The sequence below is a fragment of the Anolis carolinensis genome, chromosome 3, assembly GCF_035594765.1.
Source record: "Anolis carolinensis isolate JA03-04 chromosome 3, rAnoCar3.1.pri, whole genome shotgun sequence".
In the NCBI taxonomy this organism is placed as follows: Eukaryota; Metazoa; Chordata; class Lepidosauria; order Squamata; family Dactyloidae; genus Anolis; species Anolis carolinensis.
The window spans coordinates 237,291,811-237,565,408 of NC_085843.1; the positions used below are offsets into that span (position 1 = coordinate 237,291,811).

Sequence of the window (273,598 nt, forward strand, 5' to 3'; positions counted from 1 at the left end):
CCAAGAATGGTAAAACATTTGGGCATCTCCTGAGCAATGTACTTGCAGATAGCCAATTCTCTCACACAAGAAGCGACTTGCAGTTTCTCAAGTCGCTCCTGACACAAAATAAACTAGATTGTGTTCATTCCTTATCACATGCTGTGATTATCCCATTGTTTCACTGCATTATCAATATTATTAGATTCTATGATTACATTGATGGAAACAACTGTTAATGGCTCCAATATTGCTGCTGTTCAACTATTGTTTTGGGTGCAGGCTTCCCCACTCCAGCAAGACTCTTGATAATTCATCACATTTGCATAGAGCAGTGGTTCTCAACCTGTGGGTCCCCAGATAATTTGGCCTTCAACTCCCAGAGATCCTAACAGCTGGTAAACTGGCTGGGATTTCTGGGAATTGTATGCCAAAACACCTGGGGACCCACAGGTTGAGAACCACTGGGATAGAGGCTGAGCTTTTTTGTCTGCTATCAAGTCAACTTCCAACTTGTGGTGACCCTATGCAACAAAAAACCTTAAAGAGACCTAGTTATCAAGCGCTCTGGCTTAGGTCTTGCAATTTCAGGGCCATGACTTCTTGATTGAATCAAAGTTGCAATACAGTCATAACTACTTCTAGTAACCATTGATAGTTCTATACCTCTCTGCACAATTCCTGTTATTTTATTTAGCTTTATTCTGATTGCTTGTCTAATTAAGTCTCCAATACAATGGACAGGAAAATAACATACATTAACGTGTAAACAGAGTAACTTGTATTAATGAGAATATGGCTGTTCTGTTCTTATCATTATTTAATTCTAGGTGAAGAAAGATGCCAGGGACTTCTATGTATCCTATTATCTCTACTACCAATGCCTGTTTGGCGGGTTGAAAAGGCAATATAACATTTAAGGAAATTGAATATTTAGCCTAAATGGAACTAAAACTATCCAATTAATTATTTACATATTGTAGAGCAGAGTCAGATGGAAGTAATAGCTGTTTGTGCAGATTCTACGTCATATAATTTTTGTTTGACTACGTTTGATTCAATTTATTGATGTTAGGTTTAATTCATTGATGCTAGGTTTAGTTTGATGTGAGGTTTTAACATTATTTTTATATGTGAAGTTTTTCATATATGGATTTTTCTGGGATTTTATGTCAGTATTTGTTTTTATAGCAGCATTGAATGTTTGCCGTTGTATGCTGGTATCCGCCCTGAGACCTCTGGGGAGATAAGGTGGAATACAAATGAAGTTTTATTTATTATTATTTATTTATTACTGAACACAGAGAATATCTCTTTGCTTAAAGGTCAACTTCCTTGGACAACATTTGGCACCAGACTCATTTTGAAGACGAGGATATTCAATATTACTCCTTCTGAATGAATATAACAATTTACAGGAAGCTCAGAAACAGATTTTTTAATATATACAAGAACAATATATTTACAACAAATAGCTGCAAAATATGTACATACAAGAGGCGTCCATGGCAATCACGGTATAAATTAAAATAATAAATAGCATGTTCTACTTTTAAGGCACAAAACCTTCTTCCCAAGACTGTACAGATTGAAATGCTTCCCTATGTTTTTGACAGATCACCATAATGGTTACAGCAACCCTGAAAAAACAGTCCGCAGTGAACAACTGACATCAAATGACTTATAAAAACAGTTTTCTTCCTTTTCTTTACATCACAAACATCTGTTAAGATACATAGAGTTTTGTGTAAACAGTCTTTAATTTACCATTCAAACTATATTCACCTTTAAATAATACTAAAAATAATTTTAAAATGATCTAGGTGGTTAGAGCTTCTCAGCAGATACTGGCACCGAGTGCCTCCTTACAGTTCCTATCAGAGACGCACATTCTAGTGGAATTTGTACTTTTCAAGTGTCCAGAGACTGAAATTGTGAATATATCCACTAGAAATAAACATTAAATAACTGGCTGAAGTCCTATGCGTAAGTACGTGAGGACAAACCATCCAATTCCGTGGAACGTATTTCTGGAATAAACATATATAGGATCGTACTGCTTATTCATGTATGCATCTAGCAGCTGCAGTGAATTAAAGATGGATATTCTGCAACCTGAAAAGCTACTTTGGTTAGAAAACCATGTGTTATATCTAACCAGCATCTTCTACTTGGAGATGCTAGTTCACTGACTCCTATTTCACTGACTCCTGTCAGTGAGATAGGAGGGGGAAATTCCCCCAATAGCTACCAACATTATTTGAAGAGTGGCACAAGTGTGTGACCAAAGATTGGCTAGCATAATGTTGGCTCTGATCCCATACCCCCTTCTTCTTAAAGATGGTCAGGACTGGCACTTCTTTTAACACTATTCAACATACCAAACTGAAATTTAATGGACCCAATACAAAACACTAACAGGTAATATTCCAGTGACAGGCCAAGAAAAATAACCACAAAACATAAAAAATGGCATTTTCTTCAAAATGGAATGCATCTCATTTCCAACTCAAATTAAATAAATAGTATAAAATGGGCCAACGAATATCCAGCTGGAATACCTTATGATTCAAGTGTCCTGTTTTATAAAATTAAAATAATCTAGTTGAAATTCAATGTTGAAATGTCTAGCTTGCCATGGTATTCCTCACAAGCTTTTCATTTTGCTTTTTTCATTTTATTTAGTCAGCAAAATATATATATATATAGTAAACAGTTCCTAGGCAGACAGCAGAGGTACATGCTTGTGCTACTCTGGTGGTTTTTTTTTTTTATAAGGTCCCGTTTTTGCACACAGAAACCATCTTACTTCTGGTAGGAATAAATGCATTCAGAATGGGCCTCAGCCCTATAATTGCTCCACCTCCCCCATTAAACATAAATGCAAATGTAAAAGCACTCGACACACAAATCCCATTTCCTAAATTGAAAGAAAAGGTGGCAAACCTCTTGATTCTCAAATCCAACGCATCGACTCTTACAAAGCATTATATTGGAATATGTCGGGATTGGCGTCAGTGCAAAAACATTTGAGAGAACTGTTAACAAGCAAACTCCCTGTAAATAGTTTTATCAAAAGCTGATATCACTTGAATGCAGAACAGAACAGACATCCTATTATGCTGAGTCAAGGAAATATAACAAAGCTGCTTTTCTTACAGCACGATGAAAAAAGCTAAAAAAGAAAGCATCTTTAATTCTACATGAAAATTCTAGAAGCAGAAAAACAAGCACTACAGTTCTTCCACAGTGAAATAGAAAGAAAAATGTGGGGTTTTTTGCTGTGTCTTTTTTTAACGTGGTGATTCAGCTCCCTGAGGTGTTCACTAGGAATTGGAAGAGGCTGCAGTACGATTTTCACCAATTACAGAGTGGCAGAAATTATCTTTACATTGTTTTTGATGGTGGGTGGCATACTGCAAAATGTGGCACAGGCTTTGAAAATGAAAGCATTCAGGACAGTGAGTTTTCTGGTAAATACCTGTGCCTTGCAAGTTACATTCCTCCAAACATGCACAAATACTCTATTACCAGTAAGGCAAAATTATCTTGGCAAACAGTGATAATGGGACAGATCCAGAAAAACATGGAGCTTAGGTTTAAGATCTCTTCTGTGAATTCTATTAGAAGTTTGATTCTAGTTTTCCATAAATAAGACCATGTCATCATCTCCTGCAAAATAAGTGACAGGAAGAAACAAGAGCAGATAACATTCGGAAGTGATGCCTCAGAAGAACTTCTGAATAATTCAGTGAAATTGCATTGGTAAAGATTTGCCTGGGATTTCTCCTAAAACAGAGGAATATTGTGTATGCCTGAAGCAATGTTCTAGGTTTGTAAGGCTCAGGAAACAGTCTTGAAAAGGAAAAATGTCACATCCTGCCCAATAACTAAGCACAGAAGGCTCCTTTGTTGTCTCCAAAAGTGCCCAAACAGTTATGTGTGTGTTTTAGACTGTTCACTGAGGAGCAGAGTCAACAACACATTCTGCCCCCTGAGATTCACTTCTCGTTTTTCAGTATTTCTAGGCACTTGATGTTTTGAGTCAGAACAATGTGAAATCCCATTCCATTGACAACTACAAGGATTACAAGATAATGAAACTGTTTTAGTGTTAAGAATAACTTGTGTTCCTAGAAAGTAAAACAGAATCAGTACATACAGATCAATGTTAAATTTGTTTCTCTGATTTTAGAGAAAGGGGACTCATTGAAAGAGGATCCTTCTAATTTGAACTGACTTGGAATTTATCCCAAAGCATCGATAATAATGGACTGGTATTAGGTATGCTTAAATTACTTCTTTTGTAATTTTCTTTGCTGTCCCAAGTAGTTAGGTTATAAACTCATTGTTTGCTTGTCAGTAGTTAATTTTTAACAAAGGGGGAACAGGAGCTTTCATAGTTCTTAACACCTATCAAGATCCTCAGTCATAAGGAAAGTGAGAATATTATCTTCTATGACTAACTCTACACACACAAAAATTGTTGTTCACAGGATCATTTCCTAGGGTTGGCAGAAAGGTGTTTAGCATCTAGCAAGTGTCTTCGGGCCTGAGTTAAAGGCAGTTGGTTAGGACAAAGTTAACACTGGCATTGATCACAAGGTGCTGCTTGACTGGATAGCATTGTATCCCACATCAGAAAGGTAGCACCATGAAAAGCTGGATTTGAGCTCTTAACACAGACGGCAGTGTTTGGCTGATCCACAGAGACAATTCTGATTGCGTCTGTTGTGTATGTGTCAAAACGCAGCTATCAGGAGGAATGGTAAACGCAAGCTCTGAAAACAGATGCTAAGCCTCGTTGGCAGGAATATTCTTGCTCAGTTCCTTGATCCCATGCAATATTCTCTTCATGTGGCCCACTTTGGTCACTCCTAGGTCCTGAAAAAAGAGAGGTAAGGAAATAAAACTCTCAGGCCACAGACACACCTGGACAATGTTAACCTGCTGAATTCCTCCCAAAATGGAACTTGAGAAAATCAACATAATTGATAGATTTGGCATGCGAAGGGATCTCGTAACACTTTGGAGACAAACTGAAAAATTGTACTATAAGCTTTTGTAGACTTAGTATATTTCCTCAGATATATGAAGGAAGTAGGCCAATACTACAAAAGCATCTGTTACAAGTTTATGTATTCAATTAGTCCCAAAGGTACTACAAGATCTCTTTGCATACTGATGTTCCAGACAAACATGGCTATGTCTTTAAACTGGACCCTCGCTGATAGATTTAGTGTCTCAAAAATTAAGAATAGGGCCACAAAGCCTGACAACAAACAAAGCATTGTGGAATAAGCTTGAAGCAGCAATATGGTATCAATGCAAATGAGAGAGAAATCTTTGACAGTCAGGTTCTGTTAGAAGCCAAGAAGATTTGCAAGGATCTTTGGAGGCAACCGGCACTTCCAGAAGACATGAGAAAAAAATGATAAATTGTGTGACACAAAAGGAACACATAAATAAATAAATTCTCCAGGTAGATACAAGTGAACTAAGGATCACACAGTAGGAACATTTGCAAAAACACTTTTCAATCTTAAGTTTATAACAATATACATCTACATGAGAGAGATCTGCTTAGATATTTTATGCTTCAACAGCAGAAACAGCATCTCATAAATGTTAGAGAATGCTTAGCGTAATATGTTTTCAATCTAGTTTTGATGCTCAAAATGTATGCCTGTGGCTTTTTTAAAAAATGTGTGACTGCCATTTGTTCGTCACATTAACAGAAAGGATTTGCAAAGCTTGAAAAGGAGTCAATTATTTATGGAGCCACACAGGCCATTGAGAACATGAAGCAATACTCATATAAAAATGCTCGGCTATTGCCTGGATCCACTGGTCGCAGGGGTTTACTGATCTCTACTTGCAGCAAGCATTCAACTGGCTGACAACTTGCACCGGCTGTTGTCTCATGCATTTTCTTGGTAATCTGCATTATTTGAAATATGGTTATCATTCAACTTCTTTAACAATCCTTTATGAAAAAATACAAAAAAAAACATTGGGGCACTTACATAATTCAAATAACAACATTAAGATCTTACATTATGGAGGACAGTAGTGAACTCTGTGCCTGATCCACAACTTCAGGAGACTAGACTTTTAAAATTTTGCTAGGTTTGCGTTCAGAACCAACCACCTTTTCTCTGACCTAACTCTGCCAAACCACAGGAGTTAAATATATCTGTCACTCTGTCTAAAGCAGGCATGGGCAAACTTCAGCCCTCCAGGTGTTTTGGACTTCAACTCCCACAATTTCATAAAGCCAGTAGGCTCTTAGGAATTGTGGGAGTTGAAGTTCAAAATACCTGGAGATCTGATGTTTGCCTATGCCTGTTCTAAAGCCACCTAGAACGGAGAGCGTGCAGACCAGCTCCAAGCACAGTCAGCAGAAATAGTCATGCAAATGCATACAAGTTGCATTTGATTAAGTTGCTCATGGAAATACCTTGAGGTCTCTCCGTTCGAGATGCAGGAGCTCAGAGCCCCGGACGTCATGCCGGATGAAGATATCTTTATATTCACAAAGACTGAGGTGCTCAAGCCAGGCAGCAACCTCCTCCGTTCCCCAGAGGTGAACTGTCGGAGATGGAAAAGCAGGAGTGTGTTGAGTACCCACCGCCCAGAGAGGAAAAGGCAGCAAAGAAAAGGGGAACACCACCAAATGCCAACATTGCACAAAAGAAGAAAGATAAACAGTAATATCACCCACAGAATAAAGAAAGAGAAAAGGTTCAACAATTCTATAATAAGGGAAAAGAGAGCAAAGTAAGAAGGGAAGGCATGGTCTTAAATGGAGGCTAGATGTAGCTTGGTTTTATCTGAAAAATAATGAATTTTTATTTGCCATAAGATAAATCTGGTCAATTGGTGGAAAATGTTGCTTTAAAACATATGTTTGGGGGCTTGTTCAAACACATGTGTTGGCACCTTTATGTATGGTGAGAGAAGAACTTGATCTTTCCCTTCTCTTTTACAACACATAAAACCCAATGCCTAAAAGAGAAAATTTTACCCACATGTAAAGCAGAGATGAATGCACTTTAGCCCCACAGAAATAAATCTGTATTAAACTAGAATCCTAGTGTTTCCCTGGTTCAAGTTAGCAACTCTGAAAGGAGAACATTAAATTTATCATGCAAAATAGCTTTGGATAATATGCTCAGCCCAGATGTTTTTGTTATCCGAACTGGAGCTCACACACAAATCATCACTGTTTTTACTTAAGCTTTTTGTCTAATTTAAGACGAGGAAATTCTAAAAGTTAGAAACTTCTGCTAATCCATTGCAAATCACCCTGGGGATTTAACATTAGACCTGGTCTGGAGTCTGTCCAGTCCCACAGCTAAGATGTTGGGGACATGGATAACAGATTTGCAGAAGCCAGAACCTTATTTCAACTACCATTAAGGCTGCAAAAAAGCACTTTCTCAATATGCAAAAGGGATCATGAAGCACTTTTGAAACGAAGAGCAAGATGTTGGTAGCATCAACTTTAATAGACATAAGTCCGCTTCATCAGATGCACTTTCTCAACAGATTCTCAGTGGTAATAACAAAACAGCAACACAAATCTCTACCTAAGCACTTAGATGACTCCAAAGACCTCTCTGGCTTCAATGGTTTTGTAAAAACAAACTCTGCGACTAGAATATTTAACCTGTCCAACGAGTTTTATTTTGTGGGGATCACCCCCATTTCCTTGCTTTTTCCACTGAAGCATCAGTTGCTGATTATTGAATTTAATGGTTGGCCACTCTCAGAGGTGTTGCTCATTTCTGGTCTCACCACAGTGAGTGCTGTCTCCCTAACTTAAACCCACAAAGACAATTGTCTATTTGACATCTGATCCTGGACAGATCTTGAATCAGGAAGAATCCAAATTAAAAAAAAAGTGTTAACCTTTAGAGTGGGCAAAGCTCTCGGATATTCTTAGTCTTACTATGCCTGAAGGATCCAAGCAGATGGGACTATTGTAAAGTCACTGCAATTGCCATCATTCATTTCCATCTACTCTAGTCATCCTGGGACACACTGCTGCATGGGGAAACTTTCTTGGCTTACTAAGCCAAGACATAAGTGTGCTTTTTTATTAAACATGTAGCAATTTCCTCTTCTCCATTTGCCCTGTTTCTGTATGAAATTTTGTAGTTTCAATGAACTCAATTTCCTGTCTTTTTTGAACTGAGAAACAAGTTATCAGATTTAAAAGTCAGGATCATAAACCAATTTCAGAAACATTTTAAAATCCTGGATTGTTCCAAATGGGCAATCATAGTTTCCAGGTTTAATCAAAAATAGTAAACTATGGCCAACTGGAGATTTTCACGTTTCTTTTGGATGAACTGCATAACAAGGAAAGAAGAGGCTATATTCATGGGTAAACTATATATTCATCACTGGATAGAGCCTGTGGAGGGAATCAAAGATTGCATGCACTCTTCACATCCGTATATTAAGACTATGGATAATGTGATCAAGTTTGTTCTGCCTTTTTCTTGATCAGCACCTTTATTTGCACCCATCCAACTAGTTCATTGTCATTTTTTTGTATTTCTTTCAAGGTAAAAAAAATTCAGAACAGCCATTCAGCCTCCACATAAGAAGCAAGGATAACATAATCCTACAATACAGATCAGAAAGGGAAAACAGGTAGAAAGAGAGAAATGGGGGATGATATATTCCACAAAATCAGTAAGAAAGTGGATGATACCACGGGCCCCACAGGACAAAGAATATTTGTGTAACAAAGCATATAAGACAATTAATCAATTAACTCAAGTAGAAAGAAAGTGTCCTGATACCATTTGAAATTATGATTTCAAGGGGTCATTTTCAATATCATACTAACCAATAAAAATTATAGTTCAGGGTGTATTAGTGATGATGCAGAATTCCCAAATAATTAGACATGGAACTTGATTAAAGCCTTGGACTAAATCAATGGAAGAAATAATTAATCAAATCATGGGATTATTAGCAGTGGGAAATCTGGAGTTTTGCAGACTTGGGCTCAGCAGTCCTTTTGCTCTGTAAAATTTTATAACTCCTTAAACGAAGTCCTGTGGCCTATATCCTAAAACACCAGTGGAAGTCAGCTAGCTGGAGATTGGTTTCAGCTTCTGCATTTCAGACGTAGTGAGTGGTGTTGCACATATCCAACAGAGAACACCACAAATACATTCAGGTGCGAGGGAAATATTGCTATGGAAATGTAAGAAACTTGTTAACACAAACCAAGGGGTAAACACAGGCAAGAGTGAGGGGGGAAGGTGGGATATTCAGAAAGGAAAAGGTGAGGCATTTTTGTGTATAGATGTGCATATGCACATACTGATATGTTTATGAAGAAGGGCAAAGAGGAAATACACAGAGAGGCGGTACCTGGCAATCCCAGGCTGCTCCGTGTCTCCTTATTCTTGTTGTTTTTATCCTTTTTAAACTTTGTCACCAGGCGAAATTTACCACTCCGGCTGCGTTTAGAATATTCCAGCATTTGGTTCTATAAGGAAAAGAAATTATGGAGATCACAATACAAGTATTTGCACATATACCATACAATATAAAGATTATTTTTCACACAAAGTGTTTCTGCATAAGGACTACCGAAGACTAATAAAAATATGCCACCTCATTAATTGTATATTTAATCTTGCTGCATTAATGGCGTTCATATTAGTTTAGGAACCGTTGAATGTTTGAGCCCAGTGGCAGAATGAGATCCAAAGCCTCAGCAGCCCAGCTTTCTTATTCTAACAAGTTACCTCTTCGTCACTGGGCTCCATGAGTTGCCACAGCCAAGGAATGTCTGCTAGTTTCCTCATATGTAAGTCCATTTCATTCAAGGCTGCCAGGAGCTGCTCCTTCTGTGGAGGGTCCAATTGCTGCATCAGAAATAAAAAACATTCAGAAACACTGAAGACCCTCAAAGTTGAATGCAGACTTGTTTCACGTCTTCTGGGCATATTTGACCTGCTGATTCCAAAAATAGCATGTTTTTCCCATCAGCTCTAGTTTATGAGATACAGAACATATGCTATATATATGTATACCAGTCTTAATTTGCTCGCCCATAGAAAATAATGACAACCATATCTAAGAACTAGAGCTGATGCAGTCTATTCAATGCAATTTTCTGAATAAGCGCCCCAAGTAACCCCAGGAACAGGCCTAAAGGCACCAAGAAAACTATTTTTGTTGGGCTGTGTAATCAGCTAATGTCTCTGATCTTTAAATAAACTTCTTCAGGTAGTCTCTTGAAAATTAATATTAAAAATTCCTTCCTCAAAAATTCATTTCTCTGAAACATCTTGTTTTTTTTCTAAATATCTCTAAATCGTTATCAAATTTTCAGAAGTAATTTAGGTATGTGGTTTGTTTTCAAGTAACAACATATAAAGACCATAAAAGCAGTAAAGATAGTCAAAAAAAGGAAACAACTTGGAAAAATACATGGTCTATTTACAACACAAACTAACATGCCACAAAACTGTACTGCAATGGTGCCTTTATTGACCCATCTACTTCTAAAACTGCTGCCAAATTATAAACACATCCTGTGTTTACAAAGGATTGGGCGACTGCATGCCAGAAAAATTGTCCCCAGGCACTGTCAGTTGTTTCCTTCCTGGATTCAGCCACTGGCAATGTTTGTGTTTGTCTTTCAATTGTGCAGAATTCCTGGAAGTATATCACAAGAACAATGTGTGATAGCTAAAGACAAACAACAAACATTCTCTCAACGAACCAGGCATAAAACGGTCTTCTCATTTTTGTGCCAGACAGAATGGACAACAGCAGAAGGGTTACTGAAACACCCAGCAAGAATGATGAGCAGGCATTAACTCAACCATGTGCCTCAATCATGTGACTAATTGATGAGTACATTTAAGACGGGATGTTGGCTTAGTTAGTGTCTGAATACCTTTACCATAAGATAGCACTTGCTTATTTGCTTCCTAAGATATTTTCTCTGTCTTGCCCCTACTAGTATAACCTACCCTGTTTCCCTGAAAATAAGACATCCCCAAAAAATAAGACCTAGTAGAAGTTTTGCTGAATTGCTAAATATAAGGCCTCCCCCGAAAGTAAGACCTAGCAATGTTTTTGTTTGGAAGCATGCCCGGCGCCTGCCAAACAAAACACCATAGCTTGCAGGATTGGTAAATGTACATAATAATAATAATAATAATAATAATAATAATAATAATAATAATAATAATAATAATACCCCGCCTTCATCTCCTCAGAGGGACTCGGGGCAGCTTACATACCAGTTGTATATGGAAATAATGGTAGTAACAAGAAATTCTTGACAGGAGTCACAGTTTGTCTGGTTTAGTTATATTGGTTTGTGATGACAACTACTGCACAGTATAGAATCAATGTTCATTTTTTTTTGTTCAACAATGAATATGAATTCTTCTTCATGGAAAAATAAGACATCCCCTGAAAATAAGACCTAGCACATCTTTGGGAGTAAAAAATAATATAAGACACTGTCTTATTTTCGGGGAAACATGGTAGTAGTTTTATCTGTTTTGGATTATTTTTATTTTTTTGCTTTATGGACAAATTGGTAATGTTCAAAACTGGACAGTGATCCATTATAAGCTGCCAAATATTGTTAGCCCCTTTGGGCCTTGCTCCAGTAAAAAGGTAGGGCATAAAGAAAAATAAATACATTCTATGAAGGACAATCTGACACACCAATCATTTGGGAGGAAACTAAGAAGGACAAGCTACCAAATATCCTACTAGATATTCTACTAATATTCCAAATCACTGCTATTTCTTCTGACAAAAGAATGGATTATTTGAGAATATACTGGCATTTATCATTTTAATAAGCATTAGCTTGTGCTACCTGTCCTATACCATGGAAGATAAATCAATGCATACTGTAATAGTAAGTTTACTAAGGATGATAAATTGCAGAAATACAAACTTAAAACACTGAATGATGAAATTACAATAATAAAAATAATGGCAAATATAAATATCTAGCTATTAAACTGCATGAAAAGGAGAATAAATGTCTGCAAAATGCCTTACCAGGGCCATCTTCCCAGCCAAGAGAAGTTCAGTCTCATTGTGCAGAGCCTTCACATTATTTACCATCTCTACAACAAGGTTGCAATTCAGGCCCTGTGGAAAAGTCATACACATAAAGAACAGGAAATTGCAATTAATCTAACCCAACACAGGACAACCTGAGAAGCCAATCATTTGGGGGGAAACTAAGAGGGAGAAGCTAATATAATACCTCTGTAGATTTGGATTTAGCATATACTTTGTCCATTGATTTGGAGCTAGCATTGACTGCATGAGCAAGTTCTTGTTCCATGTCTTGAAATGATTGGGCAATTTCCCGTATGCTGTAGAGGGGGGTGAGAAAACACAACAGGAGACACCTTCTGGTTGCCATCCCACCACCTTCTCCGTGTGAACCCAGAAAAGGCAGAAAACAGTCTCACCTGTGAATCAAAGCTCCTGCTGCTCGGCAAAACTGATTGATGTGAATGGATTCTTCTTCAGATATAATCTCTGGATGCAATGAGAAAGAAGGAGGCCGAGCTAGCTCACACTTCTGTTTGTCTTCCCAGGATTTTAGGGTATTCTCAAATGCCTGAAAAATCCAACAATGGAAAAATGTTTCATTGTCCCTAACCATGACATGACTCATAGTTAAGAATGGGGATGGGACAATAGGAAGTGAGAGAAATTTACCCCCAGGAAGGGAAATTCAATCTTGAAAGCGTTATCATGGAAAAAGGTGTTTCAACTGAAGCTTTATCACCAATCCTTTTTTCCACAACAAATTAAGTTTTTCAAAATCCAGTTATCACAGGGACATAACGTTAAGTCTTCTGAACAGGGGCACAGACAGCAAAACAAACACCACAGGGTGTTAACTCATCCCTGTGCTATCTAAAACTAAAAATATAATACATACATATACATATATGGCTAGAATTACACTTAAAATGTATCTGTTCTGACTTACATACAAATTCAACTTAAAAACAAATCTACTGAACCTATATTGTTAGTAACTTGGAGACTGCCTGTATATATTATGTACTTGCTGAATTTCTATGCTTTCAACACACTAATTCTGTAAACATGGTTAGAGAGCTCTCTGGTATATAAAGCTATAAAGTGATGTCTGAAATTTGAGTGATTAATAAATATACTGTGGTATAAGCTTTGAATACTAAAGCTTACCTCAATAAATACAAGAGGTGTTGTCTTGATTACATATATCTACACACATGGGGGCAGGGTGGCTGGGTTTGTAAACACGGAAAGGAAATGAAATCCAGAATATGCCGACAGTGACAATCACATTTTTAACAGCAGCCATTCACAAAACAGTTGCTGATAATTCAAATATCCTTGTATTACAAGCCAATTAAAATGCATAGTTTGATATAATCATTCATCCTTTTAATGTAGGTGGGCAATAAACAACATGCAAATTTTGAAATTTTGTTGGAAAACGTAATGTATGAAAACCACAAGGTTAGGATGTAGAGGAACATGGAGAGCAGGATTATATAGAGAAACCAGTGAATGTTCTCTTAATTCATTATTTTCAAAGAATTTAGTCATGGTGGCAGAAATAGTTATTGAAAACATCTGTGTTAAGGGGAATGTGCCAAGCCACAATGGGATGCAGGAGGCCAACATAGCCCACAATTCCATGAAATTGCCCCCACATATTTTTTTTTATGTGCATAAACACGCAACATGCACAAAATTACTCCTCTTACCCTATCTCTGGTTAGTGTTTGTGCCCTGTTTTTATGAACAATCCAAATATATCCTGGAGGTTGGATCCAAGCTTCTCCATCAACTTGCACAGGAACTCCCTCATCTCCCAGGATTGCAATCTTCACTGTCCGACACTACAGGAAATTCACATGTTAAATGCATCCTAAATAATTAAACAGGGTATGTTTCACACACACTATCACTGACATTTCCCTGTGCTGCACCACAGCCAATGGCTTTCTCAACGTACTTCCTCTAGTACAAGTCAGAAACGGGACTACTGCTACAAAGTAATGTCTGGACTTCCATTCTCTACCCAGAGAGAAGCAATATTTAGAAACCAGCAGTGATTAATGCTGAGTACTTTCTGTTAATTGTGCACAGATAAGCTTTATGAAACAATCAATACCTCTTCAGTCCTTTACTAGAAAACCAAATCATGTCTGAAATGTTATGTGGACAGTAACCTGCCAGAGAACGTTTTAAAATGTGAAATACCTGGGCAATCCGGTGATGCTGTAGATTGATCACACGCGAGACAGCCATCTGCATACTGCCAAATACAGCCACAACTTCCAGAATCTTGTCATCAAAGGAAGGGGCTGTAAATGTCTAAGGAAACAAAAAACTAATTTACTTTTGACTTCAGTTAAAATAGATGTCTTTATCAATAATGAAACTGTACCTTCCCTTCTTGAAATGTAGAAGCATGGGTAGCTAAGCAATATGTTAATGGGAAGATCCTTCCCACAGCTACTTCAGGTACAATTTTACCATGCACAAGGGAGATACCGCAGTAGAAGCATACTATTCACGGTATACATCCAATGTGCCACTTATTGCTACTGCAGGTCAAACAGTCGTAACAGATTGTTTTTTGGGGGACACAAAGCAGAAGAAAAACTGTTGGAGACTTAATTCCAGTGAAGCTCCTTACACTGAGGATTAACCTGTTAGGAAGCATATTACTTTTTCCAACAACTGAAACTTCAAGTTTCCGCATCAGAGAGCATGATTAGAGGAAGAGAGAAGAACAATGGAATGCAAAAGCAACTGGACAGCAAACGTATCTCTCAAACACACTCTTCCAAAACCTAAATACGCTTCCAGTCATACCAACATGTCTGCTGAAGTTGCTTCCATGATTCAGTATTATGTACACTGCTTCTCACCTTCCTACTGGTAACTAGGAAGCCATACAGTTTTAACAGAGAAATAGCATTAACTGCCTACAGAACTGCATCTACAACTGACAATGCCAAGCCATCTGTTCCTCCAACAATTTAATTCAGACTCCGCATATTGATGACAGTAGAAATCAAATGCTGCTAAACACAAATGTCTTCTGGATGAGACACAGAATGACCACAACCCAGCACAGGCAAGAGTCTCCTTATTGTTCTTAGAACACTGCCAAGATGAAGGAGGAAGGCCCCAAGAGCAAAATATATGTTTTTCCTAATATGACTACTGCAGGAATGACAATGACAGACATATTGATAACAGGGGACCCAGACTGCTCAATCAGCATTCTAACATGATCCTCTGAGCACATCCTCTCTTCTCCACAACCACTTTCTGATTCATCTGTTCTAACTCTGATATTTACCCACAGTGGGCACCCTCATCAACACCCTTTAGAAAAATGCAACTCCCATCATTAACAGTTTAGATGAGAGTGGTAATCCAAACAGATGGACAATGTTGAGCCACACTTTTATACCCTAGTAATATATAATATTCAGATAAAGATAAAAAGATGTCAGAGGCAGGGAAGATATATCTAGCAGATAGAGAGCAGGCACTCTCTATCTGCCGGATAAATATATGCTTCATTTTTAATACTGACATCTTGATTTAATTTCTCTTAGCAAATGTAAATGTAGTAATAAAATCAACTGCAGCAATAGGTGCTTATTGGATTCTTTTTATTCTTAAAGTATCTTTGTGGCTTTAGAAAAAGCGAATCCAAGCACAAGATCCAACAGAATATTCTATATACTGTACTTGTTAACATTATGAGAAGTGAGATTTCAATTGAACAGCATCACTTTTTTTCCTTTTCTATTCTTTCCTTTTGAAAAACGATGGGAGGTGTTAATCTGCAGACATTCTCAACTGGTAAATCTGAGAATTACTTACATCGTCTTCTTTAGTGCCTCCCCAAAAGTTGGTGCCTCCAGCATAGCTAGGGATGTTGAGAACTGCAATTCCTTGAAGACTGGGCAAAGGAATTGGACGCCCATCACACTGCAAAATATACAGATGACTTTATATTGCATAAACATGTTCAAATGAAATAGCTGTCAGTGTTTATCTGGATATCTGATTTTACCACCTAACATTATCCACTTCTTGACTGCAGATATGATAGAAGAAATACTACATCTACAGCTGTTCTGAGTTTTCACCACTAGGGAGGGGAATACAGAAGGAAAAGAAAGTATGGCATAGGTAAAGGTAAGTTAAGTCCAGTCATGTCTGACTCTGGGGGTTGGTGCTCATCTCCATTTCTAAGCCGAAGAGCCGCTGTTGTCCGTAGACACCTCCAAGGTCATGTGGCGGGCATGACTGCATGGAGCACTGTTACCTTCCCACCGGAGCGGTACCTATTGATCTACTCACATTTGCATGTTTTCGAACTGCTAGGTTGGCAGAAGCTGGAGCTAACAGCGGGCGCTCACTCCGTTCCAGGGATTTGAACCTGGGATCTTTCAGTCTGCAATTTCAGCAGCTCAGTGCTTTAACACACTTCGCCACCGGGACTATTCCACAACAAATGACCGAACAAGTTAGAGGATGTCCTAGGATACATTACCTCTAGCAAAACTTTCTGTTCTAGGTTTTTGTAGGTTCTGTGTAGCAGCTCCTTTGTCCCAAGAACTCCATACCACATCATGTTTTTTGTACGACTTCTGATAAGGAAAAGTGAAGCTCAAGTTATCCCATGAATCAGATTATGGAACTCAGATCAATTTTTTTCTGATTTAATCCAGCTATTAAATTACATCAAACTATCTTCTAAAGCAAGAACTAGTAAAGACATTTAATTATCACTATGCTGATTGTTCTTTATTGTACATTAGAATTGACCAAAATGATGATGCTTTTCATAAGATGTGCTACCTTTAGTAGATTGAAGCAGTTTAGTATATTTATGTGTGGCACAAGAAGTCATGGATTTTTAAACACTCTAAAACAGTTTTTTCAAATGATCAATGTACCTGCACTTTTCTGGGTGCTCATCACGCTTGTTGTTGAAGTCCAAAGAGATTTTTGCATCCAGTCCAATTCCAAAATAGTTGTTCATCACACATTTTTCTACATAACAATCACTGTAAAAAAGTAAAAAAAAACCCATAGTGGGGGTTTAATGTGGTGGGATATTTGACTACCCCCACACCATGCCTTCTAAAGCTACCAGTAAAGCTACCTGATGCACCTTTCCTATACATTCACACAGGATGCACACTACATGCACTAGAAATTAAAAATGTTGTAATATGGTGTGGGATTATGCCTATTTATACAGTAGAGTCTCACTTATCCAACATAAACGGGCCGGCAGAATGTTGGATAAGCGAATATGTTGGATAATAAGGAGGCATTAAGGAAAAGCCTATTAAACATCAAATTAGGTTATGATTTTACAAATTAAGCACCAAAACATCATGTTAGACAACAAATTTGGCAGAAAAAGTAGTTCAATACGCAGTAATGCTATGTAGTAATTACTGTATTTACGAATTTAGCACCAAAATATCAGGACATATTGAAAACATTGACTCCAAAAATGCGTTGGATAATCCAGAATGTTGGATAAGCGAGTGTTCGATAAGTGAGACTCTACTGTATATATAAAAATGTAATGTGAGGTTTTACTATAGAGTAAACAACAAAACCACTGAACCAAATCACACCCAATTTGGCCACAAAAGACATAGTCATCCAATCTGTCATTCAAACAAAAAAAACTTAGAAAAATAAAGCTCAAATTAGAGGACGAGAAAGAGCCATTTTCCCTCTTTAGAAAACAGAAAGGTAGGCCCCACCCCCTTTAGGCCCCACCCACTTCATATCCTAGCAATTCCCTCATACAAAATGGCACTCAGGGCACAGGCAGAGTGCACTTAGGCCTCATCCACACTGCCTATAAAATACAGATTATCTGATTTGAACGGGATTATATGGCAGTGTAGACTCAAGTCCCCCCACGCAGCTATATAACCCAGAATGCCAAGGCACATAATCCACAGTATCTGCTTTGAACTGGATTATCTTGAGTCCACACTGACATATAACCCAGTTCAGTGTGGATTTTATACAGCTGTGAAAAAGGGGCATCATATAATCCAGCTCTAAACAGGTAATGTAAGATTATAAATATAATATACAATAATTACTGTGGTATAATAATACAGAACAATATAATCTCTAAAATCAGGGCAGTAAATAAAGAACAACACTCTGAAAACAGGGAAATTCCAGACAGGAAAAAAACAGGGCCAGCTAACACCTCACAACAAAGGATTCCCCCAGCAGGAAGTGTTTAGGCTTTGAAGCTGCAAGGCCATTAAATGCTAATCAAGGTGACTAACTGCAGCATTCATACTTGCTGCACCAAGACTATTAATTGCTATTCAACCTGGGCAACCAAGGATTCCACAAGGTAGAAAGCGGCCAGGCTTGCAAGCAGCAAGACTATTCAGTGCAATTCAACCAGACCAACAAGGATTAACCTTGGCAGAAGGCAGCCAGGCTTGGGAGCAGCAAGTAGCCAGGCTTCAAGCTGGCCAAACAATGATTCCCCTACAAAGAAAGTAGCCAGGCTTCAAAGCGGCTCTTTGATTGAGGGTGCTACTCCAGCTCGCCAAACGATTCCCCGAGCTATAACACAGCCAGGCATTGAAGCTGCAAGACTATTCAGTGCAATTCAACCAGACCAACAAAGGATTAACCTTGGCAGAAGGCGGTCAGGCTTGGAAGCAGCAATACTACTCTGTACTATTGAAGCTGACCAACCAAAGATTCCCCTAGGTAGCAAGCAGCCAGGTTTTGTAGTGAGGCTATTCATTGCAATTCTAGGACATTGCAAGGACAATTACTAATTGAGAGATCCTTCTCTTTATAACTGGGGTACTCACAGATTTTCTGGCTCAGAGTTAAATGGGTCAGCATTGATCAACAAACGGCTGATAACAGAGCCTCCGGGTAGAGAGCCGGATGCCCCAGCACGGATATCTGCCAACAAAATACAAAGGTTACAGGAAATAGTATGGGGTTCATAAAGTGTGGCAGGACAGAGTATATTACCAAATGGCAAAACAGGATCTATTTTACCTCCAAAACCAACAGGATGTCACTTCTGGAGTATGTAACATGTTCACTGATGCTGAACAATGAGGGAAAAAACAGAACTTCAGAAAAGCTAAGGCTATGTAAAATTCTAACCTTAGTACTTCAATCCTACACAGGTGCAGATTCAAGCGTGCAAAAGGTTTCCCAATTCCTTCTGTTCACAATCCTATAAAAGGTCATGGATAATACTGTGTATTTGGGGAAAATGGAATTCTCTGCAATGTTTAGGACCAAAGTAGATATAATGTTACACATGCCTTTACACTGAACATACATTTTGTGCAGAGATCTGATAATGACCAGGGTTAGCTTTGGGGGAGAAGTTTAATAATTTTTCCCTGCTGTGATACCAATGAATTCATTTTTTTTCCAAATGGAAGTAAGATTCAAAGGAATTGGGTTTTTTCCCTCCATTTACAACAGATTTCAGTAACATCCTTCCTACAGTGGATCATAGCTATCTCTTAAATTTAAAAAGAGCATGCAAGTTTAAAGCAAATTCTCATTTAATTCTCTATTTATTTTCATTAGAAAGATGGAAGAAAAAAGTCCATGGTGTTTCTGCCAATGCTGAGATCCATACAGTCTCTCAATTTTAATAGTATGAAGCCTAGGACAATCCCAAAACTGATTTGGATATGTGTACAAAGAAAAGATGTAAAGGTTGCTTACCTGTAACCATGTTTCTCCGAGTGGTCATCTGTGAAATTCACACATATGGTATTTCCCTGCGCCTGCGCAGTCAGTTCGGAATCTTCTAGAGCTCTAAGATACATTTTGGCGGAAGCCCCGCCCACTCCCCATGAAGGTATATAGCCAGTGGGAGGGGCTACCGCCTTAGTTCCCCATGTCCGCCGCATGACGGCAGCAAGAGAAACTAAGGCATGACAAGATAGCGGGGAGGACGGGCGGGGATGTGTGAATTTCACAGATGACCACTCAGAGAAACATGGTTACAGGTAAGCAACCTTTACTTCTCCGTCGTGGTCTCTGTGAAATCACACATATGGTAGACTAGCAAGCTACTGATCTAGGATGGCGGGAGTCATGCCACCCAAGAGAAGAGGATTGCTCTGCTGAGAGACCTATCTCTCCTGGAGAGTGCATTCACTCTGTAATATGTAGCAAGGTGAGAAGGGTAGGCCAGGCAGTCGCCCGGCGGCCCCTTCTAAGGATAAGCCCCTCAGGAAAGCCTGAGAATCAGCCACAGCCCTTGTGGAGTGGACCTACATCTGCAGAACATGCTAGCTGACAGGCCAAATGGATGGTGGACACAATCCAAGAGGATAATCGCTAGGGAGACCATGGAAGGCCACTGGCATCCTTCCGAAACTTGACAAGGAATCTTAGAGACCTTATGTGCCTAGATGTCCTGTGTGTGTAACAGACTAGGGTTCTCCAAATATCTGAGAGGTGAAAGGATTGTTGCCGAGATGAAGATGAATTGTTGAAAAAGGGCCAGTAACACCATTTCCTGTGGTATGTGCAATCTTGAGGCGATATTTGGCAAGAATGAGATATTGGTACAGGGACATGATACCAGTACGAAGTATGACCTTATCTACCTGGAAACGCAGGTATGGTTCAGTTCGCAGGTTTGTTGCGTGGGGGTGGTAGTGACAAGGAAGGCTGTTATCCAAGACAGGCAAGGCACATCTGCCAAAGAAAGAGCTTGGAATGGTGACTTGGGCAAATGTGAGAAGGCGGCTCACATGCCAGGCTGGGTTGGGTGGTGTCACAGGAGGCCGTAGATCCTTATCATCCTAGGGAAAGAATCGTATCAATGGGTCTGAAAGGCTAACAAAAAGGATGTCCTGCCTTCCTTTTATACCATGAAATGGCTACCAAATAGCCTTTAAACAAGGAGAGGGAATCCCTGTATCTAAAAGGATGGAGGATTGGGCCCCTTTGGGAGGCGAGATATTCTGAACAAGTTCAATGGTAAAAGAACTCTTCTCATGACACTTTGTGGGACAAATTATGCCTGCCAGGGCTACCACAGGGCGATCAGATGTAGTCTGAATACAGCGGTAAATGTCGTCTGGTGAAGCGAGGGGTCAGCTTCAGTGGTACCCTATGACCGAGAGAGGAAGAGACCCTCATAAGGGCGAAGACACCTGTTGTGACTGGCGTGAGGGGTTCTGTTCCGATGGTAGGTTGGAGCAGATTTTCTCCTAGGGAGAGCAGCAAAGTGAATCCGTCTGGGGATGCATCAATACCAGATATGGAGGATAAGTGACAGAAGGGGGGGAGGTTTCCTTCCCTGCTCGTTGACATAACATCTCATTGTGTAATGCCTGCAATAATTTGGAACAGATGTCTCTCCAAGAAGGGTTTGGAGGTGCTAGAGGCCTCCTCGATCATTAATAGTTCAAGGAAGTTGATGAGATGGAAGGCTTCCGTTGTGGACCATAAAACTGGAATCATAAGGTTCACTGAACAAGCTCCCCAGCATGAAGAAAGAGAGGGGAGGTTCACGGTCAGTGCCCTTGAGGGGATCGTTGTGCAGAATAGATTCTGGCACACATGCTCAACCACTTTGTTCACCCAAGGAATTGACTGGCGAACGGGAGGTGGTATGGAGAGAATAGTACGCGGGTTGTCGCAAGGAGGGCCAAGTGCTCCCAGAATTATGCCTGTAGAGGTCAATGCTTCAATGTAGCAAGAGGGGATACTGTGGTCGTGGAGGCCCTGTGACCCAGAAGTGGTTGGACAATTCTAGCCATACCCATAGCTTCCGCAGCATCTGAACAGCTGATGATCTCAGGGCAAGGAGTCCATCTAAGGTGCTCTAATGAAACAAGTGTGATGGGGAGAGACAGAAATAAGATTTTCCTCTGGCAACTAATAGGCTCAATTCCCAGAGAAGAGACACAGTGGGGGAAATGTTAGGATGAAGTAAGATTTAGACTCTGATACAAATCAATCACATTTATACTTGCTGCAAATCCAATTGTTGATGCAAGGATGGACAGTTATGCCACTTAGGCTCAAGGTGCAAATGGGCCATAACAGCTGCCATGTAGTTTATAGAAACTAGTGGGACAGTTGTCCAGCCAAAAGGAAACACATCAGAACAGGAGGTATGATATCCTACTATGGAAACAGAAACCTATGGCATAGGGTACTGCCAGACCCTCTCCCTTAACTGTGGGGTGAGTGATGAAGGGAGTTGCCATTCAGAATCTGCAGGGCTGGATGTGCCAATTTCACTTCCCTGAAATCTATGGTGGTGAAGCCCTCCATCCCTCTTGGGGACCAGGAACAACAGGGGAAGAAACTCCAATAAGTCTTGGCAGGGAACACTTGTATTGCCCCTATATCCAGCCGAAGCCAAACCTCCTCCCATAGTAGAGGAGCAGGGGTGTAAATGTGTTCAACCATATCCTTGTGAAATATGTTCAATAGCACACCTGTTGTCAATGATGTTCAAGATTCGAGCATCTGTAGTGATGCTGTGCCAGGCAGCAACGAAGTCTGCAAAACGCTCTCAGAATGGGGGTTAACTGAAACGCCATTGAATGCTCCAAGTGGAGAAACGCAAGAACCCAAGGTTCCGCCTCCCTGAAGAGAGCGCCTTTGCCTGTGTGACAGAGTGAGACCTACAGGTTGCTACATTGGTTGGGTCGAAGACCATCCATGTTTAGACTGTTGGTTGTAGCTTTGGCAGGCCTGAGAGGAAATGATTGAATAACTTCATCTTTTTTGGTCCTCACAGGAGCTGCGTCTCACAGAGTGGTTTCAAGCTTCGCAGCTTCTTGTGGCATCCTGGGTACTTGCATCCTGGGGCTATGGACTTTGTTTAAGCCTTGCATAAATAAAACAAGCATAAGCTGATAAAATGGAGGCAGTACAAGCGGCTAAAGAATTTTAGAGCAAAATGGGCAACAGTGACCGCATTGTCTGTAGCTTAAACAATTCTTCCTCTGAGGCAAGGCATTGTGGGCAATGCTATAAAGCTGTTAATGCTGAAATGCTGTATGGTCCCACATTGGCCAACAGCTAGACTAGCGTGCCAGCTAGGCTAATGTGCCATCCCATTTATAGAAATAAATCAGAGTGAGACAGCAAAACCATAAATAGAAGAAGCTAATGACTGAGGGCTGAAGATATGACATATCTGACTTGAGAAATAACAATGATAAAAGATGGGGAGTAATAAAAATGATAATCATTTCAATACATCTGTACAGTTTCCAAGGTATTGGAAACAGAGGGGCTGCTGACTTAGCAGCTGGGTATAATTTCATGTGACAGCACTGCCCACGTAACATCACAGGAAGGGTGAGTGCTGTTAACAGCATCAAGCATAACATACTCAGCAGCAATAGCATTTGAATAATTTCAATAATAAGGGAACAAGAGAAAAGTATAAATAGTCACATGTATACATTTGAAAGTAGTCTTCTCATCTTAAAATTAGGACTGGGGAAGTCTGGTCGTGCTTAAAAGGCCATATTGCCTGCAAGCCTTCTCAAGAGGCTCCTTCTTTGGAGGCTTTTAAGCAGAGGCTGGATGGCCATCTGTCGGGGGTGCTTTGAATGCGATTTCCTGCTTCTTGACTGAATGGGGTTGGACTGGATGGCTCATGAGGTCTCTTCCAACTCTACTGTTCTATGACTTTATGGTTCTAGAGTAGAAGGGAAAGAACACTGGGCTAAGTCCAGCTGCTAGCCCTAACTAGAGGGAGCCCATTCTATCAATGGAAGCCTGATGCGAAGTGTATTACCACAATAAGAACTAATAAACTTTATCTATACCCCACTACCCTCTCCTGAAGAGACTTGGGTGGGGCTCAGAGAGGCATTCTGACAAATGTTGTTGGCCATCCATGTGTATGGCTCTGAATCTATGTAGGGTTAGCCTTCCACAAGAATGAGCTCTGCCAGTATCCACAATATATAGATATGTGGTGCTGCTTACCCATGACCCTGAATCCTTGTCGGATTCGACAACCAGTGGGAAAAGATGGGTTGGAGCAATACGTGGAGGGAGCATGAGCGCCCTCTAGAGGCCTTTTAGATGCACGGTTTCGAAGGGCACTCCCCTGAAAGACTTCACTGGCGGAGGAAGGGTTATCCAGATCGATCCTGGGGTGGATGGCAGGGCCCCAGAATTGGAGGCACGGTGGGAGAGAGCTCAGGAGTCGGTACCAAGAGCCCCATGGCAACCAGGGAGGCTGAGATTGGCATACTCCCCTCTCCAGGAGGCTCATGCCTTCACACACAGAGAAAGGCAGAGGAGCCGAAGGAGGACAGGACCGAGCTTGCATTTCTCTCTCCTGCGCGAAAGCTCATGCCGTCCATCAGAGGGAGGCAGAGGAGCTGAGCAAAGACGGGACCGAGCCTGCCTTCGTCCCTCACGCGCAATGGCTCGTGCCACCACCAGAGGGAGGCAGAGGAGCTCAGCAGAGACAGGACCGAGCCTGCGTTACTCTTTCATGCAGGAAGGCTCATGCCCTCCCCCAAAGGGAGGCAGAGGAGCCGAGGGAGGCCTGCGTTCCTCCCTCATGCACGCAAAAGCTCATGCTGTACCCCGCAGGGAAGCAGAGGAGCCATGGAGAGGTCTGTGTCGCAGATTAAAACTCCAGCCAGGGAGCATGCTTCCTCCAGCTCCAGGAGAAAAACCTTCAGCATTACTGGTATCCCTGAGGGGTGATGCTGAGGCACCTAAGAGAGTTTTCTGCCTTTTCCTTTTCCCGCCATTTGCCGCCTCAGCCTCTTCTTGGAAAGAGGAAGCTGGGAAGATATAGGATGGCTGGGAGGGGGCTGGCTGGCTGTGTGGAGAATGCCTGTGAGGAGACAGGCTCCCAGACAGAGGTAAGGAGGCTTCTGAGGTGAATCATTAGGTGCAAGGAGAGGCGGCTCTGGCGCCAATTGAATCCTGGGCTGATGAGGGGAAAAAAGGGCTTTCTCATGAGGCAAGCTGAAGGCCGTGGCTCGCTATTTGCCAGATTGGGGGGGGGGGAGGGTAAGGGGAGGCATACGCTGCGGCCCTCCCTCAGAGTGGGCACCAAGCAAGCCCATCTCTTTGAGGTAGCTTCCCCCCACAGGCCCAGCACTTAAAAGAGGTTGTAAAGGACAAATTAGCATGAAAAAGAAAAGAAAAAGTCAAGGGAATAAGCTAGTCTGAAGAGCAAGAGATTCCTAGCTGCTGCTAAAGCGGCGGACAAAAAGAACTAAGGCGGTAGCCCCTCCCACTGGCTATATACCTTCATGGGGAGTGGGCGGGGCTTCCGCCAAAATGTATCTTAGAGCTCTAGAAGATTCCGAACTGACTGCGCAGGCGCAGGGAAATACCATATGTGTGATTTCACAGAGACCACGACGGAGAAGTAAGCAGTAGTTCTTTGGTGAAATTTAAAAGCAAATCGGTAGAAAATTAGGCTTCAGTATTACATGAAAAGGAATATTTGATATCAAAATGGTACAAAATGGTATCAAAATTCTTATTTTTCCCTCCACATGATTTAATAATTGTCAGGAAGACTAACTGAGTGGAGAAAAAGTTAAACCAAATTAGTTTTGAACAAGAGCTGAGTTACATAAATAATGAGGACAGTTATTTAAAGCACAGACGCTATGTCAATAATCTCTGTATGAACACAATGAACACAAATGCAAGTGGAACCTATGAGAAACCAAAATAATCAGGAACAAACTGATTTCATTCTTGATTCTAACACTACTAAATTCCTGGAACATAGCTTTTGTTTTATTTACCCTTTCCTTGAGAACAGATGTAACATGAGTGTTAATTTGCATCCATTTTAATATTAATAAGTGGGCAGAAAGAAGGAATAATGCCTGAAGTATCGTTATATCTTCCCCAAAAGTTACTCCTGAAGGAACCTGTCAGTGATCATAATTTATTTTCAGATACCCAGCATTTATGACTTTTCTCTTTCAAGGCCAGTGGAGTGCTGCCTGTGAATGGATTCCCTATGTGGAAGGCCTATATTAATCAAGGAAATCATGCTATCCCTGGTTCGTTCAAATGGGTAAAATGGTGTTGCACTCACTGGGATAGATGATCTTTGCATTTAACATTGGTAGATTGTCCCGGTTTCCTGTCTGAGGAGGAAGAGAGGCAGAGCTTCCTACCGGCAAACTTCCTTTGTTTATTAATCTTTCACAAGGAGGCTTGATCACTACAAAATATAACACGAATCACAGATATTACATGTTACCAAAATATGTTACAAATATTGTGCTGTGGGGAACATTCTGCTAATTACAACTAATTCCAGGGCAATTTTTAAATTCACTTGTACAGAATATTTATGAGCTTCCATACTGCAGTTTTGGCCTGGAATACAGAAGTTCCCCACCAATGGCAACAATAAAGAACCAGTAGCTCAAAATGCACATAATATTTAAACCCCTTAACAAATATTTGGTAGCAGCTACTGTTTCCCTGGATCTTAAGTTCCTGTTGCTACAGCAACAGTTCTCCTGTTTTGTTTTAACAAGAAATATTCTAGAAAGCACACCTACTACTCACAACCCACACTAAGCATGTGGAAACAGGAGAGGTGTCTATCAAAAACTAAATACAGTAGAGTCTCACTTATCCAAGCTAAACGGGCTGGCAGAAGCTTGGATAAGCGAATATCTTGGATAATAAGGAGGGATTAAGGAAAAGCCTATTAAACATCAAATTAGGTTATGGTTTTACAAATTAAGCACCACAACATCATGTTATACGACAAATTTGACAGAAAAAGTAGTTCAATATGCAGTAATGTTATGCTGTAATTACTGTATTTACGAATTTAGCACCAAAATATCATGAAATATTAAAAACTTTGACTATAAAAATGGCTTGATTATCCAGAAGCTTGGATAAGTGAGGCTTGGATAAGTGAGACTCTACTGTAAAGCCTTTTGTTCTGATACAAATGACCATAGCATTTGAAAGTGATTAATTACAATTGCTTTTTGTTTCTAATTTCTGCAGTTAAAAGGTTTTCATTCCACTACCAAAACTATTGGCACACAGTGGAAGAAGGCTAGTTGCTTTTGTAGAATATTTCATATCTCAGGTTCTATGACCTAAAATTTTAATGGCTCAACTGGTGATGAAAAGAACGTAACTTCTCAACTTTCATGCCACAGACATCCCCACTGAAGTAGGCTCAAACAAGATAATGACAACATCTCCTAAAATGACCAAAAACATCTAGGTTACAGATGATTTTACCTTTCCGATGGCTTCTTCCTTTTGGAAATCCATAACTGCCAGCATACGAAGACTGTAAAGTAATTTTATTCTCATTCCTTAGATCTTTTCCCTCTTCAGTGTTGGAGAGGCACAAGAGAAAGCTCTCCTGTTCTTGGGTTTGAGCATTCTGTTCATCCACAGCTAAACAATAAAAAAATGATCATGAGACTTATATTTGCACTGAGAGAAAAGAATAACTGACAAGCAACTACAGAATTATATTTTTGTTGTGGAAGTCAATCAAATGGTCTTCCCAGATTCTGTAAATGGAAAAACACAACCATTGCTCACTTCACATTGTTAAAGTCTGATTTAAAAAACAACTCAAATCAGTTAGCATGTACATATCACATTCTAATAATTAACACTCTGTTTACAATTTACTAATGGGTTGAAATTACAGGCAAGGCGATTCCATCTGAATGTAAGGAAGAACTTCCTGACCACAAGAGCTCTTCAATGTAAGAAAGAACTTCCTGATCATAAGAGCAGTTTAAGTCCAACCATGTGCCATGCAGACAGACAGCCATTCAGCCTCTGTTTAAAAGCCTCCAAGGAAGGAGTTTCCACCACACTCCAAGGCAGAGAGTTCCATTATTGAACATCTCTTACGGTCAGGAAATTCTTCATATCTGCATATTTGTTTGAAAATTTATTTAATGAATGTCAAAACTGTTTTAATTACATTAGTTCATGTGGAAAAATACCCCCCCCCCCAAAAAAAAAACCCTTATAAAAACTGCACTGTTTGCTTTTCTAAAGTATATTTCTCATGAGAGCTAACATTTACAAAACGTTTGTCTGTATCTGAAAGAAGTATTACCTGTAATAGGTAACCAAACAAAGGATGCTACGAACTGGAACCTAACAAAGACTACTAAACAAACAAGAGGATCATCAATGACAATAAAAAGTCATGTGAACTAGATATATTATTTAACAAATATCTAAACTTCGATACATCTAAAAAAAGAAAAGACTTAGATTTATTTGGAACTTAAATATTTATAAGAGAACTGCTCCGAATGATATACGGTACATACCAAAGAATTCTTAGAAGAACTCAAAACATACGAACCATCACATATACTCCACTTTTGGGGAAATTAGTTTCAGCGGAGATATATCAATCCCCAGCATTATAGGTCTATACATGAACCCTACCCATTAAAATTGGTTATAGCAAACTGCTGTATATATTATGATTTCCAGACAGGGAGCTATTTTAGTCTGCTGCAAAATTATTTTCAAAGGGGCTGTCATATTATCTGATTTTATTTTTACAGGACTCCCTATTTCAATGTCATTGCTGCCTCTCATCAGATATTATCTGAGATAATATAGCAGCAACAACTCAATCAATGTAAAATGTCAGAGTATTTTTTAAAAATGTAACACTTCAATCCCCTATTTTCTTCATATTTACTTCCTTTTCAGACAGAGTCTGATGTCTATTCAGGATTTCCCAGGATTTACCTTTTTCTGCATGCTCTATAATCTGCCGAATGGCTTTTTTCAAACTGTTAGCTCTCAACATTAATTGTTCACGTGGTCGAAATATCTGAGGGCGGGTAGGACAAGAAGACCCTACAGAGCGATCACTCGAAGAGTCACATGCATTGGCAGAACCATCACCATCCTCTATTTCTTCTGCAATAGTAGGAGGCGGGTTTGGCAAAGATGATGAAGCTTGAGATTCTTCATTCAGTGTCTTCAAAAGGGAGTCCAGCTTCTCTTTCAAAACAGAGCACTAAAAGTATAAAGCACAGAGGTTGACAATAACAACAAGACATGTATGTGTGCAGGCATGCATGAAAGAAAGACAGAGAGATCTGTATCTCCCCTTTTCTAAATACCTTTGTTGCCATGACTTCTGATTCTTCAGAACTTTCTGGTGCTCTCTCATAGGCCTTCCCTACTCGAGCCACAAAATCCTTCACAGTCTCACAAAGCACCCTAAATAAAGCAAGATAAGTGAGAGTCTTTTGTTTGCCTAACACACACACACACACACACACACACACTGTATCCAGGCTATGTACTTGATTTCCTTTCTCAGATACTTACTTGGCTGAAGATATGACCACTGAATGTTGATCAGATGTCAAGATTTTGGATAAATGAGCAGCCACAGAGTCTTCATAGAAGAGAATCTGCTGCACCTTGTAACATTCAGATGTAGAGTTGTATTACCTTTTCTACAGTTGCAGAGCACTGATCAGTACATATTTGTTTGTTTCAGATAACGACGCATGCATTATTACAACTGACTCCGCAGTGAGCATTCAAAGTGCATCATAGTGAAGTGACTTGGTATTTGTACAGTGGTACTGTACAGTGGCATCAGACAATTGAACTGATCACAAAAAAACAGTCTAACAACATACGGAGCCCTACAAATCTTTTAATCGATAACTGCCGCCTGGGGATGAGTCCAATAGCATCCGAGGGCCCAATATTCCCTATCCTAATATAAAAAGCATGGGTCATCTCTGCTCTTAAAAATAAATTTGAGTATAGTAGCCATGCATTCCCTTAGAGCAGGGCATCTTAAACTTTTCCATTCAGGACCCCTTTAGGTCTGAGAAATGTTTACCTATTCCCAAGTATATAATATATGAAACAGGTATAAAAATCAAACACTGAGTGATAAGAAACCAGGATTTGCAAGGCTTGCTGAACAGGCTGGCTTTCCTTTTTATGAAGTACAACTAGAGTATCTTCTGCAGAATCTGCTGTAAACACTGCACAACAGGTTCACACAAATGTCCGAAACAGCTACTAGGTAACACTCAGAAAACCCTGTTGCCAACTTTTAAAGGACCCCTATAATGAGCTAAGGGGATCCCATTTGCAGTCAGGACCCATCGTTTAAGAAGCAGTGGTCTAGAGCAGGGGTGGGAAAATTGCAGCCAACTTGAGACCACCCCAGATCCCTGCAGCCTCCCACTCCCTCAAGGGGCCTCCCACTCCCTCAAGTTCTCAAGAATGTTTTTTTTAAAATCATGCTGATTGTCAGGTGATATTTTTTGTCCCAAAACTGTGCCAAGACACAGCTGTTTGCTTCCTCCAATCCTCTAAAGCCACCCACGCAAATCCAAGTTACCCAAAAAGCATCTGGAAATGTCATTGCATCACTCTGGGCACAGAGTGGAAAAATGGTCCTCATCCTCTACGCCAGTTGTTCTCAGCCTGGGGTCCCCAGATATTTTTGGCCTTCGACTTCCAGAAATCCTAACAGCTGGTAAACTGGCTGGGATTTATGTTGAGTTGTAGGCCAAAAACATCTGGGGACCCCAGGTTGAGAACCACTGCTCTACACAATTGTCCACCTCTGCTCTAAAGGTCTTGTTCTTATGCAGTTTAGAGATCTTGCCCATATATCACTTTCCTGTTTTATTTTGGTGACACTGAACATTTGTAATTCGGAACTGTTCCCCAACCTTGTCCTACATATTTAAACCGTTTACCTCAGAATCTTCACTGAAATCTTCGGTGCCTGTAGAAGCTGATGCTTGACGAGGGAGTTTGGTTTCATACACCATAATGCTCCACCTATAAAACAAGAGATATTAATATAACATATGGCTTCAACAAGAGTGCTATACACAGAGTTCATGGGAAGCCTGATTTGTCCTATCAGTGAAGGATATTCAAGTTAAAAGTATTCTCATCTGTGGCATCCTGACTGTGGAAGGCACTCCCCTTGGCAGCTTCTCAGCTCCAATGCTCACTTTATTAAGGCGATAAGAAAAAAAAGCTATTCAATAAAGTCATTGAAGCCTACATGATTTACTCCATAATGTTTAAATTGTTCTAAATCCTTTCAATCTTCTTAGTTTTTTTAACTTGTCAACTAGTTTAATGTGTGTTCAACTTATTTAAATTATTTGAACTGCTTTATTTTATTCTACTTATGTTGACTGTCAGGCTCACTTCAAAGGACCAGTCTGAACGCAGATCAAAGATAGCTGCTCTCAAATCCAATCTTTATTGAAGAATACATGACTTTGGAAAAGTCGAGAATGACCTAATGTTTACATACATTCAATTTTATCACTTCTGATGCAACGTAATACCACACGCAAATATCATCATCAAATCCCACCCTCTGGATCACATTACTACCATTCCCACACTATATCAATTATAATTGTTTATACTTTCAACCCTGAGTTCCCAGGCTCATTTTATCTTCTCCCGCCAGGTGCTTGCAGGGTTATTTATGTTATGTTATGAAGCCAGATTCAGGGCTTGGAAATTCAGCCCTGGGATTTGGCTCCATGACATGGCGCCCTCGTTTTCTTCGTCCTCCTCTTCGGTTCTTCTTTCATCATAATCCTGAAACAAATCAAACAATAACTCTATGTGTCCATTTTGTCCAAAGTCCCCATGTATTTTTTCAGCAAGCTGCGATGGAATACTGGGTGTATTTTCCCTAAACTTTTTGGCAATGCCAACTGGAAAGTTACTTCATTGATAACACCCTGTATTCTGAATGGTCCAATATATTTGGGGCCCAATTTTCTCGAAGGTAGCCCCAATTTGATGTTTTGGGTACTTAACCACACTAGATCTCCTTTATCCAGTTTATCGCCTTCCACCCTCTTTCTGTCTGCGAACGCTTTATACTTTTTGTGTGCTTCCTTTAAGGATGCAGTCACTTGACTCCAGCATTCTAGCATTTGCGTTTTCCATTTCCCTGCCTCTGTTTCCTCATTCTCTGTCCATCTTGGCAACTGGGGCAAAGGCTGTATTTCATACCCGTAAACCACTTCAAAGGGGGTTTTATTTGTTGCTGAATGTATAGTCGAATTAAAAGCTAGTTCTGCAAAAGCCAACCACCTAGACCAGTCATTTTGTCTCATGTTAGAGTACATTCGAAGGAACTGCCCAAGTGTCTGCTGAGTACGTTCTACCGCCCCGTTTGTCATGGGGTGAAAAGCAGAACTTAGACTCCTTTCTGCTCCTAGCATTTCCAAGAATTTTTCCCAAAATTTTGCTGTGAATTGTACTCCTCTGTCACTGACCACTCTACTGGGACATCCATGCAGTTTGTAAATGTGGTTTATGTACAATTCAGCTAGTTTCTCGGCTGATGGTAGTTTCGTCAGTGCTATAAAGTGGGCCTGTTTAGAAAACAGGTCTAATACTGTCCAAATATAACGATGTCCTTTGCTAACCGGTAGTTCCCCCACAAAGTCCATAGCTACACATTCCCAAGGTCTGGTAGGTTCTGCTACTGTTTGTAGTAATCCCATTGGCTTCCCTCCTCTCGATTTATTTCTGGCACAATCATCACATTGAACAACATGATTCTTTATGTCCTTCCTCATCCCTGGCCACCAGCAATGTTTTGCTATTGCCTTTGTTGTTTTTGTAATTCCTGTATGACCAGCGCTCTGGTTATTGTGAAAACGATGCAAAATCTTAATCCTTAATGTTGCTGGGATATACAGTTTCTTGTTCACAAACCAAAATCCCCCCTTCTGCTCCCCCTTTTCTGCGTTGGATGCGATCCACTGATCTCCATCATAAGACTGTTTCAGTTCGTTTCCCCAATTATCTTCCCCGTCGAGTTCAACAATAGCAGTGTTCTCCTTTTGGGTTTGCGCTCTTGTCCTGACAGCTAAGCCCCATTGTTTATCAGAGAATATTGTTCCCTCTTTTGCTGTGGTTATGCCTCCGTGTTGAGGCATGCGTGAAAGAGCATCTGCCAAGACATTCTGCTTCCCTTGAAAAAACTTTAATTGGAAATCGAACCTGCTGAAGTATTGCGCCCATCTAATTTGTTTGGGGGACAATTTTCGAGGAGACTTTAAATACTGGAGGTTCTTATGGTCAGACCAAATTTCAAATGGGATTCCGCTTCCTTCGAGGAAGTGTCGCCAGCATTCTAAGGCTTTTAATATGGCTAATGCCTCTTTTTCCCATATTGGCCAACATTTTTCAGTTTCGCTGAACTTCCGGGACAAATATCCGCAGGGTTTTAAGTTCCCATTTTGATCTTTTTGCAATAGTACTGCCCCGTACGCGCAGTCTGAGGCATCGCAATGGATTATGAAAGGGCTCCTGATATCGGGGCGTTTTAGGATGGGTCCTTCTGTGAAGCATTCTTTTAGGGTTTCAAATGCCTTTTGGCATTCTGGCGTCCAACCCAGTTTGGCGCCAGGAGCTTTTACTTTTGCTGTCTCCCCTTTCCCTTTTGTTTTTAAAAGTTCAGTAAGGGGTGCGGTTATTTGCGCGAAGCCTTTTATGAAGGATCTATAAAAATTTGCAAACCCCAGAAATGATTGCAATTGCCTCCTTGTTTGAGGCACTCCCCATTCTTTCACATCTGATACTTTAGCTGGATCCATAGCTAACCCTTCTGGAGATATCCGATACCCCAGAAAGTCAATTTGAGTTTTATTGAATTCACATTTGGACAGTTTTGCGTACAGCTTTGCTTCTCTTAGTCTCTGCAAAACTTCCCGGACCAATTTTACGTGCTTTTCCTTATCTTCGCTCACAATCAAGATATCATCAAGAAATATGAATACCCCTCTGTACAACAATGGGTGTAGTATTTCATTTATAAGCTGCATAAAGCAACCGCCTCCATTTTTTAATCCGAAAGGTAAAATTTTATATTCAAAATGGCCGAATGCGCAGGAAAATGCAGTTTTCCAAGTATCCTCCGGTTTAATTCTTAATTTATGATATGCTTCAATTAAATCCAGTTTGGTAAATATGCTCCCTTTCTTCAATACGGTAATTAAATCCTTTACTAAGGGCATAGGGTATTTATTGTCCTTAGTAATTGCATTTAAATTTCGATAATCAATGCACAATCTTAGGGAGTTGTCTTTCTTTCTCCTAAATAACACTGGGGCCCCGAGAGGAGAATTGGATGGCTTAATGAAGCCTCGCGCCAGGTTTTTATCAATATATTTCCTCAATTCCTCCTTCTCCTGCACAGACATGGGATACACTTTTGGTTTTGGTAAGTTTGCTCCTGGGGTTATTTCAATTTCTACTTCTATATTCCTTTTGGGAGGTAATTTACTGGCCTCTTTCTGATTGAAAACATCCACAAAGTCTCTGTATTCAGGTGGCAATAGTTGTGGGTCTATCTCATCTGCTTCATCTCCCTCGTCCTCCTCTTCTGCAATTTTGCTTATCTCCCATTGCGTCTGCTGTTCTTTAAATGCTAGGCTCTTTCCTCTCCAATCTACTTCAGGATTTGCCTGTTCGAGCCATGGTATCCCTAATATTACGTGGTATGTGGCAATAGGGGCTATCACAAAGGATATTCTTCCTTCCCATTTGCCTATTTTACATGGGACCCCCCGTATTTCCTTTGTAGATACTTCCCCAGCAGCGACTGATCCATCTAGCTGCGAAAATGCAATTGGGGAGTCAAGCGCCATCTGCTGACATTTCAGCGCTCCTGCTAATTCCGGAGTTATAATGTTTCTAGAACAACCACAATCCACAAATGCCTTGCAGGTGGCCCGATTCTCTAGCCCCGAGAGGCAGATTGGCACTACTATCATGCGTTTGTCCCGACTCACCAGTTTTTCTGAAGATTCTGGGGCTTGCACCTCCTCTTCCGCACGCCTCCCGGTTGCTGGCTTGGGCTTTGGGGGTTTTGGCGGCTCCCCCTTCCGGGCCCAGCATTCTGCTGCTCGATGGCCCGTCTTCCCACATACAAAGCATCCCGGTTTAGGTTTGTTGTCGTCTCCTCTGGAGGGAATCCCCGGCCTCCCTCCGGGTCTTTCCTGCTTCCTCGTTTCTCCTCGACCTCTCGCCACCGGTCTTTGCTGGCCGCCGCTGCTCCTGAAGCGCTTTACTTGGGCCAGGGTGGATTCAATGCGCCCCGCTAGTTGAATCCATCCCTGGAGCGTTTCGGGGTCATCTCTGTGCGCTGCCCAGCTGAAAATCTCGGGGCGTAGTCCCTCTTTAAATAATTCCACTTTGGTCACTTCAGACCACTCTGGTACCCTTTCCGCGAGGTGGAGGAATTCCTCTGCGTACTCGGGCACCGTTTTGTCCCTCTGCTTTATTCCTTTCAGCTGGTCTCGAGCCCTCAATTGCTCTAGCCGGTCTCTGAACCGGTTTTCCAGTGTGGCGAGGAAGCGGGGCACTGACCTCAGGCATGGGTCGCGTCTGGCATGTAGTTGCACATACCAGCTGGCTGCTCCTCGCTTTAGTGTGTTGCCGATGGCTCGAACCCTGCTTGCTTCGGAGGGGAATGTGTGTGCATTGTCTTCCATGTATCCTCTGATGCTAATTAGAAAAAAGTTCAGTTCATCTGATTCCCCTCCGTATTCTAGTTTGAGATCTTCCCTTCTTGGCATCCATTCTGCGGCCCGTTGATGCTGTCTGGGAGGCATGGGGAAGGGTTGCATCGGGTTTCCTCGGGCGGCCCCTTGGAACACGCCGCGCCCCACTCCGGTGGTCATTCTGCGCGGCTCCTGAAATTCTGCCGCCGCTGTCGGCCCTTCCACCCATCCGCATACTGGCCTCGCTGTAGCCCCCGCATCTCGCCTTTCCTCGTCGTACGGCACATCCTCCTCCTCTTCCTGGATCTCCTGCTCCTCTCCGCCTTCGTCTGCAAATCCACTGGACCCGATCCCTGGCCCCAGTGGTCTTTCCACCCCGACGCCCATTCGGGGGGTTGGGAGCTCTGTTGGAGATGGCGGCCTCAGAGTTCCCAGAGCTCGCTGGCGCTCCACTTCGCGTGCCATTCTGTCTCGGAACTCCAGCTCCTGCCAGTATTCCTCATCTCCCTCGTCCCTTGCCGCCACGGGACTCTGCGTTGATGCTCGCTGGCCCCTCTGGCTCCAATCTCCTTCTTTACTTGGCTCTCTCTCGGCGCCATACCGGATGGGCTCCTTTTGGAGATTCTCTTCCAATAGTGGCACCAACCTCCCCACGGTTTCCGACAGCCTGGATAAATTAGTTTCCAGGATGGATAACCGCAGGGCCACGGTCTCCGGCATACTTCCTCCAGATCCCCAACTGGTTTCTGCAGCCGCAGAGACGCCTCTTCCTCCCCTGGGAATCCTCTGGGTCACGCCGTTCGGCCTGGGGTACCCCGTAGAGGAAGCTATGGCTTGCAGCGTCTCTTCTCTCTTCGGCCGGGCCCCTTGCGAAGGCCTCCCTGCTCCATTTGGGCTTTGATCTCCTTCTTCACTCATTATCACTTCACTGCGAATTCCGCAGGAGGGTGAGAACGGGTTTCTCGACTTAAATGTCAGGCTCACTTCAAAGGACCAGTCTGAACGCAGATCAAAGATAGCTGCTCTCAAATCCAATCTTTATTGAAGAATACATGACTTTGGAAAAGTCGAGAATGACCTAATGTTTACATACATTCAATTTTATCACTTCTGATGCAACGTAATACCACACGCAAATATCATCATCAAATCCCACCCTCTGGATCACATTACTGCCATTCCCACACTATATCAATTATAATTGTTTATACTTTCAACCCTGAGTTCCCAGGCTCATTTTATCTTCTCCCGCCAGGTGCTTGCAGGGTTATTTATGTTATGTTATGAAGCCAGATTCAGGGCTTGGAAATTCAGCCCTGGGATTTGGCTCCATGACAGTTGACTTTATCCATATAGCACCCAAAAACGTAAGGCAGGGTCTAAATGTTTTACCCACAGCAACAACAATAAATCTTCCCTGGCGGCTGCCTTTTGTGAAGATGTAGGCACACCTTCAAATTCTGTTGTGATGGAGTCTTCAAGTAAAGATACTACTAGTTGTATTAGAAGAGGCAGGAAGACGACTCGTGAGCAAGACTCTGATGAGGAGCAACAAAGGAAGCGAATCCAGGAAATACTTATGGAGCCCACTGGTGATGATACCTTTGAGAGTTTTGAAGGGGATTGTGGGGCTGGGAGTCAGGAGGATGGGATGTCAGACTCTGGGAGTGAGGACATGGAATGGACTAAGGATCAGGAGATCCGGGAGATTCTTGAGGAACCCACAAGCAGTGGTACATTTGAGGGATGGCACAGAGAAGATATAGATGGATCCTGGGGAGTTATGGGTTTGGATAGAAGGTGGTCTGGCTGGAGAGATCGTAGAAGGGCTGCAGCTGGAGGTGGGGCATTGGGCGACTCCAGCTCTGATGAGGATTTGCAGCAACCAGCTGTGGATGTGGCATTGGCTGGCTCAAGTTCGGAGGGGTACTTGTAGATAAAAATAAGTTTGTTGCTAATGTAACTTTGCAATCGGCAAGGTGTTTTGTTGGGCGCTTTTCGGGATCTCTGTTTCAGAAGACGTGTTTGGAAGACTGCTTTGGGACCTGCTGGCTTGCCTCCATCACTTTAGCTCTTTGTGTTTACCTTGGACTGGAATTTGGTGACGCTGACTTCTCCCTGATGATTTGGACTGGAATTCGGTGACTCTGGCTTTTCCCTGACGACTTGGACTGGAACTCGATGCCTGTGACTCTCCTTAACGACGCGGACCGGATTTGGCGGCTGTGACTTCTTTACAACGCGGTTTAGCTTTAACTACGTTTTGGGGCATTGTGTGGCTGTTGGTCACTGTGGGTAACTGCTGGTAACTTTCCTGTGTATGTTTAGCTCCAACCAGCAGGTGGAGGGAGTTTCCAGCTTTTTCAACTAAGTTTGTTTTAATCTGGATTATCTCCCAGGATAATCCAGATTATATCCTGAATTTGAATTTTTTGAGTTCTTTTTGGGCATTATCATCTCACACTGAAGAGAAAGTGTTTTTGAGCCTCTTTTGATGGTTTCTTAGGCTCCTTTGTGTTGTTTTTGCAATAAATTGAGTTGTTTATATTAGCTGGCTTCGGACACTTAACAGATTCAGACTGATATGATGAAGTAGCCCTTACCTGTCAAGCATTTTAGTACTGGCCCTTTCCAGCTTTTCCAATATCTGTGGGAGTTGGGTGTCATCATCGCAAGCAGATCCCCAGCCTAGAACACGGGCAAGATCATTGCCTGTGCCCAAAGGCAATACTCCCAGCTGACACTATACAAAGGGAAAGGAAAATAAAAAATCAGGAATAGCTAAAAAGAATTCCTTCTCCACATTCACACAGATTTTTGCTGTCAATGTAAGAAAGTTAAGTAAAATCAAGGTGATAAAGTAATTTGCTAAAAGAAAGAACCATCACTCGAGTTTCTTCCTTTATCAACATTTTCTTTTTGTCTTTTAACAATCAAAAATTCAAAACAGAATATATACTCTGTGTACCCCTTCCCGTGTTCCTATTTGAGAATTCATATGTCATTCTCTCACACATTTACAAATCCTCAACACTCAAGAGAATTAGAAGTGTTCTCAAAGTATCATAGTTTTGCTTTAACTACAGAGAACCACTGTGCAAATTGCTAGTGGCCTGGTGTTTAGCGGCTGGTCAAAGTTCAATTTTTCAGTTTATCACTAAGTGGCGCTATTGCTATTTCAAAGAACACATTCATTTCAATAAGGCTCCTTCCACACAGCTGTATAAAATTCACATTGACCCAGATTATATGGCAGTCGGGACTCAGATAATCCATTCCAAAGCAGATATTGTGGATTATCTGCCTTGATATTCTGGGTTATATGGCTGTATGGAAGGACCCTAAAATGGCCATTCCAGGATTTACATAAAATTTATTGGAACTAACAGAAATCCAAGAATAATTTCAAATCTGCCAATGTGGAAGTCATTTAACTTTGTTTATACATACTTGTTTACTCCAAATTGTTTTCCCCCAACTACAACTTACAATATAATGGTGACAAACTGAGAGGTTTGCTAAAGAGAACACTGACAAACGAAAGTCAGCTATGTAGAACAGCACTGTTGAACTTCAAGTGATCAGATTAGCCTTGGGTAAATCAAGACACAGAAGACTAGGCATTTCATAAAAATGTTTGGCAGGGAGAAAGTGTTATGTTTACATAAATAGTGTGGTGGGGAACACTGAACACTAACACAATAACACCATTATAGTTCAAACCATTTTAATTGTCATGGGATGTGTAGTTTGGTAAGATGCTTAGAATTTTTTGCCAGATTGCTCTGTCACTCCCCTTAACTACAATCCCCAAGGTACCATAAGTAGAAGATTGAGGATTATATCAATTCAGTTATTGGGTTGTTGTATGTCTTTCAGGCTGTTATTCAGTTATTATGTAGACAGTTATTATGTAGACAGAATCTCAGTTCCCATGCACACATTCAGGATTAGTGGTTACTGCAGTTCATTGTAAATGAGAAATAATAACCTGAAAAACCCCACCTTGCCGTTTAAACTTTAATATACTTTCAGACACATATTTGTATTTTATTTTTCTATGCAAAATTATATTTCATATGAATCCATTTTGCTTTTTATTATCCTTTACAAATAAATTCCATACACAGAAAAATATGGAACTTGAAGATACCTGTTTATGGAGACTGAGGCTGTCAATTTCAGAGAGTACCCATCCAACACTTCCATCCCCACCACAAACCAGAATTCGGAAGGTGTCGAATTTCTGGAATAAACGTAAACTGAAGAGGAGAAAATGTAGATTTATTATCAAATATGAAATTAAAAAATGGAGGTTGTTTTTTCCATTTGAATCTACTACTTTTTTTTTATAAGAATGAAGACTGAAATTACTTTTCAGATTAATCTGAATGGACATGTTCGAAATCACAGCAAATCAATATTCCATGGAATCATGGCTTGTTAAAGATGAGCAGTATCTTGGTGCCGTCTATCTTTATTAAACAGTTCTTTAGCTTGGTTCGCTCCCCAAAAGCCAAGTAATAAACTGCACATACAGTCTGGAAAACTCACAGCAACCCTGTGATTCCGGCCATGAAAGCCTTCAACAACACATTGCACAGCAAAAGCCAGATTAATGATCTTGCTCAGTAGGAAATAGCCAGAGTCCTATTAGGACTGCTCATCTCTAATAACAACGCACCTGTCTATGATTTGTTCAGTGTCAGAACGGATGATCACACTGGCTTTTCAACAACAAGTTGCAATTTTCTTGAATTGTTAAGTTCAGTGACACAATTGACAAGTAATGCCACACAGACTCAAGATTTTTTGGTATTGAAGCGTTAATTTTTGTTTTGTTTTTAAATATATATATTCTCTTTTCAGAACTACACATATTATTTAATATACGAACAAAAGATTTTAAGAAGTTTTCTGAAAGATGCTAAAATGTTACTGCAGTAGATTTGAATGGGTTGAACTAATGCATATACATCATATAACTATGCAACGGTCAAGCATTTGGTTTGCAAACAGAAGAACCCAACTTCAATTTCCAGTTTATCTATCAGCTAGCAGGTGATGTGAAAGAATCCTTAGAAAGCATAGCCAGACAGAGTACTAAGATAAACTGACAACTGTTATGACAAAGTATATAGCTCCTTCCTAAATCTTATGTAAGGAATAGGCAATGTGAAGCTGCATTTCCCTTTCTAGGAATCTACAGTCCCCTGATGCTGTATTAAGTACTGTCTGTTATTTCTACTAACGGAAATGTTAGAGCACGTACAAAATGCACATTTGCTTCCCAGACAATCATGCTCCTGAATACCTCTTGGGATCACAATTCTCCCAAGAAACATCAACTCTTTATGTGCCAGGCTTCTCAACAGAATGGTTGTGCTTTTAGATGAAGTGGCACCTGTGGCAGTAGAACCAAGTTGGGGTGTGAAAATGACCCAGGGGAGGGGGGGGAGCTCATTTGGCCTGTGCACTGACCACCTCCAATTTCAATCATGTTCCAAAAACACAAATGCTAACAAAAGATTCTCCCAGACAGGAAGCAGCTGAAACGCCATTCAATGCTAATCAAAGCCAATTTCAACATTCACAATTGCTTCAAGCAGACAAGAGTATATTCTCCCACCCTGCACATTCCACAAATATATAAACTCTACTTGTCTAGTTTCCAACAAACCTCACAACCTCTGATGATGCCTGCCCTAGATGTAGGTGAAATGTCAGGAGAGAATGCTTCTGGAACATGGCCATACAGCCCAGAAAACTCAGAGCAACCCAGTGATTCCAGCCATGAAAGCCTTCGACAACACAAATGTGTTATTTTAAAACACTCACAGATTGAGCATTGCTTTGAAGCAAGTCAAAAACAACAGTTCTAAAGACACTATAACCTATTGCCCTCTAAATTTACCTATAAAATAAAATATACTCCTGGATACCTTGCTTAGAACAGTAAGACAATATTTTTAACTCAAAGAATGTTTCTGGAAATATTTTTTTCCTGTCAGGAGCAACTTGAGAAACTGCAAGTTGCTTCTGGTGTGAGAGAATTGGCTATCTGCAAGGACATTGCCCAGGGTATGCCCTGATGTTTGATGTTTTACCCTTCTATGGGAGGCTACTCTCATGTTTCCACATGGGGAGCTGGAGCTGACAGATGGGAGCTCACCCGCTCTCCCTGGATTCGAACCACCGTCCTGTCAATCAGCAGTCCTGCTGGTACAAGGGTTTAACCCAATGCGCCACAGGGGGCTCATCTGGATATATGAAAGTAAATGAATATGGATTCATGGAATACATCAACCTCCAGATTAAAGAATATTCATCACAGTTCAGAAGTGTACACCCAGAAGTGTATACCTTATTTCTCACAATTTGAATCGAGTGGGCCTACTAGAGACATTATATTACCCAGGTACACCAGATAAAAGTTTTATTTTAAGACTACAAAAATGTGGTGATTTTATCTGTCACTAATGTGGAAGAACTGGGTGGCTTTAGAAACAGAATGTACTTGTTTCTTTATGATTGGCAGGCATCATCCAGGAAAAGAACATATCTTACCCGAGGTGAGGCCCTCCATTCATGAGATCAAAGACCTGTGCGGGATTCAGCAGTTGTTTGAATCTTCGTAGGAATTTTACACCCTGGTTGTCTCCACTTTTTGAGTTGACAAATACTAGCAAAGGGCTTGTGCAAGAAGGGGGACATGTGGCTTTCCAGAAACCTAAGTAGAAAAAGCAAAAGCAGAGAGGCATGAAGTTATCCTATTAGAGGATGACATTCTTCAGTGTACTAGTAATATTTAGGCAACATACTATGCTGAACAACAGAGTAGTTTTATATATTATAAATATGAAGTATTTTGGTTAAATAAGATAGAAAATACAAGTGGAATGAGCCATAAATCATTGCAACATGCAAGATTTTATTCAAGATTCCAACTATCTATGCTCCTTTAAAAATATTTAACTGCATTATTTCTGAAAATTTGCTATCCAGCTTCCTCCTCACTCCTAACAGTCAACCAGTATTTAACAACTATTGAGCATGCTAATTCCTCAATAGAAAAAAATTGGGTTCGCTATTTAATGTTCTACAGCCTTAAAAGAATATTCTGTAAACTTCAGTACTGCTTCAAGAAGCCTCTTGTGTAGAAATTAATGCTATTTGGCTATGGAAAGATCCACGCTCAGAGAATGAGCTCATCTTTAGTATACAAGGTATATTGAGCACTACAATATTATCCAGAATACTTATAATAATTTAAATTGTATCATTGTGTATAACTCTTTGATTTCTGCAAATTTACAGCCCAGTATTCTTGCAAGATTAACAAAACATAAAGTGCAATGGGAGGGGAAGGGAAGCTGTTATCAAATTCATGCCACTAGTCTTATTAAAATGGGAGCCTTCCTAGATTACAAAACAGGAAAAGTGTGAAGACACCACTAAAACCCTTTAATTGATACTTACCATCTGAATCAATGCTGTTGAGAGCTGTAGGAGGGATGACAGATACCTTACAAAGGCCTAGGGGGCATTTGGTTGGTAACAAATCTCTACATGAGGTATGTACCTGGAACAATGACATTACAACAGTTAAGTTTTCTAAGCATCCTTTTATTAGTACAGAATTATTTTGCTACCATTCAGCCATTTTAAAGATTGAGATTTTTAAAAACTTGAAAGGATCTAGGAACACAAGGTTCACAAAGTTCGTTTAAATAATTTATGTTTTGGAGTACAGTATATGTAGAAAATTAAGATCTAGAAACTTTAGGCTTATATTTGGGACTGGTTTGGAAGTACAAATTTTGGTTTATAACTAGATATATTTAATTAAGCTGAGTGTGAGTCGTGGGCTGTGCTGTACATTCCCATTTTGCCTCTTCCTTGCTTCTGCTTCAACTCTTATTTAAAAATCATAATTTTGTGTTATATCTGAAATAGGAAATTGCCTTTCATCCTGCATCTCCAAACTGCAATAAAAACACTGCCTTTCAATTGAAGATTAAACCAGAATTTGCTATTTCAGACATAATGTAAAACTGTGGCTTACATCAAATACGAGTGAAGTCCGAAAGCTGGGTCACAAGGAAAGTTTACGGCCACTCATTCCCACCTTATTAAAATTGTTACATGCAAAACATCCTTAGCCTTACAATGTTGGTTAGAAGACAGATCTGAATCCTCTGTTGACACATCAATCCTTACTCTTTATGTAAGTCAATTAAAGATATAATCAGTTCATGTGTCTTGCTAGACTGAATTATTAAATCAAGCAAGAACTGGCAAAAATAATTTGTTAAATTGTTAACAAGTATGACTATTAAGAATTAAACAAGAGTGGATGACATTAAATAATAAAACCATTACATAAAATGGTATTGGCAGAAACCAGAGTTTATTATTTCCCAAAGGCCCAAGGCACTTTACTTTGCTGCTATTAAATTCACACACAAATTGATTTATCTAGTGAATAGCTTTCCAGATTTCAGAAAATAAAGTTATACATTATTTGCACACTGAACAAGGCTTATGCAATCTCATAAAACTAATGAGAGGAACATTATTTGGTAAAAGCAAGTGAAAAAAAGTCTTCCCCTACCCACACACAACAAAAGAACTTTTCAACTTACCATAGCTTTGCACCAGAGACAGCGCCAGTCTTGCAAGCGCAAGACACTGCCACAGGTCTTATCGCACACTGTGCATTTGGCACTCACTGGTAGGTTTCCTTCAAGCCACTGGTGTGGCATTGAAATCTACAAAGCAAGCAAATTAGAAATGTATTTCTTTATAGCATCACTTTGAGAACCATTCAAATGTGAACAGGTATTAACAAAAGGATCTTTGCTAATTAACATTTTGCCTCTTTCACTGCTATGCTGCTGCAATGCATGCCAGAGGGGAGAGCTATTACATGTCTTACTCGTAGGCTTCTGAGAATCTTAGCAGAACTAGATAAGCAACATGCTGGTTACAACTTTGCTAAGCTTTTCCACATAAGGAATGGTATCATGCATACCCCATCTTCATCTTCAATGATATCCTTTCCAATAGAAGCTAGTGTTGTCCATTTACAGTTATTAGTTGCCCGGACAGCACATCTCTTGTGGGCTTTAAATTTGCACACTGAAAAGGCAAAAAGGGAAATAGATGAATCTGATGATTCAACATTTTAAAAAATGATAAATTTTAAAAAGATAAATTACTTTTTATTTTATTTACATACATTGACAACTTAAAGTAAAACAGAAAACAAAACAATAAACATTTTACAAACACATAACCCCACCACCATGGCCTGAACAAATATCATTTCCATTACCATAAGATTTATAAGTCAACTATTAAACAAATGTCATATCCAAAATTCCTGACCAACAAAGTTGTATTGTTTTCCTTTTTCAGTTTCTAGAACATATTTAATAAAAACTGACCAGTATAAATCAAAATCAGATCTATTAGTCCCCCCCCCCGAACACCCTCATTTCCATTGATAATTCATCATTTAAGGCTACATTCCATACCTCCCCAAAAATGACACATTATAAATATATTCTTAAGCTACTGTTTACTTTGAATAAATACATACATTACTAAAAATATTCTGGAATGACATAGTAGTCATAACACAAAATAATAATATTGGCTACCTGCAGAAAAAAACAACCTACTAATTCTTATATGGCAAGTCCTTCTTCTAGAACACTTCAAAGTAGCATTTGGGACTTCAATTTGTCTACTTCAGTGATATTACCTATCACTTTAAGGGCTTGCTGTTTGTTTGTTTTTTTGATTTTGTAAAAATGTATCTACCACTCTCCACAATTTCTGTAAGCTCCAGGGCAGCTTCTTAAGAACTCCCACAAAGTGCCACACCAAGTCAGCTCTCTTTCCATCTCATCTCAGGGGACACAAAAACTTGGCAGAGATTGTCTGAAGATGACCTTAGTACAGAGGCAGACTGATGTATGATTATGTTTACTTTTCAGAAATGAATGCGGAATCATTGAACTTCTTCAGGCAGTCCCTGAATACTAATTCCAGTCAATAGCTCAGTATATATTATTTAGCCCTAGATATTCCCAGCATGTAGTCTCTAAACATATCCATCTCATGTATCATACATATAGCCCCCAATTTGTGTAAGCTTAAAGGAATCCTGATGCAAAATAAATATCGGATTATACCCTAACAAGTTTAATTCTCTATCCCTGTTAAACTTATTTTGATATAACTCTTCCCAATTTGCATTTGTAGACAAGCTAGTGTTTTGAAACAGCCTATTTCACTTGCCAGATATAAAGGTTTGACATTGGACAATAGAAACTGGACAAAACAGTTAAAATCAAACACTGATTTTTGAATGAATACATTTATTGAATTACTAACAAACAAGCTATCACGAAGGAATGTTACCTTCGCAGGAAAGTCCATGGGATGTGACCCCAGACAATGCCTCCCGACAGACGTTGCAGTATGTTGGTCGAGCGTGAGAACAAGCGTACCAGTTATGCATCCCTGAGAAATGGTCCATACTGTACTGAGTTGACTGAAAATGAATTGACAGAAAATCTAAGATGATCTTCCTAAGATACATCAAAATACAGTAAATGCAAGACACAATTTTTAAGTAGATGCTTTGCAGCAATACTAACTAGGGAAGAATAGAGGAACAGGAATACCATGCTATAGAAGTGTTCGGCAGGGGGTGAACAATGAATTGAAATCTATAGCTTGCAACAAAATAGTAGAGTACAAAGATAATACGTAAAATATAGTACAGGTTGAGTATCCCTTATCGGAAATGCTTGCTATCAGAAGTGTTTTGAACTTGGTTGGGTTTTTTGGGGAATATTTGTTATTTAATGAGGTAATTTGTAGATTTGTAGATAAGACACAAGTCTAAGTACAAATTCATTTAAGTTACATATTTACCCTTATACATATTTACCTTATACCATGTAAAGACCTACCTCTTCTGGCAGGCCTACCCAGACAGTCCTTAAACATGAATTTTAAGTGTCCTTTGTTTGATATCTGTTGTGTGTGTTTTAGTATGTATTTTGTAGATACATGTTTGGTTTGTAACTTTTATGGAGGTACATTTCAGTGTGCGTATTTGTAGGGTTTTTGCTGTGCTTATATATTTTAATTATTTTGTAACCCGGCATACAACTACATCTTTTTCTCAAGGCAGTTACAAAAGTAAAAGAACAAGTAAAACAAAGAAATTAGCTCAAAATAGGCTTACAGTTAAAAAGTCAGCAATACATATAACCATAACATGTAACTTTGTAAAATTAAATTTTATTTTATTCCTTTAGCAGAGAGTTTGGTTTTATTTAATTCTTTTGTACTGCTCTTATGTATGTTTGATAGTACTAAATGCATCTTCTAAAGCAGTCCTGTTGTAGTGGGAGAAGACAAATTTATGACAGAAGAACTGCCACTTCTTAAGCCTTGCTGACCTTTTTCTCTTAGTCCTTTCCAAAATTTTACTGGCATTATTTTTTCCTTTTATTTCTACTCATACTGGCCTCAGTTCAAATGGAATGAAAATAATAATACCCAACTCCAGTGTTCTGGAGTGTTCTCTTCATCTATGTTCAATGGCAGTGAGTAGAAAATGCTCTTTCACTGAATAATACCTAGATCTTGGAAACACAGATTTTTGAATTGTTAACCTCAATTTTCTGCCACCCTGGGCACAGTTAATGTTGACTGGGTATCCTGAAAGCTAAAGCCCAAACAAGAAAAATTTCCACTCTTTGATCATACTATGGAAACCTATAGGAATTCTTCACAATATATATGTTGCATACTAGCATGAAGAATCAATCTATACCTATCCCTAGCCAGTTACCTCAAAATGCTCACGGTTTTGTACAGTTTTCAATGCTGCAATCCAGTCTTCCATTTCTTTTCTATTATCAGCACACAAAATGAGCTTCCGACATGGAGTAATAACCTGTAAAGGAAGAGAATAATGTACATTTCTGTGAGATTACAGGATAGAGTTAGGAAGGATAGAGTGTGGCCACCAAGATGATGTTGGGCAACATCTCTCGTCGGTCCCACCCAGCATGGTCAATGTTTTGGGATGACAGAAATTGCAATCAAACCAAAGATTCCCCATCTCTGTTCAAAACAGAAAGGAAAATGACAAAGGATGTTTGCTAGATTAGAGTATGAGTTTCTACTAAAATCAAGCTTCTTTACAAGATACTTAAAAAACTAAAGTAACTTATTCTGCCATAAATACCATTAAGAAAGAAATTGAGGACTTCCTAGATGACAACTCCCTTTTTAAAACAAACATTGATTTCTATTCTAGTCCTAAAAAAGTATTTCTATTGCATATCTTCACACATACACACAACTATCACCACTACACAATTGGATTGCCTTGCTGTAGACATTTATCTCTTCTTCTTTTTCAAATAAAGGAATACTATACATACATTTCTACTCTGTAAAACTAAATCTGCTATAGTGTTTAAGCAAACGTGTGCACACAGGCTAGCTATGTGGTTTGTGGAGATTACAAAAAACTGAATGTCCTCCAAATACCACCATGACCATTTGTTCTCACATATGAAAAGAAGTAATGGTAATGGTTTGAATAGGCAAATAAACACTTCAAGAAATCCATAAATTGTATCTTGTGCACTTTACCTATGTCTTTAATTTTGTTTATTTGGCTGCATAAGTGTTATAAGCCATGTACTGCGTCAATCAGCCCGTATAATCTACATTGAAGTTACCCTGCAAATGTACTGGAGGACTTCAAAAACCATAACCACAAACCCTCAATGTATCACTATTTTAGGTGATAAATGCTAAAACAAACAAAAATAAATAAAACAGTCAACCAGTGATCTTTTTACCTCATATACTGTACCCTTTTTGAACAGCAACATTTTATTCATAACAGAATAACCTTTATGCTGTCTGATTTCTGACATTTTATAAATTATTTTTTAAAAAAATATTTAGAATATTTAAGTGTTAAAATAAGTGTTCCTTTAAAAACTGGCTGGAATTTACCAAGAGACAGAACTCAGCATTTATTGAGAAAGTATTATGTGTTTAGTAGAACCACTAAACTGGTTAGTATCTGTGCCCCTCCCACAAAGTTATCCATTTCAAACAATGTATACTAGCATTTCATGGGTTTCTTTACAGAAACATGGTCTCCCTAGGCCTTTGTAAGATTGGGAACTCCAGATTATTATACATGTCTTAGGCAAAGTCACTTTCTTTTTTAGATACCATCACAATACGATTCTCTGTCTTTAAGATGTATCTTTGAGATTTATCATTTCAATATAAATATTTAATAATAATGTAATGTATTATCGTTACTGGTTTTTTTTTATTTGCATAGCACTATTGATATAAAACAAGCAAAATCAGTCAATCCCACCAGAGATACGCTATTTAAAATATTTGGACCATATATATTTGTGCATAAGTCAACCGCATACATATGTTAAGGACAGGTTTGTTGGCAAAAATGATGGATTTTGATATGGTCTGTGGATATGACCTCTGGCTGCTGCCATCGTTTTCCTGTTCAGGCATTCAAAAAGACCTGGTATAAAGCTAGATGTTTATAACATTGGTTGTTTTACCAGTGTCTTTCCTGTTTTTCTCCTGGGATGGACTGCCTTAACTTGGTGGTTTATTCACAAATAAGAAACTTCCCACCTTGTCTCGACTGCTGCTGCTGCAGATGGTGCCATCAACCTCTCCTTAGCCAGTGAGGCTCCATACTTGCACTCTTGTTCTAACTCAGTGGTTCTCAACCTGTGGATCCCCAGGTGTTTTGGCCTACAATTCCCAGAAATCCCAGCCAGTTTACCAGGTGTTAGGATTTCTGAGAGTTGAAGGCCAAAACATCTGGGGACCCACAGGCTGAGAACCACTGTTCTAACTCTTCTCTGGCTCTAGCAGCAGTGGTGCACTCCTCTCCTCTGACTCCTAGGTGGTAGGATGACATGTAGAGTTGCTCCAGAGCCACCCCACTGCTGCTATGGAACCTGGATGTCACCATTACAGCCAGCCCTTTAACCCATCATGACCATCTTGCCACCCAGAAACTGGAAGAACGAAGCATGCCACTGCTGCTGCTACCAGAGTCAGAGAAAAATCCAGAAGAGGAGTAGGAACACTGGACCTTACCAAACAAGGAAGGATAGCAGCAGTGTCAGCAGTAGGTGAGATGGCAGGCAGCCTGGGAAAGAGTGACCTTCTATTTTCATACTTGTAAGTAAACCACCTCTTTTCTTTTCCAAGCAGTCCAGAGAGAAAGAGAAGAACTGATTAAGCATAGTCTCCCTCTAGTTTCTCTGCCATGGTAAGGAAGCACCAAAGAGATGCTGCCTCAGAGAGGCATTCTGAAAGGCCAGAAGCGGTGCCATGAGAGGAACTCACATTGACCTATAAATTACATTGACTCAGATTTTTTGGTGTTGATTTTTTTTTGTCAGTAAATTCAGATTTATACATATTTAAATGTACACTCGCAGAGAGAAATAATAAATTATAAAAGTGTGTAATACAATTGTAAAACAAATTATTCAGATAAAATACAAAAAAATACAACGTACTGCAATATTTATTTATTTTATTTATTTCCAGTATTTCTACCTCGCCCTTCTCCCCGAGGGGACTCAGGGTGGCTTACACAACTGGTAGGATCACTACCAGTACATCATAATACAATACAATAAGAATAAAACAGTTAAAATAGTTAAATAACATAGTAAAATACAATATATAAAAGATTTAACACAGTGCAACACCGAATATATATGCCAATCATCCATCAGACCTTGTGCAAAAGCCTTAATCCAATCCATGTCAATGCTGAGTTCATTCATTAAACGCTTGCGCACATAGCCAGGTCTTCAACTTCTTTCTAAATCCCAGAAGGGATGGAGCCTGTCACTGGGGAGGGAGTTCCACAGCCGAGGAGCCACCACCGAGAAGGCCCTGTCTCTCATCCCCACCAGCCACGCTTGTGAGGCAGGTGGGATTGAGAGCAGGGCCTCCCCGGATGATCTTAAGGTTCTCGTGGGCTCATAGGAGGAGAGGCGTTTGGACAGGTAAGTTGGACCAGAACCGTTTAGGGCTTTGTAGGTCAAAACCAGCACTTTAAATTGGGCCCGGTAGCATATCGGAAATATAAAGTGAACTGACCAATACATATAATCAAACCATACTATAACACTAATTTTTCCTCTCTTCTTTGGTTAATGTCGCATAGTACTAAAATGCTGCTTTAGTTTTGGTAAAATGCTTCTCATATTATAATAAACTCTTACCCACTGCTGTCTCTAGGACTTTCCCAACATTTTCCAGCCGTCTTGAAAACACTGAAATATTAACTAATCCATTTGGCCAAACATGCAATAAAGTGTTCTTTCAATGGAGTAGATGTCACAGTGACCACAAGAGACAGAAAAAACAACTAAAGGATATACAGGCTGGGTTTTAGATTAGCTTGAAATACACAGACACATACCAGGAGAAAGATGGTCTAATGATTGTGCTAAATATAGCTATTCTAATGCAGCATACTTTTAAAGAAGCCAACACTAGAGTGTGACAGCGACTGATAACTACAGTTGTTTCCTCTTTATTCACATCCTGCCTGTCCTTTGTACTTTCTCAACCGTGAACTTGCCAAAAGACTGTCATTTATTTAAAAACACTGACTTACAGGGATGTAGATATTTGATATAATAAAAAGGTATCCTGGACATAAACTGCATAAACACTAATACAGCTTAGGACTGTGTTATAAGGATCAAAATTTCATATCTCTATTTTTCACTGTCTATAAGATAAACCCTGTAATTATCAAATGAAGATCTTCTTTCTCAAAATTTACAACATGCTCCCTTAATGTGAATGTCCTCACACACTCCCTGTCCTCTTTCAAACCTGCCCACCAGAAAGGAGAAATCTAGTCCTGTGTTAAGAATGACCAGCCAATTGGAAACCTTATCTTTATTACTTCCTAACCCTCTCTGTCACTACAACTGCAAAGCAAACCCAAAATCTCAGCATTTCTGTCAATTTCATCTGCATTTGTCAATTTTATCTTCTTTGTTTTTAATCTTAAAATGTTACCTGTCTTCGTAAATGTTCTTGTCCCTTTCTCTCCCTCCTCCCCCAGACTCGTCACTCATTCTGTTTCCCTCAATCCATTGGGCTACTTGAGGAGTGGCAGGTCAGCTTTCCTAGAAATCATTTTTTAAAATTTTTTAAAAAGCTTTTATTGAGTGTGTTAATGGCATACAAGATATAAAAAAGAAAACATATAAAGATAATCAAATTAATGTAATACAGATATGCCATTCCCCCAAATCCTACCCTTCCCCCACTCGTGAATCACCACCCATGATTTCTGACACCACCCATTGTGAAACTACTATCTCAAAAAAAATCTACCCTGCATAATCTGCATTAATAAATTCCCCTTGAGAAAAGTCTATTTTTGTCTTCCTTTCTAGATATCCAAATGCAAGCCTCCATTTCCCAGCAAAGTCTTCATTGCTTCCTTCTTGAATGCCATTGGAAAGCATGTCCATTTGGATATACTCTTTTTCTCCAGTCCTTTAGCACTCTTTTTCCCCTTTCCAAGATTTTGCAATTATTATTCTTGCTGCAACGAAACTGTACTGACAGATTTCTACATCTTTTTTTTTACTGATTCCCCCCCCCCCCCTAAATATCCCTAGGAGGCACACTTCTTGAGAAAAGCTAGAATTGCTTATAAAAAGCTTTCCTAGAAACCTGAACTGTTCAGTTATAGAGGTCATTCAACATTATTTCAAGGACTTCACGTTGCCAATATCTGATCTTGAGCTACAATGGCATCAGTCTTGTTCCAGAATTCATAGCTTGAAAAACCACAAAAAGAATGGGGAAGAGACAAAGGTAGATGGGAATATGGGGAGATGGAAGTAGTTCATTCATCTGCTGATTTGCTTCCATCCAACTAGGGCAGGAAAATGAACAATAAGATTTCAGATACAGATCTGCATTGGTAATTAATTTTACTTGAAAGAATGTATATTTAAAATATGAGAAAATGGACTTCAAATGAGACTGCACATTATAACTCATATAGATCAATATACAGAGTCATCGCCTTTTGGTTATTTTAAAAACAGATTAGATAAAATGGAATAATGGGCAGAATTCAGATCAGCCTGAGAAACTACTCAACCAGTTCACAGGAAGTTTTAAACTGCGCCATCTGAGGAAGTAATGAGAGTGATATGTAATATATCTTTTAAGTCTCCAAGGTCATACACCATACTTTTATCAAAGAGACTGTTAGAGAGCTAAGAAACAGTCCCAAATATATATGTGTATCTATAAAACAGAATTTTAAAAGACATTTCTGGAGTACTGAATCAAGTTTCTAGACATTACTTTTGGTAATATGTTTAGATCAGTTATGTCTACATATAAAGTTTATATTCCATTTGTCTGTGTCTCTTTATCTCATCTGAGATTGCAGGAGAAACACTGAAACAAGGAAGCTTTCTCTAGGGAAAAAGTAATCTTCTAACCCAGGGTCAAATTCCTTTATCCATCTGGAAGTTTATTTCTGACAAGTCTGAGTTGCAACAAATCTAACATGGATTAATATGTGCAAAGGTGCAAGGAAATTAAACCTTTGCACTTTACCGCTCCATGAAACAAACAGTTGATTAAGTGATCTTGAAGTTATTGATCAAGAGCCAACAAAGAAAAGCACTGTTTGACTCAGGCCAAAAAGCTGATGCCTTAAACAACTTATTTCCTCAAGGCACTTTATGTGAATAAAAAGTCAGTTTTAAAAAGCTTTTGTTTGACTCTTTGCTCCAAGAGAGGATAAACTAAGACAATAGGTGAGAATGTAAAACATATATCTTGACAGTCGAACCAGTTGAAATAAACTACGTATCTTAAACACAAACTGATATATCAGAGTTAAATAACTGCTGGGGCATTATGTGACCATCACCCAAATGCAAAACAAAATCAATGTAACTAAAATATCCTTTTCATTTGTAATGTAAAGTGTATAGAGAACTGATCCAGACTCATGATTGGGGCGGGGGGGGGGGGGGGGGAGAGTTAAGCCAAAAGTAAATTAAAATTCCCCCCAGATCAGAGAATAAAAGGGGAAAAGAACATCAACTGGCACTACTGCAATTTTCACCTATTAAAATAAACTTGGACCAGTGCTGAATTGGGGCATCTCATGTTCACTTTCAAGAAAGAGAAAAAGATCTTTTAGTTATGCATTGCACATTTAGCACAGTACGCAGTTTAGCGCTCAAGCTTATAATGCTCTGTCCTTTCTTCTCCTGCTCTTGCTTTGTCACAAGATGAGAAGCACACATTTCTCTTTGTACATAAACACCATTTCTTTGTATAACTAAACAGAAAACATAGCTTTTTTTTCAGAACCCAGAATGTTAGTTGCTCTCTAAAGAGAAATCTTCAATAAAGCTCAATTCTGATGGTTACAATGCAAATGCTTTGGATCTCTGTTTGGATCTCTCTTGCAAATTTGTCAAATGTAAGGGGATCAGACATCATGATACAAGCAAGGCTTCTTTCCCCCTAGAGATGGAAGTGAGCCATTTTTCAGGGATAGAATGATACACGGGATCTCCTCAAACCAGCAGCTACTACACCATCAAATGTCTTTTGAAAATAATGTTTTTGCTAGTACAGAAATGAGCAATTTCCTAGAGGCGGGAAGCCACATTTGACCATCCCCAGCCCAATGTGAGGAGAAGTCATAGTGCAGGTGTCATAAAAACAGGCAAAGTATATATGTGGTTCACACAGCTATGATGCTGAACTATAGCTCAGCATTGTCCTGGACAAGACAGTATGTAGCAAAATGCTCTCCATATGTCTTGAATTCCTCCAAAATTCTAGTTCATATATCATGTTTGCTGTGACTTATGAGTTGCAGCTGAAAAGATCTGGAGAGCCCCTGTTGCATAAGACATTTGGGTATTTTCTCTTGTTAGGTGGAATGTTTTAACTGTTTTACATTGTTCTTATTGTAGTAAACCACCTGAAGCACTTGATTCTGGAAGGTGGTATAGCTTTAAATAACAAATGAATGAAGACATCCATTACTTGTTATAGGAAACTGTACACCAAGATTCTTATTCAAAATCTTACTTTCAAATAAAAAGTTAAATGTATAGCTTTAAAATTTAGGGGGGCACAGGTCTGCTGTTATTGTTCTACTATTTTACTGTCAAAATTCTATTTATTACTTATATTTCTTGAAGAGAAAAACAATTTAAACCACATAATTTACAAATATGAAATAGATGAAACTAAATATGTTAAATCCAGATTACAAATCAGCCGTCTGAAATAGAGGCAGATATCAAATATTACACTCCCAACTAGTAAAACAACTTTCCTCTCAAAGGGAACCAAATTCTACTACAAATAATATTAACCACTTCCTCATTTCCTTTTTCTTACTCAGTGATAAGTGACCATGTTTTACCTCTTTTTGAACCCTATTTCCCTCTGAAATACATTATTCTCATTTGGAATTGAGGTGGATGTAAAGTAATCTGTAAGGAAATCCCATTTCAGTAGTAATTAAAGTATAACAGCAATCTTTTGGAAACTGGCACACAAAATCTAAGTATTTCAAAATACAGCACATATACTGTATTTGTTCTCTGTTTATTTTGTGTAACGTATAATAGATATAACACAAGTCTTCTTCTTCATTCACTCAGTCGTTTCTGACTCTTCGTGACCTCATGGACCAGTCCAGGCCAGAGTTCCCTGTCGGCTGTCACTGCCCCCAGTTCCTTCAAGGTCAAGCCATAACACAAGTACCTATAGTAAATTTCAACTAAGCTTTTTCCAGCATAAAAATAATGTTATAAGCACATACCATACAGCAAACAAATGATTCAACTAGACTGTAATATTTACACAAGCAGTCAGACCAGAAACTCTGTTTACCAAAGGTATGCCTTTGATTTATACTTTAGCACAAACAGTGGCCTATTGTGGCTTACCTATACAAATAATAAAGTAGTATTTAGAAACTACCTACAGTTTTCCAGGAGCTAAGGCAAAATGCCCTATAATACATTAATACATGATTTCAGTACAGTAGATCTAGCCTGATATCTATTAAGAAAGAGGAAAATCTGTAAAAAAAATCTTGTTACTAATACCAACATCTGAATCAGGGACAGCCAAATTTATGTGATTCCTGGTGGCCCTTATTAATTTGAATTAATTTGTGTTAGAGATTTTCAAACTATAAGGAATGTACAACTTCCTTTTAAAAATTATTATTTTATGTCACAGCAAACTAGATAGATATGCTGGATTTTGTATCACAAAATCACAAGCAGGGTGCCCCTTCTGGCAGCCCCTTCCTTCCCGCCGCCACCTCCACCACCGCCTTTCCCTGCCGGGAGATTCTCGCTCAGCCTCCCTCTGGAGGCGATACGGGTCCTGCATCGGTGGAGCCTCGAGGAGGAGAACGAGGAGATGCAGCGGCGGTGGCAGGAAGAACGGGCCGGAGTGGCACCACCTGCTCCCGGTCTCCCTGCTCAATGACCGAAAGGCCACCCGCCTCGGCGAAAAGTCGGTGACTCATGTCCCCTCTTCCCATTGGCCCCAACCCACACGGGAGAGGCAGGGGACTTTCCATTCCCTTAACACCTTGCAAACACAACACAACCTTTCGCTGCTTCTCTCCTCCCCAAAGCCCCAGCCCCCTTCTGTAATGCCTCATGGGCCTTGTAGTCCTGCTCCCAGTGCCACCGTGGCTGATGAAGATGAAAACATGGGGTTTTCGCCGGCTCAGCAAGAGCCGGAATCTTTCCAGATGCCTGATGTTGATGTTTTTGCCCAAGAACCCATTAAGACAGACCTTGAGCAGTTCTCACCCCCTTTTGTTAGGAGACAATCCTATACTGCGGGCAGGGGAGAGAAGGAGCAGGTTCGGAGGAGTTTGAGACTTGCAGCTAAACAAGACACTGATTAGCCATGTTCCCCTGGGAAAATCTAGGGAGTCTCACATCTGGAGAGAGCTGTGTTTCGTTTCCTGTTCCCTAGGGAAAGGGAGCGCTGGACACCTGCTTTGCAGGAAAACGAGACCTAGTTAAATGTGCCTGGCACGGTAGGTTCCGTGTGGAGTCAACAGAGCAGCTTCAGGAGTGATTTCGTGTTTCCAGCCTAGTGTGGACTTCGCAAGTCCGCAACCACAGTCTTCTTGCTTTACCTAACCAAGTATTCAAGAATTGCCTTGCCTTGTTCCTAGCCACGGACCTTGTTCATAGAATCAAGCTTTGTTTCCAGCCTTGTTGTGGATTTACCTCGGACCTTGAAAGACTCTGGACATTTCCCCACACTATTGCTTGGCAATAGTGTGTGTTTCGGTTTGTTGGATTCTACTTTGAACTCTAATATCATTTATTGGACAAAACATTTCTGGACTATATTTGACCTCATTTGATAGGTCTGCTTCTGGACTATATTTTCTACTTGTTTTTATTATTCTTATATATTTCCTTAATAAAGATATTAGATAGTTATTGGCCTCTGTGTTCGGTTCTTAGTGCTCCGTTGCCTTGGACGTGACACCTTCCTTGCTGCAAGGAAGGAGGACGGTGCTTTGGCGAGGGGAGAAACACCGCTTCTCTCCTCCCCAAAGCCCCGGCCCCCTTCCTTGCTGCAAGGAAGGAGGCCGGGGGTTTGACGAAGAGAAAAGCGGTGCGTGATTGGTTTTGGGGGGGGGGGGGGGAGCCAAAAATATTGCTTGCTTACACTTGAAAATTACCTAGGGCCGGCTCTGACTTGAAGGCACACAACAACCACAACAACAATCCTAATTAATTTACTCTCTCATCAGCCAAACGCAGGCCCAAACTTCCATTTGAAATATTGGTAAGTTTATGTTTATAATAAGTAGTTTATAAGTAATTAATAAGTACAGTAGAGTCTCACTTATCCAAGACTCACTTATCCAAGCTTCTGGATTATCCAAGCCATTTTTGGAGTCAATGTTTTCAATATATCGTGATATTTGGGTGCTAAATTCATAAATACAGTAATTACAACATAACATTACTGCATATTGAACTGCTTTTTCTGTCAAATTTGTTGTATAACATGATGTTTTGGTGCTTAATTTGTAAAATCATAACCTAATTTGATATTTAATAAGCTTTTCCTTAATCCCTCCTTATTATCCAAGATATTCGCTTATCCAAGCTTCTGCCGTCCTGTTTAGCTTGGATAAGAGAGACTCTACTGTATATAATAACTACTTATAATAAGTAGTTTGTTCCTTATTATAAACAACTAGTTTATAGTAAGGAACGTTCTGCAACCCTAATCACAATATCCATACCAATTTAAGAATACTGATAAACATGAAAATGTTCAGATTGCAAGCAAGTAGTCTTTTGTGCAGTCTGAACATTTATATTAAATACAGAAAAAGAAAACCAGAAAACGTATACAAATAAAATATTTTAAAAAGAAAAAAAGCAGTAATCCAAATATTATCTATTAAAATATACTAAAATAGTAAAACATCAAAGCTTAATACAAAGTCTATTGAACTTAATCTAGTATCCAAATCACCTTTCCTCAATCTGATTTTCCCCAGATGTGTTGAACCACAACTGCCATTATAACCATGCTGGCTGGTATTATTTAATTTCTATTCTCCATTTCTGGGCATATAAGATAAAAATTTGTCTTTTACACAGGGTACACAGTTTGCTGCTTTTTCTTACCAAAATATGGTTCTCTCCATATTTAAATAGTTACAAGATAGAATGGAAATTCTTAACTTGCAGCCACTATTGCTTAACAATAGAAGGCATGCTGCCACTTACTGTTATCAAAGACTCTACTCTGGTTTCTTAGCATTTTTGAAGGGTAGATTAATGGGAAACAAAAGGGAGTACTTACAGAAGTTTTGTTCAATTCTTCCTATACAGAACATGGGAAAACAGCCAGGCCTGTAAGTCTGACTGGCTCTGAAAGCAGCAGCGGTAACACTGCAGAAAATAGAAACATATGCCCCCACCCCTACTGGGAGTGGAAAGCCAATCCCATTTTGGCAAACATACTAGTAAGGGAATGTGTGTCATTCTTTGGGTTAAAATGATTGGGCTGTGTACAGGATGTGTACTGGAGAACGTATTATTTGTGCTAGTCTTTTAAGGATGTGTGTATGTCTTGAACTAGAAAGAGAGAACTAGGATAAGAAATGTAATATTAGAATTAGAAAGGAATAATTTGTGTACAGTTGGAGTGGCTGGATTTCCACAATTTATCTTCTTCTGTGTTTTTAAAATGATCTTCCCTACAAGATGTGTTTTGGAAATTATCTTGCTGTTAGCATATTGATAAATTTAAGTTTGGGGTTGATCAGTTTAATGGCAAAAGGAGATGAAGAGGCAAAAATGTGAAGTGTCTTATGGGCAGCAGGTTGCCTTCAGGTTACCTAAAAAACAGAGTGTGACTTTTCTGTGTATGCTTTTTGAGAAATAAATGTGTCCTCACATCTGATACTTGAGCACCACAAGGATCAGCTGCTAACATTTTATCTTTCTTGACAAGGAGATGATGAAACTATCAATTGCATCAACTAACAGACCCAGCCCTGTACAATTTCACCTGAAGAACATCCTATGCCAAAACATCATTCCCACTCAAACTTTTATACCTGGTTTTCTTTTGAAAATATTCTGAATCTCTTTCATTTAGCTGTTCTTGAGCATACTTTAATTTACATAGTGCAGATATTGTTATGATGTGTTAAATAGGCCAAGTCTTCTTTTGTTTCTACCTAGCCCCCTAAAATATGTGTTCATGCTTCCAAGTTATCTGTTAATGACCCATGAATTTCATATGGTTTTTAAAGGTAAGGAACACAAAGAGGTGATTTTGCTAGTTCTTTCCTTTGAACTATGGCCTAGAGCAGTGGTTCTCAACCTGGGGTCCCCAGATGTTTTTGGCCTTCAACTCCCAGAAATCCTAACAGCTGGAAAACTGGCTGGGATTTTTGGGAGTTGTAGGCCAAAAACATCTGAGGACCCCAGATTGAAAACCACTGGCCTAGAGCATCTGCTATTTGTTGGCAGTCTCCAATCCAAGTACTCACCTGAGCTGACCCTGCTTAGCTTCCAAATCAAATGGGATTTGGTATCTTTAGGGCATTTAGGGCCTATCCCTAAGATACAGTGTGTGTTTTCATCTTCATTATGATAAGATGGATTCCTGGTGAGAGTGGGAAGGCCCACGGAACTCCATGTATCATGGGCAAATACCTTTCTAAAAGAGTTGACTTTTTGCAAAAAGGTTGTAGCAAATATATCTGCATTCTTTCAGATATAACCAGGTCACACATTTCCAGGGGTTTTCCATTTTAGATCAAATTAAGCAACATCTGGGTATGTCCACCAGCCCCAAGCAGCATTCCTACAGACATTTATCTGGAAAGTAAGATCCAGTGTTAACTTGTGAATTACACATGGGTAATCATGGGTAGGATTATACTGTGAGTGCCTAAACAGTCTGAGCACTCAGGCACTAGCCTCTTTTTAAATATGATTTCTTCCATGCCATAGTACAGCTTAAGTATCAGGTAACAAAGCAAATACTTCCTCCCAAGAGATATATACCTATTTCTAACAACAGTTTAATGCGCCAGACATTTTGTTTAGTCTATTAAAAGTACTGAGAGGCTTACAAGAAGAAAGTCAGAAAAAAATTAAAACTTCAACCTGAGAAAGAAGCAATCATAGGCAAATAATTTTAACTCACTCTCTTTTCCTCAGATTAATCAATCCTCTCACCCAAACACCCACTATTTTCTACAACACTCTTATACTTCACAAACTACAGGAACAAATTTTCTACAGGATCCCATTTGTGTAAGAGAAGACACAGACATCCACAATGTTGTTTTGTGACCTCAAACCTTAAATCCCTACCCTTCATCTCTTCCTGCACTGGAAAATATGACAACATATCTAATTCTATCTAAGACAGCAACATTCTTTCCCATGTACTTTCTGCCCTGCAAAACATTTACTTATGCAACAGTACAAAAAAGTAAAATGTGTCACTATTATTAGTTTCACTACAAACAAGAAAGAAATAGCCTGATGAATACCTGAATAGTTTTAACAACAACAACAACAACAACAACAACAACAACAAAAAGAGCAGATGCAGTCTTTGGCACCGTCTTGTAGAGTACTTTCAGTCCACTTCTTTCATTTCGACTCACTCAGTATTTCACTAATCCACAAGTCTGGTCTCGTATACGTAGTCTCTTCTTCAGAACAAGCAACTTGCTAGGAATTTGCTTCAGATATTAATAGGATTATTCCTTCACTCAGCCAATTTCTGGGAATTCTGTTAGACTCACCACAAGCTGATTAGCTGTCTGCTTGAGGAGGAGCAAGGACAGATTTACTCCAACTGGCAGCGAATTCAGGAGACAGGCACTAACTGTGAAAACACACTGTTTCCCGTCTGCAGTACAGCTAAGAGGCACTTCCAACGCAAGAGAGAGCTGTGGAGATTCCAGGGAATTTGAACGTCACCTTTTCAGCAAGCCAGATTTTGAGCTTATGGTAATTCTAAAATAAGCAGTGTGATTACTGACAACCTAATTGCATAGCAGTGGTATGCTAGCACCAAATTAGTCATACTGATATTCACAGAAGCACCAATAAAGGAGGATCAAGCAAATGATTTTGGCCATTCACTATACTGTCACTAGAGCATTGTGCTGCATGGTCTGTAATGCCAGAGGAGCAAATATGGTGTTCACATTGGAACTGTAAAAGAGGAAATTCATAATTAAGAATAAACCATAGTTCAGATAATTTTTCTTTTGTATTCCAAAGAGTGCCTAGAAATAGACCATAATCCAGAAAATTGGTGCTAGATCTACTTCACCATCCATCTGCATCATCCACTGTTTATAACAGGATTTTTTTCTACAGGAAAGAAACATAGCTGCTTAGACATCTCCGACTGGCAAAGAGATCCTGTCCAATCTCCCTTGCTATTCATTTTTCACAATGCCTACATGATAACTCCCTTCTCCCCTGAAATCCACTTGAGATATCACCAGACATCTTGACCAGATTACCTACTAGGGTGTTGAATCACATTGAGTGTGTGTACCTGAGTCTGAAAACCAGGGATAGACTGAGGATTCTGTTAGTGTACTGTCCACCCTGTTGCCTAACAGACTCCCTTGTTCAAGCTCATGGAACTGGTCTTGGAGGTATTGTTGGAATTACCCAGGCTTTTGCTTCTGGGTGACTTCAACATGCCACTGGAGGTCAATTTATCAGGTGCAGCTTGGGAGTTCATAGTATCCATGACAAACATGGGCCTATTCCATGGCCGATATCACTGATGACCCACTTGAATCAGTGGTCAGTAAACGGAATCAAAATCTAACCAGAGCAATTGACACTACTGCTCCCAAACATTCTCTTTAACCCGTTACGAATAAGGTTCCCTGGTATACAGAGACCCTCAGCGGGATGAAACAGGAATGATAACAAGACACAGATGGCAACAAATTTGACTTTGATGTGACAAGACACAGTATAGAGGGCACCTCTGCTCCTATAAGGTGGTAATATATGCAATTATGAAAACTTTATTCTCTGCATGCATTGCAACTTCAGACTTACATCCAGCTGAGCTGTTCAGAGTGGTGACAGGCTTAACTCAGGTGCCCTCCCATCCGAACCCATTGTTAGAATCTCCCTTCAGTAGATCACTGTGATGCCTTTAATAGCCATTTCACAGATAAAATCTCTATGACCTTCAAAGTTCTACATAGTTTTGGTCCAGGTTACCTACAGAATTGCCTTGTCCCCTACAATCTGCCCCAAATTCCTAGTTCCCCTGGGGGGTGGCGACTCCAGCCTGGCAGAACCCAACTGGCAACTGTCACCCAGAGGACCTTTCATTGGCCGCCCCACAACTGTGAGATGACCTGCTGAAAGAGCTCTGGCATTTAGCTGTCAGAATTTAGAACACATTTGAAGACCCATCTTTTCCAGCAGGCCTCCCAAGCCAGTTTTAATCATGAACTTTAAACTCGTGTCTTGTCTACTATATTTTAATCATTGTTCTGTGTATTGTAATATGCATATGTATTTTGTAGAAATATGTTTTAATATGTTATTTTATATAATGATTATGTGTTTTAGCTATGTTGTAATCCACCCAGATCCACAAGGAGAGGCGGTTAAGAAATAAAATAATAATAATAATAATAATAATAATAATAATAATTATTATTATTATTATTATTATTATTATTTCACTCCTCATTGCTAACTGGAATGAAGACTGAAGTATAATATCTACAATAATTCTGCTCACATTCATCTCATTTTAGCTTATCTCATAATAAAATCATCATTACTACAGCCATTCATTTAGTACTAGACTAGCAGATGAAGGCAACTGAAAATCCAAAGCAGGTGAGCGAGTAGGCTTGTGGATGGAGAGTGAAATGCTCCACACTACCTTTGAACCCAGCACAGACCTTATCTCATTTTCATCCAGAATTGTCAGGACCCTGGCTGCAGAGCACCAATAACCTTACACAGAGGCCAGTCTCTATCTAATATCTTTATTAAAGAAATATATAAAATCAATAAAAACAAGTGAAGAATATAGTTCAGAAGCAGACCTTTCAGATGAGGTCAAATATAGTCCAGAAATGTATTGTCCAATATAAGATATTAGAGTTCAAAGTTTTAATCCACTTGACCGAAACACACACTTTGCCAAGCAATAGTGTGGGGAAATAACAGAGTCTTTAAAGTCCAATGAAGCTTGACAACAAGGCTGGAAATAAACTTGATTCTTGGCTAGATCCGTGACTGGAGGCAAGACGAACATGAAGCATGAACAGAGTCCGTGGTAAAACCGTGAGACAAGGCAAGGCTTTGTGATGACTCATGGGCCATGTAGTCCCGTTCCTAGTACTATTGTGGCAGATGAAGAGGAAAACTTGGGTTTCCCACCGTTTCAGCCAGAATTGGAGCCCTTGCACCTGCAAGATGTTTGCCCACAAGAAGTCAGCCAAACAAGCCTTGAGCAGAAATCTCCCCCATTTTCTCACCGGGATTATTATAATCGAGATAGAGGCGCTAGGGAGGCGAATCGCAGAAGCGCCAGGATTGCTGCCAGACAATTAGCTGATTAAGCCTGTTTCCCTTGGGAAATCTTAAGGAGTCATGCATCTGGACACAGTATGGGTTTCGTTTCTTGTTCCCCAGGGAAAGTGTTCCTTGGCGAGAAAACAAGATCCTATATAGGTGTTTACCCGCAAGGAAATCCTTGCGGAGTCAATTCGTCAGCTTCGGGAGTGAGATCGTGTGTGGACTACGCTACTCCAGTTCCCTGTTCCCCGGACCTTGCCACGGACCTTGTTCTAGTTCCAAGCCTGCCTTGTCCCCGGATCTTGCCACGGACCTCGTTCTTGCTTCTTGCCTCTTGTTGCCACGTATCAAGCCTTGTTTGCCAAGAATCTAGTTTGCTTCCAGCCTTGTTGTCAAGCTCCATTGGACTAAAGGACCCTGTCTTTTCCCCACACTTTGCTTGGCAAAGTGTGTGTTTCGGTTATTGGATTATAACTTTGGACTCTAATATCACATACTGGACATTGTTTTCCTGGACTATATTTGACCTTTCCTGAAAGGCCTACTTCTGAACTATATTCTTCACTTGTTTTTATTGACTTTATATATTCCTTTAATAAAGATATTAGATAGATTCTGGCCTCTGCGCATGGTTATTGGTGCTCTGCAGCCTGGGTCTTGACAGGCTTGAAGCTAGATCCGGAAAGCAAGGAACTGGGATTACGAAGTCCACACACGATCTCTCTCCTCAAGCTGATCAATTGACTCCGCAAAGAATCCCTCGCGCCAAACACCTATATTGGGTCTCGTTTTCCCGCCAACAGAACTCTTTCCCTAGAGAACGAGAAGCGAAACCCAACTCTGTCCAGATGCATGACTCCTTAGAATTTCCCAAGGGAAGCAGACCTAATCAGCCATTTGTTTGGCAGCGATTCTCAGGCTTCTCCGATTAGCCTCCCTGACTCCCCTATCTTTAGAATAATTTTCCCTCCTGGAAAACGGGGGGGAGTTCTGCCCAAGGCCTGTTTGGCTGAATTCTTGAGGGCAAACATCAACATCCTGCAGGTGAAGAGACTCCGGCTCTTGCTGAACCGGCGAAAACCCCATGTTTTCCTCTTCGTCTGCCACAATAGTACTAGGAACAGGACTACAAGGCCCATGAGTCATCACAAGAATATTTGTTTTTCTCCCCATGTTCTCTGCCAGCATGCTATTTTTTCTGCAGATCAGTAACTTTATTGGGCTTATTTTCAAAACTGAATCATATCATCAAAGCACATGGTGTTTGAACAATCATCTCTATTAATAGTTTTAGTGTTGGTCAGTTTTAGGACTTACATATATCCATTTCAATTTCTTCTCTTACTTGATGTTTTATATTTTAATGCTTTGGTATTTTAACAGATGTGTATGCAGGCACTTTCAAGGATGTGTTTACACTTTCAAGGATGTGTACACACTAAGACAGAAGTGGGCAAATATGAAAAATGAAGGAGCAGCCAGAAGATACATTTGACCTCTTCACATGTCCCTTGCCCCCAATCCATTTTGCCAGCAGTCGCTGGCAAAACGGCAGACACATAGGGCGCCTCGTGACACCCTGCGCACTCTCCCTCCTTTGCTCGTCAGAGGGGGACAACAGGCGCCCTGCCCCTGTCCCCATCACATGGGGGAAAGGTCCCAAAGGGAGCTAATCAAAACCTTTTTACCTCTACATCATTGGTGAGGAAGCATCTTGCAATACTTCCTCCCCACTTGGGGGGTAAACGGGACGGGGCCTGCCAAGTGTCATGTGATGGCGTTTGGCCTCAAAGTGCTTCAAAGGGGCAATTTGCCCCAGTATGATGAGGTAGATTGTATAATGTCAAGTACATTGAAAGGAACCTGTATACCCAATCCTGGAAGGCATGTCACTTCTGGCTATTATTTTTGCTAATTTTTATGTATGTATTTTTGTTTGGGGATTTTGTGGAGATCTTGATTAGGGAAAGCAGCCTGTCACATTTTCAGGTGGTTTGGGCAGCTCTGAAGTGGATTTTAGATTTTTAAAATCCCTAAAATCGGTCCATGGCATGGTGGTGTCTTGAGGGGGGTATACTTAAGGCTCTCAAAAACTATATGTGGCCCGTGAGTTAGACATGGCTCATCCTCTTCTAGGACTTAGTTTTAGTAAGAAATGATTTTATGCTGGTAGTGTCACAGGGACAATGGGTTTGGGAAGGTGAGTAGGGAAGTGGTTCCTGTGGAGTAAAGGAAAGAAGATGGGGTCATTTGAGGAAGCAGTCGTTCTTTTGATGACTAAGAGTGATGTAGTTGGAAAAGCAAAGGTCATGCACAGGATATGAAAGCACAAATAAGGAAGAGTAAAGTGCAGAGAATTATTGTTGCAAATCTTGGAAAAAGAATGGAATAGCAGATGAAATTAAGGAAGGGATATTATGGGGCCAGAGCAGGAAGAGAGGTGAATTCTAAATGAAATGTCATGCCTGCCTACATTTAAATACCAGATCCTGAGAAATATTGGCGTCTCTTGGAAGCATTCTGGAGCCAATGCAACCAAATCTTCCCTACTCTAGAACAATTTAAATCAATCCCATCTTAGTAAACAGCTCTCATAAAAAACTGGAAAATGACACTTTTCCTCATATCTGGCCAGGTGCATTACATGCTTGTGGCCATTTCTTTGTGGCCAGTTTTTCACTACAAAATGACAGTTCATTATTTATTAATATTTGCAACAAAGAATGCACGTATTTGTGAGACTACACAAAACGTAATGTTCTATATCAGCCTTCTCTAACCTTGTAGTAAATTAAACTCCCAACTATCCCAGCCATCTTAGGTTACAATTAAAAATATCTAAAAGGTATCAGGTTGCTAAAGTCTGCTCTATCCACCATTTCAAAAACTAAAACTTGATCCTCCCAATATCTGCACTAATACAAATATTTGTAAGATTCCCCCCCCCCATACAATTTATATACTGCAATATGGTAGAAGGACAGACAAATGTTGCTACATCACAATAATAAAGCAAATTTGGGGGGGGGGGGGGGGAAGCAAAAAAACAAAAACAAAAACAAAGTGAAAAATGTAACAACTGTAATGGAAAATTCTAAATTGAAAACATATAACTAATGTGACATCTCCAAAATAGAACAATATCTTAGCTATGAACTAAAAAAACAAGTGCTTCAAATCTGAAAATAATAGAACTGCGAAAAGTGCAGAAAGGAAATCGGCATTCTCAAAAAGAAAACTGCAAGTTATACAGGAACCGAGGTGGGGACTCCAGTGATCTTGCTGGTGAAAGAGTTTAAAAAATAGTCCAGCTAGACACTTTTCATAACTTTCATTTGCAAAATGTCCTTTAGCTGATCAAAGACAAAACTGCTTCTTTAAACTAAAATTATTTCATATTTTTCATGAAGATCTTTGTATTAACCTCCAAAGCCTAGACAACACAATTACAATAAATGCACTGTGCTGCATTTTAGCCTACTGGACCCAGAATATGTATCTTCCTTTAGTGTTATTAATGTGTTTTAGGAATGATGCTCATTTTTCTTTACGAAGCACTGAATGCTGGAATTGACTTATGAGAAGAACTACCCAAAATACAAATATAAACAAACCAAATCCACCACACAAACAGGTTTCCAACTCAAACATGGTATCCCTGACCATTCTCACAATGTATTTTGCCAAGTCTCTATACCACAAGAAATCTACATTTCTCAAATCACATTTTAAACAGATAGTACATTTTGTCCCCCATTTGCAGTTCTATGTAGGGGCATGGTTTATAGAGGCTAAGTGACCAGGTTGATCATATTCACTATTTTTCTGTCCAGCTCTATATCCTATCAACTTTTTCTACCAATATCACTTCCAAGTCAGTGATTTCCATTCTAGTGGTGGTTGTAAAAAAAGAAAAAGAAAAAGAAAGTTTCCTCTCAGATGTTGTTTTGCACAGTGGACATAAATACAAGTTGGGATATCTTATACAAAGTCTGCATACAGTTGAGAAAAATCTAAAAATATCATGAGATAAGGTATGAAAGATCTTACCGTGAAGCTGTTGTTGACATTTTTAGTGCTGGATTCTGCTACACTGGCATCTGTCAGATCCACCTCATCAAAAATGATTGACTAGAAATTGAGAAATAAATTAGAAATCAACAAAAGTAATTAATGCCAAAATGCATCTCAGCAACATAACATGTGAAGTTTCACATATCTCTATGTATTTCTGTATTTCTAACAAATGAGAAAAGAGGAAGATTCCCTACGATTTTGCAATACTATAAAGTGCTTTCTCACACTACATTCCCCATGCAAAGCTCTATCCATCCATCAGACTAGATATCAAGGCGTACATCTGTTCCAGTGTGAAAGACATAAATAACCCCACTTAGGATTTGGACATATCCAAGCTGTGAATGGAAATAATGACACTGGCCAAGATACATTTTGGTGCTTCAGATGTTAGACCTGTTTCTGGGTAGACTGAACCTGCTGATTCCAAAAATGGCACTAGTTTTCACCTATCAGCTTTAGTTTTTGAGATACAGAACATATGACATCTATCAGTTGCCATCTGCTCGCCCACAGAAAGAAAATCATGATAACCATATCAAAGAAACTGGAGCTGATGCAGTCCATCCAATGCAATTCTCTGACTCAGTGCCCAAAATAACCCCTTAAGACCAAGATGCCAATAATTTTTATAGGGCTGAATCATCAGGACGCAACACAACAGAATTTCACTTGCTTCGCAAATGTCCTGCCATTCTAACTGTTCATTAGGCATGTGTATGGGAGAGGTGATTCTGGTAAGATGAGGTATGTTCAGCACATTGGTGGGCTTATGCAATTGAGCAGGAGTTTCTGATGAGATACTGGCAGCACCATTGCTATGGATGCCACAAGATGTGGTTGGACACACACAGAGATTATCATTCCCACCAGACTAAGTAGGGATTGTCAGAATAACTTTTAATAGATATTACTACTTAGGATCAATCTGCCCAATTTATGGTCTGAAACAAAAACCAGAAACTGTGTTCCCCAGGGGCACCCTCTAATGATGCAGAAAAGACATCAGCTGCAAACCTAAGCAACACTATAATTAATGTCCTATACAAAGTGTTGTTACATGTCTGATGTAACGAAGCATAAGGATAACAGAAGCATGACAAAGTTATCTTTTGAAAGCAATGTAACAAGAAGCAAAGTAATTTCTTTGGGGTAACAAGTAAAAATATACTGTTATTTTCAGAGATTTTTTATGGCACTTAAAGAACATTTTGGCAGGATTTTTTTCAAGTTTTATGCCATTCTCTTATATCTTCTAAAGCGTTTTTCACTCAAGAAACTAAGAAAAAGTATGGAAAAGTTATGAACAGTATTACAAGTAATGTGCTGTTACATTTTCTCAGCACTGTACTGAACAACAGGAATCGGTTATTTTTAAAATTCTGTAATCAAATGAGTTTTGAAAAGTAGCCTTCTATGCTCTGAATGAAAGTGATGCAAATTTGCAGAGCAACATCCATGAAAGTTAACTATATTTCTCCTGTTCCTATCAAATCACAGGTATGTGAGGTAAGTTATGATGTGACAAAACAATTCAAACAGAAGGTGTGCCCCATTTATCAAAGAGAAATCTAATTCTTCCACAGGAGGAAGGTAAGAACAGGGAGTTGTCCAAATGCAAATAACTGCTTCACTGTATAGTTTTTAAGGGACTATGTAAAACTCTAGAAAATTAACTACCATTTCAAATAATCTAAGTCAAACTTATCAATGTCAATTGCGGATTCCAATTCCCATCCACAAAATATACCTGTCTTTTATAATCTGCTGTTTGGACTAACTTTGTTCCATAAAATAAACCTATGGAGCTCTCAGTCTTCATTTATCTTTAGCAACATGACTCACCTTAACAAATGTACAATTCCTAATATACAAAGACATTTAATCTCAATTCTTATGATACAATCATATCTTGTGTTTTTAAAACATTGCCCAAAATCCTAAACTAATGAGCACAGCAATAAACTGTGAGAATGTGGTTATCCATGTTCTAAAATATACATGCAGGTATCATAGATGGAACTTTTTGCAGTTAAATGGGGAGATAATGGGTCCTTTTATATTCAGATTTCTGATGAAATTACTCAACAACACACCTTGGCAGTTTTTGCATAGTAAAGAGTCCGTCCTCGCAGTTTGAAGTATCGCCTCTTCCAGCGCTGGAACGAGCTGGTCTGTTTCATCAGCATGCCCTCTTTTATAATTGTCTAGAAAACATGAAAACAGGGCCATTACGAGCAGTCCTCTTATCCACCCTTGCCCTCTGCTCAGCAGAAAGCAGAAGAAAAGTGGGCTTTTATACTTTCAAAAGTGGAAAAAATAGTATTTGTTATTTCACTGCCCTCTGGTGGAAACACCCAAAACATTTACAAAACTGAGTTGGTAATCTTATGTGCATCAAAATGCAATAAACAATGGTCCAAAGCACTGTGCGGAGATTCCTTTCCTGTGTTAGAGAGAGATGTTATCCTGGTGTGTGAAGGATACATTCTTCAGATTGGTTAAACTGAACTTCTAAAACTCTGATAATGGCATAGAAAGCAAAAGGACCTCAGAATTTGAGGTCACAGTCCTGTCCTGTCCAATCAGGGCTTTAAAATCACGTCTTGGAATAAAGTTAGTATACAGCAGGCTACCACATGTAAAGTTATCAGCGATTGACTACCACAGGAAATGATCTGCATACTTAAGAGAGTGAAGAGGGCAGCAATAAAAAAGCAGGAATAATCTTTCAAGCCTTTCTATTTGGTATTTTTAAAAGATATTCTTGGCTCTGACTCATAGTTCACTGGCTGGCTGCCATTTCCCAAGACTGAAGTGCCAAGTCTGTCTCCACACAAGACTTCTGGACCTTTTAAAAAAAGAAAGAAAAAGAAAACTGCTCCACAGCTAGCCACACACCACTCATTCACATAATATGCACATCCAGGCTACAATGTTATATTTAGCCCACACTCATTTGGCTGTTCTTTAGCAGAAACATTTGTTACTTCGGCTGAAGAAAGAGATTAAATACCAAAATACGTTAAGATACTTCCAAGGTGGAATCTTAAAAGCAAATGAAAGCCTACAAACTGAAAACAAAAGACTCCAGCATTAATTTGTTAACAATGAATAGCTCCTGCCATCAACAAATGACATAATATGAGATTTAAATGCTTCATTTAACCTTCTCCTTTCCAAACTGCACTGTAATAATTCAAGCAGGCCTCTCAAGGAATACATCATTGGGAGACTTTACTGCACCATATTTTGGCCATTTTCGTATCCAGATACTAAGAAAAAACAAAGTGATATTCTTAATATAACCTGGGATGGATCTACACTGCAGAATTAAAACAGATGGCACCACTTTAATTCCCATAGCTCAATGCTGTGAGATCATAGAATTTGTCATTTCATGAGGTTGTTAGTTTTCTCTGCCATTTAGCGTTGGTACCGCATGAAATTATAAATCCTCGAATGCCAGAGTACTGAACCATGGCAGTAAATCTGGTCCAAACTGTATTAATTTCACAGTGAAAATGAATCCCTGGAGTAATGACAACTGACAACTAAACTGATATAAACTTTCTTGCATCACCCTACTAAGTCAGGCTGCGGCACAACTGGTTAAGTAGCCAGCTGCAATAAATCACTCTGACCAAGAGGTTGTGAGTTCAAGGCCAGCCCGTGCCGGGGTGAGCACCCAACAATTAAAATAAAAAATTAGCCCCTGCTCGTTGTTGACCTAAGCAACCGAAAGATAGTTGCATCTATCAAGTAGGAATTTAGATATTTATTATTTATTTATTTACAGCATTTATATTCCACCCTTCTCACCCCGAAGGGGACTCAGGGAGGATCACATTGCATACATAAAGGCAAACATTTAATGCCATGACATAGACATGACATAGAACAGAGACAGAGATAAGACGCAGGCACCGGGCTGGCCTCGAACTCATGACCTCTTGGTCAGAGTGATTTGTTGATTTGTTGCAGCTGGCTTGCTTTCCAGCCTGCGCCACAGCCCGGTTCCTAGATACCGCTCTGCGGGGAGGCAAATTTAACTAATTTATGACAACATAAAACTCGTCCAACTCCCGTTTGGAATGAGGAAGTATCCATCAAGATGCCACAGTGGATGATGAAGCAGCTACTCCCCTTGTGGCCGGAATCGAGCATACCCTCAAGAAGCTGGAACCTGGAGAATGTTAAATCGCCTCTGCGTCTGTCTCTATGTTTATATGGCATTGAATGTTTGCCATTATATGTGCACATTGTGATCCGCCCTGAGTATTATAAATAAATAATAAACTTTATTTTTATATCCTGCCCCATCTCCCCGAAGGGACTCGGGGCGGCTCACAACAGGGACAAGCCCGAAACAACAACACAACATATTTGACAAAAACCTAAAACATTCCAACGATCCACAAAATAAAATAATGGACAACACAATAAAATCCAAGCAGATAAAATCAGAATAATTAAAAGCAAACCAGTGGGGACAGGTTTCATAAAATGCTGTATCATGGAAATAAGTAACAGTGATAAAGTGCCATATGCTTTTAAAACAGAAAGAAGTATTCTAATGACAGCTCTATTGGGCCTGTTCATTTAAACGCGCTCTGGAACAACCATGTTTTCAATTCCCAGTGGAAAATGGGCAGGGAAGGAGCTAACCTGATCTCCTTAGGGAGAGAATTCCAGAGCCGGGCGGGGCCACTGCCGAGAAGGCCCTCTCCCTCGTCCCCACCAGCCGCATTTGAGATAAAGGCGGGAGCGAGAGGAGCGCCTCCCCGGATGATCTTAGGGTTCGTGTTGGTTCTTTGGGGTGAGAAGGGCAGAATACGAATAAATAAATAAATAAATAAATAAAGTCAAATGATTTCCCCCTTTAAATAAAACCAGTAATACTATAGCTGATTGCTATGTGGGCAACAATCCTCTGTGAACGTCTGTGAAATGAAATACATTATGACCCCCATATCCATGGGGTATACACACACACACCCTGTGACTACCTGAAACTGTGAATAATAGCAAAACATATATTTTGACTATCCTTAAGCTGGAAGCATAACATACAATTGTACTGGAGGATCTAGAGGCTAGCAAACGCTTCTAGGAGGTGGAGATATTTTTTTGGAGTATGAATAAGTGTAATCATGGTTATCTAATCCATGGATATGGGAGCTGTACTGTACAACATAAAAGCGAGAGACATGGACAACTTTGAAGTTCTTTGGTTTCCATTTATATTGTTGATTAACTCACCATGGATCTCTAGCAGCATAATTCAATTCATGGAGAAATAAGATGCTAAACTTGGGTCAACAAATGGGATAGCACATTTTTTTAATATACTGGATGAACTGTGGAACTGAGCCAGTAAATGTTGCCTAAAACAGGCTTATTTCTAATGTCAACATTAGGACAGGACAGTAACACATCCAAGCGTTCCTTGGGCAACGTCTCTGTAGATGGCCAATTCTCTCACACTAGAAGCAACTTGCAGTATGTTCTCGTCGCTTCTGATATGATTAAAAAAACCCAACTCCTGTTACCTCAGCAACCATGGCAAGAAAATGCTGTATACAGAAACACTATTAAAACAGTGTATAATATCCTCATCTCTGATTGAAGTCAGGGCAACCTGAACTAAAACGTGAAAACAGAGAAATGTTGCCAAGTTTATTCTATTACTTTCAGTGGGAATAAATACGATTTGGTGACCTCCACCCCAGTATTCTGAAGTTAATAATGAGCTGTGAAAGGATGGAAGCCACAACATTATTAGCAAACAGCAAAATTAGCAGGCAATATAAAATCTCTGAAGGATTAATCCAATTGTTAGATTCTTCAAAATCTTTAATAACCATTACCATAAAGTTTAAAAGCACTACTCTAGTACAAAAATAACTCTATACAAACCCTACTGTCCCTGTACACGAACTGACACTTTAGTAATTTAGGCAAGCTAATATTCTTGTTGAACAAAGAAATCAGCTAATTACAGCTTTTCTTTCTCCAGTGAAAATTCCAGAGATAGACCCAACTAAAATTGTAACTACTCCCTAAAGCTTTCTCTCTTGGATGCATGCACACACACACACACACAAATGCCATCCATTAGATCTTTCTTGAAGTAGGATCACACAATCCATAGCACAGAATGCTTCTCACCAAGTACATTTAGAATTTTTTAACTACTCAAATAATAATTGCATGAGAAAAAGTATGCTGAAATAAACAAAGAGATGCTTTGATGACATGTGCCTGAATTAATTAAAACAATTGACAAAACAAAAGCTGGGGGAAAGAAAGCATTATTTTCATAATCAAGTAGATAAATTACATAAATGTTTAATAAACACAATGCTAGAGCAGGTAGAGATAAAATATAATCCTATTTCATTCTCTATTCCAAAAATTGCTAGAACTGCCACCTCTACCTCCCCAAAAATAGAAGATACCAAGAGAATATTTACTTCTGTGTTCCCCTGAATGTGTCTTCAAGAGAAGACGTCTAATGGAGCATACAAAGACTTCTTTGTAGCCTCATATTTGGCCTGAATAAGAAAGGAAATGCAATTTAGGTCCTTGACCAAAACAACTACAAAAATTCCAATTGCCTGAAGATTTTAAAACAGGATAAATATAACCAAGGCTCGAATAGGAAACACTAAAAGAAACTTAAAGTATACGTGGAAATGTATGATTCAAAATTTCATGTATTAATTCTTAAAAGACTGATAACATATCCCAAATCATATGATTAAATTTCTTTTCTGGAAGTTGTTTACTAATGCACCTTGTTCAATGAACCATTTTAAATTCGGCCTGCAGTATGTCAGTTCAACTGGACATTTCGAAACCTGAAGACTAAGTAGAAACTTTGTGACTTTAATAATCTATATGTAAATCCTGTTTTATTCTATTACATATATATTTGTGGCCCAACTATTTCCCGTCCAGTCAAGTGCTCATATACATATATAGAGCAAACTCACCTGTTCAAACGATGAGCACTCCTCCATCTCTTTTAAATAATAGCCTCTCAAAAAAAGCAAAAACACCTCAAAAACGTGTCACTATAGCCCTCACTTTAATTAAAAAGCATTTTGCCCACATTAATTACCTACAGGAACTTTATAGCTAACATGACTTAACTATCAAAGGCCAGGAAAAAAACCCTTACATAGTGATTCTGCTGCCTCTTGCACAACACTGATGCTGGCAGGAGAAAGAATAAGCCTGTAGTTTACAGCTGCCCATTTCTGCAAGAGAGCTGCTGTTCTATTTATAGGCAGACAGCTTAGTAAAGACTTTGGTGGGCTTGGGCGGAAAGGGCTAGAGATAAGATCAAGATGACTTTATAGCTTTTTTTCCAGACATAGCTGCTTTTCTTCAGCTTCATGTTTATTTCCCAGCCAGCGTGTTGCTCAGTTCTGTCAATGGCAGGGAATGCCTCTAAGGGATGAGTTCCAAGGAAATGTAAACAGTGAAAGCAAATTCTCTTCCTTTTACAACTCTTAAAAGAACTGCCTTTTAAAGCGATCCACCTCAGTTCGATCAAAGGAATAAGAATCTTAATCTGCCTCTTCACCCCAAAATGAGCAACTTAATATTATAGAAATTTCTTAATTCTTGCATCTGATCATATTATATTTTAATCATCTATATCATTACTGAAAATACATTCAAATATTATTACATGAAATTTAAAACACTGATCAAAAATCGTTTGAAATTAAACGTTATGAGGTTCCCAAAGGATCTAATAATTCCTTTAAGTATGAACGGCTGCCAAACATTGTACAAACTGCTTTCTTTCATCTTTCAATAATTAGGAGGCAGAGAGTGGCCTTACTTAATATTCTGCTCCAGGTAATGTGACAAAGTTGATTGATAATTCTTCTTTCTTGACTAACTAGTAGAGATCCATGCAGTCCTGCCTAGTGCCATCATTTTCTCCCAGTGGAGGAATTAAGAGATAAACACAATACTGTACACTCTCAGTTAACTAGAATGCAAGCAACCAGAATTATCAAGCAACTGGTAAAAAAAACCAAGGAAATAAAAATTTAAAAGCCATGCTTATAATAGAGTAAAACAGTAAAACTGTGTTATTTATTTATTTATTTATTTATTTACTTACAGCATTTATATTCCGCCCTTCTCACCCCGAAGGGGACTCAGGGCGGATCACATTACATATATAGGCAAACATTCAATGCCTTTTAACATAGAACAAAGACAAAACAAACATAGGCTCCAAGTGGGCCTCGAACTCATGACCTCCTGGTCAGAGTGATTCATTGCAGCTGGTTGCAGCTGGCTTGCTCTCCCGCCTGCGCCACAGCCCAGGCCTTACACTAAGTTACACTAAGTTATGTCTTTATTCCTCTTAAATTGCTTTAATTACTGTATTTCAATGTTAATATCAAGTCAGTACAGAGTTTATGGTATAGTGTGGGGTATAGTATCAGTTAGGCCTATTTTAATAGTAACTATCAAGCAACCAGAAACAGCACTTATCTAGCATCTACCAATCCCTTTGGGTGCCAGTTAACTGAGAGTCTGTACTGTCAAGGAAACAAGTTGGTACTAATCATTGGAAGGTGCCCCTTCCCCAACAGTCCTGTCTATAGCATTAGTGACGACATAAAAACAATTAACAATATTCAGAAGTATAGCTTATGAGATTTGTTCTTCCAGTAAATTTGGTTAGGGACTGTAACAAGATACAGAGCCCTAGAAAGAGTGGTGAACATTCTGTGATTTGGTTGATTTCTGACATTCATTTTCTAACCATTGTAGACTAATCTGACAAGTAACAAATAAAACAAGTTAACTAAGTGATCATCTTTGAAGAGTTCATCACATTGAAATGTATGTAGTAGATGTGACACAAACCAGATCATGAATATATGTGTTAATAAGTGAACAGAGAGCTTGAGGCATTATAATGTTCAAAACAATAAGGCAAACTGGCCCAAATTATATAGTAAGCATTATGTTCAAAACAATGTGGTAAATTGGCCCGAATTATCCAGTATGGAGTAAATTCTCAATTTAAGTTGCCTCATGCCAACTCAGCGAACATTGCAACTATCTCCCTAGCTCTCAGTTCTGTAGAAAGAAGCTTATAGATGGCTTATATCTGATACCGATTAATTCTCAAGCTATCACCAACTAAGCTTTCAATAAACAGGGAATGATTATTGCTAAGTATCACATAATCTTTGGAGGAGATTCACAGTTATGGTGACAACTTTTAGAGGGATAAGTGTTTCAGAAGGAAATTTCCAGAAGGAATTCTTAGTTTCTGGTGTAAAATTTGTTAGGCTTTTCCTTAAAGCCTAACAAATTTATCATTGCACAAACTGATTTTGTAGAGTAGATTCCAGTTTATTAGATGGATGAAGCATCTCACTGAAATTGACTACTGCCCACAGTTGTGACAAGAAGGTTCTTTCAAAAAGTAGTGTTGTAAATATCAATACAGTAATATTCAGACCTTGATTCGCACTAGTAAATGCAACTTCTTCTTGTTGTTGTTGTTATTATTATTATTACTACTACTACTACTACTACTACTAGATTGTAGGATGTTCTGTTTTAGTTCAGCAAAAACCTGATCCTTCACAAAGATCAGCAAAATCTAACCTTTTCATTAAGTATTCTTCTAGACTGATACAAAGAAGCACAAGGTCTTGAACTTGACCTCCCTGGGTTTTTGTTGGTACAGTAATTGTCCCTCCATCCCTATGTGTTCTATTCTTTTCATGAGCTATTTGTAGCAATTTCTCGGACCTGCACAAAAGTATTTCCAAAGGTTATTTAACCAACACACGGTTTCCTGTGAGGTCCTATGATGTAAAGCGCAAATATCATCTTTTCTATATATTTTACTTTGTATTTCAGTGTGAAAGAAACATTTCACTGATGCATTTTTTAAAAAAATAATGAAAGCAAGAGAAGTCAATTCCCATGTCTGGAAATGAAAAAGAAATCAATCAACAGGTGGAAATAAAATGTTGCAGGTGGTACTGAGAATTGCCAGAAAATTAGTCCGCAACAACAGAAATTAGGGGAGGAGGGTGCATTTTAAAAAATCCAGAGAACTACAGAAAGAAATATTGCCATTATATTTACTTCGGTACTGTTCTATTATCTGGGTGGAGGCCAAAAGGGGGCGCTAGACAGAGAAGGATAGTCCACTTTATGGGAGGGGGGAGTTGAAGGAGGAAAACCATTTCCCCTGTTTTCACCGGTTATTCCCCCTTTTTTTCTACAACAGCGACACCGGTGGAGGAAAACAGGAAAACAGGGGAAAAGGTTTAACTCCTTCAAAAAAAAACCTCCCCCCTAAAATGGACTATCCTTCTCTGTCTAACACCCCCTTTTGACCTCCGCCTGAATAACTGAACAAAGGAGAAACTATGGCTGTAGCCCTCAATCAGAGCAGACCAATTGCATCCATAGTATTTGTGGAAGCACTGGTTTGTCATTCAACAACTGTCTGAATTGGTTTGTCCTAGCTGGGATTAGCAATTGAAGGTTTTAGGCCATGAGCAGACTCTTTTGGTTCTACTATATCATTAGAATGACACTTAGAAACACATAAGCTCTTTTGTTGATCCATTTTAATGCACCATTTCGCCTAATCTAGGAAGATTAAACAATGTATTATAAGAAATTGAACATTTGTTGAAAAACAATATTTTATATAATCTTTATTGGTATATAAACAACATAAGAATGCACTATAATTCACCACATAAGCACACTACAAAAAACTATGTGCTACAAATAACTGCCGTAATGTTTGCTCCAACACATCCTTCGCACAAGACATTAAAATGACTTGCCCACCCTCCAAACCAAAGAAATATAGTTAAATATGTTAAAATGTATATATATTACCTAACTACACTTATATCTGTTGACTCAAAGTCCAGCAAAAAAGGTTTTAAATCCCACAAACATGATGTTCCAATCTTTCTTCTTAATAAAGAAAAAAAATCTCCATCTTTTAAGAAACTGTTTTAACAACTTCCCTCTAATCAAAATAAATAATTATTTGTCAATTTCTGCCATTTCAAAAACTTTTTAAATGTATTCTTTTGAGGGTAAATTTTTCAATTCTGGTCACACAACAGTCTTGCTACCAGTATATTATAATACATTGCCGTAAAATTAAAGGCCTTTAACTAAGTGCCATAGGAATGGGTTGAGTTTTAAGCTCTAAGGCTATTTATTGAGGGGCTGATGCGGGGAAGGTGAAAGCTAGTTTTTATCGTGTATGTGTTTTTAGTATGTTTTAACTTGTGCATTTTATGTTATACTGTTGATATTGTGTGTTTATATGCTGTAAACCACCTTATGCCCAGCTGTGGAGAAAGGCAAGGTAGAAATGTCCTAAATAAATAAATAAAATTAACACTTAAATTGTTCACTAGATAACCCCAATAAAAACAACTTCAGTTTCAATTGTATTCTCATTTTTAAAAAATATCTTGCATCAATCTCTGTATCAGCTTCCAGTATATATTAGCTTTATTGGATGCCTAAATGTGCTGAAGTCAAATACTGTTTGTACATCGTTTTATTAGAGTAAGGCAATAACACAATATATCTTCAAATTGATTCGTTGACATCCTTCTCAATTGTTCCAACTCAATATTGTATCTATAGTTTTGAACAATTTAACTATACATTCTTTAACTTATTCATCTAAGTCTACTTTCAACAACATCTTGCAGATTTTGCCAATCAAGTGTTCATCATCTGTTCACAAGTTAACCATGAACCCATTATAAATAAAAATGAAAAAGCACACTATTAATCTCTAGATCCTACACATCTCCATATCCATTGTCAGCCATTCACTAAGGACTGCAATGCTGATGAACCACTTGTCGTATCAATATACACTTGCTCTATCTCTTTGTTGTTGTTGTTGTTGTTCCCAAATCACAGAGAATAAAATATTCACTTATTCCAATCTGCAAACATCTATAACAAAGAGGGCAGCCAGGACTGCAAACAGCAGGAACAACAAAGTCCCCAGAACAGGATTCCTGTGAAACACACAATGTGTTTCATGGTAGGCCTAAGAATCCTAAAGCCTACTATGTAGATCAGTGGTTCTCAACCTGTGAGTTCCCAAATGTTTTGGCCCTCAACTCCCAGAAATCTTAACAGCTGGTAAACTGGCTGGGATTTCTGGGAGTTGTAGGCCAAAACACCTGGGAACCCACTGATGTAGAAGGTACTGTATTACCCTGGGTGCAGATGAAGCTACATGGCTCAGAACTATGACGGTGTGGATGGGAAGATCTTGCACAAATCTGGAGTAGAATTAAAAGAGCAGCATGTGTTGTAAACTGAAGGTAGAATGGCAGAAAAGTGATCCATTAGCTAGACAAAATGGGAGTTTTTATTCTGACTGGTGAAAGGAATGTTACACTGGATTGAAAGAAGAGGAATGGGAAAGCACAATTAGATCGATAAGACAAAACAATTTCTAACAAGGATTGGGTTTCTTACTATACTGGAAGCCATAGAATGCTGTAATCCAAAAGTCACATGATTTGGTAAAAAAAAAATTAAATGATGGGCTTGTCTAAAGTTCAAAACATTTACAACAAATACCAGGTGCTGTAGGCTTGATTTCAGAATAAACTGGAAACCCACCCCTAAGAAAACCCTATGAATATTATGCTATCACCACAAATCGACAGGTGACATAAATCGCAAACACACAAATCATTTACTGCCAAACTACTATCAGGGCTACAGGTTTACTTTTATAAAGCATCTATAAAACTTAGTGCTGATTAGTTCAGGGAATCAAACACAAACAGTAAGATTTACACTAAAATGTGATTTCTGGTCATCTTGAGAGCAAAACTATGGTATGGGACCTATATTCTTTACTTTTATGTGCTTCTTTCTCATCAATGAGAGCAGCATACATGCATCTCCGCAAAGTCAGTAATTTTCAATGCTCACAAAGAACTCTAACCTAGATCTTCCAAGTTTCAGTCCAACCACTAACCACTACACGGTGCTGTCTGTCTGGGTTCTTTACTATGGTACCATTAAACATAGTTTCACAATGTGTCTGAACTCAATTATTCTTTCCATTTTTGAATTATGAATGCAGAGTGCATTTGGGCAAAAGAAAAACAACTTAATATATGCTATTCACGTATATGTAAAGGATCAAATAAGTCTGCCTAGGTTACTTTGTGTTTCACATTTCTATTTTCTGCTAAGTGTCTACTAGTTTTTAGGCTATAGGTTACTATTGTTTCTCACCACATCCTGTCACAATACAATCCTCAGGTAAACTCTGTTCTTGAAATAGAGCAAAGTGATGAAATAAAAAGGACCTGTTTTTTTTTGGGGGGGGGGGTGTTGTAAAATATCAACTTAAATTCCAGCAAAGGAAGTGAACAATAAAAAAGCATATACCATATATATTTCTGTATATGTCGACCTCATGTATGTCAAGGGCTGGTTTTGAGGCCAAAATAAGGGATTTTGATATGACACATGGGTAAGTTGAAAGTCATGTCACAAAAAACACCACTACTCCCTCAGAGGACCACGTGCCCCTGGTGACTGCCACCATTTTCTCTAAGCATTCAAAAAGGCTAGAAGCAATACCATGGCAGAGAGAAAGAATGGGAGAGGTGTTTTTTTCAGTGTCTTCTGGAACTGATTAAGCTTTCATCTTTTGTTACTCTACTCAGAGATGGTTCCTTTTTTAAAAAAAAAAAAGGTAGAGTACTTTCATTGACCTGTAGATAAGTCAACCCAGGTGTTTTTGGTCAATTTGTAACTAAAATTTCTAGATTTATCCATGTCTATGCACAGCATTGCAGGTTACAAAAATAACTCAATATAATCAAGTAATTTCCTATTGTGAAATAATTCTGCATTCATGTTTACTCATTTGTTTTCAATAAATTAGATATTGTACAATCTTAATCTTACTTTTACCCTTTAAAATCATGCAAGATACATCACTTCATTACCCATAAATGAAGGGTGTATGGGTAAAATTGGCTTTGTTGAATCAGACAATGTCCAGTTCAGGCCTACTCTGCCTTCCTCATCAAAGTCAAGGCTCCATGCTAGCAAGGCTAATCAAAGTCTGTGTGCAAAATCTTAGAGAGCCAATGTCAGACATAGAACACTGCACTGAGTTGACTAGACCACTGGGCTCAATTATTTCAGATTTTATATTATAGACGGCAATGCCTTTTAGTAAACTCTTCAGACACCTTTTTTTCTGTTTCATCTGTTATCTTGAAAACTGTGTTTAAACGCATGTCTCTGAATAGTAAGTCCTTGTTTTTATCGGGCTTCCAAAGGGGTTCATGATCCCCCCAAGACTTTAAGAACTACTGCTCTAGTGTCCACTTAACTCCCATGTCCTGTCACAAATCAGACTTGTTAGTGGTTTGACAATTCCTGAGGCAACTATTGCAATTGCTTCTCAATTTGTTTTTCTCTGACCCATACGAGACTGTAATTTGCATTCATCATTGATTGTGAAAACATACAATGCTTAAGTCAATCAGCTTCAGCAAAGCCACTGCAGACTCATCAAAAGACTAATCCAGCAGTCATTTCAACAGATTGTGAAAGATTATTAATGTGTCGTACCAACAGATGAAACGGACTTACGAAATAGGATTGCTTCTTTCTCTCTTTCACTCAATCTCTCTCTCTCAATCACACACAACTACAGATGGACAATTTTCTTCAACAAAGCCAATTTTGAACTTCAGTCACTGGTGAAGGCTATCATCATTTGGATTTCTGCTAAGATAGGGGTGGAAAACCTCTGGCTCTGTAGATGGCACAAAGAATAAAATTTTCAGCATCCCCTAGTTATGTACTATTATAAAGGGGCGAGGGTTATGAGAATGGTAACCCAAGGACATCTGGAGGACCACTATTCCCTATTACAAGTCAAAAAGCGCAAGCAATCTTCACATGCTAAAATATAACTTCTTTGGCATACATTTTAAACATAATAAAAACCTACTTACAATTGGAGTCTTTTGACTACTTTGGTGAATTTACATAGAAATAAACAAAATAGAATATTCCAATTTGACAGATTTCAAGCCTTTGTGATAGGGCTTGAAACTTCATTCTTTGTATTATCTTGCTAATGGTAGAAAAAGAAAAACAGTTTTAAGATCTGAACATGGTAAAAAATAGCTCACTGGACAGTTCAAGAGTCAAAATTCAAGGCAACACAACTAACAGTATTACAACACCAGAAATTGTCCTAAGACTGATAACAATTCAAAATAATCCTAAACTGAGTGGTGGCTTAGAAAAGAAACTACTTTTGTGGTACACTGTCATGCATATTATTTTCTCATTGTTGGGGGCTCAATGAAGCTTGGTACATTTCAAGCAGCCAACATGATGTCCCAATCCACGACCAAGGCAGCATCCAAATAAAATAAATTAAAACTAAATACCTAAGTTCAAATCATGGTTTACAGTGGAATCCCGTATGGTACTATTCAAACCTAGTTTTCAAATGGTTCTTTTAAACTTACCTACCTGTACCATGTATCAGATTGCAAAATGAGCAGCTCAAGATTAGCAACTGAGTTACTTTCACATTAGCCCTTCCTATGGAATTGCAATTCTTTGCGCACTTTTAATGGCATGTCACACAAAATGTTGTCAGATCATATCCCTTTGCTTTTCTATTGTGCTCTGTATTTTTACTTTTTCAGATCTACTTATTTTTGCTCTATTATAAAATGTGATAGCAGCAATAGCTTATATTATGAAGAAACAATCTATTATCTACCATTTATGCAGAACCTTGATTTTAAATATAAAGATTCCTTTTTGTATATTCAACAAAATTTCTTATTTTCCTGGTCAATGGCACTGAAGATCAGAACTAAACTGTCTCTAGTTTTATCAGATTTGTGTGGGAGGTGGGTATGAATTCATGAATGGCCTCTTTTCATTTTTTTCTCAATTTCTTTCCATCATATCAAAAGAATTTAAAAGTTTAAACACAGAGTGTTGAGAGTTTTGGAATGCATGTAATATGGCTTGATCTTTTTATATGACATTTCTGAAGTCTTCAGACAAAAAGGTTTTTAGATTGTTGATTTCTGTTAATTATTGAGATTGATAAAATAGGTTCTTAGTGGAAAGATAAGTAGGATATTTGTTAATTTTCATAATTATACACTGGAAACATTGGAAAAGACCTCTGCCAATTAATTTACTTTTAAGCAGAAATTATACAAAGTTACTGGTCATATGGAACCATCCTTTTGGATAAAATAGCATATTGCATGATGTGAGGAATCTCTAAATTTGGACAAGCTATGCCTCAAAAGCTCTATAGGGTTCTGCGTATGGCAGTAACCCCAGTAAGCCTTAAGAAACCCTCCAAACTTCATGCACAGCTATAAAATATATCTGTTATTTATTCATTTGCTCTTCTTTTCCATCTCTGATTACAAAAGGAAGAATGACTAAACATTAGAAGGAATACATATCTGCAAATGATTTAAGAAATGAAGATAGCAAGCCACAAAATAAATCAATTGATAATTCTGAAACATTGTGAGTTGCCTTGAGAATCTGATGCTGCTTAGCTAAAGATTAAAGATTAAAGCAATGGAAGCTTAATGGCTATACACAATTTCTGTTTATAATCCTTGTACTTAAAATGTTTATATTCGCATAGAACAAGCAGAGTGTTTAGGCTTTTTACAGTCACATTGACGTAGGAAATGATGCAAAGCACTGAAAATGATTAAGTGGGAATTCACACCAGAATTCAACCTTATTTGAACTACAACAAAATATAAGATACCCATCAATACAGTATCTAAAATTACAGTACTGAGAACAACCAAGCGTTAGGAAATACATGTTCCTTTTTTCTGTCTCAGCAATGTTTAAACCCTCAAATTACAAGAGACCATTTCATTCTTCCTTGCCTCTTAAGAGTCACTGCAAAGGCGTACTTTAAAGTCTACTATATAAATGCTAAAAAAAAATTTAAGAAACTAGAATTTCAATGAGGTTCAAGGACTTCCTCTACTTGTAAATCTGACAGTCATCCTCTTCAGAACACAAACAATGTTGAGAAGCAATCAATCACTAAACATTTTACAATTTATAATTCTAAATCAACACCTAAAAAGAAAATGTTTCTGAGCACTACTACTACAGTTTCAATGTGGACTTGGCTATCTATAGTTCGGTTTCCACAGATTCAACTAACCATGGATTGAAAATATTGGGGGTTGGGGAGGAGACTCCAAAAACCTTTTACCATTTAATATTTTGCTACTCCATTGCATATAACAGGACTTGAGCAGTAATGGATTTTTGTATCCATTGGGGAGGGGGAAGTGTCCTAGGACCAATTCCAGCAAAATCCAAGGCCCATTATATATGCTTTATGAAGTTTTCCTTTGCCAAGTTAATCAATCAATCAATTTATACTATTTTACGTAGGTTTGGCCACTGCATTATAGATTAAAACTGGCTTTTCAATTTTAAGGTGAAGGTTTTCCCTTCATACTTCATATGACAAAGGCCTCATCTACACTGCAGTTTCATAATGTGGTTTAACTGTACTGAACTGCATTATGTGGCAGTGTAGACTCATATGATACAGTTAAACTGCCATTATGAAATTGTATGATATAGCAGTGTAAATTGGGCCATAGAAAGAAAACCCATGTTGCTTGGAAATTTAATTCTGACTGCCCAGTATTCCAAATCTTCTTCAAATATGTAACAAGATGCATAAAGAATAGTCCTTGAAATTTAGTAATTAATTAAAGATTAAGGTTTACAAGAAGTTGTTTTCAGGAAATCAAAGTATATACAATACTATTGGTCTAACAATATTCCCAAGATACTGTGCAGAAGTCTGAAACGCCAAGTTCACAACGTTGCAGCATAAATGCATTCCCTGCTTGCCAGGGGTAGTTCTGAAAAAATTACTTCCTTTTCCCCATCCTATGGTTTGGTATTGTCAATGATGTTGCAACATACAGAAATTGAAAAATGCAGTGTTTCCTGGCAGAGAGATGCAGCAATGAGGATATTTCCCAAGCTGTATAATGTGTCATTCGAAATAATCACAGAACAACAATTTTATTCAAGAGTTCAAGAAACATAACAGGATTTCAGGCACTGAATACAATTTTTCTCTCTCTTGCCCCTGTTCATTGCAAAACATTATTATTCACTGTACAAATGTAAACCCAGTAGAATCCAAGACAACAAAGGTTGGTTAAATCTTAAAAACAGAGCTTAGTAATGTAAGTCAAGTTCACTGCCAACCAACTTGTGAGCAGCTATGTTGCTGAGGAAAAATCACTAGTGCAAGCATGAAATGCTGAAGAAAGTTCAGATCCCCTTTAAGCAGTTAAAGTCCCTCTTGGCAGCAATAGTTTTCTTCCTTGCTTGAACTCAGAAAAAGGTAGCATAAATGCCATTCACTCACACGCTAAAGTAAATAAATAGCAAATGAAACCCCTGATCATGCCAATTGTCTTCTTTCTTCAGGATTGCGTGGGGATCAGATCTAGACCACTACATAAAAGGAGGGTAGGGCTTTCTGCTCCTTTCCACTGCATCCCTCAGAGAGAAAGCAGGGATGAGCAAGATCTGTTCTTCCTGAATAGACAAAAGATATAAGCTCTCCAATCATTCCCTCTGAGGCTCACCTGGTCATTCTCATCCTCCTGGGCCGGTACATTGTTGTTTTGTCTCTTCAAGTCATTTCCAATTATGAAATCTCTATGGTGAATCTATCACAGAACTTTCCTAGCAATATGTGTTCAGAGAGGGTTTCCTTTGCCTTCTTCTAATGTTGAGAGACTATGACACAACCAGGGCCACCCAGTGGGTTCCTATGGCTGACCAAGGATTTGAACCCCGGTTTCTAGGATTATAATCTAACACTCAACCCACTATAACACACTGGCTCTCAAGCCGGTATTTAGGGAGAAAGGTTTGCCTGCTGCTTGCCATGGTGCCTGTTTTGTCTTCATCCAAAATTTCCAGTATTACTGCAATGTCCCCTTCAGGTGAGAAGAACAGGACAGAAATAGAGTAAAAATAAATAAATAAATAAATAAAATGTATTGGAAGCAAATGGACAAGCAATCAGCAATGCAACTAAATCAGCTGGAGCAGTGAAAAACAAGCAAGTCATTCCTGCCAAGCAAAATTTCAACTGACATGCTGCCCAAAGAACTAGAGCACTTGGAAAATGCTGTCACGTCATTATAGTAACTATCCAACATCCTCTTACCTTTCCACCTATATATTCAGAAGAAGGCAAGAAAAAAGAGACAATAATTAACTTTGCTTGCTTGTCTGCTTCCTATCTGGGCAGTGCAGCTGTCAAAGGTGTATTTTCTCAGTCATGTGCCAGCTTCTTTCCAAACCAGCCAGACAGCATAAAGTACTGGAAGTAAAAGAGACAACCTTTGCTGACTCTCTTTATTGTTTACCAGTCTCTCTAGGCAGTTAAGAGGGCTAGCACTTGCATTAGGCAAAATGAAGCAGCTCTCTCTCTCTCAGTTAGAGAAGGATATACCCTATTTTTATCATATTTTGGGAGAAACATTAGTGATTTGATTTTGTATGCCAAACTTGGCAAGCATTGAGCACAATGCTCAAAAAGTAGGCTAAAATGGGTACTATTTGTTGCTTTACCCAAGGCAGTAAAATGCCTGGGCCAAGATTGGCAGCTGAGATATCATTATCATGCCACACACTCTTGACAGCAGTTGAATAGGAGGACCAAACAGCCTATTCATGTGCTTGGGTGTATGTATCTGGTCATTCTTTGAACAATATGATAATGAGGACAGGGCCCTGTCTACAAGCCTAGCCACTAGCCAGAAAAAGGGGGACTATAAAAAGCTTCCTCCATTAGTTTAGTTATGAGGAACAGAGTAGTGACACTGCATCCCTTACATCATTATGCTGCTCAGAGAGTACAGTCAGCCTTCTATCTCAATGGATTCAATCATCCATATCTTGAATATATATATATATATATATATATATATATAAAATCCAGAAAGCAAAGCTTAATTTTGCCATTTTATATAAGGGACACCACTGTACTATGCAACTGTGTAACATTCGAGCATCCACAGATGTTAGTATCAGTGAAGTTCCTCGAATCAAACCCAACATTTACCAGGAGCCCACTGTATGGATTCCCTACAAGTCAGCTTCTGGAACTGGAGACTCCCTGGAGTAACAGTTATTTCTATTCCTTTGACAGTGGACCCAGCAATAAGAAATGGATCTATGAGCCAAATTTCTGCACTGTCCATACACCAAGCATGAGGAGGCTGCAGCGGCTGCCCAGAATTACCTCTGTTTCATTTTCCCTTCTGGGGGTGCATCTACATTGTAAAATTAAAGCAATTTGGTACCACCTTAATTGCCATGGCACAATGCTATGTAATACTGGGAATTGTGATATGGTGAGGCACCAGAACTTTTTGGCAGAGATGGCAAAAAACTTTGTAAAACTAACTCCCATGATGCCAAAGGATTGAGCCATGGCAGTTAAAAGTGGCGTGAAACTACATTCATTCAACAGTATAGATGCACACTGTGATGCATGTGATTTTCAAATGTGTGTTTATCTGTTTGCAGTGATCTGGTGTTTAAGGTGTTTGCTCACCAGCAGCTGAAAGGTGAGAACTCTGAAGTGGATGATAAAGCAGAATCTTCAAAAGTAACCCAAATGAGAAATAGTTGTCATTGAGTGCATCTACACTGTTGAATCAATAAAGTTTGACAACAGATGAAGTGCCATAACTAAAAGGTATGAGATCCCGAGAGCTGTGGTTTTACAAGGTTCCTGTCAAAGAGTGCTGGTGCCTCATTAAACTACAATCCCACTATTTCATAGCACTGAGCCATGGCAACTCAAGTGGTGCCAAACTACATTCATTCTACAGTGTCAATGCACCCCAAGTCACCTCCATCATCACCAGGCCTGCTCAGAAATTGCAGCCTCCTTGATTGAGCCATCCATTTGGAATGTGGCCTTTCCCTTTTCCTGCTCCCTCCTTCCTTACCAAGCGTTATCCTTTCTAGTGAGTGATGGCCAAAGTATGTCAGCCTCTGTTTCATCATCTTGGCTTTTAGAGAGAGCTTTGATTCATTCTGGGACACATTTATTGGCCTTTGTAGCAACCCTATGTATCCAATAAACTCTCCTCCAACACCACATTGAAAATGAATTCATTTTCTTCCCATCAACTTTTTTCACTATCCATTTTTCACTATCATACATAGACATTGGAAAAAGACAGCATGGATAATCCTAACTTCAGTATCCAATTATCTATATGCAGTGTTCCCTCACTACTTTGCAGTTCACTTTTCGCACCCTCAGTGTTTCGCGGTTTTTAAATAAACACTAAAACAATAGTATAAATCATAAAATATTATAAATCCCTCTTTCTACTTCCTTCCTAAGGAGAAGCCTAAGGAAGGAAGGAAGGAAGGAAGGAAGGAAGGAAGGAAGGAAGGAAGGAAGGAAGGAAGGAAGGAAGGAGCCGAAGGGAGAGAAAAGGAGGCTGAAGCAGCTTTGTTTTCGCCTCATAAGGCATGTGCATGCTTGAGAGGCAAGGAGGGGGCAGTGATGCTACTTGCCAGTGAGATTGTAAACAACACAAATATAGTGTCCCTACTTCGTGGGTTTTCACTTTTCGTGGGTGGTCCTGGAACGTAACCCCTGCGATAAGTGAGGGAACACGGTACTTACACTTCAGGATCGTGTCATACTTAGACATTGGAAATATGACAGCATGGATAATCCTAAGGGTAGTATCCAATGATATAGCTTCTCACTTCGGGATCTTGTCATACATAGACATTGGAAATACAAAGACATAGACAATCCTACCATCCAATGATGTTATCTTGGGGATTTTGTCATACATAGACATTGGAAATCCAATGGCATAGATAATCCTACCATGCAATGATATATCTTTACACTTCGGGATCTTGTCATACACAGACATTGGTAATGCGACAGCATGGATAATCCTAACTATAATATCCAATGATATATATATTTACACTTCAGGTTCCTGTCATACATAGACACTGGAAATACAATGGCATGGATAATCCTACCATCCATTAATATATCTTTACACTTCGGGGTCTTGTCATACAGAGACATTGAAATACAATGGCATGGATAATCCTACCATCTAATGATATGTCTTTACACTTTGGGATCTTGTCATACATAGACACTGGATATGAGGTCTGTGGTGTACTACAATGTAACCTGAACCCAACCACATGCACAGTGGAGGACCTTCTTATAGCAACACCAGACGCACTTCAGGTGGCCTCTGGTGTTGCTGGTCAAAGGAATTTAGTATAATGTGAAGTTTTTAACTTTGTATTTCTAAATACATTACAACTGTACCCTCGGTTCGCTTCTGACACGATAAATAAAATTGGAAATATGATGGCATGGATAATGCTAACTGTAGTATCCAATGATATATCTTTATCACCTCACAACCTATGAGGATGCCTGCTATAGATGCAGGTGAACACTGGGAAAGAATGCTTCTGAAACATGGCCATACAGCCCGGAAAACTCACAGCAACCCATATATCTTTAATCTTCGGGATCTTGTCATACATAGACATTGGAAATGCGATGGCATAGATAATGCTAACTTCAGTATCTAATGATATATATTTACACTTCACGATCTTTCATACAAAGACATGATGGCATGGATAATCCTAACTGTAGTATCCAATGATATATCTTTACACTTTGGAATCCTGTTTAGTTCCTTCACAGCCGCCCTTTCTGAGTCTTGGGGTCAATTTTTTACACTGCAGAATGAATGCAGTTTGACACCACTTGAACTGCCATGGCTCAGTGCTATGGAGTTGTGGTTTCACAATGCCTTTAGCTCTGGCATGGGCAAACTTGGGCCCTCCAGGTGATTTGGACTTCAATCCCAATAATTCCTAACAGCTGCTGTCAGGAATTGTAGGGGGTTGAAGTTCAACAGGGAGAAAAAAGGAAATGCAAAGATACAGAATGGGGGGCGTCTGGCTTGACAGCAGTACTGTGAAAAGGATCTTGGAGTTAACCAGGAGCCAACAATGTAATGCAGCGGCTAAAAAGGCCAATGGGATTTTGGCCTGCCTAAATAGTATAGTGTCTAGATCCAGGGAAGTCATGCTACCCCTCTATTCCACCTTGGTCAGACCACACCTGGAATAATGTGTCCAATTCTGGGCAGCGCAATTGAAGGGAGATGTTGACAAGCTGGAAAGTGTCCAGAAGGAGATTAAAAAGATCAAGGGTCTGGAGAACAAGATCTACGAGGAGTGGCTGAAAGAGCTGGCCATGTTTAGCCTGCAGAAGAGAAGGCTGAGAGGAGACATGATAGCCATGTACAAATATGGATTGGATTTTAATCACATGTTTTATATTTTTATATTGTTTTAATTGGATTTTCATTGCTGTTTTAATTATGTGTAGGCATCGAATTGTTGCCAATTTTGTACCCTGCCCTGAGTCCCTTCGGGTGAGAAGGGTGGGATATAAATGTTGGAAATAAATAAATAAATAAATATGTGAGGGGAAGTCATAGGGAGGAGGGAGCAAGCATGTTTTCTGTTGCCCTGGACACTAGGACGCAGAACAAGGGCTTCAAACTACAGGAAAGGAGATTCCACCTGAACATTAGGAAGAACTTCCTCAATGTGAGAGCTGTTCAGCAGTGAAACTCTCTGCTCTGGAGTGTGGTGGAGGCTCCTTCTTTGGAGGCTTTTAGGCAGGAGCTGGGTGGCCATCTGTCGGGGGTGCTTTGAATGCGATTTCCTGCTTCTCGGCAGGGGGTTGGACTGGGTGGCTCTTCTATGATTCTAAGTCCAAAACACCTGGAGGGTCCAAGTTTGCCCATGCCTGGTGTAGATAGATGCAATGTAGGCCCTTGCTTGAGGAAAAATGGGGAGCCCACCTGGCAAGGGCGCATTGCCGTGAGCCTCACAAAACCTTGGGGAAAAACAGCAATAGGCAGTGAGTGAGGGACAGATTAGCCAGCCATTTCAAAAAGGAGTGGGACGCGTGTCTGGGAGCCAGTGGTCGAGGGGCAGTGCGAGGAAGGGGCCTGGAGAGTGGCTAGTCCCTCCTGAGGAGCCCCTTCGCCCACTGGGCCCTTCCAGGGAGGGAGCCGCGGGGATGAGGGGAGGGAAGGGGCCACCCTGACTCCTCCAGGCCCGGCCTCCGCAGCCTCCCATCCCCCCCCCTCACCTTCTGCCGGATCTGGCCCGAAGTGGAGACCTTGCGGATGAGCTTCTGCGGGGAGCCGGGCTCCTGCTCGGGCTCGCTGTCCGAAGACTCCTCGGGCGCCGCGGTGGGGGCCACAGGAGCAGCCCCGGCCTGAGGCTGCGAGGCGCCCACCGCCACTGCCGCCGCCGCCGCCGCCATGCTGCGCCGCGAGGAGCAGGGCACGCAGCGCCCCCTAGCGGCGCTCGGGCGCCGCCGTAAGGAGATCGCTCTCTCTCTCTTTCTGAGGAGGGCTTGGGTTTGGAGAAGGACGAGGAGGAGCGGAGAGGATTGACACAGCGCCACCTAATGGCCTGGCTCTGCATTGCTCCCCGACGCTGCCCCAAAACTGAAGGATGGAGGTTGACTGGCACATCTTGAACTGCCAGAACAACCAATAATCTACAGACCCACTAAGAAAATCCAACAAATGCCACGTTCAGCAAAGGACAAGAGGGATCCTCTCACCTCTGCAGGAGTCTACCCTATACCATGCAGCTGTGGAAAAGGCTACATAGGTAAAGGTAAAGGCTTTCCCCTGACATTAAGTCCAGTCTTGTCCGACTCTGGGGGTTGGTGCTCATCTCCATTTTTAAGCCAAAAAGCCGGCGGTGTCCGTAGACACCTCCAAGGTCATGTGGCCAGCATGACTGCATGGAGCACCGTTACATTCCCGCTGGAGTGAGTGGATCTACTCACATTTGCATGTTTTCGAACTGCTACGTTGGCAGAAGCTGGAGCTAACAGCAGGAGCTCACTCCGCTCCCTGGATTCAAACCTGCAACCTTTTGGTCTGCAAGTTCAACAGCTCAGCGCTTTAACACAATGCGCTACTGAGGGCTCCAGGGCTACATAGGGACCACCAAACGCAGCATGGTCCAAACGCCAATCAAGGAACTTTTTTTTTCCGTGTCAGGAGCAACCTGAGTCGCTTCTGGTGTGAGAGAATTGGCCATCTGCAAGGACATTGCCCAGGGGATGCCCAGATGTTTGATGTTTTTACCATACTTGTGGGAGGCTTCTCTCATGTCCCCGCATGGAGCTGGAGCTGATAGAGGGAGCTCTATCAGCTCATCCACTGATAGAGGGAGCTTATCAAGGAACATGAAAGGCACTGTAGACTAATCCAAGCATAGCAGAGCACTTGATGAACCAACCTGGACACAACATATTATCTGAGAACACAGAAATGCTGGACCACTCTCACAACCAGCCATTGAAATCCACAAGCATGTGGACAATTTCAACAGAAAGGAGGAAACTATGAAAAGAAACAAAATCTGGTTACCAGAATTTTAAAAAAACTCTAAAATCAGGACAGTAAATAAAGAATAACATTCAGAAGACGGGGGAATTCCAGACAGGAAACAATCAGGGCCAGCTAACACCACCCAGCAAAAGATTCCCCCAGGCAGGAATCAGCCAGGCTTTGAAGCTGCAAGACTTTTCAATGCTAATCAAGATGATTAATTGCAACATTCACACTTGCCTCCAACAGACAAGAGTTCTTTCTCCCACCCTAGACTTTCCACAGATATATAAGCCCCACTGACCTACCGGTAGTTTCCAACAGACCTCACAAACTCTGAGGATGTCTGCCATAGATGTGGGTGAAACATCAGGAGAGGATGTTTCTGGATCATGGCCAAAATCCCATTGGTTTTTTTCAGCTGCTGCATCACACTGTTGGCTCACACTGCTGCATCACACTGTTCAACTCGTTGTCCACGAAGACTCCAAGATCTTTTTCACAAGTTGAACTGAACATCACCTATCCTGTATCTTTGCATTTCATTTATTCTGCCTAAGTGTAATACCTTACATTTGTCCTTGTTGAAATTCATTTGTCAGTTATAAATTATAATAATATAATAATAATAACAACACTACGTAACACAATTTTTGTTCCTGGGTTATGGATGTCATTTCCTAATCGGTTTTGCAAGAACAGTACTAACCAATGGATAGATATCATAAATATATGATAGAAGCAGCCCAAGCAATAGTAGCCTTGAGCAGGAAAGAGCAGGAAAAATGGGAATTAAACATGGTAGGAATATTTAGCAGGCTGTAGGCTCCAGGATTATATTCTTGAAAGGAGGATGAAATAAACAACAGGTTGTAAAAAGAATTGGGACTTGAAATTGGGAACTCTGATAGCTAGAGTAAAAGCAAAAAGAAAATACAAAGAACTAAATCACACTCTCTTCACAATCAATCAATTCAAATAATACTCCAATTGAAGATACAACTGTCCCCAGTGAGGACATTGACATTGAAGGGCAAGGTTCCACCTCCTCTCCTTCCGGATGAATTAATAAAAGTTGTTGTGAGTTTTCCGGGTTGTATGGCCATGTTCCAGAAGCATTATCCCCTGATGTTTCGCCCACATCTATAGCAGGTATCTTCAGAGTATTAAAAAAAAAACTCTAAAATCAGAACAGTAAATAAAGAACAACACTCTGAAAACAGAGGAATTCCAGACATGAATCAATCAGGGCCAGCTAACACCTCCGAACAAAGGATTCCCCCAGGCAGGAAGAAGCCAGGCCTTGAAGCAGGCAAGGATATTAATGCTAATCAATGTGATTAATTACAACATTCACACTTGCCTCAAACAGACAAGACTTCTTTCTCCCACCCTGGACCTTCCACAGATATATAAGCCTCCCTTGTTTAGTTTCCAATATTCCTCACAACCTCTGAGGATGCCTGCCATAGATGTGGGCAAAACGTCAGGAGAGAATGCTTCTGGAACATGGCCATACAGTCTGGAAAACTGAAACTGTGGAATAACAGTAGCTTAATTAGGTCTGTCCCTACAAACCAGGATATTGTGTGTGAGACCCTTCTCTTATACCTATCCTTTCTACAGGTATGTTTTGCTGGGAAACGAAATCAAGGCCTCCTCAGTTGCTGCTCCTTAAGCTCTGGAGTTCCCTTGTAGGGATACCAAAATGACCCCCTTCTTGCTGTTCTTCCACCAGGAAGCGAAGGCTTTGGGGGGCTTAATGTTGTCTTCTTTTGAATTGCAAAATTTTTAAAGCACTTCCTGCTTTTAATTGTATATTTTGAATTATTTTTATAATGTTATTGTTAACCTTTTTGTGTTAGAACTGTATGGTGTTGGTTTTAATTTCAGTCTTTATTCTGGAGGGGGAAATGAGATATAAATGAGGACAATGACAACACTATGGATTATATTCCCAGAGAATAGTTCACTCTATACATTTTACACAACTTTTAAGTTCTTGAACTTTATAAAGGCAGCCTCACACCTAAATGAAACATAACATAAAAGATATATCACTGTAATCACGTCCAACATCTCCGGAAAGACTTGCAACTAGCACACCAGTTGAAGCAGGACACAGATATTCTTGTTCACAATAGCCACCTGATCCTTTGAGTGTAATGTCAAACTCATGAGTATCTGAAACTGTGCCTGGATCCTTAATGAGTGCAGTCTCAACCTGAACGGGTTCACAAATATCAAGATGACTCTGTTTTGTCTATGAAACAATATACTGTAGCTACTATCTTGTATGGACTAAGCTTCTGTTTGTTTGCTCGCTGCATTAAAAACAACAGTTCAGGGCTTCCGTAGCCTCCTCAATCCATTGAAAAAGAGTGGTATGACTGGGTGTTATTAGCATCACAGCAAATCCCAGAAACATCCTAGCAACATTGTGAAGTTGCTGAAGGTCATGGGTGACAATATAGAGTCAAGACAGTCACGGAAGGTTTTATACAAGCCCCATATACATGCTTTGTACATCTTCAAAAGGGGCACAGCTTGACTTGGTAGTGCAGGTGCCTGGGATACTAACGAGAGCAAACATGTTGATTTACATCACAATTTTATTGAACACACAAAAAACCATGCAAGAAGCAGCCAGAGAATTGTTTCAAGTACTTCCCTTTTCAAATCCAGGCAAGCAGAAGGGGAATTTTTAACTACACAGGAAGGATGTCCTGACCCTTGATTTCACATACATGAGAACGTTGTGCAAGACAGTTGTTTATTTGCTAGAAAAATTAATTGGAACGATTCTTAATGCAGCTAGATGCTTCTGAAAAGCTTTATTTTATATTTTAAAATAACACCAGCCCAGTTTATTAATTTTCTTTTTTCAAACAATAAATAAAAACAAGCACTATTATTTAGCATTTTAAAAACCTCTTGAGTTAAAATACAATTATTTTCTACTGTCTTTGCTGTACATTTTGTGACTTTCCTGACTGGTTTGTTCTTCTTTTTTCTTTTAATCATCATTTGAAGGGTCCGCTTTATCATCTTCTTCAGAGTTCTCATCGTTCAGCTGCTGGCGAGCAAAATCTTCAAACACCAGGTCACTACAAACACATACAAAACACCTTTTAAAATCACATGCATCATGGGTCCATGTAGAATTAATGCATAAGAACTGCCATGGCTCAATGTTGGCACTTCACCAAACTACAATGCCTTAATATCTCCAGCCCATCCTCTGTTTGGATATCAGCCAGTAAGCCAATGCTTTAAATCAAGAAATAGCTTCCTAAGATCTACAGAGATACTTGCAGGAATACCTGAGCAAGTGAGAGTCCAAAAGTGGCAGGTTAAAACCTGGAAGTGGCTAATACCAGATGAGAAACTCCCCCGGGGCACACAGAAGACTGGGCAACTTGGAAAGCGCTGAACAGACTGCACTCTGGCATCATGAGATGCAGAGCTAAACTTAAGAAATGGGGCCACAAAGTGGAGTCCACGACACGGGAGTGTGGATTAGAGGAAACCACAGACCACTTACTACAATGCAGCATGAGCCCTGCCACATGCACAATGGAGGACTTTCTTACAGTGACTTTTTTTTTCGTGTCAGGAGCAACCAGAGTTGCTTCTGGAGTGAGAGAATTGGCCATCTGCAAGGACGTTGCCCAGGGGACGCCCAGATGTTTTGATGTTTTACCATCCTTGTGGGAGGCTTTTCTCATGTCCCTGCATGGAGCTGGAGCTGATAGAGGGAGCTCATCCGCGCTCTTCCCAGGTGGAATTCGAACCTGGCAGCCTTCAGGTCAGCAACCCAACCTTCAAGTCACAAGGCTTTTATCCCCTAGGCCACCGGAGGCTCCTCTTACAGTGACACCCAAGGCACTATTCGCTTCTGACATGATAAATAAATGCCAAACTACAACTCCATTTCAGTTAAAGTGGCGCCAAACTACATTTATTCCATAATATTATTGCACTCATTGTAGTTGGGAGTTATCTCCTCCAAATATATAATTTCACACATCGCTAAAACTTGCATTATAGTAGCTGATGTACTGTTTTTTGCAACCAATGTATGTGATATAGAAAAGAACATAAAAGTCAAATATCAAGGAAAATAACTCTTCTATAACATCCCTAACCATAAGAGCTCCTACACAGTTAAAGGCTTTGTTATCATTTGTAAAGCATAGTCTGGTTTCCTTCTGAAATTGAATGCCCTCAATTATCCACCATTATCCAACATATGTTTGCAATATGATCCCTACTGCCTTTTCTTTTCCTGAACCCAGCCTGGGCATCTGGCAGTTCTCACTTCATATATGGGAAAGGTCTTTGTTGTGGAACGTTGAGCATCACTTTGCTTGCATGAGACACTAACTCAATGGGAGTTTGCTGTGCCTCTTATTAGTATTGTGCAGAAATGAGAACTGTCACGTGTCCAGGCTTAAGTATGTATGCAAGTGTGACCATAGGAAGCATGGCTTTTGGAATGCCTGGGCTGTGGCGTAGGCTGGTGAGCAGCCAGCTGCAGCCAGCTGCAACAAATCACTCTGACCAAGAGGTCATGAGTTCGAGGCCAGCTCGGAGCCTGCATTGTCTCTGTCTTTGGTCTATGTTAAGGCATTGAATGTTTGCCTTATATGTGCAATGTGATCCGCCCTGAGTCCCCTTCGGGGTGAGAAGGGCGGAATATAAATACTGTAAATAAATAAATAAATGCTAATTCTAGTAGTTTTAATTCAGTTAAATGACGGGAACTTTATGGAGGATCTACTCTGCATAATCAAAGAATATTCAAATACATTATTCCTACCTCTAAACCAGTCCCAGGTCAGTGGCTGAATTTAAATTAAAAACTGTTGTGGGAGAAGTTATATCCCACCCGCCCTTTGTATACTTATGAAACTAAATAAACTCAATGTTTGACCTTATGTATTTAATGTATCATCTAGTCTGAGCCTTTATTTCTTGTATCCATCTTCATTCTTTGCAACTAAGAATAGTTTTAGTGAACTAGAGATGATATATAAATTAACATTTTTTCTGAAAACATGTATGATTGTTAATTTCCTCATAGTACTGATGAACAGAATAAGATTTGCTATAAGTGCCTTTACTGCAACCATATAAAATATTCAAGATTTGAGATTTATTGGGCACACATATAAACAAGCAAGTTCATGAACATGATAGCAAAGCAAAATAGTGCTTGGCTTCAACAAGATTGTTTTCATTATGTTTTCATGAGCCTGCCCTGGGAATTTAGGACTGAACTGAGTTAAATTCTTTTCATTAATTTCCTTTTTGAAACTTAAGGGACCCTGAAGCAAAATATGATCATGGAAAATGTAAACTGGAGCATACCCCTAATGGGACAATAGTCCCATCCCATTTATATTTACCAGCATGTAAATCACACTAGTTTCTGTATTTGCTTCTTGGATGATTAACTTCATAGATAAGTACAACCCAGTGGAAGTTCACTGTTTCCAGCATGATGTATTATTGATATCGCATGTTTATTTGGGAATATATCCTACTTAACTCTTCTGCTTTTGGATGCCTTTTAAGTCAAGATCTGTAACTGAGGAACAGCATCAATCTCACCACCTGCATTCTGCAGCATAGAAAAGCTTATTTATAAACAAAGTCATTGTTATTTCACAAAAAATCCATAGCAGAATATAGACAGAAGGATAATGAAACAATTCTTACCTTTCCTTTCCTGCAATAATAGGCATATAATAAAAAGAAAAGACAGAAATTTAGATGAATATATTTCAGAACAAATAATTATGACCCTGAAGATAGGAGTGTCATCTGTGAAATAAGAGGAGGAGCTATTTGCTGAAGTAGGTGAACAAAATTACAGTACACCTTTTAATTGTGAGCCTGGTCAGAACAGAAGCCTCTATTTGGACCACCAAAGCTAAGTGGGAGATAAAATAAGGAAGTGAGAAGCCATGCATTAAAACTTCTCATCTTTTTAAATCCGGAGTTTGTACATAACAGATCAAAAGCTAATATGATTTGATTACTCAGATTATGTACATACCGTGATGATGGAGGCTGCTTGCAGCTTCCCTTTAATCTAGAAGCATTTTTGAATAAAGTAGTTAGAGGAAACAGAATTGTGGTTTAGAGAAGTAATAGTACTATCTTCCCTTCAAGCAATTTAGCACAATTACACTTTGATTTCTTTATTCTTTGTTAATAGATATCTTGAAATTAACCATAAGTAAGGTCCTCTTCTTTGCCTTTAAAAGTAACCTAATACCTATTAAGCAAGTATACTTCCCCCCTTTTCCTTGAACCATGCCAGAAAAGAGAAACCTGATCAATATCTCATGCTACTGTTCTGGCTGCAAGAACAAGGCAAATCAGAAAGGTGATACTTTATACAAACTTTATACATGTTATTAATCACATGTAGGCATATTTGTCACATGACCACTTTAGTGAATGCACATCTGAAACTACCAGCTCTGGGTTGCTGTGAGTTTTCCGGGATGTATGGCCATTTTCCAGAAGCATTCTTTCCTGATGTTTTGCCTGCATCTATGGCAGGCATCCTCAGAGGTTGTGAGGTCTGTTGGAAAACTATGCAAGTGGGGTTTATATATCTGTGGAATGTCCAGAATGGAAGAAAGAACTCTTGTCTATTTGAGGCAGGTGTGAATGTTTCAATTGGCCACCGTGATTTGCATTGAATAGCCGTTCAGCTTCAAGATCTGGCTGCTTACTGCCCGAGGGAATCCTTTGTTGGGAGGTGTTAGCTGGCCCTGATTGATTTATGTCTGGAATTCCTCTGTTTTCTATCCTGATTTTAGAATTTTTTTTAATACTAGTAGTCAGATTTTGTTCATTTTTATGGTTTCTTCCTTTCTGTTGAAATTGTCCACATGCTTGTGGATTTCAATGGCTTCTCTGTGTAGTCTGAAATGGAGTTTCCCTTGTCTTTACTTTTTATCTTTATCTATGTTGCTTGTTCTTGGTCTTGCAGCTCTTCTGATGTCTGTGGTGGAGTATCAATTGGCCTGTAGAGCCCAGTTTAGGTGGCTCAGTTCCCCTTGGAGGAGGTGAAGTTTGCAGATTCCTTTTGCACGATTTGCCAGGGCTCTAGAATCTGCGAACCCCATCTGCTCCAAGGTGAAATGAACTACCTAAACTGGGCTCTACAGGCCAATGGATACTCTTACCAGAGATATCAGAAGGGCTGCAAGGCGAAGGACAAGCCACGAGAGTAAAGACAAAGATCCAAACAGAGGAAAGGTGTTCTTACCATACATCAAGGGAACCACTGACCACATAGGGAAGCTAATGAAGAAACACAACCTACAAACTGTCGACAGACCCACTAAGAAAATCCGACAAATGCTACGTTCAGCAAAGGACAAGAGAGATCCTCTCACCTCCGCAAGAGCCTACTGAATATCATGCAGCTGTGGACAAGTCTACACATGGACCACCAAACGCAGCATTACCCAAACACAAATCAAGGAACATGAAAAGCACTGCAGACTGATTCAACCAGAGAAGTCAGCCATAGCAGAGCACTTGAGGAGCCAACCTGGACACAGCAGATTATTTGAGAACACAGAAATGCTGGACCACTCTCACAACCACCCTGTCAGACTACACAGAGAAGCCACTGAAATCCACAAGCATGTGGACAATTTCAACAGAAAGGAGGAAACCACGAAAAAGAACAAAGATTGGCTAAAAAGGTAAAATTTTAAAATTTGAAGACTTTGATGTTTCAACGAGTTTTCGAACAGTGGGTCCATTTTTATCACCATCAGTCTTAACTATTTACTGCCCTAACCCTCAGCACTTTACCCTATTCCTGAATCTCATTGCCTTGCGGTTTTGCACATGCCTGCCTTCTCTGTAATTTCTTAATAGCCCCAACGTTTAGTTCTAATGCTCCCTGATGTATTTTATGAATGTTATTTTACTGTTATTGTTTTAATTACATATGCTGTCGTCATATTGTTTTATCTGTTGTTTGGGCTTGGTCCCCATGTGAACTGCTCCACGTCCCCTCGGGGAAATGGAAGCAGGTTATAAATAAAGTTTTTATTATTATTATTATTCCAAAACTCTAAAATCAGGACAGTAAATAACAAACAACACTCAGAAAATAGGAATTCCAGACATGAGTCAATCAGGGCCAGCTAACACCTACCAACAAATGATTCCCCTATTTATTTATTTATTTATTTTATTTACAGTATTTATATTCCGCCCTTCTCACCCTGAAGAGGACTCAGGGTGGATCACATTGCACATATAAGGCAAACATTCAATGCCATAACATAGAACAGAGACAGACGCAGGCACGGGCGGGCCTCGAACTCGTGACCTCTTGGTCAGAGTGATTTGTTGCAGCTGGCTGCTAACCAGCCTGCACCACAGCCCGACCTAAGCAGTAAGCAGTCAGACTTTCAAGCTGAAAGGCTATTCAATGCTAATCAACGTGGCCAATTGCAACAGTCACACTTACCTCAAACAGACAAGACTTCTTTCTCCCAAGCTGATCTAAATGAGTATCTGTTATCCATAATGGACTGGAAGAAGGCAAACTGAAATTTAATTCAGACAAGACAGAGGTCTTCTTGTCAGTCTAAAGGTAGATCAGGAAGTAAGGATTCAGCCTATGTTAGAAGGGGTTACTCTTCCCCTGAAGGCACAGGTTTGGAAACACTATTGAGTTCAGCTTTGAACTTAGAGGTCCAGATTTCTTTGTTGGCCAGGTCTGCTATTTAAAGCTTGTGCATCAATTATGTCTATTCCTTGAAACCTCAGTTCTGATCATGGTGGTAAATGCCTTAGTTTACATCCTATTTGGATTACTGTAGCATGCTCTACATGGGGCTGCTTTTGAAGCATAGGAACTTCCACTAGCACCAAGAGCTACATCTAGAGCAGGGGTCCCCAAACTAAGGCCCGGGGGCCGGATGCGGCCCTCCAAGGACATTTACCCGGCCCCCGCCCTCAGTTTTATAATATAATATATTGTATATACATATAATATTGATAATAATATTATAATGTAATACAACACTAATAACAATACCATATAATAATATTAATTATATATTCTATATTACATATAACATTACTAATAATATTACAGTATAGTGGTATAGTTCAATAAAGTAATCTATAATGCTAATATTGTGCTATGCTAATAATATAATATATTGTATGTACATCTAATTTGTAAGCCGCTCTGAGTCCCCTTTGGGGTGAGAAGGGTGTGATAGAAATGTAGTAAATAAATGCAGTAAATAAATAAATAATAAATAAATAAATTTTAGACTTAGGCTCGCCCAAAGTCTGAAATGACTTGAAGGCACACAACAACAACAACAACAACAACAACAACAACAACCCTAATTAACTTGACTAAATTAACATTGGCCAGAAGCAGGAGCACACTTCCCATTGAAATCCTGATAAATGTATGTTGGTTAAAATTATTTTTATTTTTAAATATTGTATTGTTCTTTCATTGTTGTTGTTTTTGCACTACAAATAACACATATGCATCGGAATTTGTTTGTATTTTTTTTTTCAAATGATAATCCGGCCCCTCAACAGTCTGAAGGATTGTGGGCCGGCCCTCGGCTTAAAAAGTTTGAGGACCCCTGATCTAGAGTGTTAACAAGGGCAGGTTATAGGGACCCTACTGCTCCCCTGTGAAAACAGTTTCATTGGATGCCAGTTTATATCTAGACACAACTCAAAGTGCTTATTATCTATAAAAACCCTATAAATTCAAATTCTGGCTATCTTTGAGATTGCGTCTTCTTAATATAAGCCTGTCCAGGCCCTGGAACTCACTTCCCAAGGAATGATCTCCTTGCATTCTTTATATTACCAATCAAAGTCGTTTTTCCAGCAGGCTGTTAAAATGGGCGGAAGGCACTATACTGCTTTAGATGTAATTAGCTTGAATGTTTTTAAAAATCTTTTAAATATTACTTATCCTTTAAAATGTAGTTTTAAATTGGTTTGATAGTTTAATCCTATTTTAATGTTCACCTTTTTGTATTGTAAATTGTTTTTGAATCCTAATATGGGGAGAAGACAGCGAAGAAGCAAAAGTAGTAGTAGTAGTTTTCTTTTAAATCGAGGATTGCGCAAACATTCTCTGCAAGCATTTATTAGTATTAGGCAAACTTGGTAAGTATTGTCAAAGGCTTTCACGGCTGGAATCACTGGAGTGTTGTGTGGTTTCCGGACTGTATAGCCATGTTCTAGCAGCATTTTCAAGATGCCAGTCACAAATACAAGCGAAACATCAGAAGAAAATGCTACTAGAACATGGCCATACAGACCTGAAACCGCACAACACTTCAGTAAGTATTCTTGCTGTAGTCCCAATACTCTTTTCTGAAACTTACAAATGTTTAAAGTCCATTAGAAGGGAAGTTAATGATATAATTCACCACAATGCCTTAACAGATGTACAGGCATTCCAACTGTTCAGATCTTTCATGCAACCTGACAGTAAGTAAACAAGTGACCCGTGTCCTCAGGCTATGCATAAAACTTGGAAGGAAGAGATAACAATCTTTGTTTCTCTCTGCCCTGAGGTGAAAGTCGGAGGTAATGCAGCAACATTTATGAAAAAGAAGACGTAGCCAGAGGGAGTTCAGTGGAATTGCAGTCAACATCAGATTTACAAACAAATACATAGAGGTTAGAGATCATTCAACTCCACCAATAGATCAATATCTAATATTTTTTAAAGCGAATGTTGTTTGCTGTACTGTAATGCTTTTATAACAGCAGTGGAGAAGTGAAGCCCAATGGCTACAAGCCATAAAGCTATTTTTGTGACTCTCAGGTCTTTGAGTGATTTGCAACAATTTTGCCATATTTTGGAAGAGAGGGAGCTGAATTGTTTTGGGGCCAGAAAGGCTTTTTATTTATAACAAAAAGTCACCTAGAAATTGCTCTTTCTGCCCCTAAATGGTATTTAGGGATATTTGTGAGTAAATCCTGTTACCTGATATTAATCTATCCACATAATAAAAGTGAAAATCTTATGTGTGTGTGTGGCAGAGGTGTCCTTTTACACAGACAGTCTCCTGTGCTCATAAACTGCATTAACCCACAGTGCTGAGGAGCCACCAAAGCCCTCCCTCCAAGGACATTGCAGGTTACAGCGAGCACATGCCAGTGTTCCTTTCTCTCTCCATTGGTGTGGAATTTGAATGACCCCACCTACTGCCTCTCCCTTAACCCTTTCCTATTCTTTTGTATGGCACACAGCAACTGAACATACTAGAGAGAGCGGTTTGGGGAGAATTCACCATGATTTATAGGAGTTGTAGGGACTGGGATGTATAGTTCACCTGTAATCTAAGAGCACTATGAACCCCACCAGTGATGTACCTGGAAGTAACTTGGCACACAGACCCAACACAATCAACTGCATACAGGCAAGTTTTGGGGGTGATTGTCCTTGGATATGGGAATTGTAGTTAACCCTTATCCAGAGAGCACTGAACCCAGACAACATCAGATCTCCACCAGACTTGGCACACAGACCTGGTACACAGACCCAACATGGCCAACCGTGAATACCGGTGGGATTTAGGGGTGATTGCCCTGGGAATCTGGGAGTTGTAGTTCACCCTTATCCAGAGAGTACTGAACCCAGCCGACGACAGATCTGGACCAAACTTGGCACACAGACCCAACATGGCCAGCTGTCCATACAGGCCTGGTTTGGGGAGGATTGACCCACAATTCTGGGAATTGTAGTTCAGCCACATCATTATGTATTTTCTAATGGAAGCATTCATTAAAAATGAAATCAAATATTGGCTTTTTCCTAATAAATAATGTTTCTAATTAACTAAATGATATTGCCTAACAACCCAAAACAAACAGTGCCTTTTTCAAATAACCTGGGCACTGCCGGGTACCCAAGCTAGTACATATCTCTGTCTGTCTGTCTGTCTGTCTCTGTCTGGAGAGAGATAGATAGAGAGACTCAATGTCTCTCCTAAATGAGACTCAAAGCTGCTGGAGACTCAACAGGTATCAACAGGAAAACAAGATTAAATTCTTAGAGTAAGTACAAACACAATTCTACTCACCTGTAGGATTGATCTCCTCTCGCTTTGGGTGCATTAGACGGAAGGGCAATTCCATACTCACCTCACTTTGGAGAGAAGTAAATAAGATCAGAATATGTTTGTTATTGATTTATTGATATTTTCAAAGCAAAAGCCCTTTCAAAGCAGATCTAAGCTAATGTCATTGAAAAATTTGACCTACTCTGATGAACAGCTGTGCATCTATCAGTATGTGTAATTAATCTTAATTGTTACTCCGCTATTACCAGAACTGCAGTCCATTCTGTTATTCATAAATTATTTATTTTCTATGGTAGGCATTTTGAAATGTTAGTTTTTTTCAGTTCTACTGCATCCAAACTTATTCTTATGTAATGTCTGATCATATTGCCTAGGATGGCCCAAAACCCTAAAGGCAACAGATCCCATCAGATCTTGGAAGCCAAGCAGAATCCACTCTGGTTAGTACTAGGATGGGAAGCTGCTAATGAATATCAGATACTGTAGGCTATATATCAGACGAAGGAACTGGCAAAATCACATCTGACTGTTCCTTGCCTAAGAAAACTTTTTGAAATTTATGGGGCCAGCATAAATCAACAGATGATTTGAATACAGATATACAGACAAACACACTGCCCTAAGACTACTGTTCCTATTAGTGCTTTTCCTACTCCACAAAAGGGAACAAATGAAAGCAGAGATAAAAAGTCTAGGTTTGGAAGATCTATACATTACATAATCAAGGTTGCATTGGGGTCTGCCTCACATTTTGAGAGCACATTACAGTTTTCAGTACTGGATCTTAACACGTTCAGTAGCAAAAGCTTCTGTCAGTTTTCTAGGTATTCAGTAAGGACAAAATTGGGTAGATCAATTTCAGAATAGCCTGAAAACATGAAGGGGTCTTGCAGGAGAGAAGAAAATTTAAGTTTAAAAAAGCTTACCTGGAGACGAAATCTAGCAGCCTAAGATGTAAACAGAATGCAAAAATCAAAATTAGCAGTCTTCCATAGTATATTCTGAAGCTGGTCAGCTACACTAAATCATATTATCTTTACAACTACATGCAGCCCAGAAAGATGGATTGTTGATCCTTGCTCTTAAGTTCTCTTTTTCCAGCAAGTGCACTGCTTTGATTCTGCTTCACAAGAACGAATTACTTCAAGAAAGAATAGGTATGCAAATATTCAGTTCCTAATTAGATGTTTTTACTTATTAAATGTGGAAGAATTCTTTAGAACTAGCTATGCAATCTGAAAAATACCAAAAACAGTGTTTCCTCACTACTTTAATCTTGGACATGCTTAAAATTGTATATAATGTGATTTTATTTTGCAATGGTATCTGTTTTATATGAATTGTTGTTTTGTAGATTGTTTTATATGAATTGTTGTTTTAACATTGTTATTAGGCATTGAATTTTTGCCTATTTATTGTAAGCCGCTTTGAGTCCAATCGGGGAGAAAAGTGGGGTAAAAGTGATGTAAATAATAAATACTCTGCGGTTCACTTTTCGCAGATTCGCTTTTTTGCGGTTTTTCAATAAACTCTAAAAAACTATTATAAATCATAAAAATTTACAATTTACAGCCTAAGGAAGAGAGGAATTAGAAGCCAAAGGGAGAGAAAAGAAGCCCAAGCAGCAACGGGAGGAGAAGGAGGCGATTTATCAAAACACGATTGGTTGATAAAGACTTAAAATAGTGTATAATTACTAAAATAATGTATAAATATTAAAATAAATATAGTGCCCCTTCTTTGTGGATTTTCACTTATTGCGGGTGGTCCTGGAACCTAACCCCAGCAATAAGTGAGGGAACACTGTAATCACATATTTTTGCATTTTAGTCTAACAAGACAAGGCAAGAAAGAACTGCCTATATGCTATATAAAAAGAATACAAATAAACAGACAAACATTGCTCTTACCCCGAGACTGTCAGCTTCAGTTTTATCTTGTAAGCAACCAGTATCCCCATAACAGTCTTATCTATTCCTTCTTTAATTCTGTTGTTACAGAGAAATAAAAATGTATATGATTATCATAGAATCATAGAATCATAAATAGTAGAGTTGGAAGAGACCACCTGGGCCATCAAGTCCAACCCCCTGCTAAGAAGCAGGAAATCGCATTCAAAGCACCCCCGACAGATGGCCATCCAGCCTCTGCTTAAAAGCCTCCAAAGAAGGAGCCTCTACCACGGCCCCGGGGAGAGAGTTCCACTGTCGAACAGCTCTCACAGTGAGGAAGTTCTTCCTGATGTTCAGGTGGAATCTCCTTTCCTGTAGTTTGAAGCCATTGTTCCGTGTCCTAGTCTGCAGGGCAGCAGAAAATAAGCTTGCTCCCTCCTCCCTATGACTTCCCTTCACGTATTTGTACATAGCTATCATGTCTCCTCTCAGCCTTCTCTTCTGCAGGCTAAACATGCCCAGCTCTTTAAGCCGCTCCTCATAGGGCTTGTTCTCCAGACCCTTAATCATTTTAGTCGCCCTCCTCTGGACGCTTTCCAGCTTGTCAACATCTCCCTTCAACTGTGGTGCCCAAAATTGGACACAGTATTCCAGGTGTGGTCTGACCAAGGCAGAATAGAGGGGGAGCATAACTTCCCTGGATCTAGACGCTATTCCCCTATTGATGCAGGCCAAAATCCCATTGGCTTTTTTAGCAGCCGCATCACATTGTTGGCTCATGTTTAACTTGTTGTCCACGAGGACTCCAAGGTCTTTTTCGCACACACTGCTGTCAAGCCAGGCGTCCCCCATTCTGTATCTTTGATTTCCATTTTTTCTGCCGAAGTGAAGTATCTTGCATTTGTCCCTGTTGAACTTCATTTTGTTAGTTTTGGCCCATCTCTCTAGTCTGTCAAGATCGTTTTGAATTCTGCTCCTGTCTTCTGGAGTGTTAGCTATCCCTCCCAGTTTTGTGTCGTCTGCAAACTTGATGATCGTGCCTTCTAACCCTTCGTCTAAGTCGTTAATAAAGATGTTGAACAGAACCGGGCCCAGGACGGAGCCCTGCGGCACTCCACTTGTCACTTCTTTCCATGATGAAGACGACGCATTGGTGAGCACCCTTTGGGTTCGTTCGCTTAGCCAATTACAGATCTACCTAACCGTAGTTTTGTCTAGCCCACATTTTACTAGTTTCCTTGCCAGAAGGTCGTGGGGGACTTTGTCGAAGGCCTTACTGAAATCCAGGTAGGCTACATCCACAGCATTCCCTGTATCGACCCAACTCGTAACTCTATCGAAAAAAGAGATCAGATTAGTCTGGCATGACTTGTTTTTGGTAAATCCGTGTTGACTATTAGCAATGACCACATTTGTTTCTAAGTGTTCGCAGACCACTTCCTTAATGATCTTTTCCAGAATTTTGCCTGGTATTGATGTGAGGCTGACCGGACGGTAATTGTTTGGGTCGTTCTTTTTTCCCTTCTTGAAGATAGGGACCACATTCGCCCTCCTCCAATCTGCTGGGACTTCTCCCGTTCTCCAAGAACTCTCGAAGATAATTGCCAGTGGTTCTGAAATAACTTCCGCTAGTTCCTTCAGTACTCTTGGATGTAGCTGATCTGGCCCTGGGGACTTGAATTCGTTTAGAGTGGCCAGGTGTTCCTGGACAACTTGCTATGATAGACACCTGCAGTGTTTAATTTCAAAGGGCAATTTGGAGTTTCCCATCACAGCTCCACTGATTAACAATTCATAAACCCATCTCTATTTTCCAGTTCATATTTTACTTGAGAGAAGGCCCTAAGAAAAACTTCATCCTAGTTCAAGTTTAACAGTGTGCTAGACACCTCTGCACTTGCAGCTTATCACTTAACACAAGAAAAGTAATTATTAACTCGTCATCTTCCTACTTTAATTAGTTACTTCTCAACTATTTTGGACTTACATGGTACTGGAAGCCAAGTTGGCGTCTTCATCCTTTATCTTCCCATCCAGGGCTATGCCTTTTTTGGTTCTATTGCTTGCCAGCCGGGGCAGAACTGTGATCGTCTTTGTCAGAATGCAGTTTGGCTCTATTTTTTCCCTGCCGTACATAGCATACAGAAATGGGGTAGGTAACAGGATAAAATTTTAATGCCCTGAGCATGACAAAAAGAATAATAAAGCTGGAAGAGACCAAAAGGGCCATCCCTTTCAACTGCATTCTGCTATGCAGGAACACACAATCAAAGCACCCATTACAGATGACCAGCCTCTGTTTCAAAACCTCCAGAAAAAGAGATTCCAGCACACTCTGAGACAATCTGTTTCACTGTCAAACAGCACTTCCATCAAGAAGTTGTTCCTAATATTCAGGTGAAATCTCTTTTCCTGACATTTTAATCCATTGCTCTGGGGCGTAGTCTCTGGAGCAGCAGAAAACAGCTTGCTCCATCTTCACTATGCTCCATCTTTTCAAATATTTAACTATGCCTAACACATCAGCTATTAACCTTTTTTTCTCTAGGCTAAACATACCCACCTCCCTTAACTCCTCACAGGGCATGGTTTCCGTTTTGGTAATTCTCTGAACATGTTATGCCTTGTCAATATCTTTTTTGAATTGTGGTGCTCAGAACTGGACACAGTATTACAGATAAGGTCTGACCAAAGACGAATAGAGCAGGACTATGACTTCCCTTGATCTAGATAATTTTCATCACTATTCCTATTGATGCACTCTAGAATTGCATTGGCTTTTTAAACTGCCACATCACATTATTGACTCATTCCGCTTGTGATCTACCAAGATTCCTAGATCCCTTTCACATGTAATGTTGTCAAGTCAGGCCTCACCCCCTCTTATCCCTGCACATTTCATTTTTTTTTTCTGCCCAAGTGAAGTACCCTGTTGAAATTCATTTTGTTAGTTTTGGTCCAGCTATCTAATCTGTTAAAAGTCATTTTAAATTCTGATTCTGTCCTCTGTTGTATTAGCTATTCCTCCAAATTTAGTGTCTTCTATAAATTTGAAAAGCATGTCTTCTATTCCATAATCTAAAGATATTGAATTGCACTGAGCCCAGGACAGAACCCACCACTAGTCACTTCTCTCCTGGATGAAGAGGAACTATTGGTGAGCACCCTTTGGGTTTGGTCAGTTAACCAATTACAAATCCACATAGGGACCTCATCCTAAAGGCCAGGTGAAGCATCCAGGAGAAAAAGAAATCTGTCCCCCCACATGCTGCTCTCTCGGCAACACTTTCCCCATCACATGGGGAAAGTGTCACCCTCCCGATGAGGCACCGTGCTGGCTCCATTTGAGCCAGCACAACACAGGAGACGTCCCATGTTGGGAGGAAGTGTCCAGCAACGCTTTCACCTCAGTTGGGAGCAGAGGTCCTGCTGGAAGTCACAAAATATTGTATGATGTCCGAGGTGGGGCTCCGTCCATTAGACAGAGTGAAAGCATCCTAGGACACTAAATTCATCCTGTCTGATGAGATCACATCTGTAGCATTGGCTAGTCCAGTGGTTCTCAACCTGGGGACCCCAGATATTTTTGGCCTACAACTCCCAAGAATCCCAGCCAGTTTACCGGCTGTTAGGATTTCTGGGAGTTGAAGGACAAAAACATCTAGGGACCCCAGGTTGACAACCACTGCACTAAGCACTTAAACCAGTGGTTTCCCCAAATGTTTTAGCCTTCAAGTCCCAGAAACCCTAACAGCTGGTAAACTGGCTGGGATTTCTGGGTGTTGTAGGCCAAAACACCTGGGGACCCATAGGTTGAGGACCCCTGGTCTAGTCTATATTTTACTAACTTGTTTGCAAGATTATCATGCAGGACTTTGTCAAAGGTCTTATTAAAATCAAGCTATGCTACATCCACAGCTTTCCCTTCATCTACTGAGCTTGTCATTCTATTAAAAATATAGGTAAGATCAGTCTGACGTTACTTGTTTTTTGATAAACTCACATTGATTTTTAGTGATCATGACATTTCCTACTAATGTCAGGCTGGCTGGACACTAATTGTTTGGATCCTCTTTTGGAAAATTGGGATGACATTTGCCTTCCTCCATTCTGCTGGGACTTCTGCTCTCCAGGAATTCTTCAAGATTATTATCAGTAGCTTTTAGATTACATTTGCCAGTTCTTTAAATACCCTTGGATATAGAGCCTATGTACACAGGAACCTAAACCTGGCTAGTGTGAAGCATTACAGCTCCAGACTGGCCCTGGGTTTTGCCAAGGTGTTTTCATCTTTCTGCTACCAAACCATGGCAACAGCAGGACCAGAGTTCTCACTGTTCGTTTCTGGAACCCAAAACAGGAGAAGAGCACCATCTTATTCTCTTCTTCGTCCAGTCTTGCTAGTTGCCTAAGAATTAAATGGAATTGAACAAGAAAAAAACCCCAAAATAGTACAGATTAGGATAAAGCATAGTATACTCACTCTACTTCTTCAAGAGCCACTGTTTTGGTGTAGAAGTCACTGCAATACAATACCACATTGGCAACTTGCTCCACTAGAGAGGATACAAGATAGATGATCATCAGGTAAATAGAAAACAGAATAAATTTATAGAGCAACCCCCAGTTCACAGGAAAAACCGTAGAAAAATAATGAAGACCACTGGTATCTCAATTGCTTTACTAGCATTTTTCCAGGCAAACCAAAGTATGTTGTGAAATTATTATAGGCAGAATCGTGGACTCACTACAATTTAGCAGAATGATGATAGTATTTTTCTCATATTTGTGGCAGTTTCTATGAAGTTGGGGAGTTGAATCTTTCACACTAACAGAATTGTTCTATCCAGTATTGTCCACTTTTTTAACCTATGCTACTTCATTACTACTACCCATAGAAAAAATCAGCATCTTACCCGAAATACTAATCTTCTTAACCACTTTTTCTGTATTGTTGATCACAGTCAAGGTGACAGGGATTGCCTCACCATGGTAATACACCTGCAACAATTGGGTCACTTTAGCAGGAAGGTATACAACAATTTTATCCATATGCATTTTTGTGATCAGCTATCCAGGAAAGAGCAAAAACTTGTTCATATCTTTTGAAAGGCACTGAAGGAAAACAATCGTGGCCATCCTGCCCATCAAATGTTTGCTAGGAATCGTCTCAGATATATTGAAACCTGATGTGTTGGAATCAGAGACTGGAGAACACAAAGTTGTGGGTCTACTCCTAACAGTGGTCCGTTGGGTTATTAGTATCAGTTTTCTTGTGGAAGGAGATTTTGCTTTTGCTTTTACAAGGTTCTTATTCTTGTCTTCCTTGGCAAACATAACGAGGAGATAGGAAAGATATCAGAAAAAAATGCAACTAGGTTTAGGGAGAAGATTCTTTGCAGAAGAAAAGGGGGGATGTTAAAATAAAAGAGGGAAGAATGATCAGCAAGTGGAAATGTGTAGAGGTTCATAAGAGTTTTCTAGGGTAGAAGGAAGCAAATGAAGGTGAAGCCAGAGGGCAGCTACTTTTATTGATATGACATAACATGCCTTGGGTGGGGCAAAAAAACAACCCACTCATGGATGTTACATCAATGATCTCCTAGAGAGTTTATGCGGAAGTTAAAGAAGTAAAACATATTTTTATTCCGAGGGGTGAGTCTCAAATGCAGCAACTTTGTACCTCTTTGCTGAGGGATGCTTTCAAATGCAGTGGTCTCTTTGACAAGAAAAACTGCCAGCTGGTCTCTGCTTGGGGTTGGGATCCCGGCACTTCTGGGGCATACTGGATTTTACGGATCATCAAACGCACTGAATTCCTAAGGAGTGGAATAAAAAATGCTTGTTGAATACAAGAAACCAAACACACACAAAATGAATCGTGGGCAGTAGTAATTTCAGAGATTTCTCCATAATTTCATATCAATTTACACAGTTGACTACTTTTCTTTAAATATTTTGTGTCACTGAAGCACTTGTGCAAATGTGCAAAAATGACAACAAAATGAAATATAACAAGTTATTTTATCTATTTGTTTTAAAGATACAAACTCCTTTTCTATTTATATACAGTTCTGCTTGCAGCAGCTTAAATAGGATGATACAGAGAAGGAAAAGATGCAGACAATTGTTATCGAAAAGGGGACTCCAAAAGACAAGGAATTGCTTTGTGAATTCCCCTTCGGCGCCTTCTCCCAAATTCCAAAAGCCGGTGGAGCCTCCTCTCCTAAGTCTGGTCCCAAGTTGCCTAAGCACCACACATGTGCCGATGTGCCTGTTGCCGATTCAAATCCGCAAGATGGGTGAGCTCCCGTTTGTCAGCTCTAGCTGACATGAGAGAAGCCTCCCAGCAGGAAGGTAATTCATCCAGCATCCCCAGGGACAATCCTGTCAAGCACCCATTATCTCCCAACCTTTCCTTAATTCCATTCCCAGAACCTTTCAAAGAGGCAGACACACCAAGCAACAGTCAGCTCCAAATATGACAGTTTAGTCCATACTATGCACCAATCACAAACCATAAATGAATGGACTTTTGAACCAATGAAAGCGTGGATCTTGGAACTGCACTATTTTCCCCCTTATCAACTCTGGCCAGAGCTGAATAAACAGATTTCTGTTCTTGCCTTTAACCACTGTGTGTTTTATTGGACTGATTGGGAGCTAAAGCACATTGAGAGGATCCGGGATTTCGGACATCACAATGACACCGGTTTGTGATTCAGTGTCCATCAAACACAATGTTACCTTTTGAGAACTGTCTCTTCTGGATCATCTGCAGCAAATGCTTTGATCTCAAAATCTACTCCACAGCACTGCAGGGGAGAAAAAAATACAAGAGTGAGAAATACAGGCAGTCCCCAAGTTAGGAATAAGATAGGTTCTGTAGGTTTGTTCTTAAATTGGATTTGTTTGTAGATCAGAACAGGTACATTTTAAAAGTGTAACTCCAGCCAAAAATATATTTTAAAAACTTTTTGATAGCATAGGGAAAGGTTAACACCCCCGCTCCTTCCCGGGTGTTTGTCTGTCCCCCTGTTCAGAAGATTTCATCTCACTCTATCCCTGTGAGAACTGGATTTTGAAAAATTTGGCTTGTGGAAACAAGGATTGGTGATACAGATTCAGTGGAGACACCTTTTCCCATGATAATTCTTTCAGGAGTGAATTTTCCTTCCTGGGGGTAGATTTCTCTCATTTCCTGTTGTCTCACCCCCATTTGAGTAATTTGTAAGTTGGATGCTTGTAACTCTGGGACGTTCTGCATACAGAATAAGTTCCTGTTAGGGGTGTATGCAGCATCTACAAGTAAAATAACACAGTACTCAGGCAGTTAATCTTTCACCCTCTAAACTTGTCTTATAAGCACCAACTTTTCAGAGGCTTATGATACACTTTATTTTTTAATTCCACCACCTTTTCTCCTAAACTAACTTCAGGTACCTAATTTAGTTCTTCAGCAACCAAAGTCCACTAGAAAGCTTCCTGACTTATTTCAAGAATGAGACAACATTTATCCTCTGCATTGGCTGGATTGACTAGCATCCCACTTTAACTGCCTTGACAGTTAAATCTTGGTGTTTGTAGTTTGGTAGTAGGGCTCTCGGCCTGAGAACTGCAAATGCCTCCCAATGCTAAACCTCAGGGTTCCATAGAACGTTGCTGTGGCAATTAAAGAGAAATCAATTTTGTAGTGTGAAACAGTCTGGCATCCATATATTCTTCCCGAAAAAGCAGATGGTAATCTTTGGATATTATTTTCTCAGTTAAGATATTACATTGCATTTCTCAATTCTCACCTTCCCATGATCACGCAGACCTGGCTGCAAGCAGACTGAACAAGGCAAATAGTCTGGAAACTGTTGGAACAAGTGAAATATAATATTGAAAATTGATCATTCAAATAACAGCAAAATCATCAGCAAGAACTACAAAAACATCAGCGAAGTTTGAAAATAATAATGCAAAACAGATAGCAATGCGTTACTTATACTGACTTCTTTCTAGAATGTTTCAGGACTTTTCTAGTTTTGTTTAAAGATCAGATTATTATTTATCTGTGGCTGAGAAAGGGTGATTCTGGACCCTTCCATACAGCCATATAACCCAGACTATTAAGGCAGTTAATCTACAATATCTGCTTTGAATTGGGTTATCTGAGTCCACATGACCATATATTCCTGTTAAATGTGAATTTGATACAGCTGTGAGGAAGGGGCTTTGCTCAAAGTCACCCAGTGGGTTTCAATGGCATAGTTTCCAGAGACATAGCCCAATGCTTAAACCACTACACCACATCGGCTCGACTATCAATGGCACATAAGCAGCTACCAATGATAGCACAGAAGTAAAAATTTAAAATTCAGTTAAAAAATAAAAATATAAACAAATTAAGCTATCAGTTAAAAGAGCAATAAAAGGACAGGGAAGCAGACAGCCAGTTTAAAAGTCCATCAGCAATAAACCAGTTTAAATTACTAAATAATCTGAATGAAAACATTTTTACCTACTGGTAAAAATGCTACTACTTCTATTATTGTATTGAAAACAGTTTAAGGTGTTGTAACTTGAGTTTTAAAAATACAGTAGAGTCTCACTTATCCAACACTCGCTTATCCAACGTTCTGGATTATCCAACACATTTTTGTAGTCAATGTTTTCAATATATCATGATATTTTGGTGCTAAATTCGTAAATACAGTAATTACTACATAGCATTACTGCGTATTGAACTACTTTTTCTGTCAAATTTGTTGTATAACATGATGTTCTGGTGCTTAACTTGTAAAATTATAACCTAACCTCTCCTTATTATCCAACATATTCGCTTATCCAACGTTCTGCCAGCCCATTTATGTTGGATAAGTGAGACTCTACTGTACACGAAATGACTGAACACAAAGCAATCAAGCTTATTAATATCTCTGTAACAAATATCAAGCCAAGAACAGAACTAAAAGAAGGAGCAATGTAGAGGACTCACCGTTAACATGAAGGGATAGGCATTCTTCCCCAATTTATTTATTAGGCATTCCTGCAAGCTGGAGAGTGGCATGTGTTTTTCTAGGGATGGGTATACCTGAACCCTAGAAATGTATAGGTCCCTTCGAAAGGTCAGGCCTATAATATCAATATCTTCATCTCCATATCGGAAGGCACAAGTGAGTGTTACAAACACTGGGAAGAACATAAATAGTATTATTAATGGTATTGAAGCATAACCAACGATATAAATGTATCATCCACTCATGCAGTGTCTACTTACAAACATTCAATGTTAAAGGAACAAAAACTAAGGATTGCTCTCAGCCGTTCCACCAGACATCCGTAACCAAACAAGACAGCATTCTGTTGCCAATAAACCCTTTCAGTTCCCTTTTGGCTATTCTGAGGCACCTTCCACGCAGCTGTATAAAATCCACATTGAACTGGATTATATGGCAGTGTGGACTCAAATAATCTAGTTCAAAGCAGATATTGTGGATTATCTGCCTTGATATTCTGGGTTATATGGCTGTGTGAAAAGGCCCCGAGATTCCCTGCTTGAGATTTTCTCTCTCTCTAAAGGTGTGGTTTTACCACTATTGTTAGTGCAAACCTTATAATTTCTCTGAGCCTGCTGAAACTTCCCTGTTGTGCATTTTCTATTTTGGTCACAGGTACATTGGCACTAGCAAATTGAATAGCAAAAATAAAGAGATGACAAATAAAAGAGCCAATGTATAGTAAATTCCAAGCCTATTTGTTTTCATATTCAGCCAAGCTTTAGCAAGGATTCTGTAAACCTCTGTCTCTGTTATTTGCATCCCATTTTGGGAGAAAGATGGGATATAAATCAAATAAATACTATAAACTGAGCATTTAAAGCATTTGTCATTAATCTGCTGCTATAGCATTTGGGGCAAGATCTGATTCTATAGCACAGTACTCTCATTCCTTTGAGAGCATGATTGCGGAGTTGCAGACATTTTTTGCTAAACAGTACAGATGTAAAGACATTTTAAGTTTATGTGTGTGTGTGCATATGCCTTCAAATCACTTGTTGACTTATGGTGACTCCATGAAGAGCTTTTTTAGGCAAGGAATACTTGGAGATGGTTTGCCAGTTGCTTCCGCTGAAATATAGCCTACATCACTTGGTACATTACTCCCAACCAAACAGAGCTGAGCCTGCGTACTTTCCAAGATCAGATAGAGTATTTAGGCAGCAATAAAAATGTTTTCTATCGTAATACAATCTAATTCACAATCAAAGTAATATATGTTCTGGAATAGAGAAAGCTGAAAGAATAAAGAAATAAAAGGTATGATAGAATAGATATGAATGCATAAAGCTAACACTGCACTAATGGCAGCAATAAATTTATAGCAGGGTATTAATTCAGCAGGTCTGGGTTTTAGGATCCCTTGTGGATACCAAAATTTATGGATGCTCAAGTCCCACCATTTACAATGGGGTAGTAAAATGGCATCTCTTAAAGTGGCAAAAGAGAGAGCATGAAAATCTTTGAATGGCAGAAGGTATAACAGCACAGCTGTTGGCATCTACAAAAACCAGGCTCTTTTGGGATTATTTTTCCTGAATGTTTTAAAATCTCAGTTGAATCAATTAATGCAGAACTCATGGGTACCAAGGGCCAACTGTACTTATCACACCCAGAACAGCCATTTAGCCATCTAACCTTTTTTGTTCTTGACAATATCAGGATCCACCATCACCACACCATCTAAAGAAGAAAGCAAAAATGAACTACTTGGGGACACTGAATATCCAAAGCATTGCAAACAAGGTAAGGATAGTTGGACTCACCCACAGGTTCCACATCTTCTACATGGTCAATGAAATCTCGCTTCCCTAGGTAGAGTGTTACCTGTAAAGTGGAAGAAATTGTGGATATTTCATATAACTCAAGTATAAGAGACAACTGGACCTTTTGCCTCTTGGTCACAAACATCAAAAGGCAGAAAGTGCAGTTTATTTATTTCCAGCATTTATATTCTCCGCTTCTCACCCTGAAGGGGACTCAGGGCGGATCACAGAACATATATACGGCAAACATTCAATCCCGTTATACACAGACAGGACAGACAATAGGCATACTGGGGGTTATGCTCAATTCTGGCCATTGGGGGGGGGGGGGGGGAGGCTGTTGCTCTATCCTCCATGTCAAAGAGCCTTGTTTACAAACTTCCTCCTTTTTTGGTTGCCGGCATTTTTCTGGTATTTCCTTATGGTGACATTAAAATATTTCCCCGCTTAAGCGGTACCTATTTATCTACTCATAGCTGTTTTCAATCTGCTAGGTGGACAGTGAGCTGGGTTGAAGGTTGGGTGCTCACCCCTGACCAGGGCTTCAAACTGCCAACCTTTCGATTGGTAAGATTTATTGCAGCTTGTGGTTAACCTGCTGTGCTAAAGCCCGGCTCTGTGCTAAAGCCCGGCCCAGTTTTAAGACTAGCCTGTTTACTTTGGGTTTTTTTTTGTTTTTTTATATATATTTTTAATTGAAAATATTTATCAAACAGTGTGAATCACATCAACCGTCACCTACAAAGGTAGTGATAAGTGTCAGAGGTAAGGTGAGAGAACAGATAAAAGAAAAAGGGGGAGAAATCAAACAGTCGTTGACATAACCACAAGACATGACAAATCTAAAAAAAGGGAAAAAAAGAGAAGAAAAAACCCCCACAAACAACAAACCCTAAACCTGATTACATACATACACCATAAGTAAATAAAATTGACTTCCATCTAATGTGTATTGCTTTATGTAATACTCTCGTAGTACCAGTAGTACCCTTATATCTCCTTTCTTATTTATGTACTTTAATATTTCTTCTTCCTTAAATGCTTACTCCGGGACCGTTGTTTGGCCTCTTGCCCTTAACTGATGATTCATTATATTATCATTTTACATTTTTCATTTTTAAAATAATTTTTGATTAATTCCCATCTGTTTGTTTTTTGGCTTGCCTTGAGTGTTTGATAATAAATATGTTAATTTATCCATATTCATAATTTCCAATATTCTGTTGAACCATGTTTGTATATCTGGTCTGATTTAAACCCTCCACTCTTTAGCATATATTATTCTTGCGGTTGTTACTAGATAATTAAATAGAACTTCTTTGTTTTTGTTCTTTTCTATATCGTACATACCTAGAAGGAAGAGCTTGCATTCCAAATTAATCTTCATTAATAGCATATTTTGTATTCTTTGGCGTATTTCTTTCCAAAATTCCCTAGCCTTTTCACAAGTCCACCAACAGTGGAAGTAGGTGCCTTCCTTTTCCCCAGACTTCCAACATTTGTTTGAAGTGGTTTTATAATATTTTGATAACTTTGGGGGGGGGGGGTGAAATACCATCTATAAAAAGTTTTTAACCAATTTTCTTTGAGATCTGCCAAATAAGTTAATTTTAATCTGTAGTTCCAGGCTTCCTCCTATTTGTCAATTCTTATTGGTTTCCCTATATTTCTCGCCCATTTGATCATACAGTCTTTGATAAATTCCTTTCGTTTCTGATTGCATTATTTTATCCCAGAATGTGCCTGGTTGCTTTGTTTAAAACCTTGCTATCAAATGAGTTGGACCAAGCTAGCTAGGTTGCAATCTATGTGAAAACAAAAATCAATTATTTGAATTTCTTGATGCATCAAGACATAGAAATGCAACAACAGAATTAGACAGATGCAAATGAAGCCTGCCGGGGGGGGGGGGGGCTCTTGTATTGTTAATAGTTTAGTAAGAGGAATTATTTAGAGAGGTAATTTGTCATGCTGAGAAAACTCCATTTTCTAATATCTCTTCTTTAAGAATATCTACATGTCCCCAAAGGGTTTTCCTTTTGCACATCTTCTCTGCCCTTAATTCCGAGTTTTGCAAGAATCTTGATCAACTGCATTCATAGACCGCTTGGAGACTTGTCTGCCTATTTGGGGTCATTTTTACCATGCAAAAGTTGGGAAGAGGTAAAATTGGGAAGCGGTCAAATAACACCACTTCTAGTTCAGACCTCTAGAGTTTCAAAGAACAGTGTGCCCTACAACTGGTAGAAGATGCCCACTTCTGCCCTAAAGATAGCATATTACATTTCAAATACCCAATAATACAGAATAGGATTTATTTTTATATCTGGTAAAACTGTAAGGCCACATTTACTGGATGGGCTGGATTAAACATAGTATATTTAATTCTCCAGATATTTTAGTCTACAGTACTCACTATTCCTTACCAGTAGCTAGCTAAGTAGGCTAAGGATTGTATATAAAAACAAGTGGTACTTCTACTACTTTTTAAGTGGTTTGAGCTCCTTCTGTGGAGGCTTTTAAGCAGAGGCTGGATGGAAATATGTCAGGGGTGGTTTGAATGCGATTTTCTGCTTCCTGGCAGGGGATTGGACTGGATGGCCCATTAAGTCTCTTCCAACTCTATGATTCTATGATTTAATGAGCATTGGTCACTTGAGCATTGGGGATCACTCAATTTTGGAAAACCACTCCGAACAAATCTTGCATGGTAGGCTCATATTTGGACTACCATAAGATCCACAACAACGTTTCTAAATGGTACAAAAATGTAATCAGTGGGACACACATAGTCTGGTTTTCAGAGAGGCAGCAGTTCCAGTTTTTTCCCCACTTGTTGTGGGCATATACTTACAGCTTTGTCATGTGACACTTTCTTGTAGATAACGTGACTCCGAGCAGGCTCCACATTCTTCATGGAAATGTCAGAAACAGACACCATCATTGGAGTTTGGTGGAAGCTCACCTCTATAGGTATGTGGCTTTGTCAGAATGAAACTTGCCTACATCAAGAGAAGCTGATTAGATCAACATCAGAAAGGTAAAAGAGATGTGAAAATAATGATAAGGAAAATCATAGCAACTTTCTGAAAAATATTGGTCAGTAGCCTATTGTCTCTCACCAAGTGACAACTTCCGATTAGCCTTGTGCATTTTGGCTGAACTTTGACCCGTTTCTGCCGGTTGAATTTAGGGAGACCCCTGGATCTATTTTCATGCACCTCCTGAAAACAGACAGGTTGCCGAATAGCTGTTTTGGTCCGCAGCTGAAAAATGTGGCTAGATCCGGCCCATTGGTGGCAATAAGGTGTGTGGCTTCCAGGGCTCTCCTTCCCGTCATTGTTAGGGCTATCGGGATAAAAATGACCATACTTGGAGGACCACACTTGGAGGACACTTGGTTAGCCCACCAAGTTTCATAATGTTTGGGTCATCCCCTGATTTTTAGGAATTTCTTTTATTTTTAGAAATAAGATCTCCTTTTAAAAATTCCCAAAAAGTATCCCACTGGCCCCGCCCTGTAACTTCTCCAGGAGCAGCAGCAGGGCACCATTCCTTCCTGCCAAATGTCAAAGATACACTTCCACATCACAAAGTGCACTGCTGCACTATTACACTTTGTTCTTTACTAATTTAAAAAAAAAACAACAGCAAACAACTTCTTCCAAACCTTTTGAATTTCTTGTTCTCACAAAAAATGATGGGTTCTGGCAAAGTTTCTCCACAGATTGAAGCCCAAAACAAAGTTTTGTAGCTCTTCTTACTACTGGTAATAGCCAAGGGATTACTACTAATATTATTATTATTACTTGAGATTCAGAAGGCAGAAAGCACAGAAAGAAATATAAACAGAGAGAGTTTCTTTGCAAAGGAATAAAATGATAGGTAGGGAGGTAGTTTTCTGAGAATGAGGCTTTTCTGTATGTTTGCTGGGATTAATCATAATAATAATCTTTTAAAAGTATTTTCTGAAGGAGTGGAGGAGAAAAAGAATCTAAAGGTTGACTCAAGGCTCTCAGGGCCACCCAAATATTTTAAAAGAAAAGCACAAAGAGTAGAGAGATGCTTTCTTTCTCCCAAGTTCCCAAACGTATGTGTACCCCACCCACCTGTCCCACACTTTCCCAACCCCCAGTCCCACTAAATAAAAAGAATAATGAAAAAAAGGAAAATAAAGGAAAATCGAAAAGACTCAATGCTAGAGAGAGGCCAAGCCAAGCCAAAAAACCAAGCTGAGTGTGAGCGGCAAGGCAATCACTGAAACACCTCTCTAGAGCCAGGACACAACTGAGAGCAATGAATGCGCTTGCCCCATAAAATAGACACAGCTTGCATAAGAGGCGTCATGGTGTGCTTATATTCTGATTGGCCCAACAGGCAGGGCTCACAGGGAAACGCCATGCAAGGATGTGGCAGCTTCTTCACATGCCGTGTGATGCTGAATAGGAGAGGAGGAGCCATAATTGGCTGCTGCGTGGACTTTTTTGGCTGGAAAAAAACATGGTGGCTGAGCACTCACTGTTATGGCCAGCCGAACAAGCCTGACTGGCTGAAGGAAACCAACGAAACCGAATCCGTGCACAAGCCTACTGCCCATTTGAAATTCCAGTGAGACTTGACCATACCCTGCAATTATCTCAATATTCCAGGGAAAGTCTCGATCCTCTCTTCTCCCATTGTGTTAAGGCTACTTTTTAAAAGTGAAAAAGTGTATTCCATTAACTCTGAAAAAGGATTAGGGGAAGGCCCAGAATCTTGCCGTTCCCTCCATGACAAGGGATGATTTTTTATTATTAGTTTAAAATTAAAACTAACTATGAGATAATGGATTTTGTATAAATACTAGCATTAACAATAAAATATTAAACTAATTCTAATAATTAACCATAAAACATTATATATATGAATGTAATCTCTGTAATGGAAGTATGGTGGTTACCAATTTGAGAATTGGCTCTTGAAATACATGGTTGTATAGAAAATGGATTTTCAAGAAGTCTTGCTTCTCACACAAGGAGGTAACTGGCAACACCATATAGATGTCCCTCTACATTTATAATTTTGATATTTCTCGATTTGATTAATTACAGATTTTATTAAAAATGTTCTTTAGATCCTCCAATATGATTCTACATCATCTTCTTCCAGACATGCTTGTAAGACCTAGGGCAGTGGTTCTCAACTTGGGGTCCCCAGATGTTTTTGTCTGGGATTTCTGGGAGTTGTAGGCCAAAAACATCTGGGGAGCCCAGATTGAGAACCACTGACCTAGAGATTTCTAGAGAACACTCTTTTAGGAATCTCTCCATGTACTCCAGTGGAAGTTGACTATAGAATTGTGCTGGTAGTCCTAGGCATTCCTAACGAGGTGTTATCCCAGGTAACAAAATAGCAATTTCTTTAGTTGTGTTTTTTCACCTAAGAATCTTTTTTTCCTTCACCCTAGTGAAGTGGACAACTGACTATAAATAATGATGTCTTCCTGATATCAGTGACATAAAGTATGATACCATAAGTGAGGTACTTTTCCTATGATTGATGTGTGTCAAAGAATTATGGCTCTTGTGGTCTAGTACCCCATACAACATACCTATTTAGATGCCTCCTGGTTAGTTTGCCAAATATTACACTCAGTTTCAGAAATATCCATGCAAATGCAGCTTTGACTATATCATATTCAATAAATCAGCAGAGGCATAAGAGGGTTGCCACAGTTTCAGATAAACCCATCACAACTCCCCTGAGGTGAGTCTTTTTACTCCTCTGTGAATTTGAAATCACTACTTTAATAAAGTATATAAAATTAACAGAAGATGAAGGCAAATGCAGCTACTTTTTCACACTCTTCCCCATTTCTCCAGACAGTAAAATCTCCAGAAGAACATATTCAGCCTTTGACTCTCTTTTCAGAAAGAGATCACAGTTGTTGATTTATGGTGTGTTACAATTATCAAGTTAAGTTTCAAATATCCAACAAAGGCAAGCGGCATAAGTAGTCCTGGTAGGGAAAAGATCAGCTATCCTGCAACAGAGCCCCAGAGACAGTTTATAACCTTCAATGTCTCAGCTCACATAAAAAAAATCTCTCAAAATAAAAATATATTCTGTGCTATGACCCACACACACACTTCTGAAGGATAAATAGCATCAAATATATTCCTCTCCACATACAATAGTTTCTTAGTATTTCGTGGGAGGTGGATAACAGACCAAATTTCCCCATGCATACACAAGAATGGCTGAATCTGTTCATTTTTTAATCACAGATAAACAGATTCACATTCAAGTTAATTCAAACTGATTGAATTGACCTGAGTCTCAATTCTGCTTTCTATACACAACTAGGGTAGTCTCTTTGAATCTATTTTAATGGTGAGTCAACATGCAAGTAGATATCTTAGTTTAAATAGCTCTACTACTGGGACTAGCAATAGGATTCACACTACCAGATTTAGCCCTATAGTAGGCAATGAGATCAAGATTTCTTTCTCTGTTGAACATCCTTCATCTAACCATACCTATGGGTTTGGGTAATGTGTTTTGGAGGGCTTCTGTTTAAGTAGTTTAAGCAACATATAATGTCTATTGCAGAAAAAATTGTATGATATTATTCATCCTGAAATTTATTTACATGCCAAAACATAATAAAAATCTGATGAAACAAAGCTGACAATTATACTAGTTCAACTAAATTTCAATGAAATTTAATTGATATTTTTTCAGATTAGCATACCAGTTTTATTATTTGCTACAATTTTTTAAAAAACAGTAACATGTATTGCTCATAACTACATTATACTTACTTTTTTATTTATTAAAAGACTGGTTAGATAAAATGTAATTACTAAAATCCTTTTGCAATTGCCAGGGTTGTTTATCTCTTCTGAAATAAAATAACAATTCATAGCAAAAAAGTAATAATTCTGATCCTTTGTTCCAATCTGGGACATGCCCTTCTAGATGGAGGCATCAGTAAATCTGCAAAACATTTTTTTCCATTTATGAAGATGTATATTTCTTTCTCACAAAGTGGAAACAATATTATCAAGCTCATCACAAGATATTTTACAGTGCAATTCAATGTGTATTATTTACTCTGAAGCATGTTCCACTGAGTGCAGTGGACTTTACTTGAAATTAGTGTTTGTTTTTTTTAAAACTGCAGAATCCAAGAATTCAGGATGGGAAATTTAAAAAGCAACAACGCAGCTTACTTAGAAATGCTGTCTCTAAGTGGCCAAATCTGCAGTAAGAATAAATACCTGACAGTGCTCCCAATGGCCCAACAGTAGAGGTGCAGAGAAAGCTCCAGGAACAATAAAATAAAATCCAATTTAACCCAATATAGAAGACTGTGTAATCCAGGCAAAGGATCTGCTTGGTTTTCCTTTCTGGAAAGAGAAGCAACAGGCCCTTTAGAGACCAAGATGGAAATTTGTAGTGGATCTAAGGATAAGATCTTGGTACTTATAGTGACCAAGTTTCCAGTAATGAATCCAGAGCCAGAATATTATCGCTGGATTATCGGATTTGAAACTGGTTAGATCAGCAGTGATGGGTATTATCTAAGGGACCCTAGTTCTACAATGTCAAGCTTCCCGATTTCAGAAAGCACAGACAACGTATAGAAGATTTGGCAAGGAGGTTATCAAAAGCAGCTTTATTTTAAACCGCTTTCTCCATCTCAGCAGGGATGAAAATCACTCCAGTTCAACTAACAAGCTAAAGCTAAATCACTGTTTGTATGTCATGATTTTGTAATAGTTATAGCATCTTTTCCTAAAGTGAGCTCATTTTACAGAACAGCTCATGCATTACTGACAACAACAAAAAACTGCAGTTACAAGACTTTATCAATGACCTAAAATATTTATTCATGAAATGTCTATGGTGATCCATAGAGTAACAACTTCAAAGTTCTATGGAGACAATCCTATGAACAGTCTCATGGAATGAGGTTGCTGATAATGCAAAGCTTTAAGTTCAAAGTAAACATACATAGCTAACTTATGCCACATTATATTGGATTTGAGAAGCTGAAGAGCAACCGTGTGCCTTGAATAAGCTTTCGAGGAAGTTTTAAATAGAGGATTTAGCCAACTTAAAAATAAAAATAAAATAAAAGCCCAGATCCAGTCGTTAATCCTGGTCAGATCCAGTAAATAAGTCAACACTCATATAAATCCCATTGTTTCAACAGGTCTGTTCAACAGGTCCATAAGGACAGTTCACTACCTTGAGGTATTAAGTGGAAAATAAAAAACAGAAAGCAATTGCTAAAATATAGGTAAAATCTAATACCTTAGTATACATCTTAATCTTCTATTGCTATTGGAATCCATCTGAAGAGACCACAATCTTTATTACTGTAGGAAGGAAGTCCAAGTATTATATAAGGCTGACTTTCTAACGGAAAGTACGTGTTGCTATCCATGTTGAAAATATACATTCCATTTGATGCGAGACAACTCCCTATTAGTACCAACAATAATTTCAAAAGAATGTGATACCTTCTTCCCCATCTTATACCTGGGTTTGTTAATAACACCGTCATAATAAAGCTGAAAAATCACAGTCATCCAAACGCAAAACTGTTAAGTTTAATCATGCTACTTGTATAGATTGTTTAATTGCTTTTTAAAGTAACTTTTATGTTGTATTTTTAAAAATTGTTCTAGTCTTAATATTTTGTAAGCTGTTGTCACGACCCAGGCTGCAGAGCACCAATAACCATACACAGAGGCCAGAATCTATCTAATATCTTTATTAAGGAAATATGTAAAGTTAATAAAAGCAAGTGTATGAAATAGTTCAGAAGTAGACCTTTCAGGAAAGGTCAAAATTAGTCCAAAGAAACAATGTCCAATATAAAATATTAAGGTCCAAAGTTGTAATCCAATAACCGAAACACTCACTTTGCCAGGCAAAGTGAGGGGAGATGACAAGGTCCTTTAGTCCTTGAACTTGAGCAAGGCTAGGAAATAACTTGAAACAAGGCTTAATACAAGGCAACAAGGAACGAGGAGCGAGAACAAGATCCGTGGAATTACTTGGCAAAATCCGGAAAACAAGGCAAGGTCCGTGGAGGTAAACAAGGCTGGAAACGGGAACGAAGGCTTGGAAACGGAGCGAAGGCTTGGAATCAGGAACAAGGCTTGAAACAGGAACGAGGCTTGGAAACGGAGCGCGCTGTCCACACACAACTTACTCCAGTAGCTGACGAATTGACTCCGCAAAACCCCTTTGTGGGTAAAACACCTAAATAGGGTCTAGTTTTCCCACCAAAGAGCAGTTCTCTGGGGAACCAGAAACGAAAGCTAATCTCTGAGTCCAGATGCATGACTCCTTAAGGTTTCCCATGGAAAGCAGGCTTAATCAGCTGAATTCTTAGCAGCTATCCTAGCACTCCTACGAGAGGCCGCTTGAACTCCTCTCTGTTGTTTACAAAACTCGTGGCGAGAAAACACAGGAGATTTAGACTCAGGGCTTGTTTGACAGATTTCTGGAAGACAAATCTCTTGCAGGTGCAAGGTTCCCAAATCTGGCTGGGAAGGTTCCAATTCTGACTGAGACGGTGAAAAACCCAAGTTCTCCTCTTCATCTGGGACTACAGTGCCATGAACGGGACTACATGGCCCATGACTCATCACAGCTGTCTTGAGTTGCAATACTGGGGACAGGTCTGGATACAGATGATTAAAAACATTTTTAAAAAAACACAATAACAATCATGCTCATTACCTTCTTCCTGTTTTGACTGTTTCCACAATGAGAACCACAACTCCATAATCTTCCATCAGATGTTTCATTGAAAGAACACTTGTTTTCTTGTTATAATTATACTATACAATAATTACACTATACTAATTCTGCCTGTGTTATGCAATGCCTATAAATGTTCTCCTCCTTTGGAAACTAGATGTAATCTTTAGGAAATATTTCATCCCGTTAATATTGCACCAGAGCCTTTGAGCCTTTGTTCCATCCATACAGTTCAGCAGTGCATGGGGTAGATACCTTTTGCCAAGATATGTGTCAACACTTTTTTTGTTTTCAATACATCAGATAGGCATCAAGTTGGCAAACAAATCAGGATTCAGTAGACAAATTAAAGGAACATAGCGAGCATCTCAGAGAATGAATGCCAATCTGTGGGGGATTTCTGTGCAGTCTTGTATCAATTTTAAGTGTTCATTTTTAAAAAAGTAACATCAAAGAGATTGAGGAGCTCCTTTTACATGAAAACAATTACTATGCCTCATTCAGTCTCTTACAAAGCCTGTGGCACTGAAGCTCTTTTTCATAAAGGTGAATCTCAGCTTTCTTTTCTTCCCCTTTCTCCTCCTCTGTCTAGTTACGCCTATTTTTAGAAGCATCGACACTGGGAGGATGGCAGAGGGCTGGCGAGTTTGTAACTGCACGTTTGCAGTTTTAAAAAAAATACAATAAAAACTTGAACGGGGAAAGTGGGATTGTACTGTTATCAGTTTACTGTAGCGCCTGTCTGCTTACCTACAAGTGGATAAATAGCAGTTGCCTCTAGAGTCCTTTCTGAACATGTGTGAACAGCAAAACAAAGAGAAAAGGACAGAACAAGTAAACTTGCACTGCCAGCTAACACCAGGAGGTTAAAAGAAAGAATACATCTCTTATGTCAGGTCACCAAAACTCACAATAAGACACCGATGGAATTAAAAATAAAGAAAAGTCTTCAAAAGGCTCAAAATATTTTTGTTTACTTATGGAAAACTTATACACAGCACCTGTTATTTCATAGACACATCTTTTTAGTTTTTAAGAAAAGTTTTAGGAGCCCCCAGTGGCATGGCGGGTTAAACTGCTGAGCTGCTGAACTTGCTGACTGAAAGGTCGGCAGTTCGAATCTGGGGAGCGGGATGAGCTTCCTCTGTTAACCCTAGCTTCTGCCAACATAGCGGTTCAAAAACATGCGAATGTGAGTAGATCAATAAGTACCGCTCCGGCGGGAAGGTAACAGCACTCCATGCAGTCAAGCCGGCCTCATAGTCTTGGAGGTGTCTATGGACAACCCTGCTCTTCGGCTTAGAAATGGAGATGAGCACCAACCCCCAGAGTCAGTCATGACTGGACTTAATGTCAGGGGAAAACCTTTACCTTTACCTTAAGAAAAGTTTGCTGAACCAGGTTAAACTACTCTTTTGTTTTGTGATGTGGGAACCTAGCTCTATTCTTTCAATGTTATTTTGCCTCTAGTACTAGTTTTCTGTTAAATGGATATGTGTGTGTATGTGTAAGAGAAATTGTCTTTCTCTGTAGCTGATATTTGGTTGCTACTTTGTTTTAATTGTTCAGTTTAAGTTAATGGAGCATTAGAAAAATATAAATTGAGGGAACTAAATGTCAGAATATTTTAAGCTATGTTGAGCCTATAGGAGAAAGAAAATGTGTGTGTACAATATGTACACTGAAAATAACTTAAGCCTCTATAAGCCGTAACCTGTAGCGCCCCCCCCCCCCCCCCCCCCCCCGGAAGTATATATGAGTAAGTTGACCTTCTGCTGTCCTCACAAGCAGATTCTCTGGGACAATGCTGAGCAAGGCTTTTATGATCAGAAGGAAACAACTGGAAGCACTAATTCCGTTGCACTCATGGCTTTATAGCTCACAAGAAAAAAGAAAAAACAAGCTAGTAACTATATTTAGTTTTTTTTATTTTTGGTTTATCTTCCAAATGGAACCCATTTGGAATGCACTCCTCTCTATCTGTCCATACCCAATGTCAATAAAAGAAAGGAAAACGTCTAATTTTGAAGCAGGACACGTTTATTTATAGTCAGTCAAGTAATAGTGGGCGGATTAATACAATAAATAAGATTTGTTCCATGTTCTTCCTCAGCAGAAGTTGTTAAAATGAAGAGGCTCCTTGCTAAGAACCCAGGTACAAATAATCCCTGCTCACCTCTCCCCTTCAATATGAACTTCCCTACAAAACAAGTTTAGGAAGGAACCAAAATTAAAGTGCAAATTAAAAGGCAATTAAATGCTCGTGGCTTGTCACACAGCCCACTGGATCTTGGAAAAAGTGTTCCGCTGAATGATCTGTGCCACAAATTAATCATCCCCAAATCATGTTGTGCATTTAAATGCCCAGGGACACAAGCCGGCAAGTCTGCTCCACAGCAAAGGCAGAGTGCCAACCAGGAAGGATATTGCACATTTAATCAGTGGCAAGTGATCTGGATTTGCCAGCATGAGGACACATACATTCAGGTCTTGGTTTTCCCCTTGCTCCTCTGTGCTTGAGAAGCTGCAGTACAGAAGGACGGCTGGGCAGCAGAAGTAACCGTGTATTTGGTTTTGGTGCTCAAGTCTTGCTACTCATACATTCATCACAGCAATGTCTCACTCTATCCCACAATTAAAGCCCCAAACAAACTGGGTCAAATTAAAATGCTTGTGTATCACTTTCTGTCCAAACTTGGTAAGAAAAACTTTGGAAAAAGCAACGCACCAAAAGGTCCCCTTACTAGACCTTAACCTGATAGAAGAAACTGTGACTTAATAAGCACTAGTAGCTCCATCAACATAACTGCCAAATTCATGAGCTTGTTCCTTTACTATGTTTCAGGATCTTTCAACCTCACATCATAGCTAGACCACAGAAGATAGTACATGCATAAAACTGAGGAAATACAGGAATTCAAAAGCTTGAAGTGCCTTAGGAAATGGTTTGGCACTGCCTTCTGGTGAGGGAACTCATCCAAACACATAGATGGCACTTGTAAAAAACAATTGGTTCTCCACCAAATGCAGTCAATCCTTAGCACGACTGAATGCTAGCAATGTACTTTAGATGGGACGGGCTTTCCTTCTTCGGCTGGCGCATCAGGCGTCCTTCCTGGGATCGAGTTTACGCACTCAGCAGAAGACCATAGCTGGAAACAGATGTGGAATTTCTCTCCTGCCCAGACACAGGCCACTGCGCTCTTGTGTGGATTTTTGGTATGGCAGTTTTTGCACTTTCAGGTCAAAATTCAGACCATAGCACAGCTTTGTTTCCTTTGTCCACACTAACCACATGGGTTCCAGATGGTGACCATGCCACAGCATTGATTGAGTTACTGAAACACAGCATGAAAGCAATTTATGGCAATCCACAAAAACACTCAAGTTGAATAAAAGACAGAAACACTATTTAGTCTTAAGCTATTTTATAAGACTGTGTCATTATTTACCTGTCCCACACAAATTTACTCAAACATTACCATGTACATTAGTAAAGACACTACCTTACACATCTATGGAGTAACTGTGGAAGCCTATAAATTTGCCTTACAAATTAATGTTTTTCATTGCACAAGAGCAACAACATTTTTACAACATTCCCTTGATTCACCTGTGATGCTTGGACAGGATCCTTTCCACCTTTCCTGTGAGCACATTCCAAATATAGAGTGATCCTTCTGCCGAACCAGCTGCTACATAATTCCCATCAGGACTAAAAAAAAAATCAGAAATTTGGTACAGAGAAAAAAAAGAAAAAGAAAAAATGCATTTTACTTTGGGAGTTATGGTACTCTTTTTATTAATGTTGGTAAAGCTTGGTATACTCATAGTATATTCTTTACATAAAATCATAAAGTTAATAAAAATAAATACAGAAAATTGAGAACAGATAAAGGAATCAAAATTAATGGGTTTTTTTGCTCCAAGTCATGATACTACTTGCAGCAAAGTAGAGACCTGTTTAGATAAAAGCTAGAAGGTATCAGATTCAAATCCAAAAGGGGACAGTAGCATTTTGCACACTATAAAGCTGATAAAGGCTGAGAAGAAAACATTTTTCAAGACTAGGCATTTAACAGCTATAACAGAAATATTTGACAATCAATTTGTGTTGTCTTGAAAAATCCTTCCTACAACATGAGAACAGTACAACATCGGCTTACCTGCGTAGACTAAGAAAACAGAGAAGATTCCCTAGAATGGCAGGGATCCCTTTGAGGGTGGTGAAGAGTTACTACTGATTTAATGTTGCTTTCCTCTGAAATTCATGAAAATTCTTGACGGAATGTTGGTTATCAAGAAATTTGTATTACTTTTAATAAAAGTTGCCAAAGGCCTAACAAGGTGGAAAGTATCATATCTCTTCTCAAATTTGTTGTGGATTTAACCTGTGTAGTTTCTTACCTGAATACAACTCTGGTCCAATCAGACCCACATTTAAACCCTTGGGCACTGCATGAAAGACAAAACAACAAAACAAAAGCAACATGGTTCAAAATACTAGAGCGAGCTTGATTTTAATTCAAGCAATTTCAATCCTAGATTTAAATCTTGATTTCAATCACTGAGAAAACTCCAATTTAAATGAAGTTTGGCATGAATACATGAATGTGTTTTGGAGCTGTATAAGAAATATGTGAATCACTAAGATTTATTAACTTACAAATCAGCACAGAATTCTACAGTGGGCTTAGTTTCTACTGGGTTTGCTTCCAGGACACCTCTCCTAGGGATACCAAAATCCATGGATGCTCAACCCTCATTATATGCAGTGGTGTAGTAAAATGTGTCCCTTATATAAAATGACAAAATCAAGGTTTATATTTTGTGAATTTTTTATCTGGATCAGGTAGAAAGTTAAAACATAGTTTTCCAGGACCAGATTAGCCTATTCCTTTTGCCAGGCATGCACAATGTAAAATCTGCAGTCTGTGATGCCTATTGAACTTAAGCAAATAGCAAGTACATAAATCCATATTCCAGTTATGGAATTGTACTCACCTGAATGTCTGTTTGACTGCATTGACTCTGAGATCAATTATCTTTAACAGATCATCTCGAGAACATGTGAGGAGCTCTGTTCTCTCTGGGTTGAGATCTAGAGCTGTAATCCTACCAAGTAATTCAATTTCTCGTACCACACACTCAGTTCTAAAAGCAGAATGACAGGAAATTATGAATGCTGGCAGCATCACTAGTTTTAAAACGTATAGGTCTTGATTAGCTTTCTGGACAACTGAGAATGGCAATTCATTGTCTCTCCTCAGATCTCTCTATATTTTTTCTATCTTTGCTCACTCCAAATTTCATAAAGACTATTAAATTCTGAATACCTGGTGAATTGAATAATTACATATGCCCACACTTGGGGCTAGTGTGGCATAGTGGTCCAAATGTCTGATAAGGACTCAGAGACAACAGAATTAAAATTCCTCCTAAGCCATGGAAATGCAGCGGTGACTCTGGGCAAGTTGCTTTCTTGATGTCTTAGGGCAATGGCAACCCTTTTATGAATATGAAAGAGTGGCCCAAAAGTTGGACTTGACTTGAAAGGCACATTAGTCCCTAATGAGGCATTTCACCTGAAATCTGTTATTGCTGCTCACAGAACTACACTCTTGTAGCTAGAGCTTCAAACAAGCACAATGCCCCCATTATAAACCCGAACTACAGAGCACAAAACTTCACCATTCACTTCCTTAATAAGCACTGATCATGTATTTTACTGTATGGACCCTGTCAGTCTGACAAGCTATAGGCATTAATTTGGGACAAGAAGCAGTTGGGTTCAATATAGATTTTCTTTTAAGATGTATGTAATGAACCTTTATTCCCATTTCTTTTTCCTACACCAATCAGTTCTCACTTCTGAACTGATAATAAGACTTTATTTATTTAGTTTTATATTTTACCCTGCATTGCCCCTGATATAGACTCAGTGTGGTTAATAATAAATAGAAAACATGCAAATTAAAACAACACAAATGCATTAAATATACATATACAATTAAAAGAACCCTAATTAATCAATTTCAGTCATTAAAACAATTAAACATCAACATATTATAATACATTTAAACTCCCCACCCCCAATTCCAGTCACACCATCCTCCTAAATCTGCCTCTCATCAGTTACAGCTTTCGGGTATAGAGTGATGTCTTCCAGGATACTGGGAAGCTATGGGATTTGGGAAGTTGTGGTCCAAAACATAATTGTTTTTGTTCATTTCCTAATACAATATAAACATAAGAACACTTCAATTTCTTCTGTTGATTTTTATAAAATCTCTTGAGGTCAGTTTTTCAAAAGAATAGCTTACCTAATATCCCAAAACCGAATTTTCTTGTCAAAGTGTCCACTCATGACACACTGTTCTGTGCAGACCAGATCATTGCAGCTGGAGCCTGCAAACACTGTCTTTATACCTTCAAAAACAAGTTATTAGTAAATTCAGTGGGTTCACATTCTTCTTCCAACAAAAAGTGCAATGCAGATGTGTAATAAAGGTTCTTGTAAAGGCCAAATAATGAACAAGTGGTAGAACAGCACTAGTACACACGGCACTAAGCTTATGGTAAAAGCAAACCAAACAGTCTAAACTGGAAAATGTTTTAGAAACACTGGTTTTTCAGTGAATAACTTGTGAGTTTCATTCTTGTGCTAATCGCAAATTTTTGTCATGGAATTTGTGGTGGCCTTGTGTCAGAGGCACCCATTTCTTAGCTTTTGCTAGCTTGAGTTACTATTTTGCCTATTGATTCCATCGATGGTTCTAGTACCTAACAAGACTGATATTAGAAGAATGAAATCAGCAAGCCCCTGTCTGAATCACTAAGACAACACAATCAGTAGTCAACAAATATTTTTAGTTAAAATACAAACTTTGATCCTGGCCTTGCTATGGCTTTTAACATCAAGAGACACCAAGAAGCCAGAACTAATTCAGAACAGAGTTTTGGAATCTTCCTTGCTATCAGAAAGGGCTCCTTAAGTCATAAAATCTATGTCATCTTCCAAGTGTTACTGAAGGTGAGATTTTTCAGAATCTGCAATTCCAATTAGCAGTGGGATGTAGCTTGAGAAGCATTAACCATTACTAAACTCCCATATTATCAACCTTATTCAAAATACCTAGAGAACACACCATGAATCTTAACAGAAGGGGGATCAACAGGAATTTCAGATGCAGTCAATCAACAGATGTTTGACTTGTGCCCATTCAAGTGATGCAGGAGGCCAACAAAGGGGACTATGAATTCAGAATGGATTTCTTACAGACTTTGCTGCGCAGGTCCCACAGTTTGAGGGTTCTGTCGTGACTCCCAGATACAATGCGTGCATTGTCCAATAAGAATTTTGCTGATAAGACTTTCCCACTGTGACCTGTGAGCGTGTGCTAGAAAAAGATTTGACATGATGTAAGTAAACAGCTCTTGGAAATGTTCCTCACTCTCTAGTCTTGTCAATCAAGAATTACGTAGGAACACAACTCTGAAAGTATTTTATAAACCGCTCCAAAAGTGCTAACCAAACTTTATTTGCAATTATGGTCTCTAAAATACTAGTTATGAAAAAGAAGATGATAATCAACATGCTGCAAGTAGTTGAATCTACACCTCTTGGCTGCAAGTAAATATAATTATACAGAACCGGCCTTTTAACTATGAAAGCTGAGTGAAATCTTAATATCCAGAAGCAGTATACCCTCAATTATTGGATGCTGCAGAATAAATAAGCAGCGGTTTTTCTTACCATTAGGACTTGCTTGTGAGGTTTTGAAAAATACCTGGCTTATATTAACTGAATGACTACCCAGACTTTTGTAAATATTTAAGGTCACAAAGTGGCTTCCATAATATGGAGCCAGACATTTCACCCCGCTAGTCTACTGTTAACTTAATTTAGAAAAAACTCTTCATGGATATATGCATAGCAGCTCTCCTATGCTTGAGACTTTTACACTAATGGCAGGAGTTGGAGCTGGACAAACTACATACGAAGTACATTCATTACCACTGAGCTGGGGAAGAAAAAAGCGAGCTAGAGAATATAAGAGTTCAATATGAAAAGTGTCTCCATGCATATCAAGACCAACTTAAAAAATTAAAGTAAGTGATGCATTTCTTTAGCCTATTGGCAAAACCAGTAGCAGCCTGTTTACTCCCAAGCCAGAACCTCTTTGTGAAATGTTTTAACGTGAAAGTTTGTTTAAACAAAGCTCTGCGACTTCATAATTCCTAGAATCTATACCAATTGTTAACTTATTTGTACAAGGTATCAAGAACTGTGGTTAAAATATTTTTTCAAGTGTCTAACATGAGTTGAAATGCTGCATGCTTATTCAGCTCTAGTAAGATGCAGACACACATGCTATGCTTCTGGGAAGAAGACACTCACCCGTAACCGATGATCATCTACAGTCCAGATCCTACTGGCAAAATCATTTGAAGCTGCTAATAAGTAAGAGCCCTATTGGAAAAAAAATTAAAGACCATTTAATTGTTTTTCCCCTTCTGGATTTTGTATATCTGAAAACCATCAAAATCACCTGCATGGTCCTCTACATTTAAGTATTATTGCTTTCCATTATGGTCAATTCTCCCATTTCATTTCATGATACCGCCACAACCTGCCACTATTTTTGATCTTTTACTATCATATTCTAATCTGCTTTTGCTTTCTCTTCAAAGTTAATTAATGCATAGAATGTGGACATCTATATAACTAAGTTTCTGAACTGACTATTCTACTTTCTGCATGAGATTCAATGGTTTGATTCCTTATGTGTAAATCTTTTTTCTCATCTAGACTGTTTCATTCTTGTTCCTCCATTTTCTCTACACTTTTTGTATTCTGCCACATTTTCTAAGTCTTGCCATCCCACCTCCTTTTATCCTTTAGTATTAACTTTATTTCGATTTTGTCTTTCTCCACCTGGGGATACAATGTGGCTTACAATAACATGACACAATTCAATGAGTTTTAAAACATGGAAAATAAAAAAATTAAAACAATTAAAAACAGTTAAATATTTGTGTCACAGATATAATTAAAAATACAATTAAGGTACAATAAAAACTTGTACAATTAAAATTATATTTAAAAATAAATATCCTCTACAACTCTCATCCACAACCTCCCCAGCAGCATGCTCATCATCCTCCCCTAAAAGCCTCATGAAAAAGAAATGTCATAACTTGCCTGCAAAAGGCAAGCAGGGTCATCCTGGTCTCTCCTGGGAGGGAGTTCCAAAAACTTGGAGCTGCAACCGAAAAGGCCCTCTCCTGTGTTCCCACCAAACACGCTTGAATGGGTGGTGGGACAGAGAGAAAACCCTCCCCAAGTGATCGTAGATGTCTGTCAGGCTCATAGAAAGAGATATGGTCTTTCAATTAACCTGGACCCAAGCTATGTGGGGCTTTATAGGTCAAAACCAGCATTGACTTGTGGCTGGAAATGGGTTAGCAGCCAGTGGATTTGTTGAAACAGGAATTGTCTGCTCCCTGTATCCAGCACATTAATAATCTGGCTGCTGCTCTTTGGACCAACTGAAGTTTCTGAGCACTTTCAAAGGCAGCCCCATGTAGAGTGCATTACAGTAGTCCAACTGGGATGTAACTAAGGCATGTACCACTTTGACCTGGTTAAACTTCTCCTGGAGCGGGTACAATTTGTGAGCTAGCTTTAACTGTGCAAAAGCACTCCTGGTCATTACTGATAGCTGCCTTCGGGTTCAGAGCCAAATCCAGAAGGACCCCCAAACTGTGAACCTGCGTTTTCAGGGGAAGCGTGAACCCCTTCAAACACAGACTGAATCTCTATTCCTTGATCTGTCTTTTAGCTGACCAGGAGCACCTCTGTCTTGTCTTGATTAGGTTTTGATTTGTCTGCTCTGATCCAGTCCATTACTAATGACAGTTTGGCACAGGAACAGCTTCCTTAGAATTAGGTGGGAAGGAGTGGTAGAGTTGGGTGTCATCTGCGTAAAGATGGCACCACACTTCAAAACTCTGGACAACCTCTCCCAGTGGTTTAATGTAGTGTTACATAGCATAGGGGACAGGTCTGAACCATGAAGGATCCCACAAACCTGTAACCAAAGAGCTAATTGGTATGAAAGGCGGGGGGGGGGGGGGGGGGGGGAGGGGAGTAAAACATGTTTTGCTCTAAGAGAGGTCTCAGTTAAAAAATTGAGATCATATACCCAGATATGTTTCCAATACCACACACTCCTTTACGTATTTATGTTGGATGGTAACTTCAGCAGTGTCTACCTATTACTCTAAGGTAACACAAGCTGAATATTTCACTACTTATCAGCAAATTGTCTTCCAATCACAGCTTTTCTAGAGCAGGATGAAAGAGAAACTGCTGGGAGTTGTGATGGTAAAGGAAGCAAAACCACTGGGCACATCAGACCTTTTACTGTTCATCACTGACCTCAGCAAAACATTGTTAGCTCTAGAGAGCAAAAAAACGTAAGATTTATGTCAAGTGCCTGACGCCTCCTAATAGCATTTCATATCTTAGTTAAAACTTCATGTGCATCTCTGCAATACAAATGGAAAACCCAAACCTTCTGGACATATATAAAGCAGAGCTTTATCACAAGTGTTCATTATTCTGTATCTAGGACTGAACAAGTATGTCTCTTTCTCAGAAACATTATGATTCCTCTAGGATGCTGTGATGGAAAAGAGTTGCAAAAAAAGGTAACACTTATACTCACAGCACTATCGTATTCTATGCTTGTAATCCCTGCATTACTGCCAGATAGAGAGGCTTTCAGTTCACAGTTATCTGCAATTGCAAAAGAAAATAAAAGCCATGGGAGGTAGGAAAAAGTTTGAACCCCTGACAATTTCATTAAGCCAAACTATGATGAACATAGCAGCAGATGATTTTCCAAAGTCACCAATGTTCAATTTTCTTGATAATATGACGCTGATATATAAGCAAGACATACCATTTTCCAGCCTTGTGCAGAGAGAGTTCATTCCTAGCTTTCTTGTTCAAGATTCCCTTAAACTGGCAATATTCCAGACTAAACCTCAATCCTTGTATGCAAAACATATGCTGTTCATGTGCAGTAAAAATCATTACTTCTGCAGCAGACAATGGTTCTGGATTTTATCATAACAGTAAGACAAGGCTTTGGCTTCAAGCATCAAACCCAACCTGTTTGGCAATAGTACTCAAATCTAATTTCTAGGACTGTAGCTCCATAAGTACACAATCATTTTTAACTGAAATGAACAATGGAAAGCTTGTTTTATTTTGTCAAGGTGTAAAGCATGCCATGGTTTTATTTCGAGTTTGTTTCTCTTTAAGATGCTTACCTCCACAGACTTCCCAGAGCTTGACTCTCCGGTCTAAGCCTCCTGTTGCCAATAACCGAGAACCTGGACTGAACTGCACTGCATTTACTTCCCCATCATGTGCATCCTAGCAGGAAAAAAAACAACATCAAAAAAGAAAAGAAAAGAAAACAAGGAATTCAGAGTAGAAATACATTGGCAATATGAGGAGTTTCTTTAAAACTGGTGCTTTATTGTTGTTTGGTATTTCAATTAGCTATCTGGCTGCTACATTTTGCACTAGCTTCGGATTCAATATAGTTTTCAAGGGCAGCCCAATGTAGAATACAGTAAAGTAGTTTAATCCAGAAGCTACTAGTACACCACCTATTGCGGATAATATTACTGGTATGTTTATTTATACCTTTCTTTTCTCTCCACAAAGTAGGCTAAGTTATCCCTTTCCAGCAAGGAACACAGATTGTAAACCATTTGAAACTGGCCCCAAATACTATGTATGTACTTGTGCCTCCAGTGATCTATGTACCTGCAGTGGGTTTATAGGTGGAGTACAACCCCATGCAGAGCAGCCTCCATTTTATTGGGAGTCAGCTCCAGTTTACTAGGCCTTATCCAGGCAAAGCAGGCATTAAGACATTAGTCTAGCATCTGAACAGTGCCATCTGACTCTTATGATAAGGACAGCCGAGTGTCATCAGTGTACTTAAACTGAGAGCTTGTAGACATAGATGGCCTTATCTTTCAGGATCTACCCAAAACACAGGTAATTGATAAGGATAGCAATTACTATTATTTCAAATATCACAGAACCAGAGTTGGAAGAGACCACACAGGCCATCCCGTCCAACTCCCTGCCATGCAGGAAAAGCACAATCAAAGCATCCCCAACAGATAAAAGCCTAATTATTGCCAAGACTGATTTTGAGACAGAAAACAATCCATATTCACAGAAAAACATTTAAGAGGTCTCAGCTTGAAAACTAAAGATCATGCACATTAAAAGACACATCCCAGAACTGATAGCTCCTTGACTGGGTTTATTGGATAGAAGTCAATGCCAAGCACCTTATACTACAGGTAACAAGCAGCAACTTTATCCGCATAATGTCAGCAGCCTCAAAATACATCGCAGCATTACTGCAGCATGGATGTGGGGGAGAGAAGAAGAAGCTGCTGGGAGCAAAGAAAGTTATGGGTGTGCAGTTCACCAGTGCAATCAGGCTTTCCTTTCATCATCACCGACCTCAGCAAGAAATCTATTACCTAATGAGGTGCTGTGCATGTGTAAATAGGATTCCACAATTTTCCACAGTACAAAATCATAATTAGAAAGACACAGCCCTCATCTTGAAATGGTAATTACAATGTGCTTCTGTGGAAGGTCAGGGACAACTGCCTGCATTCCTCACAAATCCCTCAAATAAGAGGAAAATTGTGCTCTTCAGAGGGCAGAGACACACTTGCCATTGCAAACACAAGTGTGGATGCCCAAGTGTGAAGGAAACCTTGCATGCATTCAAATGGTCAATTAGTTACAAGAAAGTACAAGGAAAAATAAGTAAAGCAGTAGATTTGCCTAGGAAATTCATAATTAGTTCCTCAGTATGCAAGTTTGCTTGCAATGTCTGACAGATAATACTTACAAAGACACACACTGCAGTGTTTGGGACTCGCACATCTTTGTTTGCGCCTGGATGTACATCCACTATATCTTGAGGGGCAGGACAGGATGCCAAAGAACGCCTCCTGAGAAAGGGCAGATCCATTGCATAGGTAAGAATAAATGGGAATCAACCAGGTCTCCAAATTTCAGACTGGGGAATAAACCCCAGTAAACAACAGGACGGAAGATGCAAAGAGATTTAAACCCCATTGAAGTATTACAGAAGCAGGGTGAATACACCCAAACAGATTATTCCATGTAACAAGGACTCACTGGCTATTATAATCTCTGCAACAGCTTTCTCATATGGACCTGATGGATTGCTTGGCAACTCCTCAGACCAATGCTGGCACAGAGATATGCTTACCCACTTTGCAGGAGCTCTGTGAAGTCCTAAATTAAAACTAGTTGATTCAAGGATCACTGTTTTGACAAGCCTCTGCAGTTATTTTTAACAGAGCCTATTTTTCCTCAAGTCCAAAGAAGTAAATTTCCCCTGCATTACACAAATACATATTATGAATAGCACTGAGTCAAAAGCTTACATTGCATTATACTACTAAATATGGATCTTTCCTTAAGTTAGAAAGAAACGACTCTACAGTGATCGGCCAGAGAACAGTCATGAAGACTGCATTGACCTCTGCAATTCTATTATTAACTCCTTGCTATAAGCTAGCCCTCTTCGAAGTGGCCAAGGGCATCATATGAAAGGAAAGGTCTTTTTGCCACTACAGATAAATTATTAAGCAAGTGAGATACTTCAGCATTCCTTACTCATACTCTGGATTAAATGTGAATAATTTTAAGTGAATTTTCACCTGGCAGTATCAGAAGAGTGATGTCCCAAAAGGGGAGACTCAGACAGACTAGAGGGAAAGATCAGAGGTCAGCACACAGTAGATGTAAGGAACAGGAAGTTGAAAATAAAAGGAGAGACAGAAGCTGGAAAAAAGGCTGAAATAAGGACAAGTGTTTGCATTCCTTGAAATGATGGTGTATACTGAATTGATACATTACAAAAGAGGCAAAGGTATTCTAACCTACCCAAAGATATTAGTGATAGAGTCCAGAAGGCCTCCAGCTGGCTGGGAGAGTCGCTTACTAAAGAGGAGGGGAGGACAGGTTTAAACCTTATTGTTCAAACAGAGATCAAAACAACATAGTCCACAACATGCAACAAGAAGAATATTCCTCTATTCAAGACCCAAGTTTCATGAAGAAAAGTTGATCAAAACAGGACAGTTTCAAAAGATACCATGTTGGAACTGAAGAAATAAAAATGCTTTATCTAATTATGAGTTGATCATAATTCTTGTTGGCTTAAGAGCAAAAAGAGAGGCTCCTTCAGATTTAAAACAGTTGAGAATAAAATCAAGTTTCAAGCAAATGATTTACTCCACAAAGAGGTTGTCCCCTATAGCCCAATAAGAAAGTAAGAAAGGGTATTAACAAACTTTATGAAGAAAAGCAGAAGATTTGGCTTTTAAAACAATTTAAAGGGAAAGAGCCACAGAAAACCATCTTTATGCAGAAGACTACAAGTCCAGTTCCTATCATATTTTAGTAGAGCTGAGCAAAATGTCTGTACAAGTCTCCATAGAGTCGCTGCCCATCAGAGAGGCAGCACCAAGCCAGAGGAGCTGACTGTCTGATCCAATACAGCTTCGTAATTTTCATTTCTCTTCACAGTGATATCTGCAAATTTCCAACCTCCTATCACAATATCTGGCAAATACTTGAGGCAATCTTGCTTCACTTCCTCTTTACCCACAGCTGCTGCCACCACAATCCTAGCTCCCTGAAATAGTAAGGGGAAACTGGGACTTGCGCAGTTGGTAATAATCATATAACAAAAGAATTATCTGTAGGAGCTATAGATCAAACAGCATTGCAACTTTTGGCTACAGCTACATTCTTTTTGCAATTCCAAAAGACTGCGCTGTTAATGTGGAAAGAAACCATGAAGAATTAGAAGGTTAATGTTTCCTCTTTGTTTACTTTGATGAACTACAAAGTTATAATTCTCTATTATTATTGAACTTGTATCTTGCACACATTCAACTGAAAAAAAGAGGGCATGCAACAGCTACCAACTCCCATTCAATTTCAATAGGCCCATGTATCACTGGTTAATTTATCCCCATAGGCACCCAGTATCACTAAATGTATATCTATATGATTCCTTTTAAATTCAAAACACTGAGAATTCTCAAACCACCATGCTATTAAGGATGGCGATAATATCCTTCCCATCTGCTCTTTAAAATCTTTCATGAACTTGTTTGGCATCTATTCCCATTTGTTTTTTTTCTTGCAGCTACTGACCTGGATGTCCGTGTAACTGCACGCACTGGAGAAGTCTCCTCAGCTGGATCAGAGGTTTCATCTGCAAGCACTTCAATATCATCATCCCTTGAAAAGAAAATATCAAGCTTAAGTCATTTGGGAGTTGAAAGAATTTCTGGCATTTTTTTTCTTAGTGGCTCCCCTTCCCCATCTAAAAGCATTCATAAAGTTGATTTCCTACATAGCCAAGAAGAAATAAATTCTGCATGCTTTCAACAACAAAATTTATTATTTTCCTTATGATCACAGCAATAAGGGATACTAGGAATGTTAGCTTAACAATAAGAGTGGTATGAAGCATTAGTTGGACTTGTCCCAGTGTGAACTGCCCTTCAGGCAAATATTCTGAAATAACTGTTTCTTTTTTTTAAAGTCCGTTTTCACTCTTTGAATGCAAATTAGCCATCTACGTACATTCAAATTTGCATTTACTGCATATGATTTCTGTGATTACTTCAAAATAGCGAGAGAAAGCAAACTTGGCTTCTGTAAAAAAGTAACCATAAGAGTTTAGGAAGTGGCCTTTAAATTGCTCAGCCAGAGAGGTTCTGAGACTCATTAAACTACAAACTCCAGAATTCTGCAGGAGGCAGCAACTGGATTCAAAGTGGACAGATGCTCTAGAGCAGGGGTCCCCAAACTAAGGCCCGGGGGCCGGATGCGGCCCTCCAAGGTCATTTACCTGGCCCCCGCCCTCATTTATAATATAATATTTTTATATCAGTTTTAATAATATAATATATTGTATATACATATGATATTGATAATAATATCATTTTATACAATATAATATTAATAATTCCATATAATAATATTAATTATATGTTATATATTACATATACAGTAGAGTCTCACTTATCCAACACTCACTTATCCAACGTTCTGGATTATCCAACGCATTTTTGTAGTCTATGTTTTCAATATATTGTGATATTTTGTTGCTAAATTTGTAAATACAGTAATCACCACATAGCATTAATGTGTAATGAACTACTTTTTCTGTCAAATTTGTTGTATAACATGATGTTTTGGTGCTTAATTTGTAAAATCATAACCTATTTTGATGTGTAATAGGTTTTTTCTTAATCTCTTCTTATTATCCAACATATTCGTTTATCCAACGTTCTGCCGGCCCATTTATGTTGGATGAGACTCTACTGTACATATGATATTGATAATATTATCATTTTATACAATATAATTTTAATAATACCATATAATAATATTTATTATATGTTATATATTACATATAATATTACAGTATAGTGGTATAGTTCAATATAGTAATATATAATGCTAATATTGTGCTATGCTAATAATATAATATATTGTATGTACATACAGCTGCTCTGAGTTCCCTTCAGGGTGAGAAGGGTGGGATATAAATGTAGTAAATAAATGTAGTAAATGAATAAATAAATAATTTTGGACTTAGGCTCGCCCAAAGTCTGAAATGGCTTGAAGACACACAACAACAGCAGCAACAACAATCCTAATTAACCTGACTATCTCATTGGCCAGAAGCAGGCCCACACTTCCTATGGAAATCCTGATAGGTTTATGTTGGTTAAAATTATTTTCATTTTAAAATATTGTATTGGTCTTTCATTGTTATTGTTTTGCACTACAAATGAGATATGTGCAGTGTGCATAGGAATTTGTTCGGTTTTTTTTTCCAAATGATAATTTGGCCCCTCAACAGTCTGAAGGATGGTGGACCGGCCCTCTGCTTTAAATGTTTGGGGACCCCTGCTCTAGAGTGATGAAGTGCTTAATGGTGGAGCAATTTTATGCATATTCTACAAGCCCCTCAATTGGCTATAAGACTGAAGCCCTACATTATAAATGTAAATTACTTTTCCTTGTTTTGTTATTGGTTAAATGAATGGTTTTTATCTACTTAACTGAGTACTGCAAGTGCAGAATGTCAGAGTAAAGCATTAACGAAGGAGGATATACACCATTCACTGAAAAAAGCACACCTTATTGGAAGCTAATATTTTCCATCTGGATCGAGTATAATCTCAAGGAAGGAATTAATCACTTAAATACTCACTGTTCAACTGGTAGTGGTTCTTTTGCAGCTTCTGCAAGCTCTTTCTGAAGCTTGGCTTGTCGTCTTCTACAACAGAGAAAAAACACGCAAGGAAACCAGGTGTAAACTCTGTTGGTACTTGTAAATATTATTTTTAGTAAGTAAATCAATTGTTTAAGAGTGTTAGAACCTGACAGCTGGAGAAAAGATCCCACAGATTGTATGACTTACACATGCTCTTATTTGTAAGTATTGCAAGCACAATTGTTTCAGTAAATGTCTTTGCCACTCTGGATCAGCACATTTTGTCTATGAAATATTAGAGTTGTATCTTCATCAAAGTGAACACATTTTTATTTCCTGAATTAGAGAAGCTGCTGTTTTAGACTGTTTTATAATCATGAGGAGGTTCTATCTTGTTAGGTTACAATTCCTAGCTTCAGACCTGCTTTGAGGCAAATACTATTTACTGTGGATGTCACTATGCTGACATGAATGAGAAGATCCGTCACCTCTACAATGGCTGCATCTACACTTAACAGAGATTGATGCCAATTTAACTGCCCTCGTTCAAAGCTATACAATCCTTGGAGTTGTAGTTTTGGTGAGAGAACACAATTTGGCAGAGGAGGTTAAAGACCTTGTAAAACCCATCACTGAGCCATAACATTTATAGTGGTGTCAAAGTACATTAATTCTGTAGTGTAGATGTGGCCAATGGCACCTGATCTCCAAATATACACAGGAATTCTGTGCAAGCAACAGAGATTAAACTGCTACATTTATAACAAAACAAAACAAAACGAGTGATGAGAACAAAGCTTTGAAGAATATCACAAGTATAACATGAGTAGATCCATATAAGTGTTTATGTGGATAGAAACTGATGAATTGTGAATGCACTCAGCAACTATTTGCATGATTATGACATCACTTTTATCACAGGAATTGCTGCTATTTTCTCTATCCACCAGTCTGAACATGATCATTATTTCACATTATAAATATACATGTAGTCAGAAAAAAATGAGGAGACTTATATTAACTTTATTATTTGAGCAAGATTTAGTAAATAGCTCTGCTCTCAGATAAAAAAAACGCTTTCCCCCACCACGTCATTAGCCAAATTACTGGGAAAAATCGGAATCATCACACAAGGACATAAAGGTTTGACATTTTAGTCAAATGAAGACGTTTATGCAGGGGAAGGAAGGAGATGAAGAGGGAAGTAAGGGGAAGGGAGAAGCATGTATCCACACTCAAGTGGATTATTAGAAACAAGCTATCAATTATCATACCTAGAATCTTTCTCATTTTCTGCATTGAGCCGATTAGCTTCCTGGGCCTTCTCTGCCATCCATCGGGTCACCAGCTCTTGGTTATCTTCAGTTGTTTTTCTTAGTTTTTCTTCAAGAGCAGTGAAAGTAATCTGTAGAGCATCATATTCATCTTTAAGAGTTTGATTGGCTCGTTCAAGATCTTGTAGCTTATTACGCAGATCTTGGCACTCCGTCTCCAATTCAGATATCTTTTGCAAATATTCTGCAATCCTTCAAGAAAAGGAATCAATATGATGAGAACCTAACCAGAAACGAACAGTCTGACATCTAACACCAAGGTCAGATTGGGGCAATAAATGGAATCTACTCACTTTGTATTATTTATTTGCATTTCTTTGTCCTTCTGTTGTATTTGGTTGTTTAGGTCAATAACAGACTGAGCCAGCTAGGAAGAGTGAAAAAATACGTCAATTAAGAAAATATCACTGTATTCATAACCTATAGTTCTGCATTTTATTAGCCCCTGAGTTCACTGTTTTTGTCTGCCTTCCTACCTGGTCCATGAAACTTGTGCTATACCAATTCTGTCTGTTTTCAAGATGCTACAAGACTCTATTCTTTTTCCTCAGGGATAAAGTTTATTAGTTTATGTTTAAGAAAAAACATTATCACTGTAACAGTATTATTATCATACATAGGCTAAAAATCACCTGAAATGAAGGACACTACTTAGAAACATAGAAACTAACAATGACAATGCAATGTATCTAACAACCTCTCTTGTTCATGCTTGATAAGTAAATGCATTCAAACTTCTAAATTAACTGGAAACAGAGACAAATACAAAGACTTATATATTTTTCTTGTTTCACTGTAGAGGGGGGAAAAACCATTTAAAATGGAATACGTTGATAGAAAGAATGTTCCTAACCTCGCCACGTTTTTTGTGCAGCTCTGTCAACTCTTCTTGATGTTTAATTCTTAGCTGGGCTATTTCTTGCAAATGAGCATCATTCCTTGCCCCATCATGTCCTGGACTGGAATTTTCCAGAAAATGAAAAGAGAAATACTGAGTTTTTCTCTAATTCATATAGCATTTCAAACCACTTTGAAAAACTAGTACAATCTTCTCACTTACTGTTTCCATTGAAATTGAAATAATATGGAATTACGCTCCCTACTTGTAATGTATTTCATCGATCCCTGTTTAAACGGATGTGCAACTATGACCTTCCAGGTGGTTTTGGGCACATCTAGTAAGTAAGTAAGTAATTTTATTTTTCTATCCCGCCACCATCTCCCGGCTGGGACTTGGAGCGGCTAACACAGGACAAAGGCCCGAAAACAATATCCAAAGTACAACAATTAAAACATTACAAAGAGTAAAAACACAATAAAATGACATTATGCAGAACAATACATCAATCCATAAAACCTCATTTAAAACAAAGTGAGTAACAATATAATAAAATAAGATGGATCACCAATTTGGTGGAGGGGGATAGCATGGAGGGGCCATTTAAACTAAAGTGCAATAGTATGGTTATAAAGTGCTTCGGGGCAAGAGCACAAAGTGCAAACATATCTGCCTTAACAAACATAGCCAATGGTGAGGGATTATGGGAGCTGCAGATGAAAAACCTCTGGAAGGCCAAAAACAACCATCTTCATTTAAAACAGCAGCTTTTATTTTCATGACATCCTTGACCACATAAAATAAGGCACACCAAGAAACCATTTTGTGTAGAAACCAACATGCTCTATATAATCATGATTTTATACATAGTTTTACATGTGGTTCAACAGATCTCTAGGTTCACTGCTTACATTTTCTATGGGGGTAATGGAAAAGCAGAATTTGTATCCCTTTCATACAATACATGTATTTTTTCCTACTCCAAGTATTACGGATTAAAAATCACTTATTTGAAGGAATCCTAGTAGAAGTGAGTAGAAATTGCCTCCAGGAAAATATATGCATCATTGGGCATTAAATATTATAGCTATCATTTTAATTTGCAAGCTGTCTTGAATTCTGATCATGAGAAAAAGGTAGCATACAAATAATGACAATGAAAAGAGTAATAATAATACTGTAATAATAATAATAATACAGTAATGCAGAAGCAATGTAAATGACTGTTACACATGAGATTCTAATAAATGGGAAAGGAATAGAATTATCAACATAGTGATCAACAGTAATATTGATTCAAATAAGTACCTGATCTCATGCCGACTTGGCAAATCATATTTTTCTACTTGCAGCTTGTCAGCCAATACTGTATGGAAATCTGACTTCTCTAGAAGCTTGTTATCTGGTGATACAAAATGTGAATTGATAAACAAAGTTTAAAAATTAGAATCAATACCACTGCCCAATAATAAAGTCACTATGTTTTAATTAATATAATATTTGTGACATGAAACAAGTATATAACAAAACAAAGACAGAGCAACATTCATTAAATATAAAAAAAATCTAACTTGGGGTTAAAATATCAACTCAAAAGTACAAGGTTACCCATGAAGGAAGATATGAGCTTACCTAATGCAGGAATAAAAGAATTTCTATTCTTCCCTTTTTGTGGGATCACAGAGTGGCATACAATATAAACAGTTTAAAACACTTCCAGATTAAAACCACTATTATGCAGGATAAAAAGTATTAAACAAAAAAATACTTAAAACCACATCTATTTAAACCATGTGCATGCACATTTCAAAATAAATTAGTCATTGAAGGCTTTAATGCCAAGCCAAGTTTTAGCTTGGCATCAGTAAGAAACCACCATTGGTCCCAGCCAGACATTTAAGAGGAGGGTATTTAACTATTACGGCACCAGAGTCAAGCAGCCTTTTATTTTATGGTGGCTTAGTAGGGACCCGATGATATTTAATCACAGGGGTTATTTTAATCATTTGACATTTTTCTCCTTCTGCTGATTGATAGAAAATACTTAATATCAAAAGAACCAAACCACTGGATGGAAACTAAAGTGAGGACCAACCCAGAATCCCCTTGAAAATTCAAACCACCCCAGATGGCACAGGTCTAGAGCAAATACACAGAGGAACAGACCAAGGAAACAGCTGTAAAATACAGATTGCCTGAACTAGGACATCTCAAACTCTATGTCCAAATCTACCCTATGACTGAATCTAAATTATGAATGTTATAATGTACATTCTATTAGTATTCGTGTTTAAGCATCTATGTTTTCAATTATGTATTTAATGGTCTTTTTATCTGTGCGTTTTAAGTATTGTATCCTGTATCGAATCACGAGATGGGAGGAACAACATTATTATACACAAAGCATACAGCAGAAATGTCCAAAGTCTACCAATTCAATCCCCATAAGCCTCAGATGCCTTGGCAAATGCTTAGGGATTCTGGGAATTGAAGAATGTGGGGAAGTTTTCTTCTCTGGAGGTTTTTGAACAGACGCTGGATGGTCATCTGTCGGGAGTGCTTTGAGTATGCATTCCTGGAATGGTAGAATGGTTCGGGCCCAGACTATTTGAGAACCTGCATTCTGACTTACAATCCCATTTGGTCACTGCAATCATCTGAGGGTGCTCTTTTCTCAATCACACTTCTGTCCCAAGCACGGCTGGTGGACACGAGAGAGAGGGCCCTCTCTGTGGTCTCTTCGGCTCTCTGGAACACCCACCCTATTGAAGTGAGAACAGCCCCGTCCCTCCTTTAAAAATATCTTAAAATTCATCTTTGCTCCATAAGCCTATGGGAGTAGGCGAATATTGAAAAAAAAAAAAACCACCCCCTCCTGACTGCTTTCTTACCAAGGGACAACACATTGCAGGGCCATTTCATACCTATATGTTATATCTCTAGAGTCAATCTGAACAGTATTTGGTTATTACACTTTAGGAGGCCCAAATGTCACGTCTCCCATAGAGCTTATTTTATATGCGCTTTTAATTATGACCTGTATGTTATTGTTTTATCATGTTATGTTTTTATGCATATTTGCTTCTGTTTTTATGATTGTATACGACATCAAATATTTTCCTTTTGTACATGTAAAACATCCCGAGTCCCTTCGGGGAGAGAGGGCGGGTTAGAAATACAATTTTATTATTATTATATTATTAGAATTGGTTCAGAATGAATAACTCTTGTGTGTCTCTTCCAACTCTAGCCGTTGTTCCGCATTCTAGTCTCTAGAGCAGCAGAAAACAAGATGAGGGAGCAAGCTTGTTTTCTGCTACTCTGAAGACTAGGACGGAGAACAACGGCTTTAAACTACAGTAAAGGAGACTCCACCTGAACATTAGGAAGAACTTCCTCACTGTGAAAACTGTTCAGTAGTGGAACTCTCTGCTGTGGAGTGTGGTGGAGGCTCCTTCTTAGGAGGCTTCTAAGCAGAGGCTGGATGGCCATCTGTCAGGGGTGCTTTGAATGCGATTTTCTTGCTTCTTGACGGGGGTTGGACTGGATGGTCCATGAGGTCTCTTCCAACTCTATGATTCTATGGGTGTATCTACCCTGTAGAAGTAATGCAGGTTGATACCACTTTGACCACCATGGCACAATGCCATGGAGAACTGGGATTTGCAGTTTGGCACAAAAGGTTAAAGCAACCTATGATGTGGCCAGTTCAGCCTGAAGACTTGCTTGGCGATGTTAAAAGACATTCTGAATGGAGATTGCATAATTAGGATTATTATAAGACTGGCATGAGCAAACATCAGCCCTCCGGGTGTTTTGGACTTCAACTCCCATCATTCCTAACAGCCTCAGGCCCCTTCCTTTTCCCCCTCAGCCGCTTAAGCGGCTGAGGGGGAAAAGGAAGGGGCCTGAGGCTGTTAGGAATGATGGGAGTTGGAAGTCCAAAACACCTGGAGGGCTGATGTTTGCCCATGCCTGTCTTATAATAACAGATGCACTATAATTCACTGCCAAATTAGGCCTTACATTGCAAAATGATCTCTTCGAAGGCCTGCCTCTGGAGCCGGTCACGTCGCCTCAGCTCATCCAGGATGTGCCGCTTCCAGGCGGGAAGGCTGGCTGCCCGGAGCCCAGAAGACATCTCAGGCCCGGTTGGATCCCTGGCAGAGATCTCGAGGGGCCTCCTCAGAGCAGGACGCCGAGCCCTAAGGAAGGCGATGGCAGGGAAAAGAGAAGGCGAGTCAAATCATGGCAGGGAAACCTCCGGGGAAAGAAAGGAAGGAAGGAGAGAAGGCCCGCCAAAGAGGCTCACCGTCGGCGATGAAGACGGAAGCTCCCCTCAGAGGAAGGACCCCATCCGCTCCCGCGGAAACTTCCCTCAGGCACATCTCCGTCGAGGGCTTATGACGTCACGAGCGGGCTTCCTACCACCGAGTCGCAGCTTCCTGACATCAGGAGGCTGGCTATCCGGATGCCTTTCTTGATCATATCGGCGTGACTGAACTCCTGGAAGACCCAACATTCATTTCTTCTTCTACACTGTCGAATTGACGCTCCTTTAAAAGCCATATCGGTTGAAATGGTGTCAATTTTGCATTAAATGGATGGCTTTGCCGTCCCTTCCGTTTCTCCTCAGCTTCGCCTTTCCTGCCTTTAATGGCAGAAGCGGTCTCAGGCTGGCAAATACGCAGGTCTGCTATATAAAACAGGAGCCCCGGTGGCGAAGTGCGTTAAAGCGCTGAGTTGCTGAACTTGCAGACCGAAAGGTCCCAGGTTCAAACCCCGTGAGCGGCCGCTCTTAGCTCCAGCTCCTGCCAACCTAGCAGTTCGAAAACATGCCAATGTGAGTAGATCAATAGGTACCGCTCCGGCGGGAAGGTAACGGCCACATGACCTTGGAGGTGTCTACGGACAACGCCGGCTCTTCGGCTTAGAAATGGAGATGAGCACCAACCTCCAGAGTCAGACATGACTGGACTTAACGTCAGGGGAAACCTTTACCTTTGCTATATAAAACAGGCGTTGGTAAACTTCGGCCCTCCAGGCGTTTTGGACTTCAACTCCCACAATTCCTAGCGTTGCTGGTTTGCCCATGCTTGTGCTGGCCTATTCAGTTGGGCTCGCATAATGTTATGTTCTGTCTAAATAATTATAACTATGTTCTGCCTAAATAATTATAACCATTGTCTGTTGTTTAATGATCAAAGGTCTGGAGACCATGAATCCCTATGAGGAGCGTCTTAAAGAGCTGAGTATGTTTAGCCTGCAGAAGAAAAGGATGAGAGGAGACATAACCATATAAATACATTTATTTATTTATCGTGTCAGAAGCAAACCGAGGGTACAAGTTGTAATGTATTTGAAAAAACAAACAAAGTTTAAAAAACCCTTGACATTATATTAAATGTCTTTTGACCAGTACCTGGCTACTTGGAGTGCCACAAGAAGGCCCTCCGTTGTGCATGTGCTCAGACTGCATTGTTGTAGGTGGTCTGTGGTTTGCTCTTCTCCACACTCACATGTCATGGACTCCACTTTGTGGCACCAATTCTTAACGTTGGCGCTGCATCTCATGGTGCCAGAGCGCAGTCTGTTCAGCACCTTCCAAGTCACTCAGTCTTTTGTGTGCCCGGGAGGGAGTCTCTCATTCAGTATGAGCTATGATGTGCGGTTCCGGGTTTTAACCTGCCACTTTTGGAGTCTCGCTTGCTGGGGTGTTCGCTTGCTGAGGTGTTCTGTAGATCTGACTGTCATAAGGAAGAGGGAGCAGGCTTGCTTTCTGCTGCCCTGGAAACTAGTACTCGGAGCAATGGGTTCAAATTACAGGAAAGAAGATTCACCTGAACTTCTTGACTGTAAGAGCTGTTCAGCAGTGGAACTCTCTGCCTCTGAGTGTGGTGGAACCTCCTTCCGTGGAGGCTTTTAAACAGATGCTTAATGGCCATCTGTTAGGAGTCCTTCCATTGAGCTTTTCCTGTATGGCAGGTGGTTGGACTAGATGGCCCATGTGATCTCTTTCAACTCTATGATTCTATGAATCCTGGGATTTGTAGTTTGGTGAGGTACCAGCACTCTTCTGGCATAGAAAACTAAAGACTTTGTGAAACTGCCAACAAGGCTTTGTTTTTTCTTTGGAAGGTAGCATTGCTTGAATTACTTCCACTGGAAAAAAGAATAAGAACTGCGAAAGACAGTTTCTTTCAATATATCAAGAAACTAGTATATCCTCCCTGTAAAGTAGTATAAAGTGTTGGGTATTTTTAGAAAAAATACCTAGACGTACAATTTAACCTTCATTTCCACATACTCACTCCCTGCCAATCTCTTTATCTGTATACTGCCTTATGGAAAGATTTTTTAGGATGCCCTTTCAAAACTCTATTAGTGTCGTTCTTCAGCCTCCTAGAAACCAAATCTCTGGAAGGGTGGGTGTATCTTGACTAATGCAAGTGCTGTAACTTTGAAAATAGGCATACTGATACAAAATGTCAGTGCCCTGCTTCTTTTCTATCCTTCCATTGCCACTGGTTCGGATGATGAATATTGCTGGATATGTTTTAGTTGCAGCAATTCTAGAATGAACACAAGGTTAACATTATGAGGCCATTAAAATGTTCTATGTTGTGCACAAACATGTAAGCAAGCCTTTGTAGGTAATTTATTAATAAACCTTTATTCAGAAACTAGGGCACATCAGGCTACTGTGGAATAAATGAACAGTAGTAAGAGAAGAATTTTTCCCCAATATGTAATAATTAGGGGATGAAGTTATGCCACTGATTCTTAATTATAAAATATTTGGTCATAATTATGTCTAAGACAGTCAATAAACTCCAGTTTAAACATCGTCCTTGTGGCTAGCCACTGTGGAGGGAGAAAAGGCTGCATTACGTAGGTCTTTGGTCTTAGGCTTGTCCTCAACTTTCTGAAACAAAGATCTTTTCTGCTGATTTCCAAAACATGTTTATTATACAGTTCTGGGACAATTTCAAAAGCAAATAATTCAATCTCTTTCTTAGAATTCTGATTTATCAACTTAAGGCTTTAGAAATGGAAATCTGTGCGGTTTTATGTTGTCTTAATCTAGTTATCAACAATAGAGCAAATCATTAAAATATCTGAGCAACATATGGCTACCTAGATATTACTGGTCATCAGCTCCCAGTAGGCGTGAGCTGGGATATTCACTGATGAGGGGAGTTGGCAATCCTAACGGCATCTGGAAGGTCTCCCATGCATAACACTATGTAACAAATTTTGAAAAGAAATGTTCTGTTCCTGATTTGAAATTGATATTTTCAGTTTAATTGTGTGGCACATACTTCAGAGATTTGGTTGAGACTCTATGAGATATTCATTGAAAATGTATAGCAAAATGTGCTGCAGGAAGTTCTGTTGTCGACCGTGTTTCAGAGGATCGGGCCCCTTAAGGAGAGAGCCGATCCGGTCCTTGAGAGAACGGACCCTGGCGGAGCCAATAGGAGAAAATGAGCCGCAATATCACCTGGAGCCGAAATGAAGAAGGTCCGCCAAAGTTGAAGGAAAATCCGCCAAGGAGTCTTTATTGAGCGATTCGGCCGAAAAGGACACTAGTAGCGATCATTCAATCTACTAGCGTAACATATGTTTCAAATAAAGCCATATTTATACAATGTTTCGGTCTGACAGCCCTTTGAATTTCCCACCCCGCTCCCCCGCCCATCTGATCGCGGATAGGCTGGGAGGCTGAACGAGGCGGGCTTTCGTTTCCCGCCTCGCTCTGCTGGCCCAATGGGGAGCCGCTTTTTTGTCCCCACTCGGGCCAATCAGGGAGGAGGAGGCGGGAGCTATTGAAACAATGAAGTGACCGGACAGGAAATATCAGATTAATCCTGGCCCGGCCGATTTCTAAAGGAATTAATGGCACCCATCAAGGATGTCCGGGGTCCTGTCACGTTCACAGGTTTTAGATATGCCTTGGGGTGACGGGGAAGTAAAGAAGGGTGGTGATGAGCCGTCATTGACGGGCCCCACAGGGTGCCTTCCTGAGGCGTCCTGGCCTGGGATATGACAATGTTTACCTTGGGGTCGAATCACCTTTAGGAATTTGGTGACTCAAGCCCTATATTGTCCATGCGATCGGAATGAGATTGGATTAAACTGTGGCAGATTATCCTTTTGTTTTTGGGAAGGGAGGTCTGGGTCATAAGGGCTAGGGTTCATGTTGGGGTCATAATATTTCCCATTTGATTTCATGATTTAACAATTATATGGGATAGGATGAAAATTAAAATAAAGTTGGAACATAAACCCAGCTGGGAAAAACACATATTTTCCGGGGATCCCAAAGAGTATAAATACATATAGGCAGATAGGTAGATTTCAAGGAGGAAAGGGAGAATCCATAGAGGGGGGGTTACATTGCACAAAGGGGAATCATGGATGATATAAACAATTGAAAACATTTGATAAGAATGAGGTTTACAACATCTGGGGAACCCAATATGGAAAGTCATAGGAGTGGAGTTCAAGCAGCATGATTTCACAATTCATGAAGTTAGCCCAACGATTAGAAATTCATACAACAGTGGGTCATGAGGGTGTCCAGGTACATAGAATATGCAAATTCATGGATACATGAGGAAAAAGAGTTCATCTGTGATGGGAGGAATTCGTAGAGATGGCATGGGGAAGAGGCACATGTGGGTTGCAGTCTTTGGAAGTATAGGATTTCATAAGTCCAGGGGTAGGTCTGGGGAAGAGTGTTCTTCTCCTTCATAAAATCATGAAAGTATGAATGAAACGTGGAGGGCACCCGTCCGGGCACCCCCTGGCAGCTGCAGAGAGGGTGAGGGTACTTGGAGATCCATGTCTCCCCCGCGAGAGAGCGATCCCCCCATCCCCAGTTCACAGAGAGGGGCTAGGGATCTCTTAAAACCATTCCGCGAGTCAAGGGGAGAGAAAAGTCCGGGATAAGGCTGGAAGAGAGCAGTCGGTCCCGTTTGACAATCAGCTGTTGAGGTGCCGAAAACTGGACCGATTTCGGTTCCGCTGGTGGTCTTCGAGTCAGGAGCCTTAGAAAGGGTTAGGACTAAAAGAGGAGCGTTCTAGGGGTAATTTTGATAGAGATATGAGCCAATTTGTATCGTCCGCCATATTAATCTATGGCGGAGAAACCTCAGCCGGAGTTAAAGGGACGGGAGAGAGAGAGAGAAATTGCATGCAAAGGAAGGAGTCAGAGAAAGATACAAAATAACCAGATAGAGAGTGTTATTGTTAAAATAAATGCTACTTTTATTGGGGGATTTGTTACATAGTTCAGGGAAGGGGAAAGTGAAAGAGAAAAAGATCTTTTAATAATAGTCTGCTGCGGTCCCGTTCCGTTCCTTTGGTGAGCGATCTGCGGAACTCTCCGCTGCGCTCTCAAATCAATTTGAAAGCCGGGGTGACGGTCATCAGTTCCACAAAAGTAAGTTTTTTTGTAGTTTAATAAACCTTTTCCATTAGGAAATTACATTTATAACCCTGGGACAAAAATAATGTTACATACTATAATTAAGATAATAAAAGATGTGGAAATCTATTTGCAAGCTTGCTATGTAAAATCAAAGTTCCAGTTCTATATGTTTTACGTACATGATTGGTCTGCATAGGCCCCATTTTATGCAGTTCAAAGTTTCAAAGTGTGGCGGTTACACAACAAGCTCCCACAAAAGCATGTGAAAGGAAGCCCTTAATGCACATCAGTGCTCTGAAGTTTGTGTAATCATCATCTGTGACTCAGACTGGTTCCAGGATTTCATATGTAATTATATGCACAGTAAAACCACTTTCGTCAATACTGGTTTGAAACCACATTAAATGGTCAGTGTAGATAGGACCTTGGGCTTTCCATCCTTCCTCTACCTGGGTCTTTTAACAACATGATATTGAGCAGTTTATTCATATTTCACAATTTCCCCAAAACTGGGACTCAAAGCAGTTTCCATATTGAAAAGATTCCAATGAAAAACGTATCAAAGACCACATTAAAACTGAATTAAGTTAAGAGCCATATTAAAGCATACACTCTATAAACAGTATAATTGAAACAATACAAAACTTTTCACTTCTAAAAGCCTGTCTGAATAAAAAATAAATTTTGGTATGTTGATGTTTTTACTTTTATTGGGATTTTCAAGGGCTGCTGATGAAGAGATACAATTTGCGTATTTATTCTTTTGCATTCCCTTGTTAGTATGTGAATTCCTGTGAATTTATGCATTTCTCCTCTTTTCTCCCAAGGGCAGTTCTTGATGTTAGTGGCCACCAGTTCTGGTGAAAGCCTCTGGTTTCTTAGCTTTAGATTTGATTTCAATTAATGCTAAAAAGCCAGGAACCCATGCTGTGGGTATCTTTGGACACTAGAGGGTCATGTATTTCACCAATTCTAAGGTACACTCCAACCCTACATTTAGGGGCTCCAGAAATGGGGTGCACCTTAAAACCGATAGTGCCATAGATTCTCAGGTGTTTGGGGGCCCTAAAACAGGGAGGAGAAGGAGGAGAAGGAAGGTCCATAGCCCCAATGGCTCAACCAGCCTCCACCATTTTTGTCCTCAACCTCACCCAGATGGATATGTACTGGTCTGATTGAGCTAAGCTCTGCTCCTGCTTCTTTTTCATCCTCCCACTTTTGTCTTATGTCCTCTTATGTCGGTGCAAACTGAGTTAAAAGTGCAGCAGGAGAGGAAATGAGAGGAGAGGGCAGGATCTTGCCCTTCTCAATAAAGGTAAAGGTTTCCCCTGACAGTAAATCCAGTTGTGTCTGACTCTGGGGGTTGGTGCTCATCTCCATTTCTAAGCCGAAGAGCTGGCGTTGTCCGTAGACACCTCCAGGGTCATGTGGCCAGCATAACTGCATGGGGCACTGTTACCTTCCCGCCAGAGCAGTACTTATTGATCTACTCACATTGGCATGCTTTCGAACTGCTAGGTTGGCAGAAGCTGGAGCTAACAGCGGGCGCTCACTCCACTCCCGGGATTTGAACCTGGGACCTTTCGGTCTGCAAGTTCAGCAGCTCAGCGCTTTAACACACTTCACCACAGGGGCTCCGCCCTTCTCAATAGGTCACACAAAAACTAACTGCTGCATCTCCTACTAGCAACCTGTATTCATGAATAACTTTTGCCACCTTGAGTGCCCTCTTATGTATATCCCTTTTTATCTGTTCACTAGCTGTGCCCAGCCACGCGTTGCTGTGGCAAAGTATGGTGGTATAATTACTACATAGTATTACTGCGCATTGAACTACCTTTTCTGTCAAATTTGTTGTATCACATGATGTTTTAGTGCTTAATTTGTAAAATCATCACCTAATTTGATGCTTAATAGGCTTTTCCTGAATCCCGTCTTATTATCCAACATATTCACTTATCCAACGTTCTGCCGGCCTGTTTATGTTGGATAAGTGAGACTCTACTGTATATTGATAATCTAATATTATCTGCTTAGAACTGGATTATATGAGGCCCCTTCTTCACAGCTGTATAAAATGCACACTGAAGTGAATTATCTGGCAGTGTGGAGTCAAGATAATCCAGTTCAAATCAGATAATATAAGATTATAAAGGGATTATATAGCTGTGTGGAAGGGCCTTGGGTCTACACTGCCATATAATCCAGTGCAAATTAGATAATCTGTGGAAGAGGCCGAGGCCTAATTTTGCCTGTCCCCTGGGCTGAGTTGGTTGCTAGGAGACCAAGTGGGCAGAGATTAGTCCTCTAACTGGCAGCAAGTGGATAAAAACAATTATTGCTCTCCCTCTAATTAGGACTTTATTTTTCTTTTCTTTTTGTTGTATCAATCTAGAGGCGTGGATGATGGGTTGTGTTGTCAAATTTTGAGGTTGGGGGGCCTGTAGTTTTGTTGTTTTGTTGGTTGCCCTGATGCCATCACTCTTTTATATATATATAGATTAAAACAGTTTCAGCTATGAAGAGGCATAGAGTATCTATTCCATAAATAATTAAGCATACACTATGCCAAGTAATGCACCAACAAAGCCAGAATTATTAAATTCAAGTAGGGTTTTGCTGACCCTTTCCATCAGTTGCTATTGTGTACCTTCAAGTCATTTCCAAATTATGGCAACGCTTAGGGCCCGTCCAGACAGTACCTTTATCCCAGGAGTTTCCACAGTCAGGAGGGTGGCCAGATGCCATTACCTGTAAACCCGGATGTAATCACTACAAAAGGCAAAAAACAAGAGATTTCCAGGTGTGGGAATATCATCAATATCCAGATCTTCGCATATCTGTATGTCCTTGCAATCAGAAATCATGGGTTTTTTTTTCTGGATTTGTTCCCGGATTTTAGATATTTGTTCCTGATTGGTCAGTTCCTAAAAAGAAGGTGACACTTGAGTAGAAGACAAAAACTTTGTCCTGGGAAGAGGAACTTCGTCTTTTACCTGCTTAATGAAGTTTGTGGCAGAAAAATGAAGTTCCTGGGGTGCAACAAGTACTTTCACACTAAGTGGCACACAATGAAACAGGAACAGAGACTTTAAAACCAGGAACAGAATGTCATTACTACAGTTAATCAGACCTTGTTGTATGGCCATCTGGGCAGACAGGTTTCGTGGTGTACTTGTGCCAGGGAACAACAGGATAATGTTGCCAGGTTATACATGTCGGTTCTTCATTGGGTGTATGCTGACAACATCGGTACAGTTTAGTAAATGGCAAAAACTTACTACTGGTTGTTGGGACATGAATGTGCTGGTGAGGAATGTAAATACTGAGAGCCAAGTTCATGCAGGTGGCTAATAGAAACAGCCTTGTGTAACTTGTATAACACAACCAAATCTGTCTGGACAGATGGCCAGGCAGCCAGGCTCTAAAAAGCATCAATAATGACAAAGTTCTGTTCCTAGCTTGAAACTGTGTGTTCCTATTTCATTGTGCAGTGCTGACTTGGGCAGTAGTGGTCCTACCCAATGAGGTTTATTTGTGTGGCAGATACTTCATGAAACGTCTGGAGGGCACAGTTGTTTTGGCCAGGACAAAGAAAGGAACTTTTGTAGAGATCCACATACCTGTATATCCGCATCCCGGGGCTTTCTTAGCAAAATTTGTTCAGAGTGGTTTTCCCTTTGCCCTCCTCTGAGGCTAAGAGAATGAGAATTGGCCAAGGTCACCTAGTGGGTTTCCACAGATGAGCTTGGATTTGAACCCTGGTCTCAAGAGTCATACTCAAACCGTTACACCAGGGGTCCTCAAACTTTTTAAGTGGAGGGCCGATTCACAGCCCCGATGACTGTTAGGGGGCCGGACTATGATGAAATAGTCCAAAAATAAGATTGTTGTAGTTGTGTGTCTTCAAGTTATTTCAGACTTAGGTCAACCCTAAGTCTAAAGTTTAGGACAGAGGCCAGGTCAATGACCTTGGAGGGCCGCATCCGGCTCATGGTCCTTAGTTTAGGGACCCCTGATCTAGACGATCTCATAAGACCATAGGTAAACAAAGAGACCTCCAAAGACCATCTAGATGGTCTCATAAGACCATAGATAAGGAAAGGCCTCCCCAAAGGCCATCTAGACAATCTCATAAAACCATAGGTAAGGAAAGGGACACTCAAAGGCCATCTAGATGGTCTCATGGACCATAGGTAAGGAATGCGACCTCCAAAAGCCATCTAGATGGTCTCATAAGGCCGTAGCTAAGCAAAGAGACCTTCAAAGACCATCTAGACGATCTCATAAGACCATAGGTAAGCAAAGAGACCTCCAAAGACCAGGTAGACTTAGGTCAACCCTAAGTCTAAAGTTTAGGACAGGGGCCAGGTAAATGACCTTGGAGGGCCGCATCCGGCCCCCGGGCCTTAGTTTGGGGACCCCTGCGTTACACCAATGCTCAAACCATTACACCAAGCTGGTTCTCTTGATTCCCAAAGTAAGTCTGATAATTGAGGTCAGATTGGAACTTGATTTAGAATGGTGCCACGGTCATTCTGGAATAGGAGCATGAACAAGTAGATCTCTACACGACCCATTCCAGTCTGTATCCACGTTAACCTTGGATTTTTAACTCCGCAAAACCATTCTAGCTTAACTGTGTATGTAAAATATATTTGTTCTCAAAAGATGCATTTCAAATTTATTTCAGTACACTTTTTGAGCCAAATAATTATATATGTTCTGAAAATTCAGAATATGGAAATGTTGATAGAGAAAACAAATTTGAATTTACATATTAACATCATGCAGTGTGCAACTATCAGAATTCTCAGAGATTAAATTAATCAAACAACTCAATAGCATCGGAAAATCTAACTTGTAGTATTTGACAATTGTTATTTTACCTTTAAGAAAAGCTACAGCTTCCAGTCTGATTGCCATTTCAAGGCAGACTAGGGAAAACTTTTGTCTTCCGCCAGGAGGCGCCACTTGCTCGTTGTCCATTACTAAGGATCTCTTATGATCTTAATCATCTGCTTGGCCTTGAAAATACTATGTCTTCTCCTTACTTTATTTCAAGTAAAGACACTTGGGAAGTGGAGTTTGTTAACCTGAATCAATAATTGCATGCTAACTGCTTCTAGTCTTATTTATCCACATCACAAAATATGCTCACTGACTTTTTTACCATTTGTTTCTCCTCTGGTATTCAGAAAGTGCTTAAATTTGTTTTGTCCATGAAATGCCTTGCCTCAAGTTTTTCTTTAATTCATTCTGAAAAGCAGGGAGAAAAAAGGAAGATGAAATAATAGCATTTTTTCATTTATAAATGAAATACGTTGTTTGGGGGGAAATTGGTATAAACACATTGGTTGACACTGTAATTTTTTATTTAAAATAATATTCAAAAAATAGTTATAAAAACAAAATTTTTAACAGCAGATGATTATATGAATGGCAAGTCTTTGGAAAATGGCACAGTAAAGCATATGGTTTACATGGCTTCATGTCATCCTAGAAATGGGCCTCATTCTCTGGGTAAGCAGGTTAATCTTATACTATTCTCAGGAGAGTTAAAGAGATGCTCATGAAGAAGTCAGATGCCATCAAACCAAATGATTATATGGACTGTTGGAGTGAAGAAGAATGAAAACATTTGTGCCAAAGGGAAATGTTCAAATGGGTACAGAGGCAAGGATATTTGCCTGGAATAAAAGTTTCCTCTTGCCTTTCAAAATCACTGTATATGATGCTTTTATGATTTTTACAAGAGCAATATCCTTCATTAGGTATTCTGGGCAATTGCTTAGAAACTCACCCGGAGCTTCTCAATGAGAAAAGAAGAAATAGTAGGAAATGGTCCCCTGAGAATGAGATTGGGAGAATGCTGTTGCCCTCATGTGAGTTGTGAGTTGAAACAAAAGACAAATGTTTCAAAGGCAATAATCAAGAGTCTGTTTTGTCAAACCTAACTAAGTAATGGAGCCCCGTTTTCATAGCTATATTTGACAATGTGACATTTCAAACATCTCCTTTTCAGCCAAGCAGTTCCATTACTGGAGGGTGGCAATTACGTCGGCAATGCTCTCCCAGTCTCAAGGGTTGGGAGAATGGGCAGTTGGAGTCACATCTTGGAGTCCCACCACAACTGTTTCTCTCAATGCAGCCTGTGGCCAGGGGAGAAGTGCAGATACCATTTCCCAGCATCCTTAAATACACTATGTGTGGAGAGCAAAAAGCTAGGAATTTGAGGTCATGTTTGGTCAAGAACAACTATAAAACATGAGTTATGAGATTAGAAGTCTATGATTCTATAACCAATAAGAACACCTAGAACGAGCAATTATATTTTCCATGTCAGGAACGATTTGAGAAATTGCAAGTCGCTTCTGGTGTGAGAAAATTGGCTGTTTGCAAGGATGTTGCCCAGGAGACGCCTGGATGTTCTGATGTTTTTACCATCCTTGTGGGAGGCTTCTCTCATGCCCCCACATGGGGAGCTGGAGCTGATAGAGGGAGCTCATCTGCACTTTCCTTGGGTTGGATTCGAACCCACAACCTTCAAGTCATCAGTCCTGCCGGCACAAGGGTTTAATCCACTGTGCCAGTGGGAGTTCCATAACAAGCAATTAAAACCATGTGTAATGTATTCAACATATGCATAAAAAGAATAACCCATTATGATAGCATCAAAACATGAAAATGCATACAAGTACCAATAGAATAAATAATAATTCCACATACAACATGAAAAATATCTTTTAACATGCTTGTGAGCTTCCCATTGCCATTTTACTTGTTGGCTTTTAGTTTGATCTGCTAGAGATCTTCTTATATTCTGTTCCATATAATCAAGGGCTCATCTTTCCAGTACCTACTTGAGTGTCTTTAGATTGGGGAGGGGTTTTTGGAAAATTGTCCCAAATACAGAATAGTGGGTTCAGGTGGGTGCATATGTACATCAACAATCATTTCAGCAAAGGCACTCGGCCACAGCCAGAGGTAGAGTAGAAGAAAGGGCATTTGTTCTAGTATTGGTAAGATGTACTTACTTACTAAGTACTGATGAAAAGGAATAATATATTTGTTCTGAAGGCAGCAGCCCTGTCATTGGGCAAATAGGTGAGGTGATTGTTCCAGACAGATTCTACCTTTCATGAAGAGACTGCAATTTGTAACATTAATTTTGTGGTTTTATGCAATTTACTGCCTCACTTGCCAGAGTAATTTCTTTGGTTGTTATGCCCCTTGAGCTGGGTAGGTGATAATAATATTTTCTTCTATACTTCAGGCAACCCTCTTCTACCTCTTCTACTCAAGGAAAAAGGAACCAATTTTTTTCCTGATTTTGAGGGTGTAAATATAAATAACTGCCATCTTAGTAACAGGAATAAATTCCCATCCAGATCAAAGGAAGGAGAAATGATAGAATTAATAGATGTTGCGCCTCTGTACATTTTTGGGAGAGTCTCTATTCCCCAACTCCCACCTTACAATTTCTTTATCAGTGATATACAGAAATATCCCATAGGTATGGCCCTATCGGATTCTATGGGCTTTATCCCAAGTAAATTATGTGACTGCAGACAAAATAACTTCTCGTACTGGAATATCTGACTAGAGCTCTCAGGAATGGTAATGGAAACAGTGTCTATATTTCGTTTTCCAAAAAGAAGAACAGCAAGTGCATGCAGCAGCTTCTGTAGGAATTAATGAGGCTTCTAATTTTTAATAGGTGGTGAAAGAACACCATTTTGAGAAGCATGACTCAGAGTGTATAAATAGCTCCTCTGAGAGCACAACAAAAGCTTTGTCCCTGTCTTGCACAGCAGAACTAGGGTGTATGACAATTTAATGGGTGTTTGGTGCAATAAATAGCAGGTGCATGCATACCATAAACCTGTGTGCTACTTTGAAGGAGTTTCGGCCAATTTGATGTATTGGCTACCTTTAAAGGAGTGGAGATTGTATTATGGCCCTTCTGATTTTGCTCAACTACAGCTCCTATCAGTTCCTATCAGTTCTGGAGAACCTAACCAATTGACAGGGAGAATTGGGGTTGCAGTCTAAATAGCATCAGAAAAGTCACATAGGTGGCCTAGGAGCCAGGGGTGACTAAATTCAGTGAGAGCCAGTCTTGCACAGCTGTTGTGTACCACATTGTTCTGTTTTGGACTGAAATTTTCAAATCAAGTTCATTTCCAGTTAGAATGATAGATTTTCGGAGAATGGGGTATATTTTGTTTTGCCTGAAAACATTATGGAAAGGCCATATGTGGCCCACTGCTAAACTATTTTTCAGCCATGGCCTGAAGTTTAACCGGGAATAACGGCAGCTGCTCCCATCAGCTGCAAAAAAGGCTCAAAGTGAAGAAAGTTAGCCATGGGGAATTGAGACAGCATCTACACTTTTACTTGCAAATCCCATTGCATCTGTATTTTTCCACACTAGTTTGCAAATCCTTCTCTCCACTGTAGCTGATTGTAGCACAGGTTAACACAACCTTATTATTTTTACAAAAATTAGATGTGACCCAGGAAATTATAGACTTGTCTGCCCCCCACCTCCAAGCTCTCAACTCTCAGGAATACTGTTGAGGGCAAACATCTAAATACAGAAATGGTACCCAGTTTGCAAGGTACAAGTGGAATGGCTGCAGTATTTTGTATTAGAAAGCCTGTAAACAAAAACTAAATTGTTAGGTTTGGGGAGTCTTCTTGTAGGAGTATAACCATCAGTATTTACTCTAAAGTGATGGTGCTTTTACATTTTTGTTAGATTGAAATCCATGACTAGTTCAAATATTTTAAGTCTCAGCAGAGTGCTCCATATGGTTGCTTGCGTACAGCCTAATTCTGTCAAAAATATGCCTGGAAAAAAACCCCCAGCCTTGAATTATTCATTTCTGTTAGTTGCAGATACAGTAGAGTCTCGCTTATCTAACCTTCGGTCATCCAACGTTCTGTATTATCCAATGCAGTCTGCCTCTTGCCCGGATCCACAGCTATTTCTCTAGGCAGAAATTCTATCTTTATTTATAGTCATTTTTTTAGTAGTCAGTGTTTTGTAGTCAATGTTTTCAATACATTGCAATGTTTTGGTGCTAAATTCATAAATACAGTAATTACTACATAACATTACCGTGTATTGAACTGCTTTTTCTGATGGTTTGTTTTGGTGCTTAATTTGTAAAATCATAATGTGATTTGATGTTTAATAGGCTTTCCCTTAATCCCTCCCTATTATCCAACATTTTTGCTTATCCGGCGTTCTGCCGGCCCATTTATGTTGGATAAGCGGGGCTATTGTAGTAATAAAACATTTTAACAATAGTTCCCCAGAATCTAGAGCTCCTCTGGCTCTCTCAGTCAGCGTGGTCGGTGATACCCTGGTTGTGAGTTTTGAAAGTTGTATTCCAAATTTTTTTTCAATCTCAGAATGCTGTACAGACTTTTATTCTCAATAGAAATTAAAATCGTTGAGTAATTAGCTCTGTGGTTTATCTGCTTTTCATGATATTCAGAAAATATCTATATACAGGCAGTCCTCAGGTAACAAGCAAGACAGGTTCTATAGGTTTGGTTTTAAGTTGACTTTATATGTATGTTGGAACAGGTAGATTTTAAAGTGTAACTCCACTGAGAAATTACATTATTTCACAAGCAGAGAGACATGCAAACATGTATCTGCTATTTCTGCATGCATGATTGCTATGAAATAAAAGCTTCATGCAATAAAGCCTAAGGATTTTTTCCTCTGCTTACACAGAAGTTAAAAGAACAGGCAGTCCCCGAGTTACAAACATCCGACTTACAAAAGACTCATAGTGAAGAACAGGGGTGAAACAACAGAAAGTGAGAGATATCCACCCCTAGGAAGGGAAATTCACTCCTGGAAGAGTTATCATGGAGAAAAGGTGTCTTCACTGAAGCTTTAACACCAATCCTTGTTTCCACTACAAGCCAAATCTTTCAAAATCCAATTATCACGGGGACAGAAAGTGAGGTGAAATCTTCTAAATGGGCACAGACAGCACTTCTCAGTCCAAACCATAGTCCTGGGATCAAATGTTTGCATGCCTTTGTAACTCTGTCTTACGACCATCTATATATATAAAAGGGTAATGAAATTTCGGCCTAGGACAAAACAACAAAACTACACATCCCAGAAACACTAAACTTGGCAGCACAACCCCCCATCCATGCCTCTACATTCATACAACAAAAAGAAAAGAAAAAATAAAGTCTTAATTAGAGGGAGAGGAATAATTGTTTTTATCCAATTGCTGCCAGTTAGAAGGCTAAGCTCTGCCCACTTGGTCTCCTAGCAACCCACTCAGCCCAGGGGACATGCCTCTACATTCAAACAACAAAAAGCTCCAGCTACTCCAGAAAACGGCCAGGCTTTGAGATTGCAAGGCTATTCACTGCTATTCCACCTGGCCAACAAAGGATTTCCATAAGCCACAGCAACGCGTGGCCGGGCAAAGCTAGTAGCTCTGTAAATTTTAAAATCATTATTATTCCTAATGCAATACTGCAGTTACATAAGTGTTTGAGTAGAAAAACCACAAGGATTACTCTAATTTTTTTAAAGCCTCTGGGATATGATAAGAGAAGGAGGAGAATGAGAAAGGAGAAGAACTTGCTTTCAGTTGCCACTTCAGTACCAGCACAAAAGCAGAATGGCTCTGACACACCAGGTCAATGTCAAGGTTTTCCCCTGACATTAAGTCTAGTCGTTCCAACTCCGGGGGTTGGTGCTCATCTCCATTTCTAAGCCATAGATGCCTCCAAGGTCATGTGGCTGGCATGACTGCATGGAGCATCATTACATTCCCTCCTGAGCAGTACCTATTGATCTACTCACATTTTCATGTTTTCAAACTGCTACGTTGACAAGCTGGGGCTAACAGTGGGAGCTCACCTCACTCTCCGGCACCAGATAGGTGACAGGAAAATGCCTTAAGGCTGCTTTTTGTCCTTTGTGATAAACTCCTAAATAATCTTCTTTCTGATAGGCCTTCCAAGTATCCCAAGAGTCTATAAACAGTAGTACTCATATGCCATTTTTCTTTATAACTGTGATCAGAACTGTTATGTTCCCCCTCAGCCTTCTGTTTTTCCAGCTAAATATACCTGGTTTCTTCAACCATTCTTCACATGATATAATTTCCATACCACTGATCTTTATCTTATGAACTTGTTCCAGTTTGTCTATAGCATTCTAGTGATTGCAATGTGGCCTGTTAGCAATGATAAATGGAACCTGAATACATTTTAACACATGGATTTATATTTTTATCCACTTTGTGAGGGAGTATGCCTATCCCAAAAAGAAGAGGAGGTGAATGTTATATTAGATGCAGAAAAGGGACATCCAGGGGTGGAAATGACCAACTGATTTTTCTGTCATGGGTTTCCATGAAAGAGTGGTGCAATCACTTGTCTGGAGACAGTTCTGACTTGCAATTCGTCTCACTGGACAAGGGGAAGTTGAGGAGATAGGGTACAATTGATATATACGAATTTCTTCATTGTGCTGTAATCAGTCACTTTTTTCCTCATGGGAGAAGGCAGTACTTTAATTGCTATCGCTGATCCCCTTGCCCCTTTTGTGCAAAACAAATATGATAATTAAACTAATTAAACAGAAACTGACTAAACATGAGTTAAGTATTCATTGTGAGCTACTCTGAGCCTCATTAGAGAGGAAATGGGATACAAATACAACAAAACAACAACAACAACAACAATCTATTGGGAATTCAATAGTAATATGGAGCAGCATTGAATGGGAAGGGAAACTATTATTTGCAGAGAAGGCAACATTTTCCCCATCAACATTGGGCAACCTGGCACTATTGTTTTATATGGGACTTTTTCGTCTCCCCTCTTTTTTGCCCACAAATTGGATGGGGAAGATAATCAGAAACAAAACTGCACCGTAGCAGATTTACAGACTCTCCCAAAAACCAAGCAAGTAAATTAAGAATATCCATTCCTAACTAAGCATCTTGTGCAAAAAAACCAAAACATATGAATTGCACACTGATAAACTCACACCTATAAATATAAGTTTTTTCGATGTGTTGTCGATGGCTTTCATGGCCAGAATCACTGGGTTGCTGTGAGTTTTCTGGGCTGTATGGCCATGTTCCAGAAGCATTCTCTACTGATTTTTCGCCCACATCAATGGCAGGCATCCTCAAAGGTTGTGAGGTCTGTTGGAAAATAGACAGGTGAGGTTTATATATCTGTAGGAGAAAGAACTCTCATCTACCTGAGGCAAGTGTGAATGTTTCAACTGGCCAGCTTGATTAGCATTGAAGAGCCTTGCAGCTTCAAAGCCTGGCTGCTTCCTGCCTAGGGGAATCCTTAGTTAACTGGCCCTGATAGTTTCTTGTCTGGAATTCCCCTGTCTTCTGAGTGTTGTTGACTAGTTTCCAACAGACCTCACAACCTCTGAGGATGCCTGTCACAGATGTGGGTAAAACATCAGGAGAGAATGTTTCTGGAACATGGCCATACAGCCCAGAAAACTCACAGCAACCCAATAGTTTTTTTCAGTTAATATCTAATTATCTTTCATGGATAATCTACAGCTATGTTTGCTTACAGAATTATCACTGTGAAACTATTGTTACTACATGAAAAACCCACTTCTACCTTGATTCAAACTTTCTGTGCTACCAGCCCACTTCCATGCTTTACAACTGTTCTGTCAAATCTGAGATCTGACTCAGGGGAGCACCAGCATGCAAAGACGGAAAAACTGAGTGGGAGGGGATCTCTCTTTGGAACACAAATTGTGGTCAGGTAGAAAATGTGGTCTCCTCTTGAGTGGGCGGAACAGCAAGGAGTTTCCACAACTTCTGAACCTGAACAACACAATTCGCCTACCTTGGCATCTGTTCTCCTAGAAATGGAGTCGGATGTGCTATTTCTACATTTTTGATCTCTGCAGGCCAGCTAGACGGGATGTTTTCAGCTGCTAGATCTCTCCTTCCAATGATGCCTTTTAATTTTTTCAGTCCACATAACAGGATTTCTAGAAAAAGTGCAGTCGTATACTAAGAAGTGTTGGTCCGAGTGCATATTCAGCAGATGTGGTAGGAGATCTGGATTTAAGGAGCATCAACACATGGCTTTAAGAAATAAAAGAAAGCTTTATTGTAGGAGCTCCATTTTAGATAGGAAATTTAGTTGGCGAGCTCATCTAAGACTGTCTATATGTTGGAAGTTAGGGATTATGAGATGAAGAAGAGGTGGGGGAAAGCCCTAAGATGACCAGTCTATGTCACAGGGGGAACAGAATAATTTGCACAAAGAAGAGAGAACTTTTCCGGTCACCCACTTTTCGAACCCTGTTGCTACTGCCTTCCACTGTGCTAAGCAATGCTGCTTTTCCAACAGGAAGAAATTACCTGATCTGCCCCACAATTCTGCCTGTATTACTAGCTTTGCATCAGACACACACTGCATTAAATCAGACATGGGGTAGCAGCTCTTTAGGTGGGATTTTTGTTACAATGTGTTTACTCATTTCAGAGCCTGGAAATATTACTTTTGGGGAGAATGTAACTCCCAGATTCCTTCAGCCAATTGTGACCATACTGGATGGGAGATTCCTGGAATTGTATCTCCAAAAGGTAACACACAATGATCCTGTGGTTCCGGCATGAAAGCCTTGAACAACACATTTCCAAACTTTGTTCTGCAGTCCAGTCTTTCCATAGATCATCAAGTAAACATGACTATAGTATCATATGGGAGTGCGGCAGATCTTACATGACAGAACCATGTTAATAAAACTGAGGAGTTCTTTGATGTATGTGTTTATGCACACACAGGTTCACATGCATGTCTATGTATGAACAATCATGCATTTCATTTGTCACTGCTTTTGCATGTTATGAACTGGAGCTGAAAGCCATCAAACATTCCTGACAGCTGGATCTCCATGGAAATTTAGCACAGTGAAAGAACACAGCTATTTTAAGAACCGAGCTAAAGTTGGGAAACATATATGTGGGAAACAAGCTGCTTTTGAGCACTCGCAGTAATTTAATAGGGAAATGACTGGAAGAAATTGGCTGTGGGGAAAAAACAGCATACATGTCCCTTGGAAGGGAATCTGCTCTCAGTTGGAGACCAGTCCAGCAGGGAAACAGCAGCACTTATGTGCCCTACATTGGGATCTTTTCTCAGCTATGGGGAACCAGTCCTTGGCTCAGGAAAAGTGAGAGACATAGAATGAACTACAATTGTAATTATTTATTTTAGATAGAAAAACAGCTCTTTGAAAAACTTCAGCCAATCAGTTGGGTGTATCTTCTTCAGATCAAATCATTTTTTAAAAAATCCAACCATGTTTAGTAGTTCTTTATTAGCCTCTGGTGGTGCAGTGGGTTAAACCCTTGGCAGGACTGATGACTTGAAGTTTGGGTTGCTGACCTGAAGGTTGCCAGTTTGAATCCAACCCAGGGAGAGCGTGGATGAGCTCCCTCTATCAGTTCTAGCTCCATGCAGGACATGAGAGAAGCCTCCCACAAGGATGGGGAATTATTTTGCTGGTAATTAGTGTTCAAGTCAAATATAAGAAGAGCTCTGTTGGATTAGACCACAAGCCCATCTGGCTCATAGTGGCCATCCAGATGCAGATGAAGAAGGACATGAGCATATTAGTACTATCCTGTTCATGCACCTTATCAACTGCTATACAATGGCATGTTGCTTCTGATATCTGACTAGTAATTATTGATAGCTTTTATCCTGTAACAGTTTTCTAACCCTCTTTAAAAACTGTTCAAGTTGACAGCCATCATTACTTCTTGTGGTAGATAATAATATAGTTTAAATGTGCACCTTGTGTGGTAGAGATTCTTTTAGTGTTTCTGCTAAGTCTCCTGATAATTGATTTAATTTAAAAGTGTGAATTCTTTTAAATTTCACAGCAGTTAAACCTGAAGAATAACCCAGTTCCAGGCAGGAAGCAGCCAGACTCTGAAGCTGAAAGGCCATTCAGTGCTAATCAAGGGGGCCACTTGTAACATTCACACTTGCCTTGGGCAGATAAGAGTGTTTTCTTCCACTGTAGACATTCCACAGATATATAAACCCCACATGTCTAGTTTCCAACAGTCCTTACAACTTATGAGGATGCTTGCCATAGATGTGGGCAAAACGTCAGGAGATAATGCTTCTGGAACATGGCCATACAGACCGGAAAACTCACAGCAACCCAGGGATTCCGGACATGAAAGCCTTCAACAACATATCCAGCTCCACTTCCCTTTTCCTTTGCTTGTAGAGTTGAAAAGTGTGATTATTTCTTTTTTGAAGGCTATAGACAGCTTGCATGTGAATGTGTTTTTATGTCACCTATTGACTTATGGTGAGCCCATGAATTTCATAGGATTTTCTTAGGCAAGGAATACTCAGAAGGGGTTTTGCCAGTCCCACTGTCTGAATTATAGCTTACAACACTAGCATACAAAGGTATTCATTGGCAGTCAGCTATCCAAGTACTAAACAGTGCAGACCCTGCTTAGCTTCAAAAGTTCAGGTGGGATTAGGTACCCCCAAGGTATTTAGATCACATAGACAACTTACAAATATTTCCCTGATCAGTAAAGGTTCTTAACTAGGCAAGGAAAATGTTTTATTTTCATCAAGCTGTTTTGAGCAATAGAATCATGAGATGTAAAAATGACAAAGAAGGACACCAGTGTAAATGCTGCATGAATTAGTAACCCAAAACAGATAACTTATTATAATTAGTTTTATTTAATTTTAAAGGAATTAATGCTATTTAAAATTTCAGCAACATGGGAAAGCAGCAAAGATGGCATTATAAATAGTACAACTCTATAGCAAAACTGAGGATAAAAATCACAAATTAACACACACAAAAAAATCAAACGAAAATTAAACATCAAATGAAGCCAACATTAATCTATTACAAATGCTACTAATGATGACGAATACTGAGAGTTGTAGTACAACATTGTTTGGAAAAACGCTTTTTGGTTACCTCTGCTGTAAGATATTTTGCTTGGGAAGCAAAATATAAGTTTAAAAAAAGACTGACTGACTTTAGTGATCATTTGTATTTACTTCATACTTGCACCTGAAGATGATAAACAAAGTCCTCCAAACAGAACTTCAGATGAGATAATCAACATCATCCAATCCTTAGAAGTACCTGGGACTGATTCTACTGCATGTTATCAATCTGGGATTTACATAATTACTGTACTTACTTGAGCATAATGTGCCATCGAATGTAATGCACATCTCAATTTTGAAGGTGTGCAGTATAAAAAAAGGATTTGGTGTTGAATATAATGCATGGTGGTGGTGGTTGGGAAAAGCCTGTTGGAAAACTTCCCATCAGGCCTGATGAAGGGGCACAGTTTCCCATTAGCCTTTTCATGGTCACCACCAGATTCCACTTGTTTTCGCAGCCAGTCACTTCTTCATCCTCTATCCCCAGCCAGGATACCCAGTGGCGTAGGTGGGTTTACGTGCATGATTCTAATGTACCATGAAATCTAAAGCACACCTCAATGTTGGCAATGTAATTTAGCTTAAAAAGGTGTGCATTAGATTTGAATAAATATGGCATTTGAGGTGGATCAGATGGTGGATTATGTTGCCAAGGGACACCCATTTATAAATTCAGAAAATCCATAGTTCTTTGGTCTTGTCCTTGTTAAAATATGAGTTGAACAATCTTTATTTCCCCTTCACACTTCTCTGCTGAATAAATCAATGCTATAAAACTGGATTATTTTCTGGAATCTAAAAAAAATGAATCTAGATTATGTTATATCCCATTCCCACCGTTTGTACCAAAAATATTTTCAATCTCCTTTCTTTAAAAAATAAAACCCTGCTAAAATTTCAGTGCAAGAATCTGGTTTCTGATGCTTAGTTGAATTTCAGCCTATATTAGTTCTGTGTTAGATTTCAGGAAATGTATTTATTGATGAACATAGGCGCATTCACTATTTTGCGCAGCAGACCAGATGATATTAACATAAACTCTGGGAAATGTTTATGTTGACTCCCTCCAGGACTCTTCCATGGATCTCATTGTCTCTGATGTTTCTATTCACTGTAAAAAGAAAAAGAACACAGTCACTCCAGTTTATTCACTTAATAACAAGATGCAGGGTAAACAGTCCTGCCACCAAGCCCATTTAGTTTGACTCCTCAGTAAAAGTCTGCCTGACATAGGTTATCCTTTCAGTAGCACTGCTACAATCAGCATAGCATTTTGCATCACAGGAGTATGCAATCCCATCACCATGGAAAAATAGTGCCATGGTGGGTTTCATCTAATCTAAGAATTAATCTAATCTATGAAGAAATTGGGTGGCAATAGTGAGGAGAAATATAGCTAAAGCAATCAAGAGATTTAATGTAAAACCTGACTAAATAATATCAAAAAGATTTTATGGAAATCCCATCTATATGCCCATAAGCTAAGTTCATCCTACAATTAGAGGGGCGGAAAAGGAAGAAACAAAAAAACCCTATGCTGCAATCAGAGAGAAAATTGTTCACCTTCCCTCCCCGACAAAAAAAGAATATGTTGGCAATTGTAGGTAAATGGAATGCCAAAACAGGAAATGAAGCATGATCAAAACTTGTAGGTTAAATTGACCCAGGATGAAGAAATGAACCAGAAGAGCAACTGATTGGATTTTGTGAAGCAAAAGTTTGTTTATTGCAAAAACATTCTTTGGGCAATCAAAAAGGTGACTGATAGCCAATATAGAAACCAGGCAAGAATAACATGGTAAAGCTCCATGCTGTCTGCAAAAACAAGATCAGGAGCAGACTGTGGCACAGATCCTGAACTGTTAATGTCAAAAATAAGAGTAAAGCTAAAGAAAAATGCAACATCTATGTGGCAAAATACAACCTGAAGAACATGTGTGACATGACCTGTGGATAAGTCAAGGGTCATTCCACAGAGAGGGGAAAGCTCCAGAGCTGCCTCAGGGGGGAAGTCATCGCTGGCTGTTGGTGCCATTTTCCTGCCCAGGCATTCAAAAAAAGCCAGAGACAACATCATGGCAGAGAAAGTAGAGGGGATCAGTGCTTCTTTTAGTTCCTTCTGGGAGAGACTAAGGTCTTGCCTTTTGCCACTTTGTTCAGAGAAGTGGATGGGCTTTATTCAATAAATGTTAAGCTACAGAACACATTCTGGTCCATGGATAAACTGACTCACTTTTAAGGCTGATTTTTGACAAAATTTTCTAGACTTATACATGAATAAATAAGGTGTTTCTATCTTAAACCCACCGGCACAATGGTCCTGCTAATAGCCACATCTTCACTTTGGTGCTTTCTATTGTGTGGAAGTTCTGAACACTCTCGATAATCACGCCCTTTGAGGTTCTGCATGTCAAGTACTAACTGGCTTTTTGATGGAAGAGGGGGTTTACTTTGTCCTACTTCAGATCTTGAAAATTTGACAGGTTTCTTGAATGCTGGTACCCCAGGTTCTGAACTGGCACAGGGTCTCTGCCTGTTCTGAGTCTTTTCAATCAATGCAGTCTTTTCTTCAGACTGGTTGGAACAAGTGTATGACCGAAATCTGGGTGCAGGGGCTGGGAAAGGCAGAGAAGATTGTTGCTTGATAGAAGACTTGATGGCATCTCCCTCCTGTAAGTTGGTGAAAGGAAAGCTCTGTTCAGGAAGAACTGGGAGTTCTTTTCGTATCGCCTTGAAGAATTCCTGTTCCCTCTTAGACTGTAGCTTATCCTTGGATTTTCCAAAGTCATAAAGTGGGTTGTCAATCATTTCTGGTTTTGAGAATGCTTCTTCAAGTAGCAAGGGTTCTGTCATGCTTTTTCTCACCTCAGAATATCTGCAATGAGTTGGAGAACAACCAAAGGGAAATTGAGTTCAGTGTAAACCATTAGGTAGAGTAAATACGATGTGTAAATAAAGTAAATAAACAAATGTCTCAGCCAACTAGCTTAAACATCTGGAATGGGCCTAATTTGTTAAAACTCAGTATTCTATCTGTGTACTTCAGAGTGACAGAAATATTACATTGTATGAATTAGGTAGGGTTTCTGATTATGCTGGACTGCAAATCATGGCACTCTATGACTGGCTATGCAGGCTAAAGTTGGTGGAAAGTAGAGTTTGGTAGCATCTGTAGACCTGCACAGTTCCCATCGCTGCTATATCTATACTTCTCTAGCACTTACTTTTCAGTAGCCACATAAAAGATCAATTTATGTAATATTCAAAAAGGAAGCATTATATACAAAAAAGAAAGCAGAAATATTGATGGCATTTTCAACTTAGCAATGACACCTTGTTTATATATTTTGGAAGCTACTCTGCATCTGGGAGTAAGGAACAATATAGATCAAATAAATACTTAAATAAACAATTTCCTGATTATTGCTGTTCCACTACACTGCAAACACCAATGGCACAATAATGAATTTCTTTCTCCCTGCAGAGGAAGCAGTATATTCCTACATAAGTGAGGGCAGCTTTGGCTCGGCATCTTTGCACTGCAGCTCTCTTACCATTGCTTATGCTGACTGAGAGTGATGGGAGATGTAGGCCATAAATATCTGAAGGACCACAGCAATTCACCTCCTTCTACCACATATCAAAAACCTACTACTTGTTGAGGAAGCGCTGTATCTCCATGCCATATAAAAAGAATCTTATTTCTCATTTTAGCTTCCATAGTTCAGAATTGAGCAGCTTGTGTTCCTCCAGATGCTGTTGGCCTACAGCATCCAGCATCACTTGCAACTGGCTCTGTTGCATGGGGAGAAAGCAAATTGCAGTCAAAAAACATCTGAAATGACACAATTTGCCATTTTGGCTGTAATTTAAAAGTGATTGCCTTACCCCTACTTCCCGGAAGCTGCTACTAATTTAACACTTTGGTGACTTACTCTACTAAAGTGTAAAGGAAATGTGATGAAACTAGAGTATCTGTAACCAAAAAACTCACAGCTGATCTTTTCGTTTGGTTGTTGTTTGAGTGGGTGCTCTTGGAGACCCTGGTGACAGACTCGATGGTGTGGTGGGAGATTCTAGACTCATCAGAGAAGAGCTGTCTTTTGATTGTGGATCATAACTCCAGAAGGCAGGTACTTGGTCTGGTGAAGGAATCTGTTTAAGCTGACCTGTTGCAGGGAATGATTGAGAGGCAGAGGGAACCCGTACGTAGCTGGGATTGTTGATATCTGTGACAGCTGTACTGCTGAAAAGGGTGATGGAGGAAAAACGTAAATAATGTTCACAGAAATGGAATTATCACAGAAAAAAGCTAATCCAGATTCTAGATGATATGCTTAGTTTAAGGCAATGGAGCTACTTGTAATATGGAAATTTTTGGACTGCCAATTCCAGACTATACAATAACAAAAAATTAATCTACAAAGGGAAATATTTTTTACAACTTTAATGCCTCACTAAACAAGACTGTTAAAAATTTCATATTACTTTTTTCTTGTGCAAAATGGTCTGCAAAGTTGTATTTTCCAAGATGGCAGAGAAACTAAGGGTTGCATATAGAACCCAAACTCATGGGAAGTACTGGATGCAATCCTTTGGCAACCAACCTGAGCTCCCAACCAGACCTTCCCAAGCTAGTAAAAGCAAACTTACTTTCTGCTGGATATTGCCATCCGCTGACCTCTATTGCACTAGCAAAAACTCCCGCCAGCCCTTTATCTTTATCTCCTGGGAAAATACTGCCATTAAACCTGGAAGGTTTCTCAGGGTGTTCAATATAAATCAGAATAGGAATCCTACTTTAGAACATGTACTAATTGCACCACAGGGACAGAGATTTTCAGCTAGGGTTACAGCTACAGAGTAAAGGGTTGACCTCACTTCCTGCATGATACAGTTGTCCTGGAAACCTCGCACCTTCCCCACTCAGAAAAAACAAAACCATTATAAATGAATGTTCCTGATTGGAGAGCAAGATCAGTCAATGTTTACTTTCTCTAATATGAAATTATGAAGTTACCGTAAGAGTTCTTCTTTGCACGGCTCATCCAAAGACACTGCGGGAGTTCCTCGAAAACGAGCAATAGCTGCTGCTTCTTTGGCCACCAAGTGAGTAGATTTTCTGTTGGACAAAGCAGCCCTTTCAGGAAAAGGCAGGTTAGTGAGCATTAAAATCTGTGTCTGTTTTTCTCAAACTACTACTACTACTAATAATAATAATAATTATTATTATTACTATTTACTTTTTTATACCCCGTCTGTGGGGACTCAATACTATTAACATAGTTCCTTGCGTCTCCAAGCAGCTGTTTCTCTACTTTCCATTACTTTACTAAGAGAAAGTTCTTAACATGTTCAGTTTATATTTTTTGTTTGCTAGGAAAGGCTGTGTGGAAACAATCTCCCCCAGATCAACTCGTTTATTTGCACTATACACTTCTGCTTGCAAATCCTGATCTGCCTTTTAAACTCATGCAATTAGCCTTCTGAAACCTACCTATTCGTCTGCTCCCACTCTGTGATACAGTCTACACAGCCCTTCACTGTTTTTTGTCCAGAAGTCTCATCCCGTTCAATCTTTACAAAATCTGAAGGAAACAAACATACAATAAGTATGAGTATAGGTTACAGGTGTACAATTTTCAGATTCTAAATATCTGAAAAGTGAATCTCTGTTCTCAGTGTCAAGGCTAGTGATATTAATTTGGTTTGATTTACTTAATTCACCAGGGAAACAATATGTTATACCTCAGGCCCATAGTGACCACTGTATTTGCTTAAACTATTCTGCAGAAAGAGGAATAGAAACCCTGGTTTGTTTGTTTTGGGGATTACAGTTCTAACACACACACACACATGGCGACAGTCATGTCAAATTCCGGAAAGCGAGGTCCAGGGTTAGGCTAGTCTACAGCTCCTCCTTTCTATGGGCTGCATCAGACAGGGTAAATTTAGTATCCTAGGACGCTTTCACCCTGTCTTGGGCACGGAACCCCACGCTGGACATCACACGACGTTGTGTGACTTCTGGCAGAGTCCCTGCCACCAACTGTCAGAGGCTTCCCCATCAACATGGGAGCCTACCCGTGTTGTGCTGGCTTCAATGGGGTTAACATGGGTCCTCTTTAGAGGTAGAATGGCTGAAGCACACTAGTAGTTTGACAAGGCTGGTTCTACACTAACTCTATAATGCAGTCTGAATTGCACTGAGCTGCATTATATGATCAGTGTAGAACCATAACATGCAGTTTAATGCAGTTCAAACTGCATTATATGGTCAGTGTAAAACCAGCCTCAATTAACGTTGGGTGGGAAGAGCAGCTCCAAGATGTGGGAGCAAGAACCTGAGTAGGAGCTCTGGCTGAAATCAGCAAGGGAAGTATCTGTTCAGGAGGAACCAGCTGTTCAAGAGGTATGCAGCCAGATGTTTGCTATGCTAATAAATTCAGGGTCCTCTGTCCATTTTTAAACAGATCTGGAGACCCTCTTTCCAGCTTTAAAACTGAAAGAGAAAAGTAGCAGAACACTGAAGTCTATGTTACTCATCACTAGACAGAGGGCTCCCTCTCTCTGTTCATTTTCTGGAAGCAGGAAAAGGAAACCTATCACTGAATTCTCTGTATAGCTCTCATATGAAGGGGAAGAAAATACCTGCTGACTTTAGAAGCCACAAAATGCTTTACTTACATATTGTTACCAAGATTTTTCTTTAGTATTTTTCCAGTGACTTGGGCTCACACATTACATTCTTCCTGCAAGGAGGCTGCCTGAAAATATCTCCATCCCTACCCTCTCTATGGATCTGTGTGTATCATAACCCAAAAAGACAGATTTTCCCCCTTCGTGTAAAGTAAATATATTATGTACGCATTAACTCAAACACATCAAAATGCATGCTATTAATCATTCACTGCCATCACTATCATTGTCCTTTGTCCAGGAGAACCATACAGAGAGTCTAAAATTGAAATGAATTCAAGCTCTTCAACCCAGCAAATTGAGAGAGTGCTTTCCAACATTAACAGGTCCACTGTAACTGCTACAAAAACCAATTATCCACTTATGATGTACTCAAAGGAAGGATCTAATATGGTATTGCTTTTTTCTCCCTTACCATACAACAAAACATTCAGAATGTATTGGTTCAGGAGGAAAAGAAGGTACAGCTTCACAACAATTTTGAGCAGTAGGAGTAATCTACCTGGGACCACTCTTAAAATGCTTCTTAGCTAAGATTATGATTTCAGTTGCGTCATTGCCTTACCATATAGTTTTTCTCTCTGTTTCCCTTGGGATGTTTGTAATTTAAATTCCCCTTGGAAAATGCCAGTAATTTCTCCATGGTGTGTTAATATAGTTTGGATAGGCACTTGGGATTCAGTAGCTCCACTTCGAAGGGCAATGCAACCTTCACCTAGAGAATGAGGAGGGAACTGATTTTGATAAAAGGGAAATAAATATATCGTGTCCCATTTTGGGAGAAAGGAAAAAAATGGAAATGAAATAAAAGAATGATTGCACTGTAAGACTGCAATCTCATATACCAAGTTTAGAAATGTGTCATCAGAGTGTGTTAGACAGCGACTCACAGCACACCTTATCAATGGCTACTGCAGATGAAAATTACTTTCAAAGAACATCTGGAGGCTGCATTGTTCTCATCCCTGCTATATAACCTCCCCCCAGCAGTGAGACTAACTATTTTAGTAGCCATATACCAGATTGTGCTATATAGCAGTCCAAAAAACAAGTAAAATGTTCATGCCAAAGTCAGCTTAGTACTGAGCTCTGATTTAAATATATTGGAACCACTCTGTAAACCAGCCATGGAGAGAAAGTAATGATATGTAAAACACACTGCAAACACAAAGAACACAAAGATAAATTTTACTCTCACTACAGAGCAAACACAATATTCTTATTCTAATAGAGTGATGGGAAACTGTCCTTCCAGACACTTTGGCATAGCAGCAACAACAATTTACTAAGATGACTGAGGTTAGTGAGAGATGTAAGCCAAAAAATATCTGGAGGGATAAGGTGTACATACCCCTTCAGTAACTATCAAAAGTGTAATACCTGGTGGGATAGCATTTACATGTGGTGGAGTGGGTGAGAAGAATGTATGGTCCTGCAGAGTTGTTAGACTACAACTCCCATAGCGCTAGAAATAGTAACTAAATATATGGGGTTGTGAGATTTCAACAACATCTGAAGGACTACAAGCTGCCTATTCCTGAACTGCAAAAACTAAACATGAACTTAGGTTTAGGGCTGCTATGTAAAATATAAGACAGGGCTCCAGTATCTTTAATGGATGTGTAGAAAGGGATAGTTCAGCAAGGTTTGCTTGTCACAGCATGGCTGTTGAAGGTATAAGAGCATTATCTTTGTATTTTACCTGGCAACTTCAATGAGATGCTATCAGCACTGCAGTCTCACTTCCATGCCTCCAGATAACAATATCATATTATCTAATTAAATATAGCCTGCTTCACTAGTGATTTACAAGCCTGAGAAATACTAATTTCTGTACAACATATTTTTATTAAGCAGTTGTCTTTTGGAGAGAATGGGGGTGGTGGTGGATATACTGATGGAGAGGATGCTCCTTGTTTAAAGAATTATATCCAGAGGCATCCTGAAACTGTGGCTCTCCAGCTGTTAAGGCCTCCAACTTCTAAAATTCCTGCCCATTGAACAAGCTGGCTAAGACTTCTTGGGGTTGGAGGCCCAAATAGCTGAAGGACTGCAGTTTGAGGATGACTTGTCGAGAGAGAGCACCACAGGTAGCAATGGGGGTTATATTGTACTCATCAATAATAGGACAAAAACCACTACAGCACTTCAGAGTTTGCAATTTTCTGCTGTTGTTCTCCCCCACACTCAAACATTACTTTAAAAATGTAAGTAGAGCTTGAGTCATATATAAACTTTAGGGTAAAGGCTTACCGTAAGATTCATCACTATCTGATGATTTAATGCTGATCAGAATATGTTGGTCCAGTAAATACTCTGGATCTGAAATAATTGGTGTAAGCTGCAAGAAAAAGCTCCAAGAGTTTAGTCAAACCAGAAATGGAAATGTATAAACAAAATCCTTCCCCATGAAAACTTATTTTTCTTTTTCAAATGCATTTGTACCAAAAATGCTATTCTACATGTAATTACATAGCAGTGAGTTCCATTATATTTAATAAATATAGTTATGAAAAAACTTGCGTGCTATATTAGTCTAAGGGCACTTTCACCACTAAATTGCATGAAGAATTACAATGACAGAAAAAACTGAGCTGCAATTCTGGAACTTCATGATCTCAGTCTAAATCTGATCTTTGTTATGAAATCACTGGCTTCATGGTGAAGGTAAGGTGATGCTAGGCCAGTTACTCATTCTCTCTCTTGGCCCCAGTCCTTGACCTAATAAAAGCAGATATTGTTATCTCATAGAGTTGGGGTAAATACAAAATAAAGCCTATCCAAATGTTTTAAATATTCAAATACAACATATAAAATGCTAAATCCATGGGCTGGCATGTCTGTATCAAGTAAACAAGGGCATTCTTCCTAACTTTAATGACTTGGAATGACTTACAGCTTCACTTCTGGTAGCAATATGAATTAACAATCATGGCTCTACACTTTGGAGGAAAGGTCGAGAGCACCAGGTTGGGCTGCTCCTCAAAAGTCACTTGGAGGCAACATAGCCTCCTAATCTTCAGCAGCTATAAATCCTTGCTTTAGACCAGTGGTTTTCAACTTGTGGGTCTCCAGGCATTTGGCCTACAGCTCCCAGAAATCCAAGCCAGTTTACCAGCTGTTAGGATTTCTGGGGGTTGAAAGCCAAAACAGTTGGGTACCCACAGATTGAGAACCACTGCATTAGACTCTGGACTAATGGCCAATGGGAGAAGATGCTCATCAGACACTGTCTGGACCATGCTAAAATCTATTGTTCTCTATCATCAATCTTTCCCTGGCCACGTTTGCCCCAAAACCTAACCACTGGCCAGCTTACATGATGTCTCCATCTGAGATCCTGTTGGACTCTTCCTTCCATTAATAGGAGCCTTCTGATTTACAGATCACCCTCTAGAAGTAGGTACCACCCTAACTCTCAAGCACCTGTACGATAGAAAGTGTGTGCAGTGGCTAGAGACTCTGGTTAAAGAGCAAAGACAGCAATGGCTTAGAGCAGGGGTCCCCAAACTAAGGCCCGGGGGCCGGATGCGGCCCTCCAAGGTCATTTACCTGGCCCCCGCGCTCATTTATAATATATTTTAAATCAGTTTTAATAATATAATATATTATATATACATATGATATTGATAATATTATCATGTTATACAATGTAATACTAATAATAATACCATATAATAATATTAATTACATGTTATATATTACATATAATATTACAGTATAGTGGTATAGTTCAATATAGTAATATATAATGCTAATATTTTGCTATTCTAATAATATAATATATTATATGTACATACAGCTGCTCTGAGTCCCCTTCGGGGTGAGAAGGGTGGGATATAAATGTAGTAAATAAATGTAGTAAATGAATAAATAAATAATTTTGGACTTAGGCTCCCCCAAAGTCTGACATGACTTGAAGGCACACAACAACAACAATCCTAATTAAGGGTTGTTGTATGTCTTTCGGGCTGTGTGGCCATGTTCCAGAAGCATTTTCTCCTGACGTTTCGCCCACATCTATGGCAGGCATCCTCAGAGGTTGTGAGGTATCAACCTCTGAGGATGCCTGCCATAGATGTGGGCGAAACGTCAGGAGAGAATGCTTCTGGAACATGGCCACACAGCCCGAAAGACATACAACAAGCCTGTGATCCTGGCCATGAAAGGCTTTGACAACACAAATCCTAATTAACTTGACTATCTCACTGGCCAGTAGCAGGCCCACACTTCCCATTGAAATCCTGATAGGTTTATGTTGGTTAAAATTGTTTTCACTTTTAAATATTGTATTCTTTCGTTCTACAAGTAAGACATGTGCAATATGCATAGGAATTTGTTTGTATTTTTTTTTCAAATGATAATTTGGCCCCCCAACAGTCTGAAGGATTGTGGACCGGCCCCCTACTTAAAAAGTTTGAGGACCCCTGGCTTAGAGAAACAATCTAAAGACTTTCATATAGGAACTCCATTCTAAGATAGATAAATTATTCAAGGTGCTAATCTAAGATGGCTTAATTTTAAGGGAGATCTGAGAAAAGATTGATGAGAAGAGAACAAATAGAAAAATATTCATAAAAGTATCAATTTACATCACAGAAAGGTCAGGTAGAGAAGAAGGGAGAATGCTTTGGGTCATTCAAACTATCTCACCCTATGGCTACCACCTTCTCTGAGACGTTCTTGATTCTTCAGTTACAAGCATTGTGGCACTTCCAACATAGTAATAGGCACAACTGACAGATTAATTGATTAAATGCCAGATGACTCATCAACAAGAAAAACTATGATTAATAAAAGGCTGAGCTTTTTCCTTCATTTTCTCTCTCTTCCCTCTCTCCTTTAACAGCTTTATCATGCATTCTCATTCCACACACAAGCATTTGCTTTATGGATCAGAGGTCTGCAGCTAAAGATCTGGCATGGTATCAAGATGTGACCTCTGTAGCTCCTGTCCATATCGTGATCCCAAATGTAAGAAAAAGAGAGGATGAATCTCATCATGTATCCTTTTTTGGTTTCCCCCTGACAACAAGTCTAGTTGTGTCTGACTCTGGGGGTTGGTGATCATCTCCATTTCTAAGCTGAAGAGCCAGCATTGTCCATAGACACCTCCAAGGCCATGTGGCTGGCATGACTGCATGGAGCGCCGTTACCTTCCCACCAGAGCGGTACCTATTGATCTACTCACATTTGCATGTTTTTGAACTGCTAGGTTGACAGAAGCTGGGGCTAACAGCAGGAGCTCACCCCACTCCCTGGATTCAAACCACTGATCTTTCAGTCAGCAAGTTCAAAAGCTCAGCAATTTAACTTGCTGCATCACTAGGGCTCCTATCATGTATCCTACTGACCAGGAAAACCGGGCTCCCTCTAGGCCAACTATGATCCGTTTTCCTTCCTTTTCCAGCATTTCATTCTTTGCACTCTGCGTCTCCTTCTCTTCAACTAATCCTACTACCACCCGCACTTTCCTAGTACCATCTGCTTGTTCTGTTCTTCTCCACATCACGGTAAGAGAGCAGTGCAAATCAATGGTATCCAGAAACTTTTAGGTTCAAAGCAGCTCTGGCTCTGGCAATTAGCAAGCCTTAGTCTCATACTACACATGCCAACAGCAGTCAAAGAACCTTTGGATTACCCAGATAGGAGATTTGGGACTCCCTCACTGGATGCCAATGTAACAGCTTGTTAAGTGGAGGAAAATCAATAATTAATTATTGTCCTTTCTCATATTATTATGTAGCAGCCTAGAATGCCTCATACCATGTACAACTAACTGGGGTTACTACATTTCTTTGGCAGCATTTCTTTGGAAACCCCTTTAAGGACACCAGCTGGAATTTCATTTTAACATGTTCTTCCATCTCTGCTATTTAATTACCCATATGTTCATTTAGTGCAAGGATTTGGAGCAGTGTCCCGAGAAAGCTTTTTGTAGCCTATCTAGAAGTAAAAATATCTCCCAAACTAGGGCATTTGAGGGCAAAACTGAAAGAGCCAAAATTCATACAATTATTAATTATATGATTGGCTTTTGAAAGTAAACTGCAAATAAGAAAACTTTGATATAGTTTGGGACCACGAATAGGCAATAGGATTTCATCCAAATCTTTCCCATGTCTGCTTTCTTTCCAATGCAAATTACAAGTATATACTAGTTTAGTGTTCACTGTGGAGGATGAAAGTTATGAACCATTTGCCTTCAAATTACTTTATGTGAAATGACTACAGAACGGCCTTAGACTACGATTTCTGGATGGCACGATTTTAAGATTAAATGCAATTTTAAATGTTTAATATGTATTAATTTTTAATTCAATTTATTTAACCTTATGTTTTGTATGTGTTTTTAAGGTATTGAATAATTGCCATATATAAATCGCCTTGAGTCCCCTTCGGGGTAGAGAAAGGCAGGGTATAAATAGGGCAAATAAATAAATACTCATGCAATTGTAAGTTGCATGAGTATTGCATGAGGTGTCTCATCTAGTTTGATTGCAAGCTTTTCATTATCTGGAATCTGACCCAGTTAGTGAAGTTGAACTTTGCACTGCAAATGATCTAGATGCTTTTCTTCCCAGTAGTAATCCTTGCCAGAAAAAAATCTGCAAGGATGTTGCCCAGGAGACGGCAGGAAGTTTTGATGTTTTTAGCATCCTTGTGGGAGGCTTCTCTCATGTTCCCGTATGGAGTTGGAACGGATAGAGGGAATTCATCCGCGCACTTTCTGGGTTGGATTCGAACCGGCAACCTTTAGGTCAGCAACCCAACCTTCAAGTCAGCAGTCCTGCCGGCACAAGGGTTTAACCCACTGCGCCACCGGGGGCTCCTACCTGTTGGAGATGCCTTGCCCTCATCCTTTTCTCACCACTAGAACACAGAGCTCAGAGGGACACTTCATCGTGATCCCAAATGTAAGAAAAAGAAAGAATGAATCTCTTAATGTATCCTACTGACCTGGAAAACTGGGCTTCCACTAGGCCACCAGAAAACTCTTTAGAGGGCTTTTGGGAGTCTGATTCTTCTAAAAAAGAGGCTGTGGGTGAAAGGGGATTCACTACTGTCCTATTTGCTGCTTCTGTACATTAGGACTGAAAAACATGGGGAGATTAAAACTCCATCCTCTATTTCTCATCAGGATTACCATGGGGAGTGAAGAAATTTTTACCTCTTCCTGCTTCCATGCTTTTACTGTTGCTCAAACAAACCCCACTAGGACCTCCGTATCATAGAAATCTTGGGAATGCACAAAACTACAGATAATGGCAAACACTTTTGAAATAGAAGACTTCTGGCTCAAGTATACCATAGTAAAGTCACATTTAGTGGGAGAGTTGTTGGAAAAGAAAATTAAAATTCACTTATGCGTATAATCTAAAAGAGAACTGGATGAAGATGTTCTATAGATGGCATCTAACTCTGAAGAAACTGGGTAAAACAAATAATAAATCAATTGAAAATTCTTGGAAATGTGGAGAAGAGGAAGGATCATACTTTCACCTCTGGTGGACATGTAAAAAAGCAAAAGAATTTTGGAAAATGATTCACGAAAACATACAGCTGATTCAAAGTATCAACCTCCCCAAAAGACCAGAAATATTTTTACTAGGCATCTCAGAGATAACACCGGGATCCAACGATGAAAAAATACTGACCTTAACTACCACGGCAAGAATAGTATATGCAAGATACTGGAGACAAAATAAGATACCCACAACAGACGAATGGCTAGTGAAAGTAGCCAAGATCAAGAATATGGATAGGCTCGCTTTCCTCATCTCCAAACAACACGGAAAAGCAAGAAAGGAAACCGACTGGAAGCAATTAAACAAATTCTTAACACAGAGAAAAAAAAAAGAAATGGAAGAAGAAGGATCCATTTGAGAACTACCTAATCAATCAGAAGAAACTCCTCCCAACCAAAAGAGATCTACGGAAGAAGAAGCAACCAGGGAATGGAGAAAATAGATTGCCGGAAATCACGACACATGAGCACACCCCTCTGAAATTGATCCGGAAGCAACCCACCTCCCCCTTTTTTCTTTTTCTTATTTTTCCTGACCCCCCTTGCCCCCTTCCCTCTTCCCACTTATATCTAGTCTGGCCATCCCCACGTTCCCCCCTTTTTTGTTTCTATTTTTACGCCCCCTTTTTAATATTATGTAAAAAAACTTGTTTAATAAAGATAATATAAAAAATAATTAAAAAAGTAAATTTACATTGGAGGGTCTAGAAAATGCTTAGAAAAGACATATAGTAAAGTCTCGCTTATCCAATGTTCTGGATTATCCAACGCATTTTTGTAGTCAATGTTTTCAATACATCGTGATATTTTGATGCTAAATTCGTAAATACAGTAATTACTACATAGCATTACTGTGTATTGAACTACTTTTTCTGTGAAATTTGTTGTATAACATGACGTTTTGGTGCTTAATTTGTAAAATTGTTTAATAGGCTTTTCCTTATTGCCTCCTTATTATTCAACATATTTGCTTATCCAACATTCTGCCAGCCTGTTTATGTTGGATAAGTGAGACTCTACTGTACATATTTTGTTGGACATGGGTTAATGAAAATGTGGATAAAGATCTCATGGATGAGCGGGGGGGGTCATCTTGTATATACCAAGATGAACATTTACCATCAATTACACAATGGCTAGAAGATTGTACTGCTTTGTAGACACAAGGAGATGTATTTTATAGGTCCCAGTTTCAAGGCAATGTATTTTTAGAAACATGATTATATTAAAGTATATACCTAGCTCATATTCATATCCTTTTTATTTCTCCTTTACTTCTACTTCTTACCTTCTCTTTTCTCTCCCCTCCTTTTTTTATCATATTCACTATTATAGTGCCCCCTTCCCATGCAATGATAATCAGGACAGCTGTTTTTTGAGACCCCTTCTACACTGCCATTAAATCCAGATTGTCTGCCTTGAACTGGATTATCTGGCAGTGTAGACTCATATAATCCAGTTCAAAGCAGATAATATGAATTATCTGCTTTGGTAATCTGGATTATATGGCAGTGTAGAAGGAGCCTCTGTGACTAGTAGTGTCTTTCTAGTCCCGCAGTGACTGTGTGTGTGTGTGTGTGTGTGTGTGTGTGTGTGTGAGAGAGAGAGAGAGAGAGAGAGCGAGAGAGATGTTTCATCCCATAACTATTGACAAAATACTGTCCATTTCTGTTGCAACCAATCTCATCAAAACATAAAAGAAAACTTTTGTCAATTTCACTTCCCTCTCGAACGACAAGGAAGTGAAACTGACAATGGCAAAGTGCTGCAAGATAATGTTCTTGTCTGCAATCTGTCCCTTGGGGACTTGTTACAACACTATTCGCGAGCTGAGGAAGGATAGTGCAAGCAACAATTGGGAATCAGTGTGCATTTAATGTGATTTTTCAGATATAGCCTACATCAGCTTTTGAATCAGCCAATAGGTACATTTCCTACACTGCAAAGCTACAGATGTACTGGCTTTATTAAAAGCAACAGAAAAAAGCTACCTTAGGAAGGGCTTCAACAAACGTTACCACCAGTTCTCCCTCATTTCCTTCCTCATTTTCTCCCTCTTTGCTCTTTACAAAGCCTGGAAAAAACAGAAAAGAGAATAGTTTACCAGCTGAGAAATGTACAACAGGCATCCACATTTCCAAAAATAAAAAAAAAATCTGGCAGCAAATGGAAACTGTTCATTTCTCCTCTTTCTAGACATCCGAATGGAAAGCTCCTGCAGGTATCTGGATGTGATGTTTACACAGTATATTTGCAAATGACCTTGTTGCATTGTCTTTTTATTACTTCATTCCGGTGAAGAAAGACATTAAGTGGCTTGCTGCATGTGTGGACAAGAGAATAAAGAGAACATGACAGCTCTTCCTACACTACTCAAGATAGCATTTTTCATACATTCTAATTAAAGCATTCTAACACATGGTTTCCATAGAAATGTATGCAAATCTCTGTACAGCCAATATATATATATTTGGTGCAGTGCTGGGTTAATACAGTTCTATGACACATGAATAATGCCATTTCCCTTTCAAGTCTAATCCCCTCTTAGGGAACAATCCAGTCAACCACTTGGGGCACACACTTGTTCGGCAGACAACCAGAGATTCAGAAATTGGGAAATATCACTTCCAGTAATGTTGTACAGTTCTGTTTACAGAATCAGCATTGGGGAGTAATGTACCATATATACTCAAATATAAACTGAGTTTCCAGCCCTTTTTTAGGGCTGAAAAAGCCCCCCTCGGCTTAGACTTGAGTGAGGGTCCTGGCTGGCTTATATTCGTATCGGTTTATACTTGAGTATTTAGGAAATCAGAGTTAGACAGTCTTACTTTATTAAAGTCTTATTATTATCTTAAATATGTAAATATTCAAAAATATTTAACCTACTGTTGCCTCAATTAATGTAATTTTATTGGTATCTATTTATATTTTTATATTTGAAATTTATCATTAGCTGCTGCATTTCCCACCCTCATCTTATACTTGAGTCAATAAGTTTTCCCAGTTTTTTGTGGTAAAATTAGGTGCCTCGGCTTATATTCGGGTCGGCTTATGCTTGAGTGTATGTGGTAATCACTCTCACACACTGATCTTCAGATTTTTTATATTGTTGCCATTCACAGTCCCATCAAGCTTCGAATGTATGTTCCACTTAAATGAAAGGCCATTTTGCATAACACGGGCAGTCTTTTCACATGTTTATTTTTTCATTGTTTTTTCTGAATTGCATTATGGTGAGAGAAAGGAAAGTAGACCCTGAGAGCTGCATGTGGCTCTTCTAAAACTGCTTTTTCTAGTCCCGAAGAGCCCCTCAATTATTACTATTTTTTTTTTACTTTTCAGGGGGTAAGTTTTAACTCAAAAAGCACCCTGTCTTTTGGCAAATGGGGGTGGGATGAGGAGAGTAACTTTCATCCTGGTCTAAATTGTTTGAAGTTGTAGGGAGTTTTTTCTAAACTAGAAGTGAATCCTAATTTACTGCCTGTTTTTTTTAAAAGCTGCTTGAACTCAAAACCTAATGGCCCTCAAATGGCATACCCTACAACTGTCCTTATTGGTCAGAGACAGCCCATATTCATCTCCTGTTATCTTACTAACTCATTTTCTTTTAAAATGTACTACGGTGCATCTACATTGTAGATTTAACACAGTTTGAAACCACTTTAAATCACAGATCAAGGCTATAGGATCCAGGGAGTTGCTGTTTGGTGAGGCACTAGCAATCTTTGGCAGAGAAGGTTAAAGACCTCATAAAACTACAGTTTTCCTGCTTCCATAGCATTGAGCCATTGTGGTTAAAGTGGCATTAAGCTGCATGAATTCTACAGTGAACATGCAGCCCTGGTTTCTCTCTCCTCTTCCCACTTTCCCCCTTTGACCTCAGGTTACTTCAGTCCCTGCAAACTGAGTTCAAAGTAGTTTAAACTCATTTAAATCAGCAAGAGGGAGCGGAGAGGATGGGACAGGAGGAGACTTAATTTCCCACTTCCCAGCTGGCCCAGGCAAAAGCAAACTTATGGGGCAGAGAAAGGGTTCAGAGCTCCAGTGTGGGGCATTTGGCTACTACAGTTTAGATAACTGACCCTGCAAAATAGTATAGTTAAAGATTTTCCTCTGACATTAAATCTAGTCATTGGTGGGGGTTGGTGCTCACCTCCATTTCTAAGCTGAAGAGCCAGCATTGTCTGTAGACACCTCCAAGGTCATGAGGCCAGCATGACTGCATGGAGGGCTGTTATCTTCCCACTGATGCAGTACCTATTGATCTACTCACATTTGCATGTTTTAGAACTGCTAGGTTGGCAGAAGCTGGGGCTAACAGCGGGAGTTCGCCCGGCTCCCTGGATTCGAACTGCGGACCTTTCGGTTAGCAAGTTCAGCAGCTCAGCCGTTTAATCCACTGTGTCACCGGGGGCTTCATAACTATAGCTTAGCTATACTACATTGCACAGGAATGCTATGCTACAGTCTGATTTCTGAACTAGAAGAAACAAGGGAGGTCTGAACAAGGACAATACACTGAATCTATGTGTCAGTCAAAGCCTTCAGAAACTAGGCTTTAGGGAAATTATAATTTCCGCAATCAGAATAGAAACAAAACAAAGCAAAAATAAATAAATGACTTATCCATGAGTGTAACATTAAACTTGAATGGTTGTCTCAGCAATTAGGCACATACACACACACACTCGCTGACTCAGTCTTCTGAATGAAGCACTATAATACGCTTCTTTACAATAAAAAACGAAAGGAGAAACGGTACTTTCTAAGCAGCTGGAGTGGAATTCAATGTAGAATTTTGTCTGTGATTTTGTCTTGAGCGTGGCACTGCAGTGTAGGAATTCAATCTGTCCTGAAGAGTCTGTGCATTTATTATCTGTAAAAAAAACAATAACACTTCTGTATGTTCAAAGTCAGTAAGTTAAAAGGCTGTAAAAAGAAGGACTGCAATTTCATACACTACGTTTTTCTTTATAAAGAGCAACGAAAAAATAACTTGCACTGCCATTTACTCACCGTTCTTTGAAACAAACTGTGAGGTAACAGCAACCTCAAATGTGGCAAAGACAGGGCTGTGGTCACTTGTCATGATATCGGTGGCACATCCTAAGAAGAAAGGCAAATGCGAAAGATCTTTGTTCTTGACCTCACAAAGGAAGATCAAATATCATAATTATGTGAAATTATTCATTTTTTTGAAAGTCATATTGTTAAGAGGGTTTATATTTAGGATAGATAAGGTATGGGCAAACTTTGGGTCTTCTGGTATTTTGGATGTCAACAGCCTACCGACAATTAGGAATTGTGTGAGTTGAAGTCCAAAACACTAGGAGGAACAAAGTTTGTCCATGCCAGGGATGTTGTGGTTTGTAAAGATACCATTATGTATGAGTTAACTGGAAACGTACTTGTAAAAAGCTGATTGGTTGAGCCTGCGAAGAGCCTGGAATCTGATTGGTTATTTTCTCTGCCATGCTACTGGGGAACCGGTTTGAGCAGGTTTACCTCAGAGTGAGTATGTGCATGCTGACTGGAAACAGCCAAGAGAGAAGATGGCTACTGACTTTCTGAGGCCTTGCTATTTCTAAGGCACTGAGGCAATTTTGTGGATTTTAAAAGGACTATTTATTCCTACTATTCTCTGTAAGCAATCAGGCTATTGTAAACATCATTGCTCTGTTTGGAAAGTTCCTGTTACTTGCACTACAAAGCTGAGTGGCACGTCATTACACTGCAGAGTGACTTTGGTTCACAGGTGGATATAAGAGCTTCAATTTAACATAACCTACAATCCTTAACAAGGGATAGATTGAGGAACCCAACTGACAATTACAACACAAGCATACCTGGAGAATCTTGAGGATAGGATAGTTGCTCTCATATGAACCTGCCCAAGTATTAAACTCTATCCATGATTAGCCTCTTATCACTTTCTGAGCTAAAGGTGGATAGGGCACCCTTTAGTGTGGCATGCTATAACTGGAACTCCCTCCTTAAAGAACTTTGCCTTTCACCTTCCTTTCAGCAACCTGTGAAAATCATTTCATCTTACCAGGTTTTTAAAGTATATATTGAAATAGTAGTTTTATACTAGCATTCCATTATAGTTGGTCCTCTGTATTCGTGGATTCTGCATCCAGAGATTCACCCATCCACGGCTTGAAAATACCTTGCCACCTATTCTTAAAAGCAAACCATGATTTTACCATTTTAAAATCAGGATGCCATTTTACTATGCCACTGTATATAATAGGACTTGAGCATGCAAGGATTTTGAAATCCACAGAGGGTCCTGCCATGAAATCTATATTCACACATGAAAGAGGTTTCCTGATCCTCAAAGATGAAGGTGTTTAAGATCTAGAATTTTTTTGTACTGTTTGCATTTAATTTTGTTTTAACGTTTGTATATTTGTATATTTTAAATTGGATACCAATGCTTTTATGTCAAGCTGCTTTGAGTCCCCTCTGGGGAGATAAAACAGGGTATAAATAAATATAATAATAATAATAATAATAATAATATAAAATTGAAAAATTCAACAGTTATCAAGACCTCAAAATCAAACTTCAAAGGCTCTGGCATAAACCAGTCCAGGTAGTCCCGGTGGTAATTGGTGCACTGGGTGCTGTGCCAAAAGATCTCAGCCGGCATTTGGAAACAATAAACACTGACAAAATTACGGTCTGTCAACTGCAAAAGGCCACCTTACAGAGATCTGCACGCATCATCTGAAAATACATCACACAGTCCTAAACGCTTGGGAAGTGTTCAACTTGTGATTTTGTGATATGAAATCCAGCATATATATCTCGTTTGTTGTGTCACACTGTGTCTGTCAATAATAATAATAATAATAATAATAATAATAATAATAATAATAATAATAATAATATTGTTCTGAATATTAGTCATTATTGTAAATTTAGTAACTGTAGTTTTACAATTTTGGGGATAAGATGTTCTGAGAGTGTCTCCTGAAAAATGGCCTATGGCGTTCTAACTACCTATCTTAAAAAAACACTGCCTGAGATGGCTGTGGCCGTGGCCACTTCCCTAATCACACAGCCAGTTAAACATACACACCACGGTTTGAGCCTGTTAATATTAGCCTTCTCAAGCTGACAGATAACTACCTGCTACAGTGGTTCTTATTTAGTAATGGGAAAAAAACATTTCTATACTGGTAAAGTTCATTGTCTTCACTGCTGATCTGCAGCCTATTCCCCCTCCAGTTGCCACTATATATCCTAGTTTAAGGAACACACATTCCAAGCCAGAAAGGATAGGATGTATCTGTTGTCAAGAACTTGGCACTGGAAGGTAATTCCACAGATTCTGCTCTGAATCATTTCCGTTTAAACCAGCTTTGCTGCTATTTTCAATCTGTTATCTACCCACCATAAGACTGACACACCACATGTACGAGGGGATATGATTTCCAGAGCACTCGATCGCACCAGGATGGCAAATTGTATTTCATCTGCAAAGAAAAGAAGAATCAATATCAAGGACACATCACTCTGTTAGAAGGAAAGCTCTGTTGTCAAAATGCCATCAGCTTACTGCTTTCAGTTATCTTTCCTTCATTTATCTATCTAAAGAAAGAGAAGCTGTTTTGGCAGCAGACACCGTCTGAAACATTACAATATGCTATAAGATCTGGCTTACCCCTGTTGCTTTCTGCTTGGTGTAGACGTAGTTCTCCCGGGTGTGCCTTTCAAAGCGATAGGTTGGGGCAAATGTTATTTCTTCCTCCTCTGAAATAGATTAGAGTGCTGATTACCAAACAGATGAAATTATAGTGAAAATGGTAAACATCTAGCTTTAGGACCAAATCTGGATCTCCAAGGGGCCCTGTCTAGCCTCCCTGATGCTCTCTGGATGGCCCCTATTTTCTCCTCATTATACCATTTGGCAACTTCCCTTTTGCCCCATTTTAAAAGGCTGAAATGTCTCTCTTGCAACTTAATATCTGGAGGTATTTACTTTGCTATATTTGCATATTTGGTACTCCCCCAACTTTGCTTTTGGCCATGGCCAAATATTTTAGTCTCTAAAGCTGAATTCAACTTTCAGGCTGAAATTTGTTTCCCACCCTTATATTTCATGCAGACCATTGAAAATTATCCTATATAACAACCTTTTAAGCTATCGCACTAAAGCTGCTGGCGTGTCATTTCCTTGATGCAGTGCGCGCGTGTGTGCATCCACACATATATGGATATATATGAGGAGCTACCAAACATTCACCATCACACTGACAGTTTATACATGTAGTGTTTCATAAGCAATAATAATGAAATATTTTCTTCTCGTTGATTGCCTCTCAAAAGCAGTATTTTTCAATGGTCTGATAAAAGAAGAGCCAAGGAAAATCAGTGTCTATTTCAAGCCTTAGCAGCATAATTTATAATCTTACCAAACTGCAGAAACACCTTTCGATCTTTCTTTTCTATGAGGAGTTGGTCGAAATTCAGCAGTTCCATATACTGTTGCTGTTTGATCTTCTGAATGATATTCTCTGCTTCCTGATAACAGGGAAAATGTTAAAGGGCAGATGTTAAAACATGTGTCTTGTTTTCTTTACTAAATTGCGAATAGATAGCATTCTGGCACCGAGGGCTACAAAAACCCATTTGCAGAACATAACAAAATCCAATATGTTAAAGTGTCATCTTTCTACACTTTCTCACTTAAAACAAGTTTGAGCAGCAGTGCTGGACATGATGCCTAGTATAATTGATTCATTTAAGGTAGCAATCCTCAGCACACTTAATTTGGAAACAGATCAAGCGGCTGAGGGGAAAAACGAAAGGGCCTGAAGCTGTTAGGAATTGTGGGAGTTGAAGACCAAAACACCTGGAGGGCTGAAGTTTGGCCATGCTTGTCCTACAGCCATAGTCCAAACCACTACACCTCGCTACCTCTTGCATTGTACAATACTACACATTAATTAATACTGAAAAAAGTAAGATTGAAATAAATGCATTTTCCTAAGTTTCCCAATGTCTTGATTTCTTTTTAAATCATGAGATTTTAAATCATATCAAAATTGATAATAGTTATGCTTGAAAGAGGGGGCTGTGATTTTTATGTTTAGAGGAGGAGGTTAAGGGTTAAAGGCTGAGAAACACTGAAGTCTTCCATTTGCAATGGGACTCTTTTTGTCTCCCACCTATTTTTAACCCACTCTTCTAAGTAGTGCTGAAGTAATAGCTACTTTTCCAAGTGACAGCCTCAAATGTTAAAATAGTAGCAAAATAACACTTAAACTGTAAAGAGCATAATGGCATCACACCCTATAATGCTCTAATGCATTTTAAGATTGCAAAAAGTCCCTTTCCAGTAACCATTGTTTCAATTAAGAGGGGGCGGAGGTTAATGGCAATAACCGGAAAGAATTCTTAAATTATTTTTAAAAATCAGCATTATAGTACTACAATGGCATGCACCCTAAAGATACAACACAATAGCATTATGGCTTTAATGTATCATTATATCTACTTATCCTGCTACTGTGTAGCTTTACAAGATATATTGCCACAAATAATGGCCCAAATCCACTTGCTAGTTCCAACTTGAGTCAATGAGAGTCTGGCAAATTAAGACTTGAGTAAATAACATTGTTTCATAGCATTAGGACTGACAAATACCGTATTTACTTTATTCTAATGCTCACCTTTTTTTTTTACTAAATTATCTTCCCAAAATTAAGGTGCGCATTAGATTGGCGTAATATGAGAAATATTTTTTGTGGTTTATGGGTTTTGAAAATTGGGGTTCGCATTAGACTCAAGTAAGTACGGGTAGATTGAAGCCAATGTGATCAAGCAAGTTAAATGTTTTTTTTTTTTTAAAGTATCTTTCTAGTATCCACAATAAACTACCTTTCTAAAATGGCACTAAAAGGCTATGTGGTTTTATGTGTGATATTATGAGTGTTATTGCCATAACATTTTGCCATTTAAATGGCATTTTGCTTTAAAAAAAATTATAGCCAGAAGAACATTTCAGTTCTATTAAAAACACGGATTTAGGACTTATAAGAAGCACTACTTGAATATCAAGCAAAAAGTGGGTGCTAGAAATAATGCCACATGAAAGCTGACTGGCACAACCTGGGGATCACACAGTGAAGACATCGGCCCTTGTGCTTTGCTACTCTGTTGCTGAATACACATACCCAGTGTGGAATATATCTCACCATGTTAAAATTGTGGATGTGGCTCTTAATGAGACATGCCACATTATCATAGAATGTCTACGCCTTGCACCACTGGAGAAGATACACTGTTTAGCTGGTATTGCACCACCTGACATCTGTCAGGAAATAGCGGCCAATAATGAAAGGACCAAGGCATTAACATCTCTGGCCCATTCTCTGTTCAAATATAGGCCAGCAAGCTAACGCCTTAAATAAAGAAATAGCTTTCTAAGATCTACAGAGATACTCGCAGGAACACCTCAGCAAGCAGAGTCCAAAAGTGGCAGGCTAAAATCCGGAACCTCAATCAGTGGCTGATACCGGATGAGAAATTCTCCCCTGGGCAAACAAAAGACTGGGTGACTTGCGATGCAGAGCCAGTCTTAAGAAACGGGGCTACAAAGTGGATTCCATGACATGCGAATGTGGAGAAGCGAAAACCACAGAGCACTTGCTGTAATGCAGCCTGAGCCCTGCCCCATACACAACGGAGGACCTTCTTACAGCGACACCAGAGGTACTTGAAGTGACCAGCTTCTGGTCAAAGGAAATTTGGTTTTTCTATATATTATAACCGTATTCTCAATTTGCTTCTGACACGATAAATAAATACCGATTTAGGGATTTAAGAACATTCCTAAATGTTCTTAAATACACATATAAGGGCCAAAGTGCAAAGATTACCATGAGGATACTAGCTACCATTTGATCTTGGAAGTTAAGCAGGACCAAACTTGGTTAGTACTTGGAAGGAAAATGGTCCAGGAATACCAAGAACTGTAGGCTATATTTCAGAAGAAGACAATGGCAAGCTACCCTTGGGTGTCTCACTGAGACGCTAGAAATCAACAGGCAACTTGAAGGCACCTCACAGTGACCATACACCAAAGTGTAATAGGTTCACCTTCTTGATAGGTCACTAGCAGACAGGTCAAAACCACATTCTTTTTAGAAAAGATGGAAAGGTAGTCAGAAGGACATCTACCCCTGGAGAGATTGTGCTATGTTTTTGTCCTCAAAAAAGAGGCTTTTGCAGGAGGCAGTGGGAGGAAGTGTGGATGAAACAGTATTTCCATAGAACAATTATATCCAGTGGGTTCCCTGTAAAACCTGAATGAGTGAACCACTGCAATACCACAACCAATGCATCGTCTGTAAGCAGCCCCGGTGTACAATAACCCCAAAGACTGCGCAGAGATACAGCTACAGACAGGAGTAAGATTAATAATAATAATAATAATAATAATAATAATAATAATAATAACAATAACTTATTTATATACAGTAGAGTCTCACTTATCCAAGCTAAACGGGCCGGCAGAAGCTTGGATAAGCGAATATCTTGGATAAAAAGGCGGGATTAAGGAAAAGCCTATTAAACATCAAATTAGGTTATGATTTTACAAATTAAGCACCAAAACATCATGTTATTCAACAAATTTGACAGAAAAAGTAGTTCAATACACAGTAATGTTACGTTGTAATTACTGTATTTATGAATTTAGCACCAAAATATCACGATATATTGAAAACATTGACTACAAAAATGGCTTGGATAAACGAGGCTTGGATTAGTGAGACTCTACTGTACCACCCTATCTCCCCCAGAGGACTCAGGGCGGTTTCCAATACAAGCCAAACATTCAATTGCCAATAGTAGACCATACAACAAATGTAACATCGTCAAACAAAAACGTACACTCCTGCTAAAACAACCACAAAAATTTAAAATCCAGTTTCAGTTTACTACATCAGATGGGTTCAAGATACCAATGGCCAGAATTTCAGAATGGACATGGTCAACTATGAAGGGCTAAACAAAGGCTAATGCAATAGAGTATCACAGGACATCTATTATTGGAAGTTCCTCATCTGGTTCATTTCTTCACTGTACTTCTCTGCTTTGGGTTTGTTTGCATTTTCATTCACTTAAAAATTTTGGTCTCTGTCTCCCCAAATCTCCCACTGCTGCTACGTGATTTTTTAAAATGTAGGCCAACAAAATAACTTTCCCAACTTCTGGTTCAGAGCTTTATTTTTTAAAAGATGTTTTGTTGTTTCTGTTTTCTTCCACTTGACAACCTGCTCTAAAAAGAGGAAGAAGTGACTTTGTGATTGACATACAGGCTAGCCAATTAGTGATGTGCAGCTAATACTTCTGCTGAAAAACAGAACAGGATTTGTTTCAGCTCATGCAAAATGGGACCACCACTAAAATTATGGATGACTTTAAAACTAAAAGGATGACAGCTGAAGTAAGAACCCTATTCAAATCTCATTTCAACTATGAATTTCATAGATGTCAGGTATTCTCTCAGCTTCAGCTTTGCATTTTTCATTGGTGGCGATAATAATACAGTCCCTACTTGCAGCATGTAAAAAGAGTGCAATAATCTGTGCAAAGTACTCTAAGTACATCAAAGAGGTTTGCATAAACGCTAAGTACTATAGAAAAGCAAAGGGGCTCTCTAACCGTTGGGGGTAACTCCAAGCGGTAATTCAAGTCTCCCAGCCAGAAGAGATGGGTAAAGCGGTGAGTGATGTTAAATGGATTCAACTTCTTGTCTCCGAGTGACAGGAAGCGCAGAATACTGGTGAAGTTCTGGTTTCGCCTAATTAAAAAAAGGATAAAGATGCTTAATACAGTGCTTTGTAGAATAATGAAGGGAAAGGCCAGAGGATGACCACAAAGCGACAGGCAGGCAGAGTTATGTTAAAGGAAAACGGATACTAAAACAACGAACATATTAAGAAGTAGAAATTATTTAAGCTCTTTGGAATCTAAAGGTAAAGCAGACTAAGCAGTGCAGTGTGAGGCTATCATCAGCCATCTACTTATAACAATAACAACTGAAAACAAAGTGAAAAGCTTGGCATGAATAGATTTTACATGGTGTTTGCTTTGTAATTATGGCTGAAGGACTTGTTTCCTGAATGCCTAATAGAGTACCAGTATCCTCCTATAATTAGCGATATGTTTATGCTGCTGATAGATAGATGTTCCAAAATAGCTGTAAATAATAAATATATCTGTGCTGAGGTGTCAGCTTCCTCACATTCACTAACACTTTTTGTACTGACACTGCATCCATAAACAAACTCCTACCTATTCACTATTCCATTCTTGAAAGCCAATCTGAGAAAGTTTTCATTCAATACTCAGTTTCATTTGTTTTATTCATAATTTCATTTACTATTCTGCAGAAAACACCAACAGAAAAACATAGGAAAGTGATTCCACATAATCAAAAAAGTGTCAATCGGACAGTAATACCCTGTTTCCCCCAAAATAAGACAGGGTCTTATATTAATTTTTGCTCCAAAAGATGCTTTTGTTTTCAGGGGCAGTCTTATTTTTCCAAATTGACTTTTTAAATGAACTATATCTAGAGATTATTTTTGAAATAGGGCTTATATTTTGAGCATCCTCAGAAATGCTGAAAAATCATGATAGGTCTTTTTTTCGGGGTAGGTCTTATTTTGGGGGAAACAGGATAATGGTGTAAGAGTTGGGATTTTTTAAATAATTGCATCACAAGCAAATCGAGAATATAGTGCAAGTTGCTTTCGGTGTGAGAGAATCGGCCGTCTACAAAGATGTTGCTCAGGGGACGCTGGGATGCGTTACTATCCTGAGGGGGCTTCTCTCATGTTCCCACATGGGAAGCTTGAGCTGACAGATGGGAGCTCACCCCATCTCGCGGATTCGAACCACCAACCTTCAGGTCAACAGTTTAGCTGGCACAAGGGTTTAACCCACTACACCACCACGACTCCAGAGTTAGGATTAGAAAAACAGAAGAGTGCTATAATTTTAATATTACAACACATAAAGCCCTCTACAAGCAAATGACAACTATACTGACAATGTATAACACTTGCAATAATATGTAGAGTTAGATAGCAACAACACTCCATATGCAGGTGTCTATGGACAGCACTGGCTCTTTGGCCTAGAAATTGAGATGAGCACCAACCCCCAGAGTCAGACACAATTAGACTTAATGTCAGGGGAAAACCTTTACCTTTATCTAAAATCTCCTTCTCTGGAGATTTGTAAACAGTGACTGGATGGCCATCTGTTGGAAATGCTTTGATTGTGTATTCTTGGATGGCAGAGGGAGCTGGACATGATGGCCCTGAAAGTCTCTTACAACTCTACAATTCTACCAAAGTGAAAAAATACAGACAATGTCCTCTAAGCTACTGCATTACAAGAAAATTACGAGAAGTTGGGTTTTCAATACCGATCTGGTCCATAACCACCACCTGAAAGGGGCCACCTTGCCTGAACCACTGCAATGAGAAGGCCAGGAGACAGAAAGAAGAACCTGCAGTATGTGTTGCCATGGGAATTAGCACTTGCTGCAGAACGCTAAAATTTGAGCAGCAAAAGAAAGTAAAACACAGCTCTGGATTCCTTTGCTTTATATAGGCATGTTTATATGATTTCTATTTCTGAAGCATGCAGAAGAGAAAGGACGATGAATCTAAGAAGCAACTATAAGCAAACAAGACAAGTAAGAAAAAACCCCTAAAAGCCTTCTAGTATTTTTCTCTCAGTAGAACGTTCTTTCCTAAATCATAACAAACACAACACCAACAAGCGCACAATCTAGTTGTCTGCTATTCCTCTTTCTTTTTCAATAAAAGAATTTCATAGTTCTGTTTAAATTATCTAGCTACATTGTGTGTTTGGGGATGGATTGGCTGTAAGTCAGCTCTTTTGCAGGGACTTTCTTTTCCTAGGGAAAAAAAGGAAACATGTTTCACAGCACTGGCTAAAATCACAGAATGAAGTTTACATCACCAAAAGATTCCAATATCAGAACCTTGTGTTAAATTCAGCAGAGCCACGACTGATCATCTGTGCTTATTTGCACTTCAAATATATTCTATACTGTGCTGGAGCTTCTTCAGGCTACAAATACACTTCATGGTCAAACAACAACACACTGTACACAAGTGACAGACAAACTGCAACCTATGGGCTGCATATATTGCAAAGCAGGAAACAGTGCAGAAAAGGACAACAACTATGGTCAGGGAATTGGAGCATCTTCCAGAGGAGGAAACACAGAAGAATTTGGGCTTTTTTAGTTCTGAAAAAAGATAGCCTGGAGATATCATGGAAGTTTATTATAAAGTTATGCATGGTGTAAAGAAAATGGAGACATGTTTTTCTTTCTCGCTCATCATACTAAAATTCAGGGACATCTGGTGAAATTAACTGCCAGTCGGCTTGAGACAGAATTTTTAAAGTACTTCCTCACACAGCATGCAAGTAATTTATGGAATTTACTACCACAACTGTTGTGATGGACACCAGCTGGGAACTCATCTAGACAGGGTCAATTTGAGCAATTTGTGCTGCATTCTTTTTTATTACATTTAATGTCACTTCTTCTCATTTCCCCTTCCATATGCTGCCTCCTGACATTTTTCTTTTTAATTGCGGCAGTGAGGTTCATAAAGGCAGGTCGTTCTGGTTCATGTGTGGCTGTCTACTGGGGACATGAGCTGGGAACTTAATGTGGGCGTGCCACATCCCCTTATGCCTCTTTTCCATTTCCAGTTGTTTTTCCAGACATGTTTACCTTCTCCTCTAGGCTGCTGTTTTGTTTTTTTAATTCTCCACAACACTAGGGCTGAGGTGACAAGTTGAAATTCCCTTTCCAATTAGTGCAGTACAGATGACTCTCCATATTTGTGGATTAATTTCTGTAGATTTGATTATTAACAAATTTGATTAATATGCTCTCTCTGAGAATTTCTAGAATAGTTCTATGGTCAACTTCCATATTACAAACCTAGGACCCATCTACACTGTCATATAATCCCATTTCTGAATCCAGATTATTTGCTTTGAACTGGATTATATGGCAGTGTAGACTCATATAATCAGAGAAACTAGATTATATGGCAGTGTAGAGATTCAGCCTTAGAGATTCCTAGAGTGGTGTTCTCTCAGGTTAAAAGAGGCAAACTAAAAGTTTTTCTACTTTCACAGAAGTTCTGTGCCTCTAAAGTCTATGAAACTGAAGAGCCTAACTGTAGTCCTTTTGTTTACAGGACCACTTCAAGTTGTTTGATCTTGCTTGAATAATGCTCATGGAGTCCTCCATAGAATCCAATGGCTCTTCTTTTTCAAATAATATCTTAGAATTCATAAAAAGGCAGGAATTATTTTGGTTCATCCATGGTGACATAGTCTGGGATATTCCTCCATGTGCCTCTTTATTTTAACCCCTCTTCTTACAAACATTAAGTCACATTTGCAGTCTCTCCACTATTACGTCATTTCAGTTTGATGAGCCAGCACTAATCCAAGCAAACCAAACCAAATCAAACCATGGGGAGGCATATCCCAGCTTATGTGACCACAAATGAACCAAAATTTCCCTGCCTCTAAGAATCACAGAATCATAGAATAACAGAGTTGGAAGAGACCTCATGGGCCATCCAGTCCAACCCCCTGCCAAGAAGCAGGAAAATCTCATTCAAAGCACCCCCAACAGATAGCCATCCAGAAACTGCAATAATTGAAATGCATATGGAAAATATTACGTTTTTCAATTTCAACTTTTATTAATCAGATTGAATCCTTTACACATATCTCATTTAACCATTAGGGCTAGCAGAAGTGTCTGTATCAGTTTCAAAAGATTTCTCTCCAATGGCTCTCAGAAAGATACTAGCAATTTACCTCTGTTTCTTTTCACTTCCTGAAGTCAAATGGCTGTTCACAAAGCCAAAGGAAGTTCCATTAAACATGAAGGACACTCCAACAGCACCTTTGTTACCTGAAAGAAAGAACAAAAAAAAGTAGAAACGTAAAGAAATCAATCTACCCCATGAACTTGAGTAATTAGGCAAACCTCTTCTGACCTGCTGGAAGAACTCTGACAGCTAAATGAGCAGCTAAAACCATGTAAAGACCTATCTCTTCCGGCAGGCCTATCCAGACAGTCTTTAAGCATGAATTTTAAATGGGTACCCTTTATTTAATCTCTATTTTGTGTATTTTAATATGTATTTTATAGAAATACATTTTAATATGTAGCTTTTATAAGAATATGTTTTAATATGTGCATCTGTAGTGTTTTTGCAATGTTCATGTGTTTTAATTATTCTGTAACCTGCCTAGAGCCATGAGGAGATGGGTAAGAAATAAAATAATAATAATAATAATAATAAATTATTATTATTATTATTGGAAGCAGAAAGTGTGGAAAAGAGGGAATCATGAATTCAAAGCCTGAATACTATTAGTAGCCACAATCAGAGCAGACTTGCCTAATCAATGGGATTGATATATATGTTGGCGGATTCAATAGGTTCACTCTAGTTGAGAGTACTGACAGGATTCAGGCAAACATACAGTTTATAAACAAGATACGTTCTGTAGGTTTGTTCTTAAGTTGAATTTGTAAGTAAGTCAGAACAGGTACATTTTTAAGTGTAACTCCAGCCTGTATATATATGGGGGGGGGGGGGCTCTTTGGATAGCATAGGGAAGGGTTGACACCTTTGTGGTGTTTGTTTTGCTGTGAGATTTCACCTCACTTTCTGTCCCTGTGATAATTGGATTTTCAAAAAATTGACTCATTGTGGAAACAAGGATGGGTAAGAAAGCTTAGGTGCAGACACCTTTCCCCCATGAATTTCCCTACCTGGGGGTTGATTTCTCTCACTTCCTGTTATTTCATTCTTATTCCTAATTATGAGTCATTTGTAAATTGGATGTTTGTAACCGTGGACTGTCTGTATAATGATTTCCTTCAAAAAGTTTATAAATGTGAATACGTAATTTCCCTCTATGCGTAATTTCTTGTATCCATAAAGAGCTTTTCAAGCAGACTAAAATCTCTTCCAGTGTTTTCCCTGATCAGGTCAGTGTTTCCTCATTTTTATTCCTGTGAATAAAATTGCAATGATGATGTAAGGTTTTATATATTTGCAAGTGCACCTGACATTCTTGGATTTCTGTCACATTTGCATCTGATTTGTAAGCAGAACTATATAACTAATCCCAGCTTAATGTCAAGAATTGTTTTTGGAAACATTTCCATGGCCAATTATGTCTAATATTATAAGCATCTTAGGAATTGCACATGGATATACAGCTCCACAGTGTACCCTGGGATCCATCCACAAATGCTGACTAGATTATGTAATATAATGTAATATACTGCTTAACAGATGAAACTTAATATATGAATATATAATAATGGCGCTCCATGCAGTCATGCCAGCTACATGACCTTGGAGGCGTCTATGGACTGCGCTGGCTCTTCGGCTTAGAAATGAAGATAAGCACCAATCCCCAGAGTCAGAAACAACTAGACTTAATGTCAGGGGAAAATCTTTACCTAATATATAGTATCAATAATTTCACTAACAGGAATAAGAAGAAAGCAGTTACTTTCAGAAGCAGCTCTGAAGAAAGAAATATTTGAATATCGGGTTAGCCTCTCCCTTCTCCGTGTTTAAACCTTTGCGTCCTCAAAGTTTTGATGAAATGAACAAAAATATTTCATGATCTATTAATATCCAATGTGCAAAACCCAGGGCAGACAGATAATAATGCTCAGTTTCCTGAAAGCCTCACCCCAAGGCACAAATGTGAAGCCTAAGTGAAACAGTGTTAAAAGATGTTCAGAAGCGGCTTGGAGAGATATTAGGATAGATGAATTAAGAAAGAGCAGACATGTGCAGGTGTATTGTGACTATGTGAGTTGATGTTTAACACATGTGTTTGGTGAGGATGGAAAAAAATCTGTCATATTTGATTCTGCTCATTTCTCAGTTCCCAATGCTACATTTGTTCCATGCTATTTCCACACCAGTTTGCAATTTTCCTTCCTAAATGCTGCTGGAAGAATTGAATGTATTATTTGTATATATTTTCTAACGCCTTTATTTACATTTGTACTTTTCTGTGGCGGACTGGATGAGGAGAAACAAGCTGAGGATCAATCCTGACAAGACAGAGGCCCTCCTGGTCAGTCGCTCGTCGGATCGGGGTATTGGGTGGCAACCTGTGCTGGACGGGGTTGCACTCCCCCTGAAATCACAGGTCCGCAGTTTGGGGGTCCTCCTGGATTCAGCGCTGACGCTTGAAGCGCAGGTGTCGGCGGTGGCCGGGAGGGCTTTTGCACAACTCAAACTTGTGCGCCAACTGCGACCATACCTCGTGAAGTCTGACTTGACCACGGTGGTGCATGCCTTAGTTACCTCTAGACTGGACTACTGTAATGCGCTCTACGTGGGGCTTCCCTTGAAGACGGCCCGGAAGTTACAGTTGGTCCAACGTTCGGCCGCCAGACTAATAACAGGGGCGAGTTACAGGGAGAGATCTACTCCCCTGTTTAAGGATCTCCACTGGCTGCCGTTCATCTTCCGGTCCCAATTCAAGGTGCAGACCATCATTTATAAAGCCCTAAACAGTTTGGGACCCGCCTACCTTCGTGACTGTATCTCCTACCATAAACCTGCCCGACCTCTCTGATCATCAGGGGAGGCCCTCCTGTCGCCACTACCTATATCTCAGGCCCGCCTTGTAGGAACAAGGGAGAGGGCCTTTTCTGCGGTGGCCCCTCGCTTGTGGAACTCGCTGCCCATTGAAATCAGGCAAGCCCCCACCCTTTTAGCCTTCAGGAAAGATTTAAAAACATGGCTCTTCCGGTGTGCTTTCGGAGAGTAAATGTTCTATGCTACTCCCCCCCAATATTTATCCTCTAGACTGGTTCACTATCTGATGTCCCGTCCCTCGAGGTTTTTATTCTGATCCCTTTCTCACCAAGAGTTTTAATTTTTAATCTAGTTTTTAAATGTAGTGTTCATGCGGCCCGCTCTTGTTATATTGCTGTTTCGATCTTATGTTGTACTGTTTATTTTATGTAATGTATTATTTAATTGTATTATGTTATGGTTATATTGTATTGTCTTGGGCATGGCCCCATGTAAGCCGCCCCGAGTCCCCATTGGGGAGATGGTGGCGGGGTATAAATAAAGTTTTATTATTATTATTATTATTTTCCTGATATATACATTATGCAAGAAACGGTTCCTTATATATGAATGTTTAATTCTTTCTCACTCTGTAGTACACACTTATTGTGTGTTCTACTGTTCTATGTGATATGAATTTTCTGATTTGTAAGCTGCATTATAGACATTTTAAATGCAATATAACTGTTTTTTTGTTCGTGTGTAGGTTTGGAAAATAGGAATTAGGTAGGTTAACACAGGTTAGACATAGTCACATGGAAAGAAAAACTTCTGGAACTAATTTGGATCTTCTGCCAAAACGCATGGTAAAAGGCAATCTTTCTAAAGCGATTTGAGTGCCAAAGCACCAGTTGGGATTTGAATCATCACAAACACTGTGTGGTAGGAGAGAGCCAATACAAAGCGAGTACACATGGAAGGGGGTTGGACTGGATGGCCCTTGTGGTCTCCTCCAATTTTATGAGGTACCAGGCTTTGAATGTGATTTTCCTGCTTATTGGCAAGGGGGTTGGACTGGATGGCCCACAAGGTCTCTTCCAGCTCTATGATTCTATGACTCTGGGAGACGAGACGTTGAATCCCTATTTTCAACTACAGAAACTCACTGAATGATCTTGGATACTCTCTCTTAGCCTTAGAGGATGGCAATAGAAATCCTTCTGTGAATAATTTTGCCAAAGCAAAACCATGGACAGAGTTGCCATAATTTGAAATCAACTTAAAGAAATGTAACAAACAATTTTAGCATATAATTTTTATGTTGGAGGGAAAAATTAAAACCACATTATATAAACATTCACAACAATATCCAGTTGAAACAGTTTAACATACAATACTTCTGAGCTGAGTTTCTCTCCTTCCATTCTAATTTGTGCTGAGACCACAAATATTTCTCTTTCTACTGTAAAATCTGCTGTGCAAGCAATTTTGTAAGCGTGGATATAAACAATCCTGAGAATTCTATAGTTGCAAAGTCATTGCAGTTTCAAACATGCTTAACTGCAATTTCTCATTGTAAGAGACTATGATGGGACCTTCTCTTACACATGGTTTCTTTTGCACCTTACCCAGTCTGTTTGCAATTCCAGTCTTCACATTGTCAATACAGAGGTGGCTTATACGATTCTCATGCTCTGGTTTGGCCAAGACAACAATCCTGATGTTCCACAGTGTGTGAATTGCTATCTAATAAGAAAAAGAGGAAAGAAATCAGCAGCCACATACTTCAACATTACTGAGCAATGACATAGCCTATTCCTTTTTTGGATTGTAACTCTCAGAATCCTACAGCCTTCATAGGTACTGGCCATGCCTTTGGGATCATTCTGGGAACTACAAGAAGGCAATTTGTGCAAGCTCTTAGATAACATTATTTGTGTAATGACAAGTAATAAGACATGTACAGTAAATCCATCAGAAGCAGCATATCCCTGCTTTTACATGTTTTCATTTCAGGAACATGTTACTCATATTAGATATCTACTGAGATAAGCATACAGAAAAAAATACTGAATAGAAGCTGTCTGTTCGATATCTGTCTTGCTTTGCTACACTAATTGGCAATGTATCTATACTCTTATGTAAGATCATAGTTATAATAACAGAATGGATACAAAATCTTATATTGTTGATGTTGTTAATTACCATTAAGTCAACTTTGATTTATAGCAACTCCATGAATGAGAGTAATGTATACCTTTTGTAATATTGAAACTGCAGTTTGGCTCATAGTATGAGTTGGTGACATGAGCAAGCCTTGATTGTTATTTGTTCATGACTGATAAGTAGCTGTACAAGAAATATGGATATTGTGTCTAGTGTGTACTGTGCCTGTCTTCAAAAATAAAATCTAAATCTCTTTTTAAATGCAGTTAAAAGAATGTGCATTATTGTTTGTAGAGATCTCTCTGTACTATCTATAGTCCCTATGTAAAGCAGTGGCGGGCAAAGTGTAGCCCTAGGAAAATGATGGGCAACCTTTTGCGCTTGGTGTGTCAAAATTCACCAAAAAAACCCCCTAACATGACTTGGATTGTGTGTCACTTTGAGAAAAAAACCCCATAATTTCACAATATGTATAGTTTAAATAACAAAAATGTATAATTGTAATATATAATTGTATTTAATAAATCAAAAACTATTTACTACCATTATTTCCATGTACAACAATCTATGGCACCTCTTGCAGTTTCCACGCTGATTTCTCTCTATTCTAGTTTCAATGTAGTCATGAATAATGAATAATATAATAATAATATTATAGTAATAATATGATAATATACTACAATAATAATAGAATAATAATAGAATGATATAATGATAATGTAATGTGCATGATTCCCATGGAGTAAACAACAAAACCACTGGACCAAATCACACCGAATTTGGCCACAAAAGACATAGTCATCCAATCAATCTGCATGCGGCAGCGTGTCAGCAAAAATGGCTAGGCGTGTCAGTGCTGACACGCGTGCCATAGGTTGGCCATCACTGCCCTAGGGTCACATCTGCTCTTCCCACAACGTTTTTCTCGACAAGTGCAACCATTTATTCTTTAAGTTAGTGGTTTCTAACCTTTGGTCCTCCAAGTGCTTTGGACCAACTCCCAGAAATCCCAGTCAGCTTATTAACTGTTAGGAATTGTGGGAGCTGAAGGACCAAAGGTTAGGAACCACTGTTTTAAGTAGATGGTGAGGCTCTCTCTATATGTTCAACCTTATAAAATAACAATTTTGTATAACCAAAAATAGACATGAAAGGCAATTGACGTTTTTACTTTTTTTTGGTAGCTCATGCAGCCTCCAAAAGATCCTGGTGGATCAAAGTGACCCTGAGATCCCCTGCAGTTGCTCATTCAAGTATAAAGCATTAAGCTGTAGCAGGAAAATAAATCCTTACCACCTTGAAGCTGATACTGGTAATGGTTTGTAAGGATTGTCTTAGTATCTCTTGCCATTCTCTCTCTCCCAGGGAGTCCTCTTGTGTCCCAATCACATAGATGTCATGGGGAATGTAATCTGCAGTGTCATCCCGGGTCTTTCCTTGACCCTTGGAAAGAAACCAGGAGCTGATCTTCTTTGGTGGAGGAGCATCACCTGGATTGGGAAATCCAAAACCCAACACCACATGGGAAGCTGTCAGAATATTGGCCCCTCAAACTCCGTATTGCATTACAATGGTTGATAGTGGGATTCCAGGGTAACATAAAGTGACTTTCCCAGGTTAGATGGAACTAACAATGATTTAAAATAAGATCTTCTGCATACAAAGCACTTAACTATTCATTCAGCCTCCAGATCTTGAAGCAGAGGTGAGAAAACCTATTCCTTTGTACTACAATATTGACCCAAAATTTCCCACTCCATCCATCTGGAAATAAAATTAACAGTAAAATCCATTACTGTTTATAATTATCTTTTATTGAAGTAGAACTTGCAGTAGTCCCAAAAAGTAATATTTATATATGTAGTCTGTGTATGAATGTCAGACCCAAATGTATGTTTGTTCCCCCATTTTCCCCTTTCCGTATAAGAAAAAATATGAACATATAAAAAAGCAATCTGAATATATAATTGAGACTTATACCCATGTTCCAGGTCCCAATGAAGATAGTGATCATGTCAGGCTCTGGTTGTTCAGAATGTTTATTCTTCATTTGCTGAAGAAGTTGGCAGAAGCCTTCTCTCTTCTGAAAATTGCAGAGCAAAAGAGGAAGAAACGAATCAACAAGATGACGTTGCTCTTCAAGGAGTCACTTCAAAAAGTAAATGGAAGCTGGAGAAAATTGTTCTCACATGGCAGGACTAGAGTTTTTGCTGGCATAGGTAGATAAAACCATATCCTTGAGAGTTTTCAAAATGACCTTCACCAGTGATCTCTTCTGTGTTTGCAATGTATTTTGATGTTTACTAAAATTGTGATTTTTCTTTTTCAGAACACAGGGGGCTACTGGTCCATTTCTTCTAGTACTGTCAAAACCAACAGGCAGAACCTCTCAAGGGTTTCAGATGGCATGGCTTCCCAGTTTCACCCAATGATCTCCCATTCAGGTACTAACCAACTCTGGTATTCCAAGCTAGTCTCCCAAGCAGATATGAACCAGACCAGACCTTTCTTAGCAGCTGCAATCAAACAAAAAGCAGGTATATTCACGGGGGTGGATCCACTAAGTATGAGGATGCTAATGTAAACTATAGATTAGATAAAAATAACTTTGTTCAATTAGAACACAAGAAAGGTGAAGAAGTAAGAACAGTATTTTTTTTTAGGTTCACAACACAAGCCAAAAAGAAGAGCTTTGCTCTGGACAAGTCAGGAAAGAAAAACTGACAAGGAAGGCTAGAAGTGCCAAAATGTACTATCACTTTGACATCACATGGCTTTCTTGCCTGTCTCAAGGGAGCGACAAGTATAACACACTTTGTGTGAATTTTCCCCCTCACTAACCCCATAAAATCACTTAGTTTGATTTTCTTTTTTTTTGCAAAAAGATGTTCACCTTCTTCAGTCAACATATGGTATATGTTTTAAGACTACCTTTCACAGAATTTGCGGTGTAACCAGATCAGGTGCTTAGGTAAATGGGACCATCACTTATTACTGGGATACAGTGAGATACTTCACTGACAATTGCACACTTGGTATTATTACAGCTTGCATAAGATGTTTCTACAGTAGCACTTTTCTATCGAACTGCCATTATTTATTATTCATTTTTCTGTTATGTTCTTTTCTTATTTTACAGAGCATCCACATGACATCACTGGTAGATGACTATAATCTTACATTTTTGAGTAGCTCTTCCCCCCCCAAATCTGATGTGCAGTTTTTTTTTGGGGGGGGGAGGGGCAGAGATGGCGAAGTTGTAAAATGCACTTGTAATAGCAACTCATTTAATATGCAGAGACAGATAACAATTAAAGCATTTCAGGACTCCTCTGTTTTTTTTAAAAAAAACCCTAAAGATTTTTTGCTATTCAATGTGCAAATTTACTTCTGAATTTGGCTGAGATTCCAGTTTGTCCCTTAAATATCTTCTCCATTTCTCCAATTTACTTCAGGTTTAGAGATGTATGTATAGCAGAGGTATGAGTGAAATTTTTTCATTTGTTTCCTTCATGCTATCATTTCATTTTGACCGTTTGTCTACACAAAACGAATGATGACATTTTCGTACGAAAAGAGAGGTGACACGAAAATGAAAGCCACACAGTAATCATGCTTGCTTTTGTTTTCCTTTCGTTTCTGCCCTGTAACAATAAGCAGAGGGCTTACAGCTGAAGTGTACCAATGGGTGTTAATATAATATATATATATATATATATATATATATATATATATATATTATGTATATGAAGAAGGATCTCGGAATCCGAGCTCAGCCTGGGGGAGGGGCATGCCTCCCTTCGAATTAGATCTGATCTGTGGAAATGGGGCTTAATGTAATAATATCATTAACAACAATAGTACTCTGGGGAAGATCCAAATGTTTTAAAAGTTGGTGAGCTAAAAGGGATCGAAATGCCCTCCGTGTGTCATGATTTTCACCCCTCTAACCCAAAGACCGAGGGGGGGGGGATGAGCCTCGGAAGCCCTCCCATTGCTGCCAATGGCACGAAAATTTTCGTGTTTTTTGTTAGCCAGACAAAAATTTGTGTTGTATAGATGGCCCATTTTCGTTAGTGGGACACAAATACGAAAATGAGATGACACAAATGAAACTACACAAAACGAATAATGATTCCACACAAATGCACAACTCTAATTTATAGGAGGAGGCTTGAATTACTAATTTCCTTAGATCATGTTTGAGATTTCTTGTAATAGCTCCAGCTGAACTGTACTGCGATGCTTCAGTTGAATTGTATTGTACTGTAATTGAACTGTAATATGTGTAGAAGCACCCAAACTGAAGGTTTTACCTTAGAGTCAGCAAACACATATTCTTTCCTCTGAGTTTTCTCTTTTTCTGTCTCCAGTACGATCACCAACTTGTTCGGGAACTTCTGAGACTTGATGAGCTGTAGGACTAAATAAAGGATGCTAGTTTTAGCCTACAGACATTTAGAAAGTTAAAAGAACCAGAGCTGACAAAATTGTGTATACATGAAACCTGGTAAAAGTAACGAACTCAAGCTCTGTATATAATCTTTCTGACGATGTACTTGTAAAACAGATAGCAGCTCTCAAGAATGAGCTTAAAATCTAAGCCTGTTGTAGTTTAGAAACTTCAATTTGCCTTTAGATAACCACATTGCTAACTTTTAAATACATTAGCAATTAAGATAGGTAGGAGAAAGGGCAGCCTGTAGGTCACACTCGATCCCAGATCTCTACAGAAGCTTCCTTATCAGTCTTCACTCCCTCAATTTTAAAAAGTATATTTTTGGTAATACTTTTGGGCAAATCATACCCAAAGACTCACCCTACATAGAAACATACAAAAAATGATCACAGACTCCCCCCAGTTCCCGTCTCTTCTCTAAGAAGTACATTCTTTTCACTCCAGAACAGCAAAAGACTCACCAACTGGAGTGAAAAGGAGGAAAAATAACACATTTCTTGGTGTACTCAAGAAGATTCAGCTTTAGAAGGAAATGATGGAAAATAGGCCACTGCCCTATGTAGTTGTTCAGCCCTGAAAGAAAGATTTCTATACCTATTCATGACTTTTAATTGACTAAAATGTTTTGTTAAGTTTATAAGGTAGAATCAACATGTATAAAAGATTGCAAAGAGATTCAGGACACACAAACACTTCATATAAGATAGTTAAATTGTATGCAGAACAGTATCGACTAGACTATAGGTAAAAGGTTTTCCCCAGACATTATGTCGAGTCATGTCCAACTCTGGGGATTGGTGCTCATTTCCATTTCTATGCCAAAGAGCCAGCGTTGTCCATAGATGCCTCCAAGGTCATGGACTGCATGGAGCACCATTACCTTCCCGCCAGAGTGTTACCTATTGCTCTATTCAGATTTTCATGTGTTCAAACTGCTAGGTTGGCAGAAGCTGGGCTAACAGCAGGAGCTCACCCTGCTCCCTGGATGTGAACCGCCGACCTTTCAGTCAGCAAGTTCAGCAGCTCAGCAGTTTAACCCACTGTACCATCAGGGGCTCTAGACTATATGGCTATAGAAATGGGCCAGAGAATTTAAGAAAGTCAAAGTTTGGATTACAACTCTCAGAATCCATAAGAAAACATCACTGGGGTGTCTAGAAATGCAGGACAAAAAGCTAATCATATTCATGGAGAACAAGGCTCCTGATAGCTACTAGATGGGTAATGATGATTTAAAAATCAGAGACAACGTGCCTCCTCCAGTGCCAAGTGTTGAGGAGCAAAAATGAAAGAGGTCTATTTTAATTATATCTTTCTCAGGACTGCATATCTCCCAGCAGATGAAAACTGAGGCACTTCTAGAAAAGCAACATTAGTGTGTGGTCAAGATGGCAAACGTTAATAATAAGGAATCATAGAGTCACAGAGTTGGAAGGGACCTCCTGGGCCATTCAGTCCAACCCCCTGTGAAGATGCACAAAGTCAAGCTAGGATAGGCCATAGCAGGTTTGTTTTTGTCTGCATTTTCTAGGAATAAAATTTCACACCTTCCTCTCCCTCCAAGTGTGTGCAAGGACTTTTTCAGCAACTGAAGTAAACTGAGGACAAAAGAAAGAAAAGAGAGAAAGGGACAGGAATCGGGGCATTTTAAAAACAGTTGAAAAAGTGGGACAACAGAAAATTATTTGGGCCTGTCTCTGTGAAATTGCGGCATTTGGGATTACCTATTGTGGGAAACAGGGCATTGGATAGATCAAGTATTGTATGTGCAAAATGAAGTCTGTGGGCACATTCAGTAATGCAACAACAACAAAAACACCCCCTGCATTGAGTAGAGTGCAGCTTCGGTGGACTAAAGGTTGAACAGTGGGGTTTTCCTACCCTGGATATTGTTTAGCCCTAGACTAAATTCTCTCCGTCTGTTCTTTCTTCCTTTCCAAATAAAATAAAAAAGGATTGTTGTGATTTATGGAGTTTTGCATAAAACTTCATAAATCTGGAGCTTTGCATATTTGTCTTTTAAATGTATATTCATCCAGCAGCATATTGCTAGTACCACTCTGCGAGTCTAAATAATTATGTTAGTCACAGCTGTTCAGACTATATGTCTGCACCAAAGGATCAGCAATTTGGAAATACACCTCAGGATCCGCTCGTTCAGCAATGAGAAAGTACCAACTAAATATGGCAGCCCTTTATTTATTTGGGACTTGAATTTTTTACCTCTATAAAATAAAAGCCAGATGCACAGCATACATTAGGGCTGTGTGACCAATTCAGCTGAATCTCAGTAAATGAGACTAATTTAGATTAGCTACAAATCAGATCAGGAGCCCCAGATGGTGCGGCAGACTAATCGCTGAGCTGCTGAACTTGCTGACCGAAAGGTAAACAGTTTGAATCCAGAGAGTGGGGTGAGCTCCCGCTGTTAGCCCCAGCTTCTGCCAACCTAGCAGTTCGAAAGCATGCAAATGTGAGTAGATCAGTAGGTACTGCTCCGGTGGGAAGGTAATGGCACTCCATGCAGTCATGCTGGCTACATGACCTTGGAGGTGTCTACAGACAATGCCAGCTCTTAGAAATGGAGATGAGCACCAACCCCCAGAGTCGGAAACGTCTAGACTTAATGTCAGGTGAAAACCTTTGCCTTTACCTTTTAATAATCAGATCAGATACATCTTAATTACTTCAGAACAACTTGGGGATTGAACAGTTAGGCTCTCTCAATTGCAGCACGTTGAGATCGCTTTTACTGCCATCCTCAATCCATGCACATACAATTGTGTGCATGATTACCAATCACTATAATATTATGTACTACATACTGGAAAATCAAAAAGTCTCAATCCTGCTTAATTTTACAGCTTATTCTCAGAACCATGGTCATTATATGAAATCTGTGTTCACATGCATTCCTCTGCCCAATGCACATTGTGAATTAGGTTAAACACTAGTCTCATCTTTCCATTCTAATTGACTTCAGAGGGTTGTTTCTAGACAGAAAATGGGGCGGTGGGTTGGGTTGATGGGGATGATGAAAAATAAAGTACAGTGCTTTTAGCTCCATGAGAAATTAGTGAAGAAAAGTGGTAGAAAAAATATGACTGTCATAAAGAAATCCATATATTTCAATGGTCTTTTAGAATGTCCCCCTTGGATTATAATCCTATACACATCATCTACCTAAGGAAGAAGTTTCATTGAAATCATTGGGGAAAACTTAGGGTTAGAGTAGATAAGTCTGTAATTCCATTGTTAATGGAAATGGAACATTACTCTAAAGAGATTTACTGGCTGTTTTAGAAATTACAGTTAGAACCTCTCAGAACTTACAGTTACATATCTGATGGCATTGTAGTAAGATAAAGGTAAAGGTTTCCCCTTGACATTAAGTCTAGTCATGTCCAACTCTGGCGAGTGGTGCTCATCTCTCTTTCTAAGCCGAAGAGCCGGCATTGTCATTAGATGCCTCCATGGAGCACTGCTCCCACCTATTGATCTACTCAGATTTTCATGTGTACGAACTGCTAGATTGGCAGAAGCTGGGGCTAACAGGAGGATCTCACCCTGCTCCCCAGATTAAAACTACCAACCTTTTGGTTAGCAAGTTCAGCAGCTCAGCGCCTTAATCCGCTGCACCATCGGGGGCTCCTGATGGCACTGTACAGCCCAACAATGATGGACAATGAGTGAGTTTGGATGTGGTGAAGAGAAGAAAGCCAGCAAAAGTAATTCTTTAAAATACAAGATTTATGGAAATCTTCAAAACAAACAACAAGCAGAGATGAAAGGAAAATAAAAGGATATGTCTCTGGAATATGGATCCTATTTTAGGAAAGTTAGAGGTGGAGGAGGAAATAATTGTGTGTGTCCCTGACACAGAGAGAAAGCACTTTGTGCACAGTTCTAGAGATGGCATCATTCAAAGGGAACATCCCCAAGCAAAGCCCCACTTCCTCTGCTCCTAAAAAGATGTATTCTTTTACTCCTTTTTCGTATTCTAAAAACATTTGTGATGACAAAGCATAAGCTTTTTATTCCAGAGATCTGAAACTATTGTTGTGGTAACTCTTCATCTATTGGAAAGAACAAGTCTTTCTGGAAGGCAGGCTGCTTCCTCTTGCTAAGTGTTATCAAGTGCAAATAGATGTGTAGTAATGGATGCAAGCCCAGGATGGAGGGGGAAATTGGGAGGAGGAGAAAGAAAGTGCAGCATTTTACATCCAGTTAAGAAACCAGAATTTAAGAGGGATAAAACCTGAGGTTGAATTGTAATGATACAGCTAGCCTAGGTATTGTGTACAACCTAAAAATTATAATGCCAGCAAATTAGTATAGGCATGATGGAACAGGAACAGCCTCATGGCCAATCTCTGCATGGTGTTTCCCAAAATAATATTATCTTCCCTTTTTAAAAGAACAATTCATGCTTCTGTTCCTGAGTTGGCTGACAAAGAGATGAAAGATACGCTAGAACTGAAAATAAACTTCTTTATGTAGATTGCAGCAGTAATGGAAAAGGGTGAGAGGAAATTTCACTCAGCAGCCGCTACCAGGGAACACGGGGCTTAACTGAACCGGTTCTCATCTCAGCAAATGTGTCTAGTGCATCCAATTTAAGAGTTTGGAACTAGCATTGAACAGAAACAGCAGCATTCTTCCTTAAGAAAACTTTACCAAAATAGGGAATAACATTCTTTAGCATTCCCACAGCAAAATTTCCTCCCCACAAAGAAAATGGTGTAAAGCAGTAGTTCTCAACCTTCCTAATGCAGCAACCTCTTAATACAGTTCCTTATGTTGTGGTGACCCCCAACAATAAGATTATTTTCGTTGCTACTTCATAACTGTAATGTTGCTACTGTTGTGAATCGTAATGTAAATATCTGATATGTAAGATGTATTTTCATTCACTGGACCAAATTTGGCACAAATTGCCGATACGCCCAAATTTGAATACTGGTGAGGTTGAGGGGATTATTTTTGTCATTTGGGAGTTGTAGTTGCTGGGATTTATAGTTCACTTACAATCAAAGAGCATTCTGAACTCCACCAATGATGGAATTGAACCAAACTTGGCACACAGAACTCCCATGACCAACAGAAAATACTGGAAGGGTTTGGTGGGTATTGACTTTGAGTTTTGGAGTAGTTTGGATCTGGACCAAACTCGGCACAAATACTCAATATGCCTAAATGTGAACATTGGTGGAGTTTGGTGATAATAGACCTTGACATTTGGGAGTTGTAGTTGCTGGGGTTTATAGTTCACCTTCAAAGGGGTTCCTAAGACCATCAGAAATGTGTTTTCTGATGGTCTTTGATGACCCCTCTGACACCTCCTTTGTGACCCCCAGGGGTCCCAACCCCCAGGATGAGAAATGCTGGTCTAAAGGAATTGGAATCAGCCTGAAGGATAACCAAAATGAAATATTGCCATCATTCTGTCAGAAATGTAAATGTAAAAGAATTTACAGAAATGAGAACATATTAAAGAAAGTTCTTTTCTATTTTCCTTCTGTGATGATGACAAAGAAGCAGCTGAAAGCAGAGAGCACCCAAAAGTTTCTCTCTTAAGCTAATTCTTCAGTATATCAAGATTATGTTCACATATGTGTTGCTAACACCTTTAACAAGATTAAGAAGAAAAATTGATATGGTGCAGGAAAACATCAATCAAGGCTTAGTTCTCTGCTACCATAGCAACTGTTTATCCAAAATACTCAGAATCAGAAATGTTCTGCATTTTGCACTTTGTGCTTTGTGTACTCAACACAGAGAGAAGCTACATCCTATCTGTGCATATTTTAACTAAAAGGTTTAAAGGGAGTGTATATCTTTTGAGCAATTACAACTGGTACAAATGGTTCTTCAGTGTAACAGTGTGCCATTACATGAATGCTTGTGAATATCACTTGTTCAAAGAGTTGACTTCTAACAAGGTTGTGCTTTTCTTGACCAGTGTTTTTCAAAAGGTGGTCTCCACATAGTCATGGGTGCAGTTATTTTCCAATAGGTTATGGAATATGCAATAGGTTACACAATATCGACAACAAGCCAAATTTTTGAAAATCCAATTATCACAGGGACAGAAATCTTCTGAACAAGGTCACACACAGCAAAGCCAATGTCGTAGGAGTGTTAACCCTTTCCTATGTACCCAAAGCTAAAAAATACATATTTTTAACTGAAATTACACTTTAAAAAATGGCTTGTTCTGACTTACATACAAATTCAACTTAAGAACAAACCTACAGAAACTATCTTGTTCATAACTTGGGGATTGCCTGTATATGCACACTACAAAGGAGAAAGAGGAGTCATCTTCATACACTGTACACTTTTCTCTCATTCATCTGCCAAGTTTGAAAATAAATATAGATCCCCATAATGTTTGGCCCCTCTGATCTTTGGCATGTTAGTAAAGATATTCAGTGAAGCTCAGTGGGATCAGTAGTTTACCCATTATTTATGAGTCTAAGCTCTTACTTCTTTTGTGAGTAAAAAACTTGTCTTCAGGCCCATCCTTAGCTTTTTTGATAATGAGTTTTCCCATCTCAACATCCACTTTAAGATGTATTTTGGGAGAAATCCCAAGGGAGTCTGCTTTCACCTATGAAAAAAAAGAAAGTGTTGTAAGCATTTCCCCCCCTTGGATATTATATAACTCTCAGAGTCACAACACTGCATAACTATAAGCACAAATGTATATTTATGGTATGCAAATTTTGCTGTATTACACCCAGGAGATTTGGTTACATGAATATTAATTCTTATATTTATTAGAAGAAAATCCTATTCCTTATTTTCAAAAGGTACCAAATCAATTTTTTTTTTAAAAAAAACTAGTTATAGGGCACAGCATGTTTCTGGCTAGGAGTGGGATATTATACACACATCAGTCTATCAAAATGTATCAAATTACTTCAGAGGATACTAGCCCATCCTCTGTTTGGATGTCAGCCAGCAAGCCAATGACTTAAATAAAAAAAGAGGTTTGCTACTCTGCTGCTGAATACGCATGCCCAGTGTGGAATACATCTCACCATGTTAAAACAGTGGATGTGACTCTTAATGAGACATGCTGAATTATCACAGAATGTCTGTGCCCCACACCACTGGAGAAAATATACTGTTTAGCCAGCATCGCACCACCTGACATCTGCCAGGAAGTAGCAGCCAGCAATGAAAGGACCAAGACATCTCCAGCCCATCCCCTGTTTGGATATCAGCCAACACACCAATGCCTTAAATCAAGAAATCATTTTCCAAGATCCTCAGAGATGCTCACAGGGACACCCCAGCAAGTGAGAGTCCAAAAGTGACAGGTTAAAACCCAGAACCTCAATCCATGGCTGATGAGAGACTTTCCCTGGGCACACAGAAGTCTGGGCGACTTGGAAGGCACTGAACAGACTGCGCTCTGGCACCACGAGATGCAAAGTCAATCTTAGGAAATGGGGCTACAAAGTGGAGTCCAGGGCATGCAAGTATGGAGAAGAGCAAATCACAGACCACTTGCTACAATGCGGTCTGAGCCCTGCCACATGCACAATGGAGGACCTTCTCACAGCGACACCAGAGGCATTTGAAGTGGCCAGCTTCTGGTCAAAGGAAATCTAGAAAACGTCAAGTTTTTAACTTTGTGTTTTTAAAAATACATTATAATTGTACCCTCAGTTAGCTTCTGACATGATAAATAAATAGTACAGGATTTGGAAAATTGCATTTTATAGCAAAACAATGCACCTCTTAATGTTTTTTTAGTCTTGTAAAATTTGTTCAGGTGGATTTATTTTTTGGAAATGAGCGCCACAAGTATGGCACCATTCTAATGCTAGTGGTGCTTTTATATTCCTTGATCAATGTTTAATAAACTTTTTTAACAAAATCAAAGTCACCTCAAAGGTTACAGGAGGGATAAGTGAACGTCGATGTGTTGAGTCAGGTCCTTCAACCAACATTTTTTTCACCTGTAAAATGCAAACACATGCACTTCTCATTTGGCAATAGAAAGCTTCATAGAATCATAGAATCATAGAGTTGGAAGACACCTCAAGGGCCATCCAGTTCAACCCTCTGCCAAGAAACAGGGAAGTCACATTCAAAGCACTCCTGACAGATGGCCATCCAGCCTCTGCTTAAAAGTCTCCAAAGACCTCAACCGTAGAAAACATTAAAGATTCTTTATTATAATCAGTAGACCAATGAGGATGAATAAACATACTACTTAGCCACAGAGATTCTGGCTCTCAAAGAAAATAGAAGGGGGAAAAAGGGTAATCATCTAATTCAACTTAGCTTATTAATGCTCTTCACATATAATGGAGCAGCAAGGATATATTCACCTAATAGGGCATTCACTAATAGGGAGTTCATGAAATAAGGAGGCCATTTACAATTTTCTGAAGCTAATTATGGGATAGAAAAATGAATCTGTCATGTGGACATGTTAATGTTTATGATAATGTGGCTGTGTAACAAAAAGGTTTCCTAAATAGCAAGCTAATTCTGAAAGTATAAGCTTAGGATTTTATGACTCCTGAGGAAAGCAGTCTAGACATGGAGGCACATTGCGAGAGAGTTGAGTTCTTGACTGTCACAAGAAAAGATAAATAGCACTTTTCAGTAAGGTTCACAACAAATGTTTCAGGATCCCCCTCCCACCCATCTTGCTGCCATTCTTACATCCTTAAAAATACTAGGATGAAGAAAATACAGAAATAACCATGAAAGGTACATGAGTAATGCCAATCAAAGATAAAGAGAGAATAAGATAGACCTGTAAACATTACTGTACCTTGTCTTCAATGGAAGCAAGTACACTTGTCAACTGAGTAAGTTTTGTACGGTTGGCTTCATAAGATGGCTAGGAAGAAGAGCATTTTAAAAAAGTATAAGGTCTGGTAGAATAACTTTTTTCTCACAACAGCAGTTTCTACCACATGCACATATGACAGAAAGGATATTCAGAACTCACATATTTTGTATTATCATAACTAGCCCTCTATAATCTGAAAAACTACAACAAAAAACGTAATGGAATATGCTGAAGAGTTAAACTGAAAATTGCACATTTCAAACCTGTTGAGAAGAGGCTGGAAAGTGACAAAAATACAGTTTTGTAATTATGGGCTGAGGAGCTGAACCATGGAGTGGAAAATGGTGACATTTATAGAGTCAGGCAGAACTTTGCCATGGCTTCAGGCAGAAGAACTTTAGGTATCTGACTTATGTAGACTAATAGAAGGAAAGATTTCTCAGTGGGATACAGGCAGAATTTAACACATGAACTTATGAGGTACCGGTGTATCACGCTCATGTCAGATCAATGGCCTGGCTAATGTATCATTGCCTGTCCTGAATGGCAGCAGCTCTCCGGAGTTTCAGACAAGGAGCTTTTCTCAGCTACTTCATAAGTTGTTGCGGGCAAAACATTACATATATTCTGAGTTATGACTTTTCTCAATGTCAATCACATGTCAAGGGTGGGAAAAGACATTCTGCTGTTCTATCCATTGCCTCAGAATGTGTGAGTTCAAAAATAGGGGTGCATTGCTCCCTGACTCTGCAAGGAGCCATGCTCAGTGCCTGGTTTCCTGGAAGATATCCACCCAAGGGGTGATGAGAAAGTGAGAGACATGTTACAACCCACCAACAAAAAATCTCTATAGTCCTGCTGCACCTTACTAATAAGACAAAGGAAAGGAACCAAGTGAAGGTTGTAACAAGCCAAACACCACACAGGATATGAGGAACAAGATGGAGATGGCATGGATGCTAAGGGAATAAGCGATCTCTATTAGGCATCTCTGAACAATTTTTACTTGTCACTACATTGTTAGCCCTGGTGTTAAATTGCCGAGCTGCTGAACTTGCTGACCAAAAGATCGGCGGTTCGAATCCGGAGGGAAGGGTGAACTCCCACTGTTAGCCTCAGCTTCTGCCAACCTAGCCATTCAAAAACATGCAAATGTGAGTAGATCAACAGGTACCACTCCACCAGGAAGGTAGCAGCACTCCATGCAGTCATGCCGGCCACATGACCAAAGAGGCATCTACAGACAATGCTGGCTCTTCGGCTTAGAAATGGAGATGAGCACCAACCCCCAGAGTCGGACACGACTAGACTTATGGTCAGAGGAAAACCTTTACCTTTATCTACATTGCTGACACCCGTAAATCATACCTGAGAGTGTCGGTGCATGCCAGAGGAGAGTTGCTGGTCAAATACTGTTTGCATGGACTCCAGAGAAGGAAGAATCCGGGAAACCTCACTAAAATGGAAACACATGAGTATAAGAGATCTATATTTATAAGAACTTGTCCGTGTAATGCTAGATAGACTAGCTCTTGCTAACCAGCCCAAATAAATGAGTCTGGAATTACATAATGTTGTTTTTCTATTGGCAGCAGAGATCAGTCTTTAAAGTACTAATGTAGATTAGGAACCTCATCACATTGAGTCCTCAAGCTGGGGGACAGGGAGCAATTGAGTGGGTAGTGGGGGAAACCATCGCCCCGCACCCCACATAGCTGCCTTTCCCACTACTGGGGGAAAAGTGTCATCACCACCTGGCTCCCCCTCCTCCCCGCACTGTCTTCGGCTTACCTAATGAGGATACAAGTAGCCACCCATGTTCTCAGGGCTCAATCCTAGGACACTTCCAGGATGTAGCCTCGCCAGACGTAGCCCTGCATCATGTGATGGGCTCTGGTGGGTTCTGTTCTGGAAGCATCCTAGGATGGAGCCCAAGCCTCATTTGATGAGGTCCTTACATTAGATCAGCGTTTCTCAACCTGTGGGTCCCAAGGTGTTTTGGCCTTCAACTCCCAGAAATCTCATCCAGTTTATCAGCTATTAGGCTTTCTGGGAGTTGAAGGCCAAAACAGCTGGGAACCCACAAGCTGAGAACCACTGCACTAGATATTAAGTAAGCAAAGACTCCTGGAAATGTAGGCCTTCCACACAGAACATTCTATGTGGATGGAGTTTCTGATCTGCTAACAGCAGAGCCTTCATTCAAAAACAATGGAATATTAGTATGCAGGTCCATACATATAATCAACAATCAAAGCCTTATAAATGCACACACACACACACAAACATACATATATATCTCAAATTAATTTCATTTTGAAATGTGCCTTTGAACTACCGTATATATATCTTTGATTCTAAGACACCATCAGTTATAAGACACATAGAAAAAAGCTTTATCTAAGACATGCCCCATTTTTATTTTTTGTTTATTTTTTTATTTAGAGATTTTTAGAGATTGTTTACATAGGAAAACATGAGTTTTAGAATGGAATAAATTCAGTAATGTGTGTGTTTACCTGAAAAGGCCTTTGCAGAGTCCCGAAAGCAATTTCTTCAACTGAGGTAGATTCCAAGATCCTTGCTGTGCTGTTTCAAGATCACTGATCATATGCACTCTCAGATAATCCTGAATGAGTCTGAGGTGCTCTTCTGGAATACTGTAAAAGAAAGCAATAGCTTGGAAAACCTGGCAATGAACTTCTGAACCTAAAATGGGGAAATTCTCCTGTGGAATGGGAACTGCTGCAAGTGTTAAATGTATCATGTTGGGGATGATGTCTAGCAGAGAATGAAGCTGAGGGAAATTTTAAACTTGATTGTTTTTCTAAGGAAAGGAAATGCCTGGAGATGCACATTTTCATCACTTTGTAACAAATGAAACAAGTACATCAGTGGTGAGCAAACCCTAGATCTCTTAGGATCCCAACTCCAACTTCTAGAGTATGGCACATTCTTCCCTCTAATAGAATGAAATGCTTCTTTTAAAGTTTACTTGCTGACAGTGAGAATGTTAAGTGCAAATATGCTAATATTTTTGCTCTCATCCCCTAGCCCTCAGAACCTCAAAGAAATTAAATTTGGCTTTCCAGTAAAAAGGATCTCTCACATTTGGTCTATATATAGTGCTCTTAAAAGAAACTTCACAAATATTTTACATTCATTCTTTTATAGTGCATTATCATTCCAGCACTGCAGATAGGTAAGCTGGAGGCTACAGAGGCTCGTTCATGTCCAGCTAGCAAAGCAGGAAGATCACGGTTTGCAACAGCCAATGTACATTTATGAAGAAGTACATTCAAATGAGGTCTCCAACAAGTACATATGACTTTGGCCTTCTTAGCCATGAAGGCAACACCACTTCTCTTTCATCTTGCTCTTGCTCATTAGTGTGTTATGCATCAGTAAGAGGGGAAAGGAAGGCCTCCTTCCTGTCTGCAACCCACACAAAACCAACCCTCCTAACCCTTTCCTGAGAGAACTTCCAGCTAGCACATTTATTTGTTATCTTCAAGATAATCTTGTGCCACACCTTTGCTATCAGATGGGACAGATGTTTTGATTTCGGTGTTTGCAATATGCTTGCTAGGATGGCTGGGCTAGTGTATATATTTTATAATATTTATATTCCCAACTTGCAGCAATATAATAGAACACTTAGGGTGCATCTATACTGTAGAATTAATGCACCTTGACATTACTTTTACTGGCATGGCTCAAAGCTATGGACTCCTATGATTTGTGTTGGAAATAGCACCCTCTGTATATACAGTAGAGTCTCACTTATCCAACATTCGCTTATCCAACGTTCTGGATTATCCAACGCATTTTTGTAGTCAATGTTTTCAATACATCGTGATATTTTGGTGCTAAATTCGTAAATACAGTAATTACTACATAGCATTACTGCATATTGAACTACTTTTTCTGTCAAATTTGTTGTATAACATGATGTTTTGGTGCTTAATTTGTAAAATCATAACCTAACTTGATGTTTAATAGGCTTCTCCTTAATCTCTCCTTATTATCCAACATATTTGCTTATCCAACGTTCTGCCGGCCCGTTTATGTTGGATAAGTGAGACTCTACTGTATTTGCTAACCTGTATTCTATGTGTATGTTGATTTGCCAGTTTGACTCTTTGGTGTGGGAGGAGCTATAGATATATGATTGTACTGAGGATGTTCAATCTCAGGACTCCATTTTGTATTCACTTTTGCATCAGACCTCAGTGGAGGTGGATGTGTGTGTTTGGACTTCAGTAGAGAAGGTTGCTTTAGAGACTTCAAATGGATACAGTATGATTATGGACTTCAGTTAGTATAAATATACTTAAATACTATGGACTATTGATTTAGAATGATACCCTGTGTACTCAACACAGAGAAGCTACATCCTATCTGTAACTGAACTTCAGTAAGAAATGTGCCTGTATGGTGAATTAATACATGATGTTTATGAGTAAACAAAATATGTTGTCTTTCAAAGAAGACTTTATTTTTTTATCTTTGAGTGCATATTTTAAGCTAAGGTTTCAAAGGAGTGTATATCTTTTGGGAAACTGCAACTGCAAAGAAACAACCATCCTCTGCTAACCAAATATATTTTTTGTAGTGGCACGTCTTTATCCTTGGCAGTTTAAAGACATGGTTCTTCAGTTTAACAGCTGAGTTACCTGTGTGCCATTACATTAATGCTTATGAATATCACTTGTTCAAAGAGTTGACTTCTAACAAGGTTATACTTTTCTTGACTAGTGGTTTTCAAAAGGTGGTCTCCACATATTCATGGAGTATGACCAGAGACTGGGTGAAGTTATTTTCCAATAGGTTATGAAATAATTTGTAGTCTGGTGAGGCAGCAGCACTCTTTGGCAGAAAAAGCCAAAGATCTTGTAAAACTAAAATTCCCATAATTCCATAGCATTGAACCATGACAGGTAAAGTGATGTCAAACCACCATGGCGTAGATGCACAATGTAGATGCACTCTCAGTTTATCTTCTCAGCCACTTTGTATGATCTCTTTGGGAGGGGCTTATTCAAAATAATAATAATAATAATAATAATAATAATAATAATAATAATAATAATAATAATAATAATAATAATAAAAAATTGTTCTCTGGACTTTGGTGTTACTTTTTCCACTTCCTGTGACACATGGATGACTAGACCTCACCTGCTGGTATCCTGTTGCTGCAATCGCTGGAGCAGAATCTCAGAAAGGGATGGTTTGCTCACTTGTGTCATCTGGACATAGTCATCCAAGAAGTGATCTTCTACTGCCTCATTTGTCAGAGATGGCACTGAAATACGTGGGGGTAACATAGGTGGCATAGACATAGAATCTGTCAAAAAGAGCAGGGTTGGGGAGACCAGCTATTTTTCATCACATTTTTAATGACTTTAAAGTTCTGTATTTGTGGTGGAGGGTTATTCTTTGCAGAGAATGTGTATTCTGCACTCTGTGCAAGATCTCTGTGTTGTGCTTCAGATTTTGAACTAGAAATGAAGAGACTCAGATTTAATGAAGAGACTGCGGCCCCTTCTACCCTGCCCTGCTTTAAACTGGATTATATGAATCTGTGATATAGGGGTAGTGTGGAAGGGGCCTCAGGTTTCAGTCCCTGTTCAGCCATGATGCTCACTGCATGATCTTGTGTCACTATCTCTCAGCATTTTTGTTGTTGTTCAATCACTCAGTCGTTTCTGACTATTTGTGACCTCATGGACCAGTCCACGCCAGAGCTCCCTGTCGGGCATTGCCACCCCCAGTTTCTTCAAGGATCTTTCAGCATAAATCAGCATAAATATCTCAGATGCTTCTTGTGTGAAGGATCTATGCATCCCATCTGGTTGGAGGAGGAAATGAAATAAAAATGTTTTATTTTTCACCACACTGTCATGGAGCCCCTGGTGGCACAGTGGGTTAAACCCTTATGCCGGCAGGACTCATGACTTGAAAGTTGAGTTGCTGACCTGAAAGTTGCTGGTTCGAATCCAACCCAGGGAGAGCGTGGATGAGCTCCCTCTATCAGCTCCAGCTCCATGTGGCGGGGGGGGGGGGCATGAGAGAAGCCTCCCAGAAGACTAGTAAAACAGCAAAACATTCAGGTGTCCCCTGGGCAACGTCCTTACAGATGGACAATTCTCTCACACCAGAAGCGACTTGCAGTTTCTCAAGTCGCTCCTGACATGGAAAAAACCCCACTGTCATTGTAAAGTACTGCAAATCTGCCATTGTAAAGGACTGTAAACCACATTTATTCCTATAAAAAGTACCGAGAATGGTAATGAAAAGTATTCTTCCTGTAGAAAAAAAAATCCTCTTGCTTATTCTTGGAAATAATCTGGGGGAATAGATATGTGTTTTGACCATATGTCAAACGGAGCTCTTTTTCCTCATTCAGCTGGTGTCTGGTAAAGAAGAGCGTGTTTTACAATCATGACAATAATCTCATAATTCATACTAAATAATGATTATTGACACGAGCAATTACACATTAAATATAAGTAACTGTTTTGTATTCATGCCTGCTACTTAGTCACAATTGTGGCACTACTGCAACAAAAATCACTTCCTTCCCAACCTACTTTCCCAGGAATCAGCAAAATGGGGGGAAGGAGGTCTATTCCATGATATTTCTGTGAAGGGGTGAGATCAGGAGAATTGCTTAGTTAAGTAGAAACTAAGATGAAGCGCAATACTGGTAAATATTCCACAATCCATTGTTTTTCTATTCCGCCAGGACAATTTGAACAACAGCCTTCCTAAAACCATGTGAAGAAGTTAATGCTAAGTACATAAACTTTTTTCCTCAACAATCTCTGGTCAGGTCCAGAAATACTGTACTTTTCAAGTACTAGTAACCTAAGGACTTTTTGGAACAGAGCTAGCTTCTGTGTTTTAAACTACTCACCTTTATCATCTTCAAGCTCATCTGTTGCCTCTTCCTCTTCCCGTGGAACTGGGTATTTAAGGCTCCGGACTAGTCCCATATTCTCTTTCTTGTAAAACTCTATGACTTCATCCAAGTTGTTGAAGTACTGCACTGGAACACCCTCCGATGCCTGAAAACACCATACAAAGAATTGATATCAAATAATTTCCAGAGATGGAACATTAAGTACAATACGGTAAAACTTAGCAGTCAGTCCATGAAGTACAGTAGAGTCTCACTTATCCAACACTCGCTTATCCAACGTTCTGGATTATCCAACTCATTTTTGTAGTCAATGTTTTCAATACATCATGATATTTTGGTGCTAAATTCGTAAATACAGTAATTACTACATAGCATTACTGCGTATTGAACTACTTTTTCTGTCAAATTTGTTGTGTAACATGTTTTGGTGCTTAATTTGTAAAATCATAACCTAATTTGATGTTTAATAGGCTTTTTCTTAATGTCTCCTTATTATCCAACATATTCGCTTATCCAACATTCTGCTGGCCCTTTTATGTTGGATAAGTGAGACTCTACTGTATAGCCTTTTTGTGATTTTCGATTAGCTATTGGTACTACCTTCAGATTCTGAACTTCACCACAACCTAAGCCAATGTACATATGCTTCCCCAATATGGTTAAGTAACTCTGGTAATTAGATATTCGTATCTACTGTTGCCTCCATTTTCCTTGCCCCCCCCCCAATGTAAATCTGTTTCAAGATTATAAGCCTTACAGGTCAGAGGCTTTCTGTACATAAGGCTGCATGATTATGGATGGACTTATATATATATTGTCACGACCATACTTTCCTTTATAGTCTTCATTGGAGAGACTCATGTTTAGAAACAGGGTGCAAAACATGAATTCAAAGTGTTAGAATTATGCATTACTTTTTCACCTGTTCTTAACCTGACCCCAAAGGAGAATTTCTAAAAACACATTGCTTTCCAGAAATAATAATAATAATTACTACCACTACTTAAATTACAGTTTTCACAGTACAGCTATGACCTTTGTTGTACTGTGAAAATCTCCCTACTATAGTTCATGCACTGATAACCTCTCAATGCACTGTATGTGAGGATACCCTTTAAGGACCTCATCACATTGAGTCCCATCCGGGAGATAGGGCGGTATATAAATAAAGTTTTATTATTATTATTATTATTATTATTATTATTATTATTATTATTATTATTATTATCACATATGAAATCCTATATGCACTCTTCTGGGAGTTCCTGGGATCTCTGGGATCCCATATTAAGGAAGTCATCATATAAGGATTCAGAGCTACATTAGCCCTTCTTCTGACTTTAAAGGGATAAGAAATGTAGCTGGGATAGCATCGTAATTTTTGTTTTTGGGGAAATTTTTTTGTTGTGTTGACAACTCACCATTCTGCTGACTTTTATTTACTGCTGACACAAAGATTTTTACTGGTTCACAATCACTTCCACTTCTTTACCCCACTTTTCAGCTTTCATTCACACATAATATGAACGGCTTCAGTTCTTGCAGTTATGACTAAACAGAGGCTGGATGGTCATCTGTCAGGGATACTTTGTGCTTTTCCTCAATGGCAGGGGGTTGGGCTGGATGGCCGATGTAGTATCTTCCAACTCTATGATTCTCTGATTAAATTACTGACAACTTACTTATGTTATCTCCCCGTACTACTTCATTTAGTTAAACAAAAAGAAAATAGTCCAGAGATAAAGGTACCTGACATATATGAAAAGAGGTTCTTATATTCCAACTTTTTCATGCTAATAGACTTTGTTTTGCTTACATACGAATCATAGGAGAGAAGCATACACTTGGAATCATGCATCTCCAATTTGCCTTTGCGTTTATTCTATTCAGTTTAATTATGTAGACACAAGGTCCCATATCTATAAAACCCAAGAATGATTTTATATATGATTTATAGACACTGAGAATTTGTTTTCATATCTGAAAAATGTCTTCTGATATTTCCAATGTGTATATTTTTGTTTTGCATTTAAATAATTTATCAACAATAGCACTCGACAACATTTCCTTGGAGGATTTTAACTTCAACAATATTTGGTATGAAGTTCTTGGAGCAGTAATTTGATGCGAGACCAGCACATGGATTAGCTTCAAACATCCCTAACTTCATTCACACACCTTAGCCTAAAAATCACATATCTGGTTAAATTTCCAGCTGAAATTGAGGCAGTGCAACCCAAGAAAGCTGAAGAGCATTGAGCCATGGCAGTTACAGCTTTATCACATGGGGCAAAATAAGCATCCTAGTACGCTTCTCACTCATGGAGCTCCACAGTGGTGCTCCGTTGGTGAACGGGGATGGCAGCGTGGTAGAAGATTGCCACAGCCACCAAAAGTGGCCCCATGTTCCGGGCATCAGCCACGTGCCAACGCTTTCCTGTGTGGAATGGAGAAGCATCAGCTGCTGGCTGGGGTACTGGCATTGCCCCGCTGCCACCCCGCTGTGACCTTGATTCACCGTGGAGGCTGGTGAATCACAATGTTGGTAAGCCTGCATGTGATGAGGTCCTTAAAGTGGTGTCAAGTTGCATTAATTCTGCAGTGTAGATGCACCCTATGACTATGATAGAAATCAACAAAATACTTGTAATGTTTCTTGCACACAGATTGGGTAAAAGTAACATAGGCCCCATCTGTACTGACCATTCAAAGCTAATTTCAAACTGTTGTGGACAAAGAAACAAATGCCCAGAAAAGCACAGCTCTGCAATGAATCTTGGGGGAAGGGGAACTTCAGAATACGAGAAGATCCTGCCAGAGAGGAAGGTTAGTAATACATACCGGCGAGGGGTTTCTTTTCTTTTTGAAATGAGGAACAGAAATGGAAACAAGCAGTGCAAGCAGAAGTGAGAAATGCACAACCACAAAAAAGTAAGCTAGATGTCGGCAAAGCCCCGGAATAATTACTATCTTTGGCGGTTTAAAAAAAATTGGCAGAAGAGAATGTCTTCTTCGTATTCTATTAATTGCATGACCATGGTTGAACTGTTAGTGTTAATTGAAATAGCTACATTTGGAGAATTATTTTAAATAATAATTTGCAGACCTGGGTAACATCTCCAAGATTATGTATGTGCAAGTATTCCAAAACCAAGGGGGAGAACAAACCACAAAGCATTTTTGATAAGTTAAACTCAACCTGTAATTGATCACAGTATCTTACTGGCTTGGCTTTGTGGGATAAAAGCAGGATTGCTGGTTGCAAAGAGTGGTGCTGAGAATTCCTGTTCAACCCCATGGCTATTAAACTGGGTTCCATTCTATTTAATAACATTGACGGATATGTAAATGGTGAAGTTACTGGACATTTGGGGGCTGTAGCCTCACCTCTACTCTACCTTGTTGCCATGCCCTACTGGGGCTGTGCAGGTACTAGATCAGTCCCTGGATTTTGTTATGAGCTGGATGAGTTCCAATAAATTAAATTTGAATCTAGATCCCATATAAAACATCACTACAGTACACAGATTAAAACCCCAAGCACAATCAGTTTGTAAAAGATTTGGAGATTCCTGGTTTTCCCAGGAAAAGGTTTGGAGATTCCTGGTTTTCCCAAAAGTTAATATACGAGGGCTATCCAGAAAGTAGATTACGTTTTGGAATTAAAAATGAACAAAGTATAGGAGAAAACATTTACCATATGCAGTTAAAAGCCAGACCCAAATACCACTTCTCAACATAGTCCCCATTGAAATCTAGGAACTTCTTATAGTGATAAAAGAGTTTGGAAAGTCCTTCCCCACCAAACTTTGCCGCTTGGCTTGCGTCCTCAACCAGGCGGGCATCCCTTCCTGCAGCTGTGCATGTGCATGCGCTCAACTTTCTCCCATGCTCGTCCTGGATCGCTCTTCTGTTTTGCAAATGCTTGCAAGGAAGGTTATGGTGACTGTTTTTTTTGGGACAGGGAAGGTATGCTTCTTGCAAAACCTTAGAAGAGCGATCCAGGACAGGCGTGGGAGAAAGATGAGTGCACGCAGAACTTCCTGGTAGTAAGATCTGTTTGTCAGTGGAATATGCTGATTCAGAGTGTGGCAGCGTCTCATTCTCTGGAGGTTTTTAAACAGAGGCTGGATGGCCATCTGTTGAGGGTGTTTTGATTGTGTATTCCTGCATGGCAGGGATTGGACTGGATGCCCATGTGGTCTCTAACAGGATATAAATATTTCCACCATCACCAGTACTATTATCATCTTCATCATCACCACCACTACCACCACACCTTTGAAAAATGCCTTGATAGCAACCTTGAAACCTTTCACCTTTTTCCAAACTAAAGCTCATTGCTATGTACCACTATCACACCTTCAATTCTTCTCTCTCTCGCTCTCTCTCTCTCTCTCTCTTTTTGCAACACCACATTTAAAGAAGAATAGAAATTTTGGAACCTCCTGAACCACAGGCTCCTCTAATCTGCTTCATTTTGGCTTCCACCATTAAGGGAATGCATCTGGTGGAATTGGCCACAATGGCTAAGCTTTCAACTGATAAAGTGGCAAGGGACATGGAATAGGACCTCTGAGGCTCCCTAGCCCCCTTTGTCAACAAAGCAGCATTTATGAAGTACCAAACAGCACTCTGAAATATCCACTATAATGTATATTTTCTTTCTCCTGAAGAATTTAGAGCCATAAATAAACTGTGGCAATTTAAATGGACTTTAAAACTTTGTTTTAACCAAATCCCATGAACTTAATATTATGCAAAGCTGTTCTCGAAGCATATCACAATAACGTGACCTTAGATGGGACTTGCTGCTATGAGAAAGAGCTGTTTCCCAAAATATAAATCAACCATAAGTTTATACTATTTTAAATCTAACTTTGCAGTGGAAAGGAAAGTAGAACAAGGATGACAGGGGGAGTGTGATCTATCCTGGAGGTACTGACAGCAAGCACTTTTCATTATTTGTGTTAAGTTTTCACTCTTCCTGAAATGCAATGCGTGGAAGTCTGGTGTTATTATTGTGGGGTGGAGAGAGATAGATTTTTACCAAACAAGTCATGGACACATCTTTATGCATTCTGGTTTGTATCTGTAGGTGCTGTAGTTCGCATGAGTAATTATACAAAATATTCACGAAAATAGAAATCAGCCTTGCAGGGAGAGGGCAGGTAAATGTTTGAAATCTTCATAACAGCTAGGGATTTTTTTTACATGGAGCTCTTTCAGAGATACAAGTTCTTCCTCCTCTGACAGTAAGAAATAAGGCCAAACTAAGCACAACATTTCTTTCCGATACAAAGCAACACTGGGACAGGGAGAGTTTCACTGGGATCAGAGCAGAGCTATTTCTGCCCCTCGAGGAAACATTTGTTTTCTTCTTTTTCTTTCAGTCCCTGAGCAATAGCAATGATTACGTTGAATTATGTCCTTTCATCTAAGCCACTGTTGGAATTTTTCAGGGCAATAAATGAAACTAAAAATGAAAAATTATAAATAACCTGCCGCCACTGTAAACATTTTTCAGTTCAGAATTCCTGTGGTTAGAGACAAGGAAGAAGAGAAAAAAGTCCTTGTGGTCTCTTCCAATTCTGTGAGTGCATCTACACCAGGCATGGGCAAACTTCGGCCCTCCAGGAGTTTTGGACTTCAACTCCCACAATTCCTAACAGCCTACTGCTGTTAGGAATTGTGGGAGTTGAAGTCCAAAACACCTAAAGGCCGGAGTTTACCCATGCCTGATCTACACTGAATAATGAATGTAGCTTGACAACACTTTACTTCCATGGCTCAATAATATGGACTCATGGGAGCTGTAGTTTTACAAAATATTTATTTAGTCTTCACTGCCAAAGAGTGTTGGCACTTCACCAAATGACAAGTCCTGCGATTCCATAGCATTGAGCTGTGGCAGTTAAATTGGTATCAAGATGCATTAATTCTACAGTGTAGATGCACAGTATGAAACTATAAAAGTCTAGAATACAAGCCTTATGAAATTTTGCACATGTCTCTAGGAAACTTTTGTGTAATGGCATCACTTTTATCAGCTGCTTCTTCCCCCCCCCCCCCCCCCATCTTTTGGTGTTCTGGCAGTAACTAGACCGGCCATCTTCTACCCTTTCACATTGCACAGTTATAGCACTATGGTTCCACTTCAACTACCATGGCTACATCCAATGGAATCTCGGATTTGTAGTTAGGTGAGATACTATTGCGCTGTGGCAAAATAAATCCCCCATAAACTGCAAATCCCAGGATTCCATAGAGTAGAACCATTTCAGTTTTAGAATCACAGTGCTACAACTGTGCAGCGTGAAAAGAACTCTGTCTGTGTCTTACTCTGATAATATTCACTTCTTATTTTTTAGGTTTTCTGCATTTTGTTTCATTTTTATGAATAAACCCCACTTGCCTAGTTTCCAACACCTCACAACCTCTGAGGATGCCTTCATAGATGTGGGAGAAACATCAGGAGGGAATGCTTCTGGAACATGGCCATACAGCCCAGAAAACTCACAGCAACCTACAAGTGAAGAAGATTTCTTATGTCCATTCATGTTTGTCCTGAACTTAGAAAGAGTGATAGGTGGTGACGTATTGAGGGCTGCTACTACTGGGATCCTCCAGGGAACATGGCCAGAAGTTGGAGGCATAGTCAGAATTCTCCAAATTGTGAGCTAAAAAGTTTTGAGCTGATGCTTCAGTTATTCCTGGAAGTGATTTTATAACTGTCTCCTAAAACAAATTGTGCATCTTAATGTCCTTTCATTTTCAAATCTCTCATAAAAACAGCAGCATGCAAATTACTCTATCTAATGAGTCAGTGATGTTTCCTAATGTCTTTTTCCAAAATGTCTGTTCTTGACAGTTTCCTCCATTGTCCCTGTAGCACTGTTCCTTTCTCAAAATCTTTTTGTTCATGTAAAATTATGTTTAGCATTTGGGATTTTCAAGGAGGTGCTCGCTGATAACTAGATGTATTGTTTATTTGCATAGCATTCACATGGAGCAGGGGAAAGTCTTCCTCAAAGGCCAGACATTTGGTTTTAAACTGCAAGACTGGAGTATCAGGTTTCTAAATAACACCTACTTGTACGTGAAAATCTGCTAGTTGCTCTGGGTTACCTGCCTGAATTCCCTGTGGAAAGAATCTAAAATTTGGAAATAAGCTCTTTAGAATGTTCTCCTGTACCCTAGTAGTATCCATACATGTCTACTCAGAAGTAAATCCCACTGAGCTCAAGGAGATTTACTCACAGGCATGTGTATATCGGATTGTAACCTAAAATAATTATGCAAATATATTGAGTCAATGATTAGAGTTTTAAAAATCATGCACCAACATATGCATTACAATAAAAGCACAGTGCGTCTACTGTACTTTGGGAGGGATTAATTAATGTTAAACCATACGAGGATCAAACGGTATTTCCTCTTGCAAGCATAAAGGAAAGTGCCACCACCCTTTGTGCACCTATTCATATATTTTTTTGTTTGAAAAGCAGAATTTCAATCCATGCTGTTAATCTTACCTCCTTAACGCTAAACGAGTAATAGGCATGAAATAGGGTTGTTGTATGTCTTTCGGGCTGTGTGGCCATGTTCCAGAAGTATTCTCTTGTGACATTTCGCCCACATCTATGGCAGGCATCCTCAGAGGCTGTGTGGCATGAAATAATTTCTGTGTAGTAAAAATAACTGTACTTCAGTTTGGCAAAATTATCTGCCACTTATTTGCACAGTCAACATCCAGATCTTATTATGCCATGATGGTTTCATTGAAGAACAATCTTAAGCCATTCCACTCTACACAAATACAGCATTACGATTGAACTTTCAATCTCATCTGACAGGGTTTTTCCCCATTCTAGTGTGCTACCAGGGTAGAGTCTACTGGAGTCCATCATATGACGCAGGACTTTTTGAATACCTGTATGGGGAGATGGCGGTGACACTTTCTAGAGTTGGCTGGTCCCCTGAGGTGGGATTGATATTTTTCCCTCTCCATGAAATGACCCTCAACTTATCAATGGATCACATCAAAACCTACCCTCGACTTATAGATGAGCTCAACTCAAACATGAGTATATATGGCAGTCTATATTTATTAGTCTTGTGCATTTGTATGGAATCACTGCCCATTTCTATTTGTACCATTCGTATGGCCCCGTTTCCATCCACCTATACAGAAACGGGCACCTAAACAAATGGGCTTTTCCTTTCAAGGTCCAAAAAAAAAGAGAGAGATTTTTTGGTCCTTGGGCAGCAAAGTGCGAAGGTCTGCCAGCCAGGGCCTACAGCCAAGTGGGCCCGGCGCTTGGCTGTAGGCCCTGCGATGCGGGCCTATGAGCCTTCGAGCGCTCGGTGGCTCTTAGGCCCAGCTTGAAGGGCTCACAGTTGAGAACTTGACTGTAGGCTTGGCAGGCAGGGCCTACGAGCATTGAGTGCTCGATGGCTTGTACAGCCAACTTGTGGGGCCTACAGTTGAGTGCCGAGCCCCCGGGTCTACGAGCGCTGAGCACCTGGTGCTCAGCTGTAGGCCCTGCCAGCCAGGACCTGCACCCAAGCACTGAAAATTACCTTACCAATGGCTACCGTTCCTCTTTTTCCTTTTCACTACTTCTTTAGTTCTCAGAGGGTTGTACCATTCCATGCCATCTGAATGGACGGAATGGTACAAAACCATGAAAGAAACAGGTGAAACAGGATTTAATGAACTGCAGCCCTCTATTTACTAACCCAACCAAGCAAGAATATAAAAATTTGACAACTGAAGCAGTACTCCATGTATCTGGTGAAGTGTGCTGTTGTTCATGAAGTGCTGTGCCATAATATCATTTAAGAGCCAGCAGGCTCTTTGTTATTTTTGCTGCAGTGAGCCCCCTGTAAAATCATATTTATCAATGCTTATAACCATTTCAGCAAGCTGATAGTCTCATACGATGAGAATACATAGGCAAGCACTCCATACAGTTTGAGCTTCATCTGGTGAGGAATGAGTCATGCTTTGCTGGGGCTGCTTTTGAACTACGCATCGGTGTGTGTCATCCATTTCCTGTTACACAAAGTCCTGGCCTCAGAGGTGGAGCAGGAAAAAAGTGACCAGATGCTGAAAGCTAACTTAGTCTATGAGCAGTTAAGAGATGACCCCAGAATCCTTAGGTCACTTAAGTGCTGAAGGAGTGTGAAGTCAGAGCCCCTCTTTGCCAGGAATGCTATGGACACAATCTGAGAAACTGAAATAGTTCAATCAAATGCTTATGACTAATGCTTAGCTAAAATAGTGACTACTGCATTTCAATAAATGAACAGGCCAGCCATATCCCTGTCTTGGGCCCATGAAGATGTATGCACTTAAGTTTTCCAGGTAATCCTTATATTTAGGGTTGTCCCTTATTTGGAAAATGTTTCATTTTGTATAGGCTGAACAAGGTGCCAGAAAACCTTGTGTTTTGAGGTGTGGGCCCTTCATAGAGATATATCGGGTGTATCAAGCAATTTTTGAATGTGGACAGCATGCTGAAATACATAGGCAGGATATCTGAAATCAATATTTTTGGCTGGTATTTAGGTAATGGCTACTTCCTGATTGTCAGCCCTGCATATCATAAATGCTGATCATACCTTTTGAAAATATGGAAACAATTAGAAGGACTGTAAAGGCTGATCCGGTCTCTTGTCTTATCCAAATGTAGAAAAATCCTGCAAGTTTGTCTTGAAACCAATAGAAATGCCTTACTTTTAATATGGGAAAAGCAGCACCCTGCCTCTCCATCAGAGTATAACACTTGTCGAATGGGATTGCACTGACACTAAATTGGGCAAGCCAAACTGAAAAAAAAATAATTCCAGTGGAAAAGGAAACAAAAGGAAACAAAAATCGAACATACTGAGTGGATTCTGCTGTCCTTGGCCTTCTCACAGTGTCTGAGGAAAAAGATGGAATATCTAGAAATCTGTCACCTTGATGTGCACTGGAATACAAAAGGAAGCTGCAAATTCTTTTCTGGACTAAGCCAGAATTTAGTGTATGAATATTATACCCCAGAGCTGGAAGCCCTCTGACCTTGGACACCACATCAGTTGAGTACTGATAGCAAGCAGTTTATTGAAGGATATATAAAAGTCAAGCAATAAAAATGATGCAAAAAGTATAGTCCAAAAAGATATTTTCAAAATGTAACAATTAGTCCATGAATTTCAAGGTACAAAGATAAAATACAAGGTACGAGGTTGCAAAATCGATAAACACAAGACAGCATAAAATCCCAATACTCAGAACAGGAACTTAGCAATACTGGACCCATGAAACAAGAAATCCACTTGAATTCTCCAAACAGGAATTGACAAGACTGTAACCAAGAAAATAGAAATCCACTTGGAAGTAAGACTGGCATGAAAAATCAACATTGCCCACACTGAGGTAAAAAGCTTTCCCTTGTCTCTTATAAAGCCTTTCCTGTCTCATGCAATCATAGAATCATAGAATTGTAGAGTTGGAAGAGACCTCACGGGCCATCCAGTCTAACCCCCTGCAAGAACATATTCTGTTTCACTTTCCTACCAGTTAAAGATTTACTTTCCCTTTTTCCTGAAGATGAGCTGACCTTCGACAAACCTGTGAACTCTCCCTTTGTTTACAAATATCTTGTCAACTATCTTCAAGCTCATTAAATTCTGCACCTAACATATCATCCTCAGAAGACTGATTCTGAGAGAAAAGGTTTGTCAAAAAACCATTGCCATTAGACACAGGCCCAGAAACCCCAACATCCCCATTGACATCAGACACTATCACAAGCTGAACTACAATAGGGAAGGTGTGGCCTACTGGATGTTGTTGAAAGGCAATTCCAATAATCTCTAACTCAAATGATGAGTAGGAGTTATCTCTCTCCACTCCAATCAAATAACTGGGCATCAGGGATAGTGATCCAGAGTCATGCAAAATGCTCCTCACTGAATTCCAATGCTAACATTATGAAAAGAGCAGAAGCGTGCCACATTGTCTGTAGTATTATACATTTCTAATATCTACACTTGTCTTTCTTCTAAGGTCCATGACATGTGACAAAATATAAATAGAATCAGAGAATCATACTGTTGGAAAGGACTTCAAGAAGGCATAGGATGGAAAGAATATTTGAAAATACTAACAAAATGGTCAAAAACATTTTTAGTGTTGAAAAACCCTAACAAGAAGAATTCTGGGCTGATGAGAATTTTTGCAGCCTGGGACTTATTTTATGCAAATTTCACACGTGGTTTTTTTTAATGTACAAACAAGCATTTACTACACAGGAAATAACATTTTTTGCATGGAAAATAATATTTCAATGCGAAAACATTAATTTCTACACAGAGAATGACATTTCTTGTGCAGAAAATGCTATAATTAGAGATTTATTCTATATAAAATATGCACATGGTTGATTTGCATTGAAAATAGTATTTTCTGCATAGGAAATAATATTTTCTGTGCAGGAATTAATATTTCTGCATTGAAAGACTATTTTTCACATGGTTGTTTCGTGCAGAAATGTTATTTTCTGCTCAAACTAACCACATGTGAAATTGAAATTGCTGGATTGCAAATAGTCTTTGGAAACTGTGTGGTTTTCTCAAACTTTTTGGCAATAAGACGAAAAGTTCTGAAATTGCTCATTGCTATGTTTAAGAAGCCACTGAGTGAAGAATTACATCCATAAGACCAAGGGCCTTATAATGCAACACCTGAAAATATGTATTCGTCCCTTTGGGGAGATAAGGCAGTATACAAATAAATTATTATTGTTATTATTGTTGTTGTTTATTATTATTATTATTATTATTATTATTATTATTATTATTATTATTGTTATTATTATTATTATTATTGTAATGTTTTTTAAATGCTTTATTGTTGGATAATTTCATTATGTATTTCAGTACCTAAGGTTAACACTGCCAAATGTTGTACATTTTCTTTCTAGGATAATTATTCCAACCCCTTGATGATTTTGATTGCTTTTGTCTGCACCTTCCACAGTTGTTCAAGATTTGTTTTGAAATATGGTGACCAGAACTGCGTGTTCACACCACAGATTTGCATAGCGGTGTAGCAATGTTGACTGATTTATTAAGGATCGGTTTCACAGCATTTTTCATTGTGATAGCTGCTGAACACTCAACCATTGTTTTCATTGAGGCACCCATTACAGTCTAAGATCTCTTTCTGGCTCATTCATCTTCACTTGACCCATCACTTTATAAAATGTTCAGACAGGAGCTAATATTAGGTGCATACAACTAAAGCAATAAATATTATACATGGCCTTCCGTATCCACAGGATTTCAGAACACATTTTGCCAAACACCAAGCATGATGCTGATGTGTAAGAAAACTCTGCTGAAGCCTCCTGCTATTTCACAGATCTTCAGCTTTCTCTAGCATTTTATATAAGGGATACCATTTGACTAAGCCACTATATATAATGGGATGTGACTGTGAGCATCCATGGATTTTGCTGTTCACTGAAGGTCGTGGACCCAAACTCCAGCAGTTAAGGAGGGTTCACTATATTTACTAGAATAAACAACATGACATCAACCAGTGCAGAAATACATTGTATTGTGCCCAAATAGTTTTATGATTTGGAGCAGGCCAAATATATACAAATCTGTACACTGTGTCACTGTCCAATATTCATGTCTGAAATCCCTCAGCAAGATCAGATTCTGTCCATGTTGGCAAGGGATAACCAAATCTGAGTTACAGTCAACATATAGCATGTACTGTAAAGCTAAAGTCCACATATAGGGTGAGTTCTGGAACCTGCCCTAATGCTCTTAGTTATGGAATAGGGACAGTTCTATGAAGATTGGATAATTTCTGTAATCAACTATCATATGGGATGGCAATGCCAAGAGTAATCTGACCATTAGGCAAACTCTGGCCACAAATCCAATTGCTATCAAAGGGAAGCATGTTAATTTGTTACTGTTTCTATTTTTATTGTTAGACATAGAGACAGGTACTTGTGGGATTTTCTGTCTTGTGTGCCAAATAAATTGTCTGGTTTCAGGTTCTGCAAAAGTTGAGGTAAACCTTCTGCCTGGCTCAAAGTCAAGATATTATTCCTATGTGTTAGTTCTAGTTGATGCATGTCACAATTGCAACAGATGTCCACTTTAAATCAAAGTTCATCATATCACGGTTTCTTGCTATAAAGTGGAGGGTTAGGATTTTGTTGTTGCTGATGCTTTTAGCAAATGACGAATTGTATCCTTCCACATTTTGCTGCAGTCTCATCAGCCCTCATCACTGGTTATACTGGCTAGATCTAGTGGGCAAGATCCTGGAGAACTACAATACCAATGCAGTGCAACCAGTCAGTCAATAACTAACTGCAGCAAGCATAAACTATTCAACATTCTTGCAAGATATTCCTATGTTTCACAATATCAGAACTACAAAGGAAGGACATTATTCCACAAGGAAAAAAGATGGAATAATAATGATATTATTTGTTGGATTCTTATGATTTCCATTTGGATAACCAAACTTCCTTGACAAGCTGACACTTGTTCAGAGGAGGGCAACTAAAATGATCAAAGTTCTGGAGGTCATCCCTATGAGGAGCATCTTAAAGAACTAGATATGTATAGCCTGCAGAAGAGAAGGTTGAGAGGAGACATGATAGCCATGTATAAATATGTGAAAGGATGCCATAAGGAAGAAAAAGCAAGCTTGTTTTTTGCTGCCCTGGAAACTAGGACTCGCAGCAATGGGTTCAAGATACAGGAAAGGAGATTCCAGCTGAACATTAGGAAGAACTTCCTGACTGTAAGTGTTCTTCAGCAGTGGAACTCTCTGCCTCCAAGTATGGTGGAAGCTCCTTCCTTGGAAGCTTTTAAACAGAGGCTGCATGGCCAAATGCTGGGGTGCTTTGATTGTGCTTTTCCTGCATCATCATCATCATCATCATCACCACCACCACCATCATCATCATCACCATCATCATCATCATTTAATTTTTCCCCACTTTGGTTCAGAACCAAGGAGTTATCCATGGTTCTGAACCTATTTTGGCACCTTGAATAGCTGTTTTAAAGTTAAGTCTAATACCAAGAGTAGACTGGCAACACTCAAGGCATTTTAGACCTAGATATTATGTGTTTGCAGTATACACAGGAATTGACTTTCTCTAATTCTGCAACTATGTTTCATACAAATTTTCATATTACATAATTCACAGCATTTGAAATGAGTAAACCTTGCTTTCAAAATAAGTAAACTTGTATCTTTTTACCCAAATGAGACAAAAATTCATTCCATTTTTACATTTCTTGGTGTTTTTATGCCTTAATGGAAATATTGAACTTTTCTTTTTGTCTGGAAAGTAGTGGATCTTAAAAAATGGTTTTTTTTTCTGTGTCCCTTCTTGCCAGCATTTCACATTTCTATTTACCCCTTTGTTAGCCTACTGCTTTTAGGTGGATAATCTTCCTTCACCAGACTTGAAGAAATATACAATTGCAAATCCAGCTAATTTTGTACATGGAAGGGACCATCTTGTTCTTCAGGTCAGGCAGTAAAATGTCTTGGTCTGTCCCTCAGTCGCATATAAATTGCTTTAGTTTTGCTATATATTCCACTGATACCCAGAGTCCTGCTTTTCATAGTCAAAAGGTATATGCAGAGTTCCACATGAAGCATTAATTTTGATCTTACCTGGATAACCAGCTTATCTTCTTTATTCGGAAGTATCCTGTAAGTATAAACACACTTCCGATACCTGGAAGGCATTAAAGAGAGTGGTAAGAACAATTAAAATTATCCCTCTACAAAAACAAAATGTACATCTCAGAAACTGTTAAATGTTGTCAACTATATATATATATATATATATATATGTTCGGAAAATTCAAATAGCATGTATAGTATCAGTTGTCCTGGCTTCCCATGCCAGAAAGTGCCTAAGGCCCCTTCTACACTACTCTATATCCCAGGATCGGATCCCAGATTGTCTGCTTTAAACTGGATCATATGAGTCTCCACTGCCAGATAACCTGGGATCAGATCCTAGGATCCTGGGCAGTGTGGAAGGGGCCTAAGTCTACTCTCGGGCTATAAGCTTTAAGTTTTCAGTTCTGTATTGCCAACAGCTATCCCTCATGGTTTTGTATTCCATAACCATCTTGTTGTTCTCAAATGCATTTTAGTTTTCCCCAAAATAAGACCTACCCTGAAAATAAGACCTATCATGATTTTTCAGCATTTCTGAGGATGCTCGAAATAAAAGCCCCATTTCAAAAATAAACCCTAGATATAGTTCATTTAAAAAGTCAATTTGGAAACATAAGACTGCTCCTGAAAACAAGCCCTAACACATCTTTTGGAGCAAAAATTAATATAAAACACTGTCTTGTTTTTGGGGAAACAGTGTATATATCCTCTGTGTGGCACTTCTGCTAAATAAAAACTTTATTTACATTTCCAAAACATTTTCCCCCTGATATTTTATTTCCTTTTACTCATTTCCAGCTCATGGGATTGTAATAAACTTGAAAATGTCATGTCACAAATGTTATCATCAAGAAGATGGTGAAACTTTATTATGGGTTGCTGTGAGTTTATTATGTTTTCAGATTTCATTATGTGGCTTCAAAGAGGCTGCTTCTTTATTTTTAATTTAAATAAAAGCAATGCAAGATATTAGTGCTAAGGATATAACTCAGCTGTCTCCTGTCTAGTATTTTCCAGACATTTTTGGACCAAAACTCCTTTTATTTGTTAATCTCAACTAGAATCAGCCCACTGAATCAATATGGTTTTCCTATGTGTTTATTTACTGTTCAACAAGTGACTCAATGGGCCCACTTTAGGTGAAACTAATCAATAGGATTCACACCACAATTTGAAACATCTGGCATGTACTAATTGTTGGCGGAATGGCCTTGTCAGTGTAAAATAAGAATTAGAGATTCAGCTGCTCTTCTGTAGTGTATTGATCAACTCCATTTTGAGAACAGCTGACATCACCCCATGGCCTGTATTGTTTTGCTGAGCCTTGTGATTTGTGTTATACTAGAAGTGCTGTAATTACAATATTATGGGCCTGGCAACAATAACCAGATGTTATTGGTACCAGACCCTTAGAAAATTCCTCATCAACCTTAATACATTTGGTACAGGTCACATAGATCTCAGATCAGGATTATCACATTTGCACTTTGTCGTTGCTTGCATAATTCTGAAGTTCTATAAAATAATGATGCTTGACATAAATTGTGTCTTGGATAGTGGAGTGAATAGGTTTGACTTGAGTGGGGTGAGTAGGCCTGGTGTCAGAGTTATTGTTTATTGTCTGTTTGCCTTCCTGTTCAGTGTCAGGACTCATCCTAGCTTCACGTCTCATCTGGGAGAGACTACAGGGCTGATATTTCAGATCCTACTCAACAACCTAACTAAACCTTATCGGTTATATGCTGGCACCACTGTTCAGTTTCTCTTGTACTGGTAACATCTAGAGTTAGACAGTGCTGATGTCATTCTACTGAATGTTTCCTGACTACCACAGATGGCAGCTAGTGACCTGAACTGGAGCCAGGCAAAATGTTTAACTAGATGTTAGCAATAGAAGAGAAAAAGAGGCATGGAATCACAGTCTCGCCTTCTTTTAACGTTTAATTTGATGCTTAATCTGAGTGCAAACACTTCCGTGATATTTCCATTAAATGCCAACGGAGACAGAAATTGTGCCAGGATGCATCAAGATCTAGCCCCACCATCTGTTTTATTTTTGGATAAGAGCTACATCTTGGGATATATGAAATTATAAAAAGAAAGTGCCTCTGATCATGTGCACTGTCCTTTTCTTCATGACTAAGGGCCCCTCAAGATTGATTGAAAAGTTCAAGATTTTGTTTATGTTCTTTCTGATTTCATACTGGATTAAAATAAACTAACCCGGGGAGTTGGTATAAAAAATTCGGGCTTGTATCAGGAGCCAACAAAAATATTCTGGAATGAACAAAGCATGAATAGATTGTAAAAATAAATTTGGAAAGAACGAAGACAAAAACCTTAGTTTTTCCTCATCTTTTTAATGAGTCTGGATACACCCTTAATTGTTCACATGTTTAGATACAATTGTGACATTTGTTATCAAAACTATCCACAATTGCATAGAGAAACAATGAAGTGACATGGGAAAACCTAAGAGGATGTTGTACCCCAGGCCTGGAAGCCCTATGACCACAGAACCACACAAGAGTCCAGAGTATAAGCAAACAGTATATTGCAAAACACATAAAATATATGAAAGAAGATGTAGAATCCAAAAATGGGTTAACGATAGGTGAGAACTAGACAGTAATTCCAAATGTCTCATGCAATTCCTAACCCTAACCCTAACCCTAACCCTAACTGGAGCCCCCGGTGGCCAAGGGGATAAAAGCCTCGTAACTTGAAGGTTGGGTTGCTGACCTGAAAGCTGCCAGGTTCGAATCCCACCCGGGGAGAGTGCGGATGAGCTCCCTCTATCTGCTCCAGCTCCATGCGGGGACATGAGAGAAGCCTCCCACAAGGATGGTAAAACATCAAAACATCCGGGCGTCCCCTGGGCAACGTCCTTGCAGACGGCCAATTCTCTCACTCCAGAAGCAACTCCGGTTGCTCCTGACACGGGAAAAAAAAATGCAATTCCAAGTAATATAGTCCAAGAGTAGCCAGAAAGTCACAAGTACACCATAAATCCATAAGCAAAGGTATACTTAGCAAAAACTTAAGCAAGAATACAAAATGATAACACAGAAAACTTCCAGAATACTTGAATCCAATAATAAGGCTTGATTTGAAACAAGGACCAGAGAATACAGGCCTAGCTTTCTCACTTGAATACTATGTTACCTGAACCTCTTATGTAAACAACTTGCTATGACAGCCACACAGTCATTTCTTTTCCTACAAATTTTCTCCTCAGCTTTCCCATGTAAGCGCTTGGACAGGCACTATTTTCTGTTCTAATCTGTAAACAAAGACCTTTGTTGACTTCCATAACTCCAGGTGTTTTTCCCGGTCTCCTTCTGTATCACTTAGTCTTCCACCTGACTTCTTATCTAATGTTGTAGTTTCTGGCTCCACTTCCTAACCCTGGAGTCTTGCACTTTCTGAAATGGGATTTTCCCAGAGAAAGCCATCATTTCTTTGACTTGAATTTTCATCACTTTGTGCCCCAGGAGATCCCACAATTCTCTCTAAATCATCAATGAACCCATGAGCCTCAGGCTGTACTACAACAGAGGACTCAAAAACTATTTCCAAGATTATCACTAGCTCCCACCATACAGACTGGTTTATACATTTGTTTCTCCACAGAGTTGCATATACATGTATACAATTATGAGGATGAATTTAACACTGTTAACTTTCCTATAATTTTTATAACTACGGAACAGGGATTCCAAGATCCATTGATAGCTTCTTCTGGATGACTTGGGATTAGAGCCTCTCTCTTTTTCTTTCATTGTCATCATGGTGATGAACCATGCACTATTTTGGGCTAATTTTTACTATATTTCAAAACAGAGAAGTGTGTGGGAGGATTGGGGGCATATCAAACCACTACAATTTCAGGTCTTTTTGAACACTTGAAAACACTTTTTGAGGGCCAAATCTGCCCATATTTGCAGGGTATGGGAAGGGCACTTTGGGTGCTGGAAAAGGGGTAATTTAGGAGCTACACTTCCATACTCCTGATCTTGCATTCCCAATATCAGACAAGCTGGGAGTATTAAGTCTGGATTGGGCAAATAACTACAGGGATGGGTTCAGGCCTTCTCAACTGCAAGACTCTCTTGATGTTACAATTATCATGCTTTATAAGTGAACAAGGCAGTTACATGATTAAACAAATGTAACTGCCACTGTCATGTCTATTTTAGCCCTGAATGTGTGAGACTCAAATTGAATGTGTGACTGCATTCTGTGTCATTGCTGAAATTCAAGCATTTTTTGAAAAGCTAATAGCTTATGGTGCCTGCAGTCTGCACTTTTACAATGGTTATTATTTCCCCCAACAGGTTAGTAAGCAATGAAATAATCTTTAAGAGAACACAGAAATGCCATGTAGCAGTCTTCCTTATTTGTTTTCTTTCTGATTACATTTGGTAGATGGAATAAAGAACATAGGGTGGAGTTCTAAATGAAGAGCAACATCGATCAGAAAGAGTTTTGCTATTTAAAACCAACTCACTTCTGGTCAGTACAGTAACTTGTTTTAGCTTAATTCCAGACTTTCATGGCAATGGGCAATTGGAATTCCAAGGACATACCAAGTACAGAAGGACAATTAATTGTTATCTTTTAAATGAGTTCTAGATTAAATCAAGTCTGAACTCTATCTGGAAGCCAAGATGATTAAACTGAGATTGTCATACTTTGGATTTATCATGAAAAGGCACAAATTACTAGGGGAAAAAACCATACTGCTTGGTTAAGTAAATAAAAAAGCAGTAGGAAAACACAAAGACTACATTCCAGATGGTTCAAATCATGGTCTTGAGTCTTCAAGAACTAAGCCGAATGACCTTTGACAGGGTGACTTGCAGGTCTTTTGTCCATGGTGTCGCCATAAGTTGAAGATGACGCGATGAGAGTTAACAACAATAACATCTTTTGCATTAGGGACCTGATCATATGGAGGTCGAGCATCTGGGAACAGCGGGGGAAACCGTGGGGCAGTGTACCACTTTGTCTCTTTACTGTGGTTGGTCATGGGCCCCATCCCACAACATTTCCCTGCTGTTCCCAGCTTCCTCCTGTGCTGTTCCCAGCTTCTTCTATGGGGGGTCAGGTAGTCACCCAACTCCTCAAGACTCCGTGTCTCTGCACTGCCAGCACACTGCCAACATGGTGCCTAACAGAGACTCACCAGACTCCGTACCGGCAGCACGCAGAGACAGTCTCAACTATCCATTTGATGAGGTCGTAGATCTATTTGAATCATAAGTGAAGGAGGAGGGATTTTGTCACATGATGCTGTTATACTATTGCAATGGTGGATTAATACCGCCTTTGCATCAGCACAACATTGGTGCCATCTGCACTGCCTATTTAATGCAATTTGAAGCTAAATTTAAACTGTGGTGGCTAGACAACAAAAGGAAAATGTGCATCAGTGCTCTGAGGTTTGTGTAATCAGAATCTGAGCTTCAAACTGATTCCAGGATTTCCTTTGTAATCATCTGCACAGTGAAAACACTTTCTTCAATACTGGTTTGAAACTGACTTAAGTGGTCAGTGTATGTTATCATTGTGGTTTTGCCATAAAAAATGGGGGATTTTGGGGTTTTTTCATGTTGGAAGCAATCCATTAACGATCCCTCTTTCTGTATGTTTCAGTAATCAGTTTTAGTGTAAATGTCTCATTCCACCTAATTGCAAAAATGATTGAATGGTGGACATGGTCTGGATAGGGTTGGATTGTCCCTCCCTTGAGGATTCCTAAGGAAATCTCCACCTGGGTCACACTACTTAAGTGGGGAAGACAAGACTTCCCAAGAAAATAGAGTTTCATGATCTGTTTTCTATGTTGAATAGTCTTAAAACCCTTTTTAATTTTTTTTTGGAGGGAAGAGATATATAAATACTTTTTTATAATCAATAACTATGTGCACTTGGCCTGTGAATCTTTGGAAGTCACTATTCATACACCTTTACTTCACAGGGGTGCCTTTCCCCTGCTTTCCTGTTGTACTGTGTGCCACATTGTTACACTATAATTATGTTATTACAGCTTTTAAAAAATAAATAAATAAAAGGAAACAAATCATGATGGAGGTGGTAGGACAAACAAGGTGGTTTGCTGAGACCGCGGCTGAGACAATCTGCGACTGGTGAGAACCTTTTTATTTTTAAATTCCCACTACGGATGTTCAAAGGTCTGAAGAAGCTCAACAGCAGCTACTGGTGCCGGGATACCTTTAGCAACAATCTTTCCCCCTTTTAGTTATATTGTCTCTAACCCTCAATAAACACGCACCCTGGTGCGTTATCCTCTATTTTTGACTACTTTGAATCTCTTTCTGTCTCCCTGAGTCTATTGCTTCCATTATTGCCTCCTGTAGTCGGCTCCAGTGGCCATCGGGCTACATAGCTCTTCTGGCCCACGGCCCCCACGGCCCTTGGAATAGGGCTTATTCTCTCCCTCTTCCCCATGCTAACCACCCCTTTGTCTCCCTGAACCCCTTCACCATCTCACCTCCCTCTTGGTGGAAGCCTCTGTTATCCACGGATCCCAATTTTTCCTATTTAATGTGTATATTTTATATTTCTATGTATTAAAACATGAAACTTGAAACAGGAACAAGGAAATAACAACCGGAGTAAAATCAAGGTCTACTCGAGAGTTCGGCCCGACTGAAACTGGAACTGGAAATATTTGGCTTGGAAACTGGAGCTAGAAATGGAGAAACCTCTTTCCAAGAAAGCAACATTGACATCGCAAGGAATCTACAGTGCAAAACGCTTTTATGGATCCTAAACTGAATCCCAAGTAGGGAGAGCAATAATCCCAAAAAGTTCCCATGGGAACTCTAAGCATTATCCCCTCGGGACGCCAGACGTTGACTTTTACGAAGGCCTTGTTTAACACTTCTCTCACGATTCAGAAATTCTCTCCTATTAAAACCCGCATTCTCAGGCGAGCTGAGAACATCTGGCCCAGACAAGGGAGACTCCCTTCCAATTAACTGCTCTTCCTGGCTGATGCAAAGGGTTCTCGGAACTGGGTGAAAAGTCATAATAAACCTCATCTGTGTCAGAGATCAGCTCCTGATCAGGCTCTGAAGCCATGGCTGGCTGAGGTATAACAGGAACAGACTATTAATTCAATCATTATGGACAATATGCTGCTTGGAAACACAATGGACACTGATGCAGAGTCACCAGACCCACTCAGTCAGAGCTCATTAAAACAATCACCAAGATAATAACCTGCCTGGGACCTGTTGGCCCCACTTTGTTCATCCCAGAGTTGGGACAATGTAATCCAATAATAAAACTATGTCTTTTTTGTCTGGATTCTCCATCCTGCCCTCGCCAGCCATTGGAGAGCGGAAATCTGCATTGGAAGCGGGGAACGCTCTCTGATTGGCTGACAGGTGCAGCAGTCCCACTGTAACACTCCTAAGCGGCTCGAACACTGGGAACCAACACAGTAGCCAATAACAATATAATATCTTTATTAAAACAATAAAAGTTCCAAATGGAAATAAACAGAAGTAGCAATTGACCTTCCAGAAAAGATCAATTTTAGTCCAATAATATAAAGTCTTATGTCCGATATTAGAGTTCAAAATCCAATAACCGAAACACACTCAAACTCCGCCTAAGTTTTGAGTGGGGAAATAAGCAGAGCAAGAAGAATCCTTTAGAAGTAATGTTCCAAACAGGGTTTCAAGGCAAGGCAAGTTGTAAGTTCAGGAACTGAAACGCAGTCCCTTCAAGGTAGGAAGGTAAACCAACACCCGGTCTACTCCAGAGTAAGCGCACCTTCAGGCCGCTTGCAATTCAGGAACGAGAGACGACGCTACTTCTTAGTCCAAAGTTAAGTTGCCATCGCACCGAAGATTCTCTGCGCACAACTTTTATTGAAGTTCATAGCTCCCCCGAACCAGGTGTTAAACTCCCCAAAACTTCCCAAGAGAACTGGACCTCCAAAACTGTGAGGACTCATGGGCCTTGTAGTCCTGTTCCTAGTACTATTGTGGCAGACGAAGAGGAAAACATGGGGTTTTCGCCGGTTCAGCAAGAGCCGGAGTCCCTTCACCTGCAGGATGTTGATGTTTGCCCTCAAGAATTCAGCCAAACAGGCCTTGGGCAGAACTCCCCTCCGTTTCCCAGAAAAGAATCTTATTCCAGAGAAAGGGGAGTCAGAGAAGCTCAACGGAGGAGTTTACGCATCGCTGCCAAACAAATGGCTGATTAGGTCTGCTTCCCTTGGGAAATTCTAAGGAGTCACACATCTGGACAGAGTTGGGTTTCGCTTCTCGTTCTCTAGGGAAAGAGTTCTGTTGGCGGGAAAACGAGACCCAATATAGGTGTTTGGCGCGAGGGATTCTTTGCGGAGTCAATTGATCAGCTTCAGGAGAGAGATCGTGTGTGGACTTTGTAATCCCAGTTCCTTGCTTCCCGGATCAAGCTTCAAGCCTTGCCCTGCCTCGCGGTTTTACCACGAACCCTGCTTCATGCTTCATGTTTTGCCTTGTCTCCAGTCACGGATCTAGTCAAGAATCAAGTTTATTTCCAGGCTTGTTGTCAATCTTCATTGGACTCTAGGACTCTGCTATTTCCCCACACTATTGCTTGGCAAAGTGTGTGTTTCGGTCAAGTGGATTAAAACTTTGAACTCTAATATCATTTATTGGACAATACATTTTTGGACTATATTTGACCTCATTTGAAAGGTCTGCTTCTGAACTATATTCTTCACTTGTTTGTATTGATTTTATATATTTCTTTAATAAAGATATTAGATAGAGACTGGCCTCTGTGTAAGGTTATTGGTGCTCTGCTGCCAGGGTTCTGACAAAAACATCATGCCAGGTGCCTGCCTCCCTAATTCTTCCCAAGAGAACTGGGAACAGCCACAATCGCCTCGTTCTGCTAATCTGACACTTCTCCTTACAGATTGCCTTAGAGAGTGGTCTGTTTTCAGAAAAGCCCTTCTATCAAACGGTAACTCCTCCAGAGAGCCGGGAAGAGCCGGCTCCTTCTCAAGGCCGTCTGTAATTGGCTCCGGCATGAAAATGTCAACAGAAGGCATCTGGGAAGGAACAGAATCCTGCTCACTTGGGAAAAAAACCCAAATCCTCTTCATTTTGGACAGCAATGGCTGTGGGGTCAGGGGCCAAAGGTGCCTGAGACATCACACCCGCCTCACCAGGTAATCCCACCCAGCTGATCATGACATCAACAGGGCTCTGCCAATCAAGGCAAAGCCAGCTCCAGCTGGGACAGGAGCGGGAATTTGAAAAAATAATACTGTATAATAATATCTGTTTTGCAATGTTATGGTGTCTCAGCTTACTTTGGCAGATTACCATGAGCTGGCATCATGTCAGCTGACTTGAATAAATGCCTCAGTGGCTTCTTCTTCAACTTGGTGAGATTTTCATTTGGGAACATTGGGCTAGCTTCCAAGCAACAGTATCAGCATTCTTAACAAATACAAATGTGGTGTTTTTTCAGACAGGACAACTTGGAATAATTGACTAGTGTGCTAAACACCAAAGCCATTTTCCCAAAGGGGAATCACATTTCCTTATTGCTTTTCTCTTTTAAACATAAAAGTGGCAATGCCTAAAATATATATATTCACTTTCAGATTTAATCCCTACACCACCCTTTGCTCAGTAGTAGTATCCTGATGTGCTTTCAAAGTGCAAATAGAAAAGAGAGGGGAAAGCAGAAGGGCCTTCAAGATGCACTTTGGAAAAGATTGTGTGTCTTACTTGGTTGCAGTTATTTCCATTAAGAGACAGGAAGATACAAGAAAATATACTGATCCTGATCTCACTCACATTTTTCCTCATTCAAATTTTAATTTTCCTTTCAGATCATGTTAGGAAAATTACTTCTTTGCTTATCATGATAAACACTGTAAGCCTTTTGTCCTTTCAGTTAATTTAGATTATTATGGATGTATTAGGTAGGCAAACTATTTCCATGAAAGAGGTCATTTAGCAAACTAAGCATATTTCCATTTATTTTATCTAGGAATGCTTCAAGTAAATATTTTATCATAGCATTATTCTATCTCATTCAAGGAATTTTATCAGTAGGTGACAATCTTCCATTTTTAACCCACCATTTCCTCTGTCCTTTTCCCTTATACACAAAACACCAATTACATAGGAAAAGGAACAATCTGCAATATTTTTTTAGTGTTAGCACTAAAAGCCACCCATCCAGAAGCACCCAAAACACTATTTTTAATTATGTGTTGCAAAACTGCATTTTGACTTACGTTTCACTTGAGAAAGCCATTTTCTTCAAGAAATTGCTTTCCTTGTTGCAACCATGGCAAATTTAGCCACAGACTGGATGATTTATTGGCTGTCATTACAAAATTCAGAGTTCTCCAATTTTACTACTTGATAACAATACTTCATAGTCAGTCAGAGAAACCAATTTCTACATTTTTAGGTAACAGAATACTCTCCTTTCCAGTCCCTTCTCACAACTGCATAACACAAGGTGGGATATTAATTACACAAGATTATTTGCCTAACATGACAGAGGAAATTAATCATAGCAATATATCTGCTGGTGAAAATGTAGATAAATTAAATTAATCTCCAGTCTATGGTGAAACTTAATCAGAAAATGCTTTTAACACTTGCCATTAAATTCAGACAACACTGAACAAAGATGCCTCTTACTCTAATCTTAAATGACAGCAATGATAAATCACAACTATAAAAAGTGTGTGATGGAGGGACTCCCTGACTTCCAGACAGGCAGACTTGTAAAATCTAGTTACATTTCTATATGAGGACAAATTCCTCATAAAGTCTTTCTCCTGCTAAAGCAGTGGTTTCACAACCTGTGGTCTTTGAACCACCAGTGGTCTCCAAGAACTAAAATATGATCCACAGTCTCACCATTACTCTACCGTTGCAAGGAGAGCAACTGGTCTCGCGAAACCCTCTTATAGAGCAGAGGTGTATTAAATATGGTTTTCTGTGGGCGAGCAGATGTCGACTACTAGATGGCATATGTTCTGTATCAGAAACCAAAGCTGATGTGGTCTATCCAATGCAATTCTCTGAATCAACACCTTAAATAACCAAACCAAATCTAAAGTTGACTAAAAACTAATTCGTAACCCTTTTGGTACTAATGTTGGTGAGTGGTCCCTGGTCAAAGTGGTCCCTGGTCAAAAAAAGATTGGGAACCACTGTGATAAAGGGTTAATCTTGGACTATCACCAAGAAGCCCAGGCTTAGATCATCATTCATCCATGTGTTTTGATGGAATTTCAATGATGTTATTTGACTTCCACTGAAAGTTTGTACTAACATTAATTGTTTTAAGGTGAGAATGGATGACCTTAAAACAATTTTTGTATAAAAATCAGTGGAAACTGAGAGAGGCGGCCTTCAGACAACCATCCCAATGATAGTAGATGAGTCTTCTTTCTATGTTGCCATTATAAGGAAGATGACTCTGCCTACAAATATAATACAACCCCTTTATTCATGGGGGATACATTTCTAGACTTCACACCAATAAACAAAACTGCAGATAATTGTGAAGCCTATTGGAATGAAAGACTTCAAGTATAAGAGTCATGCTGGCAGATCAAGAAAATCCTTAAGAGACTTTATATTATATCGTACATGGATGAATGAAATTTGAGAGGCCTCTCCTATGAATATAGGAATAAGACTTTATCCATTTGCCACAATAATATTTCACATACCTAACCACACCATGAAGTTCACAAGTGAGCTGCTATCTCTCGTAGATCAACTGACAGTGAGGACATAAATGTAAAAAAATTAAGATATTGCCACCAGCTACACTTTGAGGATACCATCAAGAAGGAAAACATTCTGCTTCAGGAAAGATGTTGCCACCAGCTACACTTTGAGGATACCATCAAGAAGGAAAACATTCTGCTTCAGGATGCATACTATTGAGGTTAAAGGGGATTTCATCCTGTACCTGCCCAACAGTTGTCCTACGACATTCCAGAGCTCTTTGAAATGCTGTTGCTGCTATAAGCGAGACCAGAGATATTTTAATTATTCATTTTTCCTAATTGATTTTTTTTTAAAAAAATCAATATGATATTATTATATATTTGTTTTGAATGGTCTCTAGGTTTCAATGTATCAAAAGTGTTTTGAATGGATTTGAGTGCCAACAGAATGCGACTGCTTTTTGACCTGCAGAGTGAAATTCTTCGAGTGAACAAATATATATATGTACTAGCTGTGCCCGGCCACGTGTTGCTGTGGCGAAGTCTGGTGGTATGGGAAATAAAGTATTGAGGAATTGGGGGTAGTTAAGGTAAAGGGTAAACGTTTTCCCCTGACATTAAGTCCAGTCATGTCTGACTTTGGGGGTTGGTGCTCACCTCCATTTTTAAGCCAAAGAGCCAGCGTTGTCCATACCCTCCTCGAAAGTCATGTGGTCAGCATGACCGCATGGGGCGTCGTTACCTTCCCGCCGGAACCTCCAGATGGCGTAGTGGACTAAGTGACTTGAAGGTTGGGTTGCTGACCTGAAAGCTGCCAGGTTCGAATCCCACCTGGGGAAAGTGCGGTTGAGCTCCCTCTATCAGCTCCAGCTCCATGCGGGGACATGAGAGAAGCCTCCCACAAGGATGTTAAAAACATCAAAAACATCCGGGTGTCCCCTGGGCAACGTCCTTGCAGACGGCCAATTCTCTCACTCCAGAAGCGACTCAAGTTGCTCCTGACACGAAAAAAAAACCTTCCCGCCACGGAGGCACCTATTCATCTACTCTCATTTGTATGTTTTCGAACTTCTGGGTTGGGAGAAGGTGGGGCTAATAGTGGGGGCTGTGTTCGCCTGCGACCTTTGGGTCCAGAAGTTCAGCAGCTCAGCGGTTTAACACGCTGCGCCATCAGGGGAGATTATTTTCTCAAGGTTGTGAATATACAATATTTGTGATTGTTTTTTGTCTGTTGGAGGCAAGTATGAATGTTGGAATTATGGAAAATGATTAGCATGTAATGGGCTTGCAGCTTTAAAGCCTGGCTGTTTTCTGGCTGAGGGAATTTTTTGTTGGGAGGTGTTAGCTGGCCCTGATTTTTCCTGTCTGGAATTCCCTTGTTTTGAGAGTGGTGTTGTTTGCGATATTTTATGTGCTTCTATTGTGTGTGGGTCTCAGAAAAGAGAGGATTTGCCAGACTTTGATGATGGGAATACTTTGTTGGGAGGTGTTAGCTGGTTTCCTGTGTGGCATGGCCCTGTTTTCAGATTGTTGTTCTTTATGTAGTGTTTTGATTTTAGAGATTATATTGTTGTGTTTTATTATAGCAGAGAAATTTTTATATATTGATTTTATTGTTTTTGAATATTTGGAGCCAGATTGTATTCATTTTTACGCTTCACAGCAACATAATAATAATAATAATAATAATAATAATAATAATAATACTAATAATGAGTCTGGTAATACACACTGCTTCAGTGCATTGTGAGCTTCCTTTCTGGAAGAATCCTTTCTTGGGAGGTGTTAGCTGGCTGTGATAGTTTGTTTTGTGGCATTCCCAATGTTCCTGATTTCAGAGTGTTATAAAAACAATAAGTTACTATTATTAGTTATTATTATATTGTTGAATGATTATCAATGTTCTAATAATTATTATTCCATTTGTGAATGATTATCACTGTAATAATAATAATAATAATAATAATAATAATAATAATAATAATAATAATTTACTCTTATTTTGAATTGTTAATACATTATTGGATGATTATCAGTGTTATAATAATTATTATTATGAGAGCCTTGAATGTTTCTTATAGTTGTAATAATAATAACTTGTTATGATTAGTTATTATTGCATTGTTGAATGATTATTACTGTTATAATAACAATAATAAATTACTATTATTATTGGTTATTATTACATTCTTAAATGATGACCAGTGATTATTATATTCATAATAATTATTACTGACAGGGAAGGGAAAGGTGAGGGTGATAGGGCTTGAGAGGGAAAAAAGGGGGGCTGCTGAGGCATTGGAGGGGTTGTGATAACAATAGAAAAGGGGGGGGGGGCTCAGCCTGGGCCAACTTGGGCCTTCCCTCGAGTTGTTTTGGGCGCCAACTTCCACCCTTCCTGGCCTGAGGCTCTTTCCTCCCCCCCCCCCCGTCAGCCATTTAACCGGGTGAGGGGGAAAAGGAAGGGGCCTGAGGCCGGGAAGGGCGGGGGTTGGTGCCCAAAACAACTGGAGGGGAGGTCCAGGCCTGCTCGAGGGCCATGCCCTCCTCTTCCCCCCTCACTTTGAAATCCTCAGAGAAGAACCCGGGAAGAAGTCCTTGAGGCGGGCCAGGGTGCAGACGGCGCTGCAAGGGCCCGGTATGAGGAAGGCCGAGGCCGGGAGGAGGAGAGGGGGTGAGGCGAGGGGGGAGGAGATTGAGGGGGGGAGGGCCGAGAGGAATCCATCTTCCTGCCTTCCTTCAGCCCAGGCCCAGCTCTGAGTGTTTGTGAGGCCTCCTGGGTGAAGATGATGTGTGTGTGTGCGTGCGCGGGAAGGGAGGAGAGGGCAGTGTGCGCACAAGCGCACTTCGCCTGTTGCGGTTTTTGGGTTTTTGTTGGCCCTGTGATTGTGTTTGCCATCTTATTGTGCTGTATCTTACTGGAGCCGTGGATGATGGGTTGTTTTGTGAAATTTCAAGGTTGGGGGGCCTGTAGTTTTCTTGTTTTGTGCGTCGCCCTGATGCCATTACTCTTTTATATATAGATTTACAGTATGTTAAACAATAATGAAAACTCAAAAATATTTTGTCCTAGCTGGGGTTTCTCTCTTTTTCAGACCATAATACAACTGGCGAGGTAGCAATAAATCTCGAATGATGTTGATTAAAATGATTGTAATTCAAAAGGGCTGTCAAACCACTATATCTTATACACTATAGAATCTGTGAGTATGACTTAGCTTCCAGAGTTTTGAAAGTTACAATGATTTTTTCCATTTTATGTAAAATATTTCAATCCTACCTGATATTGTAGAAACTTTGGATGGCACACGATAACTTTTCATTTGCATGTGCTTTATATCAGGAACTCAGTAAGAGAGAGTTCTTTGAATCAAGTCTTTAGATGATTCGAGTTAAGCATCTACGTTTGAACTTTGGTATGTCCAGAATCATTGACGTGTTGTGTTAGAATATGTGCAAATTATATGTTCAAATAGTATAAATATTTACAGGTTTCAGCTGCTAATTTCAGGTCTCTTTTTTCATCCCTGGACTGGAAACTTTTGGTCTGGCTCATGGCTTCATTTCTGCTCTGAAACTGATATGCAGTATCTGAGAAATGTGACATTCTTTTCTTCTGCTTTTTTTTCCAGACAAGTAAGTTTAAGTGGCTGTACTTATGAAGATCAGTTTAGGAAGATGTGGTTATTACGCTGACATTTAAGTTATCACTTCCCCAGATAGCAAGAGTGATAGTCTGTACTGCCTTGATGAGAAAGACATATTTGCTATCATTGTAGAGGTGTGTATGTACAGCAGTGGTTCCCAACCTTTGTGCTTTCAGGTGTTTTGGGCTTCAACTCCCACACTTCCTAACAGCTGGTAAGCTGGCTGGGATTTCTGCGAGTTGAAGTCCAAAACACCTGGAGACCCAAAGGTTGGGAACCACTGACATACAGTATAAAACAAGCATAAAGGAAGCAAGCATTGACAGGAGAGAGGGCTTAACTATTTTGCACTACCAGGCGAGTTATTTATTTATTTCGTGTCAAAAGCATTGGTACAGCAAATACATTTCAAATAATGGAAATAAAAATAAAAAAAGAAAAGAAATCACAAGCAACTAAATAGTTTTGGGTTACCAGGCGAGTGATGTCACTTCTCTCTTCTTGTCTGCTTTCAGTCAAGCTAAACTCCAACATCAAAATGTCTGCAGTCCTCCAACTGGTTCCCTGTCCTTCTAGCTAATTGGATGGTGTCATCTTGTAATAATTGCTGAGACCTTTCAGAAACCAATTAATTAAACTTCAGAGCATCTCTCAGTTCCCTTTGGAACAAATAATAGGGCCAATGCTGAAGATCTCAAATTTCTAGCCGGGCTCATATGGATGGGTGTAATCTTTCAGAAATCTTGGTCACAAGCTGGTCAGGGCTCCGTTGGTTAAAGAAGCACACTGAACTAAGTTCAGAAGTAAACTGAAATTTCTTATTAGATTGTACCAATATTCCCTAGTTGAACACTGTGAAAGGCACCCACTGTAGGGCTATCTTCTTCCTCCCAGTAGACTTAAATCAAGGAAAAGTTTCACCACTCCTCTAAATGTTCCTCCTGCAACAGCAAGAATATCCAGTGGGCAGCAAAATCAGGCAATTCTAATTGGACGCCCCCCCGTCCCCCGTCCCCATGAGGATTTTCCTCCAGGGGCAAACCAACTTGGAAGCCCCTGAACAGACTTAGAAGTGGAGTTGGCAGATCAAAAGACAACCTGGCAAAATGGCACTACCTGGAGGAATCCTCAACATTGTGTGTCTGTGGAGCAGAACAAACAACTCCGCGTCTGTATGCTTGCACGCAATGCCCTGCCTCATGCACAAAGGAAGAAGTGTTTAAAGCTACAGACAATGCAGTTGGTGTTGCCCGTTTTTGGTCTAAAACTATTTAGCAGCTTGTGATCCCTTTATTGTTTATTTATTTATTTACAGTATTTATATTCTGCCCTTCTCACCCTGAAGGGGACTCAGGGCGGACTACAATGCACATATACATGGCAAACATTCAATGCCGAGTCCTTGATGGTAATACTTCCTCATTCTATTCCGCACCCTGCTAGCAATTTTTATAGTGTCAGAAATTAGTTAAATTAGCCTCCCTGCATAAAGCGGTACCTAGAATTTTTTACTCAACAGATGCAACTGTTTTTCAACCTGCTTAGGTGTGCAGCGAGCTAGGCTATTAACAGTCAGGAGCTCAATGTGACCCGGGCTTTGATTCCATGACCTTTCGGTCAGTAGTGTTTTATTGCAGCTGGCTACTAACCAGCTGCACCACAGCCCGGCCCATTATTTTATCAGTTTTAAACTTATTTATTTATTCAATGCTTTTGACACAAAAATCCCTAATCATTGGAGCAACTGATTCAAAATATGGGGGAAAATATTCCACCTAAACCTTAGGAAGAACTGACAGTAAGAGTTGTCTGACAGTAAAATATTCTGCCTCGGAGTGTGATGGAGCCTCCTTCTTTGGAGATATTTAACAGAGATTGGATAGTTGTCAGGAATGTTTGAATTGGGTATTCCTGTGTGGTTGAACTGAGTTGGATTGGATGGCCCTAATGGTCTCTTGCAACTCTATGATTCCTTAACATCAAAATGCATTTATTTAAAGTATCAGAGGCCAGTACTTTTCAAGCTGATTCTGGGAAATGATTATTTTCTTCCAGTGTATCATGAATCACTGCTTTATTTGTACCTGTTGCCTGTAATTGTTTCTTTCATTTCTGGGTGCTCAAGGCGCCCCAACAGCCAAAGGAGTGTGGACTGACATCAGTCCATACACCAACACTTTGACAAGAATTGCCATATATCACTTTTTGCCCTATCAGAAATTTTGTTTTGTTGTGTTATATAGGACAGCAAAGTAGCACAGAGCACACTTAATAATATAATGCCAAGGAATTAAAAAGTTTACAGCAAGTGCATCTGCACTGTAGAAAAAATGCAGTTTGACACTGCTTTAAGATCCATAGTTGAATGCAATGGAATTTTTGGATTTGTAGTTTTATGAGGCATCTCTTTAAAAGACCTCATAAAATTACAACTCCCGTGATACCATGGTATTGAACAATGGCAATAAAAGTGGTGCCAAACTGCATTTATTCTACAGTGCAAATAACCCTACCAAATGAAAATGCCTGGATAAATCAGTATATAGGCATGAGGTCAGCTTCTTTAAGAAGGGTTTTCCAAACTACAGATTCTGTATGAACAATTTTTTCTGTTGTTGTTGAATAAATCACCTCTGATCAAGGAGAAAGGTCTCAACAGACATTTTGGATATTCTTTAGCTTGATCTGATTTCTCATCAGTTGCCTCATGACAAAGCAGTAATCTAGATGGCCAAATACATCAGTTTCACCCTGATGATTAAGTTCCTTTGATTGCTCAAAGCTCACTTTGAACTGTCCTTATGCTTAATTCAGCAGCCGCTCAAGAGAAACACAGACTTTAGCTTCTCTTACTTCATCCTTTTACTTGGAATTAAAGTTGTTGCTAACTGGCCACACTGAGGAAAACATTTACTCAGGTTCCCCAGACCATCATCATTTCCAATATTGTTTCAGTACTCCCATTAAATAGTCCCCATTAAAGACAGTACAATTGAACCAACTGTGGGCATTCAATTCTCTACCAAATTTTCACTGTTTATTTGTAAACATTCAATGTATATTTGAATAATTAGATTTCTTCCCACAATATATTTTTTTAAAACACCATCATTAATGATAGATGTTGGGTTAGGGATTACAGATAATCATGAACTGCCCTCAGGAAAATAAGGTGGGTTATAAATAATAACCCATCCTATTATTATTATTATTATTATTATTATTAACTGTATAAATGCTAAAGATAATGAACTGTTAGTAAATATGTGTTGTCGAAGGCTTTCATGGCTGGAATCACTGGGTTGTTGTGCATTTTCTGGGTTGTATGGCTATGTTCCAGAAGCATTCTCTCCTGATGTTTCACCCACATCTATGGCAGGCACCCTCAGAGGTTGTGTGGAAGGGCCCTTAGTTAAAACTAGTTCACATGCCTGAGTCTCTGAGTCTTCAGAGTTGATTCCTCACGGGAAAAATAGGACTGAGCTTGGAAAATTTACATTTTGGACTATACTTTTCGGGATGTCCCAGTAAGCGTGGTCCATAAGAATGCAAGGTGAGAGACTCTAAGAAAGCTTGTCCAAATCGCAACCCATGAGCCACATGTGTCCCAGAATGGTGAATATTGCCCAACACAAAATCATAAACTTACTTAAAACTTATGAGATTTCCTTTGCATTTTTTGGTAACTCAATTGCATGATTCTCGAGTATGAACTTGTACGCGACAACAGAATGGAATTAAATAGTCAGAATGTGTTAGGTCCACAAATATCGGAGTACCGGTATTATCCGTAATTATAAGTGGTGGTGGATATCACGAAAATTATGCACTGACTTTTTTGTTTTGTTCATCAGCTGTCATTAATGTTAGTGTATTTTATGTGTGGCCCAAGACAATTCTTCTTCCAATATGGCCCAGGGAAGAAAAAGACTGGATACCCTGCTCTAAGTGATAAAGTCCAAACAAGGAAAATTACAAAACTCCAGTAAATGGGTATTCCTGAAATAAAGCTTATTTCTGTGATCTTTCATACATTCCCACTATAAGAGCATTCCAAGTAAAATTAAGGCCATTCCTGAAGATTATTCAGGAAGTCAGCATGTTTTAATAAAACCTCTTCAGATAAATCAAACCTATATGGATACACTTTTAATGAAAGTTGGCAAGTTCCAAACTCAGTGATTCAGCAAGGGGATGAGTGCCTTAAAATAATAATAATAATAATAATAATAATAATAATAATAATAATAAACAGGAAAAACTCAGCCGCTATCAGGACCTCAAGATTGAACTTCAAAGACTCTGGCAGAAACCAGTGCAGGTGGTCCCGGTGGTGATTGGCACACTGGGTGCTGTGCCGAAACAAGCATTTGGAAACAATAGGCATTGACAAAATTACGATCTGCCAACTGCAAAAGGCCATCCTATTGGGATCTGCGCGCATCATCCGAAAATACATCACACAGTCCTAGACACTTGGGAAGTGTTCCACTTGTGATTTTGTGATACGAAATCCAGCATATCTATCTTGTTTGCTGTGTCATATAAATAATAATGATAATAATAATAATAATAATAATTTACAAGGTGATCTCTCATCACATTGTTGGATAACTTAATTTGTAAAACTACCATCCCCCTTTATGCCTGCTAATTACTCACTACTCTTTTTAATGTCTACCATGTCTCCAGGTTCATTTACTGCAGTGGTTCTCAACCTGTGGGTCCCCAGGTGTTTTGGCCTACAACTCCCAAAAATCCCAGCCAATTTACCAGCTGTTAGGATTTCTGGGAGTTGAAGGCCAAAACATCTGGGGACCCACAGGTTGAGAACTACTGATGTACTGCTTTTACAGAACTAAACTGCTCCTCGATGGGATCATCTACTGTATCTAGAAAGAGTGGACAGCGTTGTAATATGTGTGGCTTGCATTCCCTGTGGAGCTTAAATAACACTGGAGATGCATCTGAGTACAGTAGAAGGTAATAGGCATACTTACAGCAAGCAGAGGGCAAATGCCGAAGAGATGGACTCACTGGCCCGCACAAGGAAGCTCCCATCCTTTCCCACTTTAGAGAGGAGGTCTTCAGCTCTTGAACGTGTGATGGTCCCATGGTACCAGCACTGATCCATGCCTCATAGGCCAAACACTCCACCTGCCCAATACAAGCAACTTTTAATTTATGATAACAATAATCAGCCAGCCAGCAAGTATGTTGAGATCTCAGAGCTGTCTGTGTGTAGTGTTCAGCAGCTGCCGCTCACTCAGCTTCCTGTTTTAATGGTGCAGAGAGGAGAGAGAGAGAGGAAATAGAGCTGAGAACTTCCTTATAGAAGCAACTCCAAACGAGAAAGACATGCTGCACTCACACTTCACCTCCGCATTCGCTCTTTCTGCATAGTTGCAGCATTCACATTAATTGGGAACCTTACTGTGTTTGTGCAAATTCGATGGGTAGAGTTCATAGCCCCCAAATTAATCTGCCCCTAGGCAAATACAGAGTTCTTTATCTCCTTCCCCATTCCTACACTTTCTCTCTCTGTCTTTCTCTGCCCTCTGTCTTATCAAAGATTTGGTTGTTAAAGCCTGAGGGTAGGAAATAGTCAGATTAATATTTATGAGCTGCGCTGCGAGCCTTTTTGGCTGAAGAGAATGGTATAAACAAACAAACAGATGAATACTTTAGTGCAGCATTGTACTAAATAATGGATACTGTATAACATTGTTAAAGGCAATATTCATAAGTTGTGGGAGAGCTGTTCACATGTATATGTAATTACGGGGGAAATGTGGCTAATAATATTTTGCTTATGCCCAAATATGTTATAGTTGGGTCTTGACATACAAGTAAAGTTTAAACTTTGATAGAAGTTTCACATTGTTTTGCTTCCATGATAGTTATAAATTAATTCATATAGTAAGTAACTTGATATCTGTATCAGAGACAAATGGGCTGGGGGGAAAAGGAAAGTACAAGACAGGAGTTGAGCTAATCAGTTACCATATACAGTAGAGTCTCACTTATCCAACATAAACGGGCCGGCAGAACGTTGGATAAGCAAACATGTTGGATAATAAGGAGAGATTAAGGAGAAGCCTATTAAACATTAAATTAGGTTATGATTTTACAAATGAAGCACCAAAACATCATGATATACAACAAATTTGACAGAAAAGGTAGTTCAATAGACGGTAATGCTACGTAGTAATTACTGTATTTATGAATTTAGCACCAAAATATCATGATGTATTGAAAACATTGACTACAAAAATGCGTTGGATAATCCAGAACGTTGGATAAGCGAATGTTGGATAAGTGAGACTCTACTGTATACTTGATTATAAGCTGAGTTTTTCAGCCCTTTTTTAGGGCTGAAAAAGTTTCCCTTGGTTTATACTTGAGTAAGGGTCCTGGCCGGCTTGTACTCGGGTAGACTTATACTTGAGTATATAGGTAATCAGAGCTCAACAGTTTTATCTTAGTAAAGTCTTATTATTATCTTAAATTAGGGAAGCCCTGATGGCGCAGCGTGTTAAAGTGCTGTACTGCTGAACTTGCGGACTTAAAGGTCGCAGGTTTGAATCCGGGGAGCGGAGTGAGCACCCGGCATTAGCCCCAGCTTCTGCCAACCTAGCAGTTCGAAAACTTACAAATGTGAGTAGATCAATAGATACTGCTCCGGTGGGAAGGTAACAGCGCTTCATGCAGGCATGCCGGCCACATAACCTTGGAGGTGTCTACAGGCAATGCCAGCTCTTCAGCTTAGAAATGGAGATGAGCACCAACACCCAGAGTCGCGGTGTGCGTTTTGTAACCACCATGGCCTCAAGTCAGTTTTTGTGGCCACCATGGCCTCAAATCAACTGCATTATAGTGTCAGTGCAGATGGCCCTCAGATTGAGTTCTTGAAAGCTTTAATCTTGATCTGAATTCACCATCTAGCCAACAACCTGTGGGTCCCCAGTTGTTTTGGCCTACAACTCCCAGAAATCCCAGCCAGTTTACCAGCTGTTAGAATTTCTGGGAGTTGAAGGCCAAAACATCTGGGAACCCTCAGGTTAGAACTACTGATCTAGAGGTTGGGATAACAAACTGTGGCCCTATTAATTCCTTCAGTCTTGTTTCTACCTTTAAGTGTTGTGGAATATAATGACATCGTAACATGTCCTCAGAAACAGGCTGTTATTTCTAAAATTACTGTTAACTCAAGTGGTTGCACTTATACCTGGCAGATCCCTGGGTGATAAAGAGCAAATATATAGTATCTTCTAGTGCACTGGTGAGAGATAGACCCTCCAAATGATGTTCGACTACATCTTCACTATGCCAGAATATTATCTAAGCTGAGAGGGGATGGTGGTTATTTGAATAAAACAGCATCTGGAGAACCAGAAATTCCCCATCTTCGTTTTAGGATTTTCCCCCCTTTGCACAGGACCCTGTTCCCAACAATATCTATAAGGCTGTGGCCAAGACCAGATGCTTGAGAGATGTGGCATTATAATGTGCAGTCGCACTTTTAAAGTTTCTATGCTATTTTTGGTGAGCAGGTCGACAGGTCATTATAATTTGCATAACTGTAAAATCTGTGGTTTCCTGTGTGCCATGGATAGGAACTGTACAAAAGCTTGTGTCCCAAGTGTTTCAAACCGTGGTTCTGCAGCACAGAGCTACTACAATAAACCGTAGCAAAACTGTTGTGCTGATGTAAAGTTACAATGGAAAGTGCCCTCAAAATTATCTTGCATAGTGAGAGTGGCTATGTTAGCTTCCCAAGAAAACATGAAGATCAGTGTAATTTCCATATACATAAGTGATATAAAATAGTCATAATGAAAGAACAGCAACGAACCAACAAGTCAATTTTTGTCAAAGCCATTTGCTGGTTACGTTTATTTCAATTCAGTGATGTAAAAGGGGTGCTTCAAACTCATTTCTAAGATATATAGGACTCAATCAGTTGGGTTATGGTGTCTTTCAAGGAGTGCTACTGCTGTGCACTTTAAATTACTATACATTGAGTGCATGGAGCCCCCAGTGAGGCAGCAGACTTTACCGCTGAGCTGCTGAACAAAAGGTCAGCGGTTCGAAACTGGGGAGCAGGGTGAGCTCCCGCTATTAGCCCCAGCTTCTGCCAACCTAGCAGTTTGAAAACATGCAAATGTGAGTTGATCAATAAGTACCACTCTGGCGGGAAAGTGACGGCACTGCATGCGGTCAAGCCAGCCACATGACCTTGGAGGTGTCTACGAACAACGCCGGCTCTTCGGCTTAGAAATTGAGATGAGCACCACCCCCAGAGTCGGACATAACTAGACTTAATGTCAAGGGGAAACCTTTACCTTTACCTATGCATTTAGTGCATTTTCAAATGTACTCAAGTCTGTCCAAGCTATTCAGACAGCCGTTCTTTCAACACCAGAAAGTCTAGTCTGACCAGTACACATTATTGGCATGCACACAAATAGTTCACCCTTTGGCAATTCAGAATGGACTAACTCCTCCTTTGCTTTCATAGAATCATAGTGTTGGTAGAGACCTCGTGGGCCATCCAGTCCAACCCCCTGCCAAGAAGCAGGAAATCACATTCAAAGCACCCCTGACAGATGGCCATCCAGCCTCTGCTTAAAAGCCTCCAAAGAAAGAGCCTCCACCACACTTTGGGGCAGAGAGTTCCACTGCTGAACAGCTCTCACAGTGAGGAAGTTCTTCCTAATGTTCAGGTGGAATCTCCTTTCCTGTAGTTTGAAGCCGTTGTTCCCCATCCTAGTCTCCAGGGCTCCCTCCTCCCTATGACTTCTCCTCACATATTTATACATGGTCCTCATCATGCCTCCTCTCAGCCTTCTCTTCTGCAGACTTCTCTCTTAACACACTTCTCTTTCCAGAACACTGTGTAACAAAATTTGAACATTTTTCTGTTCCTGGTTTGAAAGTATTATTTCCTGTTTAATTGTGCGGTACTTACTTTGAAAGTAGTCGTTATACTCCAGAAGTTTTGTTTCTGTGACTGCCACAAACTATGTCGAATTGGTTGAGACTCTATAAGATATTCATTGAAAAACTATAGCACAATGTATTGCAGGATGTCCCACAAAAACAAAGTTTTTGCAGTTTAATAAATGTTTTCCATGTTTTTATGATAGAATAAATTAGGAAATGACATTTATAACCCAGGAACAAAAATAGTGTTATATAGTGTAATGTTTTCAAGCATAGGCTCATGTCATTCAATTTTCATACCAGAACTGGGTGCATGTGAAATTTACTGGGTTGTTGTGAGTTTTCCAGGCTGTGAAAGTCAGCTCATAAATGTACACACGTCTGTGGAAAAGTTTGTACGTATGACTATTTCAATGCATTTTATACATATTTCCCACTATTTATTTTTTGTGTCAGAAGCAAATTGAGGGTACAGTTGTCTCCCATTAATTTTCATTCTTTTTTTGCACAGCTTCCTCTTCTGAGCCTTATTTTGTATATTATTTTCCCCCGGGATTTTGTGTGGAATCAAAGAAATTTGTATATATTACATTGTACGTTTCCCCTCAGGATCTATAAGCAGGTGTCTCTGATTTTCACAATTGTGTGTGCTAGTTATTTCTCTTTTTGTAAGCATTGGGCAAGCATTGGTTTGAACATGGAACTGCATCACAACTTTTGAAGAAATGTGAAAACTGAATGGTCATTGTGTTCCAGTTCAGGGATTATTTCAAGAAGTGCAAATTAGTCCACTTCATGCTAGAATGTGAATCAGACACATTTTTCTCTCCATTTCTCCTCTCTTAATGGCCCTATGAATAAATGGTGAGTGTCTTTTTATGGCCTATGGCACTTTTGAGATGTTGTCAGATATAAAAATCTCTTCCATTCTGTTTCCACATTAATCTGCTGTGCGGTATAAAAATCTCCTAAATACGAACTATTTAAATACATAATTAAAAGGAATGTATTAAATCTCAAAATATATATGCAATGTCTGCTTCCTTTAGAATATGCATTTTGTACTTGGTTAATAGTTGACTCTGTTCGACCTGACAACTTAGCGCCCGGGGTGTCCTCACTGGAGGAACTGTGGCTGACAGCTGGTTGTCAACTTTAGTACAGCTGGCAGTGATGGAAACTAACCATCTCCACTGCAGCCTTGCTGCTTCACAAACGGCAGAGAAAAGCAGAGCAGATGGTGTTCAGAAGGAAAGATGAGCAATGACTAAACTTCTGGTCAGCTGAAGTTTTAAAAACCCCTTGTTTCAGACTGAGGACTTTATCAAGTATCTTGTTCAACCTGTTCTTCCACTACAGTAACATTAACGTAGTGTCAAACTCAAGGCCTGGGGGCTGAATCTGCCCCTGCATGTCATTTTATGTGGCCCTACAGATGCTGAACTACAACTCCTGTAATCTTCATGACAGTGTAGATGGGGTCTTAGTGGACTACTGCATATGATGGATCTTATTCTTATTCAGAATATTACATATTTCTTTACACATACCTATCTCTCAACCCACCTGTGTCTTTGCAATTAATAACCTTCTGAATTATTTTAAAATCTGTTTTTTCCTAGGTATGTGTATGTTGTATGTCTCTAGTTTCAACCAGGTACTTTTAATGTGAATGGAAAATATTTAAGGTAGAAGGCTTGGACTGTGGACTTCATCATAAAAAGTCACTATTCCATGGTAAAAACTCGGTCATTCATAGTAGATACATACCAGGATGGATGTTTCATTAACCTGCTTCTCTTTATTCATGCAATTGTACCTGCATCTTGTTGTTTATTCTTTCAGTGGCTTCTGACTCTTCGTGACCTCATGGACCAGCCCGCGCCAGAGCTCCCTGTTGGCTGTGACCACCCCCAGCTCCTTCAAGGTCAAGTCAGTCACTTCAAGGATACCACCCATCCATCTTGCCCTTGGTTGGCCCCTCTTCCTTTTTCCTTCCATTTTCCCTAGCACCATTCTCTTCTCCAAGCTTTCCTGTCTTCTTGTTATGTAGCCAAAGTACTTTATCTTTGCCTCCTATATCCTTCCCTCCAGTGAGCAGCCGGGCATTATTTCCTGGAGGATGGACTGGTTGGATCTTCTTGTGAACCAAGCCACTCTCAGGATTTTCCTCCAACACCACAGTTCAAAAGTGTCTATCTTCCTTCGCTCAGCCTTCCTTATGGTCCAGCTCTTGCATCCATAGGTTACTACAAGGAATGCCATTGCTTTAATTATGCGGACCTTCATTGCCAGTGTGATGTGTCTACTCTTCACTATTTTATCAAGATTGGTCATTGTTTGATTGATTTGTATTGTTTTTAAAGTGTTGTGAGCTGCTTTGGATCCCATTTAGGGAGAAAAGTGGGATATAAATAAAGATTTATTATTATGTTACTATTAGAACTGCATTGAACTGCATTATACGGCAGTTTAGATGGGGCACCAGTCTATGGCTTTCATTAGATTTAACAAAAGACAAGGACAGCCATATATTTACAGTAGAGTCTCACTTATCCAACATTCGCTTATCCAACATTTTGGAATATACAATGCAGTCTGCCTTTTAGTAGTCAATGTTTTTGTAGTCAATCTTTTCAATACATTGTGATGTTTCAGTGCTAAATTCATAAATACAGTAATTACTACATAACATTGCTGTGTATTGAACTGCTTTTTCTGTCAAATTTGTTGTAAAACATGATGTTTTGGTGCTTAATTTGTAAAATCATAATGTAATTTGATGTTTAATAGGCTTTTCCTTAATCCCTCCTTATTATCCAACATATTTGCTTATCCAATGTTCTGCCGGCCCATTTATGTTGGCTAAATGAGACTCTACTGTAATTAACAAATATATTAAATAAATTGAAGTATCTTACGTAATGCTCCATAATCTTCCCTATTTTCTCAAAAACAAGACCTACCTCGAAAATAATGAGTTATTTTCAGCATTTCTGAGGATGCTTTAAATATAAGTCCTATTTCAAAAATAAGCCCTAGATATAGTTCATTTAAAAAGTCAATTTGGAAAAATAAGACTGCCACTGAAAACAAGCCCTACTGCATCTTTTGGAGCAAAAATTAATATCAGACCCTTTCTTATTTTGGGGAAAACAGGGATGTTGCTATTCTATTTTAGCAGAATGTTAGCATAAGTAATCTACAGCAGAACATTTGCTAACACTAAAAATAACTTTATTTATTCGAATGGGTGGGACATCTCTCCAGTCATTAGCAATAACCAGTTGTCCACAAGGGGGCGTGCAGATCTTCACCTGTAAACGAAAAGAGACCAAGAACATCACTGTTGTGTGTTATATAATTTAATGACTTCCTCCTAGAGGTGGTGTGGGAAAGGGAAATACAGTACAGTGAAAATAAACTTTTATTCACAGTTTATTCAGTGTTGTTAATGCTGCAGTTGTTTTTTTTTGTGCCCTAATCAAGTTTCGTTATGATTGGGTTGCTGTGAGTTTTCTGGGTGTAAGGCCATGTTCCAGAAGCATTCTCTCCTGACATTTCACCCACTTCTATGCCAGGCATCCTCAGAGGTTGTGAGGTCTGTTGGAAACTGGGCAAGTGAGGTTTATATATCTATGGAATGTCCAAGATGAGAGAAAGAATTCTTGTCTGTTGGAAGCAGGTGTGAACATTGCAATTGGTCACCTTGATCAGCATTGAATAACCTGGCAGCTTCAAAGCCTGGCTGCTTCCTGCTTGGGGGAATCCTTTGTTAGGAGGTTTTCGCTGGCCTTGATTCTTTGGTTGAAGTTGAGTTCCCAACCTATCTCTGTAGCAGACTCTTTAAGTATAGTTAAGATTTGCAGGAATTAGTAGGTGATAATATCAACATTTTGTGATTGGGATAACATCACACGGCAGCAGTAGGATCAGCTATCCTTTTTTTTTTTCTATTTAACCATTACAGGCAAAGTGTAGTTTTAATATGTAGGATTTTGACATCTATCGTTCCTTCCAATTTGTTTGTATCGTTTTATTAAGAACAGCCCGAAAAATGAGCTGAAAAGCAATATAGAAATGTGTGAATTAAATAGGCTCATGGAAAAGAGCTCTAGCAGCTGCTTTTTAACAGTTCCCCTGCCAGCAAATAAAACAATCATGTGTTTCATTTTACAATATATAAACACACTTGAAAAGGGGATGACTGTCTAACAAAACAGTGAAAAATTCAATACTTAACATGGTTAAATGCACATCTAGAAGTTACTCCTCTTGGAACATTTAATCTTATAACTGACATGGAATAACTGACATGTTTAAAGAGCTGGGTATGTTTAGCCTGCAGAAGAGAAGGCTGAGAGGAGACATGATGAGGGCCATGGATAAATATGTGAGGGGAAGTCATAGGGAGGAGGGAGCAAGCTTGTTTCCTGCTGCCCTGGAGACTAGGACGTGGAACAAGGGCTTCAAACTACAGGAAAGGAGATTCCATCTCAACATTAGGAAGAACTTCCTCTCTGTCAGAGCTTTTTGGCAGTGGAACTCTCTACCACGGAGTTTGATGAAGGTTCCTTCTTTGAAGGTTTTTAAACAGAGGCTGGATGGCCATCTGTCAGGGGTGCTTTCAATATGATTTTCCTGCTTTTTGGCAGGAAGTTGGACTGGATGGTCCAAACTCTATGATTCTATTAATAGTTCCCCGGTCAGCAATCAGATCACTTCAGTAAGACATTGCAGGTTTTCTTTCTAGAACTGTTGAGTTTCTCGAATGATCTATATCACCCTCGGCTTGGTTCCAGTGCCGTGTATTTCACTTTGAGAAACAGAGCGAGAATAAATTCACATCGTTCATTATTTTTCAGAAGAGGATTTCTCACTTCTGAATGTGCATTTATATTTATTGTTATTTATAAAGTACATTTTCCTATTTAAAAAGGGGGGATGGATTAATAGCATTTCAATAGGAAAATTTGCTTTGAAATAAGAGTGTTTTGAGTTAAGAGTTTGGTCAAGATATCACTCTACCTTGAGATCTCTTCCTGGAGAGGCCAGGCTTTTTGGTTAGTGCAGACAAGCCCTGGCCTATAGATAC

General features: G+C 39.4%; 4 protein-coding genes, 1 long non-coding RNA gene and 2 other non-coding genes across 14 annotated transcripts; 1 reads left to right on the top strand and 6 right to left on the bottom strand.

Moving 5' to 3' along the window:
* Positions 1–1,402: 1,402 nt before the first annotated feature.
* Positions 1,403–92,517, bottom strand: dgkd (diacylglycerol kinase delta). Of its 4 annotated transcripts, XM_062976405.1 has the most exons (30): positions 92,316–92,514; positions 70,048–70,158; positions 67,925–68,005; positions 47,494–47,598; positions 46,047–46,179; positions 44,650–44,756; positions 44,261–44,386; positions 43,095–43,197; positions 42,183–42,345; positions 39,769–39,877; positions 38,219–38,358; positions 30,819–30,903; positions 29,416–29,510; positions 29,205–29,304; positions 28,825–29,098; positions 27,328–27,489; positions 26,147–26,275; positions 18,912–19,008; positions 16,992–17,102; positions 16,586–16,682; positions 15,910–16,017; positions 14,266–14,379; positions 13,767–13,901; positions 12,468–12,619; positions 12,257–12,368; positions 12,046–12,138; positions 9,756–9,875; positions 9,376–9,493; positions 6,440–6,570; positions 1,403–4,863 (listed from the first exon to the last, which is right to left on the bottom strand). In XM_062976405.1, exons 1-30 carry the CDS (start codon positions 92,490–92,492, stop codon positions 4,774–4,776), a joined length of 3,678 nt encoding a protein of 1,225 aa, XP_062832475.1. In that variant the 5' UTR covers positions 92,493–92,514; the 3' UTR covers positions 1,403–4,773. The 4 variants fall into 4 exon arrangements, with proteins under 4 accessions (XP_062832475.1, XP_062832476.1, XP_062832478.1 ...); XM_062976406.1 differs by lacking the exon at positions 6,440–6,570 and having other exon boundaries at positions 92,316–92,517; XM_062976408.1 differs by lacking the exons at positions 67,925–68,005; positions 70,048–70,158; positions 92,316–92,514 and adding an exon at positions 61,099–61,118.
* Positions 92,489–98,532, top strand: LOC134297809 (uncharacterized). The gene is made up of 2 exons (XR_010004682.1): positions 92,489–92,854; positions 96,613–98,532. It is a non-coding gene; the product is annotated as an uncharacterized LOC134297809 (long non-coding RNA).
* sag (S-antigen visual arrestin) lies at positions 96,174–129,880 on the bottom strand. The gene is made up of 16 exons (XM_062976409.1): positions 128,151–129,880; positions 121,264–121,411; positions 118,410–118,470; positions 118,282–118,326; positions 116,583–116,776; positions 115,399–115,458; positions 114,347–114,414; positions 113,283–113,418; positions 112,516–112,600; positions 112,083–112,155; positions 109,587–109,724; positions 107,618–107,695; positions 106,634–106,654; positions 105,708–105,772; positions 99,644–99,679; positions 96,174–96,686 (listed from the first exon to the last, which is right to left on the bottom strand). Exons 2-15 carry the CDS (start codon positions 121,351–121,353, stop codon positions 99,675–99,677), a joined length of 1,119 nt encoding a protein of 372 aa, XP_062832479.1. The 5' UTR covers positions 121,354–121,411; positions 128,151–129,880; the 3' UTR covers positions 96,174–96,686; positions 99,644–99,674.
* Positions 129,881–130,190: 310 nt separating this feature from the next.
* atg16l1 (autophagy related 16 like 1) lies at positions 130,191–152,183 on the bottom strand. 3 transcript variants are annotated; one of them, XM_003218383.4, is made up of 20 exons: positions 152,049–152,183; positions 151,763–151,941; positions 149,045–149,138; positions 147,752–147,857; positions 147,192–147,265; positions 146,839–147,090; positions 145,562–145,627; positions 143,485–143,571; positions 142,204–142,260; positions 141,978–142,025; positions 141,137–141,239; positions 139,515–139,620; positions 138,905–138,975; positions 136,573–136,644; positions 135,451–135,571; positions 134,495–134,600; positions 133,176–133,325; positions 132,579–132,626; positions 131,785–131,886; positions 130,191–131,509 (listed from the first exon to the last, which is right to left on the bottom strand). In XM_003218383.4, exons 2-20 carry the CDS (start codon positions 151,875–151,877, stop codon positions 131,416–131,418), a joined length of 1,872 nt encoding a protein of 623 aa, XP_003218431.1. In that variant the 5' UTR covers positions 151,878–151,941; positions 152,049–152,183; the 3' UTR covers positions 130,191–131,415. The 3 variants fall into 3 exon arrangements, with proteins under 3 accessions (XP_003218431.1, XP_003218430.1, XP_003218432.1); XM_003218382.4 differs by lacking the exon at positions 141,978–142,025; XM_003218384.4 differs by lacking the exons at positions 141,978–142,025; positions 142,204–142,260.
* LOC134298163 (small Cajal body-specific RNA 6) lies at positions 138,350–138,616 on the bottom strand. Its single transcript, XR_010005112.1, has one exon. It is a non-coding gene; the product is annotated as a small Cajal body-specific RNA 6 (non-coding RNA).
* Positions 140,458–140,737, bottom strand: LOC134298165 (small Cajal body-specific RNA 6). Its single transcript, XR_010005113.1, has one exon. It is a non-coding gene; the product is annotated as a small Cajal body-specific RNA 6 (non-coding RNA).
* A 20,744-nt stretch (positions 152,184–172,927) lies between the features above and the next one.
* Positions 172,928–265,643, bottom strand: inpp5d (inositol polyphosphate-5-phosphatase D). 3 transcript variants are annotated; one of them, XM_062976410.1, is made up of 28 exons: positions 264,558–265,643; positions 244,150–244,213; positions 229,428–229,578; positions 227,687–227,813; positions 225,025–225,165; positions 223,874–223,961; positions 222,485–222,553; positions 221,586–221,657; positions 220,174–220,297; positions 213,542–213,648; positions 211,206–211,308; positions 210,519–210,715; positions 208,688–208,805; positions 204,313–204,409; positions 200,080–200,218; positions 195,822–195,930; positions 195,071–195,159; positions 194,801–194,882; positions 192,415–192,504; positions 192,161–192,274; positions 189,387–189,469; positions 182,121–182,208; positions 180,433–180,582; positions 178,666–178,756; positions 178,189–178,308; positions 177,163–177,414; positions 175,476–176,043; positions 172,928–174,279 (listed from the first exon to the last, which is right to left on the bottom strand). In XM_062976410.1, exons 1-28 carry the CDS (start codon positions 264,689–264,691, stop codon positions 174,277–174,279), a joined length of 3,570 nt encoding a protein of 1,189 aa, XP_062832480.1. In that variant the 5' UTR covers positions 264,692–265,643; the 3' UTR covers positions 172,928–174,276. The 3 variants fall into 3 exon arrangements, with proteins under 3 accessions (XP_062832480.1, XP_003218485.2, XP_062832481.1); XM_003218437.4 differs by having other exon boundaries at positions 227,687–227,855; XM_062976411.1 differs by lacking the exon at positions 264,558–265,643 and adding an exon at positions 236,969–237,117 and having other exon boundaries at positions 227,687–227,855.
* Between the last annotated feature and the right edge of the window lie 7,955 nt (positions 265,644–273,598).

What these genes read in the sequence shown, in the direction of transcription:
- atg16l1 (XM_003218383.4), bottom strand. Translation starts at nt 151,877, where the DNA reads ATGTCTTCTGGGCTCCGGGCAGCCAGCCTTCCCGCCTGGAAGCGGCAC. An exon ending in GAACCACTACCAGTTGAACA is followed by an intron (nt 143,572 to 145,561) that starts GTGAGTATTTAA and finishes TTTCTTTTCAAG; the next exon opens with GGATGATGATATTGAAGTGC. An exon ending in ACACTGCAGTGTGTGTCTTT is followed by an intron (nt 139,621 to 141,136) that starts GTAAGTATTATC and finishes TTTTCCTGCTAG; the next exon opens with GATGCACATGATGGGGAAGT.
- sag (XM_062976409.1), bottom strand. Translation starts at nt 121,353, where the DNA reads ATGATGGTGTCTGTTTCTGACATTTCCATGAAGAATGTGGAGCCTGCT. An exon ending in TATTGTCAAGAACAAAAAAG is followed by an intron (nt 116,777 to 118,281) that starts GTTAGATGGCTA and finishes TGTTCTTCCCAG; the next exon opens with TGTTTGTAACACTCACTTGT. An exon ending in GTCTGCGTGATCATGGGAAG is followed by an intron (nt 114,415 to 115,398) that starts GTGAGAATTGAG and finishes TCTCCCCTGCAG; the next exon opens with TGCTGTGGAGTAGATTTTGA.
- dgkd (XM_062976405.1), bottom strand. Translation starts at nt 92,492, where the DNA reads ATGGCGGCGGCGGCGGCGGCAGTGGCGGTGGGCGCCTCGCAGCCTCAG. An exon ending in GTCTCTGGTGCAAAGCTATG is followed by an intron (nt 43,198 to 44,260) that starts GTAAGTTGAAAA and finishes TCATTGTTCCAG; the next exon opens with GTACATACCTCATGTAGAGA. An exon ending in AACTCTGAGCCAGAAAATCT is followed by an intron (nt 17,103 to 18,911) that starts GTGAGTACCCCA and finishes ACTTTTTTACAG; the next exon opens with TGATTGTTATGTAGAAAAAT.
- inpp5d (XM_003218437.4), bottom strand. Translation starts at nt 264,691, where the DNA reads ATGGATCAGTGCTGGTACCATGGGACCATCACACGTTCAAGAGCTGAA. An exon ending in TGAGCTTGAAGATGATAAAG is followed by an intron (nt 227,856 to 229,427) that starts GTGAGTAGTTTA and finishes TCTTTTTGACAG; the next exon opens with ATTCTATGTCTATGCCACCT. An exon ending in TGTGGTGTGTCAGTCTTATG is followed by an intron (nt 192,505 to 194,800) that starts GTGGGTAGATAA and finishes CTTTCTTCTTAG; the next exon opens with GATGTGCCACCGATATCATG.